General features: G+C 43.2%; 1 protein-coding gene across 3 annotated transcripts; it reads left to right on the forward strand.

The window, feature by feature from the left end:
• Positions 1 to 69,850: 69,850 nt before the first annotated feature.
• On the forward strand, positions 69,851 to 188,316 carry COLQ (collagen like tail subunit of asymmetric acetylcholinesterase). 3 transcript variants are annotated; one of them, XM_044293816.1, is made up of 17 exons: positions 69,851 to 69,951; positions 118,234 to 118,349; positions 121,679 to 121,774; positions 123,206 to 123,250; positions 135,595 to 135,621; positions 138,704 to 138,775; positions 139,856 to 139,918; positions 142,568 to 142,594; positions 146,662 to 146,706; positions 147,694 to 147,729; positions 156,667 to 156,747; positions 176,708 to 176,795; positions 177,204 to 177,322; positions 177,683 to 177,802; positions 179,802 to 179,907; positions 186,111 to 186,213; positions 186,700 to 188,316. In XM_044293816.1, exons 1-17 carry the CDS (start codon positions 69,912 to 69,914, stop codon positions 186,767 to 186,769), a joined length of 1,254 nt encoding a protein of 417 aa, XP_044149751.1. In that variant the 5' UTR covers positions 69,851 to 69,911; the 3' UTR covers positions 186,770 to 188,316. The 3 variants fall into 3 exon arrangements, with proteins under 3 accessions (XP_044149751.1, XP_044149749.1, XP_044149750.1); XM_044293814.1 differs by lacking the exon at positions 69,851 to 69,951 and adding an exon at positions 70,174 to 70,401; XM_044293815.1 differs by lacking the exons at positions 69,851 to 69,951; positions 142,568 to 142,594 and adding an exon at positions 70,174 to 70,401.
• The last annotated feature ends 34,896 nt before the right edge of the window (positions 188,317 to 223,212 follow it).

Consider the following 223,212-nt stretch of genomic DNA (forward strand, 5'->3'; position numbering starts at 1 on the left):
GCAGCAGAAGATCAATTAGCTGGGCCATAACAGTCTGAGGAGAATCCAGTTGTAACGAATCAGAGGGAGGCAAAATAACATGGTGTCCCGCCACAGAATTAAAGTGCTGGAGAGACAAAATATATATTTGGAACAGATTAGTAAAAATAATAATAACAAATAAACTGTTAAAAGAAAGAAATGGGATCCACAGTTGTGGACCCAGCGGCTACAAAAAAGAAGAAAAGCCCAAATTCTCATTAAGGCCCCTGGGACGTAAGGTCCCAAGGGTCCAGATCCAACGGCTCTCCTTTTGGGCTAGCCTCTTGGATATATTGCCTGCACGTAGGTCAACCTGGATACAGTCAATCCCTCTAAGGCCTCATGCACACAACCGTTTTTTTTTACGGTCCGCAAAAACTGGGTCCGTAGGTCCGTGATCCGTGACCGTTTTTTCGTCCGTGGGTCTTCCTGTGTCTGTGTCTGGCCGGGAGCTCCTCCTACTGGTAAGTGTCAGGTCTGTGCGGCGCATTGCTTAATGATCTGTCACTTACCAGTAGGAGGAGCTCCTGGCCGGACACAGACATCGCAGCTCGCAGGTAAGTATAATGCTTCTACAAATTGCTAAGTAACCATGGCAACCAGGACTGCAGTAGCGTCCTGGTTGCCATGGTAACCAATCGGAGCCCCAGCGATTAAACTGGGACTCCGATCGGTACTCTCCACTGCCACCAATGATAGGGGGGGAGATTTTAATTAGGAGGGGGGAGGGCCCACTGGCCACCAACGAGTTAACTACAGGGGAGGGGGGGCGTCGGCCGCACTGGACAACAAAGAGTTAACTACAGGGGAGGGAGAGGTGGCCCACTGGCCACCAATCAGTTAACTACAGGGGAGGGCGACCGCACTGGCCACCAATGTGTTAACTACAGGCGGGGGGGGGGGGGGGGGGGGGCTTGCCAGGGGCAGTCATGTACACAGTTCTTTTAGTATATTCTAACTAGAAGCGTCCCCATCACTATGGGAACGCCTCTGTGTTAGAATATACTGTCGGATCTGAGTTTTCACAAAGTGAAAACTCAGCTCTGAAAAAGCTTTTTTGCAGACGGATCTTCGGATCCGTCTGTATGAAAGTAACCTACGGATCACGGTCTCAGCTGCAAAACGGTGCATTTTCCGATTTTTCCACGGACCCATTGAAAGTCAATGGGTCCGCGAAAAAAAACTGAAAACGGCACAACGGCCACGGATGCACACAACGGTCGTGTGCATGAGGCCTAACCTTGAGAAATCTCGGGTTACATGAGTGAAATTCATTGAAATGCCTTGCAACTGGTTTAAGGACCTCAACCTCCTTTACTTCCTGTGCTTTAAGGATGTCCCTTACATGCTCCCGCACGCGGACCCTCAACTCCAATTGTATTTCACATCCAGTACTTGACCATTAGTACATGTACATATACAGACTCCTACATAAATGGCATATATAACACACATGTGTAAACACGCGCCGACCACAGGATCCACAGTCTCGCGTGTGAATGGAATACAATTGCAGACAACAAATATCTATATGTACACGTATAGAGTCTACTGGGATATTCTAATTGTATATACAGATGTAGTAGGGTTAACACACAAACTCTTAACGTGGTGAGTTAAGAAAGTTTTGTTATCTTGAACCAAAAGTTTCACATAGCCTATATGTTCCTGTGTCTCAACCCCCACTATTGACTCCACCCTATGACCAACCAAATATCTTCCCAATCTGTTGGCCAAGAGAATGTTGTCCAACTTCTTTTCCCCAACCTAACAATGTGACCTTCCTGTCTTTGATATGATAACAAGGGACACCATGATCAAATGGCTTCTGGCCATACTCATAGGGTGAGTACCACTGAATAATATCAGGCATATTTGTGTGGTTATCAGACAGAGTCTGGCTGGGAACCATATTTTCCTGTAAATAAATAAATTTACCGTATTTTTCGCTTTATAAGACGCACCTGATGATAAGACGCACCTAGGTTTTTGAGGAGGAAAATAGGAAAAAAATATTTGGAACCAAAAGGTGTGCTTTTGGTAGGTTTTGAACTAATGGTGGTCTGTGGATGACGCACTGTTATGGGGGGGAATCTTTGGATGACGCACTGTTATGGGGGGATCTGTGGATGACGCACTGTTATGGGGGGGATCTGTGGATGACTCGCTGTTATGGGGGATCTGTGAATGACACTGTCATCCACAGATCCCCCCCCATCAGATGCATCAGTGTAGAGGGAGGAGGCAGAGACAGTCATGGCGGGGCCTGGTGCAGTGACTCTACTCTAATACACTGGGCCCCGCAACTGTTAAATACATTCAATCCGATCTATATCTAAATGTATACGCTATGTTTGGTACTTACTGTAGTACCGTAAGTATAGCATTAAGACTGCGCAGACCAGCAGCTCCCTCGGTCATGCGCTGCCTGCTGCAGCTCCCTCCTCATGCGCCGCCTGTCTGCTTATCTCACTTTATGAATGAACGGGCAGGCGGCGCATGACAGAGGGAGCTGGGGCAGGCTGCGCATGACATAGGGAGTTGGGGCAGGCTGCGCATGACATAGGGAGTTGGGGCAGGCTGCGCATGACAGAGGGAGCTGGGGCAGGTGGCGCATGAAAGAGGGAGCTGGGGCAGGTGGCGCATGAAAGAGGGAGCTGGGGCAGGCGGCGCATGAAAGAGGGAGATGCCGGTCTGCGCCGTCTTAATGCTATACTTACGGTACTACAGTAAGTACCGAACAGAGCGTATAAATTTAGATATAGATCAGATTGAATGTATTTAACAGTTGCGGGGCCCAGTGTATTAGAGTAGAGACACTGCACCGGGCCCCGCCATGAGTGTCCCCGCCTCCTCCCTCCACACTGATACTTCGCTGGCCGCGCTGTGCAGCATAGCAGCCAGCGAAGTATCCGCTTTATAAGATGCACGGCCATTTTCCCCCTACTTTTTTTGGGGGGAAAGTGCGTCTTATAAAGCGAAAAATACGGTATATAGAATCTGAAAATGTTATTTATAATTAATGATAAACTCCACGTCTAGTCTAAACTTGAAAAACAGGATGTTGCTGTACTTTTTTTTTATACAAGCACAATCTATAGTGATGACAAAAACCCTATCCAGGACTGCATCTAGTCTCACTTCCTTCTGAGATTCGCGTCCCTACCTATCCCTTGGTTGAACTTGATGGACTGATGTCTTTTTTTTTTTCAACCATATCAACTATGTAACTTTCTGCTGCCTGAGGCACAAAGTGAATAGTTACCACTTAAAAAAAATAATATATATATATATATTTAAATTTGCAGGTTGGAGAAAAAGGCGGTGAGAAATTCCCTTTAAATGACAGCTCTTTTTGTGTGCTTTGTACATTCTGCGTGATCTGAAGGCACACATTGACAGCAGTGTAATACCACGTCACAACCTCCACCATACATGTATGGTGGAAGTCTGCACTTTAAAGATGGTAACCGCAGCAGGCTCCATAGCTGCTAGGTTTCTGCTGTTTCAAACAAATGTATGCAATCAGCCATAAGGCTCATCACATACCTTTAACCCCCCCCAGATGCCATGGTCAAATGTGACCACGCCATCTGAGTGGTGCAGTTGAGGGAGCCTGTAACAGCATTACCCGATTACCTAAGATTGGGGAAGCTGTAGTACGGTGATGGCTCAGAACCTCAAGCAATACCCATCACTTATTATATTAATATGCCAATACAGGCCAGTAAGTTGCAGTACTATATTGGAATACAGTGATTGCCAATTGTGTTCTGTGATGTATATATACCCATCACTGAACACACCAATCTAATCATTGCTAGTTTTAGTCATCTAGGAGAAAAAAAAATGGTTTTAAAAAATATATAAAAGTTCAAATCATCCCCTTTCCCCAAAATGAAATGAATAATAAAAAAAAAATTGGCATCGAAACATCCATACTATTAAAATCTAACAATATTAATCCCATACAGCAAATGGTGTAATGCAAAGAAAATTCAAAATGGCAGCAGACAAGCAGGCATTTCCGTTTCCCTATTTAACTCCATGGGACTGCTTGAGATGTACAAGTACAAGCACTCGGCTATCTTCGGCAGTCCCATAGAGTTGAATAGGGAATCGGACACACATGCTTGTCTGCTACTCTAATCAAATAGAGTAACTTGGGGGCCCCCATTGTTATCTATCTCTGAGAAAGATGATATGGTTAGTTATGCAGGAAGTTTTCACCAACCCAGGCATGCCAAACAGGAATATGACCTATTAATCCATTCAACCAATCTGTCAAGTTCTTAGGTTCCCTGATCATAAGGCTATATATTTTTTTTATTAGAGAACCTGAATTATGACATGACAGCTTTTGAAATCTAAGTACAGCCACCATTCACCCGTGTGAGAAAGCTGGAGACATCCTGTCTACAGCATCATGAATTCCAGTAGCATCTACCTATCCGGAAATGTAATTTGTACACCTTTGTGCAGAAATATGCATAAGCATCTGAATTTCTACAAGTGAAATGTGACTCCCACATGATACAGTACAACTTACAACACAACACAATGTATACAAAGGCAAATGTAGGATGATTTATAACAATGGTCCTAACCTGTGTCCCATTGAAAATAAAGCCCCCAACTGTACAGTTCTGCTGTGTTTGCACTACTGCTCTGTCTGCTTTAGTCCCTGCAGGACCAGGGAATGGTTTGGTCCTGTAACTGCTGCGGCCACTCACTGGCCACATGTGCTTGACTGGTAAGTCACTTGCAGTGATGTGTCTTTCAAGGAGATGTGATCATTGAGACTTCTGACTAGCCACAGCCGTCATGAGACCAAGCCAATTCTTGATCTTGCATGGATCAGAAGTGGCCAGGAACAGGGCAGTGGTGCAGGCACGGCTGGACCTTGGACAGATGTTTTCTTTTTATTTTAATTGGGCACAGAACCATTGGGGTTGTCCACTCCTAGGTTAGATTACCTCTTTTAACCATACATAGTACCAGTGAAAAGTTTTGACACTCCTTCCATGGTTTTTCCAATGGCATTTATTTTTTTATTTTTTTATTTTATACATTGTAGAGACATATTGAAGACATGAAAACAATAAAGAAACATCTAGAATTAAGTAGTAAACAAAAATTATTAAACAGGATATCTTTTATATTTTAGATGATTAGTACACTCTTGGCATTCTCCCAGTCAGCTCTATGAGGTAGCCACCTGGAATGGTTTGCCAGGGGCACCGTGTACTTGGCTGACTTTTCATTCTGCGGTCCAAGTCCTTCCAAACCATCTCAAAAGGGTGGAAGTCGGGTGACTTTGTAGGCCATGTCATGTAATGCAGCACTCCATTACTCACCTTCTTGATCAAATGGCCCATACATAGCCTGGAGGCTTGCTGGGGGTATTTGTCCTGTTAAAACAGAAATGATAGTCCCACTAAGTGCAAACCAGATGGGATGGCATATCATTTTTATTTTTGTGTATATTGGACTGTATATCAGGGCCACACTGGTATCACATGGCAACCTTGGCACACAAACCCCACCAGCCCACTTATGATATTGTGTAAAAAACAGTGTCGTGCAATGAATTCTGTGGCAAATTTTGTTAAACTTGGTCATGTCTCTATGTAAATCATCAATGTAAAAAAAAAATGTAATAATAAAATTGCAAGACAGCAATGCCTAATCACATGGTAAGGGACATGCCCTCCCCTACAGCAACGCATACCATGCATGACAAAGCTCAAGATACCTCCTCAACAGCATCTAATAACACCATGCAGCACAAAATATCTCCCCAAAAACGACAAATAAATGTCACCATGTAGCACATAATACCTCCCAGCATCATTGCCCCTTGACCACCCCTCCACCACTGTTAGCAGCATCGTCCCCAGGAAACCCCTTTCTGACATGGGGTGGAATTGGGGAAAAAAAGACACAATTCCTCCATAGTTTTATGGGATTATTTTTTTTACAACATTCCCTATGTAGTAAAAATTACATTATTTTCATTATGCAAGTTAGTACGATCAGTAATACCAAATTTGTGTCGTTTTTATTCTGATCCCCATAACTTTTTATAGTTACATCTATGGAGCTGTGTGACTGCTCATTTTTTGCAGAATGATCTGTATTTTACAGTTATACCATTTTGGAATGTGTATGACTTTTTGGTCACTTTTTTTATTTTTTGAGATTTGAGACGAAGTGACCATTTTGACTATTTTCTGTTACGGCATTTACTGTACAGGATAAACACTTAAGAAAAAGAGGATGATCTGAATTTTAAAAACCTTTGTTCACATATATTTATAGACCACCTAAGGGACTTGTACATACGATAGTCTGATTCCTTTTCCCATGACTGTAAAGATTTACCATTTTATAGTCTATGGGAGAATCACTGCCTTCCTATCCTGCCTTAGGCAGGGCTTCTTAGCTATGACAGGGATTATCACCAATCACAGACTTTACCACCAAGTGCTGTGTAAAATAGCAAGCATCCGGTGGTTATAGCTCCCACTCAGCTCCTGAGCAGGCACCATCTTTTAAGGATCCGAGGAGTGAAAGTATAGGAGCAGTGAGGATAGACAGAGTTGCTTCTCCTGCAGTTATGCTCCATACTCTCAGGAGGGGAAAACTTATCATAGTAAAGCAGGAGGGAGGCACAAAGCACAGTACAGAGGGAGCAGGGCACCAGACAGGGACTCATGACAGGAGCCATAATTCAGTGTGATTAGAGGGGGGCCTTTTCTGTAAGGCCAGGCCCCCTTCTTCCACAGGTCCCATAGCAACTGCGTGGTCCGCCTTCATTGGAGGTATGCCAATGACTGTACCTCTCAATTTTTGCATTTTTTTCAGCAGAATCTATCTCGCGCCCCAATCACAGGACCATATAGTTTTGTGGTCCGAAAATCACAGATCGTAACATATGGATGCAGTCTGTGTTGCATTTTTTGTGGACACATTAACTTTAATGGATACGCAGTCCAGAGATAGTTTCTCACAATACAGACTTACATGTCAGTATTTTGGTCAGTGATTTCCATCAGTGATTTTGAGCCAAAACCAGGTGCAGATCTAAATACAGAACAGGTACAGATCTCTCCATTATACCTTATGTCTGTGGAGACTCCAATCCTGGTTTTGGCTTACAATCACTGATGGAAATCACTAACCAAAACACTGGATGAGCACATCAGCATGCATCACTATTAGGCCTCATGCACACAACAGTTTTTTTCACGGTCCGCAAAAACGGGGTCCGTAGGTCCGTGATCCGTGACCGTTTATTCATCCGTGGGTCTTCCTTGATTTTTGGAGGATCCACGGACATGAAAAAAAAGTCGTTTTGGTGTCCGCCTGGCCGTGCGGAGCCAAACGGATCCGTCCTGAATTACAATGCAAGTCAATGGGGACGGATCCGTTTGACGTTGACACAATATGGTGCCATTTCAAACGGATCCGTCCCCATTGACTTTCAATGTAAAGTCTGGAGTTCTTTTATACCATCGGATTGGAGTTTTCTCCAATCCGATGGTATATTTTAACTTGAAGCGTCCCCATCACCATGGGAACGCCTCTATGTTAGAATATACTGTCGGATATGAGCTACATCGTGAAACTCAGATCCGGCAGTATATTCTAACACAGAGGCGTTCCCATGGTGATGGCGTCGCCTCTAGTTAGAATACACTACAAACTTTGTACAAGACTGCCCCCTGCTGCCTGGCAGCACCCGATCTCTTACAGGGGGATATGATAGCACAATTAACCCCTTCAGGTGCGGCACCTGAAGGGGTTAATTGTACTATCATATCCCCCTGTAAGAGATCAGGGCTGCCAGGCAGCAGACCCCCCCTCCCCAGTTTGACCCCCCCTCCCCCTCCCCATCGGCCCCCCTCCCTCTATAGCAGTAACAACATTGGTGGCAGTGTGCGGCCTCCCATCTCCCCCCCCCCCCCCCGATCATTGGTGGCAGCGTAGTTCCGTTCGGAGTCCCAGTTTAATTGCTGGGGCTCCGATCGGTAACCATGGCAACCAGGACGCTACTGCAGTCCTGGTTGCCATGGTTACTTAGCAATAGTACAATAGTAGAAGATTCATAGTTACCTGCTTGCTGCTGCGATGTCTGTGTCCGGCCGGGAGCTCCTCCTACTGGTAAGTGACAGGTCTGTGCGGCGCATTGCTAAAGAACTGTCACTTACCAGTAGGAGGAGCTCCCGGCCGGTCACAGACATCGCAGCAGCAGGCAGGTAAGTATGAATCTTCTACTATTGTACTATTGCTAAGTAACCATGGCAACCAGGGCTGCAGTAGCTTCCTGGTTGCCATGGTTACCGATCGGAGCCCCAGCAATTAAACTGGGACTCCGAACGGAACTACGCTGCCACCAATGATCGGGGGGGAGGGGAGATGGGAGGCCGCACACTGCCACCAAAGTTGTTACTGCTATAGAGGGAGGGGGGGCCGATGGTGGGCGCACACTGTGCCACCAACGATTTATAACAATAGAGGGAGGAAGGGGGGGCCGATGGTGCGCGCACACTGTGCCACCAACGATATTCAAACTGGGGAGGGGGGGTCTGCTGCCTGGCAGCCCTGATCTCTTACAGGGGGATATGATAGTACAATTAACCCCTTCAGGTGCCGCACCTAAAGGGGTTAATTGTACTATCATATTCCCCTGTAAGAGATCAGGGCTGCCCGGCAGCAGGGGGCAGTCTTGTACAAAGTTTGCAGTGTATTCTAACTAGAAGCGTCCCCATCACCATGGGAATGCCTCTGTGTTAGAATATACTGTCGGATATGAGTTTTCACGAAGTGAAAACTTAGATCTGAAAAAGCTTTTATGCAGACGGATCTTCGGATCCGTCTGTATGAAAGCAACCTACAGCCACGGATCACGGACACGGATGCCAATCTTGTGTGCATCCGTGTTCTTTCACGGACCCATTGACTTGAATGGGTCCGTGAACCGTTGTCCGTCAAAAAAATAGGACAGGTCATATTTTTTTGACGGACAGGATACACGGATCACGGCCTCGGCTGCAAAACGGTGCATTTTCTGATTTTTCCACGGACCCATTGAAAGTCAATGGGTCCGCGAAAAAAAACGGAAAACGGCACAACGGCCACGGATGCACACAACGGTCGTGTGCATGAGGCCTTAGGCTCAGTTCACACTTCACTTATTTGTTCAGTTACGCGTCCAAAACAAAGAACAGATGCAGATCTTTTCATGATATGTTATCTGCAAGTAGGATTGGTTCGCTGGAATTAACTGACCAAATAACTGAAGTGTGAACTCAGCCTTATTCAGTGGTGATCTGATGCCAGTGCTTTCCCATTCACCGCTGCAGTCCTGGGCTCTGCCCTTGTAGGTACTGTTTGTTCTGGGATGCTCTCCACAGTTTCCTCTCAGCCCTGGCCACATCATGTTTACTGCTTCTTTCCTGCATCACTTCCTTAAGGGCCGTCACGCGTCATTTCCTGTGCTTGATGGGTTAGATCATGTGACCTCGCTGACCAATCCTAGCCCTCCTGCACGTATATAAGTGGCTCATCCCCCTTCCCAGATGCCTGAGCGTCAAGGTCCTTGTGTCCTGCAAAGGTTGCTGATATCTTTGCTTGTGTACCTGACTCGTGCTTGTGTTTCTGGACTCCTCTACCTGTTTTATCCCTGCCTGCTTGCCTTGACTCTCATGTAGCCGATCTGGACCGTCTGCTCTGACCTATTGCTTGTTTGACTTCGGCTCTGCCTCATCCTTCGGTCCTGCACTGTTGCTTCTGGTTACGACTCGGCCTGCTGACTACATCTGTACCTCTGGTACCTTGCTCCGGTACCTCTTGATCTGCCTGGACCAGCTGTGCCAATCCTCTTCAAGAGGTAGCGACCTTGTGTTCCCCTCTGGAAAGTCTATCCCCACCATCAGGGGTACTGTGAAGAACTAGGGGTTCACTTAGACAACGCATTTAGAGGAGGTAGGACACGTGGCACAGTGTGTTCACACCTGCTGGTTCGTGACAACCCTTATGAATGAAGTGGCAGGTTAATCATGCGCTTTGCTATTCTATTCACTCTCTATGGAACTGTGGAGATAACTGAGCATTGTAATTGGCTATGTCCAGAAGTCCCATAGTGAATGGAGCAGAATAGAAAATGGTTTATCTACTATTCTATTTATTTGGGGACATAGGATGATCATGGGGGTGCCAGCAGTCCCCACCGATCAGTTACTTATCCCCCATCCTGTAGATAGGGGATAAGATATAAGTTGAACTGTAAAACCAAGAAAGGCAATTCACTATCTGATCAGCAGGCGTCTGACACCCTGAAGCCCCGCCTCGTATAGGCTTCGTTCACATCACCGTTCAGCCTTTCCGTTCTCCTGCTCCGTTTAGGGGCAGGAGAACGGAAAGGACGGATAAGCACATAACTGACACCAAACTGAGTCAAACTGAGCCTGAGGACCCCATAGACTATAATGGGGTCCGTTATGTTTCCGCTCAGAAGATGATTTTTAAGCGGAGACAAAAGTTGTGCATGCAGGACTTTTGTCTCCGCTTAAAAATCATCTTTTGAGCGGAAACATAACAGACCCTATTATAGTCTATGGGGTCCTCAGGCTCCGTTTGACTCAGTTTGGTGTCAGTTATGTGCTTATCCGTCCTTTCCGTTCTCCTGCCCCTAAACGGAGCAGGAGAACGGAAAGGCTGAACGGTGATGTGAACGTAGCCTTACTATGAAGATTCATAAAGAGACTCAGACACTCCATTACTTAATATACACTGACTTCTTTATTAACTGTAAGGTATCAAATGTTTAGTAGATCTTCTCATTAGAAGTCAGGGCACTGGTCTTAAATGTGGCCCTGTTGATGATGAGCCTTTGACTCATGAAGAGTAGACCTTCAGCACCCAGGAGAGGAAAAACCTCCAGTAGAGGAAACCTCTAGGGCCAGGAGCAGGCCCTGGAAGATTGTTTGCCGGGCCGCGGCGATCAGGGCAGTCTTTAACGCGTTACTAATGAAGCGCTTCATTAGTACAGAAGGACCAGGAAGCGGTGAAGGATCTGTACTCACCGCTTCCTGGTCATCTGCTGTGCAGGGCTGCGCACAGCATGAGGTCGCTCTGTGAGGTCGCCGCGATACACCGCCTACAGCAGGATGAAGAGGATCGCGATGGTGACCAGGAGCAGGAGAGGTAAGTATTTTTTGTTTTGTTTTTGCCCTGAGGGCGGACATAAGGGCTGATGACTGACATAGGGGCTGATAGATGACTAAAGGTTGGGGGTTTGATTTGAGGTATTGGGGGTCTGATCTGAGGTCTGATTAACATTGGGGGTCTGATTGCTGGTCTAACATGAGGTGTAATGAAAAATATTTTTTCTTATTGTTCTACTCTAAAACCTTTTATAGGGCGAAAAATACGGTACAGTGCAGCAGAGACCAGGTGCAGCAGAGACCCTAGTCAGTTTATATAGTCATTATATATTTGAATATGCACCTTGTGTTTTGTTATGCGTGTGAATCAGTCAGCACCGACTAGCACCCTATAAGCCTACCCCCTAAGCCCTGCCCCAGAGGGTGTTATTTTTTGCGGGATGATATGACGGTTTGATTGGTACTATTTTAGGGTACATATGACTTTTTGATCGCTTTGTATTACACTTTTTGTGATGTAAGGTGACAAAAAAATTGCTTTTTTGGCACAGTTTTTATTTTATTTTTTAAATGGTGTTCACCTGAGGGGTTAGGTCATGTGATATTTTTATAGATCTGGTTGTTACAGATGCGTCAATACTTAATATGTCTACCTTTTTTTATTTATTTCACTTTAACACAATAAAAGCATTTTAGAAAAAAACATGTTTTTGTGTCTCCATTTTCTGAAAGCCATATTTTTTTCAGTTTTTGGGCGATTGTCTCATGTAGAGGCTCATATTTTGCAGGATGAGTTGACGGTTTGATTGGTACATGCAACTTTTTAAAATCATTTTTAATACCTTCTTTTGGGAAGTGAGGTTGTCAAAATTTCAATTCCATCATATTTTTATTTTTTTTTTTTATGGCGTTTACCCTGCTGGGAAAGTAACATGACCCTTTCATAGATCAGGTCATTACAGAGCGGTGATATCAAACATGTGTAGTGTATTTTATTTTTTTCATTTGTAATCAATTATAAATATGTGGCTATAAGAATAAATTATATTTTCATCCCCAAGAAAGGTAAAGACCTAACTTCCTGCTCCAACTACCGCCCTATCTCCCTGCTAAACATCGACCTCAAATTGTTAGCTAAAATGTTATCTACCAGACTTCAGTCCCTACTACCTAAGCTGATTCATCCTGATCAGGTGGGCTTTGTTAAAGGGCGTGAGGGGAAGGACAACACCACCAAGGTCCTCAATGCCTTATACTATAGCTCCAACAGATCCATTCCGCTGGTCCTGCTAGGTATGGAGCCGAAAAGGCTTTTGACCATATTGACTGGTCCTACATTAAGTAAGCTCTGCATAGATTTCATATTCCAGAGCCCTTTATAAATGCTGTTTTTGCCATGTACTCAAACTCTTCTGCGTCCGTATCGGTTAATGGAATCTTGTCAGCTAGGTTCTCTATCAAAAATGGAACCAGGCAAGGTTGCCCACTCTCGCCCCTCATTTTTGTGTTCGTAATGAAGACTCTGCTACAAGCCCTTAGGCTTCTTTCACACGGGCGTCATTTTTTTTGCCCGGATAAGAGCCGGGTGCGTTGCGGGAAAATGCGCGATTTTTTCTGCGCAAGTGCAAAACATTGTCATGCGTTGCACTCGTGTGAGAAAAATCACGCATGTTTGGTACCCAAACCCGAACTTCTTCATAGAAGTTCGGGCTTGGGATTGATGTTCTAAAGATTGTATTATTTTCCCTTATAACATGATTATAAGGGAAAATAATAGCATTCTGAATACAGAATGCATAGTAAACCAGCGCTAGAGGGGTTAAAAAAAAATAAAAAAAAATTTAACTCACCTTAGTCCACTTGCTCGCGAAGCTGGCATCTCCTTGTGTCTCCGCTGCTGATGAACAGGACCTGGGGTGAGCAGCTCCATTAAATACAGGTTAAGGACCTTCGATGACTGTCACTCCGGTCATCACATGGTACGTCACATGATCTTTTACCATGGTGATTCACCATGGTAAAAGATCATGTGATGACCGGAGTGATGTCATCGAAGGTCCTTAAGCTCTATTTAATGGAGTAGCTCACCCCAGGTCCTGTTCATCAGCAGCGGAGACACAAGGAGATGCCGGGCTTCGCGAGCAAGTGGACTAAGGTGAGTTAAATTTTTTTAAATTTTTTTTTAACCCCTCTAGCGCTGGTTTACTATGCATTCTGTATTCAGAATGCTATTATTTTCCCTTATAACCATGTTATAAGGGAAAATAATAATGATCGGGTCTCCATCCCGATGGTCTCCTAGCAACCATGCGTGCAAATCGCACGGCATCCGTACTTGCTTGCGGATGCCATCCGATTTTCACACACCCCATTCACTTCTATGGGGCCTGCGTCACGTCAAAATCGGAAAATATAGAGCATGCTGCGATTTGCACTGAACGCACAAGTGATGCGTTAAAAACATCGCTCATGTGCACAGCCCCATAGAAATGAATGGGTCAGGATTTAGTGCGGGTGCCATACGTTCGCCGCACGGATCGCACCCGCACGGAAAACTCGCCCGTGTGAAAGGGGCCTTAGGCAGGATAAGGAGATTAGAGGACTCCTCGTTGATGGCCAGGAAACTAAATTAGCTACATTCGCTGACTATCTTTTTATCCTTACAACAAACCCCAGTAAGTCCCTGCCCATTATTTTGTCAACCCTTGATCTTTTTGGGTCTCTGTCAAATTTTAATCCCTCCAAATCTCAAGTGCTACATGTTGGCCTCTCTCCCTCGGCTCTCTCGACCCTTCAGATAAACTCCCCTTTTGACTGCATAATCAACATCTGACATATCTTGGTGTGAAGCTTTCGCCTTATCTCCCTGACCTATATAGGCTTAATTACTTGCCTCTGTTAAAATCCATGGTTACCCAGTTTGTCTCATTGGACTTTCCTTATCTCTCCTGGTTCGGCAGGAAAAATATTCTCATGTCTTTAGTGATACCCAGACTCACTTATTTAATGCAAACCCTAAATATCAAAATCCCAAGATCTTTTTTTCGTTCATTAAACAAGCATATACGAAAGTTTATTTGGCAAGGAAGGCGCTCACGGATCTCTTTTGACACGCTGACCAAACCAAAATGGGGGGGGTGGGATAGATTTACCTGACCCAGAAATGTATATGAGAGCCATTCACCTCACCAGAGTTGTGGATTGGATCAGAAATCCCCCTCACAAATTGTGGCTCAGCCTAGAAAATGCCTTCTTTCCAACCCCTATAAGGGCCCTGTTGTTGACAGGGGGGGACGCTCCCTCTATCCAGTACTATACATAACCCCATGAGTCAAAGCACTCTACAGGTCTGGAGTTGGTTTTTGGCTGGTCGGGGGTCAGTGGTGACACCCTCCCCTCTCCTACTCATAAAAGATGCTATAGCCCCTAGAGAACTGAGGGAAAGTTGTACAATTTCTTTAAGATTCTCGCCTAGGCCTGCGTCGGATTTGCTTGATCAAGACGGCTGTATCCTGTCTGACCAAGATATCCAAACACAGCTTAAATTACCCATTCCTAATATTCTCCTTTTGCGTTTCCTTAGATCAGAGTCACTTTGTCTCTTACGACAAATACAACCAAAGACTGTGTCTACTTGGTTTGAGAAGCTGATAGGAGTTCAAACGACCCCCCCCCCCCCCCCCAAAAAAAAAATAATTCTATCTACGATTTACAGGAAACACAAAACCACATCTCATGACGTCAAGCCCTCAGTTATTGGCTTATGGGAGAAAGATTTAAAGCGGAATTTCACCCCTAGTGAAATCACAAACATATTTGTCATCCCACATACGCTTTCTTGCTGTATCCGCATCCAAGAAAATGGATGTAAAGTCTTAACTCGCTGGTACAAAACACCTGACATGACCTCCCTCTTTGCATCCGACATCTCTGATAAATGCTGGAGATGCCATACTGAAAAAAGGCACCTTTTTTCATATTTGGTGGTCATGTATGATTATCAATGATTGATGGGCTAAAATTGCCAGGCTCTGTAACCAGATCTGCCAAACCGCCTTTCCCTGTACCCCTGAGTTTACGTTGCTAACCCTCGGCGTGAAAGGAGTTGATGTACACAGAGCCTCTCTCTTTTCCCTTTTGTTAGCTGCTGCTAAGGTGCTTTTGCCTACCTTTTGGCTCTCTCCCGAAACACCAAGTATAGAGCACTGGACCAATAAAGTAGACCAGATCTATAGGTTGGAGGAGATCTCCCATTGGGAATAACGTTCGAGATCCACCTTCCTCTCGATTTGGGGTCCTTGGAGGAGATACAGACAATTCTCAGCACACTTTTCTTCTCAAGGTAACATCTGTGTCACATTTTGGAAGACATCTTATTTCAAGTACAGAATTATGTCTCTATACACCCATGCCTTACCTGTTGATATAATGTTTGTTATTATGTCCTGATGTTTTATATGCTCCATTTTATTCAGTCACTCTTGTGCCTGTCCTCCTTTCATGTAATTACCATTTATGTAAATACCTAGGTACTATGTATAAGCCTATATGCATATAAAACAATAAAAATGGTTAATAATAAAAAAAGAAGAAATTATATTTTATTTTTATTTTCTTTAACTTTTTTTTTTTACCCAGATCCACTTGGTTCTTGAAGATCCAGTGGGTCTGATGCCTCTATAATACACTGCAGTACACTATACAGTGTACTGCAGTTTATTGTGACTTTAGCCGGAGCCTGATCAGGCTTAGCTATAATACCATGGCAAGCCAGAAGCCTGTAAAGGCGTTCGGTTGCCATGGTAACCATTGAGACATTGCCACAGCAGTGCAGCGGCCCGATGGGGGAGGGAGCCCGTTAAGCATCGGGTCTCTGCAACGGCACAGCAGCGGCCCAATGGACCATGGCATGAAAGGGGTTAAACGCCTGACATCGGTGCAGCACCGATGTTTGCCATTTCAAGCAGAGTGTCAACTGTATGCTGACACTCTGCTAACCGCTCGGCCATCCTGAAAGTGGGGGAAGGGGTAGGGCGGGTGATCGCGCGCCCGCTCGGCCATCCTGAAATTAGGGGGGCACAATGAATGAAGACTGGAGCCTACAGGGGGGTTATTATATATATATATATATATATATATATATATACACACACATTTTAGAAGGTTCTGTGGGGATCAGAACCTTTCAGATGCCATTAGGATCCTGTGATAGCCAATCAGAGCGATCGCTGGCTCGGGACCGCCCTCATTGGTCCCGGAACGGTTAGCTGAGGTCCCTGGCTGTGTGTAACAGCCGGGGTCTCGGCGCTGTCACCATGTCTGCAGACCTGGTAATAGTTTAATGCCATGACGTGTATACTCGTCATTGAGCACCAAGTACCAGTGCTCCATGATGAGTATACACGTCATGTATCAGTAAGGGGTTAAAGAGCAGGCAATTGTCGGGAAGGAACTCTTCCTTCCCAACAATCTCCTGCTCTTTCGCCCTGTGTAAAGGGACCTTAACAGATTAGGTTATCAACTCCAATGAGTTGCTTAATGAGAAACAATTTGATATAGAGCAGTGCACAATACCGTTCTGTTTTGAACACTGTATTGTGGGCTAAACTGCAAATATATTAATGTACATGAACCCGAAAAATGAACAAGTAGTGTTTCTTTTTGGTAGCTGTAGGGTGGGCCCTTAGAATAATTTCCACTAGTGGGCCCTAGGCACCCCAGTCCCACACTAATATATATATATATATATATATATATGTGTGTGTGTGTGTGTCCAGGTGTAACTCTAATATATGTATTTATGTGAGTATATGTATGTAGTATGCATATATTTGTGTGTACATGTAATTATATTGTCATGCTTCGGTGTGGGAGGGAAACACCCACGAGCATAGGAGTGAAGGGCGTAATGGAATCAGGCCTGAGAACTAGGGAAGGAAGATGGACACCTTCTAGTGAAAACCCTAACCAAAATCCTGACTGACTACATGTATGACCAGACCCCAAAGCTAGGTGAGTTCATACGCAGGAATACCTAGAGTCCTATCTAGCCCTATAGGACCCTGATACTAATGGCAGGGACGAGACTACCTGTTCCTACAAAAGGAAGGACGAACAGGCGTCTCCTTCAGGCCTAATAGAAACAATAGAGAAATGCAACACAAAGAACCTAAACAAAATACAAAAGGGAAAGGAAAGACTTAACTTCAAAGGGGCTATAGAAGCACCAGGAACTCAGCCAAGATCCAACCACAATCTATCCAAAAGGTCCAAACAGAAGCTATAAACTGCACAGCATTGTGGGAGAAGCAACTATAAATAAGGAAGGTTAAATGACCACATAAGCAACACCTGGAGGCAAGGGGTGTGGCCATTACCAGAAAAAACACAGAAACCTATTGATCCACAAGGAAAACCTGTCAGATCAATTAACATGTTGCCAGTCTCACAGATCTCCTGCCACTCACTGTCGCCGGAACGTCCGTATGTCTCGGTACGTCCGTGACATACAGTATATGTGTGTAATATGCAGGTATTATATATGTGAGTATATATGTGGCTTAAATATGTAGCAGATATAGTCATACGCCATTAGTGTAGTAAAATTTTTTTGTGTAGTAAAAACTTTTCCCCACTCATGCCACTTTTCCAAAGAGGCAAGAAAAGGGGATGTGGCAATGGTGGGGCGGCATTTATCAGTTTCCACCTCCTTAACATTATAGGGAGGAGCAATGGCTAATGCCATCGCTCGTCCCCATACAAAATCATTGCTTGCTGGCAGCAGAGTGCTGTTTAGATGGCACAATCTGCTGCTGGCAAACAATCCTATTACTATAATGTAATCACCGGCACCTTTACTTTACACTGGCAGATTATCGATTATCTGCCCGAACAGTGTTAAGGGCCTTGTGTCTTTAGGAGGAAACCAAAATACCCAGAGGAAACCCAGACAAGCACGAGGAGAATAGACAAACTCCATGCTGATGTAAAGCAATACATGCATACTTATATAATGACATTTAAAAAAACAAAGCTGTAGGGGTGCCCGCATTTCCTATACAGCCCGGGTCCGTGATTATCCCACTGTTTGTATTGCTGCATTTGGGTTTTAGTTACAGGTGGAAGAATCAATTCAGGACTTTGCATTGGAGGCCTTGAAGAGTAACTAAACTTTTGTATACATTTATGTTGTTATGGCATTAGGGACATGTTAACACTTTTTGTAATATAGTTTATTAATGTTTTTTGTATTTTTATTACACTTTTCCCTACCTAAAGAGCTTAAAATCTACTTTTCAGTTGCGATAGCAGCGGGCCGATGGTTGCCATGGCAACTGGACACCTTGCAAAGGCGTCCGGTGTTGCCATCTATCAGGAAACCTGATAGTACTATACTTTGCAATGCAAGAAAAAGTAAATAAATAAATAAATAAAAATGTAAATTCAAAATAAAATAAATTGCTTTTTCCTATATCCTCTCATTTATAAGAGATAAAAAAAATTAACAAAATAAATAAACTATACATATTTAGTATCACTGCGTCCGCAACGACCGGCTCTGTAAATATATCACATTATCCACCCCGTCCGATAAACACCATGAAAAAAAATGTAAGCTGTGTTAAAAAAAGCTATTTTTTTGTCACCTTACATCACAAAAAGTGCAACACCAAGCGATCAAAAAAGGTATGTTCCACAAAATGGTACCAATAAAACCATCACCTCAGCCTGCAAAAAATTGGCTCCTACATAAGAAAATCGCTTAAAAAAAATAAAAAATATAGCTCTTAGAACATGGAGACACTAAAGCATTTTTTTCAAATATACGATTATTGTGTTAAAGTGAAATAAGTATACATATTTGGTATCGCCGCATCCGTAACAACCAGCTCTATAAAAATATCACATGACCTAACCCCTCAGCTGAACACCGTAAAAATAATAAAATAAAAACTATGTCAAAAAAGCTATTTGTTTGTCACCTTACATCACAAAAAATTGCAACACCAAGCAATCAAAAAGTCGTATGCCCCCAAAGTAGTACCAATCAAACCATTACCTTATCCTGCAAAAAAGACCCTACCTAAGACAATCAGTCAAAAAAGAAAAGCTATGGCTCTCAGACTATGGAGACACTAAAACTTCATTTTTTTTGTTTAGAAGATGCTATTATTGTGTAAAACTTAAATAAATAAGAAAAAGTATACATATTAGGTATTGCCATGTCCGTAACAATCTGCTCTATAAAAATGTGACATGACCTAACCCCTCAGGTGAACACTGTAAAAATAAATAAATAAAAACTGTTCCAAAGCAGCGAATTTTTTGGTCACCTTGCCCCATAAAGTGTAATAATGAATGATCGAAAAAATTATATGTACCCAAAAATAGTACCAATAAAAACATCAACTCTTCCTGCAAAAAGACGAGCCCCTGCACAAGACGATCAGCAGAAAAATAAAAAAAAATAATGCGTTCAGAAAATGGAGACACAAAAACAATTTATTTTTGCAAAAATGCTTTATTATGTAAAACTGAAACACACAAAGAAAGTAGACATATTTGATATCATTGTGTCCGTAACAACCTGCTCTATAAAAATAGCACATGATCTACCCTGTCAGATGAATTTTGTAAAAATTAAGCAATAAAAACTTTGCCAAAACAGCTATTTTTTTTATTACCTTGCTTCACAAAAAAATGACTATAGAGCGGAGTGGGGAGAAGAGAGAAAGAGACCCAGACTTTGCAAGCGGCTCTTAAAGGAGGCTTACGCTGCCGGGTAAAGACCTCCTAATACTATAAAAACAGTTGGGGCGCCCGCAGCTCCTCTCCATTTTCTTTAGCGGTTTCCAATTTCCTCCTGTCCCTTAGGACAGGAAACAGAACTGGAGGTAGAGGGGGTGGTTCTGATTCCTGTTTCCTGTCCTGAGGAGGAGGAGGCGGTCTCTCCAAGGGTCCCATCATAGGGAAAATGGAGACACAAACAATATTTTTTTCAAAAATGCTTTATTGTGTAAAACTGAAACAAACAAAGAAAGTAGACATATTTTGATATAATTGTGTCCGTAACAACCTGCTCTATAAAAAATAGCACATGATCTACCCTACCAGATGAATGTTATAAATAATAAAAACTGTGCCAAAACAGCCATTTTTTGGTTACCTTGCAAAATAGTACCACCTTATCCCCTAGTTTCCAAAATGGGGTAACTTTTTGGGAGTTTCTACTTTACCTGTGCATCAGGGGGGCTTAAAATGGGACATGGCATCTGAAAACCAGTCCAGCAAAATCTGCCTTCCAAAAACCATATGGCGTTCCTTTTCTTCTGCGCCATGCTGTTTGCTCTGACAGCAGTTTACCAGCACATAAGGGGTGTTTCTGGAAACCGCAGAATCAGGGTAAATAAACCCTCGATGTGTTAAAGAAAAAAATAGATTAAAATGGAAAATCTGCCAAAAATTTTCCTTTACTTCTGGTGGAACATCTAAAGGATTAACAAAGTTTGTAAAATCAGCTTTGAGTAACTTGAGGGGTGTACTTTGTAAGCCCTACAAAGTGACTTCAGACCTGAACTGGTCCTTAAAAAGTGGATTTTGTAAAAATTTTTTATAAATGTTAAGAATTGCTTCTAAAATTATAAGCCTTCTAATATCCTAAAAAATTAAAATGACATTTACAAAATGATGCCAATATAAAGTAGACATATGGGGAATGTTAATTAATGTTAATAATATTTTATGAGGTATCACTTTCTGTTTTAAAAGCAGAGAAATTGAAATGTTAGCAAATTGTGAATTTTTCTAAATGTTTGGTAAATGTGGGATTTATGACTATCATGAAGTACAATGTGTCACGAGAAAACAATCTCAGAATGGTTTGGATAAGTAAAAGCATTCGAAAGTTAATAGCACATAAAGTGACACATGTCAGATTTTCTAAATTAGACCTGGTCACGAAGGTGAAAAATTGATTGGTCTTGAAAGGGTTAAAATGTCAACTCTGTACTCCGTCACCGCTGAGGTGTACAGAGAAGTAGATTTTAAGCACACAGGGAAAGGTGCGCTTTAGATGGGGAAAAGTGTAATTAAAATACAAAAAACATTAATAAACTATATAAACTATACAAAATATAATATGGCATTAGGGACATGTTAACAAAAATGTACACAAAAGTTTAGTTACTCTTTAAATTCTAGTTACATTCTAGTTAAATTCACGTCACATGACTCCACCAGCGCTCTATTTAAACAGGCAATCTGCTGGCCACAGATTGCCTGTTATTGAGGTCCTTCCTGCGATTACTTACCTGGTTTGCTGTTCTCCTGCTCGTGTTAGCCTTCCGTCCGTCTCTCCCCTTGGTCTTGGCGTTCCCTTCTGGTTCTGACTTCGACTTCTTCCTGACAATCCTCTGCTTGCTCATCTGGTACCTTGCTGCTCTCCAGGTTTTTACTCGGCTTGTTTGACTGCTCTGTTGTGTGTTTTGTCAGTCTTCCCTGCACTTATCCTAGTTGAGGGTTTGCCCTCCGTCCGTCTCTCCCCTTGGTCTTGGCGTTCCCTTCTGGTTCTGACTTCGACTTCTTCCTGACAATCTCTGCTTGCTCATATGGTAACTGCTTGCTTCCAGGTTTTTACTCTGTTTTTGAGCCGTTGTGTGTTGTCAGTCTTCCCACATTCTAGTTGAGGGTTTGCTCCGTCGTCTCTCCCCTTGGTCTTGGCGTACCTCGTTTGACTTCGGATTTTCTGCCCAATCTCTGCTGCTCATCTGGTTAACTTGCTGCTCTCCAGTTTTACTGCGTTGATCTGTTTTGTTTTCAGTTTCCTCACTTATCTAGTGAGGGTGCGACCAGTTGTTCCTTGTCACTAGGACTTGCGAGGCAAGTAGGCAGGGACAGGGGTGCGGGTTGAGCTCAGTGGTCACTTCCCCACCCCCTGTGTGTGTGACATAAGGAAATGCCTACCCGGTATTCCAATTTTGAAGTTAATACTGTCATTTAGGAAATCACAATATAGGTGTGGAATAAAAATATTAAATAATTACCAATAACACCTACAATATGAAGTATAAGGGGCAGCCTTACTGTCACACAACATCTGCTATTGGAGAAAACAAGAAATCAGCCATGTTAATGTTCAACCCTTCCTTATCCGGAGGTATCTATCAGCTGCTTATTCCCCTATTATTCAAATTAAATTTTGAGTGATAACTATATGAGTATAGAAATATATTTTCTTTTTTTTGAAGGTACAAGTCTTTGCTACCAGTGTCCACTAGAGGTCAGAATAACCAAACTTTCTTTACCAATAGAGTTTTCATTTTGTATGTCAGATTTCGATGATAAACCATATTATATCATTTATCATCATATTATATCATATATCATTTTGTATTAAATGTAAGGGGTTTTCAGATCCTTTTATCTAGATGGCCTATCCTTAGGATAGCCCATCATTATTTGGGGGGGGGGGGGGGGCTGAAAACGCCGTACCTTCACTAATCAACAGTTTTTCCGTAGCTCTGGCTCCAGAACTACAACGCCGTACATTGTATAGAGCACGAAGCTGGTTACTCCAGCAGTGCTCCTATTAAAGCAAATGGATGCAGCACTGTAGTAACCAGACCATTCACTACACGCAATGGACGGAGCTGTAGTTCTGGAGCTACTGCAGAATAGGTGATCGTCCGGGTTGCAAGCTGTTGGCCCTCTGCCAAAAAGATATTGATGGCTTATCCTGAGAAATGCCATCAATATATAAGGACCTCTTTATAAAAAAACTGAAAAGCTATATTGACCACACTCGAGTTTAAAGGCTGTGATTCACATTACTGTAAACTGCCTAAACTGCTAAAAAAGTAAAAATTATTATTATGTAAGCTAGGCAGCAAAAGGGTATGGTCTACAACATAATTAGTATCACTGCATCTATAATGACCTGATATATAAAATTAGGACATTATATAGCTCACATGTTGACTTACATTTTGTTAGTACAGCTTCCTAAAACCTATAATTAAAATTAATATGTTGGATGTACCTCTAATTTTTTTTAAACAGTCAACTCATTCCTCAAAAATAAAGCCCAGATATAAAAGCCACGAAATGTCAGTTAATGGATTTTTTCCATTCATAGTAATAAGATTTGGATGGACTATATCTACCCTGAAATGTCGTCAAAAAATGCAACTTGAAAAGACACAGCCCTATCTATGTAGTGTCCCACTAGGTAGGGGTGGGCACTACACAAGGGTCAATTGGTGTGCGCGTTACTCCTACTCACAAGGGACAGAAATGTTATATTTAATTGTGCATTTAATGTATTTTCTAATGTGTTTTTATATGCAATGTTCCCCTGTATGATGCAATAGCAGGCCTAGTTGGGTGTAGTTAGACATCCCAGACACTAGAGGGAGATAGGGAGCCCCTAGTATAAATGTCCAGGTCCAGACAGGGAGAATTAGTGTGCAGAGTCAGGAGTCTGAGAAGACAGAAGGTAGAAGGCACCAGCCAGAGATATGCTGAGGGCCTCCTCCTGACATGCAGCTTGATAGCGCTGGCTGCTAGCTATGACCAGGAGGCTAGTGAGGAGACCTAGCCTGCCTGAAGCCAAGAGAGCCGTAGTTAGCTCTGAAGTCACCCCAGTAGCAGGACGGAACCTCCTGGGCGAAACCCACAGTCATTCACCAGACAAGTAAGGATGTCACAGGGAAAGATAAGTAACCCTGATGGGCAGATGCATTAGAAAGTAAAGCAAGGATTTAATTAATACCAGAGGAAGAGATATTGACCAAGGATTTAAGCCACCATTTAGGCATCCGGGCCTTGGGATAGAAAGCCAGACAGGAGTTCTAGAAGGAACAGTGTACGCTATTTCTGAGGAAAGGTACAACCTGATTCTGAGTGCATTGTGGATTTACCCTCTGAGTATCTTGCATAATCAATACCTGCCATCTTGTGAAATAAGCCTGCTTGTAAATCTGTGAACTAAGAGACTGTGTCACCATCTGCATGTACAAAGTTGGACTGTTTAGTAAACCAACGTTTGGTCCACTATACCACCCGTGTACCTCACTTATTCCAACTATCAACCAGTGTGCCACCGTCAAAGGCACTGGCGTCACGAACCTTAAAGGAACCTTGCCCCAGGCACTCAAAATACCCGTAACATCCAGGGCACCTCGTCCACCATCAGGCCTGATCCCTACATACAGAGTGTGCCCCAGAGGAACCGTGTCTACCTCTCCTTCACTGCCACATGCCTGCCCAGGGTTCTCCAATACAGTGAGCAACCCTCGATTGCCCATAACCGTGACCTCACTTCGCTATACCCTGCAGGTCTGGCGTGTTGCATAAATTGGCGTCACGAACAGGATACGAATATTCCTGCGCCATTGCGGATACAAAAACTGTGTGCTGTAAATTGCCTTAAAGTGACAAGCCCTAATTGCTTTATTGAAAATTGCTGGGCCAAAGTGAACTGTGATAATTGCGGTGTGAAGATTGTATTATCTGGACTGTTTGCTGCCGATTTAAGTCACCGCTTACTGTCAGTGAATAGTCAGCCATATTGCCTCCTTCACCTTGATTGGATTACAAGTGCGCCTCGTGGAGCTGTTTGGCGCGAAAAAGAGGACTTTGGCGCGAAAGGAACCAGGCGGAGCCATCGCCCAGCCAACAAGGAAGAAGAACGCCGCCCTGTCTGGAAGAAAAGGTGCCGCCTACTTGAGTCCCGGAGTTACGAGAGGCCGCGCCCATCTGCTGACGCGGTACGAGGGACGTCCGACACCCGTAGCTGCGCATCTCGCGAGACCTGGAGCGAGCACCGCCGGAGTAAGTACAGACTTTAAAAACTTTTGCCGGCTTCTCCGCTTACCTTACCGGAAGCTTCCCGACTCCTGCCAGGGCACCGGAGGGACCCCCGCTAGTAATCAAAAAAAAAAAGTTAAAGAAAAAAAAAAAAGTTAAAGTTACTGCCATTGCTGCTCCGGTCCACTCCGCTACATTTAAAGGGCCATACCCACCTAGCAACGCCATGTCCACAGTTGAGGAAATCGGACAGGCAGTCCCAGTCGTGCCTGCCGAAGTACCCGCAGCCGACTCTAGGGCCCCTGCCGCCGCGGCACCGCCCAGCCTGATGCCGCTAACCATGCCGTACTATTTCGGGGCCCCCTGGTTCCCACGTTATTCAGGGGAAGCCCACAAGTTAAAAGACTTCAGGGAGCAGATACTGGCCTTGTTCCGGCTTTATCCCATAACTGCTGAGCAACAAATGGAGATCCTTTTAGCTCAGTTAGAAGGGGCCGCCCGCAGGGAAGTAATGTCATGGCCCCGTTCTGAGAAGAGTAGCCTGGAACAGATCTTTGAACGCTTGGGCACCACATTTGAAGCCAGAACAGTGTCAGAAGTTAAAATGCGTTTCTTCAGCAGAAAGCAGCAGCCTGGAGAGTCGCTCCGCGATTTTGCCCTGTCCTTACAAGAGACGCTGAGAGCTGTAGTCCAAGTGGATCCTAAAGAAGCTGAGGACCAGGACCGGACTCTTAGAGAGCAATTCATTGCGGGCATTGGTACTGAACACTTAAAGGGCCAGCTACGCATGTTGTCAGCTCAACACCCTCACTGTACATTTTTGGATTTTAAGGAATTGGCCATTAGTATACTAGGACAGAACCCTGCTCCAGGGCCAGCAGCCTTCCCTGAACCCCAGGCTCCCCAGCCGAAGACTGTTAATGTGGGGTCTGCAGGAGTCGGTCAAGCCACCCAAGCTCCAGTCACGGATGTAGTGGCAGCACTAATGGAGCAAGTGAACTATCTTACTCTAAGTCTAGAGAAGGTGTGCAAGAAAATAGAGGAGTGGGAAAGACCATTGTTACTAGAAGATGAAGGTCCTTTTCCTCCAAGGCTCCCACCTGCATATGGAGATGTATATCCAAAAGAGCCTGATGGGCGACCGAAGTACCGGCCCAGAAGTAGAAAACAGCCTGTCTGCCATCACTGCAAGAAATATGGACATACTGAATCAATGTGCTGGCAGTTAAACGGGTAACCCCTGAGGCAGAGGACCGCCCCTCGGGAGGTAGAACCGTAGGTCCAAAAGACCCAAGCTGGATGCCTAAGTAAATAGGATCCCGCCCGAAAATTAATATATGTATCAACGGGATACCCTTTGAAGCCCTGTTGGACACTGGGTCACAGGTCACCACCATTCAACGGCCTGCCTTCGACAAGTTCTGGGATCCAAGTCTCCTCACCCAGCCACCAGAGTCCTGGCTAGATATTATCGCTAGCAACGGTAAGCCAGTGAAAGTGCATGGGTATTGGGAACCTACCCTTCAGGTGGGAGAAGCCATCCTGCCACAGCAAGGCGTGATTGTGGTACAAGCCAGAGATAAAGGAGGACCCCCTGTGATCTTAGGGACTAATGTTCTTAAAAATTGTTACTCCAAAGTGCTTGAAGCAATGAATCAAACCATATCGTCTGCCTCACCTGCTTCCAGAAGAGTTATTCAAAAAACTGTTTGTAACGGATCTCCTAGCACCCCGACCGGGTACCTCCGTCGATAGATGCTCCTAGTGCTTTCCGAGGACTCCAAGCACTCCACTTGACACCGTACGCCCTGCAGACCCCACGAACCGCAGCAGCTTGGTTGGGGTCTCACCGTCCTCCACCCACGCTGGACCTACGACAAGGCTCCAGGTTCCAGTGGGTGAACCTCTCCTACAGCCAGAGAGCAGGAACAGCTCTTACAAGAGCTAGTAGTTATGCCAGGGGAGTATAGCAAATCTTCAGCGTATAGCAATCCCCCAGTTTTGATCAGTTATCCAAACACCAGTCTCAACATGATGAAGGATAAAACAGGAACACTTTATTGAGGGCTACCCGCCCGTATTTATGCAGGTCCCCATCTGGTGGACACGCCCCCAGGGGACCAGAATGGAGACTGCGACACACCGAACAGATTCAACACATCCCCACAATGCATCATGGTTTCCTCCTCTCTGCCCCAGAGACAACCGAGGAATAATCCAATTATCTCTCAGGACAAAGGGGAGATCGCCAATACACATGTGGAGACAACAGGACAGACATCACCATTTAAACACACAATGTCACACCCTCCCAGCAACCACAGACATTTAACATATTCCCAGATAGCTCAAGTCTGAGTGCATATCATTAGGCGAATGGCACTCAGACCACACGAATACAATTAAACTAGCCATCTGGGTACCCTCACATAACAAAATACAATTCCAAAGACAGATCTAAGCTGTGCGGCCGGCCTGTCTTCTTTACAGTTAGTATGGGCCATAATCCTGAGGCAGGAGGCTGGCAACCAGCCCCCTCCAAAACACCGTGGCGAGGTTGGTTTCGTCACACTATTAGCGTGCTGTGTGCTCAACAAAGGTTCGCCAACAAGAAAGGAGAAATTTGCACTGTCCGGATCCGGGATAACCGGCCGGTAATTTTGCCTCCAAACTCCCAGATCATCCTGTGGTGCCATGCTGTATTAGGGATCCAGGGCCAGGACTATCAAGCCCTAGTGGAACCTATTCCTATTAAGGATCATCCCTTCGTACGGACAGCCAAGAGCCTGGTGACCGTGTCTCAAGGTAAAGTGCCTGTTCGTTTAATCAACTTTGGTGATCATCCCGTTACTCTCTTTAAACACTGCCCCGTTGCTCAGCTTTTCCAGGTGTCTTTCCAGGATGTGATCCGTCTGCCTGCCACGGAGGCGTTCCAGACCGCGCAGAACAGCAGCACCCCAACGGCATCCTGGTGGGAAGAACTACATGTGGGGGACGAATCCACCCCAAAGGAGAAAATAGAGGGAGTCCTGAAGCTGGTGAAGGAGCACCACCAGGCTTTCAGCAAACACTCCACAGACTATGGAGAGGTCAGTGTGATCAAACACACCACACCCACTGGCTCTCACCCTCCTATTAAGGAGAGGCACAGACCCATACCACCTACTACGTATCAGTCTGTGAAAGAGATGATACAAGAGATGAAAGACTCTAATATAATCCGGGACAGTCATAGTCCCTGGGCTGCGCCCCTAGTACTTGTCCGAAAAAAAGATGGCAACATAAGGTTCTGCGTGGATTACAGGAAAATTAATCAAATCACCCACAAAGATGCATATCCATTGCCACGCATTGAGGAGTCCTTGACTGCCCTGGGGTCATCAGCCTATTTCTCCACCTTGGACTTAACCAGTGGGTACTGGCAGGTACCCATGGCCCCAGAAGATCGAGAAAAGACTGCTTTCACTACACCTATGGGCCTGTTTGAATTCAATTATATGCCATTTGGACTGTGTAATGCTCCAGGAACGTTCCAGAGGCTGATGGAACGTTGTTTAGGCCATAGGAATTTTGAGACGGTACTTTTATACCTGGATGACGTCATTATATACTCCAAGACGTATGAGGACCATCTAGAGCACCTGGGTGAGGTGTTTCAAGTTTTTACTAAGTATGGCCTCAAAATCAAGCCATCCAAGTGCCACCTGCTGAAACCAGCCGTCAAATATCTCGGGCACGTTGTCAGCGCTGAAGGAGTACAGCCTGATCCTGATAAACTTGCTGCTGTCCGTAACTGGCCTACTCCTACGACCGTGAAAGAGCTTTCTCAGTTTTGCAGGGTATTATAGGCGTTTCATCCCGCATTTCGCACAAATTGCGGATCCCATCCAGGAACTCTTGAGGGGGCATCCAAAGAAAGGCCAAAAGACTCCTATTCCTGTTGAATGGAATGAAGAGCGGGAAATTGCCTTCCAACTCCTAAAGAAGAAGTTGACTGAACCCCCTGTTCTGGGTTACCCAGATTATCAGAAGCCATTCCACCTCTACACCGATGCCAGTAAAAGAGGCCTGGGGGCCGTGTTGGCTCAAGTGCAAGATAACAAAGAAAGGGTAATTGCCTACGCCAGCAGATCCCTGAAGGGAGCTGAGAAGAACGACCAGAATTACAGTTCTTTCAAGCTGGAGTTTCTTGCCTTAGTGTGGGCTGTGACCGAAAAGTTTAAGGACTATCTCGCTGCCACACCGTTTGTTGCCTTCACAGATAATAATCCCCTGGCGCATCTGAATACGGCCAAATTAGGGGCACTGGAGCAAAGATGGGCCTCCCGCCTGGCCAACTATAACTTTACTGTGAAATACCGGGCAGGCTGCTCCAATGATAACGCTGATGCTCTGTCACGACTCCCCACTACAGAAGCCCCAGATGAACCAAAAGATGCCTGGGAAGAGGTGGAGATGCCAGCGTTCTATAATAAATTTACCCAGCAGGATAATATACGTACTGAAGATTCCCCTGCTGCTGATCCTTCCTCATCAGATGGTTCTGAGTCCAGAGGTGATCAAGAAAGATGGATTAAGCTCCAGTCCGAAAGTAGAGTCCTCGGTGAACTGCTTGACTTCCTTACCAGCGGGAGAATCCCTGAGAGGATCCGCAGGAAGAGTGCAGACCCAGAGCTAGCGAGACTGTGGAGACATCGCCACCAACTATTCCTTCAAAGAGGCCTGTTGCTCAGAAGGAGTCTGGATCCAGTGTCCTATGATAGAGTGTACCAAATTCTCCTGCCACGTCGGGATGCCAGCCTGGTGCTGGATATGTATCACACTTCGGTGTGCAAAAGACTGAGGCTACCATACGCAGAAGATTCTATTGGATCGGGATGAGAGAAGATATTGAGAAATGGTGCCGAGAATGCACTGCCTGTGCTGTGGGGCGGACTGAACGCCATGACCAGAGGGCGCCTCTCCATCCTATTGTAAGTAAGACCCCTTTAGAACTTGTTGCCATTGATCATGTAAAGTTGGAGCCGAGTCGCTCAGGGTACACGTATGCCATGACTATAATTGATCACTTCACCAAGTTTGTCGTAGCAGTGCCTGTGAAAGACCTGACGGCGAAGACTACAGCGGAGGCGTTCTGGAAGCATTTCCTGCTGCCCTACGGCTGCCCAGAAAGGATCCTCACCGACCAAGGGTCTGCGTTTGAGTCACAGCTGTTTCATGAGATGTGCCTGCTACACAACTGCCAGAAGGTCCGGACCACTGCTTATCATCCGCAAGGTAACGGACTCTGTGAGAAAATGAATAAGGCTCTCATTGAAATGCTGAGAGCAGTACCCCCTGAGACGAGGGGTGATTGGCCTACTCTGTTGCCGCAGCTTATGTACACTTACAACAACACCATCCATTGTTCCACCGGTTACACCCCGTTCTATTTGATGTTTGGCCGACAAGGGAGATTGCCTGCGGATCACTCCCTAGGGGTACAAGTGCCGGATGTGATCAACCCACTGCCCAGGACTGATTAGGTGGTGGAGCACCAAAGGCATCTCCTCGATGCTAAGGAGATCGTCCAGGGACGAATGGAGATTGTTCGGGAGAGGCAGCAAAAGGACTATGATCAGGCTGCCCATGTGGAACCTCTGGCCCTCGGAGACAAGGTGTGGTTAAAAAACAACCACCGGACCAGCAAGTTGGACAGCAAATGGGAAAGGATTCCCTATATCATTACTGCCATCCCCAATGCTGCAGCCCACATCTATCAAGTCTCCAGAGACGGAAAAGGTTCCCAAGTCGTCCACAGGAACCGCCTCAAGCCTTGTATGGAAGGAGAACCAGCGGCAGAGGAGATGGAACCTGAGCCTTCTGAAGAGGAGTTGCCGGCTCCACCTATGGACCCTATGCAGGCTGTGGAGAACTTAATCCATGATAAAGAGCTGCTCCACTGGGCCCTCACGCCTTGGTTGAATTTATTGGTCCCTGCTCTGTTCCTGTTAGCCCTCAGCCTCAGGACACCTTACCCCAGAGAGCTCTGAAGAAGCTCCAGAGGCGATGGGCTCCTCTGACATTCCTGAAGCCAGGCAGGAAGAATCCCTGCCAGTAAGGAGGTCCACTCGTTCTACCAGGGGGCACCCACCTGTGAGGTTCGGGGACTACATGATGGGCCCAGGTAGCCCCTCACGGGAAACCCCTGTTTAACCTTTGCAAGCCTGGGTATGGACTCATGTGATCCTTTGAGCCTCCAAGGACTTATGTTTATTTACATTTCTTCTACTGTTCTATTATGGACTATCCTGGTTTATTGATACGCTGTGCCAGGTCAGCGCCCCTGTTCCCTTATGCTATCCTGAGAGAAGAGAACGACGCCCCTTGTCACCACTCCTTTCAGTGTATTTATCAACTGTTATATTGTTAAATGTGGTGATTGCTGTATATGCATGTTTTCATCTGTCTTTCAGGTTGCCGCTTCCAGATGGGCGGACCCTCCATGTTGCGCCGAGGACGGGCAACGTTATAGTGTGGGGGTATGTAGTGTCCCACTAGGTAGGGGGGGGCACTACACAAGGGTCAATTGGTGTGCGCGTTACTCCTACTCACAAGGGACAGAAATGTTATATTTAATTGTGCATTTAATGTATTTTCTAATGTGTTTTTATATGCAATGTTCCCCTGTATGATGCAATAGCAGGCCTAGTTGGGTGTAGTTAGACATCCCAGACACTAGAGGGAGATAGGGAGCCCCTAGTATAAATGTCCAGGTCCAGACAGGGAGAATTAGTGTGCAGAGTCAGGAGTCTGAGACCAGCCAGAGATATGCTGAGGGCCTCCTCCTGACATGCAGCTTGATAGCGCTGGCTGCTAGCTATGACCAGGAGGCTAGTGAGGAGACCTAGCCTGCCTGAAGCCAAGAGAGCCGTAGTTAGCTCTGAAGTCACCCCAGTAGCAGGACGGAACCTCCTGGGAGAAACCCACAGTCATTCACCAGACAAGTAAGGATGTCACAGGGAAAGATAAGTAACCCTGATGGGCAGATGCATTAGAAAGTAAAGCAAGGATTTAATTAATACCAGAGGAAGAGATATTGACCAAGGATTTAAGCCACCATTTAGGCATCCGGGCCTTGGGATAGAAAGCCAGACAGGAGTTCTAGAAGGAACAGTGTACGCTATTTCTGAGGAAAGGTACAACCTGATTCTGAGTGCATTGTGGATTTACCCTCTGAGTATCTTGCATAATCAATACCTGCCATCTTGTGAAATAAGCCTGCTTGTAAATCTGTGAACTAAGAGACTGTGTCACCATCTGCATGTACAAAGTTGGACTGTTTAGTAAAGCAACGTTTGGTTCACTATACCACCCGTGTACCTCACTTATTCCAACTATCAACCGGTGTGCCACCGTCAAAGGCACTGGCGTCACGAACCTTAAAGGGACCTTGCCCCAGGCACTCAAAATACCCGTAACATCCAGGGTACCTCGTCCACCATCAGGCCTGGTCCCTACATACAGAGTGTGCCCCAGAGGAACCGTGTCTACCTCTCCTTCACTGCCACATGCCTGCCCAGGGTTCTCCAATACAGTGAGCAACCATCTATTGCCCATAACCGTGACCTCACTTCGCTATACCCTGCAGGTCTGGCGTGTTGCATCTATATAAGGTCTCACAGCTGACAATGCAAATAAGAGCAAAAACAAAGCCATGAGGAGGAAATAACTGCCTATAGAGATCAGAGACAGGATTGTGCGGAGGCACAGATCTGGAGAAGGGGATAAAAAAAATTATTGTGCACTGAAAGATCTCAAGTGCACAGTGGCCTCCATAATTCTTAAAAGTAAGAAATTTGGAACAAACAGGACTCTTCCTAGAGCTGGCTGCCCCACCAAACTAAGTAATCAGGGGACAAGGACCTTTGTGAGTGGCGACTAAATGACTAATGGCCACTGTGGCTGTGCTCCAAAAATCCTATGTGCAGATTTGAGAAATTTCTATATGGGAACATACCAAATTTCTTGTAGCACTATTAGATATGATATTAAAAACAAAGTGCATTAAAATCTATTAAAACCATAAGTGCCATGTACGACCCACAGATCCGTTTACCCAAAGGTTTCTTAAAAACTAACTAAACTTTTATATACATTTTTGTTGACCTGTCCCTAATGCCCTAATAACACTTTTTGTAATATAGTTTATTAATTTATTTTGTATTTTTATTACACTTTTCCCTACCTAAAGCGCACATTTTTCTCTGTACAACACTGACTTCTCAGTGGTGTACGGAGTATGAAGAACATATTTTTATCAATGGGACTGCAGCAATGAGGTTTTCTAAATCCTGGCATAGCACAACGGTACCCTGTAACCATCTGCTATGCCAGGATTAGCTGAGCGGAGCGGGCTCCTGCTTCTGCCTGCTTCACTAAGCTCAAGATTCTCTGGTCTGATGAAACCAAGGTTAAACTTTTTGGCCTAAGTGCCTGACTTGAACGTCTCTGGAGAGACCGGAAAATGGCTGTTTATAGTCAGTACCTATCCAATCTGACAGAGCTTAAGAGAATCTGCAAAGAAGAATGGAACTCCCCAAATCCAGGTGTGCAAACCTTGTGGTATTATACCTAAGAAGACTGGAGACTGTAATCACTGCCAAAGGTGCGGCAACTAATTACTGAGTAAAGGGTCTGAATACTTACGTTTATGCAATATTTTAGTTTTTCCTTTTTAATGAATTGGCAAAGATATGTCATTATGGGGTATTAAGTGCACAACGCTGCAACGTATTAAATATGACAAAAGTGAAAGGATCTGAAGATATGTATATTGTGACAGAGTGTCTAGAGAAGTAGTGGACGGGGTCTACGTGTGCCCAAGGTTCCTCACTTCTGTCATAAAAAATAATAATAATAGGAACCAGGGAAATGTTCAGCATAGGCTATGCAGACGTCTCTGCAATTTGGGTTTGTATAAAAAAAAATATATATTTTTTGGGCCTGTGTTGCTGGAGTGGGGAGAGAAGGGTGGGCCCCCACTCTATCCAGACAGTCCGGGTTTTGGGCTGTCAGGTTATCACTCCTCAGGTGTGCTAGCCTGATATAAGGCTGAGAATGCAGACACATTGCTCTGACTCTGCCTGGAAACAGGACTGCCGGGAGTCTCTGAGAGCATAGCAGGTGGTACAAACGATATGGTTATGTTTGGTGCCGAGTGTTAGGCTGGCACGAGGTTAGTCAGGAGTTCCTGATTATATAGTTAGAGCCGGACAAGCATCGATTTCTTTTTTTTTAAATGTTTATTTTATGTACCACCCGCTGACAATAAATCTGGACAGTTGATGGGACTGAGGTTGCCTGGAATCTGTGCGTGATAGAGTGTGCTTGTTGATCCCAGAGACGACCACCCCGCTACCTAACTCTTATAATATACAAACACCGACACAAAAAAAAAGTGCAACATTTAAATAATTATTGCTTTTACTGATTTATTTAAAACCTTCTGTATATTCCCCATGTGAAAACATAATTGCATCTCCCCCCGCCTTCCAAACCTAATAACCATTTGTGCTACCAGCGGCAGTAGCAACTGCACTCAAACATTTGTGATAACCTAGTGCTGTGGAGAAATTCTGGCCCTCTCTTTTTAGCAGAATTGTTTTAATTTGGCTACATTGGAGAGTTTGTGAGCATGAACTGTTCGTCATCTTATATACACATTGGACACAAGTAGCTAGAGAGTGGCAAACCCTTTTAATGGAAGATAACCTACAAAATGCCTTGATGTATAATGTGTGGACCTGCTATTGCACCTGTTTGTATTTTGCCTTTTATAGTTTATAATTGGAGTCGCCACTTTGGAAAATGTCTGAACTATTAAAATTATTGAAAATAAAAATCGCACAGCAAAAAATCTGCTGTTATACAGCTCTGTAGACATAAATATAAAAAAAAGTTACGGATGGCAGAATATAGGAATGCAAATAATTTTTTTTCAAAGTTTTTTTTAAGCATAAGAGAAACTATAAAAATGTCAGTAACGCTGTAATCATATCCAGTGAATGAAGTTAACATGTCAGTTTAACTGCATAGGAAACGCCGTAAAATGAAACCCATGTACTGTTTTCTTTCCACTTCACACATACTTGCTACTTTGTGTTGGTCTATCACATAAAATCCCAATAAAATACGTTTAAAGCTTGTGGGTGTAGCGTGACAAGAAATTGAAAATGTTCAAGGGGTATCAATACTTTTTCAAGGCACTGTATATAATCGAAAATTTTCAGAAAGTTATAGGAAAAAAACTGCCAACTTTTATTGTCATTGGGATTTGTCCCATGTTTTTAATTATCTGTATCGTCTGATTAGGAACTTAAAATACTTTTTTTTTTGTTGGAGTCAAAATATTAGTTCTTATCAACAAATGGATCTAGCTTTTCGCCAGTTATTTCATGAAATGGCTTAGTTACAGCAACTGAAGTGTACGAACTTCAGTTGCTGTAACAAAAATTTTTGCTTCTTTTGGCCTTCCATTAAAAGTGACCTAAATAGTCACATTTGTCCCGTGTCATAACTCCTCCCCCCCAAGCGCCAGGATCGTCTCCTAAAGAGGATTCAGCTGCGGGATCGGAGTGCCACCAGTGCAGAGCTTGCGCAGGAATGGCAGCAGGCAGGTGTGAGCGCATCTGCACGCACAGTGAGGCGAAGACTTTTGGAAGATGGCCTGGTGTCAAGAAGGGCAGCAAAGAAGCCACTTCTCTCCAAAAAAAACATCAGGGACAGATTGATCTTCTGCAGAAAATATGGTGAATTGACTGCTGAGGACTGGGGCAAAGTCATATTCTCTGATGAAGCCTCTTTCCGATTGTTTGGGGCATCAGGAAAAAGGCTTGTCCGGAGAAGAAAAGGTAAGCGGTACCATCAGTCCTGTATCATGCCAACAGTAAAGCATCCTGAGACCATTCATGTGTGGGGTTGCGTCTCATCCAAGGGAGTTGGCTCACTCACAATTTTGCCCAAAAACACAGCCATGAATAAAGAATGGTACCAAAACACCCTCCAACAGGAACTTCTTCCAACAATCCAACAACAGTTTGGTGAAGAACAATGCATTTTCCAGCATGATGGAGCACCGTGCCATAAGGCAAAAGTGATAACCAGGGGTCAAGTCCTGGGAAAAAAAGTGTGGGAACTCACCCAAGATCCACTGCAACCCCCCCCAAAAAAAAAAGCACAGAAAATCTAGCATGCTGTAATTTGTGTCGCTGCGGACTGAGCCAAATGTACACATTGTGATCAAAACAAAAACTCCCCTTATATATAATTTACTTACAGTTCTGAAGACTGACAGGCTTGGCCTCAGGGGTGCTGGCTGGCTTGGCCTCAGGGCTGCTGGCTGGCTTGGCCGAGCAGAAGGAGTGTGGGACTGTGAGGCCTTTTTTCTCCAAGCTGCTCCGGATCAGTGCTCTAGGCAGCTGGGCTCAGGGCTGGAAGTGGGCACTGCACAATAAGAAAAAAATATTTTTCATTACACCTCAGGTCAGACCACCAGACAGACCCCCAATGTTAATAAGACCCCTATAAGACCTCAGATCAGAACCCAATATGAATGACCCCCAATCAGACCTCAGATAAGAGCCCCATGCCTCATAGCAGCCCCCAGTGCCTCTCCATCAGCCCCCCAGTGCCTCTACATTAGCCCCCCAGTGCCTCTACATTAGCCCCCCAGTGCCTCTACATTAGCCCCCAGTGCCTCTACATCAGCCCCCCAGTGCCTCTCATCAGCCCCCAGTGCCTCTCATCAGCCCCCAGTGCCTCTCATCAGCCCCCAGTCCTCTATATCAGCCCCCAGAGCCTCTCCATTAGCCCCCCAGTGCCTCTTACCAGCCCCCAGGGCCCCATTCACTAGCACCCAGTGCTGCCCCATCCACCAGCCCCGAGTGCCCCCTCCACCAGCCTCCAGTCAGTGCCTCTCCATTCAGCCTATACGCCTTTAGTATAAAATAAAATAAATAAACTTACACTTACCTCTCCTGCTCCTGGACGCAGACGCTCCTCTTCTACTGCTGTAGGCTGCGCACCGAGTGACGTCACAGAGCGACTCACTCGGCTCCTGTGCGCAGCCCTCACAGCCGACAGCCGAGGACCAGGAAGGTGGCGGTGAGCAGGGGCGTAGCTATTGCCTCCCTTAGGCAAGTGACAAACTGCCCCCCTCATTCTTAGGCAAGTGACAAACTCAGCTCTGCTACATCTACAATGAGCAACTACAACAAATGTAATGCCAAACTGCAGTTCCTCTATGTGATGCCTTGGATAGCTTCCACTGGACCCTGGCTGTGGGTCCAGTGGAAGCTATCCAAGGCATCACAATCACATAGAGGAACTGCAGTTTGGCATTACATTTGTTGTAGATGCTCATTGTAGATGTAGCAGAGCTGGGTTTGTCACTTGCCTAAGATTGAGGAGGGGTAGCAGTTTGTCACTTGCCTAAGGCCAGGGTAAGGGGGGCCTCCCAACCAGGCTGTGCACATTAATATAATCCTGCCCTGGCTGATCGATCGCTTGGTTGACACTCACTCAGGGAGTCACAGTCCACAGACACTTAGTCTAGACTGGTCTGGACCGGACCACCAGGACCCCAGTCCGGTCGGATGGTCCAGCCACGGACGCTCACCTCAGCAGACAGTCGCACTCGTCGCAGGCTGGCTCAGGATAGGAGGAGGGGAGCTCTCAGGTGCCATGAGAGGAGTCACAGTCAGGCAGTCGCAGTCGCAGGCAGCAGCACCGCACAGACAGCTTCCTCTACTTCCGTCTTCTCAACTGAAGCCGCTCCTCCTCCCTCCTCCCTTAGCCTGCCCTGCACAGTGCGCTTCACGCAGGGCCTCGCCTCCGCTCCGTCTCCGCCCCCTGTGCCCTGTGAATCTAATTTCAGCCGCGTTCTCCTGGCTTGAGGCTGAAAGGGAACGGCGTTCCTGCCATGAAAAAAGTGCAGGAACGCCGTTCCCACGCGTTCCCCCTCCACTCGACCCCTGGTGGCTTGGGGACCAAAACGTTGACATTTTGGGGCCATGGCCTGGAAACTCCCCAGATCTTAATCCCATTGAGAACTTGTGGTCAATCCTCAAGAGGCGGGTGGACAAACAAAAACCCACTAATTCTGACAAACTCCAAGAAGTGATTATGAAAGAATGGGTTGCTATCAGTCAGGAATTGGCCCAGAAGTTGATTGAGAGCATGCCCAGTCGAATTGCAGAGGTTCCTGAAAAAGGCAAGACTGCAAATACTGACTCTTTGCATAAATGTCATGTAATTGTCGATAAAAGCCTTTGAAACGTATGAAGTGCGTGTAATTATATTTCACTACATCACAGAAACAACTGAAACAAAGACCTAAAAGCAGTTTAGCAGCAAACTTTGTGAAAACTAATATTTGTGTCATTCTCAAAACTTTTGGCCACGACTGTACACTCTGCCACTAGCATATACTACACATCAGTGAGCATGGGTGTAGCTATAGGGGGTGCTGAGGTACAAGTCTCTACTGGGCCCAGGAGCCTGAGGGAGCCCAAAGACCCTTGTGCCACATAAGAAGACACAAGTATTATAGAAACTGCATGCTGGTTGAGTTACACCTCTGGCTGAAGTTAAGGGGTTAGGTCAACAATTTGGCATGGCGGGAGGGTGGGGGTGCTGTTTCAATTCTTCCCTCAGGCAGCACTAAGGTTATGTGTCTCCTTGCCCCTGACCACAAAGCACGGAGGGAAGGGGGGGGCCCAAGCTGAACTCTTGCCCAAGGGCCAGTGAGCCACACCCCTCTCAGTGAGCGTTTCTGTCAGGCTGCTCAGCAATGATGGCATATCATATGCAGGGTCACATCATTACCAACTATAGTAGAGCAATGTAGTGTGTAGTGAGGCCCCGTCACCTCACCCCCGCAGACAGCTCTACAAGTGGAGGCAACCCATGCTGCTCACATTCCAGGACAGGTTGCTGGCAGCCATTTTAAATAATTCCAGAAGAGCCTCTTTAATAATATAAAAATAAAATTGTGGATTTCTGGCTGTGCCATTACTAGTGTAATGTTTATTGATGCATGTGACTTTGAAGTCCAGAGAGCATCAGTATGCTGTTAAAGCAAATATCCAAGAATTAAAAATCTGAGGTGATTCAGGGTAACCTCATAAAGTCTTGCACATATCACTGGTTTGGCTGTCTGCCAGATGATCTCTCAGCTAACGCTATCAATTATTTTCAATGTCACAGGCTTGTGGAAAATAGCGGGGACTGCATGCAACTCATATGGTAAAAGTATTGAAAGATGTAAAGCAATTTGTCAGGTGTCACCCTCAAAGGACTTTCCTAAATCACGCATCCCACAGTAGTACAGTAAACGTTCCTAAATTAAATGGTAAAGACTAAAAATTAGTCAAACTTTTTTGCCAGATTTTTTTGGGTATACCCAACCATCTTAACTTTCTAATTGTAACTAATGAACGCTTCCATTGGCCTGCTGGCATTACTCACCTCTTCCCACTCCTCTTTAGGCACCGGCACTGCCCTGGGTCCTGAAATGATACAGTTTCAGGGCCTAGCATCTGTAGGTGTATATTATGACCTGACACTGCACAACATCAGGTCACAGTGCTGCAATAAGAGTGCACTGGACCTAGTGTTGTGGTGGTGCCTGGAGCAGAAGTGGAATGAGAAAAGGTATTTTTTTTCTTGTCTGATGTCTGCATTTAGGGAATTGAGGAGTGGGTGGATAGGGGGTAACAGGGGTCTAAACAGGGGTCTACATGAATTTAGGGGTGGGTCTGAGGTCTGTATGAATTTAGAGGATAATGTGGGGTCTGTATAATTTTGGGGCCTGATCTCGGTTCTGTATGAATTTGGGGCTGATCTGCATTCTGTATGAATTGGAGAACTGATCTGGGGTGTCTGTACTAATTTGGGGGCTGATCTGCAGTCTGTATGAATTGGAAGGCTGATCTGGGGTCTGTATGAATTTGGGCCATCTGGATGAATCTGGAGGCTGATGAATTTGGGGGCTGTATTTATTTTGGGATCTGGGGTCTGTATAAATTTTTGGATCTGGTCTGCAGGTCTGTATTGATTGTGGAGTGTGGTCTGGAGTCTGTATAAATTTGGTGGCTGATCTGGAGTCTGTATCAATTTGGGAGTTGATCAGGAGTCTGTATGTATTTGGGGGCTGATATGTGGTCTGTTTGAATTTGGGGTCTGATCTGTGATTTGTTTGAACTGGATGACTGATCTGGTGTCTGTATGAATTTGGGGACTGATCTGCATTATATAAATTGTAGGGCTGATCTGGGATCTGTATACATTTAAAAGCTGATTTGCTGTCTAATCTGGAGTCTGTATGAATTTGGGGTATAATCTGGATGAATCTGGGGACTGATAATGTGGGGGCTGTATTCATTTTGGCATCTGGTCAGGAGGTCTGTATTATTTTCAGGGTCTGGTCTAGAGTTCTGTTTTAATTTTGGGGTCTGGTCTGGGGGTCTATATTACTGTTTGGGTCTGGTCTGGGGGTCAGGTCTGTATTCATTTGGGGTCTCATCTGGGGTCTGTATTACAGATAAGTTTTCCAGCCATGTCAAATTTATTTTGGAAACTTATAAAATATTAAAAGTAGTAACATCTTTCTGATCCCCTGACTTATAACATATACCCTGAACCAATTATTAATACTGTTGTCTTTTTATGTGGCAGAGGGGGCTGCACACCCAGGGGCGGAATGACCATACACCCTACAGGGAATTTTCCCAGTGGGCTGATGCCCATAGGGCCACCCTAGCCCTCCTCACTGCCGCTGGATGGGTACATACTACTAGGGGAACAATAAAGGTCATTATTAGAGGAAGTCCAGGCAGCATGCTGAAGGTAGGGCTGGCCTGCTGTTGTGGCCCACATCTCACCTCCCAAGCACACTGCTCCATATGCATTTTAGAGACAATTGGAGGAGGAGGACATAACGTGGCAGCTATTGATGGCCACCACAGAGGGACAGCTTCTTATGAGGTATTTTGTGCCACACTTGGGTGTTTGGGTGGGATGGTATTCTGAGCACTACCTTCTATCGATTTCGACCCACCTACAACATTGGGGCCACTTTTTTTTTTGTCCAGGGCCACTTTAAGTTCCCAATCCGCCTATGTGCATACCCCTGACCAAATATGTCTTCGCAGTAAACTGCAGCCTTCAGGAGAAATCACCATAATGGTCTGGGGCAAATGGAGAAGAAAAAGGAAAGTGAACAACTCAGATCAATGGCGATATCACCTGTAATTAACTGGATTAGTATTTGTTCTGCCTATGACTGCTTCTTTTAAAATGTGTATAAATCTGTTTATTAGAAAGTAGGGTAATTATGAATTAATTCTATACATGATATTTTATCACAAGATGGTAGAAACATCTTAACGCTTAGGACACACATTATTGCTACAGCCAGTTTAGTAATGGCAAACATGCTGTGTGAGCGGACACAAGAAGTGGTCAGGTTAGTTTTTTATGTACTATGCAAAATGAAATTCCTTCGTAACTTGGAACATCTATTAATGAAGGATCCTAATTATTACAGTTAGATTCAATGATGGCCAGGTAAGTGTAATGAATGGACAAATAATGAAAATTATGTTCATCCATGTTATCAGGTTTGCAGGCAGATCGACAAGTATGTAACTGTTTACAATATTAGAAAATATATTGCAGGTGGGCATTACTGTCCAAAGGTGTACTGTTTTTGAGGGACAAAATTAAACACTGCTTGAGACCCTTGGAATGTCTTGGAAGCTTTATATTCTAGGATTTGGAAGCATGCTAACTAAAGTCCCTTAGATCTTTTTTGACACTAAGGAAAAACCTTCAAGATTTATGCTTCTGACAACAAAATCAGAAGCTTTCATAAATGTAGCAATTAATTGTAATTTGGTTACATAAAAAAGAAATAACAGGAAACAGAACTATTTTAATTCTCTGTGTATATTGCAACATTTAAGGGCTAAAAAAATAGATGATATTGCTATCCAGCTTTCTAAAGGCGTTTTCTGAGTGTTTTATACTGATGACCTATTCTATGACCTATACTGATAGGTCATCAGTATCTGATCAGGGAAAGGATCATACTACTGGTACCCTCACCGATCAACTGCTTGGAGAGGCTGCGGCCTCCTTGCATCTTATCCTAGGCCAGTGACGTCACGTTTATCAGTCATGTGGCCTGTGCTGCTCTGTCCCATTCAAGTGAATGGGGCTGAGCTGCGATACCAAGCACAGCTCCTATCTAATGGGCAGAAAACCACATCTCCCCTGTAGGGTGAATGTATACAGACTACAAATATTTTAGAAATTTAAACTTCTAACACATGCAAAAGTAATATTTTGTAGTCTAGTATTTTAACAGCGAATAGACTAATCATATATTATGCACCATTTTTAATAACTAGTATACACCTTAATCCATCTCTACGGTATAACATCATATAGTAAGTTTGTATGAACTCTCCTTGTTTCCTCCCATTGTTTGAGATATTCCAGCTTGAACTTCCTCCAGTTGACTAATCACATTGGTATGTCGAGTTCCTCTTCTAAGTAGAGTATAACAGCTGAAGCTAATCCAGCTTCATTTTGGCATTTTCCAGTGCTCTACAAAAGGGGATGCATATTAAGCTGTTATTTATAATAGCATGCTTTACATTAATAGTCTTCTAACAAGTCCAGGTGGAAAATCAATATATTTAACATCACAGGTATTAGTTGAGCTGGTTTTTATTTAATGTCATTTGTAAGACAAATTATATTCAGATGGACTTCTAACAGAGGCTCTAACCTACCATATTTTCACCCTATAAGATGCACCTGTCCATAAGATAAACCAAGGTTTTAGAGGAGCAAAATAAGAAAAAAAAATATAAATTTCATCAGACCTCATTAAACCCACAATCAGACCCTTAATGTTAACTAGACCTCAGAGCAGATCCCCAATGTTAATAATACCTCCAATTACACTTCAGCTCAGACCCCCAGTGTTAATAAGACCCCAAATCAGACCTCAGATCAGACCCCCAATTTTATTAAGACCACTAATCAGACTTCAGATCAGACCCCCCATGTTAAGAACACCCCCATTCAGACCCTCAATGTTTATAAAACCCTCAATGTTAATAACACCCCCATTCAGACCTCAGATCTGACCCCCATTTTTAATAAGACCCCATTCAGACCTCAGATCAAACCCTCAATCAGACCTCAGATTAGACCCCCAATCAGACCACCATGTTAATAAGACCTCCATGTTAATCAGACCTCAGATCAGACCAAAAAAAATCAACTCACCTCTCCTGTTCTAGACGCTGTTGCTGCTCCTGAGATCCAGCGCTCATCCTGGTCTTCCTGCTGCGCTGTGACCAGACTTTGGACAGCGTGAGGTCACAGAGCACACCGAAGTCTTCAAGCTGTGTGTAAGGCACATCACAGCATAATTAGAAAACCGTCCCTGTACTGGCTGAGCCTGTAGTCACCTCTTCCTGGTCTTCTCCTGCAGGCTCTGCGTGCTGTGATGTGAACCACACATGTAGTATGAAAAAATCTACTTTATTATACACAATCAGAGTAACAATATACAAAACATCAAAATGACATAATAAAATAATAAAGTATTGCAACTCATCTGCAATATTTTATTATCTAATTTTGATGTTTTGTATATTATTACTCCGGTTGTCTATAATAAAGTAGATTTTTCCATACTACATGTGTGGTTCACATCACAGCATGCAGAGCCTGCAGGAGAAGAGGTTAGTACAGCCAGTACAGGGACTGCTGCATTCACTGTTCCCCTGTCCTACTGTATTAAAGGGAACCTGTCATCAGTTTTATGTTGAACTCACCAAGGACAGCATAAAGTAGTGAAAGACATGCTGATTTCAGTGGTTTGTCACTCATGAGCTAAAAGAAAGTGGTTGCCGAGAACCAGCATCATAATCATTGTAGCATCGGCCTTGAAAAGAGTCAAATCTAGCTGTGAAGAGTCAGAGTTGCTGATGGTTGGCAGTTCTCTTCTAGGGAGAAAAGTAAGGAGAAGACTGTCAATCATCAGCAGACGGGTGGGGAGAGCAGGAGCTTATGAATAACTCTGATTCTTCTTAGGTAGATTTGACTTTTCAAGGCCTATGTTGCAATGATTATTTTCTCGGCAACCACTTACTTTTAGCTCATGAGTGACACACCGCTGACATCAGCTTGTCTGTCACTACTTTATGCTGCTCTGAGTGAGGGCAGCATAAAATTGATGACAGGTTCCCTTTAATAAACACTGTGATGGAAACACTCATTAGTATTTGCCCCATAAGAAGCACTGACATTTTCTCCCCATTTTGGGGGGAAAAAGTGAGCCTTATAGGGGGGAAAATACGGTATATTTTGTGGTTATGTCACTTTAAATGTAAATATAGGAAATCTAGTCTAGTTGGGGGGGTGTAAGTTTTAACACATAGCAATTTAAATGCTATTAACTCACATAGATAATATCTTATCTTATTGCAATTTTGCAAAGCCACTATTAGGACATCTGTAATAAACCAAAGTGACATTACCACTGCAGCATCCCACTTATGTGTGTATAAGTGGTCCCCTTAAATTATTGTATAACTATTTGTATTTAATGTATTGTATTTCGTAATATCAAGCTGGCATTGTCATTACATCTATTCGACCCTAGGTGGTGCTGGTGCCACATATTATATATAGCTTGGGGTGTGCTAGAACAAGTTAAGTAGTTAGTTGGAGTGATATAGGAGAAGAAAGTTAATGGTGGACGAGAACAGGCAAGTTCTACAATGTAGCTGACTTTCTTTCCTCTGGGCCCTGATCAAGCCTGGAGATGACAGACCAAGGAGTCACAGCAGCCCAGCACCAGACAGTAAGTCTAAATATGGATATAAAGCAAGTCTAGTTAAGATTAGAGCTGAATCTTGCAAAGGGACTTCACAGCACAAGTGACCAGGAGGCACTTAAAGGTACCTGGACACGATTGGATAATTAGTGTGCAGAATTGCCCTTTTTCACTAAATGCCCTCTGGTAACATAGTGAACCTGAATATTTCAGGAGAGCATCCTGCATCAAATAATGTAATAGAGAGTTTGGCTGTCACGAGGGAGAACGCCCTTATTGGATTGCTCAAGATAAATAGGAAATCATTATATTCAGTACCTGAGTGCTAGAAAGTGGACTTAAAGGGGTTGTCCGGGTTCAGTCTGGCCCTGGCCCCTCAGATGTACAAGGACGATGATAGACTCGTTTGGGAGGCCCACCAGAAGCACATATCGTGCCATTATTCTTATTGGCCCCAGACTTCAACCCTGATCCCGGAGGAGATTCTTGCTGAACAGAACCGCATCGCTGAAGAACAAGTGGTGCCTAACCCAACCGAAGCATCTGGAGAAGAACCAATGGATCATGACCCACCTGTGCAGGAGTTTGGTCGTGGTCAAGCCCTGAATCGCCGATGGGAGCGAGGAAGATTCGGGACCATCAGGAAGAGGTAGCCCTATCAGGACAAGGGCCCTGCTCGTCAGTAGAGCTGGACCATCTCTCTACATGCCCAAGAACATTGACTTTGGGAACCACAGCGTGGACTACTCCTAAAGGGTGAGGGCCTGTTGGCATATTCTTTATGTGTTTTATGTTACAGGTTGCCCCTCCGTTCTGCCCTCACCCTGATGGTCATGATTTGTTAGGACTCCCCCCAGCCACCAAAGTTGCGCAAGGACAGCGCCATGTTCCTTTCTTTTTCTCCCCTTTTCAGGTTATTTGGGAGCCCCTTTGCTAACAGTTCTCATGGCCTGTGTTGCTACTTTTGTACCTTATGTGGATTACAAGTGACTTTTTTACCTCATTTGGATTACAAAAAATGACATTACTGTTCCCTTGTATTACAAAGGACTTTGTTACGCTTAAAGTTCAAGTTCAGTGCACTTTACCTTTCAGCCCAGAAGATATGGACTTTAATGTGATTTTCCTATTGCACTAATTGATTGCATTCAAAATGTGCCTGATCTATTTGCACTAACTTTTCTGTTTCAGCAACGTTTAAGCATCTCGTGCCCATTGTGTGTATTGCTTTGCAGGTACCACAGTGTGATATTATATGCACTTTATTGTATGACTTATACATTTGTACTGTTTAGTCATGTGGTCAGCACCTTACTTTGTTGCTCACTTGGACTGATACGTTCCAAGCAGGCCTAACTCTTTATTGCTCCTTATGGATTGCCTCTGAGTACAATTAAAACTAATAGTTCTAAACCAAGTGGTTATGTGCTAAAGCCGAGTACATGACTATACCGAGTTACATTTTCTGCCTATGGTGGATTGTTTGGGGAAGGTCTCCTCTGGTATTGACACTTGGCCTGCTTGGTTCCAGATCTTTATTATAGTGGCTATAGGGGTGCTGGACTTTTTTTTGCCTGCTCCAGACAGATTATTGAAGCGTGCTAGTTAATGCAATTAGTTTTAGGAATAGACCAGGGCATAACATGCCTAAAGAATTGCACAGTTTCTGACATTTTGCTAGCTCATACATTCATGCATCTTGCAGCACTATAGAATAATGATACCTATGAGTTTCCCCAGGCCCGGCGCTACCATAAAGCAAATGTGACATGGGGGGCTGATGTGACATAGGTGATTTGACATGGTGGGGGAGAAATCTGACATGGGAGTGAAAATGTGACATGGGGGCTGATGGCTGACATGGGGGCATGATGGCTGACAATGGGGCTGATGGCTGACATGGGGGTCTGATCTGAGACATTGGGGGTCTGATCTGAGGTCTGATTAACATTGGGGGTCTGATTGGGGCTGTGAGCTGAGGTCTGATTAACATTGGGGGTCTGATTACTGGTTTGACCTGAGGTGTAATCGAAAATATTTTTTCCTTATTATCCTCCTCTAAAACCTAGGTGCGTCTTATGGGCCGGTGCATCTTATAGGGCGAAAAATACGGTCCTCAAACCAGCGATTGTCTGACACAGAATGAAGATACCAGGACCACACAGAGAGAAAGCCAGCTGCTGCAGACGGGATGAGGGCCAAGTGAGCTGCGGAGGAGGGAGGGGGCACCAAAATGTAGCTTCGCTTGTGTTGGCAAAAATCCTTGCACGGCCCTGAGTTTCCCCAAGACTGTTCATTTTATATTATATTGTTTTGACAATTTCAGAAAATATACAATTTACAAGGTATAGAATAGAGTTTTAGTTTTCCATTTACAAGGTATGGAGTAGAGTGAATACACATAGATTGAACTATATACGATAATATACGATAATTTTATTGTCTCACTTCAGGAAATGGCATTTATCATGTAGAAAAAGTTAATACAAGGAACTTACTAATGTATTGTGGTTGTCCATATTTTTTCCTTTGCTGGCTTGATTCATTTCTCCATCGTATTATACACTGCTCATTTTCAGAGGTTACAGCCAGCAGGCTCTTCCGCACATCCATGCCTCTGCGTGCTCCCATGGTCCCGGTCACCAGAGAAGCTGGCGCTTTTTCCTAAAGTGTGCAAGCGTGGCCCCCGATGCTGCATTATAGGGTGGATGTAACCCCTAGATAACAGCCGTGTATAATACGATGGCAAAATGAATCAAGCCAGCAAAGGAGACAAGATGGACAATCACAATACATTAGTAAGATGGCTATATGATAAATGCCATTTGCTGAAGTGAGACAACCCCTTTAACAATTAATAGTGCTCCTTTTTGCATAGTAGATCCTGTATGAGAAACTAGACTCATTTTTATACATATCTGAACATTATTAATATTTGTGAGATTAGTTGTTAAGTCCTCACTACTGTGAATTAGCACAGTAGTGAGGGATTTTCTAAAGATCCATGCTTTACGGAGTCTATGGCTAGCACCCCAAAGCTGTTGCACAGGGATCCTCTGTTCTTAGTGTCTGCCACTATCATTATCTCCAGATACTTTTAACCCATAAGGTCAATTATATGATTCTGTATGAATATGTATTTCATTTACTGTAATAAGATCACAGTCTACAGATGTTGAACAATGGAACCACAAATGACTGTTTATACATGCACTTAAAAAGCCCTTTGTTCTAAATATGTCTGCTTAATGAAGCCTCATAAATAGGATTCCCAGTTGCTGGGCTTTGGTTTTGGAAACTCGACAGGCAAGCAGTGTACTGTTGTGCTTTACAATAATGTAGTGCAGTGTCATCTAGTTTATATTTAACTTCCCAGTCCTTAATTCTTAGGCCGTGGTATTTACAATTGCACAAAAATAGCCCATACTGACTCATATCTATTTCACTATAGACAACAAAACAACAGTGTGCCTATAATAAGAACCATTTTTGGCACCAGGATGGATAAAAGAGCAATTCATATAGGACAGTGTGGTATTGTATAGCCATAGCCAGAAAGTCAGACCTTAGAGGAATATGGGACCAAACTCGGCACTCGGGGTCTGTAGTTTAAATCCATGCATGTGTGTCCCAACCCATTGCAGAACTTGGGTGACATTCAGGAACCCTAAAGGCTATTATCACAACATAGGTGTTCCAGCAGAAACAAGCCACAAATGTGACGCTCCAGCTGCTACTGACCAGGGGCGGAATGGCCATAGACCCTACAGGGAAATTTCCCGGTGGGCCGATGCCCCAGGGGGCCACCCAAGCCCTCCTCTCTGCTGCTGACCGGGTACATAATGAGCTCTCAACAGTAATTAATGCTGTGAGAGTCAGGTACCTATGTACACAGCCAGCGACCGCACATGCCCTCCTGAATTCAACTGCCATGGCCCACATCTCACCTCCTAAGCCCCCTGCTCCATAGACAACTGGAGGAAGAGGACAGAAGATGGTAGCTATTGATGGTCACCACAGGGGGCCAGCTTTTGGGGCAGTATATTGTGCTACACTGTCTTATTTGGGTCGGCTGGGATTGTATTTTGCACTATGGTATTGTTGGCCCTGTCTACTATTGTTGCCCTGCCTTATGTTAATTTAGACCTCCCTACAAAATAAGGCCACTTTTTTTTTAATTTTTCCAGGGCCACTTTAAGTTCACAGTCCGCCCCTGCTAACGACCCTTGCCTCATGCAGGTTACATATATTTTCAGGAGGGAAGGGCTTTAGGATGTGGTGAATAGTGGTGGCCAAACTAGTTTTGTAAAGATCAACATAAGATAAAACGAGGCAAAAATGACCATTTTGGGTGACCATAATTTAAAAATATTATAGGAACGATCGGCCAACAACACTGAAATTTGATCTGTCAGGTTGGAACGTTTTGGCACTAGGCCGCTGAAACTACATGTTCATGGCACAATCGGCCAAATTCGGCCTATCATCTGACACTTTGCAGACGTAAGTGCATTGCACTGTTCATTTGTAATTAGTGTATAAATGGCCATTTTAGACAGGCAGGTTGCCAGTGGGACTTTCTTCACACGTGCAACAAAATCGTGCAGTGTGGCACACAAAAACGTGCACTAGGTTGCGGTCCATCGCAGGCCCTCTCCATAAGAGAAGGGCCCCCCATTGACCATTTCCTATCCCTCCGGGCGAAAAGGCTCCTGCAAGTGACTGGGACAAATAGCAATCCTCAGTCGAAGCCGAGGGTACGCCTGTCTGTGCCCCCGGCTTTCGCCTAGGCTGCCTCCCAGGGCATCAGCCAGGAACTCTACAACAAGGTCTGGACTCTCCCCGGAGGGAGAGCCCAAGGGGTTTTCCCGGGGGCTGAGGAACCAAGATGGGGGTTGCCCATAAGGGCACCGCAACCCTGAAAATCCTAGTGACAAACAAACGTGTAAAGTGCACACATAGTGAATACAAAAAATAAATGTGAATGTGTGCCATTACGGCCCGGACATTTGACCGGAATTATAAAAATTCTTCATCTTTTCTGGGCCAAAGCCGAGCAAAGAGAGGTGTGTGCGCTAAAAATGTGAGAAAGGAAAATGCTGTTCAAATGTGCCATTACTCTGTGAGCTCTCACCCCCAGTGAGTACAGGCATCCCAGGTTCACCACTCCTGGGGCATTTCTGCACCTTGGGCTTTCAACATAGCCCGGTACCTGGCTTTGATCCAGCAGAGCCCAGGTCACCTAGTATAGGACGCTACTGTCTCTAGCCGTACACCCAAGGGTTACTGTGTGGTTCTCTGTTCTCCTCAACATCTCATAGGTTCGGCACTACGGGCTCCCGCTATGGGCAGAACAGATATTACACTTGATCTTAGCCAAAAGGCAGAGGAGGTTGCCAGTGGGACTGTACGAACAATCCCATGGATGATTTATTAGTGTTTCACAAATGTCATATATAAAGTTCAGGCAGAGGCAATACCACTTGCTGGTTAGGTTATGGAGATCACAGACTGCCGGGTAGCTGCAGACCCAAGTAGTATATGTCAGGTGCTATTTTCCCTGTATCTGGGACTACTGTTTCAATATTTGTTACAAGGGGAACCAGCAATAATAAAATACTGTAATCTTAAAATGTCAAGCTCAGAGATCTTTAATTACCATTTGGGGGTACAATGTGTAAAAAAAAAAAAGTAAAGATAAGAATAAAAAGTCCTAGAATGCCACCAACAGTCCAAACCATAGGTCTAGCCCCTCTTCCTATGACCAAAACAATATACTCTTATATAAAAATTACAGGATTTTACTAAAGTATGATGTAAAGTCGTGATTTTATTAAAGACACGGAGGCGAGTATTGCTTTAACCTTTCTTTACTTCTACCATAGCAGCAAAGAGAAAAAAGGTATACAAAATGGAAACCATAGTAACAGACTCCTCCCCTTATCCCAGTATATCCTTCCTTGTCTGCCTGGGCTCTTCCTCTTTCTTTGCGTCTCAACCAGCGCTGTTCAACCGGAACGTCAGACGCCGAAACAACCGGATAACGAAAAAACCTCTCGAACTTGTCGGCTTGGACCGCAACAACCAGACATCCGACCGGACCGGAACTGTGTAACTCAAAAGCATGAAACCGTTAGTCTCTCAACCTAGGAAAAAGGATATAAAGAGAGAAAACCTTCTAAGAGCATAATCCAGTGCATTAGAAAACATAGGATCCACTTGTAGTAAAAATACTAACAACTTCAATATCCTGACCATAGGGTAAATCAACATTACATACTTACTTCAAGCCCAAAAGTGTGGGTCCAGGGAGGGCAATACTCGCCTCCGTGTCTTTAATAAAATCACGACTTTACATCATACTTTAGTAAAATCCTGTAATTTTATAACAAGACACGGAGGCTCATATTGCTTGTTTAAAGCTGAGCCACTAAAGAATCAAAAGCGTGTGATGCCGGTCTAAAATAAAACTCGCGGAAAGTGGAAGACCTGGACCAATCCGCCAATCTCATAACATCTTCCAAGCGAGCTCCAGATATTGTCATGGAAGTAGCTGCCGCACTGCGAACCGAATGTGCCGTGAAGATAGACGTATCAATCCCGGAAAGGGAGAGAATCCACTTAACCCAGCGAGATAAAGTAACACTGGTAACCGGAGCAAATGGGCTGCGAAAAGAAATGAATAAGTGGGGAAGAGAACGAGACCGCAATGGACGGGTTCTGTCTTCATATTCGCGTAAGCACGCCACAGGACATAGTTGTGGTGAAGCCGGAAAACGGGGGTAAGAGACCGACCGGATACTGGTTTTCGTGCGACGGGAAATGTTAAAGTGGACCCCCTCCGGGGTGAAGGATCTAGCGTCCCAATCCAAAGCCCGCACATCTGAAACTCTCTTACAGGAGATTAAACAGAATAAAGTGACTAATTTGGCCGATAACTGACGTAATGACAAATGATCATTAGAGGGCCAACTGGTTAAAAATGTTAAGACATCAGACACATCCCAGGTTGACGAAAACCGTGGCCGAGGTGGTCGGGCCAAACGTGAACCTTTGAGTAAACGACAGACCAGGGGGTGTTGACCCGCTGGACGTCCCTCGAAACCGTTATGCCTGGAGGAAATTGCTGACCTAAAGACATTGATGGTGCGGTAAGCCTTCCCTGCCTCAAAAAGTGAGGATAAAAAGGCTAAAATGGAATTTACAGGAGCCTCAAAGGGATCCAAAGTCCGCTCGACGCACCAGCGAGACCAAGAACCCCAGGCGGCTCGATAAGCCCGTCTCGTCCTGGGCGCCCAAGCGCAGTCCAATAAGAACCTAGTTGTTCCTGAAAGTCCAGCGCCTCCTTCTGGACTCCCGAGATCTTGCAAGCTAGGAGGCGTAGCGATCCGTTCTGTAGGAGTGGGTGAAATTCTCCTGCAGGCCCTAGGAGCAGTGACAACTGATCGGGAAGGAGAAGCGGAAAATCCACCAGAAGTTCCAGGATTTGAGGGAACCAGGACTGGGTTCTCCAAAATGGCACAATCAGAACCAGGTTCGCCAACTGCTGACGAACTTGAAGGAGCACCCGTGGGATGAGCGCGAAGGGAGGGAATGCATACATCAACGCGCCTCCCCAATGTTGAAGTAGAGCGTCTACTGCCTCCGCCAAGGGATCCGGCCTCCAGCTGAAAAACCTGGGCAGTTGGGTATTCAAATGGGAAGCGAATAGGTCGACTGCAAAGGGACCCCATAGAGAAGAAATAGCTACTGTCTCTAGCCGTACACCCAAGGGTTACTGTGTGGTTCTCTGTTCTCCTCAACATCTCATAGGTTCGGCACTACGGGCTCCCGCTATGGGCAGAACAGATATTACACTTGATCTTAGCCAAAAGGCAGAGGAGGTTGCCAGTGGGACTGTACGAACAATCCCATGGATGATTTATTAGTGTTTCACAAATGTCATATATAAAGTTCAGGCAGAGGCAATACCACTTGCTGGTTAGGTTATGGAGATCACAGACTGCCGGGTAGCTGCAGACCCAAGTAGTATATGTCAGGTGCTATTTTCCCTGTATCTGGGACTACTGTTTCAATATTTGTTACAAGGGGAACCAGCAATAATAAAATACTGTAATCTTAAAATGTCAAGCTCAGAGATCTTTAATTACCATTTGGGGGTACAATGTGTAAAAAAAAAAAAGTAAAGATAAGAATAAAAAGTCCTAGAATGCCACCAACAGTCCAAACCATAGGTCTAGCCCCTCTTCCTATGACCAAAACAATATACTCTTATATAAAAATTACAGGATTTTACTAAAGTATGATGTAAAGTCGTGATTTTATTAAAGACACGGAGGCGAGTATTGCTTTAACCTTTCTTTACTTCTACCATAGCAGCAAAGAGAAAAAAGGTATACAAAATGGAAACCATAGTAACAGACTCCTCCCCTTATCCCAGTATATCCTTCCTTGTCTGCCTGGGCTCTTCCTCTTTCTTTGCGTCTCAACCAGCGCTGTTCAACCGGAACGTCAGACGCCGAAACAACCGGATAACGAAAAAACCTCTCGAACTTGTCGGCTTGGACCGCAACAACCAGACATCCGACCGGACCGGAACTGTGTAACTCAAAAGCATGAAACCGTTAGTCTCTCAACCTAGGAAAAAGGATATAAAGAGAGAAAACCTTCTAAGAGCATAATCCAGTGCATTAGAAAACATAGGATCCACTTGTAGTAAAAATACTAACAACTTCAATATCCTGACCATAGGGTAAATCAACATTACATACTTACTTCAAGCCCAAAAGGGTGGGTCCAGGGAGGGCAATACTCGCCTCCGTGTCTTTAATAAATCACGACTTTACATCATACTTTAGTAAAATCCTGTAATTTTATAACAAGACACGGAGGCTCATATTGCTTGTTTAAAGCTGAGCCACTAAAGAATCAAAAGCGTGTGATGCCGGTCTAAAATAAAACTCGCGGAAAGTGGAAGACCTGGACCAATCCGCCAATCTCATAACATCTTCCAAGCGAGCTCCAGATATTGTCATGGAAGTAGCTGCCGCACTGCGAACCGAATGTGCCGTGAAGATAGACGTATCAATCCCGGAAAGGGAGAGAATCCACTTAACCCAGCGAGATAAAGTAACACTGGTAACCGGAGCAAATGGGCTGCGAAAAGAAATGAATAAGTGGGGAAGAGAACGAGACCGCAATGGACGGGTTCTGTCTTCATATTCGCGTAAGCACGCCACAGGACATAGTTGTGGTGAAGCCGGAAAACGGGGGTAAGAGACCGACCGGATACTGGTTTTCGTGCGACGGGAAATGTTAAAGTGGACCCCCTCCGGGGTGAAGGATCTAGCGTCCCAATCCAAAGCCCGCACATCTGAAACTCTCTTACAGGAGATTAAACAGAATAAAGTGACTAATTTGGCCGATAACTGACGTAATGACAAATGATCATTAGAGGGCCAACTGATTAAAAATGTTAAGACATCAGACACATCCCAGGTTGACGAAAACCGTGGCCGAGGTGGTCGGGACCAAACGTGAACCTTTGAGTAAACGACAGACCAGGGGGTGTTGACCCGCTGGACGTCCCTCGAAACCGTTATGCCTGGAGGAAATTGCTGACCTAAAGACATTGATGGTGCGGTAAGCCTTCCCTGCCTCAAAAAGTGAGGATAAAAAGGCTAAAATGGAATTTACAGGAGCCTCAAAGGGATCCAAAGTCCGCTCGACGCACCAGCGAGACCAAGAACCCCAGGCGGCTCGATAAGCCCGTCTCGTCCTGGGCGCCCAAGCGCAGTCCAATAAGAACCTAGTCGTTCCTGAAAGTCCAGCGCCTCCTTCTGGACTCCCGAGATCTTGCAAGCTAGGAGGCGTAGCGATCCGTTCTGTAGGAGTGGGTGAAATTCTCCTGCAGGCCCTAGGAGCAGTGACAACTGATCGGGAAGGAGAAGCGGAAAATCCACCAGAAGTTCCAGGATTTGAGGGAACCAGGACTGGGTTCTCCAAAATGGCACAATCAGAACCAGGTTCGCCAACTGCTGACGAACTTGAAGGAGCACCCGTGGGATGAGCGCGAAGGGAGGGAATGCATACATCAACGCGCCTCCCCAATGTTGAAGTAGAGCGTCTACTGCCTCCGCCAAGGGATCCGGCCTCCAGCTGAAAAACCTGGGCAGTTGGGTATTCAAATGGGAAGCGAATAGGTCGACTGCAAAGGGACCCCATAGAGAAGAAATAGCAGAAAAAAACGTCTCGTCTAACTTCCAGTCGCTGGAGTCCGAGATGTAGCGCGAACTCCAGTCCGCTAGAGTATTGTGAAGGCCTGGAAGGTATTCGGCCACCACAGAAATGTTCCTGTCGAGACAAAATTCCCAAAAATCCTTCGCTAAATGGGTCAGAACCACCGACCGTGTTCCACCCATACAATTGACATACCTGACCGCTGATATGTTGTCCATGCGGAGTCTGATGGCTGAGCTGACCACACCATTGGCAAAACTGCGAATGGCAAACGACCCTGCTAGAAGCTCCAGGGCGTTGATGTGAAGACGGGATTCTTCTTGAGACCATGGACTGCCTGTGGAAACACCACTGCAATGCGCTCCCCATCCGTGCAGGCTCGCATCGGATTCTATGATCAGATCCGGTTGGGGACCCACGATTGCTCTGCCATTCCAGACTGACAGGTTGTGGATCCACCATCTCATTTCATCCCTTGTCTCTGCATCTAATGTGACAAAATCTGCGTAAGAGGCCCCCGTCCGAAGGTGAGCAATTTTGAGGCGCTGCAACGCCCAATAATGGAGGGGGGCTGGAAAGATGGCCTGGATCGAGGAGGCCAGAAGTCCGATTATCCTTGCTAAGTATCGCAACGACATCTGAGGTAGACGTAGGACATGCTTCAGTTCCTTGCGGATGGTTTTGATTTTTGAGAGGGGAAGACTGAGGGATAACTCTACCGAGTTCACCTGGAACCCCAGGAACTCTATTGACCTGGAAGGGGTCAGACAAGATTTCTCCTGGTTGACGATGAACCCCAGATTGGAAACGAGCGACACCGTCAAGTGGAGGTGCCTCAGTAGGAGAGTATGTGATTGGGCCATGATCAAGATATCGTCCAGGTAAACGATTAGACGAACACCTCTGCTGCGAAGCCAAGCCACCACTGGGCGCATGATCTTGGTAAAGCACCAGGGGGCGGAGGACAGGCCAAACGGAAGGCAGGCGAAGCGCCAGGTCTGACCGTTCCATAGGAACCGCAGCAGGTCCCTTGAAGAGGGAGACACTGGGACTGTGAGATAGGCGTCTTTGAGATCTATCTTGGCCAACCAATCGCCTGGAAGGAGCAGATCCCTCAAAAGATGGAGGCCCTCCATCTTGAAATGTCGATATTGTACAAAAGCGTTTAGGGCTTTCAGATTGATCACCGGGCGCATCTGGCCCCCTTTCTTTTGCACCAGAAAAATACTACTGATTACACCCCTTTGATTCTCTGATGCGCGTTCGATCGCGCCTTTTTGTAGAAGGTCCGACAGTTCTCTCTGAAATAGGGATCGTGCTGAATTGGACAGTGGTATCGCAGGGGGAGTCGGGATGGAACTTGGATCGGCAATCAGATCTATCGTGAACCCCTGCACAGTAGAAAGGACCCATTGGTCTGAGGTTATGCCTGACCACACATGAGAAAAGAATCGGAGTCTGCCTCCGACTAAATGGTCTAAAAAAGGTGGAGGACGAAGAATATAACTTACCAAATGGTCGACGGGAGCCTGGATTTCCTCTGAAACCTCGTGACCTGAAGGGAGTGCCTCGTGATGGAAAAAAGGACGGCTGGTGTCTCTGATCCTGGAGGGATGCTCTATAATTAAAGGAGCCTCTGCCGGAACCCCGGGCCCAGTCGGCCCCTTGAACTGCCGGCCCTGTTGGAAAAACGCCCTTGAAAGACTCGACGCATCGATGTCTGGGCTTTATCAAGAGCCGTAAAGGCTCCTACATATTTCCCTAATTCCTTAATAAAAGAGTCGCCAAAGAGCAACCCCTGGGCATCTTTGCCCGCTTCAGTCAAGGCCAAGTTAGAGAGCTTTGGCTCGATCTTAATCAGTATCGCTTTCCGCCTTTCAATGGCGAGCGAGGTATTGACATTACCAGCCACGCATATGGCCCTCTGGGCCCAACCTCTCAATTCTTTAGGGTCTACCTGGCTACCTGCCGCTATAGTGGACTCAGCCAAATCGAAAATTTTCGCTAAAGGACCTGTAATGTCCAGTAGTTTGTCTTGGACTGCCTTCAAGGCCGCGTCCAGCCCTTTACGGGGGTTAAAACCCGTCTTCGCCAAAAATTGGACCATCTTTGGATCCACTGATGGCGTCTCACACACTTTGTGTGGGATCAAAGGACGAGGGCACTCCGCTCGCAACTTATTACGCGATTCCTTACTAAGCGGATTGCGTATGCGAGCCTCCATATATTGTGCCACATGTGTGGCGGGCATCCATTCCGCAGAGCGGGGATGGTGCAGCTCCTCGGGGTTAAACAATGGTTCCCCAGACGGATCCAATAAGAGATCCTCTGCTGACCCCTGGTGTAATAACGGGGTTTCCGGGCCTACATTAAGTGCCGGATCCACAGCAATATCCACCAAATCGTCCTCCACCTCATCAGTCAAATCATAGACATTTTCATGAGTCTCCTCCTCCGACCCCCTATCAGAGTCTGACATAGGCTCAGGTAGAGACCTGGCAGTCTTCCATGCCCGCGTTTTTTCTGCCTGGTGGGTGCAAGCTCGTTTACGCGAACAATGCGCGTTATCTTGGGATGGGGATGGCCCATCAATCTGAGGTGTTCTGGAGGCAATAGGTGATGGCCCTGGAGGCGGAACCGAGCCCTGGGCAGCAGTATTAGGAAGCGCCATAAGGGCCTGAGATATAGACTGGGTCAATGCAAAGGACATTGAACCCATGGCGGTTATGATGGCATTTGATATAGATCTTTGCAGTGCCACATCATGGCTGTCCGGGTGAATCACCTCGGACCTCCTATCCTGAGTAGGGGAACCCTGATCTACATGGGGGGATTCACTAGGGGCCACAGAGGCAATGGAATTTTTTCTGAGAGACATGGTATAGGAGAAACGGCAGGAGTTAGTCACCCCAGCCGGAAGTAGCAGGAATAGCACTAAAAGAGAAAAGAAAAAGGGATCATGTAGAAATCAACCATAGCAAGAAAAATTGCAGATAGATAAAGCGGGAATATATGAACGAACTTACAAGGGCCAGAGGAGCAGTAGTAAAACCGCAAGGATGACGAGCTGTGCAGAGCGGTAATGTCCGGTGTGTGTTCAGAGCGGGGAACTCACAGAGACGGCAAAATCTCGCGAGATCTCGCCGTCAGCAACAGCCGAACAAGGGAAAGAGAGCCCGAAATCTCGATCTCGTGAGACTTCGGGCAGGGAGGAGAGGAAGAAGAAGAAGAAAGCGCGCGCAATGGCGACGCAGACTGAGGTAACCAGGGGACAAAAGGTAACTGGATGGGGAGCGGATCACGCCGGGGGGGCGGAGGAGCCGCAAGAACCGTTAGAGAGGGCAATATTCTCTAAGCAGAATGGAGCACTGAGGCACAAAAATACCTGAAGGGAAAAAATATATACACCAGACAAAATATATATATATATATGACAGTAAAGATGAATATCTGCTAAGAATCTACCCAAACAACCTGAAAAGGGATAAATCCCATGAACCAAAGCAAATATATATATATATACCAGACCCTGAGCCACGCCACAGAGCTGGAGAGTACTTATCTGCCTGGTAGCAGCAAAGAAAGAGGAAGAGCCCAGGCAGACAAGGAAGGATATACTGGGATAAGGGGAGGAGTCTGTTACTATGGTTTCCATTTTGTATACCTTTTTTCTCTTTGCTGCTATGGTAGAAGTAAAGAAAGGTTAAAGCAATATGAGCCTCCGTGTCTTGTTATAAAATTCCCTTTATAGGTTCCATTCCTGGTTTTCATTTACTGTAATTTACAAAGCATGGGAAAAGTAAAAAAGTATATCTTGCACATCTGCTTTCAATATGGGCCGGCCTTTCAACCAAACATACATATATATCTTATATGAATTAAATTTGATGGTGTCATGTGCTGAACTGAACCATGAGATGTTGGTAGTGATGCAATTCTGCTGGCTGCACTTATCTCAATATTGTAGAGATACTGCTGGTGAGGCTACAAGCAATATATGTCAATAGGTAGCCCTAACCTTAAAATAACTGATTTGGCCTCACTGACATGGTGTCATAAACTCCATTGTAACCAATTTATCAACTTACTTCCAATAAATACAACACTCAAAGTAAAATTAATCATTTTTATTTATTTTCTTTCTTTTATTCGTTGGATAAAATTGGCCACGGTGTTACTTACGTTACTTAATAAATATTTAAACAGAAATAAATCTGCTAAACCAATTCAATAAATATTAACTCCACCTAGTCCACTCAAAGAGTGACTATTACTCCATATAAATAATTAAAACCAACTAGTCCACTCAAAGAGTGACTATTACCCCACAACGCCAAATAGCAAAGCTAGATGGCTAATTAACACCGCAGCCTTTTTCAACCAAATTTTGCAATCCAACATTGAAAATGTCTAGTCCCAGATCAGACAATGAATCTTTTTCTAAATTGTATAATCCTGCCGTAAACCCTTCTAATTCAATATGTCTATAAGATAACTTATTATGTGACTGCATATACTTTTCAATATTCCTATTGATACGTATTCTTATCTTTTCCATAAAGGATAATTGAGTCGAATTCCAATCCCAATTAGGAATAATTTCTGAGAACGCTATCTGGGAGTATGGTAATAAAGTTTGAATTTTACTAAATGTATCCTGCATATCCTTTAATAATAAATGAGTGCTTGTTCTGCCCAAGTCATCCGTACCTATATGAAGTATAATCAAATCAGGCTTAGGCCAAGTCAGAGAAAATGAACAACATAACGAATAAATTTCCTGAATTCTAATACCAGAAATACCTCTCCAGAACACAACCACTTTATTGCCAAAACCTAAATTATCCGATTTAAAACGCATCGTTGAACGATCACGTGCCAAAGAAACAAGCTGATTTCCTAGGATCCATACGATCTTTAAATCTGCAAAATATTAAAATAATAATTCAGGTCTAATATACAGTTGGTATCTATTGGATTTCCACCTTCCAATTCGTTTTATTACGTTATCCTTCAAACCCAAGGAATGAGCATAAGTGGCTGCTCCTACACGAAATGAATGAGCAGAAATCTTTTCTTGCTCTAATTGTAAATGAGACTTACATTTTGATAAGACAAAATTAAATTGAAATTTTGTTAATGGAGATTTGTCAACGTGAATAAACAGTGGACCTGGAATTACCCCTCTAACTTTTAACCAATCCTTCATAGCTCTGACTGGGCACAATTCTGGGCAAGAATATTTATTCAAATTGCACCAATCGCCTTTACCCAGCTGATCCGTTTTGGATTTTTTAATGAATATTTTTATTTTATTTTCATATAGGAGTATATCCTTGAGGAGCAATGGGGCATCCGAAATTCTATTTGCTGCCGTTATTTCGCTGATTCGGAAAGCTCCGAAAAAAGCCAGCAAGAATACTGCTTTAAATAGAACATTCTCATATAAGGAAGAACAGATTTTTGGTAAGTATAATACAAAATTTTCTAAATTTTTCAAAGATAATGGCTTAGTTCTAACAGAAGTACTTTTTAATCGTTTCGCACCTTTTAAGATGTGTTTAGCTAAAAAATTATTAGAAAAAGGAGGAATATTAAGAACTTTTTGAAAAAATGAAATGCCGTAAATCATTTTTTGAATATAATCCCCCTTTTTATCTTCCTCAAATTATTTTTGAATGAACAATAATAAGTGCATATAATCATTATCTGTTTCCTTCCATCTATTGACCAAGCAAAATTGCCGCCAATTAGCCCATGCAGCTGAATATGCAGCCCATGTACTGTTTGCTAAAGAATTTTGTAGAAGCCTGTTTATAAATTCGCCATCAAGTCCCAAAGATGCGTTGGACACGCTATTCCTTCTTTGTCCGCATCTGGCTTGAGGTCCCTGAATAGTGTCATGTTCTGTCGGGACAAAGCGTCTGCTATAGAATTATTCCTACCTTCAATGTATCTAGCTTTAAGCCAAATATTATTTTGCAGACAAGTTAAAACTATAAATCTAAGTAAACCTATAACATAAGTAGAATGTGCGGATAAACAATTGATGGCAAATACTACTCCTTTGTTATCCGAAAATAATAATATTTGTCTGTTTTTTAAATGTTCGTGCCAAATTGATAAAGCTATTAAAACTGGAACAAGCTCTAAAAAATTTATATTATTCATGAAAGGCTTTTCTTGCCATTCTATTGGCCAACTACTGGCTGACCAATGAGTCTCAAAACATGCTCCATAACCTACTGACATAGCTGCGTCAGTAAATAAATGGATAGAGTCCGAGTCCACGAATTCCTCCTGCCAAACCGTACGACCATTGAAATTTTCAAGAAAATTTATCCACATGCGAATATCCTCTTTTAATTGGTATGATAATCGTATGTGAGCATATGGGTTTTTAACTCCAGCCGTGGCAGCGTATAATCTTTTAGAAAAAATTCTACCCATAGGAATAACCCTGGAAATAAAATTCAATGAACCTAAAACAGATTGCAATCGCTTGAGTGAAGTTTTCTTAGCAGATAACATATTAATGAGCTGAACCCTTGTTGCGAATAATTTATCCTCTGGAATTTTAAATTCCATTTTTTCTGAATCAATAAAGATACCAAGGAATTTAATATTCGTAGTTGGAAGTACAGTTTTTTCTTTAGCTAAAGGAATATTAAAATATTCTGCAATTCCGCAAAAAGTATTCAGCAGATTAATGCAATCTTCGGTTCCATCCCTTCCTATGAATAAAAAGTCATCCAGATAGTGAATTGTATATCCAGAGTTATAATGCTTTTCAACCATCCATTGTAAAAAGGTAGCAAAAGCTTCAAAATAATTACAGGAAAGTGAAAACCCCATTGGTAGAGCTTTATCGAAATAATATTTCCCATCAAATTGGAAACCTAGGGAATTATATCCATCGGGATTGATAGGTAAAAGTCTAAACGCTGACTTAATATCTGTTTTAGCCAGCTGAGCATTTCTGCCTGCCTTACGTAACATAGATAAAGCCATATCTAATGTTGCATAATGCACTGTGGACCATTCTTTATTAATCGTGTCATTCAAAGACCCATCTTTGGGAAAAGACAGATTGTGAATGAGACGATAAGAATTATTTTCTTTTTTCGGGACCAAACCTAGTGGAGAAATTCTAAAATTATGAAAAGGGTGGAAACGAAAAAGGACCAGCTATTCTATTATCTGAAATTTCTTTATCGATTTTTTCTTGAACAATGAATTTATTTAAAATGACGGATTTAGCATTTTTTACTACAGTACAACCCGGACCTAAAAAAGTTGGTACATAAAATCCATTAGAAAAGCCATTAATTAGAAGATGGGCCTTCTGTTTGTCTGGATAATGTTTTAAATAATGTAGTAGTTTTGGCAGAATTAAAGGAGTCACTTGCTCTATTTGTGTCTTTGGTACTAACCGGCAATCCGTGTTTTTTAAAACATTTGGATGCGGAATGATTTCCTGAACAGAAGCTGCATTCGTGTTTATATTTGCAATTACTTTGCCAACGACATGCAGATTCGTTGAACGCGAAACACAGTCCTTTTTTACTTTGTTGGGTACGAAAAAGAAAATTCCTTTGGGGTAACATTAAATTGAGCCATGGGCCCACGTCTTTCATTCCCCAACCTAAATTAGGGTAGGTTTTCATACAAGTCCAGATCGCACGAGGCATCTGTTACCAGCAAAGACTCAGATCGCAATAGCATCTGTTACCAGGTAAGAATATAAATAATATTAATTCCACATGCATTTAAAGGTGTCATGACACCATGTCACCCCTAATTGCATGCACAATCAGGTTTGTCCATTCCAGTATTTGACCATGAATGCCACCTGGCATTTTACATACATGGGATTTATTGCCTGGTTTTATGTTTTTGAAGAGCAATAGCCAGCATGATCAACCATATTGAACCAGGCATATTGCCCAGTAGGGTTGATCATGCTCAGTAAAAACTATATATTTATTTTCTCAATAGGGTTAATAGTTGCTGAGATATATTTTGGAGCACCCAGAGGCTGGCCATAGCGCTAGGAGGACAGCTAGTGCAACACACCCGTGCTCTCCATAGTCCTCCTCCACCTTTTAGTGACAGGGCTCGTCTAGCCTTGTGTTCTTGCACAAGTACCAAAGCTCAGTGACTCGGTGCTTGCACAGTGAATCAGATGCTGTTTCTTGAGCTTAGGAAGAAGCAGAATATCCATTGCACAAACACTGAATCCGCCGTGACTCAGCGCCTGCGCAGTGGATCTGATGAGTCCTGCTTTCTGGGCTTATCACATCCACTGTGCAGGCACCTAGTCACTGGCGTGAGAACACAGAGCAAGACAAGATGTCTAGCCCTGTTAGTCAAAGGGGAGGGAGTACAAATGCATTGCACTAGTGGTGCTCCTAGCACTATGACCAACCTATTGGTTCTCCAAATAGGTAGTTTACATAAATATAACAATTAATATATCTCAGCAACTATTAACCCTATAAAGAAAATAAATCAATAATTTTGCTCAACCCTATCTTGCAATATGCCTTGGTTAATAGGGTTAATTATAATGACAGATGCTCTTTAAATACTTAGAAATGAGTCTACAATTTAGAAAAAAGTGACAAATAAAAATCATAACTGATATTGCACTCAAAAGGTTGCAGGCATTTGCTCTGCTTTTGACTGTTCTCATGGTGAGAAAGCTTAACAAAACCCATGTTGGTAGCCCTGCCTTGATCGTCCTCATGGTGACTGGTATGTAACAATGTAAGCTGCTAACCACTTGTTATGATAATCTTGCTTAAAAATGTAGGAATCAGTCATTGGTTTCCCTGCTGTGCCCAATCATTACTCCTGTTTTGGGTGACTATCCAATAATTTGGTGGAGTGAATGGCAACTGCAATTGTTTGTAGCTCCATTTTATGTAAACAATTATTTATTTGTTTATTTTATTCTGTTTATAGCTCTACTATATTCCGCAGCGCTTTACAGACATTAGCATCCGGCTGTCCCCAATGAGGCTCACAATCTAAGGTCTTTGGAGTGTGGGAGGAAACCAGAGTACACCCACACAAACACAGGGAGAACAGTCAAACTCCATTGATGTTGCCCTTGGTCACATTCAAACCTAGGACCCCAGTGCTGCAAGGCACCAGTGATAACCACTGAGCCACCGTGCGGCCCGTAAACAATGAACGGAATCCAGGCTTTTCTTTGGACCTGTTGGACAGGGGCAGACTGGCCATAGAACATATGGTGAAACTTCCCGGTGGCCCAATGCCAGGGCCGGTTCTAGGAGAAATGGGGCCCTGGGGCGAAAAACAAGAAGATGTTCTCTGTCCTCATCTTCTCCTTCCAGACCAGACCACCATTTTGTCGCCATTTTCCGTCGCTGCAGTTTGACAACAAAAAAAGAAATCCTAGTTTACTACTTTTCCATCATCCTCCCATCTTCTGGACAAATCTTGCTACTACTACCCCCAAAACTCTGCCGCTGTGATCTCCAATACTATTCTGCAGAAACAGATAATACTAGTACCACACAGAGCCCCCCATATAAAATACCCTTCTTTGTGGCCTCAGTAGAAGCCCACATAGTGCCCCATAATAATGTGCCAGTAACAAGTGCCTCTCTTCCACCCCCCCATGTGCCAATAACAAGTGCCTCCCCCCCCTTATTTGCCAGTAACAAGTTCTTCTCTTCCACCCCCCATGTGCCAGTATCAAGTGCCAAACACCCCCATGTGCCAGAATCAAGTGCCAAACTCCCCCATGTGCCAGTATTAAGTGCCAAAACCCCCTATGTGCCAGGATCAAGTGCCAAACCCACCTCCATGTGCCAGTATCAAGTGCCTCCAGCTCCCCCCATGTGCCAGTAAAAGTCTGGTATAAAAAAAAAAACACAAAAAAAACCACTTATACTTACCTCCATCACACAGCGATGCGATGCAGGCTTCTTCCGGCCCGTGTCCCGCGCTGTAAGGCTCAGGCAGCGCTATGACGTCATCGCGCCGCCTGCACCGGCCTCTAATAGGCTGCCGGCACAAGGCCCGCAGCCTATCAGAGGTGAATGCGTATGTAGGGTGATATATCTATAGTGTTGAACAGAGTCAGTCACATACAATATAGACCCCAAAAACAAGAGAGAAGGAAAACAAGCGCCAATCCTCGTTGGGACACAAAGTAGTGGAGAAAAGGAAAGCCAGGGGTAGGAAATAAGACGTAGGACTGGATGGCTTTATCACATGATTTACGAATAGTTTTTTTAGCCTATCAGAGGAACAGGGAAGGGAGACGCCTCTCCCTCCCCTGCCCCACAGCACAGGTATCACGATCGGCGTGACTATCACATACGTGACACAGAGGGAGGGAAAGAGGAAGGCCCTGCCCAAGTGGCTGCCCTGACGTCCCTAGACGGGTTCCTCACCCGTACGCCGATCACGTGCCTAAAACCCTGGCTTTCCCTAAGATGAGCCCTAGATAGTGAACAGGGCGGTGGGAACACTAGTCCGCACCACTAGCTCTAAAGGAAAACACCAAGGGGAGGACAGACAATACAGACTAAACATATAATCCCAGGTGGGCGACAACAGGAGACAACAAAAAGCCCAACAGGGATCCGGAGGGTAGCACTCTGGAACAACAACCAGGATTCACAGCTCCAGTGGGTCAGTATAGAAGTCCAGGCAGGAAGCTCTATAACTGGCAACCAGAGAAGTGTGAGAGGAGAATATAAGGAGGTTGGGAGTGGCAGACAAGAAACAGCTGAAGAGGAGAAGCTACGGATCCCTGAGTGAGACAAAAAGGATTGCAAGGCAAACACAGAAAACAATCACTAAGAAACAACGTGATCTTTAGACATAGAGCGCGCAGCCACCCGTTGCGACTTCCTGACCCCGGGTATAACGGAGTCAGAAGTGGCTCTTGACACCCTCGTGACAACAGGCATCTGTATTGCTGTCCTGAGGACGGCGATACAGATCACTATGGAGATGAACGCTTCCACAATGGAAGCGTTCATCTCCCTGTGACCTGCCGCCACGGGCTCCCTTCCTGGAGCCAGAATGAGGCCCCCACCAGCGTGAGGCCACGGCAAAAAGCAAAAAAAAAAAAGTCTCTGGACCGGCCGGTGGTGGGCTTGGGGGCCCCTAAGGACCCTGTATGGAAGCGTATGGCCTGAAGCTCCGACACTTATGTACTTGGCTGGTGGCTGTAGGTGCCCCCCTGACTCCTGAATTCAACTGTATTACCATCTTGAGGGAAATGGAGTAGAAGTACAGAATGTGACAGCTGGCACTGGCCACCACAGAGGGGCATATTCTTAGGGGGTATTTTGTACTGCTGGGGCATTTATTTTGCAATGCACTGTGGTATTTGGTTCTACTTCAGTGGTATTTTTTGCTGCAATATGGTATTACTGCCTCTGCCTACTTGTGTTCTTCTCTCAATTTGAACCAGCCTACAACACAGGGCCACCTTTGTTTTTTTTTCCAGGACCACGTTTAGTTCCCAGTGCACCATGCTCATCAATATGGGATGTTTCAGGGACACCCTAAATATAAAATGCTGAACTCCTTCTCCTAATCCTGACATGAAAACAGGCATGTTCATGGAGCCCAGGGAGAAGTAGTGCAAAGAGATTTTACAGGTTCCATTGCATTCAGTGGTAACTGTATAAATTCCTATACACTGAGCTCCCCAGAGTTGGTGGCTGATGGCAGCCAGTTTAATAATATATTGTGTGGTAAGCAGGAGATTTATCAATGTATTGTTGCTTGGTGTAAATACATTGACAAATATGGTATTCAGAAAGCCCCATCTTTATGAAGCACCTATTCCACTTGAAATAGAAGTCTGGTAAAGTGGGTGAGAGAGATAGCAACTCAGAATACAATTCCTCCACTTAAAAAACAAATCTGCAGAAATGTCATGGGGTAGTTTGGGGACTTATACTAACTTTTGCTATGGTGCTCTATGATAACTGTATTTGCCTCTGGTTGTCTCCATGTATCTTTGTTTGCTTTTCTTGCTGTGATAATACTGTTTATCCACATGATTACTGCAGCCATTCACTCAACAGCACAAGGCTGCTGAATCCAGGGACTGGCTGCAGCATTCATGTGGATGTAAATAATCTGATCGCTGCTGTATAAGAACTCCTGAACTGAACGCCGAACAATGTTTTTTCATGTAGTAGCCACTAGGTGGGGCTCAGTGCATAGAGATTAATGGTAAGTATATAAATTCTTATACACTAAGCTCCCCCTGGTGGTGGCTGCAGGCAAACAACTTTGCAATACAAAAGAAGCAGATTTATTAGTTTATTTATACCATTTGTCTGATGTAAATATATTAAAAAATATGGTGTTCAGAATGAGGTTCATAGTTCCACTTTTTCCTGCTATAGAAGATGGAATAAGGGTACTTTCACACTCGCGTTTTTCTTTTCCGGCATAGAGTTCCGTCCTAGGGGCTCTATACCGGAAAAGAACTGTTTTATCCTAATGAATTCTAAATGGAGAGCAATGTGCATGCGCAGATAAAAAAAAATGTGAAAAAAATTAATGCCGGATCCGTTTTTCCTGATGACACCGGAAAGACGGATCCGGCATTTCAATGCATTTGTAAGACTGATCAGGATCGTGATCAGTCTTACAAATGCCATCAGTTGGCATACGTCTTTATGGATCCGGCAGGCAGTTCCATTGCCTGAACTGCCTGCCGGATTCCTCTGCCGAAAGTGTAAAAGTACCCTAAGAGTGTAAGGTGGAGGCAACGTTTTTATTACAAACTTTCTTGTACTTAAGAGAAAAATGTACATTAGTTCAGAGAGCATGCCTCTTAATTAATTAAATGCATCTCAGGCCCTTTGTGCGCCAGAACCTCAAACTTACGCCAGCTATTATTATTATCCAGAAATACACCTATATTAGGAGTATTTGTGGCGCAGATTGCGGCGCAATAGTTAATCTGCGACTTTTCCCCACTAACGCCAGGTCTAAAAAAGCGGGCGTGGCATGGGCATGGAAGGGGACAGGCCGGCAGGCCCGTTTTATTGACCATATTTTACGCCTGTTTCCGCAAAGCCCCACCTATATTCTCACCATTTTAGAAACAAGGCGAGAAGCTAAAAAAAAAAAACAACACAAATTATGGCGCAAATATGCCGTGCGCCATAATCTGCAACTTTTTTATGCCACAATAGTGGCATAAAAGGTTTGATAAATGTCCCCCACTGTGTCCATGATATTTTATTCATGCTGGGCACGAGAGTTCAGGTTATTGTGATTGTAAATATCATAGTTTTACTATTCACATTAAATTCTACTAATGTCTTCATATCAATGTTCTGACCTATAGATATTCTACATATTATCTTGATGATCCATTAAGTTGTAAACATTTTCTCTCCATGAATTTCGGATATGAGACCCGATACTGCACACGTATCTGTTACACGCCCAGTGGTCGGACCTCATTATTTTGATAATGCAGACATTATTGTGAAATATCAGAAAGCTCATAAAATCAAAGTGACTTTAAAGCATAAAAAAAATATTAAAATAATTATCGTTATTAGTGTTGAGCGAATCGAAGTCCACAAAGTGGACCTTGATCCGGATTTCAGGGAAAATTCGATTCGCTTCAAAGCCAAATTTCCTCGTGGTTCGTGGTAGCTAATCAATTTCCCCTGAAATGGTGTTAAAAAATAACAAAAATCCTACTTACCTCATCCATCTGATCGCGAAGGTCCGGCCACCGCAATCTTGGTTGAAGATCCCGTGGGCGGTGGTGTATTTCGTCACCACGCTGGTCGACGTTATGACACCATCATGGGCTGCATGAGATTTCACATTAGCTCTTCAATCAAAATGGTGGCGGCCGGCTCTTCACAATCAAATGGATGAGGTAAGTAGGATTTTTTTGTTTGTAATTTTTGTAATTTTACACTTTAATATTAATTTCAGATGCCGCGATCATCGATGAACGCGGCATCTGAGGGGTACAATGACGCTCCCTGTCATTGCACCTGCTACTTACAAAGAAATGCGCTTTGTGCCGAAGTAAGGCTCTTTCCGTCATAGGATCTCAATAGCGCCGGGAAAAGCTTTTGATGCACACAAAAACGCTTCAAGCTGCGTTTTTGAGTGCATCCTGGGATGTGGAGCAAGACGGATCCATCATGACTCACAATGTAAGTCAATGGGGACGGATCCGAGAAAACGGATCTGTCCACCATTGACTTACAATGGTTTTGGCGCCAGATCCGTCTTGGCTATTTTAGAGATAATAAAACCAGATCCATTCAGAACGGACACAGACGGTTGTATTAACATGACGGAAGTGTTTTTGCTCATCCATGACGGATCCAGCAAAAACGCTGGTGTGAGTCGCCTAATTCGTCACAAAGCTAATTCTCTTGTAAAATTCTGCGAAGCAGCTGAATTGAATTTTTTCGAACACTTCGCTCATCTCTAATCATTATGGTTAAAAAGTGTCCTGAAAATAAATTACATTTATAAAGAAAATAGAAAGTTTTTTTTCAGTATTTTTCAAATCATAAATTAATAAAATAATAAGAATAAAATAAAATAAAAACAAAGCAGGTATATGTTCTCCTATAGAAAGCAAAAAGCAAATCAACATATGAATATTTTGTGTAAAAACAATGTATTGCCCTGTTATCTAGGTGGAGAAGCATGGCAGCTGTAAAGCAGAGTTCTTCTTAATTATTTTCTCCCTTTGGCTTCCCGGGGGCACAGTGCAGGACATGAAGGTCGCCTTCCTGGCGGGGTATTACTATGGGGCAGGTAAGTGGCCATTCCTGGCAGGGATTTGGCGGTGACGCAGTGGTGTATGGCTCCTGAGGTAAAAATACGTGGCAGCCCTTGCTGCTCGCAGTGTGTGAGTTATATATATCAGCAGGCTGTGGGGCTGCCATTGAGAATGTCCTCCGTGCGGACGGACACAGGAGGGTCACACTGACATGTACTGACAGGGAGGCTGAACCGGAGCATCAGAGGCACCCACCCACAGCCACCCTGAAGGTGGCAGACAGCACCAAGACACCCACCCACCCACTGGGTGGAGGCAGCAGGGTGCACAGTGGCACACTCACTACTGCAGTGCACACACATCCCCTCAGCCTGCCAGCATGCCTGTGCTCAGACTCATGGCAATGGGATTTTACTTCCAGCTGTTTTTCTGCTTCATCCTCTCGCAGACCTCCTTCATGAGCAGTGTCTTCCCAATTCCTGCAGGTAAAAGGAGCAGTTTTCTGTTATTCTCTATGCATGTGCCATCCCTCCTGCCTGCCATGGGGCTGACCCCCATGCTGTGCACTGCATGTTCACTTCTATTTTGGTCTGGGGTAGCCAGAGATTAGGATCAGGAAGGACAATTATCTCTATTAATAAACCTATTACAAAGTGAAGTGCAGCCTGGAGCGGGGCGATTTCTGATAAGGCTTGTGAGAAGTGCACCCATTTTATAAACCAGTCATCATAAGCCATGTGGGGGGGGGGGGGGGGGGGGGGGGGGGGGGGGGAATCATAGATCTGTAATGGGTTATATCATGAAATATACAGTGTATTCTCCGGAATATCATCTGGTCATTTTTATCTGTGTCCTATCTGCAGTGATTATCATATTGGAAGGATTATGTAAGGCTGATAAACCCCTGTGGGACATTCATCCAACTGTAACATATTTCATAGCAATGGACTGAAATGATATTGACTGCACACAAAAAATTAAATAAATAAAAATGTGTGTGTGTATATATATATATATATATATATATATAATAGGGAAAAAAAAGATGCGGCACTCCGATTCAACAGTGGAAAGAGTGGATTTTTCTTTATTCTCCCAAGCTGGTGCATCCAAAAAACATCCACTTTTTTCACTGTTGGATTGGAGTGCTGCCTCTTTTTTAAATCATATATAGATGTTTTTTTGTGTGTGCAGTCAATATCATTTCTTTTATTTATTTTTTATTTTATTTTTTACATCTTTTGTAATTTTTGAATTCTGCACCCATTATTGAAGAGTGCTGCTTTTTCTTTCATCTATCTATCTATCTATCTATCTATCTATCTATCTATCTATCTATCTATTTATGTATCTATATCAGTATACATAGTAAAAGACTTATGGATTAAAATAGTGTCATTCATCAGTCAGAATGGATGATATATTACATTACGGTGAAGGGCACAAGCTAATTCCCTTCTATACTGGAAGTCCAGCAGATTCACTGCAGAAATTTCTGCATCTGAAAAATCCTTCCCATATGTACATTCTTTCTGCAGCAGGTATATGGATTTCTGCAAACCCTATTCAGATGGGGGTTTAGGTGGGTGTAAGGACGCTTTGCACCGCAGTCCATGATCTTAGGGGGTGTTTCACATATTAGTAACTCTTGGGGATAGTGATTGATCAGAATTGCTGATACATGTTGCAATGATCCTATTTTACTGATGGACTTTGACTTTCCTTTGTGCACAGTGTAAATGAGCATCCCTATTGTGAATAATCAGGGCCACAGTTTGTTTGGGGTTCAAATTGTGATGATGGACCATACGTAATACTACACATATTCTAGTACAATGTGTGCCAAATTAATGACATGGGTTAGGCAGATCTGCAATATGTACAGAAAAGGGGAGCTGAAGAGTAACGCCAAATTTAAGCAAGATGAGAGGCGTTTTTGTGTCATATTGGTGCCGGCTATAAAGTGTCGTGCGTCTAAAATACGTTGGGAGTTTCCCATTTATCACGCCATGTAAGCCATTTGTGCCGACTTGTAAATTGATGCACCTTACGACCATATAAAAAATAAAATAAAAATCAAGCCCCATTGGCTGGAGAGTGATGGGGTATCAGGTCTTGATTATCGTAGATCGTTTGATGAATTCCACCTAATGGACTGGTTCTTACAAATCTGAAAACACAAAGTAAGTCTATTACCATAATCTAGTTATTCTTTACTATAGGTTGTCTCATTCCCCCAGTGTCAGCCTTCATTCTGCTACTGATGACATTTCTCGTTAGATTGTAGCAATGAGATATTATGTCATGGATGGAACAAATCCCTATTTACAGGGAACCTGTCGCCATGAAAATGCAGTGTAATCTGCAGGCAGTATTTTATAGAGCAGGAGGAGCTGAGCAGATTGTAGGAAACAATTCAGTATCATTTATAATCTAGTCATTTGAACCTCTGCTCTTTTTATGCTTAGGAGTCAAGTAGGCGGTCCTACTCAATGATTGACAGCCTTCCCTGTATGCCCAGTCATGCAGATGTAGCTGTCAATCACTGACTGGCACCACCCACGTGACGCCTAAGCGTAACAGAGCAGAGCTTTAAATGTATAAATTACAAGTTATACTGAATCTTTTCCCACAAATCTCTGGTATATATCAGTCTGCTCAGCTCCTCCTGCTCTGTAACCTGCTGCCTGCAGATTTCACGCTGACAGTTTCCTTTAATATTTCTGTTTTCTTGGAGTCATACCTGGATAATAACTTAGTGTTTTCAGCTATATTCCTAGAAAGTATTTTTGTCTGTGCTATATTTCATTGGAATACAACAGTTCTGTGTGTTTATGGTTTTACTAGCCTTTTAGTCATCACTTCCAGTAAAACAAAGAGAATTTGGGCTCTAGTTGGTTAATTATGTTTGTAAAATGCTAAAACTTAGTGATTGCCTTTCACGATGTTGTTTGCAGTAGTTGTATTGTAGGTGGGGATGATTATATTATAATGCAGTCTATTGAGCATTGGATGTTCTCTTCCGTGTAAGGCTAATTTCACACTAGCGGCAAGGTTGAACAGCCTGTCGGATCCGTCTTGCCGCTAGTGACCGTGTGCTCCCGGACTGCCACTCCGTCCCCATTGACTATAATGGGGGCGGGGTGGAGTTCCTGCAGAGGCACGGCAGCGCACGGCGACAGGAATAAAACTACGACATGTCCAACATTTATTCCGGCAGCCTCTCGCCGTGCGCTGCCGGGTCTCCGCAGTCAATGGGGACAGAGCGGCAGTCCGGGGGCACACTGTCACTAGCGGCAGGACAGATCCGACAGGCTGTTCATCTGACTGATCAGCCTGCCGGAGGTCCGTGCCGCTAGTGTGAATGTAGCCTAATCTATCAATTAAGTACTGATTGAGAAAGTCTGACTAGAAATATACCGAAATATACCGAAATATGCAGAAAGTTAACATGTCTATAAACATAGCCACCAGGCATAGTTGTGTACCCAGGTTGTGTGTTCTTATGGAATCTGCACAAATACCATTGCTTATAGCCTTTAAAGGATTTTTTTAGGGAATCCTTATAAAAGTTCATGCCCTTGGAAAGCAACACAGTAGGGAATGGGTGAATGTATGACTGTCATTGTCACCTGTCTTTCTGCGGTGACAGGTTGTGGTGTGTACCACGTTCAGTCACAATATTTCCATAGGGCACATACGTGCCACAGGGCTGGAATCGGGTGTAGGGGGAATCAGGGGTGCTGCAGTGAGTTGCTCTCTAAAGTTCCCAAAATGTACCTTAATATGCCATCAGATGGGATCAGGGGCGTACCTAGAGCATTTGGCACCCGGGGCGAACCCTTTGTTTGCCCCCCCCCCCCCCAAGAAAGTTAAGAAAACATGCACAAACTTTTTTCAATGTTTTCAATAATATTTATTACAAATTTTCGGATCCGCAAAACACATGCGGACGTCTGAATGGAGCCTTACAGGGGGGTGATCAATGACAGAGGGGTGATCACCCATATAGACTCCCTGATCACCTCCGTCATTGATCACCCCCCTGTAAGGCTCCATTCAGACGTCCGCATGTGTTTTGCGGATCCGATCCATGTATCAGTGGATCCGTAAAAGTCATACGGACGTCTGAATGGAGCCTTACAGGGGGGTGATCAATGACGGAGGTGATCAGGGAGTCTATATGGGTGATCAGGGGTGATCAGTGGTTCAAAAGGGGTTAATAAGTGACAGGGGGGGTGTAGTGTAGTGTAGTGGTGTTTTGTGGTACTTTACACAGCTACCTGTGTCCTCTGGTGGTCGATCCAAACAAAAGGGACACCAGAGGACCAGGTAGCAGGTATATTAGACGCTGTTATCAAAACAGCGTCTAATATACCTGTTAGGGGTTAAAAAAATCACATCTCGAGCCTGCCAGCGAGCGATCGCCGCTGGCAGGCTGGAGATCCACTCGCTAACGCTCACCTTCCGTTCCTGTGAGCGCGCACGCCTGTGTGCGCGCGTTCACAGGAAATCTCGCGTCTCGCGAGATGACGCGTATATGCGTCGCTGTGCGCAGCGCTGCCACCTCCGGACCACACATCTGCGTTAGGCGGTCCGGAGGTGGTTAATAAAATAAAAACCTGCACCCCCTTAAAAAAAATCACTTTCCATCTGCACCAAAAAGAAAAAAAATCAAAATCCCCATCAATAAAATGAACAAATCCTGCACCCCCCCCCTTAATTACACCCTCTCTTCTCCCCTTAATAACACCCCCCCTTAATTGCACCCCCTCCCTCCCCACCTTAATTACACGGTACACCCCCCCTTAATTACACAATTATTTACTTTACTCGTCGTCTCTCTCACATTTATTTTGATGATGCCCGCCGTCTGGCCGTCCGACCGCTGGTATAATGGAGATCCTTCTTCTGATCCGTGAAGGCGGCGGCGCGGCGTCAGCGTCGTGATGTCGTCACGTCATGTTGCGCGCCGCCGGCCGCCGCAATAATCCTTTGCGTCGCAGCAGTGGATGGAGCCGGGGACGGATGACTCCGTCAGGCACCCCCCTTGTGAGGCCCCCCCCCCCCGCCCCTCCCTTGGTACACCACTGAGTCTAGGGCAAGATAGAAATAAAAACATTCAGCTACTATTCTGACCAATGCAGACTAGATAAAAATTGTACAGCTATGAATTATATAAAAAATTAAAATCAGACATCATATATTACATAATATCTCTATAACAAAGCTAGAACCAGCCCTGTACTTTACATGGATCCAGAGCTCCCCTCATTCACTGCTCCAATTCCTCTCTTAAAGGGCTTCTGTCACCCCACTAAACGCATATTTTGTCTACTTATAATCCCTATCCTGCCATATTGCCATACATTATGTTATTAATAATTTTCGTTTAGTAGATTTAGCCAAAAACGTACTTTTATGATATGCTATTTACCTTTCTACCAGCAAGTAGGGCGTCTACTTGCTAGTTGCAGCCGCAGAAAACCGCCCCCTCCTTGTGTTGATTGACAGGGCCAGCCGCGATCTCCTTCTCCGGCCGGCCCTGTCAGCATTTCAAAAATCGCGCGCCTGTGTTGATTCGGCGCAGGCGCTCTGAGATGGCTCGTCTCCTCAGCACTCCCTCAGTGCGCCTGCGCCGATGACGTCACCGAAAGAGAAGACGTCATCGGCGCAGGTGCACTGAGGGAGTGCTGAGGAGATGAGCCTTCTTCTCTCAGAGCGCCTGCGCCGAATCAACACAGGCGCGCGATTTTTGAAATGCTAACAGGGCCGGCCGGAGGAGGAGATCACGGCTGGCCCTGTCAATCAACACAAGGAGGGGGCGGTTTTCTGCGGCTGCTACCAGCAAGTAGACGCCCTACTTGCTGGTAGAAAGGTAATTAGCATATCATAAAAGTAAGTTTTTGGCTAAATCTACTGAACGAAAATTATTAATAACATAATGTATGGCAATATGGCAGGATAGGGATTATAAGTAGACAAAAAAAAAAGTGCGTTTAGTGGGGTGACAGAAGCCCTTTAATGCTGGCAGCTCAGGGGTATGTCCTTTCTGCTGCAGCTCTCTCCCTGTAAGGTTATATTTACATGGTGGAATTTGACGCTTTCGATAACTGCTGCGGCTTCTGCTGCGGTTGTTCACCTTGAGTGCTGCAGACCCGCTCACAGCTTAGCTCTATTGAATGGAGTTAATCTACAAGCGGACATCCGCAGTAGCGTCCGTGCGGACACCATAGCAAAAGTCATGTGATTTTAAACCATAGGCCTGTAAACTACATTGCTGACTTCTATTGAAAACAATGGGAGTCGATGAAATTTTGGCGCAATATCCATGCCAAAATTCTGCCGTGCGAATGGCCCTGTCACAACTTCTAACAGTAGATAGGACTGGTCGCATTTGAAGGATGGAACTGAGCATGGGTGACCACCTCAGTAGGTGGACATGCACATTACTATACAGATTAATCATCCAAGGGCACCATTATAAATGAAGTAAGGAGAAAATCTCGCAACTGAAGCATTTTTTTTTAACACAAAGTAAATTACAAAAGAAACTAGTTTTTAATAAATTACATTCAAATAATATGCAGAGGCTTGTACCAGTTATATAGAAAGAAATATTGATATTTTGTAAATCGCTCCAACATAAATGTCTGTTTCAAAAAAGGTTTAGCAGACTCATAAAGTACTGCATGTATCATTGGAGGAATCCCTTTTCGCACTAACAAGGGGAGATATATAAAATGAGATTCCCTGTGGTTCCTGCTGACACCAACTTTTTTGACTCCGTTCCTATCCATTGTAGGAGAAAATCATAAAATAATCTGATAATCCAGTAATGCAGGCTAGTCACACTATTTTCTTTGTACATTAGCCCAAGGCTCAATGCCAGCTTGTGTTATGCACACTTGTAAGTACCCCCAGTATGCGTCATATTCCACATTTTGCTAGAGGGTGCTGCCATCCAGGGTCAAAGACTTCTATTAAAAACAGCTTTTGGGCACATTACAGTCTTTGGGGTGGCCTTTACTCATAACAGGAAACTAGCACTGCTTCCTGATAAGGAGAGATATCACGCTTCGGTGTGGGAGGGAAACACCACACCGAGCATAGGAGGGAATCGGGCCTGAGAACTAGGGAAGGAAGATGGATACCTCCTAGTGAAAACCCTAACCAAAATCCTGACTGACTATCAGTATGAACAGACCCCAAAGGTAGGTGAGTTCATACGCAGGAATACCTAGAGTCATGTCTAGCCCTATAGGACCCTGGTACAAGACGAGACTCCCTGTTTCTCCAAAAGGAAGGACGAACAAGAGTCAACTGCAGGCCTAATACAAACAATAGGAAAATGCAACACACAGAGAACCAAAACAAAATACAAATGGGAAAGGAAAGACTTAACTTCAAAGGGGCTATGGAAGCACCAGGAACTCACCCGAGATCCAACCACAAACTATCCACAGGCACAGAAGCTATAAACCGCACAGCAATGTGGGAGAAGCAACTATAAATAAGGAAGGTTAAATGACCACATAAGCAACACCTGGAGGCAAGGGGTGTGGCCATAACCAGAAACAACACAGACGCCTATTGATCCACAAGGAAAACCTGTCAGATCAAACCACGTGTTGCCAGTCTCACAGATCTCCTGCCACTCACTATCGCCGGGACGTCCGTATGTTTTGGTACGTCCGTAACAAGAGATTGCTGTTTATCATTAGCATTTCCTAAGATATTCATCTTGTGCGTTATCTATATATACAAAATGACATGTAATATGAAGAAATATGTATAAGGGCTCATGCACACAGCCATTACCCGTCTGTTCCGTGCATTGGGGATGCACAGGCAACATCCAAGCGGTTTCTGCAGATGGATGCAGACCCGTTCAACACGTGATCCGTCTGCACCTCAGAAAAATAGAACATGTTCTACTTTTTTGTGGTGCAGAGGCACTGAGAAAAAACCCACGGAAGCACTCCATAGTCACACCTTCCAGATCCATTCAAGTGAAAGGGTCCTCATCCGTGATATGGTGCAAAAACGTCCCGGGCCCTGTAAATTGCGGACCCACTGTTTGCAGTGCAGGTTTACATATTCGTGTGCATGAGCCCTAAAGTTCATTCTACAGTTTTGTCAGCTCTTCAAACCTCTTCTACTGCAGATGTTAAATTGGGCTAGCTGCAGAAGAACGAGATAATTGGTATCTGCAGGAGCTGCCGCCGCGCAGTGATTCTGTGTTTGTTAAACAAGTATTAATAATCATTATAATCCTTACAGATTAGAAACAAAGCTAGAAAGCATGAGGATGTGACAACAACATAAACCAGAAAGACAGTGATTAGGCTCTGTCCACAACACAGTACAAGCCTACATTTGTCATATATACTCCAAATGTATCCATAGGGTTCTGTTTACCCGATGAAGGCCAAAGGAGTGGCCATCAGGTGTGTGATGGGCTGGTATTTTTTGGTATACATTTTGTTGCCTTATGGAATAGCATAGTAGACTACACTATTCCATACATAGGTTGGTACATAAAATGTACACCTATTATTGGCATTTCCCACTATATACCTAAACAGTGTAATTTGTTGCAGCCGTACATTGGTATATGTTGGGAGATACTCACAAGGTATATTTCGAACATGAGGGGTTCTCCAGACTACAGATATCGATGACCTATCCTCAGACATCTGGAACCTCCACCAAGCAGCTGTTTTGGGCTGCCATAGTATCAGAAGCTAACAGCGTATGGCGTGGAAGCAGGAGGCTATGTACACTGAGTGATTTCCAGCGCCAGAGTACTGAAGCTCCGCTCCTATTCACTTGAATAGGTGCAGTACTCCAGCACAGCCACTACACAGTGTACGGACCTGTCAGCCTCCAGCTCTGCACTGTAAAGTTTCTGGTACCCCAACAGAACAAAACAGATCGGTGCCCACAACTATCTGATATTGATGACCTATCCTGTGGATAGGTCGTCACTCATCAGTATTTGTAGCCCGGAGAACCCCTTTAACTTAGAAGCTCTGAACACAGACAACCCTTTTATCTAGCAGTGTTGCCAGTGACGGAATCGGCAATGATGGGTGGGCTTTAGCGCTGTCTTAGCAGTTTTACGGGCTAGGGCAGCGCTAAAGCCCGCCCATTAGTGTCAGTGACGGCACTGGGCTCACTGCTAGGGGGAAGCCTCTGCCTAGCTTACTCATGGAGAGCTTGGCACGTCACTGGATCTCCAGAAAAAGCCCTTGCCCTGCGCGATTTAGAGCAGGGCAAGGGAGAGCATCGCAGCTGCTCATGTGGGGCTGAGTAGGGGAAGAAGGGGATATGTCCGGGTTCATCTCTGAAGCCAGACAACCCCTTTAAGTGAACAGCACTAATATCTACAAACAGTACAAGGGGATCTGTAAGCAGTTTTATTTAGGATCTTAGAATATGGTTTATTATTATATTACACTGCAGGGGATATAACAGCACAAAACATTTCATGGAATTTATCATCAGGGTAATAGTTAAAGTCTAGGCTAAATATCACACTAAATTTGGCACATCTTTAAACTTAAAGGGAACCTGTCATAAATTGTATGCTGACCTCACTTAGGGCAGCATTAAATAGTGACAGAAATGCTGATCTCAGCGGTGTGTCACTCATGAACTAAAACTAAGTGGTTGCCGAAAACCAGCATCATAATCATTGCAGACCAGGCCTTGCAAAGAGTCAAATCTACTTGAGAAGAGTCCTGGTTATTCATAATCTCTGCTGATGATTGGCAGTTCTCTCCTAGAGAGAAACGGAGAAGTCTAGGTAGAAGACTGTCAGTCATCAGCAGGTGGGCAGGAGAGCAGGAATTCATGAATAACCAGGACTCTTCTTATGTAGATTTGACTCTTTTCCAGGCCCAGTCTGCAATGATTGTGATGTTGGTTCCCGGCAACCACTTGCTTTTAACTTAGAAATTACAGACCGCTGAAATCAATTCCTTTGTCTCTACTTTATGCTGCCGTTAGTATGGGCAGCATTAAGTTGATGACAGGTTCCCTTTAACACCTTTGTCTAGATATGCTACTCCAGTGTTTTTGTCAAGTTCCCCCCATGCCCCTACCCCTTGGAACTTTTTATGCAATTTTTAAAGCCTCTGTAATAAATCTAACCTCACTCACTTTACCACTTTTGTGATTTCTGAGTGAGTGGTATAAAAATGCAAAAAACTATCAAATTTATTTCAGCAAGTGATACCAAAAAGTGGCAGAAGTCCTATTTTATGGCTTTTTGAAGCAAGAATTTTGTAGTGCAGGGTTTAGCTTATAGAGAATGATATAATTTTTGGGAGGAAAACATAGTATTCTTCCAGTTAAAATGAAACATTGGTTATCACAGTGTGTGCGTCTTATCTATGTACACATTATAAAAGCTTTTTGCTCCCTATATTTGCTGAGACAGTAATAAGGTACATTTTTATTTCTACATTTTTTATGGACAGTCTGGTATCCTGCAGAGTTTCCAGCACTTTAAAGATTTAGTTTGGAAAACCCAGGCACTGCTCCAACTACCCTGTCTGTTGCAGTTTGTTCCTGTTTTCTGCCCATGTACCGACCTTTGCGTCTTTACTGCATTCTGACGCACCACTACCTAACCCGACCTGTGCCTATTTACCTTAGTGATCCCCTGCTGCCAGCCCTGACCTCGGACCTGTTTCACAAAACTTTGACCTGTTATTGACTGTCAGTTTTGCCTGATCCCTTGGTTCTCAGCACTCATGTCTGTGACCCCTGTGGGTCAGCTGTCAGACACATTAGGACTACTTCAAGAGGTAGCAGTCTGGTGGCTCCCCTGCAGTGAAGTTCATATTCCTGTACAGGTTCTAAAGGGTGAGCGCCAGAGGACTGCCAGGATAACGCTCTTAGGTTTATCCCTAAATCAAACTGGTTGGTTGACACAGTGGTTCAACACCCACTGTCGTAACAGTTTGGTCAGACCATGGAACTCGCTGGCTCACCCCATATAGGCCTGCCTGAGATAAAGAGATGTCCACTCAGCATGGCTGCCAGGTGCAACTGTTATCTGCATATCATATCTGCCTGGACACCATGTCCACTACTGATCCTGTACCACTATTGTCAGCCACAGTGTCTGCACATTACCTCCACTATTCTCGGGCTTTGGGGCCTCCATCTTGCATCTCTCATGTCCTCCAGGCTATGAAAGGTATCCCATGTTGTGTCATGGATTCCCGAACCAGTGCAGCATACACTTTGAGGTACTTCATCACCAGTTTACTACTGACTTGTCTAAGATAACATTTCTGGTCTCCCTCCTGTCTGGGGAATCACTTGCCTGGGACACTACTTTGTAAAAATAAAGCAACCGTCTGACAATCAATATTCAAGATTTCCTGGCTACCTCTGTAAGGTCCTCAAAGACTAGCCATACTTCTTCTGCAGCATCATCTCTTCTGCACCTCATGGTCAGGCAGTATGCTATACAGGTCCGTACCCTGATCCTTTACAATGAAGCTCTTTTAGTAGCTTTTTGGGGAGGTCTGTTAGGCCACATGAAAATGAACTGGCCGGTTGTGATGACCCATCTACCCTGGATAACCTAATTACTCTGGCTGCCCGTGTGGATATTTATTTCAGAGAACACTTCAGAGAATCTGCATGTGAGAAGAGTATCTCATAGTGTCCTTTGGTATAAGTAATACTCCTGCGGTTTTTCAAGAATTTGTTAATCATATTTTCCATGATCTCCTCCATACCTGTCTAGTAGTTTCCTTGGATGACATTTTGATTTTCTATCCTTAACTATCTACACACCGGAGATACATATGAACAGTTCTCTACCACTTGAGGGAGAACAGACATGCGCTAAATTTGAAAAGACCTCTTTACCATTACTAAGCTACATTATCTCTGACCATGGCTTACCGATGGATACTGCAAAGCTGTCTGCTATATTGGACTGGCCGCACCCTTCAGGTCTGTTTGCTATCCAACAATTCCTGGGCTTCTCTAATTATTATAGACAGGTCATTACACACCCAGCCCTTACTAGAAAGGGAATAAATGCCAAGGAATGGCCTCCTGAGCCTGAATCAGCATTCCTATCCCTCAAGCCTTCTCCTCTCTATCAGTTGTATCTAAACAGTTCTTTCTGGAGGTGGACACCCTGTTTAAGAGCTGAGTTCCTCTGGCAAGATGCATTTCTGTGGATTCTTCTCTATGGCATTCTCTGCAGCAAAGAGACATTACTTTGGATGCTTCAATTTCATCCTGCATTTTTTCCCAGATGGCAAAAATATTAAACCATTGATCTTTCCCATTCTTTTGATCCAGATGATCATACAGAGGAGTCCCTCATTGACCCTGTCCTCATTTTTTCCATAGCTCCTGTCCATTCAGCACATTCCACCTAGCAAGACATTGTTCTTGTGGCCAAAAGAGAACAGGTCTTGACCTGGGGACAACATTCCAAAATTGCCAGTCATCCTGGTCTTCACAAACCTGCAAATCGGATTACCCGATATTACGGGTGTCATATCTTAGCTAAAGACATTTGAGAATGTGTTGCACCCTACTTCTGCTTAGAACAAGTCTTCAAATAAAAAACCTGCCAGTGCCTGATGTCCCATGGCAACATATCTCCATGGATTTTTGTCACCAACCTGCCTTCCACTTCTGTATGTACAGTAATCTGGGTGGTGGCCGATTCTTTAAGATGGCTTAATTCGTTCCTCTTGCTGGTCTTCCATCTGCCAGCCAACTGTCCAAGCTGTTTGTGGAGCCCATTTTCTGGTTACATGGGTTGTCTTTGCACATCCTTTCTGATCGAGGCGGGGTCTAGTTTACTTCTGACTTTTGGAAAGCCATCTAACTAGACTTTTCCCCGGCTACCATCTGCAATCCAATGGTCAAGTGAGGCATATCAGTCAAGTTCTTGTTAACTCTCTGCTACACTTCACTTCTGCACGTCATGCTGACTAAGCTACTTTACTTCCCTGCATAGAATTTTCTTGCAATAATCATTCCAGTGAATTTTCCGGTAAGAGCTCTGTCTTCATTGTGTATGGTCGGCAATTAAGGGTCCCTTCTTACCGTCACTGTCTCCCGTGGAGTTCCTGCAGCTGATTCCACTATCTGTAACTTCTTAGATATGGCAAGACTTCCCTTCTACAGTTGTATAGAGAAGCCTGCTGATCGCAAGCGCAGGACTCTGCCTCAGTTTCCTTCTGGAGATAAGATCTAGCTCTCCACAAAAAACATTAGACTCATTAAACATGAGACTTAACCTTATACAAATTGGCATTCTGCTTTATTGGTCCATTTGAGGTGCTGAAACAGTTAAACGGGGCCTGTCACCACAAAATGCGATGCAATCTGCAAGCAGCACGTTATACAGCAGGAGACACCGAGCAGATTGATATATAGTTTTGTGGATTTTTTTTTATAAAACCTGTAATTTATCCCGATGTAGTAGAGTTAACACTCATGCTTTCTGAGATTTCTGATATGTGTTATCTAATCTAAGCAAACACCTTCAATTGCTTTTCAATGGATTTTGTTTCAAGATAACACAATGATTTACAAAATCTGAGTTGAGTTTGAGTGATAACCCTGCTACATCTGTACATTTATATCTTTGCTTTTTCCACCTCCTATGAAGAGCTATCGGTACAGAAGAGAGGTGTTATCAGTGATTGATAGCATTGTGTTTATAGGTGTGCATACAGAGGTAGCTGTCAGTCTGTAAGGTTTAATAAACGGCATCCGTTCAGCCTGCAAGTTGATCCAGAGGAAGGCAAAAAACACGAGGTAGAAGACAATTTTCCTTACTTCCTCACTTTAGGGGAAAACATTCCTTCCCGACTCCAATCAGGCAATCAGAATAACTCCCTGGATAAAAGACCCTTCTGGAATGTAGTAACTATAACCTGTAATATTATTACACTCCAGAAATACATCCAGGCCCCTCTTGAATTCCTTTATTGTACTCACCATCACCACCTCCTCAGGCAGAGAGTTCCATAGTCTCACTGCTCTTACCGTAAAGAATCCTCTTCTATGTTTGTGTACAAACCTTCTTTCCTCCAGACGCAGAGGATGTCCCCTTGTCACAGTCACAGTCCTGTACTGACCCCTGATATATTTATACATAGTAATTAGATCTCCTCTTAGTTGTCTTTTTTTCTAAACTAAATAACCCCAATTTTGATTATCTTTCTGTGTATTGTAGTCCACCCGTTCCAGTTATTACTTTAGTTGCTGAACGCTCTCTAGCTGTGCTATGTCTTTCTTGTGTACAGGAGCCCAGAATTGCACAAAATACTGTACCTCATGTCCGGTCTGACTAGTGATTTGTAAGTTTGACTAAATTCTCATCACTGGCATCTATGCGCCTTTTAACTCAACCCATTATCTTATTGGCCTTGGCAGCAGCTGCCTGACACTACAGTTTAGCTTGCTGTCCACTAAAATTCCTAAGTCCTTTTTCATGTTAGTGTTACCCAGTGTTTTACCATTTAGCATGTACTGGTGACATGTATTGTTCCTTCCCATGTGCACAACCTTACATTTATCAGTGATAAACCTCCTCTGCCATTTCTCTGCCCAAGCCTCCAATCTAGCCTGATCCATCTGTAACAGAAAGGGTACATTCACACGTCCGTGGTGTGTTGAGGACCCGCAAATTGCAGATCCACAACACACCCGGCCGGCACCCCCTATAGAAATGCCTATTGCGGACAAGAATAGGACATGTTCTATCTTTTGCGGAGCTGCGGACTGGAAGTTTCGGGGCCGCGCTCCGCAAATGCGGAAGCGGAGATCACATAGTGTGCTCTCCACTTCACGGCCCGGCTCATAGAGAATAAATGGGTCTGCACCTGTTCTGCAAAATTGCGGACCCTTTTGCGGACGTGTGAATGGGGCCAAACTGAGAGGAGGAGTGAGCCATCCAGTCCACAATGTCCACGGCTCTGGATCCGCCACTGTTTAGAAATGTCAAATGTACACTCCTGTGAGAGGCGGGGAGGGAGATCTGTGGATGACACGGTTATAGGGAGGGGGATCTGTGGAAGACACGGTTATAGAGAGGGAGATCTGTGGATGACACTATTATGGAGGGGGAAATGGGGATGACACTGTCATGGGGTGGATCTGTGGATGACACATATAGCATAAGATGCTATATACGGTATGTGGCATCCACAGATCCCCCCCCTTCCCCCCATAGCAGTGTCATCCACAGATCCCCCTCCCTATAAAAGTGTCATCCACAGGCATCTAGGACTTTAAAATCTGAGTGATTTTTTATTTATTTTTTTAAACCACAGACAGCAGGACTTTTCTTCCCTGTTGCAGTTTTAGGTATTGGGTAAAGTATCGCAGCATTTCTAAGTATACTTGTGTAAATGTATCGTTGTTATAGCTGCCCCCCCTACTTTTGTCCTGGCCCCCAATGTGCCCCCCCCCCAAAAAAATTGAAAGCTAGAGACTCCACTGGTGGTGAAGATAGCACTGAAGCCTCAAATCGCAGGGATCAGGTAATTATAGCTCTTTTGGGAAGTCCCTTTGGGAGGCATGTAAAAGGAAATCCTTAACAACCCCTTTAAGTTCCAAATGGGCAGTAATTTTTCTGTCAATCTATTTTATTGTCCACTATTCATAACTGTAAGTCCACACAGGATGCAATGGCTGCGGATTTTACCTGCTGACATTGAAAAGGCCCAGCGGTTGCACAGAGACTTATTTTTATATGCAAGTATTAATATTTCTGGTTTGCCATGATTGCTGTTGTTTTTTTTCTTCCTTTCTTTTTTCTGAAGAAGCTCCTATGAGAATTTACAAACACTGAAAAACACCTGGCATAGAACATGCTGAACGCGAAAAAAAACACGGCATACATGCCTTAAAAATTATGCTTCTCACGATATACTGTCTAGCCTCTGCAAAAAAAATTTTTTTATTACAGCAACTAGAAAACTAGACTAAAGTTGGCCATGCACATTAGCAATATGCTCAAGAATCAAATGTGCATTATTTGGTCACTTACACTTTTCCGTAAGGTGCATATGTATGTATGGAACAGAATACCATGCTAGATTATACAATATAATACCGTACTGATTATACACAAAGGTAGAATATGGAGCAATAAAAAATATATATACTTGTATTACCCATAACATTCAATTTTAGACTATTTTGTTCCTGTGATTTTCCTGTTTGTTCACTGGGAAATGTATGAATAAATTGGCAACTGGGTAGTACTGTTACCCTTGTCAATGGGCTGTGTCCCTGTACAGCCTGATAGGGTCCAATTATCACTGACAGTACCAGACTGTGTAAAGGCCCAGGTTGTTGACTTGGGGACTCGTAACATCCAGTTTTCAGTGGCGAGTAGGGAACACTGAGACTTTGGGAGAGTATTATCAAGACTGGCTCTTTCTGCGCCTCGTCATAAATTAGGCGCATAATCTTGAAGATTTCTGGCTTCACTTATGCCAGAAAATTGGAGCAAATAAAAATACATTTCTCGGGGTTGGGGGGCAACCTGTCACGTACCTTTCCCCGTCCTTGCCATGCCCCTTTTCAAAAAATAACTGTGAAAAAATGGGAGATGTGACACATTTTTAAAAAGTCACAGGTGCAAACTAGATGAGAAATCTCTCCCTCTATGTATATCTTTTATATTAACTGAGTGGCTGGTGCAGTCCACAAGATTGCATACAGAATAGTGTACTGCAGCTGTAACTCTAAAATGAAAAGGAACCTTTCATCTGGTTTGGGGCCACTAAACCACCAGCATGCCATTATGAGACTTGGATTAAGGCCTCAAACTTAACCATAGCAAACCAATCCACCCCCTTGAAATTTTGACTTATTGAGAGAAGAGTCCGAGAGTCTTCTTTAGTGGTACTTAAGAGCATTTACACAGAGTTGATAGAGCTGAAGACTGTACACTTTGCATTACTGCACATGCACTGCACATGACGCATATGCGCAGTGAAGTGAGGCGTGCCATCCTTGCCTTTATTAGTGCATTGTGAGTGATGGGTTTTCTCTGGGGATATATTAGGACCCTAAACCTCTGCTCTCTAACAGCAGGCTGGTGGCTTAGTGACCCCAAAGAGATGACAGGTTCCATTTAAATTTAAGTAATTTCAGTTACAAAAAGTCTCTATGCAGGCCAGGTAGTATTGCATTTCCATGAGGGACTACAGAGGAACATCACAAACCAGACCAGACTCATGAATAAATTCAGACCCCAGACCAGACCCTCAATTAATTCAGACCCCAGACCAGACACTAAAATAATTCCAATCCCAGACCTAACCCCTTAATCAATGCAAAAGCTAAATGAGATACCCTAAACTCAGATGTTAGATAAGATCTCTCTATATACTTATCCTACACGCGTGGACCTAACATTGGCAGTGGCTCCTGGAGCTTCCCTCTATGTAACTAGTCTGCTACTGTGTGTTTGTTCTTACTGTAGAAAAGAATCCGCCTGTCAATGCATTTCATTACAACAGCTGTCCCTCTATAAAACAAGTAACACATTCGTGAAAGGAAAATACAGCAATCTTGTAAAGCATTAAGTTAATCACATCTAATAGTGAGCCCATTCTTGAGTGATGACTTGTTTTTCCATGGGTTACGAAAATACATTTGGATTATTTCCAATTATGCTTGAAAATCAGTGGCCTCAGAACACCTTTTATTTATGTCATCACATGTCTTTCCATGGAAACAGATGTAAAAAATATTGTATAGGTGTTACAGGGTCACAAGACAGTAACTAGGAACTGCAGATAAACATCTCAGAAAGACTCTCTCATGTATTTCAAATATTTCACTGCATGTGACTGAGAAGAATGACTGGCAGGAGGTGACTAAGTGACTAAAGCTTCCAGAGATTCATTTTATTATGCATCATATGTATCATTTTATCAATATATTTTCAATTAACATTCTTAAAGGCTATGTACACCTTTGGAGCAATTTTTTAGGATTGCATTTCACTCATGCTAAAATTGTTTTTTCAGTTGGCCTGTATTAAAAATATTGACCTGTTCTGTCACAAAGGATTTACAGTTTTTCTAGATTTGTGAATGTTTTTTTTACTTTTACTTGGTTTGAGTCATCTGATAAACGTTATCTCAAAATTACTTAACGGTCATAACACTTACTTAAGCCACATTCACTAAGATAAGAATTGAGCTATAATGAGTGTTTATAATGTCTATAATGTGAAAGACCAGAGATAAGGAGCCCGTCATTTGAGCTGCCTGATGAAACAGAGTGAAAAATTCAGATGCTGCTACTAGATGAACTCAAGGCTGCACAAAGACAGTGGTTCAAAAGTGTTAATAAAGACCAATTGAAAAAATGATTTGTAGCAAAAAATTTGTACAATGCAATAATTTTAAAAAATCGCTTCCAAAGGTGTACATAGTCTAACCACCTCAGCCCCCGTAGCTTAAACCCCCTTAATGACCAGACCACTTTTTACACTTCTGCACTTCACTACTTTCACGATTTATTGCTCGGTCATACAACTTACCACCCAAATGAATTTTTGCCTCCTTTTCTTCTCACTAATGGAGCTTTCATTTGGTGGTATTTCATTGCTGCTGTCATTTTAACTTTTTTTTTATATTAATCAAAATTGACCGAAATTTTGGCCAAAAAATGACATTTTTCCCTTTCTGTTGTAAAATTTTTCAAATAAAACTACATTTCTAAATACATTTTTTCTCAAAATCTATTGTTCTACAAGTCTTTGATCAAAAAAATAAAAGTGTATATTTATTGGTTTGGGTAAAAGTTATAGCGTTTACAAACTATGGTGCAAAAAAATAAATTTACGCACTTTGACTTTCTGAGCACCTGTCATGTTTCCTTAGGTTCTACAATGCCCAGACAGTAGAAACACCCCACAAATGACCCCATTTCAGAAAGTAGACACCCTAAGGTATTCGCTGCTGGGCATAGTGAGTTCATGGAAGTTTTTATTTTTGTCACAAGTTAGCGGAAAATGATATATATATATATATATATATATTTTTTTTTTTTTTCTTGCAAAGTCTCATATTCCACTAACTTGTGACAAAAAATAAAATTTTACATGAACTCACCATACCCCTCACGGAATACCTTGGGGTGTCTTATTTCCAAAATGGGGTCACATGTGGGATATTTATACTGCCCTTGCATTTTAGGGGCCCTAAAGCGTGAGAAGTAGTTTGGAATCCAAATGCGTAAAAATGCCTTGTGAAATCCTAAAAGTACTCATTGGAATTTGGGCCCCTTTGCGCACCTAGGCTGCAAAAAAGTGTCACACATGTGGTATTGCTGTACTCAGGAGAAGTAGGGCAATGTGTTTTGGGGTGTATTTTTACATATACCCATGCTGGGTGAGATAAATATCTCTGTAAAAGACAACTTTTCCCATTTTTTTATACAAAGTTGTCATTTTACAGAGATATTTCTCTCACCCAGCATGGGTATATGTAAAAATACACCCCAAACCACATTGCCCTACTTCTCCTGAGTACGGCGATACCACATGTGTGACACTTTTTTGCAGCCAAGATGCGCAAAGGGGCCCAAATTCCAATGAGTACCTTTAGGATTTCACAGGGCACTTTTACGCATTTAGATTCCGTGAGGGGTATGGTGAGTTCATGTAAGATTTTCTTTTTTTTGAAGTTAGTGGAATATGACACTTTGTAAGAAAAAACAAAAAAACCAAAAAAAAAACAATTTCCGCTAACTTGTGCAAAAAAAATTAATCTTCTATGAACTCACCATGCCCCTCAAAAGTGATCTTTATAGCGCCGCAGCGATTTTACAGTGTTTTTGCAGTGATCAGAAAAAAAAAATTCTGTCACTGCGGTGGGGCGGACTGAACGCAAGTGTGCGCACAAGATCAGGCCTGATCGGGCGAACACTGCGTTTTTTTAGAGCCTATAGAACATGTCCTATTCTTGTCTGCTATTGCGGACAAGAAAAGGCATTTTCTATATAGTTCTGGCAATGTGCGGATCCGCAAAATGCGGAAAGCACATTGCCGGTGTCCATGTTTTGCGGATACACGGATCTGCAAAACACATACGGAGGTCTGAATGGAGTCTTACAGGGGGGTGATCAATGACAGGGGGGTGATCAGGGAGTCTATATGGGGTGATCAGGGGTTAATAAGGGGTTAATAAGTGACAGGGGGGGTGTAATGTAGTGTGGTGATAGGTGCTACTTACAGAGCTGCCTGTGTCCTCTGGTGGTCGATCCAACCAAAAGGGACCACCAGAGGACCAGGTAGCAGGTATATTAGACGCTGTTATCAAAACAGCGTCTAATATACCTGTCAGGGGTTAAAAAAATCGCATCTACAGCCTGCCAGCGAACGATCACTGCTGGCAGGCTGGAGATCAACTTCTGAGCGTAGTGTTGCTGTAAAATGCGTGTGCATGCGCGCGTGCGTTCACGCGAAATCTCGCGTCTCACGAAATGACGCGCCGATGCGTCAAAGAGGAATAACCTGGCCGTCCGCAGGACGCATCCCTGCGTCAGGTGGTCGGGAGATGGTTAAATAATATGATGCTTTTACTAAAACATAAGGTTAATGGAGTATGTTGTTTTCCTAATGACAGATTTACACTTATTGCAAGTAAAAATAATTTTCAATTGTTGCAATTATTATTGATCGCACGGATAATGGGAGAAAATCTTAGATCAAAGCAGTGTTAGGGTACTTTCACACTTGCGGAAACTGATGGCATTTGTAAAACTGATCAGGCTCCTGATCCGTCTTACAAATGCATTGAAATGCCGAATCCGGAATCCGGAAAAATGGATCCGGTATTTATTTTTTTCACCTTTTTATTATCTGGAAGGACGGATCCGGCATTCCGGTTTTTTGAATGCATTCCTATGGGAAAAAAATGACGGATCCAGCATTCAGGCAAGTGTTGAGTTTTTTGGGCCAGAGAAAAAACCATAGCATGCTGCGGTTTTATCTCTGTCCTGATCAGTCAAAAAGACTGAACTGAAGACAACCTGATGCATCCTGAATGGATTGCTCTCAATTCAGAATGCATTGGGATATACCTGATTAGTTGTTTTCCAGTATAGAGCCCCTAGGACGGAACTCTATGCTGGAAAAGAATAACACAAGTGTGAAAGTACCCTTAGATTGGTTATGCATCACGTTTTCCCCATCTGTTACATTTGTATACTAAAAAACAAATATAAACTTATGCAATGCTACAAACATGTACTGTACAATAACAGTAAGTGTCTTTGGGGCAAACTTGTGGCAGTTGAATAGCCGTGCTTTCATATGGACCTTGTTTTTTTTAATAGTGCCGAAATAACCAAGCATGATTTTAGTAAATTAAGTAGTTTTTATTCTGAATATTTGACTATGGAATTGCATAAATTGAAATCCAATGCATATGTGTTTTTTTTTTTTATCAATGGCAAATGGATATATGAAAACATGTCAGCATATGTTTGCCAACTATACATTTAGAAGAAAAAGGTAATAAAAGCCTTTACTTTCTGATACCAGAGGATATATAAAGTAAAGTTTGAAAAAAGCTTTTCCTAAAAGTAGCGTGAATGTAAAGCTAACAAAATATATTTTATCTTTAAAATATATGTTGTTTTGTTCTATTGTTGTTAAATAAAATGCATCAATAATCATAGCATTATTGATGATGAATTTTATATTAGTGATACTTCTGATAATTTATGTTTCATTATGGTTAATTAAACCGCATATAATAATAGGTTGCTTTTTAGTATCTCCATAAATCCCTTAATACTGTGTATCCTATCATGGTGTCATATATCGCTGCTGTATTTAAATACTATTTTTACATGTGCGTTATCATACAAAATATTGGAGGATACGTAGTAGGTAGTATCTGTGTTGGTATATTATTTATACCTAAACACATATAAAAAAAAAACATAGTATTGGATGTTATGTAGTATGTACTGTCTGTGTGTCTAATATATATATATATATATATATATATATATATATGAATATACATATATAATATATGCTATTTCAATTTCTGCAATTCCATAGTCAAATATTCAGAACAAAAACTACTTAATTTACTAAAATCATGCTTGGTTATTTTTTTTTTCATAAATTGTAAACTCTTGTGTCCAGGACCATCACTGTTATTGTTTGAATTGTTGACCAGTTTTGTTACTTTTTAACATATGATTTTGACATTAAATATACCCTGTGATTTATAAAGTGGCATTGAAAATGTTGGGTTTATATAAATATATTATATTATATATGCAAAAAGAAATGATCATTCTACATTCAGGCAAAATATTTACTTAGTACATTGTAATAAAAAAGTAAAAATTAAGTACTTCAACGCACCTTTGTTTACTAATGGGTTTCTACACAACATGGTCTGTCCTCTGAAGGTTATATCATTTTTTCTTAATATAGATCTCAGCTTTCACAAAAAAATTCAGAATTATCTAGCTTTTTCAGTGTAAACACGCAAGTAAAATGGCATATACTGTATATGTTAAGTTTGTTTCTATCCATGGCCATGTACAAGATACTAATTGTGTTTATCTCCATATGCCTTATACCTGTAGAACCTAAATAAAATTAGAAAAAGATGTCCTACATTTATATAGTAGAGAATGAAAGCTACTCTATAAATTGACACTTCAGCTTATTATACTGTAAATGTAGCACTTAATCCACTAAATCATTACAGATCCTGTACATTTAAGCATGCCAGGAGCCCTAATTAAGGATGCATCTGATGTATTTACCATGAACTACTTTTATTTATGTCCACAAACATACATACAAATATATATATTACATTTTTAAATTGCAAAAATCAGGATTTTTCAGGGCAGTAACACATTGAAAACACATGGAATGCATAATTATTAGTATAGATATGTTACCTCTAGTCTTCTTACATCATTCAAAACATTTTCTTCAAAATTAAACTCTTGGTTGAAAACACTAGGATTTATGATTTTAGTTGCTTTTCAGTGTCATATTCTGACATCCCCTCCAGTAGAAAAGCAGAAAATGCAGCCTTGTCGAATTAAGCAATAGATGAAATCTGTAACTTAATACATGAAACATGCTTACTCATAAGCCAGCTAATATACTGCATCAAGTGACTTGTAATGATTCCTTTTTTCAGTGTATAAAATCATATCTTACACCACTTAACGGGGGCATTTTGTGTCCCGTGTAATTCACTATGCTGGATAATCAAGAGAATGTGCTATTTTGCACTTTTTGCACATAGCAGCTGCTAACAAATGCTATTTAGTATTCAGAATATATTAAGAAGACATTCCATTTGTCATAGAACATCTTGTAATATTGCCTGAAGTATTCTTTTCAGTAAAGTAAAATGGTCTGAGTTTCAAATAATTAGACTTTTTGACATCTCATACTAAAAATCAACATTTTCTGTTATAACTGGCTTTTAGATAATTGTATATTAAAGAGGCTAATTAACACTGTAGAGATAGGCTGGCTCCACCGCAACTCAATTTGCAATGTCCACGAACAACCACACATGCATAAGCCATGAAGGTTCACCAAACCAGCATACTGTGGTATTCCACATTAAGAGTGAAACTGTAACTCATAGTAGATAATAGAATACGTGGCACTCACCATTCAGTAAATAAAATGCCTTCCTTTATTTTGCAACAAGCAGGTACATAGGGAATGAGTGCAACCGGTGACTTTCATTTCGTGCACACAACACTTCCTTTGGCCTGCACATTTTCTCAAGACACACCTTTATATACACGTCACACAAAAGTATATGCATATATTGACAGGTCTGTACATTCTAAAATATACATCACATTAAAAAGCAGTTCACAGGAATAACAATACATTAACCCAAAAACACACACATCATTTTTGTCACTTAACCCTAATGGTCCCAAGGCTCTCGTTCTCATTATAATTTTTGCTTCCTTACGTAATCATATTTTGGTCTTTGGTGTTGGTGGTCTGTCTTTGGTGTGTTGGAATTTTAAGTAGGCCCAAAAACTTATTTTGTTTAATATCCCCATTATGAATCCAATCTGGTTGATGTGGTCAATCAATCTAGGTGAACCTGACTTAGTCACCAATGACCATATTTGTTCACCAGGGAGGGGCTCATTTTCTTAGCCCCTCTTCAGCTACTTGGATTGGCTTCCAAGACTTGGGGAGGTTCGCTCTTATTTGAGGGATACCTCACAATATTTGGCAAAAAAAATGAGCACATGAGCATATGGAAAGGACTAATGTTTTCACGGACTCAAATAAACAAAGAACTTATGAGATTCGGGAGTATATATCCTGCTCCTCCATGGGAGTAGTATATTATGCTACCTGTCCGTGTGATAAAATATATGTAGGCCTGACCACACGAGAATTGCGTAAAAGGATTAGAGAACATGTCAGGGACATAGAAAAGGCGAACGATGAAGATGATCTAGCAAACCTAAAAACCATACCCAAACACTTTAAGATCTTCCACAAAGCTAATCCAAGTGGACTCAAGTTTAGGGGTATCGATTTAATCCATCTAGGGACTAGAGGAGGAAACAAGGGCAAAAAATTAGCACAACTAGAAAGCAAATGGATCTTTCGATTAAATTCCCTCACACCGGTAGGACTTAATGAAAATTTCGGCTTCAGCTCCTTCCTCTGAAGCACTGTGTCTTTTAACTCATTTTATGGGGAAAATAAATGTTATTTTAATGTCTCTTAATTATTCTAGGATATAATATCTTTATATAATATTATTATTATTTTTTAACAGGTTCATTCAATTATGACCATATATACTTACCTTGGCTTCTTTCTGTCTAAAACTAGTATAGGTTCCACTTTTCTAGACACATGTGCGATCTCTTAGGAGAAGTAACAAGTATTACTCTGGCGATTGAATCCATCAGGAGAAGATACAGCACGTCTGGTCCTACAGAGGACAGATATAATGGACTGTTACGTTGGTGGCTTTTTCGAAATGAATTATCAGCACTATTAAACCTCCCTTAATGACTGGAGGTGGACCACAGAATAACATAGTATTTATAATTAAGATTTTTATATTTCTCTTTTACATTATATTTTTGCACTAATAATATTGTCCTTGTGTACTGTCACTTTAATTAATAGCTGGTTAATGCCTGCAATTGGATTTATATTTAATTAGCACTAAAGCACTTTATTGATTTGTATATTGTTATTTATTAATGTATAACTAATAATCCATGATGTTAATCATGCATAAAAAGGCACCAATCCAGGCACGCATCGTATCTGACGAGAGCGGCACAGTGCGCATGACGGTCCTGCGGCCAGCAGGCTTCCCTCCGTCTCCAAGGAGATCAGGCGCCGGTGACGTCAGCCCGTGCCGCACGCGACACGTGGCTGCCCTTGCTGCCGTCGGACTCAGGGGACGGGCGGAAGCAATTACAGCAGCGGCCGGAAGTGACGTGTCATGCGCCAGCGCTGCCCATCTCGACATACCCGCACACGTGATTCTAAATGCCTCCACTCATTGGACAACATTCATTAATATAAACTGGTCATCTAGCCCCATTAATTCACTCCTCCTGAGGACGCAGAACAGCGAAACGTAGGTCGGGGAGATCCAGAGCCTTTACCTGACCCCTCTAGACTGGTTCCACATTTCATCAAACGGTTAGTAGCTTTAGACTTCAGCTCCACAAATCAGCATAATGCTCACTGCTTAGGTGATAGTCTCTTTAATATAGTAACATGGGAGTTTGCTCCTAGTATAATGTTCCTAGTGCACCCCAGATACATATCTTCACAGAGTCCACCATTGTGCAGTGTTTAGACCTTGATGATTCCTTTCCATGAGAATAGTCATACTTTATAAAAAAGGCTCTATAGCTATTAGTTAGCTTCACTTTAAAGGCTTGATACTACTTTTACAATAAATTGTTATAAGTGATGTAATCATGTTCATATTTTGATTTTCTAATAAAGATAATATATAGTTTAAAACCATATGGGATCTTTTTGTACTCATTAATTTAAGGTGTTCATTGGTGTTAATGTATTGTTATTTTTGTGAATTGCATTTTAAGGCTACTTTCACACTAGCGTTTTTCTTTTCCGGCGCTGAGTTCCGTCCTAGGGGCTCAAATCCAGAAAAGAACTGATCAGTCTTATCCCCATGCATTCTGAATAGAGAGCAATCCGTTCAGGATGCATCAAGATGTCTTCAGTTCAGTCTTTTTGACTGATCAGGCTTTTCAGAAAACTTTGACTGAACGCCGCATCCGGCCTTTTTCCCATTGACTTGCATTAACGCCGGATCTGGCGCCGTGTGTTCCGTCAAACCGGATCCGGCTTTTGCATGTTAAACCCGAAAAATGTGAAAAAAAAAGTTAAAGTCCATAAATGGCGGATCCGTTTTTTCCAATGAATTTTTTCATTGTGATCAAAATCCTGATCAGGATTCAAATGTAATCAGTTTTCACATGTTTTTCCGGATCTGACGGGCAGTTCCGGTGACGAAATTGAATGCCGGATTCAAACAACGCTAGAGTAAAAGTAGCCTAATATGTATATTTTAGAATTCACACACCTGTCAATATTCATATACATTTGTGTGACGTGTATGTAAGGGTGTGTCTTGAGTTAATGCGTAGGCCAAAGAAAGTGCTGTGTGCAGAAAATGTCCGTTGCCTTTTGCACTCATTCCCTATGTACCGCGTGTGTCGAAATAAAGGAAGACATTTCATTCACCGGATGGTGAGTGCCACATTTCTATTATCTACTACAAGTTACAGTTTATTAAAGAGGACCTATCAGTTCTCCAGACATGTGAAAACAGCACTAAGCTCGCTAAAGGGCCTTTCATGTCTGTGGCCCAAATCTTTGCAAAATGTTCTGTATACAATGACTACTTTATACTTTTAGTGGCTGGAAGAATAAAACTCATGCAATTGAAAAAGCATAATTTGGAGTGCTGTCTCGATCTTGGAATATTTGTGCACTTAATCCCAACAGTGGGAAGGTGAAAGTAGATGAGCACCCAATAAAGGCCTGAAAAAGAAAGAGTGTACTGTTGTCACCTATTAGCAGTGGCATGCCTGGGGGGAGGGTGTCCGCCCTGGGTGTCAGTCTGTAAGCTATCCAGAGGGGTGCTGCCTGAGCAGCAGCGCCCAGCCCAATGTTTCTGCAAGAAAAGAGAGCTGTGATTCTCTTATGAGAAAGGACCTTTAATGACATCATCACCATGTGACCAGTAACATATTGATATTACTTGTCACATGGCTATGATGTAATCAAAGGTCCTTTCTCTCTATTAGGAGTGTTGCTGCAGGAGAAGTTTGCCATAATTGTGGAGCTTTTTTTGTGAAGATTACATCAGAAAAAGGTGACAGGGGATGTTATGCAATTATACTGTAAGCTACTGTATAGTGTGGGGTGCTGTATTGCTTTGCTGTATACTGTGGGGTGCTGTATTTGTGGAGTGCTATACTGCTCTACAGTATACCGTTGGGTGTGGTATACTGTATACTGGGGGGTGCTGTATACTGTATACTGGACAATTCAATAATCCGCAGCACTCGCCGGTAGATGATGAAAATAATGGTGATTTATTCACTCTAGCAGCCAGTATACAGCGACGTTTCGACCTCAGTTGGTCTTTATCAAGCATACTACTAACAAATATTTAGAAAGGCTCTACCAGCGGACTACTGGAGCTCAGCCCTTCAGTTACCAGCTGAAAAATAGGAATAAATGAAATAGAAATATGGGCTGGCTCACAGTATTTTTGCATAAAATTTTATTAATAACTATATAAACAATCTTTGTGTCATCATATCAGCATATATAAACATGTAAATTACATAAGTATGTGCGGAGCTCACGCACAAACTTAAATAGCTGGAGTACTCCTAAGTATAGGACCAAAGTGGCTATAGTGGGGCTGCAAGAAATAGTTACTTATGCCGCTTGAATGTCCAGGACGTGAGTCTCGATTGCCAGGTAATTGAGACAAAGTTGTAACTCAGTCGCTACAGCGATTCCAATATGTCCTTGCTGTAATTAATACAAGAAAGGTTTCTCTGTTCGGGTATCCTGTATTATATCAGGACCGCTTTTTTTGTGTAAGCGATGTTCCACTTACTTTTAGCTGTTAACTTGCAGCGTAAGACCTCGAATGGGTCTGAGGTCTTACGCTGCAAGCTAACAGCTAAAAGTAAGTGGAACATCGATTACACAAAAAAAGCGGTCCTGATATAATACAGGATACCCGAACAGAGAAACCTTTCTTGTATTAATTACAGCAAGGACATATTGGAATCGCTGTAGCGACTGAGTTACAACTTGGTCTTTATCAAGCAGTCTGTGAGATACTGTATACTGTGGAGTGCTGTATACTGTAGGGTGCTGTATACTGTGGGGTGCTATACTGCTCTACTGTATACTGTGGTGTGCTATACTGTATGCTATAGGATGCTATACTGCATACTGTGGGGTGTTATACTATGTATTGCATACTGTGGGGCACTATATACTGTGGGGTGCTATATTATATATTGCATACTGTGGGGTACTGTATACTATAGGGTACTTTACTGCATACTGTTGGGTACTATATACTATAGGGTGCTATACTGCATACTGTGGGGTGCTATACTATATATTGCATACTGTGGAGTGCTGTATACTATAGGGTGCTATACTGCATACTGTGGGGTGCTCTATACTGTGTATTGCATACTATGGGGTACTGTATACTGGGCGGTGTTATATACTGTATACTGTGGGGTATTACACTGTATACTGCGGAGTGTTGTTCGCTATACACTATGAGGGGCTGGGAGTGTTATCAAATAAACGTCAATAAATCTGATCTAGCTAAAATAAGGGTATTAGGTTCTGCTAACTAAAAACTGGCCCCCCTACGGCTGATAGCCCCCAAATTTACATTTATCCTATAATCTGTAATAATAATTCCACTCTATTCCATTAAAGTCCTCCGACCACTAAACACCGGCGAGCTATCGTATCTGTGTTCACTCCTGCACCAGGGATGTGGTTCTGTGCACTGTCACCACTCGTCCCTCTATTCAGCACTGACCATAGACGTCCTCTAAAATCGCTTTATATGCTGCCCCCAAAATGTTTGTCAGATCACTGGCATCCTCAGGGGAAATGGGCAACGACACTATATATATGTGGCATAGTTTCCTTTAATATTTTCCAGAAAAAAAATAAACATGGGGCACAACGCAAAAGAGGGGACGGTCGGGCCAAATGGACAGAGGAGGCCCAAGATGAGTAAACAGCCCCTGGCCTATGATATACTTAATCCGCCTCTGATGCGCGGTCTGATAAGCCAGGGAGCGTGCTCACGCCAATCTCACTTGTATGCCGGCCGCCTCTCACCTTCCAGGTGGGAAAACCTCCCATCTTCCTTGTAGCCGCTTGCTCCAGTGCTCCTGAGCAAGAAAACGGCTGTGCGGCCTGTGCCATCTAGTGAAGTGACCACCTCACCAGTATTGTGTGTGTCACAGTGTGTGTCTGCAGATACACTGCTGCCGAGCTGAGCCTGCAAAAAGCACTGTGGTGTGTGGCAGTTAGGAGTGGTGCAGACAGTCACAGTGGCACTCTGGTGTGTGGCAGTTAGGAGTGGTGCAGACAGTCACAGTGGCGTTGTGGTGTGTGGCAGTTAGGAGTGGTGCAGACAGTCACAGTGGCACTCTGGTGTGTGGCAGTTAGGAGTGGTGCAGACAGTCACAGTGGCACTGTGGTGTGTGGCAGTTTTGAGTGGTGCAGTCACAGTAGCACTCTGGTGTGTGGCAGTTAGGAGTGGTGCAGACAGTCACAGTGGCACTGTGGTGTGTGGCAGTTAGGAGTGGTGCAGACAGTCACAGTGGCACTCTGGTGTGTAGCAGTTAGGAGTGGTGCAGACAGTCACAGTAGCACTCTGGTGTGTGGCAGTTAGGAGTGGTGCAGACAGTCACAGTGGCACTGTGGTGTGTGGCAGTTAGGAGTGGTGCAGACAGTCACAGTGGCACTGTGGTGTATGGCAGTTAGGAGTGGTGCAGACAGTCACAGTGGCACTGTGGTGTGTGGCAGTTAGGAGTGGTGCAGACAGTCACAGTGGCACTGTGGTGTGTGGCAGTTTTGAGTGGTGCAGACAGTCACAGTGGCACTGTGGTGTGTAGCAGTTAGGAGTGGTGCAGACAGTCACAGTAGCACTCTGGTGTGTGGCAGTAAGGAGTGGTGCAGACAGTCACAGTGGCACTGTGGTGTGTGGCAGTTAGGAGTGGTGCAGACAGTCACAGTGGCACTGTGGTGTATGGCAGTTTTGAGTGGTGCAGACAGTCACAGTGGCACTGTGGTGTGTGGCAGTTAGGAGTGGTGCAGACAGTCACAGTGGCACTCTGGTGTGTGGCAGTTAGGAGTGGTGCAGACAGTCACAGTGGCGTTGTGGTGTGTGGCAGTTAGGAGTGGTGCAGACAGTCACAGTAGCACTCTGGTGTGTGGCAGTTAGGAGTGGTGCAGACAGTCACAGTGGCACTGTGGTGTGTGGCAGTTAGGAGTGGTGCAGACAGTCACAGTGGCACTGTGGTGTGTAGGCAGTTAGGAGTGGTGCAGACAGTCACAGTGGCACTCTGGTGTGTGGCAGTTAGGAGTGGTGCAGACAGTCACAGTGGCACTGTGGTGTGTGGCAGTTAGGAGTGGTGCAGACAGTCACAGTGGCACTGTGGTGTGTGGCAGTTAGGAGTGGTGCAGACAGTCACAGTGGCACTGTGGTGTGTGGCAGTTAGGAGTGGTGCAGACAGTCACAGTGGCACTGTGGTGTGTGGCAGTTAGGAGTGGTGCAGACAGTCACAGTGGCACTCTGGTGTGTGGCAGTTAGGAGTGGTGCAGACAGTCACAGTGGCACTGTGGTGTGTGGCAGTTAGGAGTGGTGCAGACAGTCACAGTGGCACTGTGGTGTGTGGCAGTTAGGAGTGGTGCAGACAGTCACAGTGGCACTGTGGTGTATGGCAGTTTTGAGTGGTGCAGACAGTCACAGTGGCACTGTGGTGTGTGGCAGTTAGGAGTGGTGCAGACAGTCACAGTGGCACTCTGGTGTGTGGCAGTTAGGAGTGGTGCAGACAGTCACAGTGGCGTTGTGGTGTGTGGCAGTTAGGAGTGGTGCAGACAGTCACAGTGGCACTGTGGTGTGTGGCAGTTAGGAGTGGTGCAGACAGTCACAGTGGCACTGTGGTGTGTGGCAGTTAGGAGTGGTGCAGTCACAGTGGCACTGTGGTGTGTGGCAGTTAGGAGTGGTGCAGACAGTCACAGTTGCATTGTGGCAGAACAGTGTGCAGGCAAGAGGCAGCAGACTAGACAGACTAGAGAGGTATTTTTTCAGTTAAGGGCCTTGAATTTTTAATGGGGGGGAGGGGAGGGGTGTTGAGGAGTCACAAGGCTGCTGCCAGCCAGTGACAGGGCAGACATTTACAAGGGGCTCAAATATGGATGGGAAAGAACCAGGCTTATTAACCTGTAGGATACCAGTGCTGTACCTGTACGGGTACGTGACTTGAGTCCCAGTGCTGTACAGGTATATGGGCTGATCTGGCAGGTGCAGGAGCTGTGCCCGTCCGATTAGTGGCACGGGTCTGGCTGTCACTGTAATGTAAAAATATAACATGACCCGTCTCGTCAGGTGAACCTGTAAAAAAAATATAAAAGCTGTGCAAAAACAAACGTTTTTTCTTCACCTTCCTTCACAAAATGTGTAATACCAAGCTTAAATTGTATTTTCATGGTGACAGATTCCCTTTAAATTTTCATTTTCTGTTTACTAGCAATAAAAAATGTTATTTCAAACTAAATAAATATTTCAGTATATTTAAATTTAAAAATAAAGTTTCTTATGGTTTCGGCAGGGGGAAGGGGGTGCCAGAGAAAGTACCCGCCCCGGGTGCCAAATACCCTAGGCACGCCACTGCCTATTAGAGAGCATTTGGGATATGGATGACCACCGAGCCAGGTAAACTAACTGTGGCCAGGATGTTGTACATGACACAAAAACTAATTTCCCAGCATTGGTTGGATGAGACTAGCCCTGGCAGAGAGGAATTTATCGGCTGATCAATCTGGAGGGAGGTGTATAGGAAAAAAAAAAGTTCAGAAATCATAGGCACGGTGGATTGATACTTCTGCTTTGACTTCCTTCCTAGGAGCTGCACAGGTATCAGTTGAGCTTAATATAGTTTGGGGTTAGAGCATAGTTTATTTTCTATTCCTTCTGGGGATAGATCCCTGGCAGTGGTTGGTACATTCATACCTATATGGGTTATGAGGAATGACTTGCACACTACTGAGCGGACCCCTTGTAGTTACCCCTTATGATATGACTGTATTTTGTACTGTCCGTATGCTTGTACAATACTTTCACATCAGGCCCCTGCTGTTAATGGTAAGGAGCTAGGGGTGGACTGGATGGAATATTAGACTCTCTAGATTTTTCCAGATTTAGTGCTCAATCAATCTACCTGCGTCTTCTGGGAAAGGGTGAGGGGGGCTGGGTTGTTATGTTTTGCTCTGTTAAAATATGTTTTTTATCAGGAGTACTGTGCCAAGGAGGCAGTGACTTCTCAGCAAACTCCCAAACTATAGTTGTAATGGTCTGCTGGTTGGATGCTACAAAGCAGAGGGAAGGGTCATGAAGCAGCTTAATGCATAGAATAGTAAGTACCCCCGGGGCGCTTCCTGGTAGAATAAAATGTCATATTCACACTACTCCTTATAATAAAAGGTCAAGAAAATGTATGTTTTCATGCTCTCCCAAGCCCCTACCTAGTGCTGTCAGTAGTTTTGCAGAATATTAGTACATCAGACCAGTTCAGTATTATACATTCAAGTGCAAAATCAAAGCATAAATTAGATCATTTGAGAGCATTTTGTTGATGAGTTTCAGAAAGCAATTTTCTTTAGTAAAAACATGTTAAAATAAAAAATATTAAGTTAACAGACATATGACAAAAACAAAGATTTTTTTCACTCTCTGACTATAGAGCCAATGTTACTTAAATGTGACAACTGAAGCAGTAAACCAAAGCAGTAAACCAAATGATGGTGAGCTTATCACTAGTATGCAACTCCAACATTAAACAAATCGCAGGCAATAATGTGTGATAATGCAACAACAAACACCAATTTAAGAGCACACATATTCAAAATATCAAATTTTATTATATACCATGATTACACTATAGACACAATAAAACCCATAAGGGACAGATTATGCAGGAGAGAATATGAAAACAATGTGTGTGTCCCGATTACACGGAACTGGTAAGGACACAAAGGCAATAACATCAAATTATAACCATTATTGTTAAGTAACAAACACTGCCCGAATCCTACACCCACCCAGCATCCATCATTAACACTCCATCTCAGAGGGCACAATGCCTAAGGGCTGTTTCACACGATCGGATGCCGTGCATGACATCCGCTCCGTGAATGACAGCCAAGACCCGATGCGGACTGCAGAAGCACGGAGCAGTAACATGATTGATAATGCTCCGTGCCTCTCTGTAACCTCTTTACTACGAAATCATAATGACAACTTTATCTCACTGTGATTTCGTAGTAAAGAGATCACAGAGAGGCACGGAGCATTATCAGTCATGTTAATGCTCCGTGCTTCTGCTGTCCGCATCGGGTCTTGGCTGTCATTCACGCAGCGGATGTCACGCACGGCATCCGATCGTGTGAAACAGCCCTAACTGTGTAGTAGAGACATGTGCCTGCACCCCCGACCGGGAGTGCTAACAACAAGTCCCCAACACAATATTACACTTGAGCAACCTCATAAAATACACACATACATGGACACAACTGTGGGGAGACCAACCAGCGATCAGGAGACACACCACCCCGACGTACGTTTTGCCGTCGCTTCCTCACTCCCCCAAGAGGAAGCGACGGCGAATTAAATTCAGTTACACAGTAGACACCCGAAGGCCGATCACAGACTTTAAACCTCTCAGATCCTGTGGTCAATTGTGACCAATGCATTCGAGTGGGGAAATCCCAGTAACACTGGGCTCTCAGGTTCCAAACAGCTCCCCTATGCTAAGATCGAGGAAGCCATTTGGTTGCTATGGCAGCCTCTGGTCTTCTGAAGGTTCTGAGGCCTGCCATAGTTAAGTTCCAGAAACACACTGAATCCCCCATAGGTTGCAGTGTTAAATCATTGCAGTCTGTGGGAGATGACTGCATAGGGGGATTTAAATAAGTGAATATATAGTGAGAATTTTTTTTTAAAATATATAAAAAATATAAAAATTTAAATCGCACCCTTTCCCCGTATTAAAAATAAAAATAAACAATAAAGATAATAAACATGATTAGCAATGCCATGCCCCAAAATGCCAGATCTATTGAAATATAAACGCTTTTATACCATAAGATGAACACCGTAACAGAAAACCTCAGCAATTTTATTTATAAAAATTATAAAAAAGTCATACACATTCCAAAATGTTATCAATAAAAACTACAGATCACCCTGAAAAAAAATTAGCCCTCGCACAACTCTGTAGACATAAATATGAAAAAAGTCGGATGATGGTGATGCAAAGAAAAAGTTTAAATTTTTTTCAAATGCTAAAGTACAAAACTAAATGTAAACATTTTGTATCGCTGTAATCATACTGACCCAGAGAATGGAAAAGGGTCACGGCTACCTGAAAAGAGTTATGGTTATTCATGAGCTCCTGCTTTCTCTGCCAACTTGCACATAATTGTCAGTTCGAGAAAGAGAAAACTAGGAAGAAGATTGTCAGTCATCAGCAGGAGCTCATGAATAGCCATGGCTCTTCTCAGGTGGCTGTGACTCTTTTCCAGGCCTGGGCTCCAATGATTATGATGTTGGTTCTCGGCAACCACTTACCTTTAGCTTATAAATGGCAGACCGCTGAAATAAACTCATCTGTCACTACTTTACGCTGCCGTTAGTATAGGCAGCATAAAGTTAATGACAGGTTCCCTTTAAATGGTGCCATTAAAAAGTGCAACTTGTCCTGCAAAAAGCAAGCCCTCCTCCCTCATACGGCTATGTGAATGAAAAAATGAAAAAGTTATGGCTCCGAGAAGGCAGGGAATAAGAAACAAAAATGGAAAATTGCTGGGTCAGGAAGGGGTTAAATAAGTTGTGTTGTTTGGCTGTAGCTCAGTTCTGCTCCACTGTTTTATGCCAAGAATCCTCTCTCAAGTCACTCTCTTCAGTAAGGGCATAGGGAAATTAATACAAGCAGGATGTCCAAGGGAGTGTGGGAAAATAATGAATGGAGCGAAGTAGTGTTGGTATTAAGTACGTAATGTGTATCACTGAGCTTGTTTATTATTAGTTTTGATCTGCTCCCAAGTAGGAAAGACACCTGTGATGTTATGTCAGCAGCCGCTCTTCAGAATGGTCAGCCAGTCAACCAGCGTCCACATAAGTCAATGAGTCACTTGAATTGAAGACAAGCCTTCAGGACAGCTGGCGCAGGGTATATGAATGTGCAAGTATTTAATGAGAATATCTGCGAAAAGTATCAGGACCTTACTAGAAACAAAGAAGAGAACAATGAATCTTGTGTTGTCACGAAAATGACTGACAATCAAGCAGTTCTGTCTGGACAAGATACAAGTTATTAGAACTGATGCCCAATCTTCTGTGCATCAGTTCTAATGAATAGTGTTTCTTTTTCAGCAACCTGCGGTATAAAGGAGAAGCACACAGACAGCATTAGAAATGGTTAGAAAGATATCTGAATAAAGCTTGTTCTACAGAAATATACATTTAACAAATTAGGTGATAAAATGACAAAATGGTTAAAAGGGTTGTCTCACTTTGGCTAATGGCATTTATTATATAGAAGGCACTTACTAATTAATGGATTGTTATTATCCATATTGCCTCCTTTGCCGGCTGGATTTATTTTTCAATCACATTATACACTGCTTGTTTCCATGGTTATGACCACCCGCAGTGCTGGTCGTGCTTACACACTATAGGATAAAGCACCAGCCTACGCATGCTCCCACGGTCCCAGCCACCAAATAGGCCGGTGATTTTTTTTCTATAGTGTGCAAGCACAGCCATCGCCGATGGATTAGTTGGTGGTTATAACCATGGAAACGAGCAGTGTATGATATGATGGAAAAATGAATCCAACCACGAAGGAAGCAATATAGATAATAACAATACATTAGTAAGTGCCTTGTATTAACTTCCTCTACATAATAAATGCCACTTGCTGAAGTGAGACAACTCCTTTAAAGTATATACTGTATCTAGAGATGAGCAAATTTCATATTTTGAAATTCGTTTACGCTTCGTTTGGTGGTAAAAGCAGAATTGCGTTATGGATTCCATTACCACGGACTATAACGCAATTCTATGCCTTTAGAGGCATTCCGTTATTCATTCCGTCATAATAGAAGTCTATAGCCTGCAAAACAGATCCGTCCCGTTTCCGTTATGCAGGGGAGTCCTCTCCTGCATAACAGAAACGGGACGGATCCGTTATGTATAATATTATATTATACACTAACCTCAGGCCAACTTTCATTTTTGCATTTTCGTCTTTTCTTCCCCGCCTTCCAAGAGCCATAACTTTTTCATTAACATAGCCTTATGATGGCTTTTTTGCAGAACAATTTGTATTTTTAATGACCCCATTTAATTTGTGTGTGTGTGTGTGTGGGGGGGGGGGGGGTAATCTTATGTTGTTTACTGTACACTACAATTACACGGTGACTGTGTTTTACAGGTCAGTATGATTATGGCAAAACCAAATGTATTTATGTTTTACTACTTAAAAAATATTCTGATGCCTATATTTCCTTGATATTTCAGTCTACAGAGCTGTGTGGGGGTTTGTTTTTTGCAGGGCGAGCTGTAGTTTTTATTAGTACCATTAGGAACATACAAGTTTTTTTTTGTCAAATCTTTATTTTATTTCAATTGTCAGCCAATAGTAAGACAATATCAAAAGATAGTAATTAAGAACAACAACTGCTCCATAATAAACATAGCTGGTCACATGACAAAGATACATGCAAGGGTATGCTACCGTAGTCAAAAACATAAAATGCGGATCTAGGCACAAGCAGACTAGAATTCACATTTGACTCAGGTACACGGCTCAACCATATGCATCTAACAAAATACAATCTGCTTGTCACATAGAAAAATCTCAGAGTGACTTATATAGGCCAATTCGATCCCGAGTAACCAGAATGTATAGCCAGAACACCTATAATACTGCAGAGGGTATAAATGAAATTTTCCCTCTACACTCCCACAGGGACAGATTTATACCACTCCTTCCATTTACCCCATGTCATTAAGAACTTATCATGGGATAAGGATTCCCAGCTAGTTAATTCCTCAAGTTGGCATAATTCCTGGACTTTGCACATCCATTCTCGCAAACTAGGTATCTCCTTGGATAACCAATATTTTGGTATCAGCAGTTTAGCAGCTGCAATCAATTGTGCCGGTAGTGAGTGTGCTGCTAATCTATAATTGCAATCAGGCAGATTGAGAATAGCTACTAATGGGGTAATAGGCGAGTTAATTTTGCAGATACTTTGCACCTTATTAGACACCTTGTCCCAGAAACTCTTTATTGATGGGCAGGACCACCATATATGGAACATTGTTCCTCTAGCTTCACCGCATCTCCAGCAATTCGCAGAAAATGAGGGTGAAATGATATGCAACTTATCGAGAGTCTTGTACCATCTTTTAAGAATTTTAAAAGAATTCTCCAGAATTTTTATGCAACGCGAATAGCCATGTGAATGGGCAAGTATTCTTTCTGAGGTGACTTCATCAATAGTGAGATCCATCTCTTTAGCCCATTGCTCAACAAACAGAGATCTGGTGTCTGGACCAAATTCCAAAATTTTATTATAAAATCGGGAGATTGCGCCTTTACTGCTCACTGACTGACTCCAAATCGCATCATACCAAGTGGGGGTATAATTGCTAGAGGTGTTGTTCAAATATTGCATGCATACTTTGGTGAATTGCGAGTGATGTGTCAAGGTCCAGGGAACCCTTCCAAAGGTGGCCTTCAAAGATGACAAATTGGGAATTTGACGTTTTACCAACAGGTCACCTACTGCTACATCCCCTAAGGCTGCCCATAATCCCATGTTATCCCTAAAGTCTGCGTTAAGTAAATAAGGCAATAATCTAATGGGAGTAAGAGGTGATATGAAGCTGGTGGGGTGCAGGAATTTAGATAATTTAAACCAGGAATCAACCATGCCTGTCAGCGAAATGGGGATCCATTCTTTACATGGAGGTTTACCACTTATATCCCATAATAGGGCTAGCCCTTTGGGCCCTAGCTGCTTCCTGGCTATCTGACAGCCCAGTTTATCGTTTTTAAGATTTATTATCTCCGAGTGTAGCCTCATTTGAATCGCCCTATAGTAACCATTTACGTCCGGCAGTCCAAAACCACCTTTGTGTTTAGGTAGCACCAGTCTCCTGTATGCAGTTCTGGGTTTGGCTTGATTCCAGACAAAAGAGGAAAAAAGTTTCCTAACCTGCGCCAAGAACTGACGAGGTAGTGCAACTGGTAGTGTCTGCATCAGATACAGTAGTTTAGGTAAAATGTAGGTTTTAATTACATTTTTCCTCCCTAACCATGTTAAAAAGGGAATTTTTAGATCTTTCAGTTGTTGTTTAATATCATCAAGTAGCTTAGGGTAATTCTGGGAGAAGAGTTGATCTGGGTTTTTCGTTATCTGGACACCAAGGTAGGTAATGTTGTCTGTCTTCCATTGGAAGGGGTAGTTTGCTTTAAGATGAGCTATGGTCGATTGTGGGGTGTTGACACCTAAAGCTACGCATTTGGCTAAGTTTATTTTGAAGTTAGACAAAGCCCCAAAACGCTCTAACTGTCTAAGAAGTGCAGGGAAAGCTACCCTAGGATTCGAGAGTAATAAAAGCATGTCATCGGCAAACGCCGCTACTGTATGCATTTGAGGACCAATACTAAGTCCTTGTATATCTTTATCCTGTCTAATGGCCTGAAGAAAAGTTTCTAAACATAAGATAAATGGAGTAGACGATAATGGGCAACCTTGTCGGGTCCCATTCTTGATGTCAAAGGGAGTGGTAAGGTTGCCATTTATACAAATTTTCGCTGTGGGAGAGGAGTACAGGGACAGCACAGCGGTCACAAATTGAGGAGGGAAACCAAACTTGTTAAGAGTGGCTGCCATAAACTGCCAGTCCACTCTATCAAAGGCTTTTTCAGCGTCAGTACTTAAGAAGGTAATACTTTGACCATGGGACAAAGCGTATTGTTGAGCAAGTATAACCCGGAATGTGCTGTCCCTGCACTCCCTGCCCCCCACAAAACCAGATTGTTCCGGGGAGATCAAACCTTTAAGTAAAGAAGAGGCTCTGAAAGCCAAAACTTTTGCCCATAATTTGACGTCAGCGTTGAGTAGAGAGATTAGTCTGTAGCTAGATGGTAGATTCGGGTCCTTGCCCGGTTTTGGCAAAACCGTGATATGGGCTTCAAAAGACTGCTTGGGCAGTGGAGTGCCGCTCAGTAGGGAATTAAAGAGAGAGACAATCTGAGGGCATAGTATGGGGAGAAATTTTTTGTAATAAGCTACAGTTAGACCATCAAGTCCTGGGCTCTTCCCTTTGGGGATTGATTTCAGAACCTTCTTAACTTCCTCTAGCGATATAGGGGCAGTTAAACACTCCTTCTCTGCTGATGACAGCACTGGTAGCTTTAGTTCCTGCAAATAGGATGCAGTCGGAACATACACGTTTTAATCACTTTTTATGCAACTTTTTGCTGGACAAGGCAACAAAAAAAATACTAATCGTTCATTTTTACTTACAATGTTCACCATGTGGGATGAATATTTTTTTATTTTTATAGTGTGGACATTTTCAGATGCGGCAATAACAATTATGTTTATTTTTTTCTATTATTTGTTTTTATATGTAAAATTAGGAAAAGGATTGGTTTGATTTTTTATATTTTTTCCTTTAATTTAATTTTAATTTTAATTTTTTACTGTAATTTTTAGTGCTCTTAGGGACTTGAACATGTGATCTTCTGATCATCTATACCGTAGTCTGCAATAATTTTGCAGTCTATAGGATCATTACAGCCTTCCTATCATCAATATCAGATTGACAGGGCGACGACTCCTGGCACCCCGCTGGTCAGCTGTTTGAAGACACCGCAGCGCTTGGACAAGCGCTGCCTTCTTTTTACTGTTTACTGTACCTACTCATTGCTGCACTGAACACCTCTTCCATCCCATTCACTTCAATGGGAAGGCTCCTTCCTATTCACGTGCATAGGAAGGGGTCGTTCCATTGAAGTGAATGTACAGTAGTGGTGTCATATTATATATAAAACAGCTACAAATCTACACTTTGTAAACTGTCTGAATACTGTGCCAAAGTACAGCAGTTACTCTCTCAAAGATTCCCCAGAATTTTTTTTCAACTAATTTAAAATATATAATAAAATGTTTGTTTTTATGTTCATATGTCTGTTTTATACTTTAATTGGAATTTTGTATTCAGTTTTTTTTTTTCTGGGCAAGCCATTTTGGCTTGGGTGCTGCTGTGAGATGTTTGATGCATTCGTTTATAGAAAGTGAAGTGTTTGTAAAAGCTTTGCACCACTGAGGAAGAAACCGTCTTGGTTTCGAAACGCGTCTGTAACTACTGCACCATAGCGATATTTATATATTTGCACTGAAGAAACCCAGGATAAAGCCATCGTACTATTCCAAAACTGCCATCCGCAGCTACAGATTATATCCAGCGTCCCCTTGTTCACAATCCGCATGCACTGAAACTACGAAAGTGCCGGCACTAGCGCGGGTCGGATCACAGACACCTGTATGTGTGAATATAGAAATCCAAAAGGCGCATATGCACGTACAGTATGTATGTTGCAAACAGCTGACACATCGAGTTTGCGTTAAGACACCGATATCTTTTTCACACTCAAGCTGGATAGATCATATTTGCACTGTGATATAAATCTGAAAAGCTGTTTGGAGAATTTTGGGGTATTATAGATACCAGGACTGCCATACAATTGAAAGCAGCAAGCTTTATACCTGTGCACAGAATAACGCTATGGAACATTGATTGTATTGAACAGTGCGAGAGCTCCGCACTGCAACAGGATAGAGGGACCGTGATTTTATGTGAATTTTAATTTATATTTATTTTGACCTATATGTATTTGATGTTTTCTTTTTATAGGGCTATATGGTTTTTATCATTTTTTGAGCGGTATATGTTGCATTATAATAAATTGGGATATTTTATAAAGGGCCGGTCATTGAGTTTATAATTTTGTTTACAGAAAGTGCCAGTCTGATCATGACTTATTATATTCTATGGGAAGCTTTTGTATTCTGTGTAACCTGTGCAGAGGTCATTGTGCAAGGAGGGGAGGGGGTGAGCTATGGTCATCACCTATTGTCAGTGGCGGATCCTGACCCTGCTACCTATTAGTGTAAGCATTACCTTTCATTGTAATGCTGTATGTGATGATAATGAGATGATCTCTACAGAACAGGAAGTGTGCGTTGTCTGGGCTCACTTGGCAGGTTAAGAACGGCACTTATCCACATGGAAAATAATTTTTTAAATATGTTTAAGGCCACATGCACGTGTATTATGCCTGGATTTTTATATGGAAAATCCACTGTGTAATACAATACCAGCTACACAATGTAGACATTCTCCAGGCTTAAATTGACCTGCAGTGTGGACTTTGAAATCCACAGAATGTCAATTGTTTGTGTGGATTTTCAGGGCAGATTTTGCCCTTTGGAATGTAAAGGATGAAATCTGGGGCAACTTCATATCAAAATGGTGCAGATTTTGCAAGGAAATGTATTAAAGTCTGGCCGACAATCCATGCAGAAACTAAGCATAAACTACACTGCTATGTGAATGTGACCTAAAGAGTAACTGCACTTTACATAAACTTTAGATTTTAATTGGTGGGGATCTGAGTGCTGAGGAGCACTTCTAACTCCTCATCTTAGCAATGGACGGTGGTCTAAACACTCAGACCCCCACCTATGAAACCATTGAAATGTCACTCTGACATATCAAAAGTTTATGTAAAGCGCAGTTACTTTTCAATATGAAAAGTTATAAAAATAGGTCATTTTATGATATATTTCCTCTAAAGTGTCCATAGCCTTTAATATGTTCATTTAGTCTTGTATATACATGGACAGTTGACTAAATGCTTAAAGAAAACGTGTCTCATTGACTTCTATGGGAGAGTTTTCTAGGCACGCTTTATGACCTGGGAGGTTATTGTACAAGGAAAGAATAGACAAGCTTTTACAAACACTTATTGTGAATGATGGATCTATACACAGAGGTGATATTACAGGCAGGAATAGAATGACAGATAAGCAGGTAACTGCAGTAAAGTGATCTGTACAGACCAAGATTTGGCGCCTATTATTAGGCTTAGTGGCCAGTGTGAAAACTGCAGGATTTTATGTTTTTTGTTTAAATATAGATATTGCCATGTACAATTAAAAATAATATCATCATGAATTCCTAAAAAATGTATTAAACACAAAAACATGATTGAAACAATAGGTCATTTTCTGATGACACATGCTACAGAAAAGAAGACAACAGTTCACAAACTAAAGAAATGGTGGCCATAGGTGTCAGCACTGCTTTTTCCACTAACTTCACACATGACCTCATGGCTTTTACATGTCTAGACACTAGTATTGACTGTAAGCTGAAACAGCCAAGGGAACCATGTCTGAGAAATTCTTTGCATAGCAACTAAAATTCGATGCTTAAAAATATAATACTGACTCCCGTGACAGAGTTCAGTTATTGATGACTGGAAGACATTTGAACTTCCCTGACTATGCATGGTATGATTCTGCTTCCAAGATAAGTACTAAACAGTGTCCAGTTCTGGCACACCAGTAGGTGACCATCGTGAAGAGTATCAAAGCGCAAAAGGGTTGGCTCATCATAGAGTCCATTCCATGGATCCAAACACCTGCGGCAAACAGCTGATTTTGCCAAAAAAGATCCAGAAATTCATATTGAGCTTTCTTTGATATCATGATGTTTGCTATATTGTAGATTTCACAGTTGGCAGTGTCATATTGTTCATGTCCAGTTTAAAGGGTCCTTTAATGCGGGCTGATTTTTTGCATGAAATGAGCTTAATTATCGATATGGCTTGTCAATTTAGCTAAACTAACATGGAAGAATCATTGGCACTGTAACATAGTAACATAGTAACATAGTACATAAGGCCGAAAAAAGACATCTGTCCATCCAGTTCGGCCTGTCATCCTGCAAGTTGATCCAGAGGAAAAAAAAAAACCCTGTGAGGTAGAAGCCAATTTTCCCCACTTTAGGGGAATAAAAAATTCCTTCCCAACTCCAATCAGGCAATCAGAATAACTCCCTGGATCAACGACCCCGCTCTAGTAGCTATAACCTGTAATATTATTACACTCCAGAAATACATCCAATGATAGATGCAATCATTTGGGCATGTACACTTTCATTACTGTAGCACATCCCTATTTATACAGGACAATGTTCAGTTGAAAAATTAAGATTTTTCATGCCACATAAAGAGCATTTATAAAAGTACATAAATTTGTTTGCTTGTTGGGTGATTGGTGGCATGTTTACGCAGATCAGTGATTGGGTGAATTAAAGGGGTTGTGCAGCCAGTAATAGTGATGATCTATCCTCAGGATTGGTCATCAATATCTGATCGGTGGGGGTCCGACTCCCAGCACCCCGCTGATCAGCTTTTTGAAGAGGAGGCAGCACTCCTAGGAGCTCTACTTCCAGTTTTTAATTACACTGCCCGTCGTCTTGGGAGTCTCGGCGGCGCAGTGTTATAAGTACTTGTTCCATTTACTTGAATGGGAAGAGCACTTGTAATTATACTATGCTCCTGCTGCAAGCAAGACGACACACAGTGTAATCTTGAAGAGGAAGCAGCACTTATACCAGTGCCACCTCCTCTTCAAATAGCTGATTGGCGATGGTGCTGGGAGTTGGACCCCCATCAATCAGATATTGATGAACTACCTTGAGGATAAGTCATTAGCATTACTGGCTGCACAACCCCTTTAATGTTTGCATGAAAGTTGTAATGTTGTAAGTGCGTATTTAGAGGTAGCTGTCAGTCACCGATAGTTAGGCACCCAGTTACATGAGGCATGGGAGACAAACTGGCTGCAGTGCCAACATGACTCGCGTCAAACTAGATGTTGACTTGTGGAGACTTGAGAACTGCAGTGGCCCAGGGGGGGTGAAGGAACTGTAACCCAGTGGTGGGGATCAGGTAAATATGATTCCATCTGCAGGTCTGGCCACACTGGGGGATCTGTCCAAAAGGCCCCCGGGGTTGAACAACCCTTTTAAGTTTAATGGCCTATTAGTAATACAGGGGAATCAGTAGTACATGTGAATAAAACTCTGCCTTCATAAACAAATTAACATTCTCAATTTTGAGAGCCAGAGAGATGCACTTGTCAGCTCACTAATGGTCTCCATTTTGAGGGCCCATTGAGAGGGCCCATTGAGACAGAGATTGTTAGATTAGTTTGGAGGCATAAAACACAATTGTCTCTGGTGAGATATATTACTGCATTCTGTATATTCAACTGTACTATTGATTTATACAAAGTTCTGTGGTCAAAGTTATTTATCATTTAAACTTATGTTCACATGATGTTTCTGACTTATGTTCAGGAAGGATCATAGTGCATACACCAAACGCAGCCGTAGGTAATTTACTTGACAGATGCCAAAACAGTGTCCTGCTTGCAATCCACAATATACCAGTATACCTTGTTTAATTGTATAGAAAAGCTTATTCTGTGACCTTCTCACTGGTTGTTTTTATTGGATCACTTTTGGTAGGCACTACCCACTATAAAATAGTAACTAATTCCTAAATATTTTAATGGTTCATCTGATCTCTTAATTTCCAATGACCCCGGTATTAAATTATTCAAGGGATCAATCGGGATACAGGCCGATTTAGACCAATTAATTTTTAGTCCAGCATATTTGTTATAATCGTCAAATATCTGGAAAATCCTAGCTAGTGATCCATGGGATCCATTTGGATAACCCCTAACTCTAAGGATTATGTTCAGCTAAATGTGAACATGTAAATTCAGGAAATTAGGAAGAAAATAGATGTATGGAAAAAACTATATGATTCAATGGCAGGACGTATTTCCCTAGTGAAAATGTGTATTTTACCTTCCTTGAACTGCACTTTGTGGAACACGGCGGTGTTAATTCCTAAAAAAAAATTCAAGAAAATAGCGTCTCTTTTGGCAGATCTGATATGGCGAGGTAAAAAAAAAGCGGATAAGAGCTCAAATATTGCATATTCGCGAAAGAGAGGGTGGGCTGTCGGTCCCAAACCTGGAACTCTATTTTTTTCTATGGCTGTATCAGAAATATGTTAATATAGAGCAATACACAAAGATATAAGACCATGATAGCAGGGATCAATAAAAAGCTGGACAAATGCAGCATCTTCCAATTAATGGAGGCTGACATTTTGTCACAACAGCAAACTAGCAAAATACCGATATTTGGGCTGTGGGCCAAAACCTGGAAAGAGGTAAGAGAATTGTGGCCACAGACCAGATTACATACTGACACTTTATTGTGGTATAATACTCAACTTACAGAATTAAAGCTGATTGAACAGGGAATTTGGTGGAAATATGGAGTTTTCAGACTGGGTCAAATATGGAAGGATGGAGATATTATTACATACCTGGACCTTAAAAATTAGTGTGGAATAGAAGATAGGGACATGAGTTTCTTCTATCTACAATTGAAACAAGCCTTACGGAGGTCGTTGGGAAGGGGAACGCAAGTTACCACCTTCCCACGCCCTCTAGTTAATATTTCCAAATTAACAGTAGGGAAGAAATTGGTGTCTAGTATATATGAATCCCTGTTACTTCAGAAGACAGAAAAAAGAGCAATTAACTATGTAATACACAAATGGCAGGATGTTCTTAAGTTTCAATGGGAAGAGTTCTGGGAGAGGGCGATACAAGCCAAAAATGGGGTCTCAAACAACTTTTCTCATAGGATTACCCAATTTAATATATTGTATCGATTATACTACTCCCCTAAGAGCCTTATGAAATACTATAAATCTAAAGAATTTAGCTGCAAAAAATGTGGCCAGATAGGGGTGGATGATGTGCACTTATTGTGGACATGTATAAAGATCCAAGACTTCTGGCGGAAGGTAAATGAAAAAATAAAGGCATATCATGGGTTTAGCATCCCTAGGGAGTTAAAAATATGTATTCTAGGGGTAGTCGATAAGATAGATAATTTTAAACATCGTGCCATAGCCTCTAAACTCCTATTCCAGGCTAGGAGGTGTACCTGCGGCCAGGGAATGGGAGAATCTGACTAGGGTCTCGCTTGTCAGAGAAGAATTTTACTTAGTATCTACAAGAGGGAGGGATTTGGGGGGGTGTATGGAGGGTACAAGGGGGGGGAGAATGTTTCCTTTTTTTTTCTCTTTTTCCCCCAACCGGGGGGAAAGAGCAGCTGGGGAGGGAGGGTGGGTAATATGCAAAGTTATGTTTGTATGCATGCGGTTTTATAATACGTTAAGTGACATGCCGTTTTATAATGTAATACAATTAAGTGATTGTTGAAGTGTATAGACTTTGAAAAAACAATAAAGATTAATTTAATTTTTTTTTAAAAAGCAGCACTCACCTGCATCCAGCAATCAAGAAGCACGGACACAGCCTGGACTCGGCTGTTACAACTTGCAAGAAGAAAAAAGATGAAAAGTAAAGTCCAGCTTCTAAAATGTAAACATCTATTCCAAGCGGTAAAATTTCCATACACAGGAAGGACGGTGCATGGTCTACGCGTTTCGGACCTAACAATTACGGTCCTTACTCATGAGTAAAGACCGTAATTGTTAGGCCAGAAACGCGTAGACCATGTACCATTCTTCCTGTGTATGGAAATTTTACCGCATGGAACAAAAGTTTACATTTCAGAAGCTGGACTTTTCATCTTTTTTCTTCTTGCAAGTTCTACCCACTATGTAACACCCCACAATGCCTGCCAACACACCAAGAATGTGCTGTTCTCTTGCTGCCTAATATACCGTATGTGCCTTTTAACAAGATAATGTTATGCTTCTCCTGTCAGTGTACCTTTTTTAACTGTATAGAAAACTATAGTCAGCTACTGGAGAATTTATTTAGAAAACAACAGTCACAGAAAACACATAGATTTGCGTTCACTTATAGTGATCCTATGTGATGGGACGTACCCTATATAGTGAGATACCCACTCAGTGTACATAAGCATACACAAACAAAGGATAAACTGAGACTAGACGGGTATAGTAGAAAAAATGTACATATACTTTATTAAACAATACATAAAAAATCCATAATTAATTGGGTGATATATCACATCAGATAAAAAGGTGGACTACACCTGAGGGGACATAACATGATTACATACAAAGAAGGGGGCAATGAGGTCAACACTCAGCTATACCTCAGCTAAGGTTCACAAGTAGCTAGAAAAAGTGCAAGTGCATATCTCGAAGCTTGTAACATATATATAGATATATAGGACCTGTTTCACATACAGAGAGGTTCTCTACATATATCACAGATATCCACAATTGATGCTGATATATACGCATGTATCTCCACTGCCAGTGCATCAAATTAGGACATACACTGGCAGTGGAGATACATGCGTATATATCAGCATCAATTGTGGATATCTGTGATATATGTAGAGAACCTCTCTGTATGTGAAACAGGTCCTATATATCTATATATATGTTACAAGCTTCGAGATATGCACTTGCACTTTTTCTAGCTACTTGTGAACCTTAGCTGAGGTATAGCTGAGTGTTGACCTCATTGCCCCCTTCTTTGTATGTAATCATGTTATGTCCTCTCAGGTGTAGTCCGCCTTTTTATCTGATGTGATATATCACCCAATTAATTATGGATTTTTTATGTATTGTTTAATAAAGTATATGTACATTTTTTCTACTATACCCGTCTAGTCTCAGTTTATCCTTTGTTCGTGGAGAATTAATTTGTAGACTGAATTTTGCAAAGAGCCTTTTTTTGTGATACATTTTCAAATTCCTTTTCACAGCTTTTGCTTCTTTAGAACAGAAGAAGCGAACTAGTAATGGAGAATGTTGCCTGTTATCACCTCCACCACCACCAATATTCCCACCACCACCATTCTTCAGAGAACGCAGAAGCACAGTAAGTACTTAAACCAGTGTATATCAACCCAGTAAACTCAAATGAAGTCAATAATACCATCAAATGGGAACACAATGCATTTAGCTGGGACCGGAAAGCTAGGCTTAAACACACGTGTGTGTGTTTTTTTGGTTGCTGTTAAAGGAGTATTCCCATCTGGATATTTATGGCATATCCACAGGATATGCTATGAGTGTCTGATAAGTGCTGGTCCCTCTCTGGGACCCGCTCCTATCTCCAGAATGTGGTCCCATCTTGCATTACCAAGTACAGAGAGGTGGTGGTGCGTGATGGCTCTCTTCATTCACTTCTGTGTGACTTTCAAAAATACACAAGTAAACTGTTCATTCCTGATGACGCAAAACGAGACCTTGTTCTCTAGATAAAAGTTGTTGTTTTCTTTTTTTGCTCTGCTTTATTAATTTTATTTTACCAAAGCCCAGTTTAGAGCCTGATGTGGTTAAAAAATATAAAACCTTTCCAAAATCAATCTTTGGAGATCTGACCTTGTATTCTGAAAATGACATATAGGGGAAATGTATGCTGTAAATATGGCCATATACACAAACTAAATCATAGATACATATACGTACTCCCACTTCAAGTTTTGTATAAGGGAAGAAACCTCTTACCTTTTCTATGTTTGTAAAAAATTACATTTGCAGTTACAAAATCGAGCCAATTTAATGCCAAAAAACTTTCAAATTTAGTGGTTAAACTGGCATGGTTGTGTCAACAAACTTTGCATAAATCAATAGTACAAGCAAAGAGAAGAAACTTTGTTATATATATGAGAGAAAAATGAAGATTTTTGCACTTAGTAGCCACTTCTTACCCCATTCCCCGGCTTCCTGTAGTGATGATCCTCTCTCAATTCACTGATGAACTGCATCTGCAAGAGAGACAAATTGGATTTTTAGCTTCACTGAAAGATCAGGTTACAGATGCTACCATAGAAATCTGTGGATAAGGAGGAGGGAGAGTAGCTGCAGAGTGAGAAACACAGAAATGTACACATACAAAGGCTGCTGGCTTTAATACATTTTCTATGCCACCCCAATGCTGGATTTACAGCAACACTGCTCATTACTACTGTATAAATTCCTCAATTCCATTCTGCTGTTGCTTCTGGGGGTATGTTACAGAGACACAGGGGAGCAGGGTTTCCTCTTCTCTGGGTGTGCTGTGCATGGGAGACATCATAGCAGCTAGTCACCACCCACTTTGGAGCTGAGCTTAGGGACAACTGACAATTAGAGGAGGAGCCTGCAGAGGAAAGCACTCATATATGCACACAATAGCTTATTCTGATAAATAATTTAAATCAGCATGGTATGCTTTAATGCAGCATAGAAGAAATAAGAAACTTGTTTTGAAATCTTTATATGATGATAATGTATCACCGGTAAAATGACTTTAAATGTAATTGTTTATAACTGAAATGATTTAGAGTGTAACTAAAAATGTAAATTATCGCAAATGGCGTGTGATTTACCCCTAATGGGTCAGACTAGCCCACCAGGGTATCATGGAACCCTCCAGTGGGCCCAGCCTTTAGATTTTGCAGAATACAAGATGATAACAGCAAGGGGCAATGATAACAGCAAGGTCTTAGGAACAAATAAGTTGACATTCGCATCTTCTGTATAGGTAAATAGTGGGTCCTCAGAATCATTTCCTCTTGCTTGCACAAGGAAAACCAGTCTGACGCTGCTTGATGAGATATTTTACAGTGAAGTATTTGTTACACACATACAATGTAGAATGAATAGCAAATATACAGTACATATCAGTAATAGAAAAAATGAGGAAAGGGTTACAGTGCATCAGTGAAGAAGAAAAATCAATTATCCTACTCCAATGAGCGGTTCGTGGAATCTGTGATTCTTCATATGGTAGGTTTTCTGTTCTGCCCTTGAAAATAATTACTCAGGCGAAACCTGCCACTGAAAGCTTGGTTCAATCTAGCAAATAGAACAAAGTGAATTTCATTAGCTGTATGTGCAGCCTTTATTGATCATTATACAGGCTACTTTTCCAGAAGAACATTCCAGAAAAATGAAACCTCTCTCCAGGGTTCATTGGGTTGTACTTTTTAGCTTCATTGTTTACTGTAGCCTTGTGCAATTAGCCTTGTGCAGTCATGACAAAACATACATATGTGAAATCATGTCAGTGACAGTCACAAGATGCTGCGAGTTTCATAGGTTGTGATATGAAGCTATACACAAGTTCACCAAGCGGCTTAAAGGGGCAGTCCAAGATAATTAAAATCCAAGATAACCCCTACAATGTCTTTAAATTAAAAAGTACTGACACCTTACTTCAGTGACCTCCTGCAGTACTCCTATTAGTTTTCAAACAGCCAAGCTCTGCTTCCTCTTCAAAATTACCTGCCATCATCTCGCTTATAGAGACAGCAAAGTGGGATTACAACTGCTCGCGCCATTCAGTGCAAGCAAGACAATTAAAACTACAAAATATTGACATGGATCACAGAAAATGATATAAACTGTACAGTATATATATATATATATATATATATATATATATATAGATTGAAAATAGGAACACATTTCAAGAACTTCAGGTTAGGGTCCTGGACTGATATTACTAAACTTTTTATGCTCTGCTTATAATTTCTGCAAAACTGATGTTTATCATGAATCTACAGAAGAAGCAGGACAAATTGTGGCAGATTTACTAAGACGGTGTAAACTTAGACCAGACAAATATGTACCAAATTGTTCCCAGTGGCTCACACTGTATGATAAATTTGGTGCATTTTAGACACTGATCTAACCTTATAACACCATTGGTTAACTTTCTTTGTGTCAAAATGTTGAGGCACATTGGTGCATCTTAAACCGTGCTGCTTTTCTGCAAAGCCATACTCCCGTGTCTATCAAAGCACAAAAAGTATCTAAAGAACTCAAGGAGTGTGGTGCATGGCATGTGCACCCGAATTCAGTCTCAATCTGAGACATAATTCTGGGGCACTTCAGTTAGGAAATATGCCCTGTTGTCTTTGGTAGATACATTTTGGAAAGGCCTCCTCACCAGTCTGGCAAACTAGACATCTAAAGTTATAGCACAGACACATCCTTAGATGTTAGAGCCATTTAGTTCAATTCACACAGAACTGTTTCTGCTTGTTAATAGTCATCCTCAGTGCAAATATGGAAATGGTTGCACTGTAGAGAAGATATTATCAGGAGGAAGTGATGTTCTGACTGTTTACTATTGGAAAGAGGATGTTTATCTGTGCTAAATTTCACAGATTTATGGTGATAATCTTAAAACATATTATTTTTTGTGTTTTGTTAAAGATATATGACCTGGAGTACACAAACTCACCTCTGAATCCTACAATACCTTTATGTGTTCCAGGCCCACCTGGGCCAGAAGGACCTCCAGGAGCTCAGGTTTGTATATGAGGGGGACGTAAAACATAATACAAATAAAACATTTCTTAAATGGGTATTCCAGTTATACCAAGTTATCCCCTAGGGGACAACTATTAGACCAGTGGGGGCAGACCACATGGGACCCCCACCGATCATGAGAACGGGGGCCTTATAATGGGTGAGCATGCGCACTGCCACTCAATTTATCTCTATTGGACAGTTGGAAATAGCTGAGCTCTGTAAGGGCCCCCATTTTCATGATCTGTATTGGTTCCAGGGGTCAGAATCCCAACAATCTAATGGTTATTCCCTATCCTGTGGATAGGGGATATGGTGATATAACCAGCTAATTAACAAACACACAGAATAAGAGACATTGGAAGGTTTCGTTTCATGACCAAAATAATTAAAACTTTTTTTCATACACAAAATAATTAAGATTCTTTTCTTTTTAAGATTTAAAGGGCACCTGTCAGCAGATTTGTAGCTACAAAACTGGCTGACCTGTTGTATGTGCGCTTGGCAGCTGAAGGCGCCTGTGTTCGTCTCATGTTCATATGTGCCCGCATTGCTGAGAAATGTTGTTTTAATATATGCAAATGAGCCTCTAGGAGCAACGGGGACGTTACTGTTACACCTAGAGGCTCTGCTCTCTCTGCAACTGCTGCGCCCTCTGGACTTTGATTGACAGGGTGAGGCATGATGACTTTTCACTGCCTGGCTCGGTGAATCAAAGTGTAGAGGTTGTGCCAGTTGCAGAAAGAGCGGAGCCTCTAGGTGTAATGGCAGCGCCCCCGTTGCTCCTAGAGGCTCATTTGCATATATTAAAACCTAATTTTTCTCAGCAATTTGTATCTATAAAACTGGCTGACCTGTTACATGTGCACTTGCTGAGAGAAATTAGGTTTTAATATATGCATTGATTTCATAGTACCCTTTAGTTTACCTGTCCATGGTGCTGAATTTCTTAAAATATCAGTAAATCAAGCAACAGTGTTACTTACCTCTCTCCATTCAAAGGAGTTGAATTCAAAACAAGTCACTCAACTGCTATGATATAAAAAGTTTTCCTGGTTTGCATATGTGAAGCTGTTGGTGTACTGAAGCTAGTCCATTCCATCATGTCATCAGAGTTTGCGCATATGAGTATAGGCATGCAAGTGGAGGGAGCAACAGAAAAAGCGGCCGCCTTTATTACTATAGAGAAATAAATCTGAAGACCTAAATAGTTCCATTATCTTTCTAATTTAACTTGTGTGTAATGTTAATCTTCCGAATAAGATTATGATTGGACGGTAAGAGATAAGAATGTGATAGAGTTTACTTCTACAGAAAGGATTCATCCTTTTTATCTCTCGTTCGAATTCTTCAAGCTAAGACCTCAAAGTAGTGTACAGAACCTTCATATACAAATGATGTAAGACATTTATTTCTTATTTCTATCACTAGGGGCCTCCAGGTTTTCCAGGGACAGCTGGACCAAAAGGAGAAAAAGTATGTTGCTGTGTGCCTTTTCTTATGACAGCTATTTACAGCTCCATTGAATTGTGCAGCGGTTTTATTTATTGATGCTCTATGGCCTCTTTAATTCAAGTGCCAAACTACAGTCTTTTAAGCATGGTAAAAATGTCTGTGTTCTAATAATGCAGGCAGTTCTTTCATTCCCAATACCCAATTAAGACTGTCTCCATGTAGGTGATGTATTCTGACTTGTAGTTAGGTTTTACTTTTTTTTTTTATATTAAATTCATCAAAATGAGTTGATTGGAGAACAGCTCCAGTATGTTAGGTTAGTGTTGCCTGAGTTATGGTTGCATGGTAGCTCTCAAGCTGGTGCAGATCTAAACATTGGTGTATCCTAGTGGCACCAGGTATATCACTAGGATCAAATTCATATCACTAGCAGTGAACAATAGGGGAAGAGCTGTATGTAACTTGGTCATACGCTTAAAGGGGTTGTCCCAGGAATAATATTCTACAGTTTTCAAACCAAGCACCTTGATCTAAATATGTTTGTAATTGCATGAAATTAAAATGCAAAGAAAAAAGGGGGTCAGTCAGCAAATCCCAAAGCGCAGGGGCACATTGCTACGGCTGAGAACAACACTGTAAAACAAAACAATGCAACAGCTCACTGCAAACCAAGTAAAGTGCAAAATTGCATCATAATTGCAAGTGCTATACTAATAAGTTAGAGATGCTTGGCAAATCATTTTGTACATAATAATTTGAGCCCGTCTGCCGCACGTCAAGGCGATCTCTAGTTAGACGGGTTCCTAACACTAAATTCTACCTGTTATGTGCCACGAGGGCTACCATATGACCATGGCCTTCTCCCCCTCACTCACTGGAAGCCATTTGGCACCAGGAGAGAGATAGTTTGTGGACTCTCATTGCAGTCTTTGGTAGCCATTTGGCACCAGGAGTGGTGTGGAGATGGGCCGGCATGCATGTTGGTACCTGCTTTCCTTGGATATAATGGAGGCCATTTTGGCACCAAAAATGACAGAAATTAAAGCAGGCCCAACATGCATGTGGAACCTACACTCGCTGAATTATATGGTAGCCGACATGGCACATAACAGATAGAATTTAGTGTTGGGAACCTGTCTAACTTGAGATCGCCTTTACGTGCGGCAGACGGGCTTAAATAATTTTGTACAAAATGATTTGCCAAGCACCACTAACTTATTATTATAGCACTTGCAATTATGATGCAATTTTGTACTTTATTTGGTTTGCAGAGAGCTGTTGCATTGCTTGTTTTGTTTTACATGGAATTAAAATGTATTATAGCAACTTACTGAGTTATTCAGTGAAACCTATCGGTACAGCGCCACCTGCTGTTCGCTCTTTTTCTAATTTCTCTGTCCTGCTCACTGAGACGGAAGCACATGCTCAGTTCCATCCTTCAACTGTCACCAGCTGCAACAGACAGGACTTGCCTCCTGAGCAAGGACACGCACCTAAGCTGCCAGCTTTTCAAGCAAAGAACTTCAGCTTAAGAATACCATTGATAAATTCGAATATCACTTGAAGGAGCGTAAACATAAGCAATATAACCGTGACCTCCAGGACTTTCGGGATAATAGAGTCTATACCAACCTAGACCGTACAGTTATCCCAAGGAAACAGGCTGAGTCCGACGCTTCTTCAAGTGATATCGAAGCCTCTGAGGGAGAGAGGGAAGGAGGGAGACCGAATAGAGGAAGAGGGAGAGGAAGAGGTAGATCAGGAGGTAGGAGAGGCAGAGGCAGCTGGGACGGTAGAAGTGGTGATTTTTTAGAACAGGCGGTGCCATATCATCTACGACACAGAAAACCACCTCTGGATATCAATATCCCCCCGAATCCCGTACACAAAGCCTGAGTCCACAGCCTGAACCTCCCACCCAGATCCTCAACCTTTCCAAAAAAACTCTCTCAACACCCGAAATAAAAATTCTCAGTAAAGGTTTGTCATTTGTCCCGACACCTCCATTTAATCAGTTTAATTGGGTTAAAGACCTTCATCTTTTCGTTCGTAAATTGCGCTGGTCAAAACACTTTGCTCTTATCAATAAACGCGAAAGTAGGGAACTAGGCGTCCCATTAGATATTTTGCAAGACGTGCATCTCCTCTTTAGTCTGGCAGATAGCAATCCGGTGGACGGGAAAGGTCCGTTTACGGTGCTAAAAAATAAAAGCACCAAAATGCCACTGGTTGGTGATCCCAATTGTGTTGACGTGTTTCTGCAACAGGTCCTCGCTGACCTTGACCATGTGACTATACCTGACGGGAAATACAACTGCACCAGGGAGGAGCATCTTGCATTAAAGAGTCTTGAGAACGAGAAGTGTGTGACGATCAAGCCCTCTGACAAGGGGGGCAACATCGTAGTCCTCGACACCCCACAGTATCGGGAGATGTGTCTGAGGCTTCTATCGGATCGTGAAACCTACGAAAAGTTGAAGTATAACCCAACCCAAAAGTATCAGGCACAGCTCCACCTGATATTGAGGGAAGCGAGAGATCAAGACTTGATCTCCCTAGATGAACTGGCTTTTTTGGAATGTCGGCACCCGCAAATTGCCACATTCTATTCCTTACCAAAAATCCACAAGGGCACTGTGCCCCTGAAAGGACGCCCCATTGTTTCTGGGAACAATAGTCTTAACCAGAATGTGGGTGTGTACGTGGACCGGATGTTGGCCCCCTTTGTCAGAGCGCTGCCGTCGTACACTAGAGACACCAGCGACCTTCTAGGTAGACTGGAAGGTATTACCTTGGAGGATGATTGCCTCCTGGGCTCCATTGACGTGGAGGCCTTGTACTCATCCATCCCACATGATCTGGGTATGGGGGCAGCATCAGAATTCCTGGCCACAAGAGGTTGTCAGTTCTTTAAACACAATGCCTTTGTTATGAAGCTATTGCAGTTCACTCTGACCTGTAATTACTTCGTTTTTGACGGGTCCTTCTACCACCAGCTCAGGGGCACCGCGATGGGGAGCCCTTGTGCCCCATCGTATGCTAACCTGTTCCTGGGCTGGTGGGAGAGGGAATTGGTGTTCACCGACCCCCCTAGCCCACTCACCACACCTGTGGTGATGTGGGCCAGATATATTGATGACATCTTTATTATCTGGCGGGGGTCGGTGGGCACCTTCCGAGATCTGGTGGACATTCTCAATGTTAACCATCTCGGATTACGGTTCACATATGAGATGTCCACTGGCTCCCTGCCTTTCCTTGACATTCGGGTCGACAAGGGACCGGGGGGGGGGAACTCCTCACAGAAACCTATAGAAAACCCACGGCCACAAACTCCTTGTTGGAGTGGGAGAGTTTCCACCCCGGCCCCTTGAAGCGAGGCATCCCTACAGGGCAATACCTGAGGATGCGAAGGAACTGTTCCTCCATCCGGCAGTTCAAGGAACAGGCGGGGGACCTTCGCAAAAGATTCTTGGATAAGGGGTTTCCTGACTGTGTCCTGAGAAAAGCCTACCAGAGGGCACTCGCCTCTGATCGTACAGGGCTGCTACATCCACAGAGACCCATAAGTGAGGACAAAATGATACGGTTGATAGGCACCTTTGACAGGGGGGCTGAAGAGGTAAAGGAGGTTCTCAAGAAAAACTGGAGTACTCTCCTGCTCGACCCAGATATTGCAAAAATGGTGGCCCCATTTGCCCAAGTCACTTATCGGAGGGGGCGTAACATCAAGGATCATGTGGTACATAGCCACTACTCTGGTGCCAGCACCGCATCGATTGGATGGCTGAGAGCCCCAATTGGCTCCTACCATTGCAGTGGGTGTGTTGCCTGCCCCTACATCAAACAGGGACACAGTTTTACTGGTCATGTGACCAATCACACCCACACCATTAAGCAGTTTATTAACTGTCGGAGTAGAGGTGTGATATATCGTGCACAATGTATATGCGGCCTTGAATACATTGGGAAAACCAAGCGGGAGCTGCGCAGGAGGATAGGAGAACACTTGGGGGACCTACGTCATCACAAGGATACCCCCTTGGCACGCCATGTGACCTCGGTCCATGGCGGGAATTACTCAGAAGTCCGTTTTATGGGTATTGAGGCTGTCCCATCCCCTAACAGGGGAGGCAACTGGGACCAAAAGATCCTACAAAGAGAGACCTGGTGGATCTTTCAATTAAAAACTGTTCACCCACAGGGTCTTAATGAGCAGCTGTCATTCAGCTGTTTCATCTGAGTCTGTCTCCTCTCTCCTGCGCAGTCCCATTCCCAACTTGAATAGTTCTGCTCATCATTAGGGGCATACACTGTCACTATTCGACACTTGAAAATTTGTCACATACTGCAGGGACGTTACTCTGATCCACTTATGGGTAACTACAGTATTGTCAAGGAACCATGAACCAGACGTACAACAAGAGATACGTGGAAATAAGAAGGCTTTATTGCAAATCAAGCTGTAAGCAGAAGTCCAAACGGCTGGCTAAACCGGAGCAGGGTCTTGCGAAGCCAGAGGTCAGGAACCAGAAGGGTAGTCAGACGAAGCCAGGATCAGGAACCAGAAGGGTAGTCAGACGAAGCCAGGATCAGGAACCAGCGGGGTAGTCAGACGAGGCCAGGATCAGGAACCAGAAGCAGCAGCAGTCTTAGAAGCATGTGCACACAGGAGGACCAAGCAAGGAACTGAAGCCACAGACCTCCTATATATATGAGCTAGGCATCCAGCTCCTCCCAGTGGGAAGGAGAAGCCGCAGGGTGGGAGGCTACAAGAAACCCAGAAACCAAGATGGCCGCCAGCACATGTCAAACGAAGGAGAACAGCAAGAAGGTAAGACCATGACAGTACCTCCCCCTCAAGGGCCCCTCCTCCGCGGAGTAAGGAACGGTTTCTGAGGGAAGCGTGCGTGGAAGGCTCGGAGCAAGGCAGGAGCATGGACATCTGCGGAGGGAACCCAGGAACGCTCCTCTGGACCATAACCACGCCAATGGACCAAAAACTGCAACCGACCGCGGACCAGGCGTGAGTCCAGGATATTGCTCACCTCATACTCCTCACGATTGCCCACTTGGACCGGACGAGGCCGAGGAACCGAGGAAGTGAAACGATTACACACCAATGGCTTCAACAGGGAGACATGAAACACGTTGGAGATCTGCATGCCAGGAGGAAGCGCAAGGGCATAGGCTACCGGGTTTACCCTGCGAAGCACTCGGAAGGGACCAACAAAGCGAGGCGCCAGCTTGGGAGTGGGCACTCGAAGGTTGAGGTTGCGGGTGGACAACCATACACGGTCTCCGACCTGGTAGGAAGGAGCGGGCGCTCGTCTGCGATCAGCCTGGAGTCTCTGGCGCTGCGCAGAGACCTCAAGGGACCTCTGGATCTGTACCCAAGAAGCACGTAGGACGGAAAGGTGATCCTCCACAGCCGGAATATCCTGGGGAGAGAATACCTCCGGTAACACGGCAGGTTGGAACCCATAATTGGCCATGAAGGGAGACGTCCCAGAGGAAGAGTTCACCGCCGTGTTCCTGGCAAACTCAGCCCAAGGCAGGAGGTCAACCCAATTGTCTTGGTGATCGGAGACATAGCAACGAAGGAATTGCTCCAAGGCCTGATTGGATCCTTCTGCGGCCCCATTGGACTGAGGGTGGTAGGCCGAGGAGAAAGAGAGATGAATCCCCAACTGGGAGCAAAAGGCGCGCCAGAACCTGGACACAAACTGACTCCCCCGATCCGACACAATCTCCTTGGGCAAACCGTGCAACCGGAAGACCTCCCTGGCGAAAATCGTGGCCAACTCTTGTGCAGAGGGTAACTTCTTGAGAGGAACACAGTGGCACATTTTGGAAAACCGATCCACAATCATGAGAATGACCGTATGGCCTCGGGATGCAGGGAGGTCCACAATGAAATCCATCCCCAGGTGTGACCATGGGCGCTCCCCGGTGGCTATGGGTTGCAAAAGGCCCAACGGAAGGTGCCGAGGGGACTTACTCTGGGCACAAACGGAGCATGCCGCTACATATGCGGCGATGTCGGAACGTAGAGAAGGCCACCAGAACAGACGTGAAACAGCCCAGGACAGCTGATTCTTTCCAGGATGCCCCGCGGCCTTGGAGTTATGGTAGGTCCGCAACAACCGAGTGCGCAACTCCTCAGGCACAAAACATCTGCCGTTGGGTCTCCCAGAGGGAGCACCAGATTGAGCCGCCAAAATCTGCTCACCCAGGGGAGAGGTCAGGCTGGTGCGAATGGCGGCCAGGATCTGATTCGGAGGTATGACCGAAGTCGGAATCGACTCCTCCCTGGACAGCTCGGAGTACTGCCGTGATAAGGCATCCGCTCTGATGTTCTTGGAACCGGGTAGGTAGGAGACCACGTAATTAAAACGTGACAAGAACAGAGCCCATCTGGCCTGACGTGGTGTCAATCTCTTGGCCTCAGAAAGGTAGGTCAGATTCTTGTGGTCCGTCAGGATGAGAACCGGAACCACCGAACCCTCGAGCAAGTGCCTCCATTCTTTAAGGGCCTGCACGATGGCCAATAACTCCCTGTCACCAATCTGATAGTTGCACTCCGCGGAAGACAGTTTCCGGGAGTAAAACCCACAAGGAAGCAGAGGACCCTCTGGTGTTCTACGCTGAGACAGAAGGGCGCCTACTCCCGTCTCAGACGCGTCCACCTCGAGGACAAAGGGCAACCCAGGGTTGGGATGCGACAGTATCGGAGCCGACACAAAGGCGGACTTTAGAGCCTCAAAAGCTCGGATGGCCTCGAGCGGCCAGACCTGGAAATTACTGCCCTTCCTGGTCAGATCCGTGAGAGGCTTGGCTAGCATAGAAAAGTCCCTGATGAACTTCCGATAATAATTGGCGAAGCCCAAAAAGCGCTGCAGGGCACGAAGACCACTGGGCTGGGGCCACTGTAAGACAGCCGAAACCTTCTCAGGATCCATGGAGAACCCCTCAGCGGAAATGATGTAACCTAAGAAGGTTACCTGGGATCGGTGAAATTCGCATTTCTCAAGCTTACCGAACAGCCTGTTCTCTCGTAACCGTTGCAACACTCGTCTGACATCCATAATGTGGGCCTCCATGGATTCAGAATATACCAAGATGTCATCCAAATAGACCACCACACACTGCTGCAACAGGTCACGGAAAACATCGTTGATGAATTCCTGGAAGACTGCGGGCGCATTGCACAACCCAAAGGGCATAACCAAGGATTCATAATGACCGGTCCTGGTGTTAAACGCGGTCTTCCACTCATCGCCCGCCTTGATCCTTACCAGGTTATATGCCGCCCTCAGGTCGAGTTTGGTAAAGACCGTGGCCCCTTTGAGGCGATCGAACAGCTCGGAAATCAAGGGTATCGGGTAAGCGTTCTTGATCGTGATGCGATTGAGACCCCTGTAATCGATGCAAGGCCTCAACTCACCGCCCTTCTTTTTCACAAAGAAAAATCCAGCCCCTGCCGGGGACGAGGATTTGCGGATGTGTCCGCGTGAAAGCGCCTCCCTCACGTACTCCTCCATGGCCTCATTCTCCGCTACCGACAGTGGATAGACCTTGCCACGAGGAGGAACGGCACCAGATTGTAACTCTATGGCACAATCGTATGGGCGGTGCGGTGGTAGGGCAACCGCGCGCACCTTATCGAATACATCCCGGTACTCTTCGTATTCGGGAGGCAACAGAGAGTCCGAGGAAGTACACAGCAACTTGACAGGCCCATGGATGCAACTAGCCCCACACTGCGGTGACCACGAGAGGATCTCGGCCGATCTCCAATCGAAGGTCGGATTATGCTTCTGGAGCCAGGGGTACCCCAAGACCACCGAGTAGTGTGGAGACGAAATAACCTGGAGACAGACCGACTCTCTGTGAACGGCACCAATGGCTATCCCCACTGGAAGGGTCTCATGAGTCACGTGTGGCGGCAGAAGGGGTCTGCCGTCTATCGCCTCAAGAGCCAGTGGGGAACCTCGAGGCTGCAGAGGAATGGAATTGGCGGCAGCGAACACACTATCAATGAACAAACCACCAGCACCAGAGTCCACCAACGCCTGGGTCGTCACCGAGCCCCCGACCCAGGAGAGGACAACAGTGATCAGTGGTTTGTCAACACGGGAAACCGGGGACGAGGAGACTCCACCCAAGATCTGCCCCCGACAGGATCTCAGGTGCGAGCATTTCCCGGACGGTTCGGACATGCCAACCGAAAATGCCCACCGAGACCACAGTACATGCATCGGCCCTCGCGTCTCCGGAGTACCCTCTCCCCCTTGGACAGGCGAGCAAACCCCAGCTGCATGGGTTCACCCCCAGACAAGTCATCCCCAGGAGGCGTGGGATGAGAGGGAGGCACGGGTGGGACAGCAAACGTAGGCGCCAATCTGTTAGAAGACCTCCGCAGGCTCTCCTTAAAGGAAGGTCTCTCCCTGAGTCTGGTGTCAATCAAAATCAGGAAAGAAATAAGAGACTCGAGCTCCACTGGTAGGTCCTTAGCTGCAACCTCATCCTTCAAGGCATCCGAGAGACCATGAGAGAAAGCAGCGACCAGAGCCTCATTATTCCAGCCCACCTCTGCTGCCAGGGTACGAAACTCAATGGCGTATTCAGCTACGGATCGTGAACCCTGTCTGATGGACATAAGGAGCTTCGCAGCAGAGGCAGCATGAGCCGGCACATCGAATACCTTCCGAAGAGAAGCAACAAAACCGGAAAACTCGGCAACCACCGGATTGTTGTTCTCCCATAAAGGGCTGGCCCAGGCCAAGGCCTTGTCCGAGAGCAGCGAGATCAAGAAGCCCACCTTTGATCTCTCAGTAGGAAAGGCATGTGGCAGCAACTCGAAATAAATGCCCACCTGGTTAAGGAAACCTCGGCACTGAGTTGGCTCTTCCCCAAAGCGCTGTGGAAGGGGGGCAGAACCGGTCATACCCCGAGACACCGCAGGCGCAGCAACAGGTGTCGGGGTAGACTCTGGCGCAACAACCGGAGCGGCAGTAGGAGCGGGCCCAGGAGCGACAACCGACCCATCGGCAACGGAAGCGAAATGAGCCGTGCGTTCAAGCAGGGTTTGCAACGCCACAGCGAACCGACCCAACAGGTGATCCTGCTGATCAAGTCTGGCAACCAGCGTAGGTAGCGAGGATGGCCCTGTACCGTCAGAATTCATGGCTTGGTCCTAATGTCAAGGAACCATGAACCAGACGTACAACAAGAAATACGTGGAAATAAGAAGGCTTTATTGCAAATCAAGCTGTAAGCAGAAGTCCAAACGGCTGGCTAAACCGGAGCAGGGTCTTGCGAAGCCAGAGGTCAGGAACCAGAAGGGTAGTCAGACGAAGCCAGGATCAGGAACCAGAAGGGTAGTCAGACGAAGCCAGGATCAGGAACCAGCGGGGTAGTCAGACGAGGCCAGGATCAGGAACCAGAAGCAGCAGCAGTCTTAGAAGCATGTGCACACAGGAGGACCAAGCAAGGAACTGAAGCCACAGACCTCCTATATATATGAGCTAGGCATCCAGCTCCTCCCAGTGGGAAGGAGAAGCCGCAGGGTGGGAGGCTACAAGAAACCCAGAAACCAAGATGGCCGCCAGCACATGTCAAACGAAGGAGAACAGCAAGAAGGTAAGACCATGACAAGTATATGGACATTTGTTTATTACTTCTCTTCTGGCCAAAATACTCTAAAAAGTGACGCTGCGCCAATTGACTTGTGGTTCACAGCGGCGCACTAATCATCTGAATGAATATGGAATTTCATTCATTAAATGGTAGGGACTTCCCTATCCCTCTAGGGCATCCACACCGAATCTCTCCGTCTTATACTTATGGGGACCGAATCCTGGTTACCCCATGAGGTCCATATACAGTGGGTCAGTGATTGTGCTTTACATACAACAAGCACACTTGCATATCTAAATAACCTGCTGGTTATGTCACTTCATTTCACTATGGTCGCAGGACCTGCGATCATGTGATACCCCACGTGACCATGACGATGTGGTCACGTGATGGGTCACATGACGGCATACATGGGCGGAGCTTAGATGACGCCGATGGTTCAAATGGTGCAGCTGAGCCGGCGTCTCTTGCTGCACTGCCACACGCGGGATCCAGCACACAGACTGTGCAAGAACAGGAACCAGTCTGCATCGCAGGGACAGGTCCACTGACCGGTGACTCCTGACGAGCTAAGTACCTCTCTTCACCCCCATTTGTGACTGCGGCTCATTATAATGCCACACTATGGGGGTTGTCTGAAATAGTAATGATACATATCAGCTGTTAATAACCGTGCTGTTTACAATTTAAGTGTGATTTGGTGAACTGTCCCAACTGGTGGACAAGTCACCCCTACTGTTGCTTATATCCATTTCTTGGGGCCCCTGACGAACTGTAACACAACAGGGAAACGCGTCGGGCCACCCATGGTTATTGAGCTTCTCAGCATCATCAATAAATACATATGTGGGGTGTTCTACCCTGACACCACACATATATTGTTTTTCAGGACACTATCCTCACAGGTCTAGTGTACGATTAGCGATCGCCTCCAGGGACCTGGTGGCGTATCGCAGGTGGTGTATCACAACGACATCTAGGGACTACCTCCCCCCTCACTTGCTCCCTGTCAGGACGAAGCTGGGCAGTCAGAGCACTGCTTAGGGAGAACTGAGGGCTTTTGTTAGGAGGTGGTGGTGAACGGGAACAGGGCTCCTTTAATAGGGCGCTAATAGGGGCTGAGACCCAGCATCCCTCCCTCCCTTTCCTCCCTCCCTCCCTAGAGTCTCAGTATACTCACTCCACCCTGCTCATTACAATTCTGCACCTCATTTTAGGGCAATTATTTTATTATTAAAAATAAAAGTTAAATATTAAAGGTGACCATTATTCCAAAATTGTTTTTTCTAAGCTGCCAGCTTGAAATAAGTCTAGCAGAACAATTAAAGCAATGAATGTGGAGATCTCTGGATCCATGTGAGGTACAGGGCTGGTTCTAGCTTTGTTAGAAAAAGATTGTCATGTACTAGATGATGGGATAACCCCTTTTATAGACTTTTTATACTACAGCTGATACCTGCCTACACCAGACAGGATAGGAGATAACTAGATCCTGGTTGTTCATACCCTTAGATGCCATGATCAATAGCAACTGCAGCAACTGAGTGGTTACATAGAGAGAGGGTGCTCTCTCTGTCCCCTAATTGTGCCCAGTAGTTCTCATGGCAGCTAGGGGGTCATTTATAGAGACTGGCATTTTAGACATCAGTTTTAATGCACTGGTGGTATATCCACCGAAGTTATGAAGAGGCGCATACCTTTGACGCATCGACTGTCGGTCTAAATGTAAGACAACTTCCTTGCTGGCTTAAATTTAGACCTTTTTCTATGCCTCAGTCATAGAAAATGATAATTGAGACGGGCCTACATCCCTGTCCCCTTCCCCACCCTTGCCACACTCTCGTTTTTAGACATGGCGTGAGCAGGGAAAAGTCACAGATTTCCGCGCAAACAACCTTTTCGTCACAATCTGCAACAGAAATATGCCCAAAAAATGGCATATATCAGATAGTAAATAACCCCCCCATAGTGTTTATTAGTTTATTCACTTGCAGGCTGCACACCCCATTAATTTCAATAATATTGGAATCTGAATTACACTAGTTCTTCTTCTACCTTAGAGAGATAAAGATGGATAACGTAAATAACTTGAATATCTCACCCAGACAGGATTACAAACTGTGTGTCTGTAGAGTTGCAAACTAACAAAGTCCTATGATCACAGCCGTCTGGCAAATTAAGGCAGACAGTATTTTTCTCTTTCTCTGTCAGATGGATAGGTCTTCCCCGTCAAATCCTTAAAGCTTGTAAAAGAGCAGGATCTTGACATAGGGGCCACTTAATATGGTGGATCTGGTGATCTCGGTAATGGAGACACCCCTTGGCACGGTTTTCCTTCCTTTGAAGGACATCTGGCTTTCTCTGTGTTGAAGACCCATAACTGGGGCTCCACAGTTATTTTGCATCTTTCTCTGCCGTGTGAGAGTGGTGAGAGGAAGTGGGGTGGGGGAAAGTATAATGTCAGCTAGCAGGCTTTTAGACAGAGTGACAATGACCGGGTTGCAGCTCCACTGTTATGTGGCAGACAATGATAACTTCCTGTTAGCGAAGGAGAAAGAAGGAGAGGCCTACAGTGCAAATGTCTAAGCTTTGGAGGGACAGGCTTCACATACTTTTGCAGACAAAGATCAAAAAGCATTCTGAAATGTTTTTTTTTTGCAGAAGCTATTTTTAAAATCATTTTTATTTGTTGACAGTAATATCAATCTTTCTTTGTTTTACAGGGTGAAATTGGTAGGCCGGGAAGAAAGGTATCCTTCAATTCTCTTTAATATCCTTATGTACATAATGTGCATATTTTCTTGGGTTTAAGTTAGAGGTGTAGGTTGTGATTAGAGATGAGCGAAGTTTTAGAAAATTCGATTCGCCTGCTTCACCGAATTTTACAAAAGAATTTGCTTTGTGACAAGTAGCAGGTGCAATAACAGGGAGCTGTGATAGCGCTGCTCCCCATCATTGTACCCCTCAGATGCCGCGTTCATACATGATCGCAGTATCTGAGTGTAAAAACAGTGTAAAATTAACATAAAATTGTTTTGATCAAACTTACTGCCTCCATTTGCTCGCGACGGGCCGGCCGCCACCTTTTTGTTTGAAGCTCTGACATGAAATCTCGCGCTCTCTGAGATGATGTCACTAAACACGGGATTTTGTCTGAGATCTTCAATCAAAATGGCTGTGGCTGGCCCGTCGCAAGCAAATGGAAGAGGTGAATATGATTTTTTTTTGTTATTTAGACTATATCAGGTTAAATCGTTTAGCTACCACGAAGCACGAGAATATTCGGCTTTGAGGCGAATCGAATATATCCTGAAATTCGGATCAAATTCCACTTCGGTGATTTGATTCGCTCATCTCTAGTTATGATCAAGGCTAAGTTTTACCTAGAACTTCCTTCACCTTCCTTTCAAATATATTGCCTCATTAGTGAGCCCCCCCCAGCTACATCCTTAGTGCATATTACAGATTTGTTGCATACTGAAGTTAAAGACAGGGAAGTCTGACTTTGCAGTAGATAACAGGGAGGACAGGTGGACATAGGAGTTTACAATAATAGTATTTCAAATAACAGAACCTGTTGGTACAATTTAAATATTTGTCTTGAGGGAGTCATCCCTGGTTTTTGAAGAAGATTATCATCTGTTATTTGTTTCTATCAATAACCCAACATGTCTCTGCTATTTTGTTTCTATCAATAACCCCAGTTTCTGCTAAGTGCACTTAGTAGTCTGGGATATGTTGGCAGTCAGATGCGTGCATCATAAAAATACTTTGTACAGAGAAGTCTGGAGTTTGGATGTTCACATAGTAGATACCATACTGGCAGGCTCCAAATATCTTAGGTCCTCACATGGTCTCCAAACATATATATCCTCTCTCTGTCGGAAGTGCTCAGATTTAGAAGCAGAAGAAGAAAGTGTTATTTATAATCTGGACTGTAACTACTTTAACAGAATAGGATAACAGAATGTGATCTCTACTGACCCTCAGCTAGGGAAAATCCAAAGACTTGATTGCATTAACACAGATGATTTAGTACACAATGAAAAAAGTCTGTGTACTGTATTCTTCCATTTACTAGAACAAACTCAATATAATTTATAATACTATAAAGTTTAGGACAGTAATGGTGCATTGTGATCATAAACAAATGTACAGGCTACATCAACATAAACCATGTGAATTTTACACAGTGAGAACAAGTAGTAGAAAATAATAAATAATAGTAGATAATAAATAATAATAATAATAATAATAATGTGTGTTTTCATTTAGCCTTGGAAAGTGAAGCAATAGACGTGTTGTATCTCCAACAGTTTCATGCATTTACTGCCTTATCAGTACATATATACCATGTCCTTTTGCTTCTGCGACTTATCAGTACATATATACTATGTCCTTTTGCTTCTGCGATTACATCACAAATCATTTGGATAGGACAACTGTAACAGTGGCTGCTGTGCACCGCTGTTTCCCTGCTTACCGCAGCGGTCATGGGCGCCGTGTTCAGCGGTGATCTGCTGCCAGTGCTTTCCATTCTCCACTGCAGTCCTAGGCTCTGTCTGTGTAGGTACTGTTGTTCTGGAATCCTCTTCACAGTTTCCTCTCAGCCCTGGCCACAGCATGCTTGCTGCTTGTTCCTGCAGCACTTCCTTTAGGGCTGGCGCGTGTCACTTTCTGTGCTTTGCGGGTTAGGTCATGTGACCTCACTGACCAATCCTAGCCCTCCTGCACATATACAAGTGGCTTAGCCCCCTTCCTAGATGCCTCAGTGTCAAGGTCCTTGTGTCCTGCTAAGGTCCCTGATATCTGCCTGTGTTCCTGACTCACACTTGTATTCCTGGAATATGCTACCTGTTAGATCCCTATCTGCTTGCCTTGACTCTCCTGTTGCCGATCCGGATTGCCTGACCTGTACATGTGCTGCCTGCCCTGAACTGTTGCCTGTTTGACTTTGCCTCTGCCTCATCCTTCGATCCTGCACTGTTGCTCCTGGTTTTGACTCCTGCCTGTACCTATGGTACCTTGCTTAGGTACCTCCTGTCCGCCTGGACCAGCTGCCTTGTGTGCCAATCCTCCTCAGGAGGTAGCGACCTGGTGTTCCCCTCAGAAAGTCTATCCCCACCATCAGGGGTACTGTGAAGATCAAGGGGTTCACTTAGACAATGCCCTTATAGGAGGTATGACACGTGGCACAGTGGGTTCACACCCGCTGGTTCGTGCCAACAACGTTTCAGGTTGGCACCCTTCATCAGGCATAGGCCCTGGTCAGTGCACGGAAACTGGATGAGCGGGGCACCATATACTGTTGCTATATTTAATACACAAGAGTTTTTAGTTGTAGATCTACTGTAAGTTGCATGACTAAAAATCACTTGAAGCACACCAATTGCTATTCTACTCTTTATTTTGTATTTATAAGCACATCTCTAGTTACCATAGTGCTGGCAGAGTGGTTGGGGGAATATTACGCCTCCTGGAACCTATTAATGGGACTCTCAAAGGTCTCTATAGGCATTTTTGGCATTCTCCTTAGGCAACGTGTAAATAAAATGTTTTGGACACCGTCCTACAAAGTAACATTTAGATAGGAAGCTAGATTTTAAATATATATATGCAGATCTTAGAAAATAAGAGATATGGAATCAAAAAGGAGCGTGTTGACTATTAAGCTCCATTTTTTATTATTGTACTTTTTATTTTTTTATTTTGCTGTAAATGTTGATAGTAAATTGAGTATAATTTTGTCTTTGTAAATTCACTTTTTTCAATGCGATATTACCGTGCTTGGTTGCACCGTGTACATTTTATGTGTTTTTTATTAACTTCCAGGGGAAGACTGGTTCTCCTGGAGTACCAGGTATGCCAGGCCCTATAGGACCACTAGGACCAATGGGACAAAAGGTTTGTGTTCTACAATTACAAAATGTATACATTTAGTTCTGCGTTGCTAATATCATTTAGAGTCATAAAATTAACTATGGTTAGACCATTATGTGGACAAATAAACTATTTTGTAGTCATATCATTTTTTTGGGAATGCATCATGTATGTTTGCATCTACAAAGATTATAATACTCTCACTGCATTTATTTGTCATTATAGTGAATGAAATTATGTAAGACAAAAATGTAGCCTTGTCAACTAGAATGATATTTTACAAATTTAAATGTGTTTTCCAGGATTACCTTAATTTTACTTAGCTCCTTTAGCATGTTTGAACTAATACAAGAATCATACTCACCTCGTCCTCAACCATGGTTGGACTGGGGTTCTTTGGGAACACCAGAGAAAATTATTTTTGGGTCCCAACCCCAATATCATCAATAAAGTCTAATAGGTTTTTAGTTCTAAGAAATAGACCCTAGCAGCAACTTATTGTCTCCAGAGGCAGCTCCAAAAGTATTTTTTTCCTGGACCTTTGGGGCACACTAAGGGGTTAGAGCTTGGGCCCACCAGAGGATCCTCTGTTACTCTGGTGGGCCAGTCTGATGGTGTCCCCAATACTCCACTGCAGCTAACAGTTGACCTTGGTGGCAATATATCCCCATGGTTCCAGAAATGGAGCCAGAGTGGGGGGACTGGGCGAGTATAATTCTTGTATTAGGACACACTATGGGAGCTACGTAAAAACTGAGGGAATCCTGAAAAACCCTTAAGGATTTATTTTGCCTGCAGAGTCTATTATTTTGTAATGCATATGTTATGTTAATGTTTTGTATACATGTTATCTATGCATTTTCTTCTGGTCTTCATATATTTGTGGCAAACATTGAGCATGATAATAATAAAGAAGGAGACTACAATCTATCAGACAAAAGGCAGATAAACTGGCAATATAAATAGCGATATATAAAGAGCAGTAATCACAGTAATAAAAGCTTCAGTGTGACATAAGGTTAATTAAGTAAACCTAAAGTCCAACAAATACATTTAGTGAAACAACTGGACCATATTAATTCATTCATACTGTTTTATTTTTAGGGTGAAAAGGGGGACTCTGCATCACTTGGAGGAGCAGGATCAAGAGGACCAATGGGCCCCAAGGTTTGTTAACTCTGTTGTGTGTGAAAATCATGAGTTCCTTCATGTTTAGCTTTTTCACATCTTTTCTGGAATAAACAACAAACAGATTGTCCACCAAATTGACAATAGTCCTAAAAGCGAATGGCAGTTCAACCACAAAAGTCCCTGTGTAGCCACTGAGAAACTTTAAATAATGTCACAGGATACCAAGGCTAGTGACCATTACAAAGTGGCATTGAGGTGAAGGATTATAAAGGAGATAGCGACATAAACTGGCATGGGGAAGCAGATAAAGAAACGATGGGGTAGATTCATGAAAAACGTTCTTTGTTGTTCATAGCAACAAATATCAGCACAGCTTTTATTTCTTATAGAGTTGTTGGAAATGAAAGCTGCCCGGTGATTGGCTTCTCTCAGCAGCAGGTTTTCTTTTACTTTCTTGTAGTTTAAATTTTCTTCCTCCAATTGATTCACTGTGCTTTCCTAAGTAGCCAGTTACTGCAGATCCATAGCATATATACATTTTCCTAAATTAATCAGGCACCAGAACAAATTCAGACCCCAGAAAAGATACCTAAGCTAATTCAGGCCTCAGATACCCCCCTTCTATTAACAATATACAACACACATGCACACGAGCGCTACTCACATTACTACTTACCCTTTCAAACCCTAAAGCAGAGAGCCACATCAAGTGTTAGCGTTGTCTGTAATGTCAAAAATCAGGTCCGGACAAAGCACATGACAAATAGAAATTATCTCTATTATTAATTTACACAATGAATATTGCACCTAAAGATATAATTGTTAATAAAATGATAAAAATGACAGCATCTCTCTGATAGAAGACCTAAACAAATATGTTTTCATATTGCATTTTTTTTGTATTTGACATATTATGCAATCTGCTGCTGATTTGTTAGCAACCAATTCAATTATAGAAACCTCTCTGCAGAATATTCAACTCTCCATTCAAAACAGAAATACAAAGCAGTTGCCTTTGTAGTCCAGTAATAAATTATCATTACCTTTGCCCTATAAGATGCACCTGCCCAAAAGATGCACCAAGGGTTCAGAGGAGGAAAATAAGAAAAAAAAAGACCTCAGCTCAGAGCCCCATTCAGACCTCAGATCAGATCCTCAATCAGACCTCAGATCAGATCCTCAATCAGACCTCAGATCAGACCTCCAATGTTAAAAAGACCCCCAATCAGACCTCAGATCATTCCCCCAATGTTATTTAATCCCCTATTCAGCCCTCAGATGATACCCACATGTTAATAAGAACCCCAGTCAGACCCCAGATCAGACCCCATGTTAATAAGACCTCCATGTTATTTAGAACTTAGATCAGAGACCAAAAAATAAATCAACTTACCTCTCCTGGTCCAGCGGCCGCAGCTCCTGAGATCCAGCTTCCTGCTGTGCTGTGACCTGACAACACACAGAATGAGGTCACACAGCACAGTGTGCGGCCGAGGAAGACCAGGAAGCGGTGAGTACAGAGCGTGGGGAATGCTGCATTCACCGCTCCCCGGTCCTCCTGTACTAATAAAGGCTTCGATAATGAAAGCACTTATTAGTATTCGCCTCATAAGATGCACTGACATTTTACCCCCACTTTGGGGTAAAAAAAAACGGGTGTCTTTTAGGGTGAATAATACAGTATATCTCCAATACAATATATAGCATAATTACCAATTTATTTATATATTTTTTCATTTTGCTAATTCTTTGTGTGATTGAAATCTCTCAATATATTCTTTGGGAACTTAATGAGGAGATAATAAAGTGAACAATTGGGACAGTTTAACCCATCTACAGGATAATATGTTTATTTTCATTAGTTTTATATCACCACATCCTAAAGCCAATACTTTCCTGGATTTTTTCAGTAATTCTACATGACAAGATACATGCCAAATACTTACCTGCATCATTGGGGCTTAAATGTATTTATCTATGGCATGCCTAAATGTAATTTTACTTTAGCAGTTAGGCTACTTTTACACTAGCTTTTTAGTTTTCCGGTATTGAAACCATAGGGGCTCAATACCGGAAAAAAATGCTTCAGTTTTGTCCCTATTCATTGACAAAACTGAACTGAACAGAACTGAATGCTCCAAAAGGCAACATGTTGTAATTTGCTTTCCGTCCTGGGATGCTGAGCAAGATGGATCAGTCATGACCCACAATGCAAGTCAATGGTGACGGATCAATTTTCTCTGACACAATCTGACACAATAGAAAACTGATCTGTCCTCCATTGACTTTCAATGGAGTTCATGAAGGATCCGTCTTGGCTATGTTGAAGATAATACAACCGGATCTGTTCATAACGGATGCAGATGGTTGTATTATCAGTAACAGGAGTGTTTTTGCTGAACCCTGCCGGATCAGCAAAAACACTAGTGTGAAAGTAATATTCTAAAAATTGTTCTAATTACTAAGTGAAATAATAACAAAATGACTCATGGCTAACTTGTTTTGGACAATAGAAAACACAAGGCAAGATATGTTTTCTATGTGCCATACTTATCTATTGTGTGATGGACTTTTAGCTGTAGTTAATACTTGAGTAGGTTGTATAGCTTTACTCATTATTTAGCTACATGATACAGTATTTTGTTTCTGTTGCACATTTAGATAATATGTCTGCCATTTCTTTAGGGTTTTCCTGGCATGAAAGGAGAACAGGTCAGTTTCCCTGCCTAAGTACTAACCAGAGTTTATGCTAATTATCAGCAAAAGGAATTCTCTAGATTGCGTTTTTCCAAGGTTTATTTTTATTTGAGCTACTATTGGTTTTGTATCATTGCAAACTGTGATCTGGACAGTAACTAAACTACTTTTATAAACCACAATGCCGAAGTAGAGGACAAATGAATAAAGAGTGAGATCCATTTTAACATGCTAGTAGTGATCCACCAACTCTAGGGTTTGAAAACTATAAGGAAACAATAGGCTTGAAGTGACCTGATTACGTGATGGCAACATCTTAGGTGCTACAGTCTAAAGCAGGCATCCTCAAACTGCGGCCCTCCAGCTGTTGCAAAACTACAACTACCAGCATGCCCGAACAGCCTACAGGTATCAGCCTACAGCAGCGCATTGTGGGAGTTGTAGTTTTACAACAGCTGGAGGGCCGCAGTTTGAGGATGCCTGGTCTAAAGCATCACTAAACCCTTGCTGATGGAGCGATTTTCTGTTTTTGCATTTTCGTTTTTTTCACCCTGCCTTTTTGGAGTCATAGCTTTTTTATTTTCCCATTCACATAGCCATACACACCAGCACCTCATTTACATATATATGTAAAATCATTTTTTTACACAATAAAAGCACAGGGAGCTATGGGGACTGGATATTGCGGATGTGCTAGCAGTGATCTAGCAGCCCATGTCCTCAGCTCTATACCTAAAATCCAGGTGACAGGTTCCCTTTAAGCATTCACTGTGCACTAAAACTGACTTGTGCTTTTCATTCTCTGGGTCAGTATGATTACAGCAATACTGCATTTGTATATTGCTTCTTGCGTTTTAATTAAAAATATATATATAAAACCTAGAAACATTTTTTTTTCTTTTTATCGCCATATTCTGACTCCTATAATATGTGTGAGGGCTCTTTTTTTGTGGGGCAATCAGTACTTTTAATTGATACCATTTTTGTGAGAAGTGAAGTGATCACAAAATGTCGAATTAGCCATTTTGACTTTTTTTTCCCCATTTTGCTGTTTGCTGTATGGGATATATTTTTATATTTAAATAGTATGGACATTTTTGCATACTGTGATGCTCATAATGTTTTTTTTTTATTTGTTTTTTTTTTATTTGGGGCAAACGGGGGTGAATTGTATTTTAATTTTTTTTAACTTTTTTTTATTGTCTACACTTGTTAATAGTTTCCATAGGGAACTTGAATAACCAATTATCAGATAGCTTCTCTCAAAGACCCCCGTAGGCAGGATCTTCATAGGCCACAGCATTTGACCATAGTTACGATTAGATATGTCTTATCTAGAGCTATTTACAACACAATATTTGATGTGTAGATGTAGAAAGGATAAAGATCTTTCTGTATGTTTTGTTCCGCACCACTTCCGTATTTTTGCAGAACGGGTGCCGACGCATTCAGTTCAATGGGGCCGCCAAAAATATAGAGCATGTTCTATTCTAATTGCAGAATGCACAGGGGCCATTATCCATGTTTTGCGGATCTGCAATTTACAGACCGCAAAACACATACGGCCCTTACTGTTTACGTATATGACACTTAAAGAGGACCTTTCATGGGTTCAAACATTGTAAACTAACTATCAGGATATGTAGCGTGGCGCCCAGGGATATGTTCCTGGGCGCCGCTCCGTTCGCTCACTGTGGCCCCCGGTATATTCTCCCACTCTGTATGCTAATTGCTAGCATCGGAGCAATGGGGAGGAGACTGCCCTTTTTCTCAATGGGCACTCCTTCTCCCTGAGCTGTCCAATCACAGCGCAGAGCGTCACAGCCAGGAAGAAGGTGAGTTTTTTGTTCTCACTGGCTGTGACGCTCTGCGCTTTGATTGGACAGCGCTACAGCCAGGGAGAAGGAACTCCCATTGAGAAAAAGGACAGTCTCCTCCCCATTGCTCCGATTCTGGCAATTAGCATACAGAGCGGGCCACAGCGGGCGAACAAAGCGGCGCCCAGGAATAATAGTAAGTGCAATGAAATCCCTGGGCACCACGCTACATATCCTGGTAGTTAGTTTACAATGTTTGGACCAATGAAAGGTCCTCTTTAAGTGTTAGGCCATGTGATTTTTCCTCCGCATTTGCAATGTACAACTGCCCCCATTAAAACAATACTACACAATCAACCAATGAGCATGTATGTTTAGTTTTAAAATGTTGTTCTATCCAATTAGATATCCTGCATATGTTAAGGTAAAAATTGAAGGATCTACTGGGGGAGAGAGAAGAAGGCAAGAAGAAAGGATGGACAGGTTGAAATATGAATGAATAGAGGTGGCATCACTCTGAGTATTAGGTATATTCATTCATATCTCATTGGGACAAGAGCTATGATACTTGCTCCATCTAGGTCTGATAATCTAAAGAAAGCATCATCGCTGGAAAAGAACAAAAAGTGGACTGCTCTTTCTCCAAATAATTTTTTTTTTGTTATTATTATTAAGTTTACAACTTTTGGTACCTGACAGTTGATATTGGACAATGCCACCAACCCCTCTTTACAAAGCAGTTGTACTTGGGGAGCTTAAGAGGAGCAATGACAATTGCATACTTGAACATAACCGCTTTCTCATCAGGCAAGGCCAAGTGTGGAAATCAATAGACCCCAACTGATGTGACAAACGAGACCAGATGGCTGTGCGCCAGAACAGCTGGAGGATGTGGAAGGCTATGCTGCTACAAATGCTGGAAGCTGTCTAGTACAACTGCAAAGACCCAACTCAGAATGGAAGCGGATAATATATGGAGATGGTCTCAAAGTCTATGCATTAGGGGTATCCTTGTTCACATGGCAACATCAAGTGCAGTGGAAGTGCATCTGACAAATGGACTGAAGACAATTGGAGAAGAAGAAAGGTTTGCAACCTTTCTCCTCCCTTTGGTTGTGCTCCCACTGATCCAATTGTAGAAGAAGAAATAAGAGCCAATCTCGAAAAAAAAAAAAAAATTCTATGGGCATTATTCAGAAGGTGATTGGGAAGCCATGGTTTCCCCACTGTTTAAGAAAATACCACCACTTAAAATTGAATTGGATACATTAATCCATGCACAGCCACTGTTGCATCTCCCCATTGTGTGGATCAAAACATATGGTGATGGGGGGAGCAGCCAATAGCAGGCCATGACGGAGATGCCACGGCAGTTGTGCATGGGATTCGGAGTTATGCGGGTGATGCAGTATAATCCATACGAGGGGCTCGGGCATTGGAGGATGTCATTATAGGGGTTGGATAACCCCTTTAAGTGGTATGATAAGAAAACTATAGGGTTAGAGAAATTGCCTAGAGAAAATATTGCCAATTCTAAAAGGATAACTGAAGAACACTACCTACACTCGCCCTTTACTACAAACAATGTCTATAATATTCCTACTTATGCAATTTATATTAATATGTGTTTTGTGATATACTGTTTTCCATGTCCGTATACATATATGCATTTCAGGTTCACATTTCATTGAAAATTCCTACAATCAGAATTCTCCTGCTATAGGTTTGATATCCAGCACACTTAATAATGCCTCTATTGTAATAATGAAAGGAGTTATCCCATGATTAATGTAAGCATGAAAATGAGACATAATATTGTATATGACAATCTCTAACAAAGCTAGAGCTAGCTCTGTACCTCATATGGATCCAGAGCACCCCCTCCCCTCCTTCCTTCATTGCTTCAATTGCTCTGAAAGATTTATTTCAAACTGGCAGCATAGGGGAGTGTTCTTCCTGCTGCAGCTATTATCTATCACAGCTCAGGGGTGTGTCCTTTTTGCTGTAGCTCTCCCCCTGTAACTGTCACAGCTTGTAACAGAATGTGGTGCTGTACAGAGTTTATTTACTAACCTAGTGGCTATACTACAATTTTAATTACGTTCAATTACAAAAGTATTCAAATCCAGGTGCCGGTTTGAAAAATGTAAAATATTTTTCATGTGACAACTCCTTTAAGTGACTTGAATATAATTTGCTTTATGTCTACAGATAGATATTAATAGTATATGACTGCAATAATATTTTATATCTTTTCACATCCAGGGTTTTAAAGGAGACATGGGAGAAAGGGGTCCTAAAGGTGAACAGGTAGGATACTGCATTGCATTTGTGAAGTTCTTAATGAGTTGGATTGAAAATAGTAATCTTTATCCTACTTCGCCTGACTCACGTGTGGTTAGGTTTTATGTTGGCAGTCTGTGCCCTTCACTGCCCCACTACTACAGGAGGGCACGAGCGCTGGTTCACTCTCCCTGTTTCAGTTGTAGGTCTGTAGTCCCGGACAATGTATTCTGATAGTCTTCATTGAACCTCCCATCATTCCACAGTATTGCAAGGGTTAACCCTCATTTGGGTCTGTGTGCAGCTACTTCTAATGTGTTAATCAGCTCTGCTATATAAGCTGTGTTGTATGTCTCACTCACCGCCTGAGCAATGGGTCACTAGCTTGCTAGATCCTGCAAAGGTACTATAATCTGCTTGGCTGCCCGTGTACCGAATTCTGCTTGATTCCCGGATTCTGATTCGCTGCCCCCAGACTTCACCAGTGCCTGATCACCATACTGACTCTGAGCTGCCTTCCCTGACCTTGTTTCATTGATTTTCACAAATTCTACCCACCCTGACCTCAGCCTTTTACTGACTACAAGTTTTGCCTGATCTCTCGGTGCTCCACACCCATGTGGGTCAGCTATCACCCCCGCCGAGTTTACTTCATCTAGTAGTGGCCTAGTGGCTTCACTGCAGCGAAGTGCAGATCCCTGTACAGGGGTTAAAGGGTGAATACCAGGGGACTGCCAGGATAAGTTTAGCCCAAAGTCGCCTAGTTGGTCGACACAGTGGTTCCACACCCACTGATCGTTACATTAAGAAGATATTAAACTGTTCCCATACCATCTGAAACCTAAGCCTCGTTATCCAGCATTGTGTAAAATTATATAAAGGGAGATTACTGCATGTGTCAAAGTTTAACAGTGGGGTTACATTGAATTTAGCTAGGGAGAACGGAAATAGCTGAGGAATTTGGAACTCGATTTGCCAAAAAGATATCCTTATGTTTGTGTTTTTTCTTTCCAGGGCTTTATGGGTCTTCCAGGAATGCTTGGGCAAAAAGTAAGTGCTTTCCTTGCTTACATTTTTAGTAAATACTTTAGAAACCATGGAAAACAAGATGTACTGTATCATTTGAGCTTGCCATTTTAGAACTACAACTCAGCATCATCAGTTCTTATTGTTGGTTATTCTTCTATGACAGGTTTGACACATAAGGGTGCCTAATTCTGGAATCAGGGCAATGTATTCAACCCTTTCCTGATGCAGTGATTTTCATTTTTTACTCCCTGCCTTCCTGAAGCTATAATGTTTTTATTTTTCCATTCATATAGCCGTACGAGGACTTGTTTTTGTGGCAAAACGTTTACTATCTACTGGCGCCACTTATTGCATACAATGTAGTGAAAGTTAAAAAAAAAAATTTTTAATGGGGTGAAATTGGAAAAACGCAATGTTAACTTCATTCTGTGGGTCAAAAACTTTTTAAAACTTTTTAAAACTTATTTTTAATACCCCTAGGGGACTTTACCATATGATCATCTGATCGCTTCTCCCGCAATGATTTCCCTTTGCAGTCTATGGGAGAATCAGAGTATTCCTATCAAGTCCTGCCTTAATTAGGCGTATCTTAGGCGCAGATTGCGGTGCAATGTTTAGTTGAGCTGCAAACTGCGATTTTTTCCCACTCAATAGGTATAAAAATGTCGACGGGGCACGGGCGGGGAAGGGTACTGGCCAGTAGGCCCATCTCATTCACATTTTGTACCCCTGTTTCAGGTGTAGAAAAAGGTCTAAATGTAAGACAGCTAGGAATCTGTCTTACCATTAGAACTGGCGGATGATCTGCATAAGGTTTGAAGAGGCCTGCTCCTCTTGATAATTTGGGCAGATCCACCACCAGCTTAGGTATTTATTAAGACCGGTGTCTAAAACGCTGGTCTTAATAAATTTGCCCCTAAATGTCCATGTTTAGCGTTGTTGCTAATTTGAAACTCTGTCACCAAATGTCTGCCGTGTAAAACAGCAGGCACCCAGCAGCTATGGCGCCCATTGAACTGCTGAGCGGGCACTATCTTCAAAGACACGATTTTGGGAAGGGGTTAAAATGTATGTGCAGATTTGAGCTTCACTTTACAGTTTACATAAAATATGAGTAACTGCAATTATTTAGTAACTTTGCAATTTAATCAGTTTTCTTAACCAGGTTTCATCATTTAGGTATGTATTAGTCTCAAGGAATGGATTAATAAGTTGACTAGTTGTGAAAACGGCTTGTTGACAGACAAATCATTATCCGGGAAGTTAGCTTTCCAGACGTCACATTATTGTCAGTGCTTATTGTAAAGACCACATTTCCGAGACTGCAGAACGCCAAAGTAAACTTTCTGCATTTATTGAGGCAGTAAGGAACGCTGGGAAATTTAAGCCCTGGCTATTTGTAGTGTGAAGATGCCTTCAAAAGGGATACCTAGGCTTATATCCATCTCACACATACCTAGAGAGGGCCACTGACCATTTGCATCTGGGTTCCATTTTTTCCAATAATTGACTATCGTATTGGAACAATACTGTTTATGTTCTATTGTATAGATAAGGCACATGTGAATTATTTTAAATTATATTAATATAAGTTACGTTTTACTTAGGTGTCTTCACAGTACAAATAGCTATAGTCTAAGGCTAGCTTCACACTAGCATTAGTGAGGTAAAACCTACTGGGCCTCTTGGAACTGAACCCGAGTTCGAGAATTTTTTATTTACAGTATAAATCAATTTCTGAAGTTATTATGCGAGGTCCCGCAAAGTAATAACTTTGGCTCATCGGAGCCAATACATTCTAATACTGTATGGGGCGCTTGCTCCGTACAGTATTGAAACAAAGTTTTATGCGAATCGACTTCAGATGTTTTATCTGAAGTCGATTCTCTTATCCCTAGTGTGCACGCACGCACGACCACCAGTGATGGATTGCAGGGTGGTCTGTAACCATGGAAACGGGCAGTGTATAATGTGATGGAAAAAATGAATCCAGACAGCAAAGGAAGCAATATGGATAATAACAATACATTAGTAAGTGCCTTGTATTAGGTTTGTCTACATGATAAATGCCACTTGCTGAAGTGAGACAACCCCCTTTAACTGATTAAGAATCAAGATGAGGATCACTATATCTGTATATGAAACTGTAAAATATTTTAAAAAGGCAGGCATTCAATGCTTTAAGCTTCAACCAACATTGCCCCTTTGTATGTCAGACCAATGTACCAATAGCATTCAGGATAGCATTAAATAAACAATTATATTCTGCTGTGGTTTATCTGAAATACATTAGAATCACAGCTCACCACAAGACGAGATGTAAGTAATAATATGTTTGGCTGCTCCTCAGGGACTCCATACCTCATTTACTGTCTTATGTACAATCATTTACCGTACCCTTTGCTTTATGAACTTATGCCGCCTCAGCCTATGTTCCATGCACTTTTGACAGTGAGGAAGCTGCAGTGCGTTTGCAACTCGCATTACTGTTCCTAATAACTGGCTAAAAATAGCTTTACTTACTGGCAGCAACTATGTTATCTGTGATAATCATATAATTTCTAAATAAGGATCATGCTAAGGAAATGTGGTTTGCTTCTCTAACTTGAGGATGAACCCACCAGGGGAACATAATATAATGAGTATAATTGAGTATAGAAGCAGAAATTAAATTGTATTCATGTCAACTTTGGAAAACAGAATTGGAAAGATAATTTATGGTAAGGTGTATTAACGTTAACTTCCCCAGGCAGCAAGACAGAAATAGATGTTTGTGTTGAAATCTGATAATCTCAGTGTATGCAACGCATTGCATAGACATTCTGCAATACAACATAGATCTCCTTTGTCACACTGACTCAAGCTGTGGTGAACCTGTAAGGCTACAGCCACATAGTCAGGTTTCTGCATGCAGTTTTGGAAGCCAAAATAAGAAATGGACAATGATAGGAGAGAAAGTATTAAAGGGGTTCTCTGGGAATAATTAAAAATGGCTGCCAGAAACCTGTCCTAGAATTTGAGTAGGACTGGTTGCCTCCACTTTCAGAGCTGCCTTCGGGGATGAGGGCCTCACTACACACTACGCTCTGGCACTTGTATATAATACACATTGGTGTTCCTGTCAGGCTGCTCAGCCTTGATGGCATATCGTAGGCAGGGTTGCATCATTAACATCTATAGTAGAGCAGTGTAGTATGTAGTGAGGACCCGTCACCTCACCCTTTAGACAGCTCTGCAAGTGTTGGCAACTACCCCTGCTTAGATTCTAGGACAGGTAGCCATTTTAAATCATTTCCAGAGAACCCCTTTAAGGACAGATATTATTTATCTTTTTTGAACTCACTCCTAATTTTGTCTTCCAAAACTGAATGCAGAAAAGGACCGTATGGCCATACTCCAAAACTTCTAATAACATCATTATCCCATTTTCATATTTTATCTTCTGGCCCTGCATTCTTACATGTTGCAGATTAAAGGTAACCTGTCACCAGGAAGTTCATTGTTAAACCAGGCACAATGCCTTGTAGGACAAGGTCTGCTGAATATAATAACTTTTACTTAGGGATCCGTTGCTTCATTCTGGAGAAAAAGTATTTTTATTCCATATGTAAATGTGCAGATACATGCACTGAGGGCGGGCCCAAGCTGCTCTGTGCACCCCTGCTCCTCCTGCTTTCTCTGCCAGCCCCTTCCTCTCCTTCTTGAAGGACGAGGCCAGGTGAGATGAGTATGCAGGAAGCTGGCTCTATCAGGAGAGGGTGGGGCTGGCAGAGGAACCAGGAGAAGCGAGAGTACACCTGGTTGCTTAGGCTCACCCTCAGTGCACCTAACTGCTCTTTTGCATATATATTTACAGTACTTTTTCTCCAGAATAAAGTCACAGATTGCTGAGTGAAAGGTATCATTACATTCAGCTGAGTGCTACTTTCACACTAGCTTTTCTGCTGGATCCGGTATTGAGACCCTATGACGAATCTCAATACCAGAAAATAGAAACGCTAGTGCGAAAGTAGCCTTAGCCCTACAAGGCATTGTGCCGTGCAGTGTACAGTGAAATTCCTGGTGACAGATTCTCATTAAAAGGCTTCTATGAGCGTAATAATAATTGTTGGTGCTGTGACAGGAAATGCTGTGATGCAGATTCTGCATTAGGTTTTTTCAAGCACAGAAAATACTCTGTGTGAACATACCCAAAGAGGCTGCAGGATCAGCAGCTTACAGTGGAAAGGCTAAAGAGATACAATGTGACAGTCTACAATCAGCTGCTGTGGTTGCAACCGCTGTTTGTGCCTACAAAGTCCTGTCAGGTCCAATATTTCAGGATTTAGGTCCCCACTTCCAATTTTGCCCAGGGCCACACTTTGTCTAAAACCGACCCTGCCTATGATGGATCCCATATGGTGGCAACCACCTGTGGGCTCCTATTAACCACCTCCCGACCGCCTAACGCACGGATGCGTCCGGAAGGTGGTTGATTTATTCCTCCTGGACGCATCCATGCGTCATCTCGCGAGAGGCGAGATTTCCTGTGAACGCGCGCACACAGGCGCGCACGTTCACAGGAACGGAAGGTAAGCGAGTGGATCTCCAGCCTGCCAGCGGCGATCGTTCGCTGGCAGGCTGGAGATGCGATTTTTTTAACCCCTAACAGGTATATTAGACGCTGTTTTGATAACAGCGTCTAATATACCTGCTACCTGGTCCTCTGGTGATCCCTTTTGCTTGGATCGACCACCAGAGGACACAGGTAGCTCAGTAAAGTACCACCAAACACCACTACACTACACTACACCCCCCCTGTCACTTATTAACCCCTTATGAACCCCTGATCACCCATGATCACCCCATATAGACTCCCTGATCACCCCCCTGTCATTGATCACCCCCTGTAAGACGTCCGTATGATTTTTACAGATCCACGGATACATGGATCGGATCCGCAAAACACATACGGACGTCTGAATGGAGCCTTACAGGGGGGTGATCAATTTCAGGGGGGTAATCACCCATATAGACTTCCTGATCACCCCCCTGTCATTGATCACCCCCCTGTCATTGATCAACCCCCTGTAAGGCTCCATTCAGACGTCTGTATGATTTTTACGGATCCGGGGATACATAGATCGGATCCGCAAAGCACATACGGACGTCTGAATGGAGCCTTACAGGGGGGTGATCAATTTCAGGGGGGTGATCACCCATATAGACTCCCTGATCACCCCCATGTCATTGATCACCCCCCTGTAAGGCTCCATTCAGACGTCTGTATGATTTTTACGGATCCACGGATACATGGATCGGATCCACAAAACACATACGGACGTCTGAATGGAGCCTTACAGGGGGTGATCAATTTCAGGGGGGTGATCACCCATATAGACTCCCTGATCACCCCCCTGTCATTGATCACCCCCCTGTCATTGATCACCCCCCTGTAAGGCTCCATTCAGACGTCTGTATGATTTTTACTGATCCACGGATACATGGATCGGATCCGCAAAACACATACGGACGTCTGAATGGAGCCTTACAGGGGGGTGATCAATGACAGAGGGGTGATCACCCATATAGACTCCCTGATCACCCCCCTGTCATTGATCACCCCCCTGTAAGGCTCCATTCAGACATGTCACACATGTGGTATCGCCGTGCTCAGGAGAAGTTGGGGAATGTGTTTTGGGGTGTCATTTTACATATACCCATGCTGGGTGAGATAAATATCTTGGTCAAGTGCCAACTTTGTATAAAAAAATGGGAAAAGTTGTCTTTTGCCAAAATATTTCTCTCACCCAGCATGGGTATATGTAAAATGACACCCCAAAACACATTGCCCAACTTCTCCTGAGTACGGCGATACCACATGTGTGACACTTTTTTGCCGCCTAGGTGGGCAAAGGGGCAAACATTCCAAAGAGCACCTTTAGGATTTCACAGGTCATTTTTTACACATTTTGATTTCAAACTACTTACCACACATTAGGGCCCCTAGAATGCCAGGGCAGTATAACTACCCCACAAGTGACCCCATTTTGGAAAGAAGACACCCCAAGGTATTCCGTGAGGGGCATGGCGAGTTCCTAGAATTTTTAATTTTTTGTCACAAGTTAGCGGAAAATGATGATTTTTTTTTTTTTTTTCTTACAAAGTCTCATATTCCACTAACTTGTGACAAAAAGTAAAAAATTCTAGGAACTCGCCATGCCCCTCACGGAATACCTTTGGGTGTCTTCTTTCCAAAATGGGGTCACTTGTGGGGTAGTTATACTGCCCTGGCATTTTACGGGCCCATATGCGTGAGAAGTAGTTTGCAATCAAAATGTGTAAAAAAATGGCCTGTGAAAAATGGGAAAAGTTGTCTTTTGCCAAAATATTTCTCTCACCCAGCATGGGTATATGTAAAATGACACCCCAAAACACATTGCCCAACTTCTCCTGAGTACGGCGATACCAGATGTGTGACACTTTTTTGCAGTCTAGGTGGGCAAAGGGGTGCACATTCCAAAGAGCACCTTTCGGATTTCACCGGTCATTTTTTACAGATTTTGATTTCAAACTTCTTCTCACGCATCTGGGCCCCTAAAATGCCAGGGCAGTATAACTACCCCACAAGTGACCCCATTTTGGAAAGAAGACACCCCAAGGTATTTTGTGATGGGCATAGTGAGTTCATGGAAGTTTTTATTTTTTGTCACAAGTTAGTGGAATATGAGACTTTGTAATAAAAAAATAAATCATCATTTTCCGCTAACTTGTGACAAAAAATAAAAAGTTCTATGAACTAACTATGCACATCAGCGAATACCTTAGGGTGTCTACTTTACGAAATGGGGTCATTTGTGGGGTGTTTGTACTGTCTGGGCATTGTAGAACCTCAGGAAACATGACAGGTGCTCAGAAAGTCAGAGCTGCTTCAAAAAGCAGAAATTCACATTTTTGTACCATAGTTTGTAAACGCTATAACTTTTACCCAAACCAATTTTTTTTTGCCCAAACAAAAACATGTAGAACAATAAATTTAGCGAAAAATTTATATATGGATGTCGTTTTTTTTGCAAAATTTTACAACTGAAAGTGAAAAATGTCATTTTTTTTGCAAAAAAATCGTAAAATTTCAATTAATAACAAAAAAAGTAAAAATGTCAGCAGCAATGAAATACCACCAAATGAAAGCTCTATTAGTGAGAAGAAAAGGAGGTAAAATTAATTTGGGTGGTAAGTTGTATGACCGAGCAATAAACGGTGAAAGTAGTGTATTGCAGAAGTGTAAAAAGTGGCCTGGTCATTAAGGGGGTTTCAGCTAGGGGGGTTGAAGTGGTTAAAAAGAAAATACTTACTGTGCAGTATATGTTTTTTTTTACTGGACTCCACATAATGGAATAGCACAGTATATTATGCTATTCCATACCTTGATGGAGGCCCAAAGGACACTGTTTGGGCCTCTGTATGTCTAAAGCAGGGATGCTCAACCTGCAGCCCTCCAGCTGTTGCAAAACTACAACTCCCAGCATGCCCTAATAGCTGTAGGCTGTGCAGGCATGCTGGGAACTATAGTTTTGCAACAGCTGGAGGGCCACAGGTCGGGCATCCCTGGACTAAAGGAATCCCACACATTTAAAGTTTATTTGAAGAGCTTTATTGGAGTACATGCTAAACATAAACAAAAACTTGATGTTAATACAGATATAAAAAACATGCGCAGCAATGTTCTTGATTGATATTTATTTCAGTGGAAAATATTCCCCACATGAAAAATCATTTTAATTGTTTCAGATATTTTGCAATGCATGCTCCTTTAAAGGGGACCTATTAGTAAAAAAATAAATAAATATGCAGCCTCTTTCTTAGAATTCTGCACTGTGAGATTCCTCCTTTGTCCTCCTGAAAATGTATTACTAAATTGACAACTGAGTGTTAGACTTCTCACTGTCAATGGGACATGATTTTGTCCAATCACTGAACAGAGAACAGTATCACCCAATTGTCAATGTATTCACAGGTAGAAGCACTATCACTGCAATCCTAGTAAAACCATAGACCCCAATCTCCGTCTAGGGGAGAATTTCTCAATAGGATGTCAGATATACTACGCTTAGAAAAAGGTGTATATGTTAAAAGACAATGTGTAACGAAGTTTAACAAAATATGGGAAAATTGGGAGACATTTAGGATACAGTGCCCGGATTAGCTTCCTTTCCTAATTGTGCTATGTGGTGGGTAGTAGCAAAGTACTTGTTTCTTTGTGCTTTCTATCTCCTTTATTCTGCTTACCTTTGGATATGTGCTGTCAGAAGGTGATTAGAACGACATAAGATGGGATGGAAAAGTGGCCTGTTAAACAGATAAGAGAAGTACACCGATGGCTATTCTTTTGAAGTATTGAAAATGTAACCGATTTTGGAGTCGGTCCCGTTCCATCGCTCGGGTGGGGGGAGGGGGGAAAATGGGTTTTAGTTGGGTAGGGAGGGACGGTCTTTTGTTTATAAACCGTGATGGGTGGGAAATTCGGTTTGTACAAGGTTTACTGTGTAACAATATTACTTGATCTCATGTACATCTTCTAATATGCTTGATGATACATATTGTATTCATGGAATTAATTCTATGACCGATCATGTAATGCTTTGGTAATACTTGTATTGACTGTTGCATGTATATTGTGCAGACTATTTTCTTTCTCTGTATTTTTTAAATTTACAAAAAGTTAAATAAAAATTATCTGATTTAAAAAAAAAACATGACCAAGCTGCAGGTATTACATGTAGTTTTTCACACCATGTGAATACTCCCAGTTTATTTTTTTTTTATTTTTTTGCAATTTGCGTTTTCTGTTGCCATATGAAATAGAGTATTTTATGCAAAACTATTTTCTCCACAGGTTCTGCAGAAATGTTGTTATATTTGTAGATGTGTATTTGAATGTGATAATCCTAATTATTAATTCATTTTCTGTGATAAAAGGGGGAGATGGGCCCAAAAGGAGAACCAGGAGTTCCAGGAAATCGAGGACCTACTGGTAGACCAGGAAAGAGGGGAAAACAGGTATTCACTCACTCTAATTTACATCTTATATACATTATAATTCGGTAAATTATGTTTTGTGGTTTGCATTATTGAAGTCAAATTACTTTTCTGAATATAAAAAAATGCTAAAAAATGTCCTCATTGTTTGTCAGGCTGCAGCATTTTCTGCATTTTCCTAAAATCTGAAATATTCTTGTAAAAAACCTGCAGAGAACAAAGAGGCTGATCTTCTACTGATCTGTCCATCTTTGGTGGCAGAGGGGACTTAGCAGAGGGGCAGGACAACAAGCTTTTTTGTCCTACTGGAGACTGGGCACAACGGGGAGGCTCCTGCTCCAGACAGTTGTCTTACAGTCAGACACAAGACAGTAAGAAGGAGGAGGAGAGACATGTCTGAGCTACTGGGACACACAGGGAAAATTCATTATATCTTACTCCGTCTTAATTGTAATATGAAACACAATAAGATCAAGGGAAAGGAGAAGATGAAGAGAGGAAAAGACATGGGATAAATCTACAAATAACTTTATCATCCCTGATCTAATGCATGAAGCACACAGTAACATCAACTGTGTAAACTAGAGTACAAAAGATGACTAGTTCACACCGTGAATTTTTGTCAGCTGTAAGCACAATTACAAAGTGGAAGTTCAGGTTAATATTTGCAATTTTTGAGTGCATTTAGCCAAGTCCCTATTAAAGACTACATTTTCTTGTTGTACACTATAAACATCTCTTTAGATTACATATTATGCTCCAAATCCTAATTCCTAGTCCACATATACCAGTTCATATGGTATGTGTTCTCTTCTTATTTTATCTACTAAAAATGCATGTTTCAAAGATTATTTTATCTACTGTCAATGTCACTATTATACCACAGTAAAGGAATGCAATTGGCCACGCCTGAGTCCTCTTACAGCACTGAGGTCCAAGTGCAGCGACCCACTGCCAGCGTCTGGGGGATCCCTTGCCCCTTAGGAGGTTTCTACGAAATATGTCCCTCTTATAGAGAAAGTAAATGTGATGCCAGTTGCAGTTAAGCAGCAAGGACATGGAGTCCCCTTTGTAGATGGTAATGTTGGTACCCAGGGTAGGATTGCCAGAGTGGTGTAGAGTGGCCTACAATCTCTGTAGATGTTATATACACGTGTCACGGTGTTCCTACCTGGATATCCTTGGATTCCAGACATGGTGTAGTCCAAAGCAAGTGCAAACAGAGTAGTTGAACTTGGATGATAAATAAGTAGAATAAATGGAGTCCAGACTAGTAGTAACGTTGAACACAGCTTTTATTGGCATAAACGGTAATCCAAACAGTTTCCAAACAGGATCTTGGTCATCAGCAGGTATTGGCTTAATCTGGCAGGCAAACACTTCTCTGTAACAATCTCAGCTCTAGTATGCTAGCTGGAGTAAATAGGAACTTTCCTCTTCTGCTGGAACTTAGTTTAGCTGTCTGTAGTCTGTCTCCTACTTTAATCCTAGGAACTTCTTGTCCTGGCTTTGGAGGACCTCAAGCTCTATCTTCAGCTTGGATAAAGGCGATGCGAGCCCAGGAGGGGACAAGCAACCATGTAGTCTTCAGAGGCAAGGCCTCTGGGCCTAGCCAAGCAGGCAGTGCTCTGCTAGCCAGCACACAACCTCTCCCTAAGGAGGGTGGACTAGACTGCTCTTACTGACTAACTAAACTCCTCCCTCTATAATGAGGGCTGGAAGGAACTGGAAGGTTCCTCTCCAGAGAAACTATCTCTGCTCAGATCTGCTGCCAACCACTGGTGAACCAGGCACATTGCATGTAAACATCAGTTTTGCAAGGAAATGAATATGCACATTGCAGGAAATGACATTAAATATATATACAAACCGGATTCCAAAAAAGTTGGGACACTAAACAAATTGTGAATAAAAACTGAATGCAATGATGTGGAGATGGCAAATGTCAATATTTTATTTGTAATAGAACGTAGATGACAGATAAAACATTTAATCCGAGTAAATGTATCATTTTAAAGGAAAAATACGTTGATTCAAATTTTCACGGTGTCAACAAATCCGAAAAAAGTTGGGACAAGTAGCAATAAGAGGCTGGAAAAAGTAAATTTGAGCATAACGAAGAGCTGGAAGACCAATTAACACTAATTAGGTCAATTGGCAACATGATTGTCTCTCAGAAGCCAAGATGGGTAGAGGATCACCAATTCCCACAATGTTGCGCAGAAAGATAGTGGAGCAATATCAGAAAGGTGTTACCCAGCGAAAAATTGCAAAGACTTCGCATCTATCATCATCAACTGTGCATAACATCATCCGAAGATTCAGAGAATCTGGAACAATCTCTGTGCATAAGGGTCAAGGCCGTAAAACCATACTGGATGCCCGTGATCTCCGGGCTCTTAAACGACACTGCACCACAAACAGGAATGCTACTGTAAAGGAAATCACAGAATGGGCTCAGGAATACTTCCAGAAACCATTGTCAGTGAACACAATCCACAGTGCCATCCGCCGTTGCCAGCTGAAACTCTACAGTGCAAAGAAGAAGCCATTTCTAAGCAAGATCCACAAGCTCAGGCGTTTTCACTGGGCCAGGGATAATTTAAAATGGAGTGTGGCAAAATGGAAGACTGTTCTGTGGTCAGACGAGTCACGATTCAAAATTCTTTTTGGAAATCTGGGACGCCATGTCATCCGGACCAAAGAGGACAAGGACAACCCAAGTTGTTATCAACTTTCAGTTCAGAAGCCTGCATCTCTGATGGTACGGGGTTGCATGAGTGCGTGTGGCATGGGCAGCTTGCATGTCTGGAAAGGCACCATCAATGCAGAAAAATATATTCAGGTTCTAGAACAACATATGCTCCCATCCAGACGTCATCTCTTTCAGGGAAGACCCTGCATTTTTCAACAAGATAATGCCAGACCACATTCTGCATCAATCACAACATCATGGCTGCGTAGGAGAAGGATCCGGGTACTGAAATGGCCAGTCTGCAGTCCAGATCTTTCACCTATAGAGAACATTTGGCGCATCATAAAGAGGAAGGTGCAACAAAGAAGGCCCAAGACGATTGAATAGTTAGAGGTCTGTATTAGACAAGAATGGGAGAGCATTACTATTTCTAAACTTGAGAAACTGGTCTCCTTGGTCCCCAGACGTCTGTTGAGTGTTGTAAGAAGAAGGGGAGATGCCACACAGTGGTGAAAATGGCCATGTCCCAACTTTTTGGGGATTTGTTGACACCATGAAATTCTGATTCAACATATTTTTCCCTTAAAATGGTACATTTTCTCAGTTTAAACTTTTGGTCCGTGATTTATGTTCTATTCTGAATAAAATATTAGAAGTTGGCACCGCCACATCATTGCATTCAGTTTTTATTCACGATTTGTATAGTGTCCCAACTTTTTTGGAATCCGGTTTGTATAATGACACAGGATGCACCAACCAAGACATTGGGGGTACAGAGGAGGTGGTAATGCCACTCTGCGGTATTACACAAGATGCCCCCTTAATCGCCTAAAACATAATAAATAGATACTAGAGATGAGCAAAGTTTGGAAAAATTAGACAGCTTTGCCTAAGCAATTGAAAATTTCAAATCGGCAGCTTTGCCTAAGTAATAAATTGGAATTGTTACGATTTAATTAAATCGGGCCACTCCGCCATAGGGTACGGCCACACGGAGAGGCTGTTCTGCGGGTGGATTGCGGCCATGCTGCAGTGAAGAACCGCGCGCCCAATTAGACCGCAGCTCCCTTTCATTTAATAATGAAGACAGTATAGTCAATCTTCAATGTTAATGGCAACGCAGCACCTTTAATACACCTTTTAACAGGGGCTGCTGCTGGTATAGGATTTGGGTTAGGTGGGGGCACAATATGCTGGCATTTCCACTAATCCAACCCCAGCGCTCTCCTGCCCTACAGATGGAAGCCCTTCTTCTGCCATCTGCTTTTTCTCCTTTTCCACATCACCTAATATAAATCAGAATATGTCATCAGGAACATCCAGCTGCTCCTCTCTCTGCATCTTGTGGACTTTTATAGGAAATAAAGCCAGCAAAAGATGAGGATGGTCATCATTTTAAGACCTGGCCCCCTAAGGGGTGCAGACTGGATGGTATTGGTGGGCACTGGAATAATAAAGGCTTCCATCTCATTAGTATTGAATTCTTTTATTAATCGTTTTCACCAACACTGTCCCTACACATGAGCGCTTGCCACGTCTCTCCCTGTGCTCAGTTCACAGGTCAGTGGCGGAGACCACCCAGGATGAGGGTTTTATAAGGCTGTGACATCACAGGGGGATCTTGTGTTCCCTGGCTTGTCTCCTCTACACTTAGATTCACTTTGTAACATGTGCAGCCACCATTTTAGGAAAACTTGATTCGTTACCATGAAGCATGAGGAAATTAGGATTTGCTACGAATCAGAGTTTTCCTAAACTTCGGACCAAATTCCACTTTGAATGCTTTGCTTCGCTCAACACTAATCATTACTTTACTGTATATCATTTTAAATTAGGTTTTAAAAGGTCTTTATACACGAACACAATGTCCATTAAGTACTAAAGTCAGTACAAATGAGAAGGATAGGGAAGGGGGGTGTCCTGGGGCCACTTAACATATTTATACTTCCCATTTACAAATTGCCATAGGGAAATGATTTACCCATTTTCTACTCTATACCAAAATGTGATATTACAACTATCCATACACTGTTAATATCTAAATACTTGATGGGTGGCTCTCCTGCTTGGCCAAACAGAACAGGGTGTTCTAACCAGTAAGACTCACCCAGTCTAAAAAAATATTTTAGAATATAAAAAAACAGTAATCTGGTTGGCACTCAATCAATCGGGCTCATGTGGATACAAACAATTTATTAACACAGAAATAAAATATTCCCAAAACAATAAGAATGTCTGATTTATAAGAATGCCTCCTGAGGAAGGAACACGGAAGGTTCCGAAACACGTTTGTACAGTTATGGACCTCCTAATCATGCGATCTTTATGAACACATTACAATATATTGGAAGGCTGCACACAACCAGCGGTAATCTGCATTCAAAGCACCCCATGTGTTAACGTCCCTGAGACTGCCCGTGAGACATGCCGAAGACCATGTGGGACACCACGTCGAAACACTATACTCCGCTCCTCAGACCGGGACTGCAAAACTGTAAGTAACTGCCTGCAGTGATCCAATACATAAGGAGATATTGACTAATATTATGCGAACACCTTATGTAAGAACCTGCAAAGAAAGAATAAGGCGCATGTTTCAGTGTGTCATCGGTGGGGCATAAAAATTTCAATACATGCGATATAAAAATCCAACTGCATGCTGTTTTAAAGGAAATTTACCGGGACACCATTGGGAGTACTTTCTTTATAGTTCACAAGCTATTATGGAAGTTCCCAAGCTATTATGGACATCTAATCTTCTGTGGCAGATGAAGGCCGAACTTTAGTGTTATTGTGGCTTTTTTTTAATCCGGGACTGTATTAATTATTTTTAAAGATATATGTACTCAGCTTGTGTGTTAAGTTTATCGATATATGCACTCAGCCCCAACGATATTTGTATCCAGCTACATATACAGTGGATATAAAAAGTCTACACACCCCTGTTAAAATGTCAGGTTTCTGTGATGTAAAAAATGAGACAAAGATAAATAATTTCATTAGTTTTTCCACTTTTAATGTGACCTATAAACTGTACAACTCAATTGAAAAACAAACTCAAATATTTTAAGTCTTTTTGGGTATGAGTCTATCAGCATGGCACATTTTGACTTGGCAAGATTTGCCCACTCTTCTTTGCAAAAACACTCAAAATCTGTCAGATTGCAAGGGCATCTCCTGTGCACAGCCCTCTTCAGATCACCCCACAGATTTTCAATTGGATTCAGGTCTGGGCTCTGGCTGGGCCATTCCAAAACTTTAATCTTCTTCTGGTGAAGCCATTCCTTTGTTGATTTGGATGTATGCTTTGGGTCGTTGTCATGCTGAAAGATGAAGTTCCTCTTCATGTTCAGCTTTGTAGCAGAAGCCTGAACGTTTTGTGCCAATATTGACTGGTATTTGGAACTCTAGCTCAACTAAGGCCCCAGTTCCAGCTGAAGAAAAACAGCCCCAAAGCATGATGCTGCCACCACCATGCTTCATTGTGGGTGTGGTGTTCTTTTAGTGATGCACAGTGTTGTTTTTGCACCAAATATATCTTTTGGAATTATGGCCAAAAATTTCAACCTTTGTTTTATCAGACCATAACATCTTTTCCCACATGCTTTTGGGAGACTTCAGATGTGTTTTTGCAAAATGTAGCCTGGCTTGGATGTTTTTCTTCGTAAGAAAAGGATTTTGTCTTGCCACTCTACCCCATAACCCAGACATATGAAGAATACGGGAGATTGTTGTCACTTGTATCACACAGCCAGTACTTGCCAGATATTCCTGCAGCTCCTTTAATGTTGCTGTAGGCCTCTTGGTAGCCTCCCAGACCAGTTTTCTTCTCGCCTTTTCATCAATTTAGGAGGGACGTCCAGTTCTTGGTAATGTCACTGTTGTGCCATATTTTCTCCACTTGATGATGACTGTCTTCACTGTGTTCCATGGTATATCTAATGCCTTGGAAATTATTTTGTACCCTTCTCCTGACTGATACCTTTTAACAATGAGATCCCTCTGATGCTTTGGAAGCTCTCTGTGGACCATGGCTTTTGCTGTGGGATGTGACTAAGAAAATTTCAGGAAAGACCAACTAGAGCAGCTGAACTTTATTTGGGGTTAATCTGAGGCACTTTAAATGATGGCAGGTGTATGCTGACTCCTATTTAACATGATTTTGAATGTGATTGCTTAATTATGAACACAGCTACATCCCCAGTTATAAGCAACCACATTATTATTATTTTTTTTTCTTCCCTCCACCTAAAAGATTTCAGTTTGTTTTTCAATTGAGTGGTACAGTTTATAGGTCACATTAAAGGTGGAAAAAGTTCTGAAATGATTTATCTTTGTCTCATTTTTTTTACAGCACAGAAACCTGACATTTTAACAGGGGTGTGTAGAGTTTTTATATCCACTGTAGGTGATGTTTTCTCACTGCTGGTATTTGGTTTGATATCATTGTCAATATTTTGAGAAACAGTGATGAAATAGCAATACGGCATTGAATGGGAATATAGCCTTTATTAGTAAGTAGGTTGGGAGGAAAAACAAAGGTGTGTTTCTTTGCTGCTGAGTGTGAATGCATCCCTATATTCAAATAGAGAAAACCATATATTTAACAATTAAAATTCAAACCAGAAACCGGAAAGTGTAATTGGTCACAGATTGCTTGCCTATTATTTGGATCAGAGGTTGAATATTTTTAGATTATATGTCTACTATATGTAACAGTAGTTTTTTATTGTATGTTTTATATTGTAATTTTGGCATTCTTATAGATCAGACATTCTTATTGTTTTGGGAATATTTTATTTCTGTGTTTATAAATTGTTTGTATCCACATGAGCCTGATTGATTGAGTGCCAACCAGATTACTATTTTTTTTATATTCTGTTAATATCTAACATTTATTATCACACTTAAATGCTTATCACAACAGATGCAAAACACAACAAGGGTCTTCCATTCCACCCATTAATTTGATGACTGCTTCAAAACACCTTAAGACTATGCTTGTTGGCATTAAACTTCACAGACCCCTTAACATGCTTTGCTGTAACCTGGTTTATAAAAGCTCATATGACATCCTTGCTGGGATTCCCCTGTGATAAGTCAAAGGTCTCAAAATACACACAGTCCTAGTATGTGTTGATTGACATTCAATAACCAATGAAATTAACCCCTTCCCGACTGCAATCCGTTTATTTACGTGATATTTGCACATGCCCCGTGCAGCTATCACGTCTATAAACGTCAAACCAGCTCTTTAATCCAAGCGCTGCAAAGCGCTTGGATTAAAGCTTCTGCCCCTGCCCTGTATGCTGTCATGGACAGCATATAGTGCAGTAATGTTGGCAAGGGACCAATCAGAGTGGCCCCTTGCCGACGATCGATCCGATTGGTTAGTCTGTGCAGACTAACCAATCGGATCGCGGCAGTGAAAAAATGCCGGTGTCAGGCTCTGATCTGCGCTCTGCAGATCAGAGCCTGAAATCAGGTAGTGTCCTCGTAATACCCCCCCCCCCCGATCTGTGCCCGCCATGCCCCCTTGTGTCCGCCTGCAGCTCATCTGCTCCTGCGCTCATCTCCTAGAGGCAGCTGCCTTGATGCGGTCCGCCCTCTCCCCGCCCCATGCATTCTCACCCACCCCTCCTGCCCCAGCCTCCCTCAATGTTGGCGGCCGTACCCCTCGATCCCCCCTCCCCCCTTTCCAGCGCTGCCCCCGACCCCCCTGCTGTGTGTGATGGCGGCGGCTCCATTCCTGAGCGTCCGCTGTTGCCACCTACAGGGCATCTAATAGTATTATACTTTGCAATGCAAGAGCATTGCAAAGTATAGTACAGCTATCAGCCCCACTGGATCTTCAAGATCCAAGAGGGACTTGATAAAAAAAGAAAGTGAGAATAATAAAAATTAAAAATAAATAAATAAATAAAAATGTACATTAAAAAAAGAAATTGCCTTTTCCTATAAAAAAATAATGAAAAAATAAAATAAAATACACATATTAGGTGTCACCGAGTTCGTAACGACCATCTCTATAAATATATCACATGATAGACCCCGTCCGATAAACACCATAAAAAATAAAATAAAAAACTGTGCCAAAAAAGCTATTTTTGTCACCTTACATCACAAAAAGTGCAACAGCAAGCAATCAAAAAGGCTTATGACCCCCAAAAGAGTACCAATCAAACCGTCACCTCATTCCGCAAAACATGATACCCTATTTAAGACAATCGCCCAAAAAATAAAAAAAGCTATGGCTCTCAGACTATAGAGACACTAAAACATAATTTTTGGGGTTTCAGAAATGCTATTATTGTGTAAAACTTAAATAAATAAAAAAAAGTATACATATCAGGTATTGCCACGTCCGTAATGATCTGCTCTATAAAACTATCACATGACCTAACTCCTCAGATGAACGCTGTAAAAATAAATAAATGAAAACTGTTCCAAAACAGCCAATTTTTGGGTCACCTCGCCCCATAAAGTGTAATAATGAATGATCAAAAAATCCCATGTACCCAAAAATGGTACCAATAAAAACCTCAACACTTTCTGCAAAAAACGAGCCACTGCACAAGAGCCACCACTCTGCTCATGCACATTAATTAGCTATTCCTCCGAGACCAAGTGCACTGGGCCATATACTCTACTACAAATGCATGTACACTTAGTATCACAGAGAGAATATGCAATAGATAGAACTATAGCTACAACACCCTGATTTTGTAGGATGGAAACATTTATTTGATGATTTTGTCACAATATTAATGATGTTCTCTGGGATTTTGGTATTGATGATCGATCCTCAGGACAGATCAGCAGGGGACCTGTTGGCTGCTGATAGCCTGTTTGCTGGAACCAGGCAATGGAACCACACAGCAATGTCCACTGTGTAGTTGCTGTGCCTGGTTAATGTAGTATAAGGGGTACAAAAGTTACTACCCAATGCCTACTGAAGCCACTTTAAATTCTTCTCACCTAACTTTACATATTTCTCACTGTTTTGATTGCAAAATGACACATAATAGGATCAAAAGAGAAGAGTATATTAAAGGAAGAATGGCTGGGACTATTATTTTTGTATATTTCCTACATTTATTGTTGCTTTAATTGCCTGTGTATACGGTACTTACATTACCCAGTGGCTGGAGTTTCAGTGCTGAATACCAGAAAATCAATGTGTCAAGAGAATTATACAAGAAATATTATCATTTTCATTATTGCTGCCAGTTTCTAAAAAAAAAAAAGGAGTAACACTTTTAATTAATAGCATGGCCCATGGCTTTTTGAATACTGCTTTGGAATAACTTTGGAAGGACTGACATATTATATTACTAAGTCAGTGTTTACCAGTGGTTGACTCCTTGAATGTAATTTGATTTATCGTATCCATTAAAAAACAAAAGCATGAACCTGGAAACCTTCTTTTCCGATGATCTGCTCTAGTAAAAAGATATTGTAAGGGCTCTGATGTCAGGTGATTTATGAAGTTACTTATTTGAAAAGAAATCCTCTTTCTAAAGTGCAGATTCTCTAAATACTCCCTAGGAGAATTTTTCTTTAATTATCTACTAAACTCCAAAAATCTGTAGATTCCCTATGCTTTCTCTATTATTTTAAAACAGTCTAAAGGCAATTAACAAACAAAAAGGCAGTAATCAGATTAGCTACCACTGCTAAATGATAAAAATCTGGCAAAAATATTAAACAACAAGAAGTAGAGTTCTTGAGTGCTCTAAAAGAGAAATAAGCACTGCGGGGCTCTCCACTGCGCACTGCGGTAGACAGATCATAAAAAAGTATAAGCAAGGCCAGACCGAGACTTAAATTCAGCCCTGGCATTTTAAAATAGACAGGTCCACTTGCCTTAGGGTGAATATGAATATGAAATATGTTTGTCCAACCCTCTTATATCATCCCATCCTAGTGCTATTGGTATATTTGGATAGTCATTACATTTAACACTATCACATATACAGGAGAATACAGCACTACACACCTATTACATCCAATGACATCTCCTCTAATGTTTTCAGGATTTCTGTAGTATTGAGCAGGTGATATAATTAGTGTGCATGCATCGGGACTTACCACAGGTATTCATTCTAGTAGGTGGGTCCCGAGGAGGTGGGTCCCAAGGACCGGAATTGAAAAACCCTGGCTTAAGGCATAGTGGCCTTTGGCCCATTAAAGTAAACGTTGGCCAATGGAGTGTCCTGCCAAAGTATTCAACTGTGTCGCTGTTTTGAGGACAGTGATACAGTTGTATCTGTGGCAGGTGCTATTTTCAGAGGCCTGGGCAAAACATTCAGGGCCCAAGCGGTGGATATTTTGACCTTGGGTGGCCCACACAAGCTGAAGACTGTCTCTCACATGCACCTATATATTGATCTGTCTATGAATGGCCACCCCAAGGTATTTAGGACACCTTCCCCTGTGGGAGAGTGTCTGAGGACTAGATCTTAGCCGTCTGGTTTCGTGCTACGGTGCACTATTTGTCTAGTTCATTCTCTTGTGTCAACTTCTGACTGTTTGACCCTTCTCTCCTTGACATAGCTTCAGCCTGATCTCTGTACTGACCCTGAGCTGCCTGCCCTGACCCTCAGGCTGACTTTGGATAGCACAAACTCTGCTTGCCCTGACCTCTGCTTGTCCATCACTATGGTTTTGTCTGACCCCTTGTTGTTTTGCACCAGTGTCTTTTGAGCCTACTGAGACTACTACAAGAGATAGCGGCCTGGTGGTTTCCCTGCACAGGGCCTAAAGGGTGAACACCAGTGGTGACACTTTAATAAGGCCAGTCAGATCTGTTCAGTAGAGACAGGGGATCCACATCTGCTTTGTAATAACCGCCCTAGAGGTGCACTGCTTTGTTTATTTCCCTATTTGCTTCTGGAATATTAGATGTTAAATGAGTGTTCTGGGACTTAAATACTGATGACCTAACCTTGGGATAGGCCATCAGTATCTGCCTGTTTGCATCAGAACCCCATTACCCCCTCAGATGTACTGATAGAAGGGGATGTGGCATGCCAAAAGTAGAACAGCTCTGTAAAGTGTATAATGGTCAAAAATGTACTCCAACCTGAGTCCCATTCAAGTGAATGGAACAGAGCTAGCAATAAATGTCCCAGCCATTACACAGTATATGGTGCTGTGCTCATTCCACTGTGCTGTAGCTTCTTCAACTGGTCTGTAGTGATGGAGGAAGTTGGACCCCTATCTATTAGACATTGATGACCAATCCTAAGGATAGGTCATCAATAGTCCTGAGGTACCCCTTTAATCCTTAAGCTAAGTTTTTTTATTTTTGAAACATTGTCAATATATCCTGGTAGCATAGTAAACCTGAAGAGCATATTGCAGGTTGCTGTGTCCGCTGTTCTTGTCTTGTCCACTTCATCTGTGTTGCCAGATCAAATTTCCTGAATCACTCCTAACTCCCAAAGTTGAAAGGGTGTTCTGTCTTGTCTATGGCCGAGAAATTCTATGGGTGACCCTGCGCAGAGGTATAGTGCATTTCACGTGTAAATCATCAGTTCCTGGTAGGATTATCAGTCTGTCTGATGAATCTGAGTTTGTTTGGTGCCGTGAGCTATTCTTGTCCTAATGTGTAGTGCCATGATTATGACTAGTGGTCTCAAATGCAGAGTAGAATATGTTATACATTTAAATAAATGTATTGTGCAAGACGTTTTATAAATGCAAATGTAAAAGATGTACTAAATGTAAGGCAGCATGCAGTGTGCATTGCTGTTGAAGATTCATGTGTGGTGATGGAACATCTGTTAAGCTCGTCCTCTTCTAGTGTACACATTAGTTTTCAGTGCATGTCCAGCATACATCTCTATATAAATATCCCTCCTGAAACCACATCTAAATTAAGAATGTGTTACTTCCTCATCCTTATTGAGAGCGTCTTAATATACTCCCTCCCCTACACTTTCTTTTGCTAATCGATGATTGACATCATAACAGATGTATCATCCAGTTACTTTTTTTCATCAAGATATAAGGAATTCAGAAGATATGCCATTTGGTATCTTCTCTGCTGACATCTGGTTGAAGAACTTGTAAAGTGCACCATGTGGTTTGAATACAGGCAGGAACAACATCTCCATAGGAAATTATATTGTGAACACTTACAGGATAAACTTCAGCCTTTCTCTATTTTGAGCTTATGCCCATCTGCCCAGCGATCTCCAGCTTTGTATTGCATTTGCGCCAAACATACTGCCATGACACTTCAGGGGCAGCTGCGATTACATCTGCATGGAGCCCCTGAGGAGCTGGTGCAGAGGATGGGAGTGATAGTGGCCCTGATGAAATGTTGTGTCACAGTGTACTCCCTCAGTCTGTTGCTCCCTGGGGATTAGTGCAGTGGAAAGGTGGTTTGAAAAAGCAGGGTTGTATTGTCAGATTCCCCGCCAACTCAGATTCCCTGCCAACTAAGAATAGAGCTACAGTGGGATGCAAAAGTTTGGGCAACCTTGTTAATGTCATGATTTTCCTGTATAAATCGTTGGTTGTTACGATAAAAAATGTCAGTTAAATATATCACACAGTGATATTTGAGAAGTGAAATGAAGTTTATTGGATTTACAGAAAGTGTGCTATAATTGTTTAAACAAAATTAGGCAGGTGCATACATTTGGGCACTGTTGTCATTGTATTGATTCCAAAACCTTTAGAACTAATTATATGAACTCAAATTGGCTTGGTAAGCTCAGTGACCCCTGACCTACATACATTGGTGAATCCAATTATGAGAGAGTATTTAAGGGGGTCAATTGTAAGTTTCCCTCCTCTTTTAATTTTCTCTGAAGAGTAGCAACATGGGGGTCTCAAAACAACTCTCAAATGACCTGAAGACAAAGATTGTTCACCATCATGGTTTAGGGGAAGGATACAGAAAGCTGTCTCAGAGATTTCAGCTGTCTGTTTCCACAGTTAGGAACATATTGAGGAAATGGAAGACCACAGGCTCAGTTCAAGTTAAGGCTCGAAGTGGCAGACCAAGAAAAATCTCGGATAGACAGAAGCGACGAATGGTGAGAACAGTCAGAGTCAACCCACAGACCAGCACCAAAGACCTACAACATCATCTTGCTGCAGATGGAGTCACTGTGCATCGTTCAACCATTCGGCGCACTTTACACAAGGAGATGCTGTATGCGAAAGTGATGCAGAGGAAACCTTTTCTCCGCCACAGCACAAAAAGTGCTGCTTGAGGTGGGCTAAAGCACATTTGGATAAGGCATTTATGCAGAGGAACAAGTACAACGTTCTGGAATGGCCATCTCAGTCCCCAGACCTGAATATAATTGAAAATCTGTGGTGTGACTTAAAGAGAGCTGTCCATGCTCGGAAGCCATCAAACCTGAATGAACTAAAGATGTTTTGTAAAGAGGAATGGTCCAAAATACCTTCAACGAGAATCCAGACTCTCATTGGTACCTACAGGAAGCGTTTAGAGGCTGTAATTTCTGCAAAAGGATGATCTACTAAATATTGATTTAATTTCTTTTTTGTGGTGCCCAGGTTTATGCACCTGCCTAATTTTGTTTAAACAATTATAGCACACTTTCTGTAAATCCAATGAACTTCATTCCACTTCTCAAATATCACTGTGTGTGTCTCCTATATGATATATTTAACTGATATTTTTTATCGTAACAACCAACGATTTATACAGGAAAATCATGACGATTAACAAGGTTGCCCAAACTTTCGCATCCCACTGTATATTGAAGAGAATAGGGCCCAATACTGACCCCTGAGGTACTCCACTAGTGACAGTGACCCAATCTGAGTGTGTACCATTAATAACCACCCTCTGTTTTCTATCACTGAGCCAGTTACTTACCCACTTACAGATGTTTTCTCCCAGTCCGAGCATTCTCATTTTATATACTAACCCTTTATGTGGTACAGTGTCAAATGGTTTGGAGAAGTCCAGATATACGACATTGATTGATTTGCCGTTGTCAAGTCTAGAACTTACCTCCTCATAGAAACTGATTAAATTAGCTTGACATGACCGATCCCTCATGAAGCCATGCTGATATGGCGTTATTAGCTTATTTTCCTTTAGGTACTCCAAGATTGCATCTCTTACAAAACCTTCAAACTGTTTACCTACGACAGATGTTAAACTTACTGGCCTATAGTTTCCAGGCTCTGTTTTTGGATCCTTTTTGAATATTGGCACTACATTTGCTATCGCCAATCCTGTGAAACACTCCCTGTCAGTATAGAGTCCTTAAATATCAGAAATAAGGGTCTGGCTATGAAATTACTTAATTCTCTTAGGATACGGGAGTGTATGCCATCCAGTTCTGGCGATTTGTCTATTTTGATATTTTTAAGACCCCGCTGTACTTCTTCCTGGGTCAAACAGGGCACTTTTAATAGGGAATTAACTTTTACATACTGCATTTCATCTGACAGATTATTTTCTTTAGTGAATACAGTGGAGAAAAAAATATTATAATAGCTTTGCTTTCTCCTCATTGCTCTTTTCAACTCCCCGCTCATTACTCTGTAGAGGGCCGACACCTTCAGATTTATACTTTTTACCATTTATATAATTGAAAAACATTTTAGGGTTAGTTTTGCTCTCTTTGACAATTAATCTCTCGGTCTCTAGGTTGTCTGCTTTTATTAGTTTTTTACATATTCTATTTTTTTCCTTATAGTTTTCAGTACTTCCTTGCTACCCTGCCATTTTAGTGATTTAAATGCTTTCTTTTTGTCATTTATTGCTTTCTTTACAGTTCTATTTATCCACATAGTTTTTTTTTTCTTGTTCCTTAACCTTTTATTCCCATAAGGTATGTACCTCTCACAATAAAATTTTAGGATGCTTTTTAAAATATCCCATTTTGTGGCTGTATTTTTTTTTATGATTTTGTACCAGTTAGTTAGGCCTATAGCCTCTCTTAGTTGGCTAAATTAAGCATCACTAATTACAGTTCACCAGTTTTATTAGTCAGGCTTCTGGCATTAGTATACATACATTTAAGAGGTTTATGTATATTTTTTACCCTACACTTTTCCTTCTGAGCTGTTCTAGTCCCTCCTTCCATTTCTCCCCCAGTCCCATTATCTTTCCCCCGGTCTCTATCTGCACTATCTTTAATTCCTATAACGTAATTACCCTCCCCCAGTCCCTAGTTTAAACACTCCTCCAACCTTCTAGCCATCTTCTCCCCCAACACAGCTGCCCCTTCCCCATTGAGGTGCAGCCTATCCCTACGATAGAGCCTGTAACCAACAGAGAAGTCGGCACAGTTCTCCAGGAACCCAAACCCCTCCTTCCTACACTAGTTCTTGAGCCACTTGTTAACCTCCCTAATCTCCCTCTGCCTTTCTTGTGTGGCTCGTAGTACCGGTAGTATTTCGGAAAATACTACCTTTGAGGTCCTTGCCCTAAAGCTTTTGACATAAATCCCTAAAATAATTTTTAAGGACGCTCCACCTACCTCTAACTTTGTGAATGGTTCTGATATGGACCATGACCGCTGGATCTTATCCAGCCCCTCCCAGTAATCTGTCAACCCGATCCGCGATGTGTCGAACTCGAGGCGCCAGGAAGACAACACACCGTTCGACGATTCCGGTCTTTGTGACAGATTGCCCTATCTGTACCCCTAATAATTGAGTCTCCCACTACCAGCACATGTCTGGCCTGCCCTGCTCTCCTGGTCTCTTGCTTACTGGAGCTGACATTCCCCTGACTGGCAGAGGAAGTGTCTGGCTGCAGCAGTGTTCCCCCTGAACTTTTCCAAATTGTCAATTGTCAACTCGCCCGTTTAATTACTCGATGTGTGATTCCAAACGGGAAATTTGAACAAAGATATGCACCCTCAAACGGCTGTTCCAGGATCTCATACATTAGACAAGATGTGCACTGGACTGCGCTGTCAATAATGGAACACATACTAAATGGGGATTACGCAAGAAAAGAGAAAAATAGTGCAGTAATAAGAATCTAACTTACTGTAGTCCACTCCTAAAGTCTCTGAATCTCAAGTTAAGTAATCTAAAGTCACACACTTAATACAGACACACACTGGCGTTATTTGCCTGCTTGTATAAATGCAGCTCTCAAACCAGCCTCCTTTTTTCCTCTGGATTCAAAGAATGACTAAATAGCAATTCCAGACAATTAGGTTTTAATTTAATGGAGTTTTTTAATATATTGTCGTTAGAAGTCAGGGCTGTGGAGTCGGTAAGTCAAAGTTCTGACTCTGATTTTAAGTGCTGTACAGTTGTGGCCAACAGTTTTGAGAATGACACAAATATTAGTTTTCACAAAGTTTGCTGCTAAACTGCTTTTAGATCTTTGTTTCAGTTGTTTCTGTGATGTAGTGAAATATAATTACACGCTCTTCATACGTTTCAAAGGCTTTTATCGACAATTACATGATATTTATGCAAAGAGTCAGTATTTGCAGTGTTGGCCCTTCTTTTTCAGGACCTCTGCAATTCGACTGGGCATGCTCTCAATCAACTTCTGTGCCAATTCCTGACTGATAGCAACCCATTCTTTCATAATCACTTCTTGGAGTTTGTCAGAATTAGTGGGTTTTTGTTTGTCCACCCGCCTCTTGAGGATTGACCACAAGTTCTCAATGGGATTAAGATCTGGGGAGTTTCCAGGCCATAGACCCAAAATGTCAACGTTTTGGTCCTCGAGACACTTAGTTATCACTTTTGCCTTATGGCACGGTGCTCCATCGTGCTGGAAAATGCATTGTTCTTCACCAAACTGTTGTTGGATTGTTGGAAGAAGTTGCTTTTGGAGGGTGTTTTGGTACCATTCTTTATTCATGGCTGTGTTTTTGGGCAAAATTGTGAGTGAGCCCACTCCCTTGGATGCGAAGCAACCCCACACATGAATGGTCTCAGGATGCTTTACTGTTGGCATGACACAGGACTGATGGTAGTGCTCACCTTTTCTTCTCCGGACAAGCCTTTTTCCTGATACCCCAAACAATCGGAAAGAGGCTTCATCGGAGAATATGACTTTGCCCCAGTCCTCAGCAGTCCATTCACCATATTTTCTGCAGAAGATCAATCTGTCCCTGATGTTTTTTTTTTTTTGAGAGAAGTGGCTTCTTTGTTGCCCTTCTTGACACCAGGCCATCTTCCAAAAGTCTTTGCCTAGCTGTGCGTGCAGATGCGCTCACACCTGCCTGCTGCCATTCCTGAGCAAGCTCTGCACTGGTGGCACTCCGATCCCGCAGCTGAATGCTCTTTAGGAGACGATCCTGGCACTTGCTGGACTGTCTTGGACGCCCTGAAGCCTTCTTAACAAGAATTGAACCTCTTTCCTTGAAGTTCTTGATGATCCTATAAATTGTTGATTGAGGTGCAATCTTAGTAGCCACAATATCCTTGCCTGTGAAGCCATTTTTATGCAACGCAATGATGGCTGCACGCGTTTCTATGCAGGTCACCATGGTTAACAATGGAAGAACAATGATTTCAAGCATCACCCTCCTTTTAACAGGTCATGTCTGCCATTTTAACCCAATCAGCCTGACATAATGATCTCCAGCCTTGTGCTCGTCAACATTCTCACCTGAGTTAACAAGACGATTACTGAAATGATCTCAGCAGGTCCTTTAATGACAGCAATGAAATGCAGTGGAAAGGTTTTTGGGGGATTACGTTAATTTTCATGGCAAAGAAGGACTATGCAATTCATCTGATCACTCTTCATAACATTCTAGAGTATATGCAAATTGCTATTATAAAAACTTAACAGCAACTTTTCGAATTTCCAATATTATGTAATTCTCAAAACGTTTGGCCACGACTGTATTTTATCACACTACTACTCCGGCTCCGACTTCTTTATGAAAAATGACCACGAATTGGTAATAACAAATTTATTATAGTAAAATGGTAATGTTGGGCTTTTTCTCACCATCATGTAAGTAATAAGGCTATTTAGATCTATAAAGCATATTTATGGGAATGCAATTTTTTAACAAATAACTTCTAAATTCCTGTAAGTAAATATGCTGTGCATTTAATAACTAAAAACACTTAGTAGTTTTAAGAAATCTATACATTTGTCATTAGAAGGTTAGAAAAGCTATATATGTTCAGTATATCCTGAAAATGCAGAAAATCATTTGCAAGTCTAAATTGGAATTAAAAAAAGATTAAAAAAAAAAACATTTAAAAGTGTAGCTGCTATATTCAGTGTTTGTCATAAAAGGGTTGTCTGGGAATAAATAACTTTTTACAGGTGCCCACAGCCTGCATCTGCTATGAAAATAATCATACTTACCTTCTCCCTGTTGTTCCTGTGAGTTACTTGCTGGAAAAAACCCTTTATTGCTGTCTTCTTATTCTGTCTAGCAGTTGTGAGACATATGCAATGGTGAACTACAATGTCTGCTCCTTAGAACTTTACTACTGAACATGTGCAAAACAGTTTCAGGCATTGTAACTAATGGCATAGTATAAGGACAAGAGAGAAGAACACTAGAACAACCTTCCTATATTTGGCATAAAATATATTTGTGACAAAACTTTTCAAAATGCCTATGAAAGTTAATAAATTAATCATACAATACTAAGAGCGAATATTTTTTAAGCTTGAGTCAGGGTCGATACATTTCTATCAGTTCAATTTCTGACTCTGACCCAAAACTATACTGACCCACCTGCAGCCGGACGTTTAATCTGTGTTATATTCACACCACTTGGATCTTTATTTCTCTCCTTGAACTGCAACTGTCATCCGGCCATAGCGCCGTTCTTGGAACAACCTGTACCTCAATTAGAGGATTATCCCAAGGAGGAGATTATCTTATACTACAGAGAAACTGTTCTACTAACATCTCTATAGATCCAACTAATAGACACACCCTGAGTCATCCTCAGATTGCAGTCCATAGTACATGTATAATCTGTGGTCTTTTCTACATCATCTATTTTATATATTGTCCCACACTTTTTATGAATTGATTGTTTTTTATGAATTGATTGTGCATTTTATTGGTTTTATGTAATAAATTGCCACTTCTATTGATCTCACATATTTGAGTGCCAGCCTTATATTTTCTCTCCAAAACTATATTCGACTTCATTCGACTTCATGACTCCAACTTCACAGAAAGTATGTAAATCTTTTCTATACCTGTTATGTAAATCAATTTCTCCAGTTGTTTGTTTTATAAAACTTTATACTGTGCATACATCCTGTATTTTAGCTGTTTATTTTATTTATACATAATAATCATATTGTGTTTTATTATTTTCTAGGGAGACAAAGGCATGACTGGTGCCATGGGACTTAAGGGCCCACCTGGAAGACCAGGGTCTACTGGGCCACCTGGGCCTCCAGGACCAGGTAAAATGGACAAATAAAATACCACATAAACTGCAAATCCCCAAAATATTTTATAATTATTATCATCATTTTATTTTTATTCTGTGCAGCAATAAAAGATCTGGATGAACCATGAGACAATCAGAGTCAGACAACAAAGTATTACATAGAAAATATTGCCACAATACAACGAAAAACATATTAATTCTAATTATGCCAAAATATAATAAATATAGTAAATAGAAATTTTTAAAAAGGTTGGCAAATGTACTGCATGTAAATATTAGCTTGCACATGTTAGATGTAAAAAGTTCATTTACCACCCCAATCTGATTTGCTGTCTGTGATTATGCTTCTCTCTTTTTATAGTACAGATGGTACAATTAATACTTTGCAATTGTTCCTAAATATGAATTCTCTCTTTCTCAGGGCAACTAGTTGTTGGACCAAAAGGAGAGCGAGGACTTCCGGGACCTCCAGGGAGATGTCATTGCAAACATCCTCAGTCTGTGATTGATGAATCATTTAATGGTTATAACTATGCCAAGGTAATACTGTATTGAATACCGTAACAAGGCTCAGTCAGGCATGCTGTGAACATAGACACGCCATACATCAGTACATGTACAGCAGAGGAAGACTTCCAGCACTGCAGAATAATAAAAAAAGTCCAAATTGCTGCATCAAGAGTGATCCCATAATTATATACATACTACATTGCCATTTGGGATTTTTTGGTATATAAAAGGTATTACATATAAATAATAGCTCCACAGACATATAATACAGACTATTCTCGCCTCCATATGATGTATTTAAAGTTTATTAGTGTGCCTGGTTTATTTAAGCTCTTTTTGACAAGTCAGCATAATAATGTTGGGTTTTATCTTCCTTTTCATGTACCCCAGATTTTTCTGGTGAACAGTCAGGAGGAGCTAGACAGGTTGGATATAGAGAATGCACTAGTATTTCGTAAGGATCGAAGATCCCTGTATTTCAAAGATACGAATGGGTGGTTCCCTGTACAGGTAAGAAACAAATGTTTTGGATATACAATGTCCTCTGTCCCATTGCACAGCTGAAAGATCCCACCACCAACACTGTAAAAGAAGCCTCAGAGGCGAGCAGCAGTTAGTGATCGCTGTGGATGGTAGAGAGAGGGAAAGTGAGCGGATATGAAAATGACACAAGGGGCAGAACAAGGTACCACTTGGAACCGAACCTGAGTTCGGGAAATGTTTTTTTTTACAGTACAAATTAATTTGTGAAGTTATTACCCGAAGTCTCGCGAGACTTCGCGAAGCAATAACTTCATCTCATCGGAGACAATACAGGGTGGGCCATTTATATGGATACACCTTAATAAAATGGGAATGGTTGGTGATATTAACTTCCTGTTTGTGGCACATTAGTATATGTGAGGGGGAAAACTTTTCAAGATGGGTGGTGACCACGGCGGCCATTTTGAATCCAACTTTTGTTTTTTCAATAGGAAGAGGGTCATGTGACACATCGAACTTATTGGGAATTTCACAAGAAAAACAATGGTGTGCTTGGTTTTAACGTAACTTTATTCTTTCATGAGTTATTTACAAGTTTCTGACCATTTATAAAATGTGTTCAATGTGCTGCCCATTGTGTTGGATTGTCAATGCAACCCTCTTCTCCCACTCTTCACACACTGATAGCAACACCGCAGGAGAAATTCTAGCACAGGCTTCCAGTATCCGTAGTTTCAGGTGCTGCACATCTCGTATCTTTAAAGCATATGCTTTTTCTTGTGAAATTCCCAATAAGTTTGACCCTCTTCCTATTGAAAAAACAAAAGTTGGATTCAAAATGGCCAACTTCAAAATGGCCGCCATGGTCACCACCCATCTTGAAAAGTTTCCCCCCTCACATATACTAATGTGCCACAAACAGGAAGTTAATATCAACAACCATTACCATTTTATTAAGGTGTATCCATATAAATGGCCCTGTACATTCTAATACTGTACAGAGCTCCAGCTCCGTACAGTATTGGAACAAAGCTTTATCGGAATTGACTTCGTATGTTTCATCCAAAGTTAATTCGCTAATACCTAATGAACACCAAAATTATGCAAATTTTTGGGGGAATTATGTGATCAGGATCTTGGATAAACATTCGCAGTAATACATCAGTAGTACTGCAGATATGGAATCCAGATCACTATTTTTTACTTTCCTACTCCCTCCCGTTCCCCTGCTGTCCACATTTAAAGGGAACCTGTCATGTGGATATTTGATTATAATCTAACTAATTATATATAATCAATAACTACTAAAAAGTGCCTTAGATGTATTCACTTACTGGTGTGACAGATGGTTACCTCATAATATACACACAAAGATGCCGCAGGCCGCATGCTAACGAGCTGATTTGAGTCAAGCGTGATGTCATCGAGTCCAGCGTATATTTAATTCAGAGCTATAGCCACTCCCCTGCCCACCTGCTGCTGATTCATAAGGAAAATAGCTGTCAATCAGCAGCAGGTGGGCGGGGAGAGTCAGGAGCTCATGAATATTCAGGACTCATCATTATCAGCTGGGGCTTTTCAATACAAGATGTTGGCAGATTGTCTGGGTCAATTAAAGAAAGTGACCCAGCATTTTGCTAAGAGAATCAGTCACTTATTTATATTGCCCTTAGTTAGGACACCATAAAACTGGTGACAGGTTCACTTTAAAGCTGTGCTGAAGTGCATTGTGGGGACTACTGTGCATGCGCACAGGAGTCTTCTCCATTACGATAGCACAGCACAGAATTCCGGACTGTGTATTTCTTTGCATCTTTAATTTTTAACAGCATGCGGAATGTTTCCTACTGCTCCAGTAGGAAATTAAAAAATGGCGATCTGGACTCCTTATGTGTATTACTACTCAAGTATTACTGCCGATAGTAGTCCACAATTGTGGTGACAGATTTACTTCACTACTATACAGCAGATAGATGTCAGGGTAGTGAAAATATTTGATTGTGATTACTTGCAATTTATTTTTCAGCTAACATCTACCCTATCTGATGCCAGTGGCAACTGTGGAGATGGTATAGTCCAGCCAGGAGAGGAATGTGATGATGGCAATCAGATTGCCACTGACAGCTGTATAGGTAAGTGCAATGAGTTAATAGGGGCAGAATATATTTCCTGGCAGGAAGTGAGTATATCATACATGGGCAAATTTAAAAATATTGCTCGTACGGACCTCTTGTTTTATGGATGAAGCCCCATAGTGATCAGCTGATTGCCGAATGAAGCTACTGGCACCTGTATATTTCACTGCAGAGAAAATATAGTTTCATGGTTGACATGGGTGAGTCCTAGAAGTATAACAGATGATGTATAGCAGTGCTTCTCCAGCTGTGAAACAGGCCTCAGGAGTGAGGGGCCTCCTAAACTTGGTGAGGTGCAGAAGGTAGTTTTGACAGAAGTGACCATAAGCTGCACAGTCCTCACTCTGGCTGTAGCAATCTCTGATTTAAAAGCATAACTTTCATTATTTTGCACTATGCAAAGAAGGCAAATACAGTGGCCCTAAAGTTACAATATTGATTGGTTCCAGGATGACCATTGTACGTTGAAACCATTGTAAGTTGAGTAATCGGTTCCAAAGCCCCAAAATTTCATCCAAGATGAGAGAAAATGAAGATTCAAGAAAAATGAGCAGATAACTAAGGCAGATCCTTACATATAACAGTCAGGAACAGCTGCTAACTAGCAACTTATACAGCTATTTTATTTTACCAGAGAAGTGTCCTTGATTGGTTGGATCTGAGTCTCAGGCATTGTATGTTGAGTCTAGTTTCAACTTACGATGGCCCAGAAAAGACCATTGTATGTTCAAAATATTGTATCCTGAGGCCATTGTATCTTGAGTGAACACATTAATAGGTAAATCAAACAATATTTGACTTGTTAACATGGACTTCAACCATGGATATTCAGGCCCAGGCACTACCTTGTTGTGTCTAGTGAGGCCCAAATAAAAAAAGGTTGAAAAGACATGATGTACCGGTATATTATTAATGTGCAAGTTATCCTTATCCATCATATTTTAGGTAATGTTAAATCAATTCTACTTTAATCATCTATTTTTGGAGCAAATACAAAACAAAGTAATTCAGATAAGCATGGATAGTAGGGTATTATGAGTCTTAATCTGTGTATTGCCTATCCTGAGACATTTTGATCCAGCTTTTGTGCAGTAATCAAAGTCATTTGTGTGTTTATAGTTTGTATGGTGAATTATTTGCTTGCTCAAATGTTTTTTTTTTATACCGTATATCATTTATTGGCAGATAATTGTAATACTTGAGCTATTTGAATTGATGTTAAGGGGGTTTTCTGGGCTCCAAATATTGATAACCTATCTTCAGGATAGGTCATCAATCCCAGATCGGTGGGGGTCTGACACCTGGCAGTCCCATCGATTAGCTGTTTCCTATAGCCTCTGGCACCAGAAGTAGAATTTTTTAATGGAGCCAGAAGCACTGCTCTGGTCAAAGTGTAGTGGCTTCGCCAGCTCACTGCAGTCAGCTCCATGAGCATAGGTCATCAATATCTGGAGCCTGGAAAACCTTTTTAAGTGATTTTCATTGTGATTTATGTATAAGCATGAACATCTATACATGTACGGTATTTCCTTTGCAGTTCTGCCATTGTAAAGTATATTTCAACTTTCATGAACATTTTTGAATTGTTAGAAACACCACAATAATACTTTTTGTGATACACAGTACTTTATTTATTGATTTTGATCATTTTAGAAGCAAAAGAGGCCACCAAAGTTCAGGCCTTCCTGAAGCACTCTTCACTGCAGCACACAGAATCAATACACTATTTAAAATTGTGCTAAAGTGCATTGTGGGGACTGCCGTGCATGCACACAGGAGTCCTCTCCATTATGCTAGCACAGCACAGAAGTCCAGACTTTTTTTTGCATCTTTAAAGGGGTTTTCCGGGTTCAGAGCTAAACTCAGACATATCTTCTTTTTCACCCAGGCCCTTCGAGATGAGCATCAGGGCATTTCATGCTCCAATGCTCTCCCTTGCCCTGCGATGTATTGCGCAGGGCATGTATGTGATTCCTCCTCTGAAGCCTAGTATGGCACATAGGTGACAGAGGTTTCAGTGGAGGGTACAGACAGGAGCAGTGATGCGTGCGCCTGCCAGTACAGCATTCACTGCAGCACATATTGTACAAATCAGAATCGGTACCCCACATATATGGCTACATTTGTATGGATTCTGTATGTGCAGCAGGGGGCCACTTTTACATGTAAAACAATAAAATCAATAAATAACATATATTATAAAAATGATTATTAGTGCATTTCTAACAATTTAAAAAACATTTCTTCAAAGATTAGGTACACTTTAATCTTCATAATTGAGCCTTTAATTTTTGTTTCCAGTAGTTTATACAATTTAGGCTTCTTTCTATCCTTTCTAATGAATAAAAAAAACTTCACATCAATGAAACTTTTGCAAACTGAATTGTTTAAACAAAGATTTTCAATCATTTAAGATCAAAAAAATTTTCTAATTGTCACTGCACTTTTAACAAAAGTTGCATAAATAAATAGTACAGGAATATAAGAAACTTTAAATAGGTAAATTGTATCAGAGAAAAATGCTTTCTCCTCCACACTCCCTCTTAACTATTCGCTCAATCTGAATTCCCTGCTACATTCATATAGGATGGATAATCAGCTCATTACATGTAACCCGTAGAAGTTTATAATAGCGAATAGTGAGTTTTCCTATCTCACTTCAGAGCTTTATTCACATAAATACGAGTAGGTACTTCCCTATGATGTCCTATATAGTGCTGCTGTGGCTTCTGAGAAAGAGTTAGGGAGAAGAATCTCCTTCTTTTTCCATGTGCTGTGTATGGGAGACATTATAGTAACTGGTCTCCACCCACAAGGTCAGGGGCAATGGACAATAGAGAAATCACCTTCTAACCAAGATGGAACCAGCCCTGTACATCACATGGACCCAGAGCTCTTCCCATTCATTGCCCGGCTAGATTTTTTTCAACCTGGAAGTTCAGGGCGGCGTTTCCTTTATTAGAGGTTCTGTCCTTTTTTGCCATACTTCCCGCTTTCTCACCTGTCATAATCCCAGCATCTTCTGCCACACTGCCCACTGCTGTTTCCGCCAGATGGGGCAGGCGCCCACCTGCCAGACGCGTCCTAGGGCCACACTGCCTTCGTGCTCCATCCCATGCCGGCATCCCATCCGCTTCCTGTCATTTATGTTTCCAGGGGCGCGTGCTTCCTGCCTCCCAGCATGACCCCTGGGTGGGTTTGCAAGTTTAAATAACAGCTTCCACTCATAGGAAGTTGCCTGAGCATGGAGTTACTAACAGTAATAGCGAAGGTGTTCTGTTCTAATCTTCTGTATTTGACCCAGCCTGTTTGGCCATTTTGTTTGCCTGCCGCCTGCATCGACCTGTCTGACCCTGAGCCTCTCTGATCCTCTGTACCATGCTACTACCTGATACCAGCTTCTGACCTCTGGCTTGCCTCTGACCACGCTTCAGCTTCTGCCTCTCACAGTCATCATCATCATAATCATCAGCTGCCTTTACTCCAATCTTCTCTGCAATATCACTTCTTACCAAAGTGTGTGTGCTATTGGACTCAGCTCACACTTACTACGGTTCTAACCGCAGGTTGAGCTATTGGAGCGTTACCTGTTGTCTGACTCTGTGAGTCAGCTGTCAACCATATTAGCTAATCCTGTAGGTAGTGTTTTAGTTTCTCCTTGCTGCATTCTGTCCTGTCTCCTGCGAGTGTGCTGACCCTATTGGTTAGTGGCTGCCATCCCTTGGTTGACACAAAGAATCCACACTATCTCTGGTTTGACCAGTGGGTCCCACCCACTTGTCATAACACACAGCTTGTAACAGAAGATCTGGCTTATGGCAGTTGAAAGATGGAAAGGAGCTTGTGTGTAGTGTTGATAGCGAATATTCTAATCACAAATTTTTATTGCGAATATTGGCACTTCGAGAATTCGTGAATATCTAGAATATAGTGCCATATCTTCATAATCGCGAATATTCTATATTTTTTTCATCAGTACCCATGATCCCTCACTGCTACTTGCTTGTGGGCCACTGAGAAGGCTGCAATATATTTGACTTTAGGAGTAGTGTTCATTGCAAATTTTTGTATTGCATATTATCCGATTGCCGATTTTCGCAATCAAGAAATTAATGACTGGAGACCACGAATTTGTGAATATATGACGAACATTCGCCCAAATATGCGCAAAATATCGCAAATTCGAATATTGCCCCTGCCGCTCATCACTGCTTGTGTGTCCACCTCACCAATGTTAATGGGATGGACCGAGAAATAAGGAAAAGGACAAACAGCAGATGGTGCTTTACAATGGCTATACTGAATTTCTAATTATATGCAATTACAAAAGTATTCAGATACAGGTGTTGGTTTGAAAAATTTAGAATATTGTTTGTGGGACAACCCCTGTAATATCTGCATCTGTACATTACAGTTCTTCAAATCTGTTTATTAGACCCAATGTGCATTAGTAAAGCATATCTAGCACATACAAAAAAAGGTTTTATCATCATATCTTGCCCTCTGTATTCTACTGCCATACAGAAAGTCCACTATAGGGTACATTAAGTACAGAAAGATATAACACAGACATCCACAGGATAGATGGCAAATGCCCTACTGATGGGATGCTCACCAGTCATGTGTGAATGGAGTGCGTGGTGCACATATAGGATCCTGGGATCTCCGTTCTTGTGATTGGTGAGGGCCCCAGTGTTCAGTCCCCACAATCATATATATACCACCCATCCATTATTGTTAATGGGGAAACCCTTAAGTGTTAATAGGCAAGTACAATCTGTTGGGTAAAGTGATTATTGCCAAAATAAATCTCTTAAAACAACTTTGTTATAATATCAACCTCAACTAACCCATGAATAATCAGCTGTAAGATATCAGTGTCACCAAAGATAGTATATACGCATGACATTTGCAAAAGACACCATCCCTCCACATGATATATTACTGCAATACCATGTAACAGTGTCACTGCCAGTATTTCTGAGCAGGAGGATGTAGACACTGCGGAGACACCCGTTCACAATCTTCTAAAATTCTCTATCTCTAAACGATACAGAGGAAAATAGTCTGGAAAGATGGCTAAAATTAGATGTATGGAGTCTGATGTGTTCAGCCAAGGTAAACAAAAATCCTAAAAGAAGGATGATAATTTTGTTATACTTAGAAATAAGTTCTGCTACAGGTATCTAAGTGACCGTTTCTCCCCCTTGCTCTGTTGGAACAGCATGCACATCTGACCAAGCTAGCTGTAGAGGATGAGGCTCATTTCACCCAATACGTAAAGCTGCCCGTATATTAGTAAATCTGTAAGAGCAGAGACCACATCTTGGTATTTTTGTTCTACACATTTTACGAGTTTTCTCTTTTGTTGTGATGAACAGTTTTGCACTAGTTAAAGGGACACTGACAGGCCCAATAACCATAATTAGCTGTACATATGCATGCACAGGTCTTCTAATGTGCATTAAAAACATATAAGTATAACCCCTGTCCACATTATGAATACAGTAAACTCATGTTTTATAACCTGAAGTAATCGCTTTTCTTTCTGCCCAAGGGGCGGGGTTTCAGCTCCACTTGCGCCCAGCCAGCATCAGCCCAACCGCCGTTTTGAAGTGCCGCCCAGCTCATCAATATTCACTTCGCTGGGCGGCTTCTGCTGTCCCCGACCTTCCGAGATCCGGCGCATGCCCAATAGAAAGCTATGGGTGCCGGGGGCATGCGCAGAAGCTGAAAGCGAGTCCGATGCCCATAGCTTTCTATTGGGCATGCGCCGGATCTCGGAAGGTCGGGGACAGCAGAAGCCGCCCAGCGAAGTGAATATTGATGAGCTGGGCGGCGCTTCAAAACGGCGGTTGGGCTGAGGCTGGCTGGGAGCAAGTGGAGCTGAAACCCCGCCCCTTGGGCAGAAAGAACAGCGATTAGTTCAGGTTATAAAACATGAGTTTACTGTATTCATAATGTGGACAGGGGTTATACTTATATGTTTTTAATGCACATTAGAAGACCTGTGCATGGATATGTACAGCTAATTATGGTTATTGGGCCTGTCAGTGTCCCTTTAAGGAAGTGCAGCCATATTGGTTTTAATTCTCTAATCGGGAAACTAGGCTCTGTAATCAAACATAAAAATGACAACAAATTATTTTATATCACAGCTTGTGCAATGTCAATGATAATGTAATCTTTTACCCCCCTAGAATGTAAGCGTGCCTACTGTGGGGATGGCTACCGACAAGAAGGGGTAGAGGAATGTGATGGCAAAGATTTTGGCTATCAGTCATGCAGAACATATCTCCCAGGGTACGCAAAGATATTACTAATCTTTCTGTTGTGAGGTTAAACTGATGTTTACTTCCTAAGCAGTTGGATAGATTTATAATTGTTAGTTATAAAATGATCAATAGCCGTTTTTATATCCTGTCGATGTGTCTACCATCACTGCCTTAATGCATCCAGGGTTCACTGTGGCTTTCAGAATATGTGGCCATCCAGGGCCACTGTGTAGCGCATGGCAGGTATGTCTACACCTTTCATCATTTTTTGGCATCAACCACTTGTGGCCCCCTGATCTCTGGTTTGGTTTGCCTGGTGGTAAAGTCCGCCACTGCAGTCAACCACATCTATCCCAGAAATCAATATAGACAGCATGAGATACCACAGCATAGCCACGACTGCTATATAGACATCTATGTTCTGTGTTTTATGGGAATTTTTGGAGCTCTTTATTTTGTTTTCAATTATATCCATGTTCTGCTAATGTTTTTTTTTCTTTTTTCCTTCCAATAGATCTTATGGACAACTGCGATGCACAGCTTATTGCTACATTGACTCTACACAGTGTCGATATTTCACGTGAGATAGAAGTGGAAAGGATAGAATGATTTGCGATGTCACACATACATCCGGTGCTATCGTACTAGAAATCAACAAGACTGAGCAAAATGCTAAACTTAAAGTCTGAGCGAAAGAATAATCTGCTGCTGATGGCTTTATAAGAATCGTAACAATTATGTCTGATTGGAAGAACTTGGACCACTGCATTCTGTCTTAATAGACCATGCCAAACAATACCTGCCAGCGAAGTTTGTTCACAGGAAAGTCACTGACAGGACAAACTGCTGGGACAGCAAATGTCACTTATTGGGAATATTACATTAATAAGACAACATTACCTCGACTTAGCACTGTTATATGCGGAAACTAGACTTTTTTATTTAATTTTTTTTTCTGCCAACTGTACTTATGAAAACCGAGCATACTCTCTTGTTTTTAAAGAATACTAACCTCTTAACACTAACGATAATAATAATAATGTGAAAATGGAACGTACTGTATAGACTTTGTCAATTAGAATTGTAGAAAAATAAAAAAAGTGGGGTTCCTCTTTCTATGGTGCACATAGACAGGAAATGAGAATATGAGGAATGAGATTACCGGGAACGAAGGCTGCATGGAGCCGAGAATCAGGGCCTTGCCGTTTCATGTGGTCAAGTTGGACAAAAGGTTGTAGACCAAAGACTCAAAAGTTTTGTAATCGAGAAACTATGCTGATGTTAGCAGCTTCTTAACCCATATAATAACAAAACCCCCCTACATTTATAGAGTGAATAAGTGAAGCCGCTGAGACAGCGGTTATGAATCATATGGCAGAATAAAAATGTTAACTGCTAGCATAGAATATGAAATATTTAGGTGGATGAAATATTTTGTAACTAATTATATGTATATAAGCATTAGTACCCAGAAAATAATTGTAACTACAGTATCCCTCCTTGCTGCTTTAAAATAGTTGCATAGAATTAACAATATAATTCAGCCAATTGTTATCATATTTATTTTGCGCTTCTATTTTTTTGCTTCTCCATTTTCTATATGTGTCTTGGTACTCCAGTCATTCACGTTTTCTTTTTATGTTTTTGTATTTCACACGTTCTGCAGTGTTCTAGTGTTGTCATAGTCTTGTATAATGTCAGACAGTCTTGGTTCCGTGTCTGTTTGGCAGGTTCCAAATATCCCTGTATTGTGCGTATGCTGTGTTACTGCTATTGTTGTACATGGTGCCTGTTCAATGAACATTTATTTATTCAGTATTACAAGGTTTGACTTGACTGAAGAGCTCCAGACTGTTTTACGTAGACTTCGAAACGATTTCTAACCCCTGCCTGATCTCACCACATATGGATCCCTTTACAGAATCTGAGGTTATACAATTCGAAGGAGCAGGTGAAGAATTACCGTGCATGTTTTTACTGATTTGGTTACAGCATCTAAACAACCAAATAAAAAAGTAATGAAAGAAGATGCATTAATAAGTGTAGTGTTTGTATGCATTTATGTTATTGTATGAACTGGAATCTTCTTTACATGCATGCCCTTGACCTTGGAATTCCCAAAGAAAATAAAGCAAGCTGCCGTCTGCTGAATCAATCTCATTTGTGTCTAATACATACCATGCTATATTACATGTTGGGCCACCGTGAGAAATATATTGGCCCACCATTCAGGCATACCCAAGATCTCAATCCAATCAAACATTTTAGGATGTGCTGGAAAAAAAAAATCAATGCTCTAAGGCTAACTTCTTTGAGAAAAAACACAACTGGATTCCTTCAAAGGGTCTTTGTATGTCTAAATGGGTCAGAATATTTTGGCAGCATGAAAGGGCCTTACACAATATTAGGCAGGTGGTTGCAGTGTTGTGACTGATCAGTTTATCCTACAGATATGTAATAATTGCTTCAAATGGATAATAAAGCTTCATGGTGTAAGCTACTGAGCACCCCTTAGAGGTGGCTGCCACCAGAATGTTATTACACTGACAAAAAAATAAAAATGCACCAAGATGGAAATGTCGGATTGCTGCAAAACTCATCATGCAGTTATGTCTCAGGCAGATATGTAAATTATTACTGGTGTGGTCTGATTAGATACTGGGCCTTGTCACAAAAAGTTATATGAGTGCTTCCCGCGCTGCCCTATGAAAAAGCTCTCAGAGGCTACTTTTAGGTAAGTGTACCTGTTAGTGAGAGATAGTTAACTGATAGACTTGCCTCTACAACGCAAAGAGATTTAGCCCAGTTGACATTGAGAGGAGGTGCATCATTTGACTGAGAGAATCAGGATGGTCATTTCAATGAATTGCCTGCCATCTAGGCTGTTCTGACATAGCTGTTAAGAGGTGTTGGGAGCAGTGGTTACGTGAGGGCACACACAGGCTCTGGATGGCCCAGACAGACCACCAGTTGACAAGCACAAGCAGCTCACACAGATTTATTATCTGCCATTCAGACACAGGTGGCACTTCATTACATACCCCTGTCTGTCACGGACCATTTCCAGGCATTTAGCAAAGGAAAATTTGTTGTCATAGTGCCCATTAGATGTCCTGCAATTGAAAGCCAGCCACTGTAGCCTTTGTTTGCTATGGACTGGAACCGTATTGTCTTTAGAAATTAATCCAGCTTTTGTTTGGGATCCAACAATGGTGACTGTGGAGAAAATTTTTGCCCCAGCTGCTGGTGTTTAGGAGTAATACAAGAGACACAGCTCATCGATATGTGCGGGACATCCTGTGGCCACATGTGTTGCCTCTAATGGCCGGGTTTCCAACTGGCATTTTTTCAGCAGGATAATGCTCGCCCAGACAGGGCAAGAGTTTCCCAGGAATGTCAAGCAAGCCAAGGAAGTGTTGCAATCTGGTGGAGACTGTGACAAATACCGTACCCCTCGTGCCCCAACTGACGCCAGATGTTAACTGCCTCGAGCTCACGAGATACGGTATGGTCACTGATTACCAAGGCGTGACGTTACACCTCCAGAGGAGCGGGTAAGGTCAGTCTTGGTACAATTTCACAGATTCCTTCTGTCCACATGGGCACAGAGAGGCAACAAGCTGAGAGAGCCTTTTCACTGCCCCAGTGAAACAGCGCGTTCTCAGCCCGGGAAGATTGCCACCAGTTTCTTGTTTGATATAAGCCTGCTCTGCTAACGGGATTATATAGAAACCAACCTGCGGTAACGTATTACTAGGCCGTAACAATACAAGACAGCACAAGATTAAATTATATATTTAATCGCCTTAAGGGCTCACTAGAAATAACACTATACACACAAGGAATATACACAGTGGTCTGAAGTTACAAATACAGATGGCGTGGTACAAACAGGATTAAACAGAGCAAAAGTCTGTTTACCAGATGGATGAGTCCTTTTGGGTTGTGATTAGTCCTTTGCTGTAGTCACATGGAGGGCAGTGATGTCAGCTGGTTGCAGATCCCTCTAAACACATAGCACGATGTGACTCTCCTTCAGAGAAAGACACGCCCGCTTGCTGGCACAAGCCTTTTAACCTGTAACCGCCCCCCCCCCCCTGGGACCTCTGAGACCTCTCCGGCCTCTGGGAGAGGTCCACCCTCCCTCTGCTGGGCTGGCAGCACATGAGCCACAAAACTGATTAGGGCTCATGGCTCCAGACCAGAATGTTGCAGGGAGGTGGTTTTAAGACCAATGGATCTGCCTGGGTTACAGCTACCAGTAGAGTCCAAGCATGGTACTGTTATTCGGTTTCTTTGGGGAGATATGTATATCTCCCTTCCCTGGCCTCCCACCGCCAGACTATGACCACGGGCCTGTTCGTCGTGACCACAGGGACACAAATGTGTATCTGATTTATGTATGTAATGCACAGGCAATAATTCCTTATGAACCGCCCACCCCCGAAAGTCTGATAATTTCCATTGAACTGGGGAATGGACTAGACCTACTGCAGAGAGGTCTTTCCTGTTCCATTAGCTGGGGTTCCTGGCTGGCTGAATGGAAGTGTGAAAAGTTGTAAACACTGGTGGACTGCTGGAGGTCCTCTACCATCTGCTGGCTTTGAATCAGGCCCCCCCTGTGGAGATCACTACCTCTGCTACCTTTCAGCTGATGGCTGGTGTGGGGACAGTAAAAATAATCCATATTCCTCACGTTCCACCAGATTGCAACACTTCCTTGGCCTTCTCAGTCACCAGCTTTTATTGCTAGTGGAGCCTTTATGGGACTGCCTCGGACAGCAACTTCGGCAGCCTAGGAGGGTGCAGGCTCTACAGGCCCAGCTGCAACATCTGTTGGCAAATGTGCTGCAGGATACCATATGGAATCTGCCTCCATGAACAACTGTGTCTCATCTTGTATCCAGGCTAGAAGCGGCCCAGCAGGGTACTAGAGCCGTTTTTCTATTGCACAGTTTTCCCCCAATAAACTTATCCTTTCACTCTAACATTTTTAATCACTTACATACACTCACCTAAAGAATTATTAGGAACACCATACTAATACGGTGTTGGACCCCCTTTTGCCTTCAGAACTGCCTTAATTCTACATGGCATTGATTCAACAAGGTTCTGATAGCATTCTTTAGAAATGTTGGCCCATATTGATAGGATAGCATCTTGCAGTTGATGGAGATTTGAGGGATGCACATGCAGGGCACGAAGCTCCCGTTCCACCACATCCCAAAGATGCTCTATTGGGTTGAGATCATGGTGACTGTGGGGGCCATTTTAGTACAGTGAACTCATTGTCATGTTTAAGAGGCCCTGAAGTCTCCTGAAGTCTTGGAATTGCTCATTCACTTCACTGTTTGGCACAGACGCAGTACAGAATTCATGGGCTGGCAAGCTCCTGTACAGTACTCTGCCTACGCTGAACAGTGAACCACCATCAGGCAAGTGAAACCTCAGAACCAAGGTTTGCACCGAAGGGAAGAACAGTGCACCCTTCTTATCATTGCACGCCCCAGAGGAGCATCAGAGTGAGGAACAACTACAACCACCATTCTAGCTACTATCACTTCCATTGAGGGGTGTAGCTTTAACGGAAGCAGGGGAAGTGGCTGCTATGGGGCCTGAATTCAGAGGGGGGAAGGACTGAAATATTTTACTGTCAGGGGCCCCGCAACAGTATTATACAATGACATTATATACAGTGACATGATAAACAGTATATATGTGTAGGAAACTAATGGAGCAGATGCTGGGCCTGGTCTAAAACAGCAATCTTGACTAGCTGCAGGAGTAAGGGATGCACGGGAGGAGGGGGTTGCAAAGAAGTTGCTGGGAGGGCATTAAAAAATTTGCTGTGGGGCCCAGTCAGTTCTAGTTATGCCACTGCTCCTATCCTTTCCTCTCCCCCTCTCCTGGGCTTGCTGCATCAATTTTAGCGTCATCAACAGGATCCTATACCACTTCCGTGTGTGTGGCTGAAAAGGAACATTGCCTGAACGTTGCAAAACAACTGTTTGCTGTGGCTACCTTTATTGTGCTGACAGAACGTCTGTGTAGCAAAAAAAAGCATGGTGGACATCTGTAAAGCCCTAATACATGTGTGCAATGTTAAAAGTTGACAATTGTGGACTTTGTACATCAGGAATAGTGCTCTGCGATCTGAAGCTGATTTGGTCAAACACCGATTTTATTTTGTCCCCGTACAGCATTAAAATGTATTGGCTCATTGGAGCCATACTTCGTTTAACACAAAGTCATCCAAGACTTCGGTGAATTAATTCGGCATTCATTTCTGCATCTTTGAAAACGGTACCAAATCTCTCTTCGAATTCCTAATTTTAAATGTTTTTAAAGATGCAGAAATTAATACCAAATTAATTCACCAAAGTCTTGCACAACTTGGGAGTTAAACAAAGTTTGCCTACACGTAGGCAATACATTTTAATGTGGTACGGAGATAGGCTTCTTACAGCATTAATACGAAGTGTTTGTATCTCTAATCTGAAGCGCGATTCGCTCAAGCCTAATCAGGACCATTGTTCGCTCTCAGGTATATTGTACCATACAAGTTGCCGCGCATTCAGGACTATGCTTTCCGTAGAAATGCGGATCCGTTTTTTTTTTTGCAGACAGTTCAGCATGTCTGCAAAATAACACATTGCATTCCACATTTTTGTGGACCCACACTCTTCAATGGGCCATGTCCTGATTTTCACTGACAAATATAGGACATTTTATTTGTTTAGTGGAGCCATGGAATGGAAGAAAAGGAATCCATAGAAGTAAATAGGTCTGCATCTAATCGGCAAGAAAATTGATCCGCATGTTTGTGGAAAGCATATGTCTGTCTGAATGAGCCCTAACTCTAAATTCTTGCTGTGCTACTGCTGCGGCAAAAGTGAAGACCACGTTTCTTAAAGTGAGAAAAGTATTGTTTGCTATGTCACCACTGACCTACATTATGCCTCCAAATGTCTGTACAGCCCAGCTCCTGGATGGAAAACCTGTCACTGCCTTGCTAATGCAAATGAATCTAGGGGGAAGACCAAAATTTCTAGCACACAATCTGAGCCTGAGTCTGGAGAGTGAGTAGAACTGTGTGCACTACCAGACATTGTTAAAGGGGTTGTCCGGGTTCAGAGCTGAACCCGGACATACCCTTATTTTCACTGAGGCAGCCCCCTGAGGCTAGCATTTTTGAGTCGGCGGACAGTGAAACGGTCATAACTCCCAAACCAGCTGCACAACCTTCATCCAGGGGATATGTATGGGTATACCCATATCAACGGCCCACAAGGCCCCTATGTTATTGGGAGTTATGCGTCCAGCCCACAAAATCTGCCCTGCACCCCCAGAAGTCAGGGGGGAGCACAACAACCTATCCACCTCTGGTCCTGGCCCTAGACCAGGTTGAATCAGCAGCACCCAGAGGGTCCTGCTACTAGCCAGTCACCACCTTAACTGGAAAAAACATCTTTTAGCTGGCAGTAGTCCTTGCCAATAGTCAGCACGAGGGATGTGTCACGGATGTGCCAAGCGCCATCACTAAGGAATTTGTTAAGATGGCAGTAAAAGATGTTACTGTGGGGCCCAGAGATTGGGGTGGCCCAATTAGGTTCAAGAACATTGTTCCTTTTTGTGGGGAATAAAATATGTTGGCTTTTTGCTATAATGTGGGTTTTCTGATATATGGTGCTATTATGCATACCTACTGTTCTACACAGATTTTGTGATGGACACAACGAGAGGATGGTTCTTATTTGAAAGTTACAGAGAGAAAAAAGAAAGAACACTGAGGGCATTTATCATGCTATTTATATACCATTATTGTGGCATTAAAAAGTTGCATATTATGACGTGCCATAATTTGTGACTTTTTGAGCTTCTCACTACTATAGAAAAGACAAAACTCTGTGTGAACTCACTGTTATTTTCTGAACAGATTCCAATATTCTAGAAAAAAATTATGTTAGGCAAGCGAAGAATGTATATTTTTTTATATACATGTTAGCTACAAAAATTTGTTTTACTGCATTGATGAATTATTTCTATTTTGTGTCATTGCTTAAAGGAGCATGAGATACTGTATAGATATGGCCCTGGTTTTAGCTTTAGCATAAATTCACATCTATTAGTAGAAAGAGTTACTCTGTCCCATTTTAGGGAAGTTTTCCTCTTTGCTCCAGTATATATTTGGCTATTTGTAGTAATTTATGTCAAGGCTTTGCTATGGCTACAGGGGGTATGTTTTCTCTGTGAGGAGACTGCCTGTTGAGTCTTCTTCTCGCAGCGGCTCTCTTCTCTGATTTGTTTTAGAGGCATTTTAGGTGTGTGATCCCCTATATAATGTCTATATGGCTTAATCAGAACATATCTATAGGAGATGCAGAGGTACTACCTTCAGTAGGTGGTGGTACCAAATAGACAACTTTCTTCCTCCTGGATGAGAACCTATTTACGAAGCTTTGCTGGATAACCATTTGGCATTTATTTTACTAGTGTTTTTATGAAGTGTACTTTCTGACACTGAGGCCAAGGTTGATACCTCTGCACCTCTTATAGATCTCCCTCTACAAACCAGAGAGGAGAGCAACTGTAAAAAAAAACATAATCATGTACTGGGCAGCCATGAAAGCAAGAGAGGTGTAAGGTAACCAGCAGTGTTGATCGAGCACTAAAGTGCTCGGTTGCTCGAGTAGAACACTTTGGGATGCTCAGGTTCTCTACAGAGCACCCGAGCACAAAGAAAGTCAATGGGAGAACCCGAGCATTAAACCAGGCACCCCCTGCTCAGAAGAGGGGAGGGAGTCTGGTTCATAGGAAAAGGTCAGAAATTGATGGAAACACCACTGAAATGGTTTGGGAACAGCATGGGGAGGATGTCTGAATGCATCTTGGACTCCCAGGTCGCTGCTGGGAACAATGTTGTCCAAGTAGCACGCCACTTTTACAGACTGATAATTATACAAAACAAACCGAAGATCAAATCGATTTTAGAGGAAAAATTGTTAGGAAACATTCTTTCCTGTATATTTACTTGTATATAAAGTGCAAGTACTGCAAAAATTTACAAGGAAGATACTCTGATACAACCTGTATATCACATAAAGGAGGGCCTCATTCACATTGTGGTACAATTGTTCAGGTAGTGGGACTCCTACACTCATAAAGTCTATGCACTTAGTGAAAGGGCTGCCAAAAATGACAAGCAACTGGCACTCCATTACACCCTTTATTACACATAAAGGAGGGATCATACACACCCTTGAAAAATTATGATTGATGGCCTATTTGTGACCCTCTAAAACATTAGGGGCGAGGGCCTGCTGCTGATCTGACCATCTAAAACATTAGGAGCAAGGGCCTGCTGGTGACCCTCTAAAACATTAGTGGCAAGGGTCTAAAATATTAGGGGCGAGAGCCTGCTGCTGATATGACCCTCTAAAACATTAGGGCAAGGGCCTGCTGCTGATCTGACCATCTAAAACAATATGGGCAAGGGCCTGCTGGTGACCCTCTAAAACATTAGGGGTGAGGGTCTGCTGCTGAGCTGACCCTCTAAAACATTAGGGGCGAGGGCCTGCTGCTGATCTGACCATCTAAAATATTTTGGGCGAGGGCCTGCTATTGACCCTCTAAAACATTAGGGGTGAAGGTCTGCTGCTGAGCTGACCCTCTAAAACATTATGGGTGAGGGCCTGCTGGTGACCCTCTAAAACATTAGGGGTGAGGGTCTGCTGCTGAGCTGACCCTCTAAAACATTAGGAGTGAGGGCAGCCTAATAAGCATGTTGGATATGATGGAGGAGGAGGGGGAGGGCGAGAAAAGGAAGATTAAACCATAAACCCTTTTTTGTGGTGGAAGGGCTGCATGGGAATATAGTGTATTCAATACACCATAAAAGCCACATTTAAAGTGCCTTTATGTTCAGCCGCTTTCCTCTGGTGGAGTAGAGAAATCAGGGGAAATCCAGGCCTTGTTCATTTTGATAAGAGTCAACCTGTCAGCATTTTCAGTTGACAGGCAGGTGGCTTATCAGTTATTATGCCCCCAGCAGCACTAAATACCCGCTCGGACAAAATGCTTGCAGCAGGGCAGGCCAGCACCTCCAGGGCATAGAGTGCCAGTTCGTGCCACGTGTCAAGCTTGGACACCCAATAGGGATCACTGAGGACGCTGACACAGTCCGCTACGTACTCCTTCACCATCTTCCAAAACTTTTCCCTCCTTGTGACACTACCTGCGCATCAGGGAGAGGGTGCTGGCAAGGAAATCATGAAACTGTCCCAGGCCATGGAGAGTGTTGCTCTGCCTCTGTTGGAACTGCTGTGTGTTCCCCTTGTCTCCCCTCCTCGGTTGTTCAAGGAACTACATACTCTGCCGCCAGCGTAGTCAGCTGGAAATTTTTGGAGCAATTTTCCACAAGGACCTTCTGGTTTGCATCATTTTACTAGTCCTCTCCACCACAGGAATGAGAGATGAAAAGTTATCTTTTTAGCGGGGGATGAGAACGGTGAACAACCAGTAATTGCATGATTTTCCTATTGTATGATGTAAAGTCATGATTTTATTAAAGACATGGAGGCAAGTATTGCTATCTCTTTCTTTACTAGATTAAATAGCAGCAAAGAAAAAATACAAGTCAAACAAGTTGCCATGGCAACAGACCCCTCCCCAAGTGTCCCAGTATAATAGGTCTGGATCCCAAACACTCCTCCTCTTTCTTTGATGGTGATTCCGCACTAGAAGAACTGAACAATCCAAACTGAAGAAAAAAGTTCCAGCAGAAAAAACGAAACCTAAGACGAAATCCTTATGGAACCGGATTCGCTGAGCTGGAGAACGAAAAGGAAGACACTGTAGTCATCCGCTGTAGTGCAATAGGTAAGTTCAGCCTGAGAAAGAAAACATAAGGAAACAAAGGGTAATCGACCTTTTAAAGAAAAGGACAAAGCAACTAGCAAGATTTTGCAATAAGGCCAAATTGAAATACAGTACGAGATTTAAAAAACATAGTATAATGAACGTATCAATCTGAGAATAAAAATGACAAAATAATAAAAAGGGGGGGAGGGAGGGGCAATACTCGCCTCCGTGTATTTAATAAAATCATGACTTTACGTCCTACAATAGGAAAATCATGCAATTTTATTACATGACACGGAGGCTCATATTGCGAGTTTAAAGCTGAGAAATAACTGAAGTAAAAACATGAGAAGAAGGACGAAAATAGAACTCACGGAATGTCGACATCCGGGACCAGTCTGCAAGACGCATAATGTCCTCCAATCGTGCTCCGGCGACTGCCATGGAAGTTGCAGCAGCACCTCTGGTGGAATGTGCGGTAAATACCATGGTATCAATTCCCGCTTGGGACATAATCCATTTAACCCATCGAGCCAAGGTGATGCTGGTGACAGGGTGAAAAGGACGGCGATACGATAAGAAAAGTTGAGGGCAAGAGAAGATACGATGAGAAGAGGTGCGAGATTCATATTCTCTCAGACAAGCGACTGGGCACAGAGACGGAGAATCCGGGAAACATGGGTAGGACACCGACCGAATATTAGTCTTGGTGCGCCGAGTGATATTAAATACCACCCCATCCGATGTAAAAGAACGAGCATCGTAGTCCAAGGCCCTGACGTCCGAGACCCTCTTACAAGAGACCAAACAAAAAAGGGAGACTAACTTAGCGGAAAGCTGACGCAAGGAAAGATCTGAGTTGAGCGGCCAGGACGAGAAGAGAGATAGGACAGAAGAGACGTCCTAGGTGGAAGAAAAACGTGGCCTAGGAGGACGCGAAAGGCGAGAACCTTTAAGAAGACGACATACCAAGGGATGTTGACCCGCAGGAACCCCACTAAAACCGAGATGAGAGGCCGAAATGGCCGAACGATACAAATTGATCATACGATAAGCCCTGCCGTTGTCAAAAAGAGAAGTGAGGAATTCCAGAATCTCCGTTACAGGAGCTGATAAGGGATCCACGTTCCTAACCATGCACCAGTCAGCCCAAGATTTCCAGGCCGCACGATAGGACCGTCTGGTTCCGGGAGCCCATGCGTCTTCCAGAAGACGTCTAGCTGAGTCCGAAATAGCTGCGATGTGCCAGGGTTCCCAGAGACTCTGCAGGCAAGGAGCTGTAGAGTTCCTTCTAGGAAGAGGGGATGTTGAAGACCCGAAGGATCCAGTAAGAGGTCCGGAAACGATGGGATAAGTAATGGGCACTGAATCAGGACTTCCAAAAGCTGAGGAAACCAAGATTGTGTGGTCCAAAACGGGACAATCAAGACTAGTTCGGCCCCCTGTTGGCGAATCTGAGCCAGGACACGGGGAATCAGGGTAAATGGTGGGAAGGCATACATCAGATGTCCCGACCAGTCCTGGAACAGGGCGTCTATTGCCTCAGCGTCCGGGTCTGGACGCCAGCTGTAGAACCGGGGAAGCTGAGCGTTCAAGCGGGACTTGAAGAGGTCCAAATAAAAGGGTCCCCAAAGGAAGGATATAGAAGCAAATATCATCGAGTCTAGCCTCCAATCACTGAAATCGGAAAGAAAACGCGAACTTCAGTCCGCGTGAATGTTGTGCAGACCGGGTAGGTATTCCGCGACTACGGGGATGTCCCTGGAAAGGCAGAAGGTCCACAAATCCAGAGCCAGACGGGACAGGGTCGATGAGTGCGTGCCTCCCATGGCGTTGACATAGCGGACAGCCGACACGTTGTCCATCCGTAGTCTGATGCAGGTTCCTGTCAATCCATTCGCAAAACTGCGAATCGCGAAGGTGCCCGCGAGCAACTCCAGGCCGTTGATGTGTAAGGCAGATTCCTCCGCAGACCAGCGTCCTCCAGTGGTCACTCCGTCGCAGAAGGCTCCCCATCCCAGAAGACTGGCATCTGAATCGACTGTAAAATCCGGGCGAAAGGCGAAAATCGCTTTGCCGTTCCAGACCTCCAAATTGCCAATCCACCAAGTCAACTCGTTCCTGGTCGCCATGTCTAAGGTGATCAGATCCGAATACGAGAGGCCCACCAGAAGGTGAGAGTTCTTGAGGCGCTGCATGGCCCGGTATTGCAGGGGAGCAGGAAAAACTGCCTGACTAGAGGCCGAAAGGAGGCCGATGACACGGGCCAGTTGACAAAGGGAGACTTGCGGGAGGGAAAGAGTCCGGTAAAGCTCCTTGCGGATCGCTTGGACCTTGGAAGACGGGAGACTGAGAGTTTCTGTAATGGAATTGATGGAGAATCCCAAAAATTCCATCTCCTGACCCGGAATGAGACAGGATTTCTCCAGGTTGAGCAGGAAACCCAGACGAGACAAAAGGGTCATAGTCCAATCTAAATGTGTCAGAAGGGTAGTCTGATCCAGAGCCATGAGAAGGATATCGAGATAGACAATAAGACGGATTCCTCGACTGCGGAGGCAGGAGACAACCAAGCGTAATAATTTTGTAAAGGCCGAATTGAAGACAAGTAAATCTCCATGTCTCCTTGCCCCAACGAAACTGAAGGAGGTCTCTGGAAACCTCGGACACAGGGACTGTCAGTTAGGTGTCCTTCAGATCTAACTTTACCATCCAATCGCCGTGAAGGAGCATGTCTCTCAAGAGTTGAATAACCTCCATTTTGAAATGGCGGTAACGGACGAAGGCGTTTAGTGGCCAGAGATTGATAACAGGGCGAAATTGGCCCCCTTTTTTGGCCACTAGAAACATATTGCTGAGTACTCCCATGGAGGACGATGGAGCCGTTTCTATGGCGCCCTTCTGGGATAGAGCCAACAATTCTTTGTGCAAAAGAAGGAGGAGTTTTGGAGCAGGAAGGTGGTAAGGTACTGGAGGAGGAATGTAAACCTGAGATCTGGTTAGTTCTATTCGGAAACCTAGCACAGTGGAGAGAACCCATGGGTCCGAGGTAATTGTAGCCCAAATGTGGGAAAAAAGACGGAGTCTGCCCCCTACCCAGGTAACTGAAGAAAGGGATGGGGTTGGTAGACTTACCGAATGGACGTCTTGAAGTTGGGAAACCTCTGGAGCCTCTGGATCTCCAAGCCGGGCCACGGGAGGGGAAGAAGTTAGATGGCTGTCTGGATTCCTGATTGGAGCCTCGGTATATGAAGGAGCCTCGACCCGAACCACGGGTCTGGAAGGATGAACGGCCGGACATGCGGCCCCTAGAGCTGCCGGCCCTGGTGGAGACCCGACCTTGAAAAACGCGTCTCATAGACGTCTGCGCTTTATCCAAAGCCGTAAAGGCTCCAACAAAACGGGAGAGATCTTTTATAAAAGAATCTCCAAAAAGGAGGCCTCGGTTAGTGCCAAATTAGAGAGTTTTGGCTCAATTTTAAATAGTATGGCCTTACGTTTCCCAATAGAGAGGGACGTATTAATATTTCCAGTAATACACACAGCACGCTGGACCCAACCCCATAGCTCTTCTGGGTCTACTAGTGTGTTTTGAGCTTTAGCGGACTCAGCCAACTCAAATATTTTTGTCAGGGGGCCCAAAATATCTAAGACCTTGTCTTGACAGGCTTTTAGAGCAGATTCAAGGCCTCTGCGGGGATTGGGACATCTTCGGGTCCACAATAGGGGTCTCACAGACCTTATTCGGAACAATTGGCCTGGGGCATTCAGCCCGTAACTTATTTCTAGCCTCTTTACTAAGAGGTTGGCGTACTCTCGCCTCCAAGTATTTGGCAACATGCTCTGAGGGGAGCCATTCAGAGGATATGGGATGGTAAAGAGCATCAGGATCAAAAAGCGGTTCACCAGCTGGGTCAAGAATGGCCAAGGAGGGTTCCAAAGAACCGTCAGTATTAGAAGTAAGAGGTATGGCCGGGGTAGAAGATGGACCGGGGAGGTCCATATCTAAAAGGGCAGAACCCTCCTCCTCTGCACCACAGAAATAATCATCCTGTGCCTCCTCATCCGAACAATGATCGGAGCCTGAATCGGTGTCATGTTGCGCTCTGGCGCATTTCCATTGCCTCGCCTTTTCTGCCTGGCGGGCGTAGGCTCTTTTGCGCGAACGAGGCGCGCTATCTAGGGTGGCAGGTAACTCACCAACATTACTGGTTCTGGAGGCAGGTAAATCAGGGGCAGCCGCCCGAGAACTAGAGGGTGCAGGGGTGGTATTATCTTTAGAGGGCGGATTATGCAATGAGAAAGCCTCAGAGATGGAGTGAGATATGGCCGAAGCCATGGACCCCATAGCAGCTTGAATGGCCATAGCTACAGAGCGCTGAATTGCCAGCGCCTGTTCATCAGACTGAACAGAGACGGACTCCTGGGCCACAGACAATTGCTGCAAGTCTCTAGGAGTGGGGGGGTGCTGAGTCTGATCAGTCATGGTAAATATGTCTAATATATGGCTTTGGACAGAACCAGAGAACAGTATGGAGAATGGCACTAATATATGTAAGGGCCCCAGCTATGACAAATCTATAGACCGGCAGGAAAAAACACTAGGCAAAACACAGCACAGCAACTGCAGGACAAAACGTCCGCTCCGATGTACAAGAGAGCGGAGACGAGCGAGATCTCACGATGCAGAACACAGAAACAGGGGAGGAAACGTCGCGAAAGCTCCGAGAAGAAGCTGAGGGGAACAAGATAAGAAATATGGCGGCCGAAGTCCCGCGAGACAACGCCCGCCCGACGTGAGAGATAAGAGAGGGCAGAAGGTAAGACCTAAGGAACAGAGGGGGGGGGGGAACGGACGGAAAGGTAGCGAAAGCCTGTAAAACGAAAATATACCCCCCAGAGAAACCCACAGCATAAATAAGGTAACAAACCCCTATAGATATATATATATATATATATACCTGAGGAAAGAAAATATATATATTCAGATATACACAGAACAGTAACTATAGTAAGCAGAAAAATTGCCTAATAAAAGAGGGAAAAACGAAAGGAAGGAATAAATCCTTAACAATATAAATCCTAAATATATAAAGCTCCCAGAGATTTTAGTCCAACAAAGTACTTATCTGTGGAAGCAGCAGCAAAGAAAGAGGAGGAGTGTTTGGGATCCAGACCTATTATACTGGGACATTTGGGGAGGGGTCTGTTGCCATGACAACTTGTTTGAGCCTCCGTGTCATGTAATAAAATCGGTGTTGGCCAAAATGCATATAACGCAAGGGTCACGGGAAAGGCAGCAGAACATAATGTCAGCCATGTGTGCCAGAGTTCCAACAGACAAGACTTCGCTGTCCTCATCAGGAGGATGACTCTAAATTTCTTCATCCTCTTCCTCCTCTTCGGCACATCCACACTGAACAGATGGAATAAACCTGCTATGGGTAACACTCTCTGTAGCGGAGGCAACCGTCTCCTCCTCCTTTTTACGGCCTCCTCCTAGTTGCGACCATTATCAGACACAACCATGCCTGGTTGTAGGTTGAGTGGCGAGAGCCACAGCTCAGTCTGGTCCCTTATACCCTGCCACAGCTCAGCGGCGGTGTGCTGTCTGACACCTAAGCAAATTAGTTTTAGCACGGCCTGTTGCCGCTTCCCCACTGCAGTGCTACAGTGCTTCCAGCTACTGACTGATGGCTGACTGGTGCTGCAAGAAGAGAATTCAGGGGTGGAAGTGGAGGAGGAGGTGGAGCAGGAGAATGGGGGTTGCAGCCACTAATGTAGGTGGTGGCAGAAATCCTGGTGGAATTAGGGCCCGCAATCCTTGGCGTCAGTAGCACCTGTGCCATCCCAGGGTACGACTCGCTCCTGGGCTTCCACAACGTTCACCCAGTGTGCTGTCAGGGAAATGTAGTGTCCCTGGCCAAAAGCACTTGTCCATGTCTCAGTCGTTAAGTGGACCTTCCCAATAACTGCTTTGGTCAGGGCAACGGTGATGTTATGGGACACATGCGCGTTTTAGGTGGGGACGGCACACCGGGAAAAATAGTGGCTGCTGGGGACTGAATAACGAGAGACGGCCATCTCCTCTGTGTCCACAAGCCTAAATGGCAACATTTCCAGGGCCAGCAATTTGGAAAGGTGCGCATTTAGTGCTATGGCCTGTGGGTGGGTGGCTGGGTATTAGCACTTTCGTTTAAAGGCCTGGGGTATGGACATCTGTACGCTGCACTGGGACACAGAAGTGGATGTGCTAGCTGATGGTGCTTGCGAAGCACATAACACACGGGAAGAGGAGGCAATGGTGTGACCCGCAGACACTGATTATGGACCCAGGCGTTCGGCCCACCTATTAGGGTGCTTTAATGCCATGTGGCAATCATGATGGTGTTGGTGAGGTTGCTAGTGTTCACTCCCCTGCTCATTTTGGTATGGCACAGGTTGCAAATGACAATTATTTTATCGTCCGCACTTTCCTCATAAAAAGCGCCAGACTGCAGAACACCTACCCCTTGGCAAGGGACATTGCCGCAATGGGGTGCTCCAGGGAACAGTTCCGGGCCTGTTTGGTGTGGCCCACATTCTCCCTTTTTCCACCCCACTGCCTCTTCCAGCCTGTTGCGGTGCTGTGGATCCTTCTTCCTCTGTACTGCTGTCCTCGCTCGGCTTGCCACCTTCCCAGGTTGGGTCAGTAATTTCATCGTCCACCACCTCCTCTTCCACTTCCTCACTCTGGTCATCCTTCTGACTTGTTGACCTAACAAGAACCTCAGTTATTGACAACTGTGTCTCATTCTTATCATGAACCTCTTGAGACACTAATTGCAGTTGACTTATTGGCAACTATGTCTCATCATTATCATCCACCTCGTGAAACACTAATTGCAGTTCCCCACCGTCATCTTTTTCTGACTGTGGATGCTCAAAAGTTTGGGAATAAGTGCACAAGTTCTCCTCATGTCTCTTCAAGCGGGCTTTGCGAGAGGGCCAAATCAAGGAATGGCGATGATAAGAGCTGCTTGGAATATCCGAGTGTGGGATCACTTGTTTGCCAAGACTCTCCATGGCGGGAGGAAGGAGGATCAGGGTGAGGATTCTGTTGACCAGACTCTTGGCTACTGAGACTGGACTTTGTGGAAGACAGGGTGATGCTTAAAGGGGTTGTCCAGGTTCAGAGCTGAACCTGGACAGCCCTCCATTTTCACCCCGGCAGCCCCCCTGACATGAGCATCGGAGCAGTTCATGCTCCGATGCTCTCCTTTGCCCTGAGCTAAATCGCGCAGGGCAAAGGCATTTTTCAGAGTTCCAGTGACGTACCGGGCTCTCCATGGGGCTGACAGGAACCCCGGTGACGTCACCGGCACTGATGGGCGGGATTTGGCTCTGCCCTAGCCAGTAAAACGGCTAGGGCAGAGCTAAAGCCCGCCCCTCAGAGCCGGTGACGTCACCGAACACACTGCTGGGCGGAAGTTACCGCCCGGCAGTGTGTTATTAAAAACAAAAGAGCCTGTGCCCTGCGCGATCTTGCGCAGGGCACTGGAGCGCATCGGAGCATGAGATGCTCCGATGCTAGGCTCAGGGGGGCTGCCGGGGTGAAAATAAGGGTATGTCCGGGTTCAGCTCTGAACCCGGACAACCCCTTTAACCGACTGGAAACATTATCTGCTGCAATCCAACCTGGTCGCACCGGTGTGACTGCAAACTGGGACATGAAGCTACGTATCGTGGATGAGTGCGTTTCTTGTGCTCTGGCAGCAGGCACAGCTTTTTTTTTTAAACACACCATCAACTAGAAAAAATGTGACTAGGCAATGTGACTATGTGCCCCGCATTTCATTTGTCCTGTAGACATAATTCTCATATTTGTAGCTGATCTTTTTACCACCAAAAAATGCATCAAAACTGTGCAAAGATGCCACTAACACTGCACGAATGATGCAATGTGTATTTTCAGCCCAATGCAAGTGTTCCCCTGCAGTAACAGCTCAGCCCAATGTGCTGTAATGCATTTTGAATATTTAATCAGATAAATGCACTGTATCTGGTGTCAATGTGACATTTCCCAAAATGAAAATCACCACAGCAAGCAAGCTCTGTGTAGATGTTGAGTCAGCATGGATTTCTGAAAGATTTCAGCTCAAGAGCCAGCCAGGGTTGTGAATGCTGTTCTGGATGTGACATGACACAATACATCTAAGTAATGGAATATATTTATAAAGCTGCTAAACATTTTATGGATAGTATATATATACTGTATATAACTGTAAAGTGGGGTTTAATGGTGGACATGGCCTTTACATGATCTAGGTATGACTCAGGAGCAGATTGTTATGGTTGTGGCTGTGAGCCTCGCGCTGTTCTGTCAAACTTAGTTGGTGGGTCGGAACTGCTACCAGCTGGGAGAGAACCAGCCACCAGCCACCATGCTCGCTCTGTCAGTCAGCTTTACCCCTTGCACCCGTAGGGCGCACTCGTTCCCTCCGACTCTTAAATGGCCAGTGTGCACCTCCCAATCTTCACCACCCAGTTGCTGGCAATCCTGGTATACTTCAGGCACCTTCCCCAGTGAAACGGTACCTGAGCAATAAGTTCCTGCTCAGGTGTTCTGTTCTATTGTCTGCCTGTGCACCGACGTGTGCCTGCTTATCCAGTTTGATACTATACTGCCTGCCCTGACCTTGGACCTGTTACTGTATTGCAGGTACTCTGCCAGCCCTGACCTCAGCCTATCCCTGACTACGATTCTGCCTGACCCCTCGGTGCCCTGCACCAGTGTCTCTGTCACCTGTAGGTCAGCTGTAAACCACACTGGGTCAACTCTAGAAGTTAGCAGCCTGGTGGCTCCCCTGCAGTGAAGTCCAGATCTCTGTATAGGAGTTAAATTGTGAATACCAGTGGGGGACTAACAGGATAACCCCCTTAGGTTTAGGCCAAAGTCAAAGTGAGTGGTTGGTTGACACAATGGTTCCACACCCACTGTCATAACACAGAAAACAGCTTATCAGATTTAAAAACTATTCTATGTATCACAATGCACGGCGTGTTAATATGGGGTCTTAAGGGTGGCCAAGAGCCCAATTTGTATGTTATGAATAAAAAATAAATAAATCTAGGTCTAATGCTTCATGCGCACAAATGTATTTTTCATCTGCGTGCTATCTGCATTTATTTCTATGGGGCTATTCACACATCAGTGTTTTTTGCAGATTCGTTTTTCCATTTCAAAATTACAGAACATGTCCTATTCCTGTCCATGTTATGGGCAAGAATAGCCCTTTTCGATGGATGGGAGTGAGAAAAATGCACAGGAAAGATATCCATATTTTGCGGACCCATTTTTTTTATGGACCAAAATTCTGTACAGACATGGTCATGTGCATGAGGTCATAAAATTTATTATTGGACTGATCAATTAAACTCAACGCAGGGCAATGCTGTGTGCAGGTAGCCTGCACGCTGGACCTATAGATACTGTAATTGTCTTGATGCCACATGATTCTTCCATTGCAGCCGCAACAAATTCACTAACATTTATGCCAGGAAACTGAAATCTTCTGCAGCCAGGGGCTGAAATAGTTTATGATCTAGGTCACCAATTGGTGCATGATTCACCAAATGTTTGACAAGGCGTGTGCCTCATCATAAACTAGGTGCATCCTCTGGCAGCTCAGGAGGTATCAAACACTGGCGTGAAATGCTGGTCTTTGATAAATGACTCCCCAAATCTGTTGGTGGCACTGGAAGATGCAATGCTCAAAAAGTAGTTATTGCACAAATGACCTGAAAAAGTCACAAAGTCTCTATTTGCAACTTTTGGAGGCCAGAATTCTGGCATGCATGGTTTGATAAATTCCACCCATAGCGTTAATTCCAAGAGCTCCTCCATTTGTCAGTTGATGCTTGATATAAGGCAGTCACTATGGCAGCATGCATGTTACATGTAACCTCACTGCCTGGGATTGTATTCAGCCTCTCCTCAGTGAGAAATTACTGACTCCAATAGATTGTAGCAGTCACAAAATATATTACCTGTCTTTTTAAATGACCCCTTACATTCGCATATTTTTCACCATCCATGGTTTCTGATCTTCAAAGGTTATAAACCAAGGAACCTTAATATGGACAAGACACAGATGTCGAATCATGAACCACCAATATAAGGCAAGTGGTAAAGTAACTGCCCCTTTGCTTTATTTGCATTTTTTTTTTTTACTAAATGCTCTACATATAGGAGCAATAATTTTTAACACCCTAAAATTGGATACCAGTTTTCTCATTGCTGTCAAGGTATATTAAGCTCTTCCAAGCACATTGTCAGGTTTACAAGCTTATTACGTTCCAAAAGAAAAAGGTTTAAGATATCAATCAGGTTCTGAAGCCATTTCAAACGCTCTGGGACTACATGCTCCACAGTGGAAGTCATTATTTTCAATGAATAAGACCAGTGGTGAATATTTTTAGGACTGGCCACCCAATATTAGTCCGTGAGGTCATAGTACTTCCTGGAGGACCAACTGAAAAACTGTAGACTCGTGTTTGCATAATTCTAAAATAAGACTAAACAAAAAATGAAACATATTGGAGAGTAAGAAGTGACCCCGCCATCTAAAGGTATTCTTCCCAATTCTGCCATACACTTACATGCTTCGCCAAGTATGTGATTTCATTGAAGAGAAGAGAGTAAGGTGCTGCCAGACATCTCTGGCAGAGGAAAGAAAGGATAGAGGCAGTACTTCAATTATCATGAAAAAAGTTGTTCTCCTTTACTGAAGATGCATCTTTTTGGCTGATATAGCGTGATGCTTGATAAAGGCTACGTCATGCAAAATGGTGCATCTGGAATAAAGGAAAACAACTTTTTGCATCATAGTTGGAGTGCTGCCTCTGTCCCTTCTTTCCTTTGGGCTATCCGCTTAAAGCCTGTATTACACCAGGCGATTGTCAGGCCAATCATCACTGTCAAGCATTTGTAGGAACGCTCGTGAATGATGATCTGGCAGGGTAATACTGCCGTTGATTACCCCATGAACGAGCAAACACTCTTTTATTGGGCAATCAGGATCTTTCAGCAGGTTCAAAAATCTTTGTTTGCAGGTGGCAGGTCGTGGTGTCTAATCATGATCTGCTGCTGGCAAACCACTAGACAGTATGGGGGCGAGCAATGTCACAAATCACCCCAAGACGTCACAAAGCCTCTACTGACAACTTTTAGAACCCAGAATTCTGGCATAATGATCGCTCCCCATACTGAGGATGAGATAGATCACTGCATATAATAGCAGCGGTCTCCTCTGCTAGCGAGTAGGCAATTGCAGTGAAGAAACGCTTCCTTTCCGACAATCTCCTGCAAATTCGGGCTCTGTAATACAAACGTTAGTGGTGAGTTGGACCAAACTCCATAGAGGTGTGCACCTGTCTACCTGGAGAACTAGGAGTGCTGTCCACTTGTGATTTTCTTTATCTATGGCAGAGGATTATCCTCTTTGAAAGCAAAAGGATGAGGCTTTGAAATTCAACATGTCCAACCCTTCCCAGATAGATATGACTGGGCAGATCACCATACACAGAGAGTTGGCCATTCCCACTGAGTCGATCGGTTTAGGTGACTTTATGGCCAACTTAAGAGTGACGTCAAAGCTTGACTAAATTCTACAGAAACTTCTTAAGGTATGATTTCTTATGATTGTCCTCGGTGCACTGAAGCCCTCATTCACATTTATGTTCATTTACCTTCTCGGTAACACCTGTCATGCCCTGCTCTGACTATGTGCGGAGGTCGGACAGAATAGCAGCACGTGTTTAGTGTTTGTTTTGGAGTCGTGCGGGTTATAGAAATCAGTCTGGCCTTGGAAGCAAGGAAGGAAGGAAGGTTGTCTGTTCCAGCTCAGATAAGATAAGTGTGGTTTCAGTTTTTGTTGTTTGCTGTCTAAGTTGTGTTTGTGTCATCTCTCCCATCCAGGTTCTGTGCGAGCAGGCTGCTCCTATTTCCCCTTTTCACCATCTCAGGGAATCTAGGGTGTTTTAGCCCAGGCACGGGGACACATCATTCCTACCACCAGGGTCTGAATGTGGGCTGAGCAGTGCAAGGAGAGAGGTCAGGGATTACCTAGGAGGTGACCCTTCCCCTGCTTCTCGCCTAGAGCCTGGTTGTTGGTTTATCTGTGTGTCTGAGTGCTCGTCCGCCATGACATTATAACCCGCCAAACTTTGACTATCATTGCTCAGCAGTTTTGTGATGGCGTCAATTGAAGCGTTAGTTGACCGCATGCAGGAGCTTTCCCTAAAGGTTGCGGAGCTACGTGGTTCGGTCACACGGTGTCAGAATGCTCTGGCATCAGGTGCAGGTCAAATTTGTGTGGAGCCTAAAGTGGCTCTTCCTGATTGATTTTCAGGGGGTACGGATGACTTTATCCATTTTAGAGTATCCTGTAAATTGTATTTTCGGCTGCGTCCATCGTCGTCAGGTGATGAGAGTCAGAGGACAGGAATAATCATTTCTCTAGTTTAAGGGGACGCGCAATCCTGGGCCTTTTCTCTGCCACCCGGTTCTCGGGTGGCAGAGGATGCCCTTGCTTTTCATGAATACCCAGACTCTTTGGAGAATGCCATGTCTTTAGCAGTACGGTTAGATAGACGTATCAGAGAAAGGTGTAGGGCTCCCTCCGCACAAGGGATCCCTTCTGTGAGTGGTTTCGTCTCTACTGCCTCTCCGGGTGATGTTACAGGTAACTCTGGGGTAGCGGAGGAACCCATGCAGCTGGGTCAAGTTTCTTGCCATTCTGATAGTAGAGACTTTAGGAAATTGCACAAACTGTGTTACTATCGTGGAAAGAGTGGTCATTTTATTTTTGCTTGTCCTTTTGTTAAACCGCAGGTGAAAGAGAAAAAAAAAGAAAAAAAAAAATTCCCAGTCACTTGGTAGCGTGAATGGTGTGGTGGAGCAGGCAGGTATGCAAGCTCCCTGCAGTTCCCATTTTCGCCTTCCAGCTGTGGTTGCGCTAGAGTCAAGAACATGTTTTGTTGAAGTATTCCTTGATTGTGGTGCTGGGGTAAACCTAATTGACTCTCTTTTTCTTCAAAATCTAGGACTAAGTACTTGCACTTTAGAGAATGAGATTTGAGTTTTTGCAATTGATTCTTCCTCTCTTTCTCAAAGGAGTCTTACTCACATTGTTCATGGTATTCACTTAAGGGTGGGTGATTCACATGTTGAGATTATTTCTTATGAAGGATTTGCCAGCTCCTATAGTTTTGGGGTTGCCATGGTTGACTAAACATAACCCAATTATAGATTGGCAAGCGAGACAAATCATTGGTTGGAGTGAGTTTTGTTCGGATAATTGTCTTGGCACATCTATCTCTGGTGTGTCCACTACGGCTTTACCTCAGTATCTCTCAGATTTTGCGGATGTCTTTTCGGAGGGTAGGGCTCAGGAATTGCCCCCTCATCGAGACTATGATTGTCCAGTTAATCTCATCCCAGGGGCTAAATTTCCAAAATCTCGGCTTTACAACCTTTCTCAACCCGAAAGAGAGGTCATGCGAAAGTATATCGCCGAGAGTTTGGCAAAAGGTCATATTAGGCCATCTAAGTCTCCGGTGGCAGTAGGCTTGTTCTTTGTAAAAAAAAAAAAAAAAGGGTGGATCGCTGAGACCGTGTTTGGATTTCCAGGAATTGAACCGTATTACGGTCCGAGATCCATATCCCCTGACTTTGATTTCTGACCTTTTTCATCAAATTGTGGGATCCAAGGTGTTCTCCAAGTTGGATTTGAGAGGGGCCTACAACCTGATCAGAATCAAGGAGGGGGATGAGTGGAAAACGGCCTTCAATACGCACGAGGGTCCTTTTGAGAATCTGGTTATGCCTTTTGGGTTGACGAACACGCCAGCAGTATTTCAGCGATTCGTCAATGACCTTTTTCATCATTTGGTGGGGAGGTTCGTGGTGGTTTATTTGGATGACATTTTAATTTACTCTCCTGATCTGAAGACCCATCAGGATCATGTGAGACAGGTTTTGACGATCCTTCGGGAGAATAAATGATATGCTAAATTGGAGACATTTTTATTCTCGTGCAGGAGCTTCCGTTCTTGGGATATCTGCTTTCTGACTCTGGTTTTCGTATGGACCCCGAAAAGGTCCGGGCGGTTCTGGAATGGGACCGACCAGAGAATCAGAAAGCTTTGATGCTGTTCTTGGGGTTTACAATTATTATAGGAAATTTATTTCAAACTATTCCACCATTGTAAGACCTCTCACTGATATGACTAAGAAGGGTGCTGACGTCTATGTCTGGTCGGATGAGGCATTGCAGGCCTTTTCGACTATTAAGGAGCGTTTTGCGTCTGCTCCCATTCTGATGCAGCCCGATGTGTCTCAGCCATTCATTGTGGAGGTTGATGCATCTGAAGTGGGGGTTGGAGCGGTACTGTCGCAGGGTTCATCTCCTGGCAAATGGGTCCCGTGTGCTTTTTTCTCCAAGAAGCTCTCGGTCGCCGAGAGGAATTATGATGTTGGAGATAGAGAGTTGCTGGCTATCAAGTTGGCCTTTGAGGAATGGCGTCACTGGTTGGAGGGGGCGTCTCACACCGTTATGGTATATACAGACCATAAGAATTTGGCTTACTTGCAATCTGCCAAGCGTCTGAACCCTAGACAAGCCAGATGGTCACTGTTTTTTACCAGGTTCAATTTTGTGGTTACCTTTCGCTCAGGGGTTAAGAACGTCAAGGCAGATGCCTTGTCTCGCAGCTTTCCTGGGGGAGGTGATTCAGAGGATCCTGCTCCGATTTTGGCTGATGGGGTGGTGGTCTCCGCTCTGTACCCCGAATTGGAGATGGAGGTGTTGGGAGCCCAGGAGGGAGCTCCTGGTTCTTGTCCCCCAGGGAGCTTTGTATGTTCCTGAGGGCCTGCGATACAAGGTATTTAAGGAACATCACGATAATGTCCTTGCTGGACATCCTGGTGGTAAGTCCACCTGTGATCTGGTATCCCGGAGGTTCTGGTGGCCAGGGTTATGTAAGAGCATTAAGGATTACGTGGCAGCTTGTGAAACCTGTGCTCGGTCAAAGGTTGCTCATACTCGACCGGCTAGTTCACTTCTTCCATTGTCTATTCCGTCTCGTCCCTGGACGCACTTGTCTATGGACTTTATTACGGATCTACCGAGTTCCTCCGGGAGAACAGTAATTTTGGTGGTAGTTGACAGTTTCAGTAAAATGGCTCACTTTATATCTTTATCTAGTCTGCCTAACGCCAAGACCCTTGCACAGATTTTTGTGGATAATATTGTGAAATTGCATGGTATTCCTTCGGATGTTGTCTTTGATAGGGGCACGCAGTTTGTCTTCAGGTTTTGGAGGGCGTTCTGCTCTCGGCTTGGCATTCAACATTCACGGGTAAGTCACTGTTTTTCGGCGCATACGGCTTTCATCCTCAGTTTGGTACCTTTTCTGGGACTGGTTCCTCTGGGATGCCAGAGGAGGAGAGATTTTATTCTGCCTTGTCTTCCATCTGGCGAAAGATCCAAGGGAATTTGGAGAAGATGGGTGAGAGGTATAAGCGAATGGCTGACAAGAGACGTGTGACTGGTCCGGACCTGTGTGTGGGTGATCTGGTATGGTTGTCCACTAAAAATATTAAGTTGAGAGTGCCATCTTGGAAACTGGGTCCATGATTTATCGGTCCGTACAAAATATCTGCAGTGATCAACCCAGTAGCGTTTCAGCTGGATCTTCCGCAAACTTGGATGATTCATGATGTGTTCCACAGGTCTTTACTGAAAAAATACATGAAACCAGTGGAACCATCGCTATTGCCTCCACCTCCTGTTCTGGTCGATGGAAATTTGGAGTTCGAGATCTCCAGGGTTCTCGACTCTAGAGTTCTTCGGGGTTCCCTTCAGTATCTGGTACACTGGAGGGGATACGGCCCTGAGGAGAGGATGTGAGTTCCTGCACGGGATGTCAGTGCCAGCCGACTGGTGAGGGTTTTCATAGATCCCATCCGGATAAGGTTGGTCCGGGGTGTCCGGAGGTCACCCGTAGAATGGGGGGTACTGTCATGCCCATCTCTGACTATGTACAGAGGTCGGCCAGAATATCAGCAGGTGTTTAGTGTTTGTTTTGGAGTTGTGCTGGATCCGCCTCCCATCAGGTGCACTGGGTGGGGTCATTAGTTTAAATGGCTCTCAATTCCAGTGCTCTGAGCGGGTTATAGAAATCAGTCTGGCCTTGGAAGCAAGGAAGGAAGGAAGGTTGTCTGTTCCAGCTCAAGATAAGTGTGGTTTCAGTTTTTGTTGTTTGCTGTCTAAGTTGTGTTTGTGTCATCTCTCCCATCCAGGTTCTGTGCGAGCAGGCTGCTCCTATTTCCCCTTTTCACCATCTCAGGGAATCTAGGGTGTTTTAGCCCAGGCACAGGGACACATCATTCCTACCACCAAGGTCTGAATGTGGGCTGAGCAGTGCAGGGAGAGGGGTCAGGGATTAGCTAGGAGGTGACCACCCTTCCCCTGCTTCTCGCCTAGAGCCTGGTTGTTGGTTTATCTGTGTGTCTGAGTGCTCGTCCGCCGTGACAACGCCATAACTGATTTTCACAAGGCAGGTATCATAATCAGCATGGTCAACCCTACCAGACAGTCTGGTTTAATAGAATTGATCCTAGTGCACTTTAAGTGACCACACACTATACTTAATTAGCTATCTAAGGCAGTTAATAAGAAAAGTTGCATCAATATTTGCACATTTTTTTGTGTGAAGAGTACATCAAAAACTGGCATAAACTGTTAATGTGGACCGTGGTTACTAAAGGAAGTGTAATCTTATATTAGGTTACCGTACATCACTTTTTTTTTTTACTTACGTGATATTGGTACTGAATAACTTTGTTATTTAGTAACACTTTGGGGCCAATGATGAAAAACCCTCAAAAAAGATGTTGCCTACCATTAAATTTATTTATTTATTTATTTTATTTAATATAGCGCTACTATATTCCGCAGCGCTTTACAGACATTATCATCCAACTGTCCCGAATGGGGCTCACAATCTAAGGTCCCTATCAGTATGTTTTTGGAGTTACAGCAGAATTACAGCAGTACGGCAAACTACAGCATTATGATCCCACTGGCTTGGGTCCAGCACATTAACCCTTTCTGGCAGCTATGTTTCCAAGGCTGCTCTATACTTCCATGAGAAATTATAGCCATGACAGCACTTCCCTAGAGTCATTATATAAAGTGAATGTGCAGTTCCCAAAGAGCCATTCAATTATTCTAATAACGCTGAGTTATGGTATATTGACTTTTCTGCTCTTTGGCGGTTTTATTGCACGACTGGTGATGCAAGATAATTAAAAGAAGATATTAGAGAAACAAACTAAATCTGCTGCAAAATCCTAGTGCTCGAGCTACAAAGAGGTATGAGGCACTCAGTGTAAAGCTAATAGGCAGCGCCTCGGCTCCGCTGACGTTATGCAGGTGATATATGAGCGGTGCGGCTGCTCACTGCTATATCCTCTGAGGAATAATTCTTGTCTTTTCATTTGTGTATTGATAGATGGCAGGAGGCCAGAGACTAGTAGGCCAAACCGAGAGCAAGTTTGCTGCATTGCCATTAGATCTGCAGTTCCTGGGAAACAGAGAGTGATCAGCAACCAAAATGCAGAGAAAAACTATGTTAGGGGAGAGCACTCTTACATTAAGCTAATTAGACATTTCTGATGCTCCTATACTTTCCATACTATTCAATTTGCCCAGTAACAACAGTACATTAACTCCGTTATTGCTGGATGGAAGGGAAGATCAAATGAACCACAAAGTGACACTTTGGACATGAGTTGAAAGTCCAATCTTCTCCCCATAGTGGAGGCCCGACTACCCTCCAAAAGCTTACAGAAAAGCAGGGGCGTAAAACGTAACCATGTGGACCCATAGCAAAACTTGGACTGGGGCTGCATTCGACCATGACCCCTTTAAGCAACATAGTAATGTCACAGTACAGAGATAATGCACATTGTGATGTCACAGTATAGGGATAATGCACATAGTAATGTCACAGTGCAGAGATAATGCACATAGTGATGTCACAGTACATGGACAATGCACATAGTGATGTCACAGTACATGGACAATGCACATAGTGATGTCACAGTATTGGGATAATGCACATAGTGATGTCACAGTACAGGAATAATACATATAGTGATATCACAGTACAGGGATAATGCACACAGTGAAGTCAAAGTATATGGATAGGGCACAATAATAGCATAATACACACAGTGATGTCACAGTACAGGAATAATCATAGTAAATCTTATAATGAGGTTGTATAAAATTTTCCATGGCACCTTATATTTATTTTATCACTAATTGCACCTTATGTCTGAATGGAGATGGCCCACGACACACCCATGCGAAAATGTTACTCTAGGCAACAAGTAGAGTACAGTTCTCCTATTCGAAGACCTTGGACGATTGTTCTTGTAATATATGGGTAATGTGTTATATGTGCTGTTACATAGGACTGGTAATACTATAGTATCTGTACTCAGAGATTTATCACTGTGTTGTAGTACCTGTGCTGTTACATAGGACTGCAGGTGATATCAATAACATTATCTGTACTTGTACCACCCCAAATCTGGCAGGACAGTCTCGGAGTTAGGTGGCTACTTGGCTTTCATACTATTTTTGAATGGGAGGGGGCACCATTTCAATTTTTAGCTAAAGCTAGAATCAGCCCTGATGGGCATATACTGTAGTTTGTCCAAATGTTTGTACTGAAATATTACCATACAGTACCTTTAAAGGGGTTGTCCCACTGTTAACTATCACATTCACTGTATATATTATCAAATGCAAGTATATTTGTCATTTGCATGCTGTTACAAAAGAATCCAGTGAAAAGTGAAAACACACTCACTTAGATAATATGGCTCCACCTGGTGTTCAAAATGTATAGCAACATGCACATCCAACTACTGAGCTGAGTTTTGCTGGTCACACATGCTCGGTCACTGTCCCCACAGCCAGTTTTCTGCATAGTGATCCTCTCTTCACTGCAGAGTAACAAAACAGAAATGCAGTGGCATGACAGTGTAACTCAGAATACTCCTTCTGTAGGGGTACTAAGAAAGGAATATATTGTTAGCTTCCAGAGGGGGAAGGAGACTGATTCAGCCTAGACCTTCCCCTCAACAGTACAGATATTAGAAGATGCACAGAGGGAGGATCACAAAGAAGAAAAAAAAACATAAAAAAACATCAGAATAAAACAGTGATATTATGTTCTAATAAGGTTGGGTTCACATCGCATTTTTAAGTCTAATGTATATGTTGGGGGAATTTTTTTTTTTTTTACAGTGGAACTCCCTGGTGATGGATGCCACTGTATGGCATCTGACTGAGGCATCTGTTTAATGTATACACTTTTTATATTAGCAATACAAAACTGTGATGTGAACCCAGCCTTTTACAGTGATCACTCAGGATGCAATATTTTGAACATACAATGGTCTTTTCTGACCCATCGTAAGTTGAAACCAGACTCAACATACAATGTCTCAGACTCAGATCCAACCAATCAAGGACACTACTCTGGTTAAATTGCTGTATTAGTTGCTAGTAAAGACTTGTTTTATCTTAGTTATCTGCTTATTCATCTTAAAGCCTCATTTTCTATTATCTTGGATGACATTTTGGGTCTTTGTAACTGACTACTCAAGTTTCAACATACAATGGTCGTCCTGGAACCAATTAATATTGTAACTTTAGGGACCACTGTATTATCACACAATGCAACAGTGCACAAGCGCTTATTCCCAATAATCAACCTGTGTAAAAGTTCAGCCAAGCAAACGCTTGCTCATTGGCTGAAAATGTTGATGCAGTCACCTAAATCATTGTTTCTGTGCAGCATCTTGTCCTTTTTAGATAGCAATCTTCTGCCCAGAAACAACAAATCTGTATGGGTACAAGTGACTGCAACATCTCTATACAGCGGAGCCTCCTCTGATGAACAGGCAATTACCATAAAAGAATGGATTATTCCCTATAATTGCTTTCTCAGTCAGCCAATGTAAATAGGCCTAAAAGTTCCTTCTGGGCATCCAGTCCTTAGGGGTCTTCTAGGAAATGGGGAACATAGGAAATTTCCCAATTTGACAGTCCCTAAAATAACCCTGCAACCACGGGTGTCTTCAGTCAGTCTGCCTGTATGGTCAGATGCTGGTCATGGTTGTCATGACCCCTTTGCCGACCTGTATAGGGAAGGGCACAAAATATTGAGTCATTTTAGGTTCCCAGATGGGTTTAACAATAGCTTTGAAGGACTTGAGCAAATAGGCCGGCTGCTGGAGCTCATGCCAGAAGACATCAGAACAATGAGAATAGCAGAAGGTATTATATATAGTATAAAGATGGTGTCTTCTTATATGTAGAATGTGATATTAGGGAATAAAGAGAAAAAATATTTAAAAAATCAATTCCATGTCAAACAATCGTTCAAAATTCATAGTAAAAGTCCCTTTAGACGGGACGATACAGCAGACGATTGTCGGGAAAGAAGCGTTCCTTCCTGGCAAGTGCTTGCTCGTCAGCAAAGGAGGCAGCTGCATTTACATGCAGTGATCTCCTCCACAGTATGGGGAGGAGCAATCTCTAATACAATCGCTCGTCCCCATACAGACTCGTTTGCCGGCGATTTTTTTTTGTTTGCAAAAATGATCTATTACCTGATGAACGAGTATTTTACTCATTCATGGGGTAATCAGCGCACTGTTACACCACCATCGCTACTGAGTGTTCCTATAAACGCTCATAAGCGATTATCTGGCGGATTCTTGCCCCATGTAAAGGGCCCTTAAAGCGACTGTCACCAGGATCAACCCTATTAAACCAGACATACTGCCTGATAGTTCTCATTATTTTGATTAAAACAATACCTTTCCTTTCTCTGTATGCTAAACAGCTGCAGAGATATCAGCGTTTTTATTCATATGCACATAAGCAATTCAAGCACACGAGTGGGGCTGAATCCTCTAAGCACTGCTTTGTAACACCCCCTGTGCGCTGCACACTCCCCCTCCCCTTGATTGACAGGGGGTCTTCTGATTGCCGGCTAGCCATAGAAAGTAGAATGTTTGTAGTAAAGCTGGGTTCACATCTGCATTAGGAGCCTTTGTTGTAGGTCCCTTTGGTTTTGAAACAACTGACACTATTAAAGGGTCTGTCTATCATGTGACAGATCTACCACTAAATTGTGTTTTTAGGACGCAAACCACAATGCAGATGCGCAAAAAGCCTTTTTTTCTATATTTCTATATTTCATTTACATGAGGCTTTCACACAAATCCTACAAGTAGATAAAGATAACCTTATCTACTTTTATGATTTGTGTGAAAATCTCATATAGTTTTAGGTCAAATTTACATTCTATAGGAGAAGGTTTGGTAGCTGTCACGAACCAGTGGGTATGAACCCACTGAGCCACGTGTCCAACCTCCTCTAAGGGCGTTGTCTAAGTGAACCGCTCCATCTTCACAGTACCACTGATGGTGGGGATAGACTTTCCTGAGAGGAACACCAGGTCGCTACCTCTTGAGGAGGATTGGCACACGGGGCAGACCAGGAGGTACCAGAGCAAGGTACCAGAGGTACAGACTTAGTCAGCAGGCCGAGTCATAACCAGGAGTAACAGTGCAAGACCAAAGGATGAGGCAGAGGCGAAATCAAACAAGCAATAGGTCAGGGCAGGCGGCACAGGCACAGGTCAGGCAATCCAGTCGGCAACAGGAGAGTCAAGGCAAGCAGGCAGGGATCAAACAGGTAGCAGAGTCCAGGAACACGAGAACGAGTCAGCTACACAGGAACACAAGCAGAGGTAACAGCAACCTAGCAGGATACAAGGACCTTGATGCTGAGGCATCTGGGAAGGGGGCTAAGCCACTTATATATGTGCAGGAGGGCTAGGATTGATCAGCGAGGTCACATGACCTAACCCATAAAGCACAGGAAGTGACTTGCTGACCCTTAAGTCAGTGCTGCAGGGAACAAGCAGCAAGCATGCTGTGGCCTGGGGCTGAAATTAAACTATGGAGTGGACCCCAAAACAATAGTACCTACATGGATGGAGCCCAGGACTGCAGTGGTGAATGGGGAAGCACTGGCAGCAGATCACCGCTGAACATGGCGCCAGGGACAGCGCCGGTTAGTGGGAACAGCAGCGCACAGCAGCTGCTGTTACAGTACCCTCCACTACCGCCCCCTCTTCTTGAGTCCACGATGAGACAGAAACCTTTTTACCAAGTTTGGAGCATGAATATTCTCTTCTGGTTCCCAAGACATCTCCTCAGGACCAAAGACTTTCCAGTCCACAAAATAGTAGGACTTCTTGCCAAGCTTCTTGATGTCCAGGATGTCGTTGACCTCAAATATCTCGTCAGAATCTCCAGATACTGGAGTTGGAGTAGAAGAAGCCGTCGAGAAGCTGTTAACTACTGGTTTTAGTAAGGACACGTGGAAGGCATTAGGAATACGCAGAGAGAGAGAGGCAGATGTAACTTATAAGTCACTTTGTTGATCCTTCTCAATACTTCAAAGGGTTCAAGGAACCTAGGAGCAAACTTGAAACTGGAAAACTTTAAGTGGATATATTTAGAGGAGAGCCATACCTTATCTCCTGGCGAGAACTGAGGCGTTTTTCTTCTTCTCTTGTCTGCATTCTTTTTCATGTGAGTCACCGCTTTGTTGATGCAGCCCTTGGTGTCACGTCAAATCTTCAAAAAAAATCCCTAAAAGAAGAATCCACAGCTGGTACCCCAGAAGATGTAAGAACAGGGAGAGAAGAACGAGGTTGTTGTCCATAAACGGCAAATAATGGAGAGGATCCAGTAGACTCACTAGAGTGGTTGTTATAGGAGAACTCAGCCCAAGGTAGCAATTGAACCCAGTTGTCGTGTTGGGCTGAAACAAAATGCTGGAGATGGTTCTCTAATATTTGATTGACCCTCTCTACTTGACCGTTGGTCTGGGGATAATAACTGGAAGAGAAAGCTTGCTAAATTTCGAGCAGCCAGAAAAGAGCTCTCCAGAGCTTATAGGTAAACTAGTCTCCGCGATCAGAAACAATATGCCAAGGTAGACCATGCAAGCGGAATATGTGTTTCACGAACATTTTAGCAAGTTCAGCAGCTGAGGGCAGTCCAGCCAAAGGAACGAAGTGCGCCATCTTGGAGAACCGGTCCACGACCACCCAGATAGCTGTACATCTGGCAGAGGAGGGCAGATCGATAACAAAGTCCATGGCAATGTGTTGCAATGGGGCATCAGGAACAGGAAGAGATAACAACAGCCCCGGGTGATTTGGTCCTGGAAACTTTATTCTGAGCACAGACGGTGCAGGCAGACACATAATTACACACATCCTTAATTAAACAGTGTGGGCCACCAGTAGTGGCGAGACAAAAGTTCTAAGGTTTTGCGGATCCCTGGGTGACCAGCCAGTTTGGAGTTGTGCCCCCAAGCTAGAATACATTTTCTCTTGGCAGATGGCACGAATGTCTTCCTGGGAGGGATGTCTTTTACCAGGACAGGAGCCACTGTGATCAAGCAAGCAGGATCTACTGTACACTGTACTGGGGCTCCTCCTGCTGGTCGGAGAAGCGAAATGACCAAGACAAAGCATCCGCCTTGATGTTCTTCTCGGCCAGGTGAAAGTGAAGTTTAAAATCTAAATGGAAGAAGAGTGCCCATCTGGCTTGGCGAGGGTTCAGATGCTGGGATGTCTGCAGATATGTAAGGTTCTTGTGGTCGGTGAAGATCATCACCGGATGCTGGGCCCCCTCCAAAAGATAACGCCACTCCTCCAAGAAAAGTTTTATGGGCAGAAGCTCTCTATCTCTTATACAGTAATTCCTCTCAGCAGGGGAGAAAAGAAGCTTGGAGAAAAATCCACATGTAAACATCTTGCCCTTGGAACCTTTCTGAAGTAAAACAGCACCGTCTGCTATGGAGGAGGCGTCCACTTCTAAAAAGAATTGTCAGGAGACATCGGGATGACACAGAACAGGTGCTGAAACAAAGGACCTCTTTAATTGGACGAAAGCGGCTTCAGCCTGAGGAGTCCAGACTCTGGCATTCACCCCTTTCTTAGTAAGAGCGGTGATTGGAGATGTAAGAGATGAAAAATTCAGGAAGAACTGACGATAGAAATAAGCAAATCCAAGGAAGCGCTGTATAACACAAAGACCCTGTGGGAAAGGCCAGTCCATTACTACATTAAATTTTTCAGGATACATCTGCAACCCAGCATCCGAGATAATGTATCTGAGGAACGGTACAGTAGATTTTTCCAAAATGCATTTCTTGAGTTTGGCATAAAGTCGATTCTCTCTCAACCGCTGTAAAACTAAACGTACATGCTTCTGGTGAGTGGTCAGATCTTGAGAATAGATCAGTATATCGTCCAGGTACACTATCACGCAGACATAGAGCAGGTCCCGGAAGATATTGTTTACTAACTCCTGGAATACCGCAGGAGCATTGCACAGACTTAAGGGCATGACGAGATACTTGTAGTGACCGTCACCAGTGTTGAAAGAAGTCTTCTACTCATCGCCCTTTGGAATGCAGATAAGGTTGTATGCGCCGCACAGGTCTAATTTTGGGAAGACCTTAGCTCCCTAGATCCTGTCAAAGAGTTTGGAGATTAATGAAAGAGGGTATCGATTCTTGACCGTAACCTTATTCAGACCTCGATAGTCGATACAAGGCCGTAAGGATCCATCTTTTTTCTGCATAAAGAAGAACCCGGCACCGGCTCGTGAAGTAGATTTCCAGATTGACCCGCTCTCGAGATTCTCCTTGATGTAATCAGACATCGCTTGGGTCTCGGGAAGTAAGAGTGGGTAGACTCGATCACGAGAAGGAGTGGCACCAGGCGGAAGGTCAATCGGACAATCATATGAACGATGAGGAGGCAGGGTCTCAGACTCTTTCTTACTTAAGACATCCACAAAACTGGCATACTGCTGTGGAAGTCCACGCAGGTCTACAGGTACAGTAGGCGATGAAGCAGGTTGGACCTCCGATAAGCAGGTGGACTGACAGGATGATCCCCAACGCAGAATCTGACCGGAGTGCCAGTCCAGAACTGGAGTGTGCTGACGCGGCCTGGGAAGACCAAGAATAACCGGATTTACGGACGCTGGCAGCACATAGAAGGAGATCATCTCTGAATGCAGAACCCCTATTTGCAATTTAAGGGGCATAGTAACAGAAAGTACAGGTTCAGGAAGTGGCAGTCCATTTACGGAAGCCTCTGGACAGAGGCCTTACTAGACGGATGGTACGGAGCCGGTACTGATTGACCAGAGCTTGCTGAATGAAGTTACCGGCTGACACAAAGTCCAAAAATGCAGGCACAGACAGTGTGACTTCCTTCTGAGATAGAGTCACCGGAACTGAAAGTTTCGGAGAGGACTTCTCCTTGTCTTGGACCACCTCTCCAACTGATCCTAGACATTGGCGTTTCCCGGCTTCTGTGAACAATTAAGCACAAAGTGGACTTTGCCTCCACAATACAGACACAGGTTCTCTGATTTGCGGCGTAAACGTTCCTGGTAAAACAATCAAAGGCGCTCTATTTGCATGGGCTCTTAAGATGGGGTGGACACTAGAGGAAGAACCGGCCTCTGGAAAGATGGAGCCAAATGAGGTGGTCTTATGGTGGCTGCAACCTCCTTAGAACGTTCCCTGAAACGCATATCTATCCTTGTGGCCAAGGTGATCAGGTCATTCAGAGTACACCGACGGTCGGGACCAGTTAATTCATCCTTAATCCGGTCAGAAAGGCCCTCCCAGAACGCTGCCAGTTGAGCCTCATTGTTCCATGCAAGTTAGGCAGCCAGGGTGCGAAACTGGATGGCGTACTGACCCACAGACAAGGAACCCTGTTGTAGACGCAGCAGAGCTGATGCAGCTGAGGACATGCGGCCAGGCTCTTCAAAGACCAGCTGGAAGGTAGCCAGGAAAGACTACTGATTAGTGGTCTATTGACCTCCATAGGATTTGCCCAAGCAAGGGCCTCAGACAGCAGGGACACAATGAAGCCAACTTTGGAGCGCTTAGTGGGAAACTTCTGCCCATGCAACTCAAAGTGGATC

The sequence above is a fragment of the Bufo gargarizans genome, chromosome 5 (genome assembly GCF_014858855.1).
Source record: "Bufo gargarizans isolate SCDJY-AF-19 chromosome 5, ASM1485885v1, whole genome shotgun sequence".
Lineage (NCBI taxonomy): Eukaryota > Metazoa > Chordata > Amphibia > Anura > Bufonidae > Bufo > Bufo gargarizans.

Coding starts and splice junctions, on each gene's coding strand:
- COLQ (XM_044293814.1), top strand. CDS start 70,296: ATGCCTGTGCTCAGACTCATGGCAATGGGATTTTACTTCCAGCTGTTT. Junction 177,323..177,682: donor ATGGTTATAACTATGCCAAG/GTAATACTGTAT, acceptor CATGTACCCCAG/ATTTTTCTGGTGAACAGTCA. Junction 179,908..186,110: donor TGCCACTGACAGCTGTATAG/GTAAGTGCAATG, acceptor TTACCCCCCTAG/AATGTAAGCGTGCCTACTGT.